The 288,358-nt window shown below is 39.4% G+C and overlaps 3 protein-coding genes across 7 annotated transcripts in view; all 3 read left to right on the top strand.

The window, feature by feature from the left end:
* Positions 1 to 4,332, top strand: part of TSPAN8 (tetraspanin 8) — a 16,963-nt gene extending 12,631 nt beyond the window's left edge. For both annotated transcript variants that reach the window (XM_009086727.4, XM_050987263.1), the window contains exons 8-9: positions 1,089 to 1,172; positions 4,038 to 4,332. In XM_009086727.4, the coding sequence (XP_009084975.2) occupies positions 1,089 to 1,172; positions 4,038 to 4,091 (138 nt within the window). In that variant the 3' untranslated portion in view covers positions 4,092 to 4,332. The remainder of the gene's footprint in view (positions 1 to 1,088; positions 1,173 to 4,037) is intronic.
* A 72,096-nt stretch (positions 4,333 to 76,428) lies between these two features.
* On the top strand, positions 76,429 to 214,717 carry PTPRR (protein tyrosine phosphatase receptor type R). The gene is made up of 16 exons (XM_050969899.1): positions 76,429 to 76,473; positions 76,999 to 77,928; positions 77,995 to 78,175; positions 91,597 to 91,901; positions 147,880 to 147,993; positions 150,663 to 150,818; positions 158,358 to 158,468; positions 162,510 to 162,772; positions 184,795 to 184,981; positions 190,372 to 190,456; positions 196,268 to 196,347; positions 198,350 to 198,487; positions 204,554 to 204,664; positions 205,842 to 205,999; positions 208,011 to 208,124; positions 214,396 to 214,717. Exons 1-16 carry the CDS (start codon positions 76,429 to 76,431, stop codon positions 214,487 to 214,489), a joined length of 3,072 nt encoding a protein of 1,023 aa, XP_050825856.1. The 3' UTR covers positions 214,490 to 214,717.
* A 1,576-nt stretch (positions 214,718 to 216,293) lies between these two features.
* PTPRB (protein tyrosine phosphatase receptor type B) lies at positions 216,294 to 278,793 on the top strand. Of its 4 annotated transcripts, XM_018910164.3 has the most exons (33): positions 216,294 to 216,408; positions 217,704 to 218,093; positions 226,368 to 226,606; positions 231,784 to 232,060; positions 239,023 to 239,301; positions 239,648 to 239,905; positions 240,647 to 240,910; positions 243,399 to 243,668; positions 245,462 to 245,722; positions 247,480 to 247,746; positions 249,045 to 249,308; positions 250,280 to 250,543; positions 251,529 to 251,792; positions 252,427 to 252,690; positions 253,539 to 253,808; positions 254,421 to 254,684; positions 255,516 to 255,779; positions 256,148 to 256,429; positions 257,595 to 257,873; positions 259,782 to 259,931; positions 261,172 to 261,415; positions 262,558 to 262,664; positions 263,164 to 263,263; positions 264,802 to 264,885; positions 264,989 to 265,006; positions 265,111 to 265,192; positions 265,652 to 265,742; positions 266,887 to 266,963; positions 267,774 to 267,908; positions 268,971 to 269,093; positions 269,297 to 269,460; positions 270,554 to 270,689; positions 273,052 to 278,793. In XM_018910164.3, exons 1-33 carry the CDS (start codon positions 216,354 to 216,356, stop codon positions 273,196 to 273,198), a joined length of 6,633 nt encoding a protein of 2,210 aa, XP_018765709.2. In that variant the 5' UTR covers positions 216,294 to 216,353; the 3' UTR covers positions 273,199 to 278,793. The 4 variants fall into 4 exon arrangements, with proteins under 4 accessions (XP_018765709.2, XP_050841826.1, XP_030093740.2 ...); XM_050985869.1 differs by lacking the exons at positions 216,294 to 216,408; positions 217,704 to 218,093; positions 226,368 to 226,606 and adding an exon at positions 231,508 to 231,614 and having other exon boundaries at positions 273,052 to 273,172; positions 274,101 to 278,793; XM_030237880.2 differs by lacking the exons at positions 216,294 to 216,408; positions 217,704 to 218,093; positions 226,368 to 226,606 and adding an exon at positions 231,508 to 231,614.
* The last annotated feature ends 9,565 nt before the right edge of the window (positions 278,794 to 288,358 follow it).

The raw sequence follows: 288,358 nt of genomic DNA, 5'->3' as shown, positions 1-288,358 counted from the left end.
ATGTAATTTGGATGTATTTAAGCTGTACTTGGCTTTCCCTCCTGTTTGCAGAAGGAGGATTGTCAGTGCCTAGAGAAGATGTAGTCACTGTAAGAACAGACTATCCAAATATTCAAAAGGAGTGTAGCTCAGCACAGAACTTCAGCTGTAGAATCATAGAATAGGCTGAGTTGGAAGGGACCCGTCAGGATCACTGAGTGCAGTTCCTGGCCCTGCACATGACAGTCCCAAGAATCACATCATGCCCATGAGAGCATTGTTCAAATGCTTCTTGAACTCTGTCCGGTTTGGTGCTGTGATTACTGTGAGAGACAGCACCAAAATCTTTGCTGAAGTTCAAAAATTTACATCTACTGTCATTCCAAGACCAGTTAGGTGGGTTACCTGTCATAGAAGGAATCAAGTTCAACAGGCAGGACTCATGAAGCCATGCTGGTTACTCTCTTCCTTCCAGCCCTAGCCTAAGACCACCAAACTTTGGACAAAATTAATTTTGAAGCTAGGTTTTATAACCAAATATTTTTAGTTAATCCCAAGTCTAATAATAAACCTTGAAGTTTTAAATCCAAACATTCAAATCCAAATTCTGAAAGGAAACAAGCTTCCTTTCAGACCTGGTCATGGCTGGTTGCATTGACTCTTTCCTAGTAGCAAATGATTATCAAATGAAAGTAAGAACAAACACTTCTTTCCTTGTTAACTGAAAACAATGCAAACATTAGGCATTACAGCTCTATGTCTTCCTTTAAATTAGTAGCTTTTTACGGTCAGCTACTAAATCTTCATACTTGGGAGGGCAAAGACTTTCGCAGAGCATAAAGTACACATAGCTGTGTGTTTTGTGTTCAGTAGCAACAAGCCAGAGTAAATTCAATTAGTTTTTATAGCGCAGAGCTAAAGTGAGAGAGAGTTTGAGAGTATTTTAGAAGATGCATTCCTATATATTCCTATATTTTCCTATATATTCCAATTATTCCTATATCCTATAGGATAATATTCTTTCCTATAATTAATAATTTTTTAATTATTAAAAAAATTAATAATTTTTTTGGTTGGTTTTTTTTTTTTGTTTTTGTTTTCTTTTTCAGTCCTGTGGAGAAGTGATTATGAAACAAATTAAAGACAATCTGGTCATAGTTATGGGGATCGCCTTTGGACTGGCTGTTGTTGAGGTACCAGTGTACACTGTTAAAATACTTAGTAGCTGACAAGCAATATTTTCTACTTGGAAACACATTGGGAATGGGATTAAAACACGTGGCTTGCTCAATTAATAGACTAGGGAAAATCACCTCTCACCTTCGCTATAACCTTACTGTTATTCATATAAACATACTTCATTAAAGTATATGGCTGCTGAGCTGCAGACTTCAGGTGAGATCAGACCACCCTGCTGCCTATATAAGTGTATCAAGTGGGAGATTTTCTTCCAAAGAATTGCCAGTCCTGAAGCTGGGCTGTGTCTTGACACTGAGCTCTGTGTACAGAGATGTGCGCGAATAAACAGCGCCAGAAGACATGAGGAAGAATAGACAGATTTTTCCTCCTCTTTCTCATCCTTTCTTGAGGAAAAAGTAATCTCCCAAGAAAACTTAGGCCCTAGAGTACATATTTTTTATAATCAAGAAGTTTTGGTACAAAATTATAATTCTGAGGCATTAAAACTTTAAGCATCAAGATGACACATGAATGTGCCTGAGTGCACACCTCTGATGCTTCATATATTCCTGTGTAAAAAAACCACAGAGTATGTGAACTGTTTCTTTTCATTTCCTCACCATACACTGAAGAATAACATGCAAGGTTTTCTCTGAAGAGAGGAAGAAAAGAAGTAAGGCTATCCAGTCAGCTACTTGATTTTGATTTGAATAGGAGAAAATGATAAAGAAATTAGGGATTTCATCATGATGCTTTCTTCAGTCTTTTTTTTTTTTCTTTTCACTCTTCCTCCTTGATTTTCCTCCCCCCTCACTCTCCACCAGTGGATGTTTAAAGGAAAAACAGAAATGGCAAAGATTGTTGTGGAAAGTTCAGTCTGTTATTCAAAGCAAATACTTCTTAACATCATTGGCAGAGGATTGCTCCTCATGGCAGAAGAGTGGGCAAGAGCCCCAATTCCAAACTCTGTTTCCAGGAAAATAGTAATAAGTGGGGAGGAATTACGCAGCTGCAGCACTGGAAATGTACAGGCCACCAACTTCTTACTCAGCACAGGCTTTCTGGTATTTAAGGAGCTATATGTGGGCAGTCAGGTCTCCCACCCATATGATTACTTTGAGGGAAAAATAGGTGAAATACACTGATATTAAATAGTCTTAAAATATAATTGAAGTATAAAATTGCATCTGTATCCCTAAAGCAAATTATAAGTCACTTTGCTCTAGTTATTGCAGTTATGTGGGTTGTAGCCTTTAGTTCATTGGCCATCATTCTTTCCTGTTCTCCAGCTGGCATTTTCTGTGCTGGCTGCCTTCCCCAGTTGTAAAAGGATCAGAAAACAACATGAATAAACAATATGAGACTCAGCACAAATTGTTGGATAGCAATTTGCACTTGATAAACATTTAGCCTTTCCATATTAACTCGAGCAATTGCAAATCAAAGGCCACTTGTTTAACCACCTCTCTGCTCCAGAAAATCCCAGACAAAAAGAGGTGCTCTTCTCCCCTCTGCCTGCTTCATTTTGCCACTTGTGAGCAGTTACTGCTTTCAGCTCACCCTGCTAGTGAAAATTATATATATATAAGAAGGGCCCAGTTTCCTTTGGGTGCAAGTGTAAATGTGGGCATAGTATGTCAGGGAAGCCTTGTCAGTTTCTTCCAGGTGTGAGTCTATCCCTTTGTCTCAGCTGTACCTCTGTGCTACATATGCTCTTCTCTGTCTCTTCCTTAAGTAAATAAAGTATGTCAGTGTTCATGGCTTCAAAGGGGTCAGTTGGGCACTTTCCATTTTTGTGGAACACCTTCACAGACTGGTTAACTTTAAATTCAGAAGGAAGCTTTCTGATCTAGCTCACCAGCTGTCTGCCACACGTCATGGAATTGTACCCAGTAATTCCCAATACAGAAGGTGACTTTATTGAGTTTTCTATTTCACATAACAGCTTTTTCAGTGAACTCACAATTGCTTCTATCCCAAGTGCGTTACTGAGAAATATAAAATATTTGTTGCATGATCATTTACAACTCAAAACAGTGAGGCAGGTTTATAGATGTAAACCTGTATACAGTATACACATGTATATATATACTTGCATACATACACTTCACACATATGGTTGTACAGAAGAGAGTGACATTAGAAAAGAAGAGAGATTTTAAAGGGAGACTGTTGTCTTAGATAGCGTGAGTTCTAATATCATTATAGTGCAAGGATTTCATATCACCAGAGCTTCATCCTCCTCAATGTTTCTCGCAGGCAGCTCCTCTAAGCACTGCCTCTGCCTGGTCCTTACAACAGTCATCCAACTCCAGATCCCACCAATCCACTCTTTTATACCACTTGTTCTTACTGGCTACAAGCCTGGCCTGTTAAGATCAGGCCTGCTTCTAATCTTTAGTAATTGGCCCAGCTGCAACTCACTGGGGGATAAGATTACTTTCTATACCACCTTCATTTACCCCTACTGTATCTACAGGGGACAATCCTTAGAATACACAGTGAACATCCCTCTAACTTTATCGGAAAATAAAATGCTCAATTTTTGTCCAAACTTCTTGAACTTCTCTGTAATTGCTCCTCCATGACAGCTAACAACTGCATTTTTAACACACAGAGATACAGGGGTCCTCATGCACAGAGGCAATCCATCTTTTCAACAAATGAAACTTCTCCACAATATCTGCAGTCTTACCTGTGGTTATATACTGGCTTCATTAAATGTCTCTATTCTGTAAGAGGCACACTGGAAAAAAATCTTCTGCATAGCAGATTTAGCCTTGCATAAATCCAAGATATTTGCAAACAAAATATTCCCCTTGTGTAACAGTTGATTTCCAGAATTGCCAAGTAATACCAGAAATATCTTTGTTTTCCAGATCCTTGGTTTGGTGTTTTCTATGACCCTCTACTGCCAGATTGGGAACAAATGAAACTGTGAAAATGTCAGAATGATGTCACCAGTCAAATCAAGATCTTTCTAGAAAGAAGGCTAGAAATTTGGCTGACCACATTCAGATAAATATATGCATGTCCCAGGCAGCTCTTCTGATGAAAATGGCAGCCCTTGTTGCTCATGGATGCTTAGCAACTTGCAAAATGACCTCTTTATATTTCATAAGACTTAATGATGTGAATATGATTTTTTATTTACTATAAACATATTTGCTTGTGTTTCTGAGGTGTTTATTTTGTCCGAAGACAGCAATTATGTGATCTTGAGAGTGAGTTCACCATGTGGCGTGCCCTGATGAGTGTTAAACCACCCACAGCAAAGTCACCATAAACAGCTGCAAACCATCATGCAGTGGCTGGCTGCTCCAGAGAACTCAGGTCCCTGGGAACCTGTGCTTGTGGAGTAGGGTGTTTTCATTAAGAGAGCTGGGGGTTAGGGTTTTGTTACCTGTGGGAAGGGCAGCTAACTTGGAACCAAATAGGAAAGCCTTTCAGGGATGTTTAAATCAGTATCTTGGCAGCTGAGATGGGTGCTCTCAGGCCTAAATGATGCTTAGGCTGCATGAATGAGCTGGATTTAGTGGCATGTGTTTTGCAAATAAACATCAGCAGTGAAATCCAAGCCCACGTGGAGGGAAGGCGCAGAAGTCATGCAGGTAAGGCTTTGCCCAGAGCAGCTAAGGCAAGTGGGTGGACAAACACAGGGCACAGCTGGCAGCACAGCAGCAGCCATGAAAATCCTTCCTGCCTTTGGACTGACCAGTGCATGTGGGTGTTTGGGCCCTGAGGTTCTGACAGCCCTGACTGTCCCTGCCCAGCCACCCCAGTTTCCCTGAGCATTCCCATGGCAAGGACACCACATCAGCCTCCTGGGCCAGTTGGTCCCTGACCCACCCATGTCTCAGCAGGGCTGGTCTCCAGCTCCCTGCCTGGTCATGGAGTCCCACCAAGCTGGGTCTACCCCTGTGTCCCAGTGTGGCCTCAGCCCATGCCCAGGAAGTGCCAGGGGCTGGGGCTGCCCTGGTGCCCTGCACTGCCCCACTCCTGACCCTGATGGAGGGATGGACCAGGCTCTGCCTTGCCACCCCAGTGGAACCCCATGTGGTCCCAAGCCCTGGGGACCTGCTGGCCTAGGTCACTCTCTAACAGAAATGGCATCAGGGACAAGATTTTTAAGGTGTGAGAGTGTCTAATGATGCCCACAGGGACCTGCTGAAGTTTTATACGGCAGGCTGATGGCCTCCCTCCTCTGTGTTGGGATTAGCTGATTTATCCAGCTCTGCTGGACCCCCATCTTCATAATAGCAACTTTAAGCACCTCACATAGCTCCTCTTAAGAGAAAACCATGAATCACGCTCCTCTTGTTAAAGACCCCTCGGGTGCCCTTGACTGTCTCAAAGCACACCCTGACTGCTCCCATCTTGACAAAGCAGTGTAACTTGCTTACAAATGCATTAAAATCTTCACTTGAGCAGAGACCTTCCAGCAGAACTGGGTTCAGGTAAAATTCATCTGCAGCTAAGAGGTATTTTTCAAACTTAACCAAAGGAAGTTTCTGTCCCATCCCCCAGCCTTCCCCAGCACTCAGACCATTAGGCCAAGCAGTGTTCCTGCTTTCAGTAATACATGTGTCTCCCAGGAAAGTCATCTAGCTACCAGACAGTTCTGGCACTTGTCCTTCCCTCTGCTGAACCTCAGAAGCTGTGCCAGAAGAATTCAAACTTTGTTGGACCAGAGAAGAACCATGACTCCATAACCCAGCTGTACTAACTGGAAAAAGAAATGCTGGCTTCTAGTTCCTCCTCCTCCCCAGAGTGTTTTTTTCTGTGCATATCTTATCCATGATCTGAAGTCCTGGGAGCTGAGCCTGAATCACCCAGATCATGGCATGGCAGCTGGAGTCCTGGATTATCACTACAGAAAAAGAAAATAAGGGCAACATGAAGAAAGAATTGCACCTTCCTCTTTTTCCTCCTCCTTTCCATTGGAAGGACTGTTCTTCTATTTGAACAAAGGACCAGAGGGACTCCCATGGAAAGGGGTCTTGAGGCTAATGGATGGACATGATGGAGAAATTACAGCTCATCCTTGCTGCCAGGAGGAGTCAACTTCAGGCAGCTGTAAACTTGAGTAATACTGGCATGAATTTGTAAAGAGGATTGAGATGAGACTGACAATGTATGCTGACTCAGATACCAGTCTGGTCCTGTATGCTGCTCTGGGGATCCAGATGTGTAAAACCAAGCTGTAATACATCTAAATTTTGGTTGTCTACTGCCTGGTTTTGGATATAATCCTCAAAATAATATTTGCTTGCATCAAAATAATGATGATACATTAGACTTTTTGTTAAAACAGTTAAAACTGTTGATATTAAAATCAGCATCAAAAACTTGTCTTCAGGGGGGAACTTTGACACAGGAATTTTATCTGGAGCTCTGTTTATTTATGCAATCTGTCTCTATTATGTAAAGCTCTAAGGAATAAAAGTAAAGCACTATGATTATTTGCTACAATGTCTGTTTAAATGGGATTGAGCCAATGAAGTAATTCAGAATATCATCAGCTTGCTGTTGAGGTGGGTTTGCCACTGAAACATGCCCATTGCCTTTGATGTTGCAAAACTTACTTTCTTCTGATCCGTAGCCTCCTGAAGTTTTCTACCTCATTTTTTCAATGGAAGCAGCAAAATGCTAAGCGTGAAACAAAAAGAAATCTGCCTGAATAAGATTAATCTGGCCATTTGCCAAATAACAGAATAGAAATTTGTATCATAGAATTCTGAAATGGTTTGGATTGGAAGGTACCTTTAAAGACCATTTAGTCCACCGCCATATCTGAGCTATGAATTTAAACTCTCCCTGTAATCACTGAAGAGAAAAAACACATCTAGGATTTGAGCCATCTCATTCTAAAATAGATGTCCAAAGAGGTAAGGAGAGTTATTTTCATTGCAAATAGGTGGAATTGAAGTGAATGAATCCCACCCCACAACACTGAACTTGTTGAAAACTTTAGAAGCACTGATCAGTCAGGAAAGAGCATTAGTACAATATTCCATGAAGATGCATTGATTATTCATTGATTCATTGACATTTTTGCTCAGTCATAATCCAGCCTGTCAGGAAATGAGCCCTGCCTACTCTCTAGGCTGGTAGGATAAGATTCATCTGGTGTGCACAATGTTGTAACAGAGATCCCAGCACCACTCCTTCATGGTGTCCCCTCTGTATTCTTATCAAAGAACATGTATAGTTAGCTAGTGACTCAAAATAGCAATGGGAGACTTTTCTGAGCCCACAAACACTTTTTAATCCTAATGTCTGGAATTGCTGAAATGGAATTTGACAATAAATCCTTGATAGAACAATAAAACCATAAGGGTTTTCTTTTGTGGGGTGTTGGGGTAGGCTGTTTTTGGTTTTTCACAACCATCTCATGCAAGGTTATGTTCATCTCAGTGTTACCCAATAAAATAGAACATACAGAGGAAAGACAGATGTCCAAGATCTTAGTTCTTTAAAATATTAAAGGGAGAAAAAACATTTATTATTATAGTTTTAAATGGTATTAAGAAAGAGTGGTAGGAAGAAAGACAATGTGTCCCTGCCTTTGCCAATGGAGCTAAATTCCACCTTAAAACCAAGTCTATTTAAAACACACTGGTGGTTTATCATGTCAAAACCAAACATCTATTTAATGGCAACAGATAAGGCATCATACCTGGGCCAAAATTTCTCCAAAGAAGAATTTGTGACATCATTTGAGGGATTTGGAGGGGGGGAACATGTATTTCTGAGAAAGGATTAGATTTTTGGGATAATGCAGCCCAAATAGAAAAAGAAAAAAGTTATAGTTTATGGCAAAATATGAGTCGGTAAAGCAATGTCAGAAACAATGAAGTGAACATTATTAAGCCTGTTATTGGAAACAAAAAATAAGGAAGAGAAAAACAGAGGCAGATAGACAAAAAGAAATATTATTTTTTAAAAATGGAAGAAGAATGAAGCAAAACAGGACAGATCAACTTGAAAGAAAGAAAAAATTAAATGTTATCAAGATCCAAGAATCTGCTGCACTCTATTCAGCATGAGGAGAATTTGGCCCCAGTCCACCTTTGTGTCCTGGATGCCATGTTGAAAGCCAATTCAACCTGTTTTTAAATCAGTTCCAAATCTTCCCCAAATCTGTCTATTTGATATCATTTATATTTTGATATATAAATCTATCCAGGCCTCTGAGAAGCTGGGGCTCATCAGAGCATAGCTGGTAGCCAAAGAGTACACCAAGAGACAGCTGTGGTAGCTGCATGGCCTCTGGGCATGCCTGGAGAATGAAACCAAGGAGGTGGAACAGCTGACTTTCCCTCCGAATAGGACCCCAGGAAACTGTGGATCTGGCCAAAGTATTTTTGGAGACATAATTAAGTGAGGCAGCAAGGCTCATTTTTAAATTAAGATGGAGGGTTATCAGTTTAAGTTTTGAAATAGAATTGAAACCACAAAATCAAAAGCCAGTTCTTTGGCTCTGCTGTAAGACCCATGTTAACTGCTTAGACCAAGTTTTTCTGGCACGGGAGAAACTCAGCTGATTTAGACTGGATTCAGCCCTCCTCATCTGAGGGGATGTTTGACTTTGGGTTGTTTGGGGAGGTCAGTTGGAGAGCAAACACCTAATAATGCTCCAGGACAGAATCAAAACCTACCCCTTCAAAGATTTAGGCTGGAGAATCTGTCTGGACATTTTTCCTCCAGGAGGACACTGGGATGTGCTGATATGGGGGAATGTTACATTAGGATTCCATTCAGGGACCAAAGGGAGGGTTGGATCTCTTTTGGCTTTATCCATGGCAATTTGATTATTCTTAATATCAAGTAAACTGGTATATTTTCTCCCCACCCCTGTCAATAGCAATATTCTCATCCTTTCACTGAAAGACTTTTTTTTTTTTTTTTTTTTTGTGCAGTGGTTTGGATTAAATTTCTTTTTGTTCTTTTCAAGTATTTCTTTTTTTAACTGAAAGCTGACCCCTTGGTGTGTTTTGCAAAATGCTCAACCTGCTTGGGTTTCTTGGGAAGATAAAAGGGTGATGTCATTCACCACTTGATAAGGCTGAATCCTTTATCTATTTGAACTTGGACACTGGGGAGGAATGGGAAAATCATTCCTCTTCCTTTCTGTCTCAAATCCACTTACAATTTTTTTCTCTTTGTAGAGAAATACAAGTCTCCACTTACCCCTAGACTTTATAACATTTGCTTGAGCAGTCCAGAATTCTTTAAAAGACAGGAAACAGAGACATAGAAAAGGCATAGAGGAATAAGAGGCAAACGAGGTCCTTGTGCATTAAGAGGGATAAGAGACATATAATACTCTTCTTTCCTAATCTGTGAGGAGCTCAAATTCAGCTAATATAAGTCATTAGAGAGACTCCAGTTTCTTCATCTGCATTAACCTGTGAAAGACTGGAAAAGACTGCCTTATTTTTTCATGAAAATTAGAGTAAACTGTGCTAATGGACTTGCACACTCAAGGCTATGGAAGAAATTGGTATAAACAACGATACAAAAACCATGGACAAACACAAGGGCGCTCTCAGACAACTTTATAAAATAATTTCAAGGCATTTCAGCACACCAGCCCTTTACACTGAAAGTCTGTGACCATGCTAACATAAGGTTAATTAGTGGTTTACAGGGGTTGCAGTAAAAGATCCAAAGTGTCAGTATACTGTTTCACATCTGCTATTAAGTGAACATAACGTGTTTCTAAACTATTTCAAACAGTGTTTTTATGTTTGTTGTCTGTTATCTAAAAGATTTGTCAGATCAGCTAAACCCAGGCTGATATATGAATATTGACTATTTCACTGCTGCATTGCATTTTCTTGCTAAAGTTTCAGCTGAATATATTACTTTGCTTTCATACAAATGTTTCCTAAACCCTATTTCATTCTGCTAATGAGTTAAAGTAGCAGCAACTCTCTGAAATATTGAGTCTATCATTATTTAACCTGACATTAAGTTCTTTACTAGTACAGTTAATTCAGACCATGGAGGATCTTTTGTAGAGTTGATTTGTTGGGGAAGAGAAAGAATTTGAATGTACTTTCTACTGCCTCTGTTAAAAAACTATCTTTTCGAATGTACTTAATTTTGTAAAAAAAAATTGGTTTCATTAATGGTTTTCTGTCAAAACCACTGATAACATAGCTTTGTCTAAGGTTATTATCTCTAGTATTGATTAGAAGTGTGTTAAGAGTAACAAATATTAGGAAGTGGAGCCTAATGAATGAAAATGAATGAAATTAAAATGAATGTGTCATGTTCATTGGAACCTCCAGTATTTACTTCTGTTTCCTGCTTGGGTGAGTGTCTGCTATAAAGACTGTTGAGATCCTTTGGAACTGGATAAAAATGGATGCTTTCAAGAAAAGCCAGTGACTGAAGAAGTTGTTTACTAGAAGGTATATAGTAATGGTGTGAAAAGGAATAGAAATGCATATACCAAAGCAATGTACCAGCTCTGCATTGATGTGTAGCAAGGGAATTACAATCACTTCTCCCATTGTTGTAGGAATAGAGTTGGGAGCACACTGCCTTGGTATGCTGGCTATACACTTCTGTGCATTTTTATAGACAATCAAATTGATGGGATGAAGAGTAAGGATCGTGTAGAAGCAAGGCTCAGAACATCAGAAGAGAAAGGAAATGAAAACAGCAGCACCTGAAAGGAGCAGATGAGACACAGAGCTGAGATAGTTTGGAACAAGAGGGCCTCAGCTTGTGCCAGGGGCCATTTAGATTGGATATTAGGAAACATTCACGGAAAGGGCTGTCAAGCAAAAATTCTTTCCAGGGAAGTGGCTGAGTCATCATCCCTGGAGATATTTAAAAGATGAGTAGGCTCAAGGACAATGCTTAGTGGTGGACTTGGCAGTATGGGTTTATCCCTGGACTCAATGAACTTAAAGATATTTTCCAACCTAAATGATTTTATGATTTTTTTTATTCCATGATTTTCTAACATACTTAGTTGCAACTGAGAGAGGAATTCAGGGAGCCAGAATGTGTATTGCATGATCTGGAGTGCTGTAGGAGTGACAGGTTTACAACCCAACCTGATTGAAGTGTGATGGATCCCTGCAGCATCACGCCAACTGATCATGGACTGGGATGTTTGTCAGCACAAATGAGAAATTACAGACTACTGAACACAACACAACAGAGTGTGCTGAAAGAGGAAGGAGTCAAAGACTTGTTTTGTAGTGGTTGGATTACAAAGTAGTCCTCTGCTCTAACAGACATTCCAGATTGTATAGGGGTTCATCACATTGGATACAGGAAATTGATATGGGTTTGGGTACTCCGGTCAAGGTATAAAATATCCAGATGTGCTATCACTGATATGCTTAATACCCTGTAGCACAATTATGATGAATTACCTTCTGCCTGTGATTTAGGATTCTACTCTCATTCTACACATGGACTGTTACAGTGACATAGGGAACTTCCTGCTCCTTTCTCATATTCCTCATATTCTCATTCCTCAGTCTTTCAGCCAGGGAAAAAGGATTTGCATCAATAGAATAAAGAGGCCATTCTAGAGTACATTGTGATGAACTTGTTTAAACATAATTTTTAAAATATATACACAAGGAAATATACAAACCATCTGAGAAAAAGAATTGCCTCTGGCTTTAACATAAGAGATGTGCTACAGATGAGAAAAGCTGTGGACAAAAGACTTCAAGAGCAGTTTTTTCAAGCTGAAATTGGCTCTGCTTCAAATATTCTTGAAAGACTAATTTTCTTTGGATGGTAGTGACCATAAGTTGATGTTAATATTGCAAGTCAATTCTAATAATGTGTGGCTTCAACTGCAATAACCACAATGACATTATGTAAAAGGAACAACTGCCATGAACTTCTTACTTGTGTGGAGAATTTTGTTTGCAGGTGTAGTGGATTTTATATCTTCCAAGAGGGACACTTGAGGTATTTCTGGTCATATGGCAGACATTCCTGAAGCTTGAAATGATAGGTGAGAAAGTTAGTAGAAACCTTCTGTTCCTGTAGATTCAAGATATGAATTTATGGAATTTATGCCTGTTGTCTGATGGCTATCACTTTGAGTTATATTGGAATATAAATGTATTAGAAAGAATTATGTAGGCAGAACTTAAAAATGTGCACAAAGAGATGAAAACAGAAATGAATATTGGCATTTTTCTCAAGAAATGCAAGCCACCAGAATGAATACTTAGAGAGTATTTCACAGGCTAGCAAATTTCATATAGTGCATATTTCAGACCCTGACCATCACAGCACAAACATGTTAAAGTCTCCGCAAAGAGTAAATATTGATTTTATCTCTTCTGAATTTCAGTGGATCTGTTTATTGAATTAAGATTGGAAAATTAGGGTGTAATCACTCACCTAACAACGCATTTTGTGTCTTCTAGACTTCTGCTTGGGCTTCCACTGCCACTTGATGAGACCCTGTATATTCTCCATCCTATGTTACATCTGGCAGCCCTCCATGGGTTTCTTCCCCACCTTGGCAGAACAAAAGTGAGACAATTTACTTTAACATTCTTGATTTTATCTCTTTCTCCCTAGAAAATATTTTCTATCACTTGACTACCAGTTATGAGGGTTGTTGCAACAGGCTGCCTACAAGGAAAAAGCAGAACTCTAGAAAAGTTTAGTTTATGCTGGAAAGAGAATGATTATGTCAGAATGCTGCTGTGGTCAGATACCCAGCTGTCCTACTGTTACAAATGCTAATGGGGCTACAGTGTCTTCACAGTGTGCTGGAAATAAGGCATAGGATAAAGCCTGCATTCTGAAGTAGCTGATCTAACTGCGAGAGGGAAAAGTCACAAGAAAGCTCTTGTAAACCTTGTGGACTCAGTGTTATGTTCACATGAAGGAGCGATATGGCATCAGTAAAGCCACAGGCATTATGATTAAATTAATTTCATAGGCAGCAGAAAGGAAAAGAAAGCTGCAAGGAAGGGAATAACTAAAATGTTTTAAGGCTGCAAAATGCAGTTCAGTTTCAATTCCTCTTCCGAGACTTCATCACGCACCTGGGAGTAAAGTTATAGTGGTATGGAAAATGTTGGGCAGTCTGAAGCAGGGCTGATAGTAGAAAGCAAGGCAGCAACCACTACCTTAATTATGGCTCATGGGTTGTCCTGAGGCTTGTCCACATGCTAGGGACAGTTTCCTCAGGCATTAGAACTGCACAACACACAAAGATGGTGGCCCCAGGATACTACTTTCAGTTGCCTCTCCAGGGAGAATGTTTAGCACATATTTTGTATGTCACATGTGTCTTACTGCTCTGGCCAACGTGTGGCTACACATTTTGCAGAGCTTGGGGGTCACACACAGCCTATCACGTGACAAATTCTAACAAGAATTTGTACAGTTATGAAGGCCCAGATGCCTGGAAAGCATGCAGGGCATGACTGGGGATCTGGGTTACAGCAGCCTCCCTGTCAGCACCTGCTGTCAAGCACAAGACACAGCTCAGCACCTGAGCCACACTTTGAAGTTTAGCATTTGCCTGCAGCCAAGAAATATCCACCCAACTGGAGTATGGATTAGCACAGTGCATGGAAAATAAGCCTTCACAATCAGTTTTTAATTTATCATTTTTACTTTTCTGTATGATTTTGTAAAAGCTAGAGAGCAGAACTACAAGAGCAGAGCTATGAGTTAGAACTATGAGTTACTCTGGGGGTTCAGGTGAGGTGATAGCAGATGATGTAGATTTGCAGAACAACAGTGAACTAATAAGATAACAGCATGCTTTCACAGATTTTTGAACCATGTTGTTATTTTAAACCACCTGGTTATTCTATGCTGAAACTGTAGAATTCTGCAGAGGATGGTACCTGTTAGCTATAAACACTAAAATTGCTAAACCACCAAGCTTCTGGAAAATATATTTATTTTTTCTAACAAAAATTGAAGAGTATCAGGCAAGTGACCAGACAACATTTGCAAACAGGAGTCAGTGTTCAAGGAGATAGAGTGAATTTGTGCAAGCTCAGAGTAGAAACAAAGAGCACCACATCAAAACCTTAGGAAACAGAAAACTGTTTTGTTCTATTTACCCTGATTTAGACTAAGGAATCTTTGGGAATCAACAGATTACAAAAGCAAGTTAGTGTTTAGGGCAACAGTGCTGTGTCATTTGTGGAGTAATAATGTTCTCTTTAACACCAAAAATCTCATTTACCCAGGAGACAAAACAAGGCCAAATCCTCATCTGATGTCAATCAGCATGATTCCTTTGCTATTAGCATGGATTCAATGTGTTTGGTGGAGCAATAGCAATTTGCTTGTGCTGAGGGCTTTGCCCTTGTGTCTCATAGCTCAAAGAAATTAAGCTGCCTTCCAAGTTTTCTGACTGAAGTTGTGTATAGTTTAAATCTTGTTGCAAAAAGCCTGCACAGATATGTTTTATTCCTTTCTGTTTCAAATGATTTTGCATATTCACCACATGAATTTAATGTAATATGTCTAATTTTCATCAAACCATGGCCGACTGAGAAATGTTCACAGGTTATGCCAAAGATCCATTTTGCTGAAAAAATAAAAATGCACTTAGGCTAAATTTATGTTTTTGAAATGGTTTCTTTTTTCCCCTTGTTATTAAATTTGCAATGAAATGTGAAGAAAGTTAGCATAGAAGACATTTTACATCTCATTAATAACATTTTGACTGTTCTGCTTTGAAAGCCTACTCAAAATAATGCAAAAATCCAAGAAAATTATGTCAATATTATTTTAAGTTAGAAAAGCACCCTTTTTCATTTTTGTTTTTTCTTTGGTCATGTTTAAAGTGGCCTTAAGCTTGCAAAACACTATAAATTCACAGTTAGAGACATACTTTTGTCCTTACTGAAATTGACAGGAAAATCATTACAATTTTCCATGTTTCATAGTGAGAACATCCTACACGGACTTTAATGGTAGCTGAGATCAGGAGTGCTGCAAACTTTCTCTTGCTATGATAAGTTTTGCAGTTATTTTTCATGCCTCTGACATCACTAGAGTCAACTTTTTTATTAAGTAAAGTATTGGGTAGGTTTATGCATTCATTTAATTCTGTTTGTGTCATGGTAGCCCTAAAAATCTCACAGTCTTTCTCGTGTGTGCTTCACCTACAACAGGCTGCTTCCTCCGTGGTGAATTCACTCAGGAGGTCAGTGTTGCTGAAGACCAACAAGCAAGATTTGTGTGGAGCTTGTAAGAGAAGGAAAGGACCTGAGAGTGGTTGGTCAGCCCCTGTGGTGAAGAGGACCTGCCCATGAAGGGCTTAAGTTCCAGTGGAAGGAGGCTTTGAGGGACTCAGTATCACCAACGGGGAGTCAGGTCCCTGATGGTGATACTGAACCGGGGGTCTGAATGCCAAAGGTCTTCCCTAGGAGAAAGGAAGCAAAAAAAAAAATGCCAGCAGTTTGGAGATACTCACATACCAGTGCATGAAGTGCTGTGCTGGCTTATTTGAGAGAGAGGGACGTGAGAGAGGATCAAACTTCTTAGAGATGATCTACCTAAAGAGGAAGGTCCTGGTTTCAAATTTCCCCGCACCTTTGTCATATTTTCTTATCCACCCTGTGGCCATGGCAGGAAACCTCTTTATAGCCTGAATTCAGTGTGACCCTGCAATCAGAAGACATGACTCCATGCATCCAACCATGTCACTTGGGATTGCCACCATGAATGTGAAGGGGAGGAAGGTCAGAGTGGGTGAGGACGTGGTGAGCCCTGGTGCTGCCTGAGCCTGGAAGGATCTGATGGCACATCTAAAGAAAGTCGAAAAGCAGCGAGTGTTCCTCAAAAGAGCTACACAAGACAACAAAACAAGCTGTTTCCATGCAGATCCTTGGAAACAGCTAGGGCTCTGCTGGCATGACTTTGTCAGCAAGTCTGGAAACTCCTAACTGAAGCACAGGTCCGGCAGCCAGGCTTTAGAGCAGATCAGGACTCCAAAAGAGCCAGGATGCTCTGATGCATAATTTCCAGTGCAGGTCCCGCTAGATTAGGATGTGTTTTTCATTTGAAGTGGAGCTACTCTAACCCAGTTCCCTCCAAACAAACAAACAACGGAACGAGCAAGCAAACAACCCCGTGGGAGGGATGGCTTATTCGAGCACAGCGGGGAGCAAAGTGGGGTGGGAACCAACTGGCTCCGAGTGCCGGCGCTGGCCTTGTCTTCCCCTATGACTTTCATCCTGTTTGTCACTGTTACCAGGGGTTTACAAACTCAGAGCAAACATTTGGTCTGGTTTAATACCAGCAAGAAAGAAAACTGGTTATTAATTTTGATATGATAGTAAAGCAGTTTGGTAGTGCTCACGCTGACAGAACCACCACACCATTTACAATCTCTAAAACTAAATTGGTTTTCATAAAACCCTTGCGAGATCATATTAAGATTGACAATTAAAATTATAATGCAGCCAAGCCTGTTGAGGAGCAGTAAATTTTCTGGGAATTTGGTCAGTTGGTTACATTGATTTTATATTAAGTTAGAGAAAATTTTGTTCATGTAAAGGCAAAAGCAGTTTAAATCTGTTTCATACATTGCAGCAGGGTCTCACTGATTAAAAATACCTGGGCCTGTTCCAAACTTGTCGTCATATTGGCTACATGACTGTTATAAGCAAACCCCCGCAAACAGAAAGATCTGAGAGTTCAAAGCTTATTTAACTCGAGAGTGCTTGTAAAAGGGAAAAAATGCCATTTCTCTATGGAATAATGGCTCGTAACTTTTCCAACATTATTTTTTTCATTAATATCACCTGAATCTGATATGCATGTTTCACAGCAGACTCTAAATAAGAAATCTGGTACCTTTTGGCATGTTATTCCTGTACCATCTGGCTAACAGGTACTGTACTGTTCCTGCGGTGTGACGCACCAAATAAAAAAGTCAGATCTTTTAAAGTCACAATAAATTTCCCAAATGAGTTTGTGTGAAATGTTAAAAAGCAGAAGATAGAGGTTTTGGGTTACACTGCCTCTAATTTGAAAGGGGGATAAGTGGAGCCAGGTGGGCTACTTAGCCAATACCTGCCTGTTCCAGCTTTTTGAATCTGCGAACATTACACCCGGATACAGATGGAAATTGGAAACAATAAATGATTATTACAGAGACTTTATCATCCTGTAGCTCGTGAAAAAAAGATGAGCCACTCTTAAGGACACTTGGGTGCTGCTTAGGCATGTATCCGGACAGATGGGGAGGAGTAGGAATGTACCATATATCAAGTGAGAGGAATAAGATTTCTTAATTCCACTGTGACAAGCACAAGCATCGTCTAAAAAATAAACCTCCCCTTCTCAGTATTAATCCACTTTCTTTCTGATGTCTCTTTTTTGGTTAGGATGAGTATCTCCCACTTCCAGAAATCTGTTAGTCCATAGATGGAAATGGGAGATGGTAGAAGCAGACAAATAGAAAAGAGGGAATCCCAATACTTTACCGGAGTTACAGCTACAAGTCATAAAGGCAATCTCAGGCAGTTAAGTTCTTCACTCCCACTGGCCACATCAGACTTATAGGTCTGTATTCCCATTAATTTTCCAAAAAAAGCTGCATTTCAGGGCAACAGCTGTAAATAAAACCAGATCAGAAGAACATACTCAATGACATATTTCTTCATTGACTGTTCACAGACAAAACTTTCCACATGGATAGCTTGAATTTTTTGGGGAATGGCTGGGAAGCAGAAAAATTTCCATCCCAAAATCTCTCATTTTCTTCCAACTCGTTTGGCAGGGGCCAATTACCCTGTGGCTTGTGGTCACTCCTGCCTGCTCCCTGCCAGTCGTTGGGAGCAAAGGCCAAAGGAAAACCATGGCTCTAGGAGCTTTGGCAGCAGCTCAGCTCAGATCCATCCCAACCTCAGGTAAGCCAAATCTCTCTGCAGAAGTGTCTGTCTTTTCCCATTAATGATGAAGGCAGGAGCTCAGAGCTTTCCTTTGGAAGTCTTGAGTTGGTGACAAAATGAATGCTTAGAGATGAAAAACCTCAGCAGGGGAGGATGAACCTCTCTGCACGTCTCTATAACCAGCTGGCAGGCTCTTCCTTTGGGATGGGAGGTCACCACAGACAGCACAAGTCCTGATAAAGCTCATAAGTACTGGGCAGGTCTTCCTACACCTGCCTCTGAATCTCACCCCTGAGAAAAGGTTTTCTAATTCTTTTTGGGACAAGTATCCCAAGGGGCTGAGCATCACGATGCTGTGCCAGGGTCTGGGGTGAAGAGCACTGCAGAAACCCAAGGCAGGGGTCCCAGTCAGCTGTACCCTGAGTGCAGCATGAGGGCTCCAAGGGCACGGATGGCCGCAGCCCGTGTGGTATCCTAGTGGGATAGCAGGGGATACTGTGGCCCTGCAGAGGGATCCTGCTTGCACAGATGGGATTCAGAGTCCAAGAGCTCTACTCAGGAGCCTAAGGTCTGCCTCTGTTTTAAGGGACAGGTTTTGTTCTTTCACAGCATTGCAAGGCTTTCTTAAAGGTCATGAGCAAAGTGCATGCACTTTGAGTTAGAAAGGAGAGGGCAGAGGGCCCACTGTGCTGGACTTTGGTGATTAAGTTTGCTCATGGCTTTTTTCTGCTTCTCACCCTCAGGTATTACCATTTTTCACATTGTCTGCTGTTGTCAGTTTTTTTTCCTTCATGATAGTCAGCTCACTTCAGCTCCTTGTCAAGCATCACCAGGCTCTGCAACACAGTAATTAGTTAAAGGGCAGATAGGGAAAATAAAACATGAGCTGGAACAGCAGGACTGCATTTAAAAGAAAAACAAAAACCTCTTTCAAAATACCTCCATGCATAAGAATGGCGAATTATTCCTTGGAATTGCATCAAATCAGGATATTCCACAAAATATAAGGCTTCACTTAGAAGGAACCACTGGGATGAAGCACAGTGGTGAGCCTAATACCATCTCTATTTAAAAGAAAAAAAAAATCTCTATTGTATGAGAAATAAAAAAGTATTTTTAACATTTATATTCATTTTGAATTATTGGAAATGCCACAAAGATGGTAATTCTTTGGCCTAGCATGGAAAATGCCAGTTTCATAACAGCAGTATATGTTAACATACTTGTTCACTTCGGGGTATTTGTATGTCTTACCAGCTTAAATAGCACCACTACTTACAAACTAGTACACAAACGCCTAACAGATGTACAAGTTCACATGAGAAGAAATAAAAATGCACAAAACCCCTCACTCTTTCACAACTAATCTGCTTTAATGTAGCAAACACAGCCCACTTGCTCTTCCTTCACTGTGAATGCTTTCTTACTCTGTGAGATCCCTGAATCCCAGCCTACCCTTTGTTCTTTCATATTTGAAATAGCTGTTGGACTTTTAGAAGCACTCTGTAAGACTTTTTTAATTGTCTCATGAGACTCAATGCTCTGAACAAGCATAAATAAATGTCTTTCAAAACCCTGAGAAGGATTTTCTGGGAGGGTTGAGGTGGGTACATTGCCCCATACATAAGAGCAGATGAGCTGTAACCCTCAGGGTTTCTTTTCTCCCCTTATCCATGATTGTGAGGCATTCATCTCTGAACAGTTTGATTGTCATTTAATTGGCCCATTAGCCTTCATCTAAACTGTTTTGAACTCCTAGTTATCCTTCTTTCTAGTTCCTCTCCTGTTGTGACTTTGGGCCAGAGCTGTCTGGCACTGATGCTTCTTCCTCCAAACTTCTTTCTTCTAACCTCCTGTTTGCTGTGTCCTTTCTCCAGGAGAGCATGAGCATTTAGGATATTTCTATGATGTCCCACAGTGTGTTCCCACAAAGAGATGGCTTGAGAAAGCTTTGTCTTACCAAGAACAGGCAACACAGCAGAGAGGTCTTTGTAAAATAAATCAGCCTGCAGTGTTTCCCCGAAGATAAATTTATCTTTCCAAGTACAATAAAATAGTCTCCCTGTACTGCAATATTAATAGGGCTTAACTGCTTCTACTGTCCCAGCTAGCTTGCTTATGTTTGAGGCAGATTGTTCGTATGGCAGTGATTTGTGTGACACCAGCTACATGACTCAAATTCGGCTCAGCAGCGGAGGATGTTTGGACTGATCAGTCACTCGAGTGAGTTTCTCCAAATGCTGCACAGAGCATATGGTCTTGTGTGCTGCATGACACCAAAATACTTCTTATGCTATTAAGCAACCAGGTAATTTCTGAAAGAAATGAGAGAAGAATGCTTCTAGACCAATTATTAGTCCATGCTTGCAGGAGCATAAACAAGGAATACATTCCCATCTCTGCTGAGCATCCATTACCTTTATGGTCATTAAACTTAACTAGATGACAGTTAAAAGACTGCAAATGCTCTATCCTGAACAGTGCTGTGCATCTTGCTGGTCAGTGAGACCGAGATCATCTGGCATTTGCCCCACCTTCTCTGCTGTAGATCCTGCCTATGGCTTTTGGGTTAGCTTTTCTCCTTTGTCAAGAGAAGCAGTAAATAAGCTGGTAAATCTGTCCTCTGCATTGTCAAGCTGTAAAGTTACACTGCATCTGTACTTTCTTCTTCATTTTGTTTTTTAATAATCTATTGGGTTTGTTTGTTCAAGTTAATGAAAATAGTATGTTATTGTTATGTAGTTATGCCAAAACACTTCACCAGAAATTTCATAAATGTTTTCTGGTGCGTTGCCCGGTTTCATGTGGTTTCATTTTTTCCCTTCATATAGAAGAAAAGCACATGGAAGATAAAGATCTTAGGGTTACTACAGCTAGAAAAAGCCCTGGGAAGATTCCCTTAAACAGCAAAAAAGGAGTTAATGAAAAATCAAGTACAAATGAATTATTTTCTGGCTGGCTAACAGTAAAGCTTTAAGGCCTCAATCACAGCTTTTATTTGCAACGGTACACATTTATTCTTAGCAGGAGTCCAGCCAACTTTTGGGGGGACCATTTGTGTGAGAAACACACATCACCACAGGGAGAGGTTTTGCCACCTAACATTTGCAGCTTCACAAAGTTTCAAAATTGTCCTTTGCTCATAGTAGCATTTCTTTTGGGCTAACGAGTTTCCATATAGTTAAAAGGAGAGGGTCTTTGCCTCCAGGGATTTCACAGCTGAAGGTCAAAAAATCCAAAGGGAATCAGTCAAGGTTTGGGGTTTTATTTTTTGTGCAAATCAGCAGAATGCTACAAACTAGCATTTCACTAGCATGTCTCTTAGGACATTTCTGACTTGTTCTTTTAGTAGAGAGAGGCAATTTTCCCAGAAAACATCCCTTATCTGTGCAAAAATGCTTGGTTTGGAGATGGCACCTGAGAAATTCTAGAACTGTAAGAAAGGGAATTATAAAAAGACAAAACCTATAAAACTGTAGTTTGTACTGATACGCAGTGCAAAATTTGAGTGCAATAGACTTGCAAGAAGGAATGTGTTAAGTATAGAATTTGTCCCACTGATGGTAACATATCTACTAATTTAGTTTGAAAGCCTGGATTCCGATAAATCAGCTTTGTATCCCATCTTTGCATCTACTAAAGTCTTGAGCTGTGGAACTTCCTGGATATTCTTAAAAAGCAAAATACTCCTCATGTCTGATTTCTCTGTTGTTCATGTTAAATTTAATGGAAAGCACTCTATGATTTTATTCAAGTGGGATTAAACTCTCAAACATAATTTAAGACCTCAGCCAGTTCCAATTGCAGCAACCAGGTCCAAAAACTAACAACTAGACTTGCATATGCATATTGCCAAATGGAAGGAAAACAGGCTGAAAGAAGCATAAATACAAAGGGCACTGAAAATAAATTTATTGGAAATGAACACCGAGTCTGAATTAAAACCTGAATTGCTTTCAAATCTGTTTCAAAGTACTGATACAGAATGGAAAGGCCTTCTTAGCCAGTATTATGTCCCTTACCTTAGATAAACCAACCTACTAATGATGTATGGTGGAGTCACGTATTTTTCTCTGATGCATCTGCCAAATTGCAAGGGAATTCACAGATCCTGGATTGCTTTCAGAGGCAGGAATGTAGATGTATAAGTTCCCAATTCAAAGCAATGTAACCCTCTTTGTAGCTAGGTACCATTTTTCCCTCAAGTTTCACGTACACTAGTACAAATTTCCCCAAGACCAGTCACATCTGCCTGGAGTTATGTGAGGAGGCACATAAACTTTGATGAACCACATGATAAGGGCACAGATTCTAAATATGGGGTTCAGGTTACAGTGTTGGGCTACAGCCTTTCCCCTCCTGTAGGACACCTCAGGCCTGAGTAGCAAACTTGGCCGATTTAAGATCAAGCTGACCAGCTGGATTTGACATTTAATTACCAGAAAATTAAACAGAAAAGGAATGAAGCAAAGAAAAAAGAACAGAGTCTTAGATGGTGAGATGGTGGGTGGTGGTAAACTGCCTCATGTTGTTTCTCAGTCCTGCCCACCACAAGTTCTCACCTCTTCTCACCCAGTGCTCTTCTGCTCACCTTTTCAACCCCACCCCTCCAACACTTTTCAATCTGCAGGTCTCTAGCCCCTTTCACTCTGCCCCCTCTGCAAACCATCCTGGAGTCTGGTATTTCCAGACCTACTTGTGCCTGGTCTCCTACTGCCCATGCATGCGCCCTCTGTAAACCAGCTTGTTTTTGGGATGACATCCCATCCCTCCCCTTAGACTTGTTCCATCTCCACCTCTGTCCGCATCCACTACTTCTCTTCCATCCTGGATGGGCAAATCCATACCCTGGTTGTCCCAGGAGAAACAGTGGAACTTTAGGAACCTGGTCACAGTCAGCAGCCATGAAGAGCCCTCCAGAGCAGCACCATGAGGGTGCAAGGTGTCACAGAGAGATGTGCTTTGCCTTGGATCAAAAACTGGGACGATGTCATGGCTCTCCCAACATGTCAGGTACGGTTTCATGGGGGAGGAACATGAAGCAGGAACCAGTTACAAGGGTGCATTATCTGAGACCTGAGTCCACCATCAAAGAACTAGTAGTTGCTCATCAAACTTACCATAACTTTTTAATAGTAAGTTGTTACCAAATTAACAATAAATATAACAATGTCTAGGACAGCTGGGGTTGGGAGAACCAAATATGGAACTATAAGTCTTTTGTGGAGCCACAGAATAAATTCAGCAAATTTCCTCTCCCACACATAGGCAAATTATTTCCTTGAATATGAGTCTGTCTTGTCCTCTTCCTTCACATTTCCCTCTTCTTCCTCCACCAGTAGAGATGCAACAATAAAACAGATTTTCTTTTTCTGTCCTTGGAAAAACCCACTGCACATTAGTAACTTCCTATTTGAAATCTAAACTGAAAAATTATGTGCACTAGCATATCATATTGTGTTATTATTCTTGAAGCCAAGCTTCCCTTGGGTATCTCTACAGCTTAAAAAAGCAGTGACAGGATATATAGCTGGACAGAGGATTTCCAGTGGAGCCACTGTCCAATGGACAGTGACATTTGGTGGAATGTGTTGATTCTGTCACAATTTGTGCTGGGAGCCAGTCTGGTAAGCAGGTGGGTGGCCAGAACCACAATATATATTCCATTATACATTTCGTTTGTCTTTCTGACTTTTCCTTCCAATTTAAAATGAAAAATAAATCAAATCTGGAAATTGTAATTTTTCTGTGGAGGAGGAATTCCTAAGCCTTAACCAAAGAATAAACTATTTGTTTATTTTTCCATTTGGCTCTTCCTCTCTGTTTCTCTGGCTTGTCTCACTCACTACCCTTCCTGTTCCCCCTTTTTGTTCCTTCTGCTCATTTTTCCCCTTTCACTGTTCCATTTCTCAACTGAGCTGCTCTCTCTCCTGGCTTTGTAATCTATTTCACATCTGATCCTTTGCTGAGCATGAACTCAGTAACATTAGAGGTGAACTTTCACGCTTGTGTCGATTCAGAGGATTAAGGTAGACAGGTTTGCCCCTCTTTATGAAGTAAGTAAGGTTAATGTATAAACTTCCTCTCTCTCTGCTTTATAGTCTCCTCAGTTTTATTATCTTAACTTGCCATTTTGTTTTAAAGCTCTGATCCATATCTAAACACAACCTCATGTGAACTACCTGGCCACCACCACCACCACCACTTCACTGTAGCCTGGCTCCCCTCTTTGAGTATGAGTGCTGCCACTTGAAACAGGACTTTAAATTAGAAATTACTTCAGCGTTCAGCGCAGTCCCTCCAGTAATGGAGTTTGCTAATGGAGTTCCTGCTATAGGCACCTTTTTCTTCCCAGCCTGAGAAAAGTTTTACCTCCCTTATTAGTTTCACCAGCAGTAGCACAGGTTGTTTTAATATTCTATGCTGCCTGTAACATGTTGCAGATGTACCTGTGTAAAATGGCCTCTTGTTATTGGAATGCAATAAAAAGAAAACAAGTTTCTCAAGAGGAAAGAAGGTAAAAGAAAAAAGTTAACCCAGTTTGGGCCTGAAATTCCCCAGATTTTTATACTAACATTAATGTTTATAATACAGCTATTAAATTACACATAGAAGTGCATTTAAAGGGGCTCTGGGCTAAATTCCATATTCCTTCCTTTACTCAGTCCCTATGTCTGTTGCTGAAGCAGTAATAGAGCTTGCCTGATTAAGGCAGAAAAGCAACATTTGCAAAATCATGGTAGCAGTTCTAGGACCTCTTCCCTGAAATTCAGAAGCCTAAGGTTATACTTGTGTCATGCCACACAGAACGATGAGCAGACACCTGACACAGTGGAAAACACATCATTTGAGCAGCAGCAGGAGTATCAGGAGCATCTCACCTCTGCTGTACCCCAGCTCAGGGCAGAGCATTTCAGCTCAGAGGCACCTTGTTGACCTGGCTGCCATGTGCTGGAGACTGGGGCTGGTGTTTACACATGTTTCTGCACTGTAGCTTGAGTACTGGTTTTGTTATTTGTGTACTGTGTGTTCCTGCATGGTGTAGATCTGCTGTGGGTCAGTTTTTAAATGAGACATAGTCTCCTAAGTTAATGGGAAATTTGCAAAATGTCCATGGAAAACACGAGGGCCAAATGTCTTTCCTTGAAGGAAAGGCCTCATCTGGTATGGCTCTGACACACTGTGCTTTCTCTCCTTAGGTATGCAATGTGTTAGGATACTTCAAATGAGGCAAGCTATATCATAAAACTGTATCAAGCATATATTTGTTGTTCCCAAGGGGAAAGGGGCAAGAAACCTTCTTCCAAAAGAAGAGCATCCATGGTGATCTGAAGTGTGTTTAATGCAGCACCAAAGTGGTAACAGGATCAAATTATGTGCCTGTGCACTTGTTCTGTGCACCCATGGCACTCTAAAGGGTTTCTGGATCATCTGAGCTGGCAGATGAACTCATTCTCTGATTCTAAATGCACCTTCAAATTGCTTGCATGAGTGCGTAGGTATCTCCAACAAGTAACTTGAAGCCAGTACAAGCATTTTCATTTGTTTTAATTCACTGCCTCTGTGAAATGAGACCAAGGCAGAATGTCCCTCTCTTCCTCAGAAGAGAAGAGGATTGTGTCAGTGCATTTCTCAAGGCAAGCTGCATTTTTTCACACCAATTTACTCCAAGTTCAGAAAGAGATCCTTGCAAACACTGGTTTTCACCCAGGGTTTGTTATTCAAGTGTAGTGTTTATAATGGATCCCTAATAGTTGGAGTGCTTTATTACCCATTGATGGCTGAGCCAGAAATAGGAATGTTTTTTTGACATGAGAACATCATCTATGATTTTAATGGACTCTGTGTACTAAAACACAAGGTTGATTGCAAATACATGGTTGTTGGTCCCATGCCAAAACAGATCTCACTAAAAAATGAGCCCAAGTCAATATAGCTGGGGATTCTGACTTAGGTTTGGGTAAATCTATGAGTTTGGTGAGCTAAAACTAGGGGATAAAACTGTAATTGGCTCTCTGTATGTTGAGAGAAGAAACAGTATTATTGTAGTGGAAAGGAAAGAAAACATTGTGCAGCAGTTGTTTGCAATGGGCTAGCTCCTCAGGATGATTAGTTTGACAAAGCTCTGCTGCCTTCAGTGAAGTTGCCCCATTTTGTACCACTGGAAGACCTGTCTTGGTGTAATTTATCATTACTGTCAGGAGTCCCTGTAATTTTAATTTTATAGCGCATATGAAGACCAATGGGTTATGCACACCAAAGGGAATCATAAGGGAATCATAAGCCTTTTAGTAATCGTGGATAATCCCTGAAGCTATGAGTCACTAGAAGCAGAGGCCCTTCATGCATTGTTTGAACCCCTAATTACCCAACACGTGTGGGTGAAAAGTGAGAGGCAACAGCAGGGCCAGAAGCAGCCAGAAAACACTGGATGAGCAATTTTGAAGGGGACTTCCTTCCCATTAATATAAACAACCTTCTTTCCTTCCTAATGGTGCACCTGTTAGCAAATATATTCCTGTAGAGCTGCTCTCATGCATCTGCTTACAACTTTGCAGAGGAAGTAGCTAATTGACATTAGGGGACTTTGAGGTGTTTCCTGACTATAAATGTGCAGTATTTAACACTGCTTTATAGAGCACAATGCTCAAAACACTGCCAAAAACTCCAGAGCTCTGCTGAAAACATGGAAGAAGCAAAAGGTTTCCATATCCAGAACAGTGACCTAGGATTTAATCTGTTTCCAGGTAGAATTAATAGCAGTCTGGCATGCAGCCCAGTCTCTTTCTCTGCACAGAATGAGTCCTGATGAGAGTTTTTTCCTCTCTGAGTGACTAATCGCATCTCCTTTCAAAGGAACACGATTCCCTTGATCATTCTCTGTTCCTTGAGGTGGAAAAAATCAGATCTATTGAAGGGAAATCTGAGAAACTGCAAGAACATTTTAGAAGCAGGGCGCAGGCAGTGGCGGCAGCAGGTCTCACGTTGTGCCAGGCTCAGCACATGCTGCACAGCAGGAAGGGGGGTTTCAGCCCATTGGATGCCTACAGCTTGAAATCACTTGTGGTTGCCTGTGGGGTACACTGCCCAGGTGGGGAAATGCTCTAACCTGCAGCCTATGGATGTGCAAATGAACAAAGTGTTGCAATGAGAATAAAGTCTTCTTTGAATGTATTTTTTGATTCATTCAAAGGGAAATGAAATTTTTAGCCAGTTTTGGGAAGGAACAAGGTTAATAATCTTGCTTATTGGGCATTGTTTGCTCCTTATCTTTTGAATATTCTGGTTGATTTCAGTGCTATTGAAGACGTACATATCTTTGGGAATTCACAAGGAGCGAGAGAGATTTATGACTGCCCCGAGTGCATAAAAAGCTGCAGCAGAGCCCACATCTTCATAAACACAGGAGCCAACCAATCGTGTGGTGCAAGCAGAAGGAGACTCCATTAGCTCAGATGCTCCTTTAATTTAAATACTCCTTCTGCTGCATTTGGAGTCACCCGCATGACAGAACTGGAGGAATTTCTCATGAGGTGTGTGGAGCCTTAGACAGTAGTCATGGATAGGACCATCAGTCAGTGGTGTTACTTCTGGTCATTGCTGAAGGCAAAAGTGGGCATTTGTGCTTCAAGTGTGAAACTTCAGAGAGGAATGGGCTACTGAAAGTTCAGCCAGGAGGAAGGTAGAGAGAACTGAGACTCTGTATTTGGTGCAAAGCTGTTGTTGCCTTTAAGACATCTATAAATCAGGTGTCTGTCTATTTGGTGTCTCAGATTAGCTAGAATTATTTGGGCCATTGCCAAAGAACTGCCTCTTTAAATCTTTGTCTGCCCAGTACTGGTTAACGGGGTGGAATGTCAGAGGTACTACTCTGTCCCTCAAAGGTATGTTCAAATTTGCCCCAAGGGCTGCAAAGAACAGCTGGATGGTGAAAATGCTATGGATTTGGCTATGGGCTTGTTACAGAAATTATTGCAAGAGAACAATCTGAAGTTACAATCTATTACATTTCTGGGAATAGTTTTTTCATCTCTCTATAGCTGGAGGTTTTGCTCTTTTTTTTACTTTAAGTTTAGCTTGCCTAATCTGTCCCTCTCTGTCTTTTTTTCTCCTTTGAGGAAATTCATTTGTAAGTAACTTCAAAAATGGAAAATATTTTAAAAACTATAAACAATTTCTTTTGTTTTCTTGTGGGGGTCTGTTAGCTGGCACTGGTCTAAAGGAGAAATCCCACAGTTCTCACAGCCAATTTGCTTTGGTTTTCTCCCTTGGTTTATTTTATAGTTACAGAGGCCGGATGGGTGGAGATCAAATCAGTATCATTGCAATCCCTGTTATATCTGTCATCCCACAAGTCTGTCTGCTTTCCAGAAATGATTGGTGTTGATTTCAGCAGTTCTATCAGCTAGTATACTGTGCTATTCAGTGCTTCTCTGGCCAAAACACACCTATGGCATCCAAAGGCAGGAAGAAGAAGGTAACTTTTCCATAGCCTGTGTGTAGATCAAGAAAGTTCTAGCACATCTCTGAAAGTTGTGAAACAGCCTCCCTTTTTCTGTGTATAGTTTTTCCATTTACTAAACAGTTCTGACTTCCTCTTCACCTGCTGGTATGACTGTCTCTGTGCAGAAGAGGCAGCCAAAATTCCATTTCTATTATTTAAAAGAAATATCTCCCAAGCCCCAAATCCTTTGTTCTATTGAAGACACTGGAAGCAGCTCTGGGCTGACGGAAATCAGCAACAATGTTGACATGTACTTCACAGGGTCTAAGCTTTTCTTCAGTAATATTATGCCAGAATGTAGATCTTCAAAGAATTTTCTCACTAGAGAGTTTCTCAACTTCTACTTTCTTACACAGAGTCAAGCTGGGAATAGATGCTTCCTTGTTAATTTAAATAGTACTTGTCTAGATGCCTTAAATCAAGACAGTGTTGCTTTTGTCACTGTACCACTGTGCATATGGGAATCCCCAGAAGATACAGACACTGGCACCACAGAAAATAGGTAACAGAGAAGATTAAGATACTTTATGTGTCTTGCAGACAAGAAGTCAGACCAGCTGCCTTGATCTCTGTCAAATGGGAAAGGGCATTAATCAGAATGAAAAGAAACCCAAAACCCAGTTGTCTTCATTTGCTCATTCTAGTACTCGGCTCTTAAGAAGAGGTATAAAACACTTCTGGGCATATTTAAACTGTTCTGTTTTTCAACAGAATTTAATTGATTTAATTTATACCCACTTTTCATGAGAGAGAGACATCAGCAATATGCAATTGCTCAGGACAGGGAGCAAGAGACACATGCAGTGGGAATCTACATTAGGACAGTGATGGTGCTTAAGACTAAGAGAGCCACAGGCCAACCACAGAAGAGTCAGAGCCAAAGTTAATGTTAATTTAAATAGTATATCAGTTCCAAGTAGTTATGAATCTGAAACTCTGCAGGAATGGGTGTTATGGAAAACTCATATGGTTTTGATCTTCAGGAACTGTGAATAAAAAATAAAAGTCAAGAGAATGGAAGAAATGGGTCTATAACAACCAACAGAGATGATAAAAAGTAATATGAGCAAAAAAAGATCACCTAATACAACACTGGCATTGCAGATTCATTCTACCAGGTACTTCAGCACACCTGAGAGTGACATTTGAAAGCAAGACATGATTTTTACAGAGAAATAAGACTGATGTTTAGGCTATTTGCATATACTTATGTCATTCAAGACTGTTGATTGAATCAAAGCTGTAGGTATAAAATATAAGCTGCTTTCAACTTAAGTTGGTTGGTTTAGTATTTGACCAGAGGAAATAAAGTTGTTGATCTGTTACTCTTCAATTGCACAGCATTAAAGTAAGCTCAGAAGGCTTGATAAAGTATTTTTCATAGAACCTTTATTGTGTGGCTGATTTATGTAGCTACTTTGATGGTAAGGAAGTATAATTAGTAATAGTTGCAGGTCTTGAAGAGAATTTTAACAAGGTGGCTGACATATGAAAAGTACAAAAGTCTCTTTGTTCTGAACAACATCTAGCAGGGTGTGTAAGGAGACTTTTCCTCACTCCACTCATTCTAATAAATTAGTAGGCTGCTTTGAGCAAGTAAGCAGAACAAGATCACAATACCATCAAGTCTTGGCCCACTGAGTGAACAGTTGTGCCATCGCTGAACTGCTACAGAAGATTTATACAAACATCAATGCTGGGATTTCCTTCCTTACTTCAACAAAAAGGAGCTTCAAACTCCAGAGATCCTTTTCTACCTGGATCAAGCTTGGTGTCAAAAACTAAGCTATTTCCCCTCTGCATGCAGAGAAGTTGGTACCTGTTGCAAGTGGGTCACCTCATCTAAACTCAGGAGCTTAGGATAAGTCAATTCAATTGCTGTAGTCAAATCTGCTGAAAAATATCTCCCATGCCTCCTGTTATAAAAAAAAAGGTGAGGCTGGTATTGCAGTGTCCCACTTATTCAGGCTGTGTGCTCATCTGAAGAACATAATGTATTCTCGTGAAACTTTTAATAAATATTTTGGTGTTGTCTGAAAGGCAGTACCTATGCCACCAACCAAAGGCAGCCAGAGGTCACTCTCTGTACTAAAGGCACGGCATTGGTGCCATCCACAGACCTGAATGCCATGCTCTCTCAAAACAGAAATGTCAGGCAGCTTTGCAGGACAGGTCCCTGGCAGGCACCAGGCTGGAGCATGGCCTGGGGCAGCGCTAATAGGCACTGGCCAGAAACAGACAGGAGTGTGCTGCTTGTCTCATCACCAGGGTATGAGGTGTCCCCTGCCTGTTTCTTGTTTATTAGAACAGACCCCATCAAGAGGCTTTATCCTGAAAAATACAGTTAATACTGAAAGCAGCAAAAGACCAGAGGCTCAAAAGTGACAGGTAGGACAAGGTATTTTCATGTTGGAGGACTTAGAGACAATCTCCTATGTTTATGGATATAATTTCATCAGTTCTTGAAGAGCTTTTCCCCAAAGGAAAAGCTGCATTGCCTGTATGGTCTCTAAGTGAAGCCTGATCAAATGACTTTTATTTTAGCTATATCAGATAGACTATCTGACAGCATCTCGAATTCTTCTCTGTGTGCAGAGGTGGTGCCTCATGTATTTCATAGACGCTCTGAAAACTTCCAACAGTCTGGCAAGAGAGCAGTGGAATAGAACAATCACTTTTTTCTGGTACTTAAATGTATGACTCATGAAGGAAAAAAATAGGCTAAGCATTTATCAAACATCAGGATTTATGATAAGACTAAGAGAGGTCAAGAATACAATCTTCAATTCCTTGTTTTTGATGAAGTGTTTTAAAATTCTGAGGTCTAAGACAGGTCAGAGGACATCAGTTTCAAGGGGATAAGGAACTACAGTGAACAAAACCTCTCTCTGCAGCATTGTGAACAAACTCTTTCTAGCTCTGAGGAAGCCAAGAATTGTGCTAAGGAGTTATCTTACTCCCATAAGAATTGAAAAGAAGATGAATGAACACAAGAGAGGGACCATAACCAGAAACTATACAACACTTCCCCAGTGTCTAGAGTTAAACTGAAATTCTGAATGACTGTGAGATGTTTTAGAATTTAGCTTTTGTGAACGAGTCTCTTATTTGCCATAGGGATCCACTGTGAAACTTATGTACATAGAATTGAAGTTATTTTGTGACACTGTCTTCACCAAGTGAAATCCTGTGATTCTTTACAACTCTCACATTTGAGTCAAAGCAGTAAGTTATTAATAATGATAATGATCATCTACAGTGGGGACAAATGGGTGAGTTCCTAGGTTTACTTGGATTATATTGTCATATAAAACCAAATCTCTGACAATTGCCAACAGGTTAAGAAATATTGGTTACAGAAATATAGACCACCCGTTCCTAAGCATGCAGTCCCAATGATGGTACAAGCACGGGCTTTAAAGCAAAGAGGCAGTTCTCACTGTGGCAATCTGTGCCGCTTGGAAAAAATTATTGCATAGACTCAAGGAGGATTTTTTTTTGTCTTGGATATATTTGACTGCAAAGACAATAGGATTCAAGTGCGCTATTTACAAAAGTAAAACAAAACACATATATTTCTTTAGTGGCCTGAGATAAAGAGCTGAATATGGCTTCTCCTATTTGAAGCATCTCAAAACCAGACAGAGGGCTTTTTAGTACTGCAGTGCTGCTAATATCCAGCAGCTCTGCAAAGTAAGGAAGCAGACAATGTCTCTTGTTCTTCAGCCATGCTGCTGCAATATCAAGGCAGATACTGGCTGAGATAAAAGTTTCTCATAATGCAAACAGTTATTGTCCTTTCCACTGAGAAGCCCTCAGTCAGAATCTCTGGCACACTGCAGGGCTGACAAAGAAGGAAGGATTAGAAAAACAAGCAGAGCACGTAGGACAATTCATTGTGGTGGACAGCACTGCAGCCCGGGTCTGCAATGAGCGATACGGACCTCTTGGGGTGGTCAGACCTCAGCATGCTTCTGCTGCTTAACTAGTGTGTGTTTCACAAAAATTAGCTGGCATTTTGTACATTTAACATACCTACATTGCATACATTTTAACATACGTTATAACAGTTGTCTTTGGTTTCAGAAATTAAAAAAAATTTCTTTGTGGCTTTCAATTCTTTCTCAAATATCTCTGTGTTTCTAAAAACAGTCTCTTGCATGAATTTTTACTTGTGTGTTTTACAAATCCTGAAATTAGTGGCAATTTTTCCTTCAAAATATAACAAATTGTTCAGAGACCTGAAATTCTATTAACACAGGTCTTTTTAGTGCATTTCCTGTCATGTGCACTTCAAAGTGTTCCAGGGAAATCAACTAACTGGAAGAAGTCAGTAGCAGTCAGAACAGTTACAAGACAAAAAGGGAAAACCATCAGCAATTATGCAACAGAATATATTAGAGTCAGTTGAATTCTTTTCTCTTGCGGAAAATGTAGACATAATTAAGAGTAGGGATCAATTAGTGCTACAACAAGAAATGTTTAGGTAAAGGGTAGATGGAAGAATTAAAATATGCAGGCAATTCATTTGCAAAAGCTTGGAACAAAGCACATTATTAACTGAAAGCCATGATCTAACTCACCAGATGACTGCATGAGAACTAAACTGCAGCATGAACACCATTACAAGTGAAAATATCTGGTGGTGTTACTTGAAGTCCACAAAAACAGTGAACTTTCACACTCACCTATAAATATAGATCCATATTGCACCCTCTGTTGTGCAAAGGATCTCACAGACTTGGCCTTATTTCAAAGAAAAGTGGGTTTGGGCCACTCAGCATGTTATGAAGTAGTATTCTCTTAGTTCACTTTCAAAGACTCCCCCAGTGAGGATCTTCCACGGCAATTTGCACTTCAAGTATTGGTGATTCATTCAGAGTCTCTCTTGTATGTATTACATGCATCACAGAAGAGTCACAGTGTTTTGAAATGCCCTTTTGACTACTTTCCTCACCTGTTTGAAAAATGGTGCCTATACCACTCCTGCTCACAGTGCCCAGCAGCTTGACATTAGCTGTGAGTAGCCTTTCTCATGCACCTCCTTGGTCTGCCTGGACCTGGACCTTTCAGCTCCCATGGTATCCCTACAGCAGAGCAGAAGTAGCTCTCTACTCTTCTTTGCAGGTAGCTTTTCTTTGATGAGGTCCTGCTATGAGACCCTCTTGTGAGAGGTAGGTGCTCCTGATAGCAGTGCTTTTGGTCTCATAAGCACAGTGGTTCCATGCTTCACATGAATTATCAAGTCTTTGAAAAAAAAATCTCACCAAATTTCTTGAGTTTTGGGGTGAACACCTTATTCAAGTCGTCCTTGGGGAGAGCTGCTAATGGAGGAGTCACATGGACAGTGTAAGCGAGCTCACCCTTACCCTTTAGGGTACCTGAGCATCTGAACCAGAGCTTTTCTTCTCAGCAATCCCATTTTGATATGAATTCCACAAGGTATTGTCCAAGACTAAGGCTCTCATAGGCCTTGGAGTCACAAGAGCTTGTGGAAACCACTGACACCTTTAGAGAGCATAGCTGGTTTTTCCTCATTTTTTTCTCTGAAGCACACACCGGGAGAGAACATACAACCTCCCAAAATATGCTGTTGCTGGGCACTTCTGCACTTTGGAGCAGTTACACCAGGACCAGATGTTCAACAATTCACTGGAGCCTGAACTAGCACATACAAGTGGAAGAAAACTCTACTCAGAAGAAAATCTCTTCACAGAGAAATAGGAGACTTTGTGTAATATTATTCTATTTTTTTTTTCCTAGCAAAGAGAACACACTAAGATGAAGAGTTATATTTTATAAGAAGACAGTCTTGACAGATTAAGGCAAGTAGACTGCTCTGTTAAAGCTGAACTCAGGATGCAAACCAGAGAGTAGCACTTGCTTATCTGCAGGCCTGTAATTATTCTAACTCTCCACTGGATGTCAATACTGGGTAATACAAATGCTGGCTCTAAATTCACTGCTTAGAGCAGAGCAAGCCCTCTTTTTAGGTGTGATTATTGTTAAAGAACATAATTAGGTAAGGAATGTAATTATAGCAAGTGAACCTCACCCATTCAATGGCAGGGAGAGGACAACATTTTATTAAAGGCACTGCTTTCTCCTTTCCCTGAAAAGTTTGCAATTATGCTTCCATTATATAGATGATGCTTTCTGCCCAGAAGTCTTTGTCAGAATTGGGAACTTAGGAACAAAATTTCTACTAAATATGGATAAAGTATTCTAAATAAAATCACTTCAACACTACTTTCCAATTTTTAGAGAGAGACCTACAGAATGCAGGCACTTGAAATCTGGTGCCCAACAATTTTAAATGGAAAAATTTCTAAGATCGCACAGCTAAAATTACTGATTGGCTTGAACAAGCCTTGGTTAAGCTCTGAAATTCCAAGGCTTTATATACTTTTTGTGTCTACCTAAAACCAATCCCCTGGTGCAGATTTTTGCTCTGCAGAGAAGAGGCAGGGTGGAAGCGCTAAAGGAAGAGCCAACTGCAAAAGCAGGACAGGCCATGGCATGAAGCTAAGGAGAAAGAAGGAATAAAAATTCCCTGTCCTGCAGATATAGAGGTTTAGAGGATAACCCATATTTCTTTTGAAATCCCAGTGAACATTCCCTGGTAAAAATTCCATTAAATGAGTGGTGCAAGCACAGGGGAGTTTAATGATCTCTATGATCCTCCTGCTGCTGCCAGCACACATGAGAACATGATGCCCCTTTTTTACGGTCTGGTTCTTAAAATTATGAGAAATGCCTCTGCCTGAATTAAGGTGCAAACGAGACCATAAGTCAAAGTCAATAGTATGGATTTTATTACACACTAAATGTATGTGTGTGTGAGAGAGTGAGAGAGAGAGAAAGAAAAAGAGGTGGGGGGGACAGAAAGCGAGTGACAAAATTAAAAGAAAATATCACCACTCCATGGATCCTACCAGCATCCTGATGATCCTCTCCATCTGCTCTTCTTAGTGGTGAGGGTCCCCTTGAAAAACATAGAATCCAATGGATTAATGTAGGTCCAGGCCAGGTGGGAATGCCCAGGTACATCCCTCAGGTGGATCTTTGATGGATTCTGACCCCCCTCAGCTGCCTCTCACATGAATGTCCCATGGATGTGGCCTTTCACAGCTGGGTGGGTTTGTGTAAGGGAGGACTGGTATTTACTGCCTCTGACCAGAGGTTACGCCGCACACCCAGAACTCTCCTCCTCCCTGCTTTGCTGGGGCTTGGGAGGAAGTGTGTGCAAACCTGGCCTCTGTGAGCAATGGCTTCCCCACCCCAAACCCAGCCAGGGATGATTTCCTCCTGGGTTTGGCTTTCCTGTGGATGCATTCTTCTCCCTCAGCCTTGTTTAGTTCTCTCTAGACCTGAGATGATTGAACGATAGTGTCTCCTTTATCTTCTCTAGGCAGCTTAACTCAGTCCAGAGGCATCTTCAGGGAGGAGTGGGCTTTGGTGGTTGTAGCTTTATACAGTTTTTGCTGTATAAAGCAAACTCCTTCACAACAATGTTTAAGGAATGAACCATTTCAGACTCTGACACCCTTGAAGTGGAGAGGGAAACCTGCTGATCACAAAATCTGAGTTAGCAGAGTGTAGCTTTTACATGAAAAACTTTTTATTTTAGGTAACTGAAAGACAGCACCTTAATATGGTACTTTAGGCAAAGCTGGGGTGTTCAGGTGGTTTCCTTTTCCTTCCTTTTTTTCCCCCCACTTCAATATGTAGCAAATTAGTGCAAATTGAATGTGGAGAACAAGATGAACAGAAATGGGGTTTCTATGACTGAGCTCCCAAAGCTGAGCTGATGCCAGTGGTACCCCATGCTTCTGTGGTTATGTCTAATGATGCCTGTGGTATTTAACTTTCATAAGGATTTAATATTTGACACTGTGACAAGATTTTTTCCAAGCATGCATGGAGTGTTTTTATGCTCTTTATTTGGCATACTTATTCAAAATGTACTATATTTAAGATTGCTGTAATCACATTCATACATTGGCTACTGGCCACAATGTTCAAGCTATTAATCATACCTCAGAATCTATGGCAGATGTAAAAATTAGGTTTTATTTATCAAAGTTACTCATTGGAAATGTCAGACCAAGAAATTTACTCCTTAGGATTTTGACTTTTCTTGCATACATCTGGCAGTGGGTTAAAGGTTTTAGAAAGGTGTAAATCATATTTTTGTTCCATCCAGACTGTGTTGGCACAAAACTAAAATTATATTTCCACAAATGCAAACCCTTTTGTTTGGATGGCCTTTATTTTTCTGCCAAATTATACCACCAGTGCTATTTCTTTAGTCTTACACTATTTTCCACTATAATCCCATCTTTTAAGAAACAAACCAAAGCTTCTACCCTCGCAGAAGTTTCAGTCTCACAGATATAACTACCTTTCAACTGAATTGGGAAAGTGGTCTCCAGTGACAGGCTTGGAGGATTCTGGTTACTTTTTCCATAAATAGCTAGATGAAAAGCCAATAACTTGACAGAGAAAAACAGGTTCAGGGGAAAGATTTTTTTTGTGTTATGATCCACAAATGCTCAGACTCTGAAAACCATAGCAGTGTATGAGTTTATTTTCAAAAGACAGTATATTTTAAACCAACCAGCATTAATTTAAGCTGACAGGCCCAAAATTATTGTGTTTCTCTTTCTGTTGTTTGTTACAACGGGAAAATGGTGATACAAATTCAAAATTCTTATTATTTATTTGTTTTTAAACACTCCTCGCAGTGGTTGTTTTTTTTTTTTTTTTTGGTAAGTTTTCCTACATTCCTCCTACTTCAATGTCTTCTTGTTTGCCAGCATCGTACTTGTACTCAAAATATATCGGATTTGTTTTCCAGAATATCAGCGTTTCCAGGTGTCAATTTTTGTTCTGTTTCAGATGCAGAAGTGCCAGCAGGGGGTTGGCTCTCTTTTTCTGGCTCACTGTATGTTAAGTTCAACATTTCCTGAAAAAGGTTTGTGTTTCAGAACAACTAATTAAAAAAAAAAAAAAAAAACCAAAAAAAAAAAAACCCAAACCAAAAAAACCAAACAAACCCCAACAATAAAAACTCCAACCAAAAAACCCCAACAAACTCACTCAAGGTCCAAAACAAGACAGTTAAAGGAAGGAAAAGCTCTTGACTGCAGTTTGAAAGTTCTTCAAGAAGAGGAAGGCAAAGGGCTGAAAGAACATACAGTTCTCATCCATGCCCCTTCTTCATGCCAACATGAAGTTGGCATGAAGAAGGGCATAAGTTCTTCCTTCCAACTTATGATCACAAATTAGTAGTTTAGAAACTCACCATGCAGTTTTTGACTATTATTCTAAGTCTGCTTTCACCTAAATGACAACCATCTGGCAGCGTCTCAAATCAGATTCATGTGATGAACTGTATATAATAACCAGTTCAAGGATTGTCAGGGAAAGAGTTAACACTCCTGCCCTGAGCAGAAGGACTGCAGCTGCATGCTGTAAACTCTGCACAAAGACTGTCAGAAAGAAGGGCTGGGTCAGCTGTAAAGAATTAAGCAAATCCCCCTACTACAAGAAAGGGGAACAAGAGTGGAATTAAGAAATCCTTTTCTGCTCTTGTCTTTTGTTCATAGTAAAATAGATAACTGGGAACATTTGAAGCATACCTTGACCCTTAGCCTCTGTACAATTTTTCCTTATGGAGGGCCTTGCTCCTTGCTCTCACAGAACCTGAGTAATTAATTTTCCATTCCAGTGATGTCCGAGGTTTGCGCAAGGTGTGTGAAAAACAGATCACATGAACCTGCAAACTCACTTGTTATTTGTCTGGAAATCCATATCCCTGCTCTCAATCCGATGTTACAGCCCTAAAAGGAAAGGTGGAGCGTTTGCTCTATGCTGAAATGCTCCCTCCTCAAATTCTTCTTTAAGGGTGTAAATGAAAGTGTCTTGTTTCCCCCAAAGTGTTAAAAGCCTATTTCAGTACAAACAGAATGTCCAAAATGCAGTTCCCTGAAAAGTTTATCACAGGGATATTAAGAAGTGGCAGATCTTCCTGCTACAGTAAGTCATGGGGCAGCAGGGAACAAAATACATGCCACAGGATGTTAGAGATGGAAAGGAAAATTACAATTGCTGGTTGATTTTGTGTCTCGAAAGGCTCTTTTGTGGAAAGGGGGAACTTGAAATGCTGGAGCCTTTTGCAGAAAGGAGTCTTTCACAAAAAGCTGTGTTTGTGGAGGCTGCTATAGCCCAGGACCATGGTAATGGTATAGTCCAGACTTCTGATGATGGGTGGGGGAGGCCACATTCTACTCCATTGTTTCTGCTTTCTTAGGCTGAGTTTGTTGGAGTGACAAGGGTTATCAGGCTTTGGGCTTTTTGTTTGTTCCTTTGTAGTTGTGGTTTGAGAAATAATTTTCCTCTATGTATCCATATGACTGTAGCTTATGTATGTATACACAGAACCAGAATATGTGTATGGATCTAAATATACAAGCACACAGACATCTGAAAACTTCTTTAGGAATAAAGCTGTTTGTATAGGGAGTTGTGCAAAAGCACAGCCACATGCTTGTGCCTGAAATCAATGAGCTTTTCTACAGCAATAGCAGATGTGTGGGGTACGTTTTGACAGCTGAGAGTACAAATTAACTTTTTTCCTAAGCTCAAATCCAGGTACTTGCTGTTTGTCAGAAGGCTGCTGCACCTCTGGTGTCTTTGGGGGAACTGCCTAAAGGAGCAGGAACCTACCTGAACTTTTGTTCCTGCCTTCTGACCAATACTTTGTGAACTTTTTTTCTCAGTAACCATTGCTGCGCTGCATGTGACTGAAGCTGCTGTCCACCTGCAAGATTTACAGCAAAACTTGACTGCAGGTACTATGGACAATGGGAAAAGCAGATTTTTTTGGGGTTTTTTTTTTGGGGGGGGGGGGTGGGAGGGGAGAGGGTGAGACAATATTTCATAAAATGAAAACATTTTTCAAAATAATTAGATCTCTTCCTCTGTGATTTGATTTGTTGGGTGGAAGGAGGGGGATGTGGAAGGAAAAAACCTATTGTAGAATGTTTTTCAATATAACAGTGAAAAGCAAGACTCCAGAGCAACAAACACTTACACATGTGCTTAGATTTAAATCTGGGTTAGACCTATGGGACCTATATTTGTATTTGATTAATGACGATTATTTGAAGAAAGATGGACTGGGTGGGAACAACTGGAAAAATATGTAGTTATAAAAATGTATGCTTACTGTAAACTATTTTTATACTGTGTCTGTTCTATTATATTCTTTTATCTTGCATATTTGGCACACATTTTTAGGTTTCTAGCATAAGGAAAAGTTTGCAGTGTCAAATTCTGTTTCGTTCTAACAGAAGTGTATAACTAAATCCCCATTTGCCAACAGAAGCACAAGCAGAAACCCTACTAGCACTCGGGAGCTTGGTTGCTTCAGATTTGGGACCTGAACTTGAATGAGCTCCAGGGATTAATCTCCCATTCTTTCTTCATCTGGTGAGTTCAGCAGTCTAGTCCTACTTGTTTAGTTATGAGACTTAGTTTATAGTAGGATAGCAGGAATACTTTGTTAGCAATTCCCCTAATCCTCAGATATGTTTTATCTTGTCTGTACACAAACCTGGCAGTCTGCAACCAGATATTTGAGAGCCAAGTTAGAAGGGCTTTTTACTGTGTAAAGTCTGCTCTGAGGAAGCTAGCTGTCTCAAGTGATCTGTAAGAACCACCTCACTGCATTTCAGAGACTGGACACAGAAAGGTCAGGACAGATGATAAAGGTGCTGCCACTTGTGAAGGTGGTGCATGGCTATACTTCTGCAACCCAGCTTTCTGGAGGGTTAATATATCTTGAGTCTAAACTATTACTCCAACCTCAGCCTGAAAACCTCTTCCTACCTGAACTGTTTGATACTGCTGTGCACTTTTAAACTACTGCAGATCTCCACTCCTGAGGGACCTGCAGCCTTGTAATGGGTGAAGTCTTACAAACACAAACACAGCTTTGTGTACATAATTGGAATCTCCCTGGATAAAAGGTGGCCTATAGACAGAAGATCATTATTGCTGTGCAGTGACAGTTTTACATCTAAACCTCATTAGCTCTATGGTTGAGACAGATTTTATCTTCTCTTTGGTACTAGTGCCTAAATGGAAACCACCAAGACTGAGGTAAATCATCTACACAAGACTTAGCCATTCAGATTGCCCCATTCTCATCAAAGGTTCATATTCTGCAAATATGTCTATTTTCTTCCAAACTGACTAAGAGAGATGGTCCAAACTACATCAGGTTGAGTGAGGCTCATGGACAAACACAAGGTAGCAGAAATGATGTTTTTTCTATCTTTAGTGCATGAAGTTGTTAGACAGAGAAGAAAGTTTATCCACAACTCAATACAATGAATTCTGTGTATACAACAATAGATGCAAACCCCAGACTTGCAGCAAAAAGCTTTTGGAGGCTGCCCCTTGGGACTTCAGGTCAAGAGTTCCCAGTCTCTCTTCCTTTTGCTGCCACTGAGGTACAATTTCTGTGAGAGCACAGGGCTGGGACTAATACAGGAGTGACATACCAAGAGAGAAGTTTCCCTTCCTAGAGCCTGTAATTCTGGGCTGTAATCACACACAAATATCCTCCAGAGACTTTTTGACAAACTGGGAAGGCACAGGAGCCATGGAGCCATTTAGCAGAAACTGCTGTGTTTGATATGTCTGAGGGGTTGTTGCAGTACAGCGGGATTTCGGATTTTATTTTCTGTCAAAGTGTGTTCTACATCCCTTTAAAGACTCTAAAGCAAACAAACAGAGCAGGGCTTGAGTAGCCTACTGTAGCTGCTGTTCTGCCAGTTATTTAGAAATATTCTCACATTTAACATTGCATTCCAGTGTCAAACAAGGAAGCACATTCTTGCACTGCAGCATAGATACATAGTTTCAATATATAAACTATTAATTCAAGTGAACCAAGTGCATGTGTAGTTATGGAAAATTAAATTTTACATAAATGATCAAGTGGAAGTAATTATTTTGCCCTATTTAGTGAAAAATTTCTACAATGGGCTATGATGACAAGCTATAGAAAAGTAGATATTTGACTATCAGACATCATATCATTTTCTGGCTTTTGGACCTGCAAATCTTCATGCTTGGTGACTAGAACCTGGGCTGGAGAAAGGGTTTTATCCCCAGATCTCCCACATTTTAGGGGACCACTGTGAGAGCTAGATTTTTGGCTATTTGGGGGAAGACCTCTGTCTGTAGTTTTGGGAAGAAGTTTCATTCTTGGGCAGAAAACACTTTCACAATCACTGTTTCATTGAATTTGACACACACTGTACAAAGCTGTATTTTGGGTAAGTCAGCACTTTACAAGTAAAATCCACTCTGTCAGAAAACGGTCTACTAGCTTTCACCCTGTGCTAGCTGCACAAATCCCCTGAAAGGAAAAAAACCTAGCTGAATAGAATGTTCCAGCTGTGGGAGCTAAAGTCTGGCAGGTGACATAACTGGTCTTTTCCATTCTTTCCCACAGATCCGTCTGACCAAGTGCTGTGTCTTTCCTGTGTGTTCCCAGCCAGCAGCCTGGTTCATTTAGGAGGATTGAGAAAAAAGACCTATGACAACACCAATGCTTGTTTAAAGGCAGGACATATGAGGGTGTCCTGAGAGTGGTAAAATGGGGGATAATCCTGCAAAACAAATTAGGCAAGAACTTAATATGGGATCGTGCTGCTGTTAAAGCAAAGATTTAAGTAGAGTACTAAGTATTACAAGGGAGATCAGGGTCTTACCAATCTGTAGCATAAAACCTCTGTTGTTTTCCAATACAATGTTCCATTTTTGTTTCATTTTGTTGGGGTTTTTTAATAACTAAAATAAAATAAAATACAAAAGGTGTGTATTTTTATGTAGAACTCAAAGCAAATGTAACAAAAGTCAATGCAAAAAAATCATTAGAAGGACAATTGCATGTGACCAGCTGAATCTTTTAAATAGAGTTTAAAGTTAGGAAATGTCTTTAGGAAAGGCATTTATGGAAGGAACAGGGGGGTAATATTTAAACTTACAAATAGCTAAGCAGTGCTATCAGAGGGAGTAACTGCTTATGCACACCAAGAAATATCAGAAACATGACAGAGCTGAGCAACCTGCTTCATATGTGTGAAAATCAGGCAAATTAAGAATATATAAAACCTGGGAGCAATAGGTCTTGTTAGTTCTGGTTGGTTGGTTGGGATTCTTGTTTGTTTGTTTTTCTCTGAAAATGATGACAAAGAAAGATGATGAAAGTACTTTCAGTAGGAGATGGTTTGTTCTGTCCCAAAGGGTTAAGTACAGTTCAGCTCTGGGGGTGGAAAGTATCTCGCAGCAGTGGGGCTGAAGAAGACAGGGAAAAGGCCTGAGTTGCAGGAAATTGGTGTTGTGCAATCTTCCCTCTTTCTTCTCTCCCCTCCCTTCAAAAGGAGGACTAAACACCCACCACAGGAAAAAAATTCCTGTAATCTGAACAATCTTTTTTTTAATTTAAAGACTATTCATATACAACCTAAAGGTTGGGTTGAATTAGGCTACAGTCTACAAGCTATACTACCTCATTCTGAGTGGTATGAAAGATGAAGATCAGTAGTTAATATTACCTTACAATAAATAATTCTGATCAAGAACAGCCTGATGGCAATGTGTATATATTCATTTTTTCTATAATTGGTCTTGAAGACCACTTGCCTAATCAGTTTAGAAATGCAATGTCTTTATCTTATTCTACTGCCTTCATTCATAAATATATTTCCTTAATCAGGGTGGAAAGTTCAACTGACAACACATTTCCAACAGCAACCACATATTCTCTTCATGTCACAAGGCCTCTTTGCTTTCCTCAGAGAAGAACACTAAATACTGTATTTGTAGCTGTGAGTGAAACATTTATGTTGTAGATAAATGTGAATTTTCATGGAATGTCATGGCAAGAATATTCCAGCAGAATGACCCTGCTGTGCACATTCAGGGAACATATAACGGGATACCACATAAATGAGTGGAAAAAAAATAATCACAGCATTTTGAAAGGGAAATAATAGCATTTTATTACCCATTTGGGCAGCATGAAGCAACACAATTTCTAGTCTAACTCTTTAGTGTTGCTAACAAATTTCACTTAGTTTAATAAAAATATAATTATCTTTTACTTACACTCAACTCTAAGTTGTTATTAGAACTGGGCAGAAAAAGGAAATTCCATTTCATGTAGTACTTTGCCATTTCAAATTTGACTACTCTGATTTGGCAATGGTAACAAAATAAATGTGAGCTTTCTCCAAGAGAGGAATGGAGTGTTGGCCAAAAATTCTGAAGCTCTTGCTGGACCCACCTGGTTGAATGTTGAGGAGCCAAAGCAGAAGGCAGTAAAAAAGATTAAGTTCTTCTCCTGTAACCATCTTTGCTTTTCTGACACGCACTTAGCTTTCTGTGCATGTATAAGCACCACTGACTTTACTGGGATTAAGCCCACGTTTAAATAGAATCCAAGAGAGTTCATCAACCCTCTCCTGTGCATTAGGCAGCTGATGGCTGGCAGCCAACACAGCTGTACTGGTGGTGTTCCCCAAGAATGCACAAGGACCTGCTAGGCCTGCCAACCAAGAAAAACATGGGTTCCTCCTGCTTGAAAAGGTTCAGCTGGAGTTTGGAAACTCCACCTCACCATTGCACACTCCTACAGAGCAGGACTGGTGCACTGAGACTGTGCACTAAAAAGGGAGCTACTTCTCAATGTGGAAGCTTGCACATAACCTGGTCATAGATGATGAAGGTTGCTTAGGAGGGAGCTGAGAGTTTGTGATGTCCTGTCACTGTATTTCTCAGCATTTGAAGACCTTTTACTTGCATGTTTATGCTAGAAAGAGGAAAGAAGAGATTAGTATAACCTTTTTCCATCTCTCATCAACACTGAGCAATGTACCCCTTGAATCTGCTTAGTCTGACTTGACTGGAGGCCTGGGAACTAAAGCCTTCACTGGAAGCTCAACAGCCACTACCTCACTGCCATCTTGGCTGAGTGAAACCCATTTTTATTAGCAACTAATCTATTGCATAATCTAACATAGACAGCAGGAAGGCATTTCAAAGACAAAGAAAGAAATTCAAAAAGGTAACAAAATATGCTTTTTAGATAAACTATGAACACAAAGAGATTCGAATCATCTTTAGGCTGAGGTATAATACACCGAGTTTTTCATAGTGGCCACTTATTTATCTAAGTTTATTAAGGTGACTAAAAAACAAATATGGTTTTGCTTCCATACTAAAATCAAAGCCACAATATGCATCAGGTCATGAAAATTCTGTGTTTACAACTATAATGGTCAGGAATTTATTTTGATTTCATGTTAGAATGTGATATAATTTAAATACCATCAAAAGCATGTGAGAATGTAATTCCCATAAGAGAATGGGGGAAAAAGGCTAAATATTAAAAAAAAAATTAAATGTGCATAAATTCTTGTCAGTCTTTGTGAATTACAAAGCATTATGAGCCCCTTAAATGTTGGAAAAATATTTCCTGCCTTTAACTTCCTTAATTATAAAAGCACAAGGTATTTAGCAGACCAATTAAAAGTACAGTATGGATTAACTACATCTATTCACAGATTTCTGCTGACAAATATTGTTGTTCAAAACTATAGAAAAACAAAACAGAGGATTTTAAGAAGACACTATACTGTATTTTCTATTTTTTGTACCCCATTTCTGTATTATTATTATTTGCATTTGAAAAATTGTCACTCAAAATCCTGATTTTTTTTTTTTTAATTTTTTTCAGAGTCCAAACTAAGGAATCTGATTTACATGGCAAATTTTATGTTTGCTGCTGGAATTATTTTAGATGAAAATCGGGAATTGGTGTTGAATTATATTATTGATGAAAAGTACAAGAGAAAAATGTGAACTTTTGCTTGATAAAACATGTCCAAATTTAATGGTATGGGGAGTGTTGATCAAAACCAGAGGACATCTGTTAAAATATAGATTAGGAGAAAAGTAGTGTGACTTACCATTTCTCCTGACCATGGCTCATTCCCCCAGCTGAGCTGTCTTCTGGCCTTTCACTGCAGCCTGGAGGACTGGTGAGGTGGTGGACTATCCTGCATTCCAGATGTAGTCTCAGATATAGAGAAGGTGAAATCACACAGCCACCCTGGCACAAATACATACATAAATAATATTACATAGCTTATTGTGTTTTGTTTTATTTTCCTTTTAGAAATGTTGGGTGATTAGCTCAATACAGAGCTCTGAGCAGTTCAGTGCTGTCACTGTTTTCTTGAGCATATGCTTCATGCAAACTTTGAGCGTTTCAAGTTTTACTGCTAAAGACTTTATGTTTAATCAAAGATTCCTATGCAGGCAGTCTGTAAACTGTCAGTATAGCAGCACCTTACATGCCTGGCTTCTTGATCTTATCTGTTTCCCAAAAAATCTACAGTTTTTTAATTGCCAGAGTTGTGAAAACCCAATTTCCAATCACTGTATTCTTACAGCTGACTAACTGTTTCAATAAGTAACATAAAAAAGAAGCTCATACTTAATTACCCACTGGGGAATTCATATTGACTACCATCAGTCACAATACAATGATCTCTTTTTCTTCATCTGGCAACATATTCTGGTATCTTTTGAAATCTTTATCTTAATATCAGAGTAGGTTATAACTGGTTTGAACACTCTAGGAAAGGAAATGAGGAAGACTGAATGAACCTGGGAACAATGCTTCCCTTAGGAAATCAGCTAAGGATAGGCAAATTTTATATTTCTATTAGCATGATAGAGTTTTGTGGTGGATTAATTTGAATCTCATATTCTCATTTTATTCCTCACCTTGTAAAACATTCAGTTGCCATGCCATTTTACCAGAGCTTTTTGAAAGGAAAAGCCAGAGACACACAACTTGAAAATACTAAGCCTGCCTTTGTCAAAAGGGCCAATGATTTGTAGTGCTGGGAACTCCTGTGTAGCTGAGGTCAAAAGTGAATTAAAGCCTGGAAGTGTAGCTGTATTTAGTACTGAGACACCAGGTGTGAATACTGGCCTGGCTGAAAGAAGCCACATTTGTGGCTAGGTTTGCTAACTATAAATCTGAAGTAAGGAAAGGCAGAGGGCTGAGCTTATGCTTGTAAAAGCCCCAAATATTCTGTGTGCCCTGAAATGTTGACACCCATCTGACTGAAACCAGTCACCTTCTATGACTGTTTTTGACATGGACAACTGCATGCAGAATAGGAGGCCAAAGCTCTTAGGGGCAGTTTATTCTGCTGTCTGCAGCTGTATTTGCTTCAAAGCTTCAATCAGCGCTTTTCTTCTGTGATGGTGATTTCATTAAAACCAAAATGTTTTGTAAAACTTATTGGTATTCCCCGAAAATTTGATGATTGAGCTTCTCAGGTTCAGGGGAGAGAGAGAAAAGCATTTACCTAAAAGAAGGGAAGCTTAAAGTTAACTTCTTCACTGCCTGGTTCTTTGCTGAGCATCTAGTTTGGCTCTTTTTTGGCCTAAGGCAGGTAACCAGTCTGTGGGTTATAGATAATATTCCATCTTGTCTCCTGGGTTAGATTTCTTTTCTTTCTCCTAATTTAAAAGAAGGTAGTCGTTTTGTTCCTGTTAGAACAAGCTTTGAAACCTCAGTGTGTTTCATGAGGTGGAATTGCTGTTTTTAAGGTAGCCCTTTGGCTTTTACTATGCTCAGGAGTAGTTACTGTGGTGTTGTTTGACAGGTTTCTGGAAAACCCCCAGGAAGGTTTAGCAGGGAGGAGATAAATGTAGCAGCAGAGACAGTAATGCTCTCCTTGTTTTAATATCTTGTTCAGAGCTAAAAGATTAAGATTGCAGTTATGATGCTTGTTCTGGTCATAGAAAATAGAGAAAAATATATACTTAAGCAGACCAGGAAAACTGAAGATGTATATTCATTTAATAATGTAAATAAAGGGATATAATAATATAATATTTTGAGGTTTCTCTATGCCAGTACATGGTCAGCAGGGCTGGCTTAAAAAACTTTATTCTAGGCCTCTGCAGTTTATTTGGCCTGTAATTTAGTACTAAAGGTGAAGGGTTCACCAAAGACCTGTCTGAACCAAGAGCGCAACTTGCCAAACCCCAGTGACCTGAATACTATCACACTGTGTTTAAGGAGGGGCCCAAGGGAGTTGACGTCTGTCTACAAAGTAGTTTTTCAAATACCACAGATCTGTCCTGTGGACAGTGACTGAGCTTGTCACACCATATACAGGCAACAGTTCACCACAAATCAGGATCCAAAAGTCTACATCCCTTTAGAATGACTGCATGGAATAACGCTTTACTCTGTTGCTCATTCCACTGAGTAGCAGATCTTTATGCTTTGTGATAGGGATGCTGCTGCATGTCCTGTTTCCATCAACAGTCATTAATCCAAGGGTGCATACTGCCAGCCAAGACCAGGGTTACACACAGTCTATTTGTCTATATTAGCTGGGAAAAAAAAATAGTCCTCCTCGGCAGAATAATTATTTAGGAAGAATTTAAAATCTTTTAAATGATGTTTGATCCAGTTGTCTTCATTTTATGTGAACAAACATTGGGCATAAAGGGAAAGGAACACTGACAGGACTACAGTCATAAAATATATGCTGTTGGGAGCTCCCTCCTTAAAACAGCATTATCAGTTAGACACTTATTTCCAACCTACAACAGATGTGTCACAGCCATGCTGCTGTTGCTTGTTTTACCAGCATCTTTTTTGAAACTATTGAAATACTCTCTCTCCCCCGCTCCAACCCTTGAAGTCATGAACTGGTCCTGTTTTACTTATAATATTTTGCATTACCTTCACTAAATGAGACAGAGGCTGCAAAGAGCAGTAGCACCATTCAATCATGGGCAGTTGGGATGAATGGGATGGTAACATTTTCATTAAAAAAGTAATAAATTTTCTTTTGCTTGGTGACCCTTTAAAAAAATCTTTACTAGCTATATTAAATACACTTTCTTTAACTAGATTATTCCCAGTTGAGTGACACAGGCTGCTAGAAAAGCATTTGCTTTCTCTGATTGAATTTTTAAATGTTAAAAAGTTCAGTTATATATTTATATAAAGACAAAACTGTGAATCTCAGCATGCATTGTTTATGATTCATTGCACACTGGATTCTTTTAGCTACACAGTCTATACACACTGAAATATAATTCCTTCAAAAAATTGTGCATCATCCTAAATAATTATAGAGAAAAGCTGTTTATGCTTTTGGTATTTTTCCACAAATGTGAAAAGCAAAAAATATAAATTAAACCTCATAGAATTTAATTTCTATTATTGCCTCTTTAGAGAGATATTTTTGGAAAATTGAGGTCTGAGCAGTGTTTAAGGACAAGATTTCTTTCTGTAGATGAAAAGCGTTGTTAAAGTGCAATAATTTTTAATGACATGATAACCAGGATTTGTAATGTTTGTTGGAGATTTTTATGTGTCTATATATATCTTTAGGTGGAAGAGAATTTTTTGTTCCTAAATTTTGGGCTATCTGATTTAAAAATACCTAAATATCTGCAATCTAGAGTGTATATCTATTGTCTAAATCGTTCACCTATTCTCCCACCTTAGCCGAAAAAAGGGCAAATCTCCTGAAGGCATCTGCTTAGGAGGGGATGAATTACTCCTTGGAAACATTTCTCCACTGATCAAGGAAGGAGTCTGTGTGATGGTCTTAAACTCAACACTCTAATTTTTCAATATCTAAAATGAGGAGAGCTGTCTTATTCACAGACAGTGTGCTACAATATGCCTGCGATAGGCTTTGTACTGCCAAACATCAAATGTTGGCCACCCACATCTGACAAAATCCCTGGAAGGCTCCCAGGCTGAGGTGTCATTCCTTCATTCTGCAGTGATCACTCAGAACAGGTTGGAGGAGCTACCTAATTCCATAAACCCACACAGGCGACATTTTCTGGAAACAATCTTCCTAGAAAGTTGTGAAAACTCCATAGGATGATAGAATTGCAGAAGAGTTTGTATTTGAAGAGGCCTTAAAGATCATCAAGTTCCAATCCTCTGATAAGGGCAGGAACACCTGCCACTAGCCTGGGTTTCTCAAAGTCCCATCCAACCTAGCCTTGCATTCCTGGGAATTTTCAAGACAAAGGCAACACTAGTGCTGCTGCCAGTTCTGAAATAGATAGTCATTCCCTGCAGAGAACTTCCAATCTATATTTTTGCATTGAGCTGGGTTGTTATGTTTCCCACTGGTGGCAAAACAAGTCCAGATACTGAGCTTTAACACAGGCAGTGATGATTAGGTGAGACGAATCCCAACTCTGGTCCGGGGCTGCTTTTCTAAAAAAAAGGGGAGATTGGAATTTTCATTTTTATTTTTCATTATAATTTAAGCCTCTCACCACATACTGCTTTCTTTAAATTAATTTGTGTCCCAATAAATTAAAGTAAGTTCTCATTGGGAACGGGAACATTTCAGACCAATAATTTTTTCCCACCAACACTTTTTTTAGTAAGTAAAACACTGAATGTGATCTTACTGGGTAGGAATTAGGGTTTGGGATTTGTTCTTGGGTAATGAAAGCAGCCAGAAGAGGAGATGGGGACCAATAACTTCTAAGTAATAGTATGGCTGTAGAACCCTAGTCTGTAGTAGAGTAGAGAATCAATTACAGTGAAGTCACTGGCGCAGATCACAGCAGTAATGTTGTTTCTATTTTTGGAGCATTGCACACTAGCTACATAAAAGACCCATCAGTGTCTGTTCTTTGAAGATCTCATCAATCTAACATTTCAAGAGCATGCAATTATTTGTGGAAGATGACTGTTGTGCTGTTTTTTGATTTCTGAGTTTAGCACTTCTGTTGTCTGTACCCCTATCTCCTTTCCTCCACTGAAGTACAACACAAATTTTATTTTAGAAACGTTGCTGTCAGCCACGGTATAACCTGAACTCTTTCCATGTAACTTAGAGGGCAACTGTGAAATCTATGACAGACCACAGGGATGTTTTCTCTCTTCTACTTTTTCTGTTCCATTAAACTCTCTCTGCTATGAAATGTTCCTTAGGAAAAAAATGAGAGATGTTCTGGTTATGATAAAATGTCCTCTATCAAATAAATGGGGCTGGCAAAATTTCTAAAGTGTGGTTAGACTCTAGATTCATTTAATCTCCTCTGAAACTTTATTCCATATTTCCATTCTGCAATCACACATGAAGAACTAGATTTTCATCTGTTTTAAGTCAATATAACATCACTGACATCAGCTCTCTGTTTCCCAGGATAATCTGGGTGTTACAGCACCCTGGCACAAAGAAACCAAGGCAGTGCGATAGTTTCCAGCTCTGAACTGGTTCACACTGGAGTTCAAGTTCCAGCTTGAACCTCCCTGCGCTGGACTCGCCTACAGATCAGCATTCCTTCATGTGCTGAACCATATGAACAAGAGAGACTTGTGAGAGTTGAATCAGCCCAAGTTGTTGCTGTGCCCAAGTTACCAAAGCTTTCCAGGCATGGATGTGCTAAAAACAGTGGAGGCATTGAGGAAGCAGCCCAGAAGAGTCCAGCAAGGCTGGACATAAGTTGGAAGTGTGAGCAGAGCAAGCCTGTTTTCCAGAAGTGGGAAGACAAGTGTTGGATCAGTGACAGAGGCTCAACATCTAGCTGTGGTCCTTGGCTGCCAAAACCCTTCCAAGTAGTAGATTGCTTCAGTGAAACAAGTTCAAAAGTGTCTTTTCATAAGGGCACTGTGTATTTCAAAGCCTATCTACCCCTTAGACTGTCCATGCAATCTATTCATATATAGTGAAGAGCTGTCTGTTGGTCTGTAAGAGTTAGAGATCCAGTCCAAAGTCTTTGGCTGAAGTTATGTTCACCTTCTTCTCTAATATTTGAGTTGAAGTCATCTTTTCTTCGTAAGTAGAAGCTACATGTTTAACATCCTTGAGAAAATACTTTTCAGTTTCTTACTGCGAGATTTTCAGAAGAGAACACCTATTTAAAGAATCAGTTGCCAAAATATAGGCATCTTGTGCTCATTTGGATCCTTAAGCACGTCCTGTTTAGCCTGTAGGTAAATAAGGATCTTCTACAGGTACTTTAAGGATCTTCTACAGACACCCCCAAGTGACTGTTTTACAGCAACCTAGACAGCACTATGCCTTTTTTTAGTCAAGCAAGGCTGCTCACTGAATCTGTGTTTGGCTTGCTGGGTTATAGCCTCTGCAAGCAGTGGTCAAAGAAGGCAATCCACCAGAGAGTCCAGAAACTCTTGCATAGCACTGGCAGCCATGCCATATTAGCTATGTTTGGAAAGGCCAAAGTATTTAGGAAGAACCACAAATAGACCATGAATGGTGAACAACATAGGCAAACTCAAAAATGTGACTGTGAATACTGAATGCTGCCTCTTAAATTTGTATGTAGGGGAAAAAAATCCACATTATTTATGAAAATGACAAGTAGTGTCAAAAGTAAATGTCTCTGACCTTTGTTTTCCATTCTTCTTGACTTTTTCTGGAAAGCACACTAATCAATCCTACTATACAGTCCTTCAACTTCCTGGAGGTATTCCTCTCATACTGCTTCGTAAACATAACCACTGTCCATCAAAATCCTGCAGCTCACTGCTTCTGCAGTGGGACCCAGAATCTTTGAAAAGAAAATACTAAGAGGCTAAAATGGATCCTGTGGATCCAAAAGAAGGATCCACAGCTAATGCTCAGCAAACACAAAAATTGCATGTTTTTAATTTGAGAAAAAAATAATATTTTCTTCCAATTTTATACTACTTTTGACATGCTAGCAAGTACTTGAATAAATGTAGCATTTTACATTTAAAAATTACAACCCAGAGGGAGGCAGCAATAATTCAGCACACAAAAACCATAGGGCTATTTCTCATTGAGTTGCCAGAGAAGCCTTTCCATATCCTCAAAAAAAATGAAAACAGATGAAGTCCTGCATAGTCCATTCTCTAGTAGGAAGCAGATCAAGTTTCTCACATCTGTTACCAGCATTGCTGATCTGTTCTGCTCCTATCAGAGGGATGGTCAGGATCAAAGGTTTGAGGTTTTGCCTTTTTAGGAGTTATACTTCTCACCTTGTTATATTCTTTGTTAATTTTACAGCACTTTGATGCTATGTAGGAGCTCCTACTATTCTGTCAATAGTACAAGGTCACTCCACCAGTGTAAGATAATGCATCCCCAGCTTGTATGCTTCAGGCATTTGTGTAGATTAATTTTGTTCTAGTAAAATGTAGTGATGCATCTTTCCTTCCTTCTTTTCTGTGGACAGTCAGTCCAATGCTAATGTCAAAAGTAACTTCATGTTGTGATAATATATTACATTTAAAAACCTCAGATAATGTAAAGATCTGAATGTAAAATGTCATAATACTTCTGAGAAAGTATTTTTTCCTCCTTTTATGAACTATACAAATGTTGGATGGAAACCACTTAAACTTTTATCTACTTGCCAGCTTGCCAATATGCAGCAAGGAGAGAGTGCACAAACAGGTACACTCATGCTTGGAAGCCATGGAGAAAAAAACTCAGGACTAAAATTGAAGGACCATAGATCTCCTGTAGTTTTCCAAATTATTTTAAACTCTAGAAAATGCAACCTGAAACACTTCTGAAATGTAAAACTCTTTCTCAAATTCAAAGAGCTAGCCATTTATGGTGAAAGCTTTGGATACATTAAGTATATTTAGTCTCATATTTTAGAGATGGAAATTGACAGAATAATTCTTATGTTCTTGTGAATCTCATACACTAATAAAATTTCATTTTTTGCTCCTACTTTTTTGAAAGGTTTATAAGGCAGAATAATATTTAACCATAGTACAGTAGCAATTAGAGGAAACCTTGATAGGCTTGTATAATGAAGCAGCCAATAGTGAAATCTATTAATTTATAGAAATAAAGAAAAGAATGAGCTTACATAAAATACATGCAGGAAAACTGGGAGGTAACTAAAGACTGGATACAACCATACTTTTTGTTTGTATTTTGCATGGATGAAGACTGAGGGAACTACCATCAGGGCAAGCTCAGAATGTTGAACATCAGCCATCATTTAAATAACTGCTGAAATATTTATGATGCACATCTAAGAGAAAAATATACAGGGGTAAAAATTCACAGGTGGCATTGCCCTGATGATTTTACAGTCACCTGAGAAATTGCAAATGATAAGATGGATCAAAGACACAAGAGTTTAAAGGGTGAAAATCTGCACTTTCTACTCTGTATAAAAGCTTGCTAAGTATTTTAGGGTGAACTGTCAGAAAGTGGTTAAATTTGCCATGGAGTATCTCAGGGACCAAAGATTGGAAAGCATGTTTCTGGTGGATCACTTGAAAAAAATCAATCTCTGAGAATGGCAGAAGCATCTATTGCTTCTCAAATATGTGTCACAAAAATACATGCCATTAAATGATACACATAGACAGCAATTTGGACAGTTGGTAAGAAGATTACACTTTGTATGTGAAAGCTACACAGACAAAAATCAAAGTGGGAGCAACTGCCACTGCACAATGAGTTTCATTTAATTTATTAGGTTAATACACTCAACTAATTTCTGCTTTTATTGGGAAAAAAAAAAAGTGTGTGTCTATGTCAAGGTAAAGAATTATATGGGCTTTTGGTTTTGAATCAGGACATCATGTAAAGGCTAAAATGCTTTTTTCTTCCAAGTGATTAAAAAAACCCTCAGAATCTGAATTTGTGTTTTAGCTTTTGGATGTCAAATGTATTTTTAACTAGGATGTTCTTTCTACTATGATTAGTATTCTTAGCAGATGCTTTTGCTCAAGAATCAAGACCATTGGAAACCAACATGTTTCTTAAACTAGCTATGTTTTTTCTCAGTTCTCTCAGAGAATTTTGATCTAATTGGCATGTGTAATAAAGGGATTTCCTGTTCTAAATATACTGATTTCCTCAACTGGTGTGACAATGTGCAACATATGTCTCCAAAACAGAGAATCCTCAATTACCAGTGCTCCAGAGTTTAACACGCAATAGCTCAAAGATCTCATATAGTTTCAAAATTTAATTCTAAAGTTCTGAGTTCAGTAGGATTTCGGGGCATTTATGACCTTTCATGACATGCTCAATATGTTGCAGGATCAGGCCCTTAAGTAATGCCACAAGGAAGTATTCAGAATATGAATTTCTGGATTTTGTCATTTGGGATGTCATAGAATTGGCTCAACAATCACAAAAACATTCAGAACATCTGGAAGACATCACATTTCACACTGATGGTACCTACTAGATTTAGGCTGAGAAGCCCCAGCATAATGTTGATTTTTTTTTTTTTTTAATGCTAGTCCATTTTGAAAGAAGTTGATACACACATAGCTAAGTTCTTAAAAATGTAGAAAATCTCACCAGATCTGAATAAAGGTTTAACAGGAGGATTTAGAACAGACTATTATGACAGCTTTGGGCATGTCATAAATTGGCCAGATTTGATATAGCAGAACAGATAGAAGGCGAAAGAACCAAGATTTGCAGAAGAACTGGAGTTTTAAAAAGAAGTATGAAGTGGAATATGAAATATTACATCCATATGTTAGAAAAACCACATGTCGAACAGAAGGAATGGTAGGCTATCAAAGCAGTGACTTAAAATTTGTTGGGTTTGGCAAAGCAAGTCATAATCAGTACAATAAACAGAACACTCAAATACTTAAATAACCTTGAAGAAATGTTGTAACTGCAAACAATATTTCCCTCTTGATTAAAAAAAAAAAAGCAGCACCAATTCTGTTAGGCAGTATTATGTTTTAGGGTTTTCAAAATTTGAGAGTATGCAGCATTACTACATTTTGTTTTTATAGTAAGTGCAACTCTCTTGTGAAAACACTACCACTTGTTAGATATTGCATGAAAAATATCTACACCTTCGTGGGCAGTAAGGAGAAACAAGTACAGCATATACAGCAGCAAACTGCAGGTGACTGGAAGGATCACAGGTTCTACCTTACAGTATTATTTAATGAAAAATCTCACACGTTATTTATGGATTTTCCTCACCCAGTACAACACTGGAAGCTTTATCCATTCTTTTAGAACTCCTGAGGACATCACATCATCTCCAAAACTCTGTTTTCTTTCAGCTATTACAGTATGTCACACTAACCAAGATGCTACCTGCAGTGGGCCGTTTAAATTGATCCTCTTCTTTTTGCTGTATTGTAAACTAAACCTAACATAGCATAGATTTCAGCAGATGTTACAAAACGATAGAGCTTACTTTAAAGTCTCTGCAATTTGTGATCATTTCCACTAACTGCATATGACTCTAAGATTTACTACTAGTACTTACAATCAGGTACTACCTGAGCCATAGGATGGTAGTCCTGCAAGTTGCAGCATACAGGATGTATCTTTCATCTCTGAAGTTAACAACTTATTAAGAATTTTTCTTTTTTTCCTTTTGAGGAGTCTAATGCTCAGGTTTACAGCAATTCATGTTTGCTGAATTATATGTTTGTTTCAGCTACCTTTCTATGTTCTAAAATAAAAAATCACACAAATCAGTCACGCACATGTAAACACAAAATGTCCAAAAACAGGTTTTCAGTAATTATTCCAAGAAAACTACAGTGATAGTCTGGAAAAAAAAAAAAAAAAAGGAAATGTTGATGGGATTGTAAGATTTCTTCCACTTTTGCATAGAAAAAACCACTGGGTCTTAATTCCAAAGATCCAAAATACCTCTGTTCTACCTTGTCAGACAACAGGGTGTACCAAACAAGAAAGTGCTGATTGTGATCCAGCCATTGTTTTCAGATAGAATATACACAAACACAATTATGAATTATTTTATTTGGAATAGCCAGAATACATGGATTTCCTCATTCACATTGAAGAGGTATGTCCCTCAGGGAAAGGGCACATGATGTTTTCTGTAGGATACTCACACGAATCCTGATTTGTGTCCGAACATTAGGTATCATGGTAAAGTAAAGGTGAAGTGCCTGAAATACATTTGATGTGATTTATAAGAAACTTGAACATTAAAAAATATAATTTCTCTTTTTATATATATAAATATATATAAGTATATAAATATTTAAATTTATATATTATATAAATTATATATTTATATAATTTCTGCCAGACACTTTCAAGGCATTTTATTATGAAGTAGTCCCATCTCACAACCTTCTGCAGCATGGGAGAACTCCTACGCACTTGTGTGCTTGTTCTTATGGGCAGGTTATCAGTGAGTGAAGCAGCAGAGTTATCCCTGAGTTTGCACTATATTTGAAAGGAGAAGGAGCAGGATTCTCAAGATAAGAGAATTTAATTGCAAGAACAGGGCTCCATAGCAGTGTTAGCCACTCAGTTGTGATCTGCAGGACCAGCTGTACTTACAGGGAGAGTGGGTATGCTGGAGCTTGCTTGCACCTCCCTCTGCTTGAACTGAACAGTCCATAACTCTAGCGCCTTTTGTGATGGCTGCCCCGGTCACAGAATTTAAGGGTGCAATAAAAGGGTGACATTATTCAGCAATTTTCTACTACAGTAGTTGTGCAATCCTTTTAGCAAATCTAGATATTTTACTATTCTATTTTCCCATGGAATTACAGAAGGAAACTGCAGTGGCATCCTGTGCTAGGGTTTCATCTCTGTTTCCAACTCCCATGGGTGCATCAGCAGAAGCCCTGCCCTGGCCATTACTCAGAGGGCATCCCTCCTGAGCAAAAGGCAGAGAAGCAGGACATGGCTCCATTTAAATAAAGAAATTAGGAAGGAAGTCAAGAGGTAGAAGAAAGAGTCTCGTCTCTAGGGCTAGAGCATTTCAAATGAGATTAAAGTTTCAGTTGAGTAACTGGAGCACAGATTTTTCTTTTTAAATTAAAATTGATAAGTGTGTAATTAATGCATTGTAAATATCAAAAATATTAAGCTTTGCTTACATCTTAAATTCAAGACTTTTTTGATCCCAGTCAGTGGATATTTACAAGTGATGTCTGTTTTAGAGGGGTGATTTTCAATGGATGCAAAACAACCATCAATGTCTGTAAAGCAATTTTTTCAGCTTCCTTGGGTAATTTTTTTTCCTTTTTACAGCAGTAAATTAATCTTGGCTTACTTCAGCTATCATTAACGATAGTACCATTGCTAGCAGAGGGCAATTAAAAATTCCTTAAAGGAAAAACCAACTTCTTCAATCCTTTTGCTTACTATAATTAACATTACCAGAGAGTTTAAGCCTGTACATCAAGTTTAAAATAAATCAAATTGGTTTAGCGGGGGTTGTACATCCCAAAAGCTAGATCATTTTTTTTATCCATTCTGCCCTGAAAATCTCTTGTGTTTCTTGATCCCTTGACCACAGGCCAAATCACGGCACAACTTGGAGCAGGCAGTGAAGGCAGAGGCTCATTTCTGCCTCCTGCTTCATAGTGGAATGGCCCATTTTTGGTACCCAAAGGAGCTAATGGCACTGATGGCATAACAAATAAATTTTACGGTGCCCAGTATCATTTCCACTGATGTGCTGGCAAATTTTCAGCTCTCCATCACCTTATCACTTTTTATCAGTTCAAGGAACACTGACTCAAAAGCCACAAATCATTCAATCAAAATTGAAATGTCTGGTTAATTTTTGCTGGGTTGTAAAGACCCACAAAATATGTCTGGTTATTCATCTGCAAGTTTGAGCCAGGCAACGAAGCCAAAGACTAAAGGAACATTAAGCATGGTGAACTGCAAAGGAAAGCTCTTCCTCAGTTTATCCATTCTGGGGTCACTTATGCTTTCTGTAGGGCTTTAGATGCTAAGTCTGTTGCTGGCTGTCAGCCAGGGCCTTTGCTGGCGCCAGAGAGACTCATCATTTTATCAATCTTGCCTCTGTTTCACGAACATTTAATTGTTAGTGGGATATTCTTAGAACACAGAAATAGTAGATCTTTCTGGCATTCAAATCAATTCATTAATTTGATTTATTTGTTTTCCCTAATAGCACAAGAGGTTTCAGCTGAATATTTATTTGGAAGGACTTGGTACATAGAGAAATGTGAGGAAAAACAAATGTTTTTGTTCCATTCAGATTAGCTGGCTGCAGTGCACATAGAGAATACACAGCCCATGTAGATGAAAAATAAAAGCCAGTATAAATGTTTGCTTTACAGTATTCAATAAGAACTGCTAGAGGCATAACTTGTTCCTGGGGAAAACTGCTTGAGCTCTGTCTTCAGTGTTAGCCACACATCTTTCTATGTTTCAGGCTGGGTGTCTTCCTTTGACAATAATCTCTAAGAACAGGATACCTACCACTCTAGTACATGAAGAATATAGACTGAGCCAATGTACTCAAGCGTGTTCACTCTTAAGAAAGGATAGGAGTATCATTTTCACTTTTTTTGAGAGAATGAAGGTTTAGCAGGATGTATGCAGATGGCCCCCAGGCCTGACTTACCACATACCTTACCTTACAGTAACATGGATTTTGCATTAAAGAGAACAAGAGTAACTCAAACTTTCCATTCTCCAGGGCATCACATTTGGATGCCTATGCAAGTGGGGAGTGGGAGATGAGAGGCAACACAGCAAGGCAAGACAATCTAGGCCCTTATAACTCCTGCAGTTCAATCCTTCTAATTAGATGTAATGTTTCTCTCCATTGGCTCCACAGGCAAGCACTGACTCACAGTGTTGATGAGAAGACAGTTTCACACACTTGCTGCTGTTCTGCAGAAGTCATCCCAGGAGCTTTGCAAACTAAAGGATGACTCATTAAGGTGGCTGACTGTTGCAGAGGCAGTGCAGAAAATTGCCCAGTATCATGTAGTTGAGCCAGTGACCTGAGAGAAAAACTGTGCTGTGATCTCCTACATCTGGCTGCTTTGTTGTCCCAACAAGAACCAGCACGGACCCGAATGACAGGTGCTGCACAGCCTGTGGGCATATCCTATGATGTGGTAGTCAGTGCCTATCACTAGTGTAAATGAGGGCAGTGGGAAAGGAAAGTGGACAATGTATTGCTCCTCTCCATTGCATACCTACACCTGACCCCACAGCAATTATTCTCTCAGAGCAATATTAAAGTGCAGTAATGGAGGGTTATATGAAGGTTCAGATATGCTATGGATCTCACTGATATGGAAAATTCTGATTTACACAGACTGTTATCATGAAAGTGAAAAATGTTAGTTTTACTTTTAAAAATCAACCTCAAATCTCAGGCACATAGATAGGAAAATATCTACCCACATGGCTTGCTCCTGGAAAATACATCATCATCATCATCACCATCATCATCACCATCATCATCATCGTCATCGTCATCATCATTATTATCATGGATTAATGATTATGGCTTAGAGAAAATAATTTCCACTTTTCTATTTAATAAAGTTGAAAAGTTCATCTGGACTTCAAATTATTTAAGTATTTCAATGTTATCAGAATGAAATATGCCTGTGTTTTCATACCTACTTTTATTTTCTTAAGATATTATTTTCCAAAAAACTTTTAATAATTTAATGGTTTTGTGTTTAATGGGTTTTTTTGGTGTGTTGAGGATAGAAATTCCATTTATGAATAGCTCTAGTTGTTGAGGAAAGATGGAAAAAAAAGATCATGTCGGGCTCAAAAACCAGAAGACCAATAAAAAGAAATAAAAAATGTAGTATTTCTTAATATTTGGATTTTATACCAATGCCATGAATGTTGGTGGTCTGACACTGTGGTTTGGCAGTCTTACATTCATTCAAATGCTAAATATTTTTCAGCTCAGTTGTGCTCTCAGACATTTGTGCATATGAGCAATTTGCTTACGAACAAGGCATCTGTGCAGAGATGAGCCCATTTGTTCTTAGCCATAGTTATTCACATTTGATTATTTATTATTCAGTCACACATGAATAGCAACACATTCTGAAAATGGTATTGTTTTAGAAATGCTATATAAACAGGACTTTACCAGTCCCCAAACTAACCCTCAGATATCTGGTGTGATAAAAACTATAATTCATGTCTTGAAGACTATCACAGTGAAAAGGCATGATAGTTACAGAAATGGGGAACTGAGGCACAGAGCAGTGAAGTGATTTCTGAAGCACTGAAATAGGTCAGTGATAGAGTCCTTTATGCATGCAGTCAGACACCTCAACCTTGGCTTCTCAGGATACTCTGTTCTTGTGGTAGTGTTAAAGCACTGAAATGATTGAATGGACATTTTCTTGGACAAATTGTTCTGTGTGTACTTGTCCAAAGTGGGTAACTATTGACTTATACTGCTGGACTCATATGGGATAGATTAATTTTTAAGCTGCAATTTTTTACAACCAAAATGTTCTTTGAGTAGTAGAAAAGTAGATATAACTGTTAATACAGTGCGTATCATTAGAGGAATATTTTAATTTATCTAAGACTTTCTTGCAATACATCCAGAACCCTTTTTATTCTGCCCTATATACTGCAATTTATTATAATTTTCCCATTTTGATTTCTATCTTTTTCTATTTCTTTTATGTTGTCCTGGCTGACACCAGAAGATTTGTGCTATACCAAGATTTCATTGAATTCAAAATTGGAGATTATCTCTCAATGGACCAATGACAACCAAAATAGCTACTATTTATAATCTAGAACTATGCATATGTGGGATTCAGGGTAAAAAGGATATGTCCCATCACTGATTTTGAATGTTTTATATATATATATATATATATATATATATATATATATATATATATATACACAGTTTCTAAGACAGCACAGTCAAGACATTTGCAATGTAAAATTAAGACTAATTTTTGCTGATCTTTAACTAAATAGAAAGTGAAATTGTCTCTTCACATCAGGTCGGCTACACCAATCCACTTATGATGAGACAACAGCTGAAAGAGGTTTCAGAAGGGCTCTGCATGCTGTCACACATTAGGGATAATCTTTTCAGACTATTGGCAAAATGATTTGGCCACAATCAGGTTGAGGTTTAAAATTTACATAATTCATTATGCAGTTGTCTTCTGGTTTGGATTTGGTTTTGAAGAGCAAGTAGGCACCATTTTAAAAAATATTAATATATTTTGGGCTGCCAGGGGACCCTTATGATCAAAATTTGGCTTTCCAAGTGATACTATTCATATGAAATCTGGTGAGGGTGTACAATTTTCACATTAGTAACAGTCAGTTTGTTTCCATCAGAGAGGTTAGAAACTGTCATTTTAGGTTTTTTTCTGCCTGCTGGTATGTTACAGCATTCACACCTGCCAGAAAATGTCAGAATGTTTATTCCAAGAATAAAAATGTGGGCACACATCCGCCTCCCAAAATAAATAGCGCAGCAGATATATTCCGTAGCGCTTCCAATACTCACAGGTCGGAGTTAGTCATTCTTCCTGTGAGAGGGTGGCCATCAATCACTGTCAAAGGAAGCCTTCAGTCTGGAGTCAAAAGCAGGGCTACTTAGATCAATGGATGAGGAGCACAGGCAGCCTGTAGGGAGAGAATATGCCTTTTCATATTTGTGAGACAGCACTGCAAAGTCTTAAAAGCATCTGGGCTTGAAGAAGGAAAATTTGCAGTATGGAGAGTCTGCTCATTTGCCAAGCAAATCATCTTTCAGTCACAACCTTCTCCTCCCAAAAGACCAAAGTATGAATACTTTTATAATAAAATGGAAATGCCAACAGAACATATTCAGCAATCATCTGCATTGATTTACTGGGAAGAAAGGAAATCTTTGTTCTATTGTGAAGTAGTACCACACTTTTAAGATGGTAAATGCATAAGAACACCAAAACTGATATTCAGAAACTAATTTAGTCTGTCAAACTTACTCTTTTTCAGATGAGTTCTAATAAATGAGTCTACTCTCAAAATCTTCCATTTAAGTGATATAAAAATAAAACAGAACAGATCAAGAAATCTTTATAGGGAAAGGTAAGATTGGTTTATATTAAAAGTGCTGAAATAGGCTTTGCATTGCCTAAATATCTGTCTCCGTCACAGACTCCTTGGGTGACCCTAGATGAGTTTTTAAATCTTACTTTGCTTCAATACTCACAGAGAAGAACTGAACTGGTTGTCTTACAAGTATTGAGGGGCAGCTAATGTGATGTAGATTCTCATCTGACAGAGAATCCAGGTGAGGAAAGTGGTTGTTTCAAGCTCTCACTATAGTCAGAGCAGGAGAATAAGAGGCTCCTTCGACATTCAGTGCAGTCCAGCTAGGGCCAGAAGGGTTGTTTACCAGTACTTGTTCTCATGCATTCAGAGCAGAGGAAACTTAGGGTGACAAAACTCTGTATATGCCATTTGACTTGCCTGGTTGGTCAAATATTATCTCTCTTCCCCCTCGCCTCCCATGCTGATATGATCTCCTCCAGAAGAGTTGGTAACTTCTTTCTTTGTATTTCACGTGTCAAGCTCCATAGCTAGACTGTTTCCCAAGATTTAGTGTAGGAAAACCACCTCTTCTGGATGACATCATACAAGAAGACCACAAAGCCTTTAAAGCCTGTACCTACAGTTCTCACAAATTCAGTGCTCTCCATATTTTTTCTAAAATGTTTTTTATGAGATGTCTGAAGCAATATTTTTGTCAAGGTTCTGCCAAGGTTCTCTCGACTTTCTGAACCGCACCTTACATGACAAGTTGAAAACAAGCAGGAACTCTTTGGATGCTAAACAGCTACTTATTCACACAGCAACTCAGTCCTCAGCTTTTCTTAAAAAAAAAAGCAAGGTGTACAAAGGTCTGACTAAAGGCAGTCTAAGAACAGATAGGAAACTCTGGTAAGGAACATAACTGAAATATTCACACCATTTATATATTTTATTATGTTGAACTGAAAAGAATTTAAAAAAAACCCATCAAATATCCTGTTGGTAAATGAGGGCCTGGAGAGATGCACTCATGAAAAGTGCAGTATTTTTACAGAAAGAACCTATTCCAGCAAAAGAGAGGAAAAATATCCTTGGTCAGGGCATTGTCTGGAGAAATGGAAGAATTTGGATCAAATCCCTGATGGGAATGAAAACCAAAGGGATTTAGATCATGACCTTCACATCCCAACTGGCATTTCCAGACCACCCTGCTTTCTGTCTTACTTCCTTTTTTCCAGATTCTCTGCTCCAGTCTTATGAACTCTGGCAAATCTTCACCCAAATTTACATTTCTATAAATTTCCTGCAGTCTCCAGCCCCCTGAATATGAGAAAGTTTCCAGCACTCTAAGAATAAATAAGAGTAGGATAATAAAAAAGACCATCCATTTCCTTTGAATGTGAACCACAGTCAGAAACTATATTGTCTTCCACCCCTCCTTATGCCTATTTATTGAGTGTCTTCCATTTCATTAGATATAGTTTTAAATGAATACAATGATATCAGAGCAGGGAAACCAGAAATGGCTTCCTTGGAAAAAAGCCCCCAGCATTTATTTGATTTTTAGCCTTCTTAAATGCAGGCAAGGATAAATACCTCCATCACAGACCACAGAGTTTTATAAGTCTCTGGCAAATGCTTGCGGGCCTTCAAAACCTCTGAATTTAGCATTTATTTCTCAGCAATGAAGGGTAACCAAGGAGACATACAGTCCTAGACGGAATATCTTTAAGTTGCATAGGCTCCCAGACATGGATAAGAAGAGTAGAGAATTGTTTGTTTGTAGCCTATCAATTAATGCTACTGTGAATATGTGCTCTTAGAAACAAGCATCCTGCAGACAAAACCTAGAGGTGATTGGTGAAGGCACCCAACAATCCAAATCTGACAACCACCAGTTTATATAAGGATGGCTGTATTAGCTTCATCCTCAGGAATTTCAATGAAATCTCTGAATTTCTTTGAGAAATTCCACATGACAGGAATTTCAATTCATGTAAGACTCTTGATGCTATGGGCTAGTTGAAAGGCTTTGATTTCTGTCCTCTTCCTAGTTGCTTCTAGGGAAATAATCAATCTCCCATAGTACTTGGAACTTTGTACTGCAAAAGATTATCCATGAAATGTTCTGATTTGGTGTCAAGAGTGACACGAATTTTGTGGATAAAATGAGAGCAGATGACAAGCTGAGGTAAGTAGTAATGACTCCAGAGTTTAGTTGATATATACACTTCACAGTCACATACTAGTTTGAAGAATTTTTTTTGGTTGTTTGGTTTTTTGTTTGGGTTTCTGTTTTCACTTTGGTCATCTAACAAGGAAACAGTTTGATCTTTTCAAATTAAATTAGACAAGTTAATGAAGATTAATTGCTTTCCCTTGATCTGTGCAAGCTGTACTTGGTTAGAACTGGGACTTAAAAAAAGAAGATAACTCCAAGCCATTTGCAATCTCCCCAGCTTGTAACCAAAGTGGGAGCCAAGATGCCCCTGAGAAAGCTGTAGCGACTCAGAAAAATGCACCACTGCTCTTTTAGTCTTCCCTGCCATACGGCTTAGCTGCGCTTTAATGTTTTGCTCACAAGGGAACACGATTGTCCCCTCCACACTCGCCTCCCCCCCAACTCTCTCTCCATTGACAGAAACCCTTTCCACTTGTGCTGAAGAAAGACTTGTTACCTCATTAGAGCCAGGAGCCAGAATCTGCCCTGGAAGCTTTACTTTTCAGGAGGTGTGTTTGGGACAAGGACTGCAAGGAGAGGAGCCTTCAAGGCCAAGTTGGATGGGGCTTTAAGCAACCTGGTCAAATGTCCCTGACCACAGCAGGGGGGCTGAAACTAGATCATCTTTTAAGGTCCCTGTCAATGTGAACCATTCCAGGATTCTGTGAGTGAAGGTGGAGCTCTCATTGCTTGGCACAAACTGATTTAGGCATCTCCTTAAGGGGGAGGGACCCCAGTAATGTGAACAAACCCCAGCAGCGTGAACAACCCAAGCCACAATGACTTGGGTCTTCTTCTGTCATTCTGGTGGCACACCATCAGGTTACCCCTTCACTAACAATGTGTCAAACACCACATCTCTTCGGGGAGCTTATTCAAGGTAGAAAACTACTCTGATTTTTTTAGAGATCCAATTCACCACCTACCAGACATGAGAGAGAAAGAGCAGGAATGTACAGCTGGAGGTGGAGGTGGGATTTGCCACACCACTGATTTAGATCAGCTTAAAATGCTGCTGAACTGCACCCTTGAGGACGTTTCACAGTCTAGTTTCTCTATATAAAAAATAAAGGAGTCACTAGAGAGCAGTAGGCTCTGCATGAGGCGAGTTGGAGCACCTAAGCTAACTGCTTCAAGTCAGCAGCCTGACCCCCCACGTTGAAACACGCTGTTATGCAGTAATGATCTTCTGGACACGCTTGGGTGACTGGTGGGTTGGGCTTTTTTTTTTGAAATGTTTATTGATTTAGCAAATGTGAAGAAAGGAGTGCCAAATCTGGCAATTATTAGTGACTCCATGCTGTAGCCTGCTTGCAAACATACAGCGTTCTGAAATATTTCCCAAAGAGCCTAGCTTAACACAGAGTGATTCACCACATTATCCTCTTCACAGATGATTACCTCCCTAGTAACTCATCTGTCTCTTCTTCCTACCTGTTTTCTTGCTCATAGCAGGAAAATTAAATTTTTAATTTAAAATACATGAATACAACACATTCCAGTATGCTTGGGGGCACTCACACTGGGAAATTTTAATCATGTAACTTTATGTCCTCAGGTAAAGAAAAGCAGCTTTCTCTGAGCTGCAGATGTACTCACAAGAAAAAGAAGAGGTCCTTTCAGAAGCATGTGAAATGTGCTTCCTTTATAAACCACGGCAGGTGACACAGCTAGTCTCTAATCATCATATAAGAAGCCTAAGAAAACTAACTTATAATTTAGACACAGGAAATTTGAGTGCCCAGAATTAAGTAGTTGGAGAAAAGTGTCATCAAAAATATTTTCCTTATCTTCAGAGTGAAAAAATGTTAAGATAACAAGCAGCCATGCAGTGTAAAAGGCTGCAATGTTCATTTTGACATCACTCAATTTCTAAAGTCATAAAATATGGTTAGGTATTATAAAAACTGAGAAATGTCAGGATCCCTCTATACAAATGTCAGGATCCCTCTATACAACTTCTCTTATATAAATTTAAGAGAAGTTGTTCTTTGTCTACTCTGAGATTAGTGAGTGGAAAATCAGATAATGCAAGTGAAGTAAGGAGTTTGGAGAACCTTTTGCTGAACTATGGAAGTTTTTTAGATGAGCTCAGTTTCTGAAAATATGAGCACATGGCTAAAGACCCAGCATATTAGCAGGCAGAAAAAAGTGCTCACACATTTATTTCTGGAGAACAGTGACATCTAGTGAGCATCCTGACCGAAACTGAGCATTCCCTGGAGTCTTTAAGACTGAGCCTTCTACTTGAATTTATCTTCTTGTTCTACTATTTGAACTTCACAGTTTCTGGAATCAATTGCATGTGCTGCTCATCTCTGGCAAGGTCTAATGAACACGAACAGCAAAGTACCTGTGACAAAGTATGGTAAGGGAGTGGGGTGACTTTGAAGAGGGGACTTAAGCATGGTAAGGAACGTGTAGGTATGTGGCCTGGGACAGATTTGTTGCAGCAGAGGAGTTATGGTGGTAGCAGAGTTGCCTAGGCAACAAGCATCAAGCTGTCAGTCAGTGGTCAGGAGCTGTATCAGCCAGAAACCACAAAGTGTGAGTGGTTCATTAGTTCAGCACTTTCCTGGTAGATTCTCTGTTTCTGCTCTCCTGGGAAGCTCCCAGCAGAGTTCATAGTTGCCTTCTCATCCTGGAGATCCCAGGGCAAGTAGCCATACTCACTTCCACTTGTAGTCAGATGGACTTCCCCAGACACTAGTCTGAATTCATCCATGAGATAAAGCCTGCACTCCTATCCTGGGGTTGAGCCCAGGATTATGATGGTGTGTGGACACATCCAACAAGGACCAAAGATGTTAGAGCTTTGAAATGAAATGCTTTTGGAACATAAAGTTCCATTCATTTTACAATGTAGCACTGTGAATAAGTGATGAGAGGGATGATACTCCAAGGACCTGTGGACAGAGGAAAGGGAGTCAAAAGGAACTGGAAATGTCACTATGAAGGAAAAAAAATCTCAAAGATTGCAGTAAATCTCACAATGATCTTGGTGTTTACAAATTGTTTTGAGGTATGCATACACTAAACTGGAAGTTTTCAGTTCTTCAGCAGCATCAAGACAGGTGATCTTTCTCCTGTGTGATAAATAACCATTATACCAAATCCCACCTGTCCAGTCTGTAAACATCCATTTCATTACATAAACTACATATGTTTTGTTAGTATTATGAAGGATACTGAGTCAGATTCATCAGTTTTTCTTAAAGCAATCTAAGAAACTGGTTTTCTGTAATTATGCTACTTTGAAAAGGCACAATTCTTTTACACCTAGATTATTATATCCCATATATTCACCTGCCAACATTTGAAGAAACTCAGAAATGATAAGGCCTAGACTGGTGGAAAACTAAAGGTAATTAAGTCTTTACCCTATGTGCTATGTAGTTTCTAAAGCTGGAGGATGAGAAGTTTATTTTACGTAAATGTCTTTTTATGTTCTACTTGAATAGATTAAATTCCCACTTCAACGTGATTTTTTGACCATTTTCTGTATCATGGCATTTACAGTGCTGGTTTTTTTTTTGGTTTTCTTTTTTTTCCCCCACACTACAAATGCTGGAAGCGTATAGACATTTGAGGAAAACTTGTGCAAATATCTCAAATGTCAAGAATGGAATCTGAACTCAACCCCATTGTGCTACAGCTCTTCTTGTTTTATCTCAAGGAAAAGCACAGTATGTGGACATCTCAAGGAATCTGCATCTTATTGGATAGGCACAACTGGACTTAGAAGAGGACTGAGGATTGTCATAACCACACTGTCACCAACACAGACACTGGCTCTCAAGTCTTGCCTGCCTCCTCTTGGAACAAGGGTTTTCTGCAGAGATCTGATGAGGAGTTTGCTATAAGGAGGGAATGAACTGTTACACGTCACTGGAAACATGACACAGGAGTCAGACTGTGAGGCAGCCAGGATATGGGGGCCAGCCATAGGCAGTGTTTGGAGGACAAAGCGAGCAAAATTAATTTTTTAACAAAAGATCCATTTGCTACAACCCTGCTGCCATGGGCAGGAACACCTTTGACTAGACCAGGTTATTCAGAGCCTCATCCAAACTGGCCTGGAACATCTCCAGGGGTGGAGCCACCACAACTTCTATAGGCAAACTTTTCCAGTGCCTCACCATATAGACAGGAAACAATTTCTTCATATCTAACCTAAACCTATCTTTTTTTTCTTCAGTCTGAAGCCATTCCCCCTTGCTCTATCACTGCTTGTGCTAGTAAAATGTCCCTCTTTGGCTCTCTTGTAGCCTCTGTTAGGTACTTAAAGTCTACTCTAAAGTTTCCCTGGACCCTTCTGTTTTTAAGGCTGAACACCCTCAGGTCTCTCAACATATGCTCATAGAAGAGGTGCTCCAGCTCACAATCATATTTGTAGCCTTCCTCTGGACTTGCTCCTACTGATCCATATTCTCCTGAGCAGGATACAGTACTCCAGCTGGGGATTTCACAATGTGGAGTCTCACCAGAGCACAGTAGAGGGGAAGAACCACCTCCCATGACCTGATGACCACACTTCTTTGATGCAGCCCAGGATATGGGCTGGCTTCCAGCCCTGGCTTCCTGGGCTGCACTGGGCTGCACTTGTCAAAGCACCTTCAGGTCATTCACCTCAGGGTCACTGTCAATCCGTTTTCTACCCAGCCCGTATTTATGCTTGGAATTGTCCTGACCCAGCTGCAGTATTTTGCACTTGGCCTTGTTGAACTTCACAAGGTTTGCACAGTCCCACAGGCTCTCAAGCCTGTCAAGGTCCTTCTGGATAGCATCCCATCCCTTCAGCATTGTGACTGCACCATGCAGCTCATCGTTGCCAGCAACCTTGATGAAGGTGCACTCAATCCCACTGTCCATGTCACCACTGATGATGTTAAACAGCACTAATTCTGATACCAAACCACCAGGAATGGCACTTGTCACTGATCTCCATTTGGACATTGAACCATTGACACAGCTCCTCGAGTTGACAATCCAGACAATTTCATATTCACTGATATATCTATTTTAAATTAACTACCAGGATATTGATTTACTATTTAAATTTCAATATTAAGGGGAACTGAGAACATTAGACTCATTTTTTTATTTTCATAGGACTACTGAGATATATCTATGTGATTATTATTTTTTACAAGGTCATGTTTTAGGAATGGCACTCTCCAATTTCATACTCCCACTAAAAAGAAAACCACAAGCCACCCCCCCCTCCCCTCCCTCCAGTGGGAGACAAAAGGCAGAGATTATGTGTTGAGATAAGAACAATTTAATGGAAAAAGCCATGCAATAGGAAAGCAACAATAACAGCAACAATAGTAACAAGAAAAGTGTACAAAGAAAGGGTGATTTCCATGCACACATGCTCACCAGGCCCAGAACAACACAATGAAACACAATGGCAGACAGAGCCTCTGCACACCACACTTTTCCCTGATTGCAAGCCACACTCACTTCTCAGAAGCTAGAGTCCCTAATTTCTGCTCCCCAGCAATGACACGAGGTGGTATACAATAACTACCTAGACATGCCCACACAGCTCAGGTTTGCTTCTTCAGAGAAACTGGAGACAAATTAACTCTGGCTGAAACCAAGACAGACAACTACCCAAGTGACTTGTTTTTATAGCACCACTTTTCAGATTTTATAAGACTCAAAGTTTCTAACCATTGATCATCTATAACCCTACAGGTTAGGTTGTCTATGATACATTAGACAGATCTGATGAATCCTTAGCTGGAATTGCTGATCCAGAAGCTATAAACTATCTTTGTTACTTATGTTAAGAAAAGACTTGTTCCCACTCAGAAGAAGTAGATATTCTCCATATGGTTAGACCCCACACAGTGATGTAGTCTTCACTAAATCCTTTCCAAAAAATCATAAATAAAAATGAAATAGTCATTCATTTTGTTTGTGCTCTGTTTTTAATTTGTCTTTTCCTCTTTTTATCAATTAAAAAATCATGGTTAATAAGCACAATTATTTTCCTTGCCTTTAATCATTGTGTCCCCTAGGTGCTGGTGAGGGGGAGTAGGACTGGAGTCCCTGAAGTAGCATTAAGAGAAACAATTACTAAATGTTGGCCTCTCATTTTTATTTCTTCAGATTATAAATTGCAGAGAGGAGTTTAATTTACTTCTTGGTTTGAATTAAATTATTTGCTGCTCAGCAAATTGGAACATGTTTTTTTTCAACCCACAAAGTATTTGGCATTCTTTTCCAAATGAGAATGTTTACTTTACTGTCCACAGACCCTCATTCTTCTATTGCCATCTCCTCCTGTTTCCCTGACCACTTTTTGTCTAGTCTCATGTTTTCCCCCTTTGACCGCTGTACTTCAGTTTTTCTTTTTGCAGTCAGACTGAATCAGGGTATTAATGCCTGTTCTGTCTCATGTTACTAGTGTTTTCCTTTTCACTCCTACCTGTTTCAATATTTCCTTTTGAGCTTCCCTTTTAAACAGGAATAGGTAGAAGAGTAAGTTCCCTGTATTCCATCCTGACACATAATGACTCCCTCCTGCTAAGAACAGAAGTTCCAAGGAAGCCCTCCTACTTTTGCAATAAATCATACACTTTTGATCTGATGGAATGGCCCATGAGCATTCCAGCCAGCAACTAGAATGGAATAGCATTCAGGGCAGATTAAATTTTGAGAGAATTTTGCTCCCAACTCAAAACAAACAGCAGTCACTGCCTCCAGAAACCCTCAAGAAGACACAGCCAAAATTTTAGTTCTTACAACTTTGTCAAATTTGGATCAACATTTTACAGTAACAATAGATACATGGTGACATCAGAATGGTTCTTACATTCTATTGAAAACTTGGATATATTAGAGACAGTATAATTTCAATGGGTGCTACTTGGCAATACTAGGTAGAATCAAGTTTGTCACAATAAAATTAGACAAACTCTTTAAAAGAAACATGGAAAATTTGATATAAAATTTAAAAATATAAAATAAAAGCCTTAGGGGAAGCTGGAGAAGAAAAGAAAAGCATTCTCTAGTGCAGGATGCCAGGAAATCTGAGACACTTAGAAATTGCTTAAAAAAAAGAAATTGTGTTTTATTTCTTAATCATAATACTTCCAACTCTCAACAAAACTATGGCACTTGGGTATCTAGGCTTGCTACGAAATTGTCATACAGTCCTCATAATTCGTAAAAATACTCCCAAAACTGTAGATTGAAATCATGTTTTTGAATCATGTTTTGCTATAAATAATTAATTTTTTAAAATGTGTGCAGCAGGTTTTTATCTCTTTGATGATTTGTTTATTGCTCTCTTTAAAAGCACATTTAACTGTAAACATTAAATATTATATTATACATATTTTATATGTATTATTGAAGTGAGATATTAATTTATTACAGCCTGCTGCTTTCCAGTTTATACTTCTAGAAAAAGCAGGCAAACCCCTCCCCCACCCTCCCAAATCCCCCAAAATCCCAAACCAACAAGCCAGTAGCCAAGAAACAGTATTTTTAATAAGAAAATATGTGACTTCATTAAAGATTAAGGAGTATGCTGCAGGTTCTTAAACTCATACTGTTCAGCTTATACCAATTCACTGATGAGAGACTGGTCTTTCTTCCAGAATCATATTAAGCAACCTAGCCAGCATCTTCCTGATATTATTCATTTATCCATCTTCTGTCCCAGAGGGAAATTGTTTGAAAGAGATTTTAGAACAAATATTATGTGCATTATTCTGCAGACTCATCCTAGACAAAGGAAGGTTGAAAAAATATGCCTTAGACTTGGAATGAAAGTAAATTAGGTTTTGCTTTAAAATGGCTCTTAATCCCTGTGGAATTTCATTCCACAATTTTGACTGGCCACTGAAAAACACTGTTTTCAGGGCACCCATGAACTTCAGGGGGTTGTCTGTGTATAAGGAACTGTGTGAGTAGAAAGATGAAGATCTGATGCTTCAAAACAACTATGAACCTTAAAGAAAAAAAATATCCAGAGATGGATCGAATTTATCCAGAGATTTAATCAGGCCCAACCTGAGATAACTTGGGGTTATGGTATACCTTCTCCCTTAGCAGAGGCATGTATAACTTCACTGGACATGAACAGATAACAGAGTCCTACCAACTATCTAAACTTTCCAGCTAGAGCAATTACTTTGATCTTACAATTATGGTATGTCATGTGCCTAATAAAAAATTAATCAAATGATACCTTAAAGAAAAATAATTAATGAAAAAATTCTTCTACCCACTGAATCTCTGAACAGTGTTAGGCTGAATATTAATTTTACAAGATGTTTACTTGTTATTTGCTGAGGCCATGCTATGACTCCTGTCCCTTAATGTTACGTGAATGTCAATTAGATAATGACAGATGACAGTCTCCTGTTCATTCTTTTGTCTTCCAGTTGAAGGTGCTGCAGTTTCTGATGCACTAAAACCTCTTCTCCTGTTGCAAATATTCTATAAACATTTGTGTGAAAAGCCAATGGACAACCAAGTCAGGCAAAGAAAAAACCAGTAAAAAAATTTTGATTTAACTGAATGTTAAATCAGTCCGACAGAGATGACTAGCAGTTTGGTCTTGAGCTAGGATGAGAAAGACAACTTTGCACAAAATTGCATATTCAATTAATAAGATTTTGACAGATTTCTTTTATTTCCTATTTCAAGGAAAGCTACTCTTCTTGAAATAGAACATCAAAGTAAGCCATCTGAGGCTAATATTGAAAGTAGTCAAATGCCCAGATTCCCTCATCTTATCTGAACTTGACTTTAACCTAAAGCTGACATCCACGGGTTTGATCAGAGTTGCCCAAGTTTTGATTAATTTATCTTTACACAAATTTAGTTACTTTTGCGTTGAGAAGTTTACATTTAGCATATAAATAGTATGTTCAATCTACTTTAGTTACTGCATCCTTTAGAGACGTACTGCATAGTTATTAGTAACCAAGGGTAACTTGCCTTCCATATTTAAATGTGTATTAGTGCACACATAGGCACATATGAGGGTATTTTTCCAGTATTTAATGAGAAACCCATATCATATCAAATTACTCTGACATTAAATAACTGACTATACAAATAAGCATATTTCAAGAGAGATATTTCTAGCCTTGACTAAAGGTCTTTTAAGGATATTTCTGAAACTTCTTTTTATCTTTTTATGGCTCTGTTGTAATTTAAAGCACCTGACTTTATAAATCCTGATGCCCCTTGTAGAATATTGGAGGATGATAAGTTTACTATCCTATGGTAGAAAAAGCATAAAAGAGAGAAAAACTTGAAATCTGAGCAAATGATGACATGGTACCTGGCCTGTTCCACATACTTGCTTTGAATGGACCTCAACAGAGAGCCTGGCTAAATCAATTTGCAAGTACTCATGTATTTGTTAGATACTCAGTACTGGTTAGGACTATACCAGCCCCTAATGGTCTCATTTAGTACTTAGCTGCTCATGTTGCAGATTAAGAGTTGTCTGCCTTGTGTCTTTAACAGGCAGATTTTAGTCAGGTATGCCTGAATCCATTTGATTCTTTCCCAACAGCCCTATCAAACAGGACTGACTTGTTTCTATCTGAGCTATAGTCAATGTCTTAAGTAAAATTTTTTAAAAAGTAATGTGGTCTTGCAAAATTCTGAATAATGGTCTTGAAGGTTCAGTTCGACACACATAGTCACAAATTAGTAGCTCAGAGACTAAAATATCCTTGCATTCTCTCTTCCCCCCTTCTCCTTGCAAAATCCAAGTTTTTGTACTCACAGCTGAGTCAGTGTCAGTTTTGCATGTCTATATTAGAGATTATGCAAAAAATACACTGGAGGGTCTCAGACCACTTTAGAAGGCTGTAATCCTATATTGACAGTACTCATTAGGGAATATGATACATTTGCATTGGTGCAATTATGACTTTGCCCACTGGCAATCTCCCAGGACACATGCTATTCCCTGACACATTTCCTGCAGCAGTTACCTTTCTGCACTGTGTAAAAAGAAGCCCTCTTCCCATCCTGGCAACATCATTTAGTGTGAGACCTAATTGAACATGCCATGAGCTTTCCTTTGCCAAGATTGCTGTATATTCACACTTGCACTCACAAAAAAGCAGTTATTTTTCTGATTTGCATTAATATCTCAAAAGAGTCCTTTGATCTACACATATAACCTCCTCTTCACCCCTCCTCCTCCTTCTACAACCTGTTTTCATTTATTAAAAAACACTTCTGTGTTTTTGCTGGAGCTTGTCAAGGGACAAGAGATATGAGGATCCTTATTATTCACATCAGGCAAATTATTCTCTCTTCTTCAGATATATTCCCTGCTTGATAATCTGCATATTGCTGCTTCTTAAACTAAAGATCAGTTTTGAATTTGGCTTTCATTGTTTTAGCTTCCTCCTAAAACAATTTGTCAATGAAAGCCTAGTGCAAAATGACTCCCAGACAAGGAAGATGGTCTAGTCGATGTGACAGGAGGAAAACAGCAAGAACTCTAACATTTAGACCAGTCTCTTTAATTGTGACCAACACCAAGTGTGATTCTTCAGCAGCACATTCAACATGTCATGTCAGAGTTGGTACTATGGAAAAAATATTGGAAAGAATTGGCCATATCCCACACCATTTTCCTCATTTAGAATTATTGGTATTATTCAGCTGAACATTTAATTCAGCTCTACACTTCATACACTTTAACTAAGTCATTCACTAATGATCTCCACTCTGTTAATATAGTGTTCTAGATGTGGATATAAATTTAAAAATCAGTGAAGCTAGTGAATTAAAAATGATGCAACATATTTTAGCTTACTTTCTCTGTAACAACTTCCCACTCCATAGTAATGCTTCCATTTTACACTGACAAAACTGTCTTTCAAAAAGGATGCACTGATAGAAAATTCAGCAAATTATTAAGTCTAATCTCAGCTTCTCATTGAATTCAGTTTATGCATGAGGTGGATGTTTTATGTTTATGGAGTTTAAATGTTTTCTTGGATGTGGGCTCAAAACAGTATCTTAAGACATTTCCCCAGTGGAAAATAATTTCCTTAACAGGGTAGTGATGAATCATCTGGTCTTTGTGCCTTAGGGCTCTGCAAGTGAGGTGCGTAGATATTGCTACAGCACTCAATCATATGAAACCACAGCTGCCTCATCTGTAACCACACGGGGACAAATCAATACCATTAGCTTTTGTGATGTTATTCTCTTGACATATTTTGACCCTAAATCCTTACCTAGAACACAAAAAGGTGAGGACTTGTGGACAAAAAAATACAAAACACCAGAGGACTGAAAGTAAATTTTTCTTTAATCTCTTCCTGGGAGTTGGCTAAATTGTAATTGGTATTGTTCAAAGTGTACCTCTGAGGCCGGGACATGTAGGAACTGAAGCTGTAGGGGCACAAGTGTGGTGCACCATACAGACAAGACTTTTCTTTCACTTCTTTTAGCTTTCACTTCAACTAGTCAAGACTAAAAGGATTAAAGTGGAACAGGATGTACTGCAATTTGTATATACCCACAGCAAATTATCATCACAGCAGAGGAAGCAGCAGAAATCTCATGGCTTAGCAGGACATCTGAGGCTCAATACTTACAAAAGATATGACTGAAATGACAGGGCTAAAATACCATTCCTTGTTCAAAAATCCCCTTGATCGTATTAATTCCCTGTTTCCGGCAGAGCTCATGACTGAGTGCTGTCTTCCAACCCAAGGCTTTTCTCACTTACATTGCTGTCAAGCCAACGACCTGACTGCCTATACGTGCATGAACAGCCGTGTGGGGGCTGGCAAAGGAAGCTCGTTTGCATATGTACAGTCACACTTGCAACTGCATCTAGATATCAGGGCCTGCGCAGTCCTTCCCATCTCTGTGTGAAGAAAATTTCTGCATAAAGGTTGAACTTTCATTCAAAGCCAGTTAGAGCCAAGCAAGCTCTGTCGATTTCCTTTGCTATGTTTCATTTTGGGCACATCAGTTGCAGACCTGACCATGCCTGTGCATTGCTTGCCATACCCAGTACCAGACTCCTGTAGATGGATCACTTGCTGGGTGACACATCTGCCACTAGCTCTCATGGTTGCTCTCCAGAAAACCTTTAGATCAATTAAACTCAACTTTAGAAAATTACCATGTTACAGGACTGCTTCAGGTTTGGCCTCTTTGCATTGCTCTCTGATACCCGTGCAATCAAACTCCCTAAGTGTCTCTTGAGGAGGTGTTGCATCAGCCTGGTCTGAACCACTGCCTGGAGTTCGCTGGTTCTTTGTTTACGTATCAGCCGTGATTTTTCACAAAGCAGTTTTTGCAAAATGTTTATTTTACAACGTACTTCAGTATGTTGCACAACACGCTGAAGACGAGGATTACCTGTACCTCAAGCATAAACCTACACATCGTCCAAGTCCTCCCAGACATGCTCAAACTCCTGAGATCGCCTCATCGGCACTGCAAGATTGGGGAGATGCGATCTCCACTGTACCGCTGCAGCAGGAGCCCCGAATGCTGCTCCAGCTGGAAACCGAGGAGGAAATCACCCCCCGCCACCCATTCTCGCCTCCTCCCCGAACGTGTCACTGGAACAGAGATCTCTCTTTATGCCTCTCCTATTGGACCTTGCGGCCCCCCCGCGGCTATTGCACGCCCCGATCTCCCGCTGTCAGACGTCGCCACCTCCCACCCGTGCCGCCGCCCGTGCTGGCCCCTGGCCTCACCCCGCGCCAGGAGGGAAGGCAGGTGAGGGCGGCCGCCCGCCCGCGCGCCCGCGCGGCGTTGCGCATGCGCAGAGCGCTCCCAGGCATGCTCACTGCCGGGGGCGGGGGGAGCGGGACGCGGTGTGGCGGCGCTGCCCGGCTGCCCCCGGCTGCCCTCGGCTCCCCTCGGCTCCCCGCGCCTCCCCGCGCTCGACTGCCCTCGGCTCGCACCATGCGGCGGCGGGCGGCCGCCTGCCTCCGGGCGCTCTGCCTCCTGCTCCACCTCCGCGCCGCAGGTGAGCGGGGGCGGCCGCGGCCGGACGGCGGGGCGGGCGGGACGGCGGTAGAGACCGGCGGCAGGTGCCCGGCGCCGCACCTGTTGTGGCGGGAGGCGGTGGCTGCCCGGGTCCGGCTGCGGGCGCCCGGGTCCGGAGCCCGCCAGCCCCGGAGGCGGCGGGAGCGTCCGTCAGCACCGCGGACAGCGGCGGCCCCGGGCGGGCGAGCCCCGCGCTGCGCACCCCGCGGAGCGGCCGCGCTTCCGCCCCGGATCGCGAGGACCTGGCCGGGGGCTACGGCAGCGAGGGAAAATCGGGACTCCCTATATTCCTTCTTCTTATTTTATTTATTTATTTATTTTTAGATACTGGTGAGGAGGCGTCGCTACTTGTATGTGCTCGTGGCAGCAGTGGTTTTAGAAAGGGAAATTTCAGCTGCGACAGCAGCAGGCATTTCGGCTGTTAGCGGTGCTAATAAATCCTCTCTCTGCTTTGCTGGCAAAACGTGTGCCTCATTCAGAAATGCAGTGAGCGATGAGCGCCCTAGTATGTATGTGAAGTTCCACTGCCAGTTTCGTTCCAGTAGTCAGAGCCTATATTTCTGGCATGAATCTCAGGCTTCCTTTAAGCTGTGAAAAACTGCTCATCGTTCAGAGCCTCCGTTTATCCTGTGCAGACTTCAGCATATATTATCTAAGGAAGGAAATAAAATCTGGGGTAACTGTATAATTGAATTAAGTTCTCAATTAGTAAAGTTGAAGAGTTTCTTTGTTTTGTCATTTATGACAAGCTTAACCACTTCTGAAGTAGTAAATGCGTGCAAGTTCCATTAAGTTTAATTAGGAACTACAATTAAATGCACAGGTACTGATTCTTTTGGTCCTGGGATTGTTGTTTTTAGGAGGGATTTTTAAGATCCAACAACTTTGTGTTGCCTTACTGTAGAATCGTTAAAAGGAACAATTGAACTTCATGTCTCTTAATATAGAAGAACTGTATGAACATCCCAAATAAGATCTATTATGAAAATAACTGCGATTTTTTTTTTTTTTTACAGTTGTCAGGAGAAATAACTTTGTCTCAGTTATTGGTATTTTATTACCCTGTAATATTAGGCAACACTTCATAAAATTTATGGAGCCTCTTTCCTGTAAATCTACAATTAGGATGCTCATGCTGTTTTGCCTTATATTCATATGTGCAAGAGATTATTGACTGAAAGATGGGAGCATTTCATGATCTGTTTTAATAAAAGCCTTAAGCTGCTTTTAAATTATTCTTTTACAACATGTATTAAATTTACCATCTGTACAAAATTAGACTACAGCCTCTATTTGACATAACATTTCATCTAATCTCAGTATATCCTCTATTAACAGCGGAATTTACATTAGTTTTGTTGTTCTTCATTTTTCTATCCTGCTAATGGAAACTGGGTGTATATTCTGCCAGAAAGCTGTTCACTTTCCTTACTAAGTTCTGCTTGTTCCGTTAAGTTACTGGGAATTCTTGCAAGGAGATCTTGTCTTCATTATGCAAATGTCTGTAATCATAGGAAAAAGAGAGGAAGATAGATGTTTATATGGTGCTACTGTTTTGCCTGAGTAATCATAGAAAATAATTATTTCAGAGAAGACAAGGAGGAGGATGTACAGGAGCTGAATTCAACCTTTGCACGGTTGGGCATGGTTTGCACTGAGCACAAGAGCTGTACTTCCTCTGAGGCAGGGTTGCATACAACTTGCTCTTGTTGGAAGTCAATGAAGATGTCACAACAGTGAAATAACAAAGGAAGCTTAACATCCTAAGATATCTCTGTTTCATCTGATACAAGTAGAAAATTTGGTCTTACACAGGCTACCACTATGGATATCTTTTATGTATAGCCTAGACTTTTGAATTATTAACGGTGATTTTGAAGCTTCCGTTCATGTGAAATCACAAGAGGCATTCTGCTTGCTATGTCACAAATTATATTTCACGTGTCATTTTTTTTGTGTAATTTGTTGGAAACTGCTTGGCTTTTTGTTCTGAATTTCTCTGAGACATGTTTCTAGAGAATGCTGAAGACACCATCAGTGGGTATTAGGAAAATCTCTGTTGATATCAGTTGGTGGTAATAGATTTTCGAGAAAACATAAGTCTACATTTTCTTCAGCTAATGCTACAGCAAAAAGAATTAATGTGTTTAAGTAGTGCTCTTATAGCAAATCCATTTTCCTTTGGAACTACAATTCTACTACCATTGTAGTAAAATTTTTTACAATAAAAAGGAAATGTTCTTGTCAAAAATGTTATCAGAGATTTTCATGTGCTCAGTAAGGTACCATTTTACTGAGTTGACTTAAGTACCAATTCCAATATAGCATGACAGTCGCGTTATCAGAAAATGAAATATGATTGTGCTGTTGGTATATGCATACATTGCTACCTAAAATAAGACACTTGTGTGTGCATCTCTGAAAACAGAATTAGGCCCTTCTGCTGAGTGCAGCAGGTGAAGTAATCAACCTATATAGAGCTTGCTGTTGCAGGAAGACCTAAATTTGTAGCGAGTGATTACAGGTCAGCGTGAACCTTCCACTTCTATTATGCATTGCATGAGAGAGTGCACGACAGCGTAGGTTATTCTCTCTTTTAGTATGTATGATCTAATACACATGTTCTTGCAATAAAAACCTAGTGTATCCCAAGGTGACTAAGAGGCACTGTCTCCTTGTAAAAGAATGGCAGATAGTAGGAAAAACATAAAGTGATGCATTAGACTAACTTGTAATTAGAGAGCCATTTGAGTAACATGCATTACTCAATTAATTACATCTTTCACCTAATTTTCTTTTTTAGCAAATTTTAAAAATAAAATTAAAATATATGTATCCAGTTACTGGAGATTTGTGATCCTGTGAAATTGAGTAGGAAAACCAACCTGACTGTTTGATACTCCAAAATTTACACAGTTAACAATCATGGTCTCAACGCATCACCTGCCTTGCATTAAAAACCTCTCTTGAAGAAAGCATTTTTGCAGAATTTTCTTTTAGGATAAACAAATCCTGGTCCTGCAAAAGCAAAAAATTAACAATGGATTATTTGATCAGGTCATCTACATCATGATTTCTTGAGAAAGGCCTTACACTATCTTGCTAAGAGCTTTTATTACCTCATTTTATTGTTGTCTCCATCAGTGAAGACATTCATTGCCAGCCTTTAATCAATATGAACCAGTATTTTCCTGCTGGCCTTGTCAGAGAGGAAGTGTGTAGATCCTTGTCTCAACCTCTTGATGGATCCATTCTTCCAGCCCCTCAGAGGAATCACATTTTATCTTTTTTTGGGCAATGCTGTAGTAACAGGAGGATTGCTTATATCAAAACTTTTCTTTGACCACAAAGTAACACTCCTTTGGGTAGAATTTGCTAGGTAGAAATGTATGTTATAAATATGCTAGACTGGTTCTCACACAGCTTACAGGGTGTCCTTACTAAGTTCTGCTGAGTTCAGCTTTCCTGGTCAAACATGCACTGTGTGATATTGTCATGGTTGGAAATTGATTGAGTGCACTGCAGTTTCTACTTAGATGTTGGGCAGGCCTATTTTCTATAAAATGCACAAGCTCTGTCACAAAAATAAAAGAATCTGGATTTTAGGCTCGAGGTGAGATCTGCACAAAATGCATTTGCCATCAGATCCATTTCAGTAATCTCATACTAATGAATGAATAATTCTAGGTTCCAAATACATTTAGAGTGAAAGTGAAGGAGCTATTGATTTAAAAAATGAATAAGGGTGCTGCTTCATTACACTAACATAATCTAAATGAAGCTGGTTCTTATAATTGCCTTTTTTAAAAACACATTGCTGGCCATGAGTGGGTGTTTTTACTAGAAGAGTCTTTTCTGTCTTTTATTAGTAGGACTCATGGATAATCAGAGGGTAGTCATCTGTCTCTTCAAAAATTCTGTTGGGGGAAAAACAGTTTTATAATTCAGTATGTGACTTCATATTTTTGAGGAAGTATTTAGTTGGAAAAGAGGCTAATCATATTTTTACATGTGGAAATTCTTGCTATTCATAATTTTAAAAGACATCGTCTTCCATGAGAGATTTATGTGCAGTTCATCCATTAGGAAATTATCGAGGTTTGTGGTCTTGGAATCCACTAATTCAACTAATTCCATTTGTTGTATTATAAAGAAGACTAAAACATCTTAGATAGCGAAGGCCTGTTTCAGCTTCTCTGGAGAGCAGAGTAGGACAGGTGCTGAAAGTCCATGAATTGGGCTCTTGGGGGACAATGTCTCTCTAGAAGGAGGCCAGTGATGTAACTTTGTGGCTCTATTTGGTGGTGCCCCCCCCTCCACAGGGGTGTTACAATGATTGCAGTGGGGAATTATATGAAAGTGTAGGTCTCTTACTCCATAAAGGACAGTCATTGTGCTGTAGGATTTTCAGAATGGCTTCAGAATAAATACTTGGAGAAGTTAATAAGATCAGCTCAGAAATCTTTAGTGGGATTTTTAGAACAATGCTGCTATAAAAGAAATCCAAAACTTTAGGACTGGAGTTGACTTTTCTTCCCAACAGCTATAGATTTCCATGAAAATACAATTTATTTCCTTGAAATACTATGTATTTACATCCATCTTATGCAGAGCAGAATTTATCTGCAACCTTCGTTGGAAAAATGACAGTAATCACAAAATTAGAAAATTATTGCATCAGTTTCTTGCACCTTCTTGAAAAAAAAATCTGACAGGAGTCTATGTGGTACATTAGTGTCAAGGCATAAGTATAGCAGAATACTTAAGTGCCTTTGGGACCACTAGCTCATCTCTTAATTCACATGAGTAGACCTGGTGAAATCAATGGTCTATGGTATCTAGTTTCAGTATTGATGTATCAGGCAACAGGCCCATGAAATGAGATGCAAAGTGTATTTTTGAAAAAGATACCACTCATATGCTTAATCCTAATTCACTGTAGCTGTGGATATTTTTGGCCAGGACATTTTTTTTCCTACAGAAAAGAACAAATTTAGCAAAAATAAATTTCCAGTTGTTTCTATTTTCAGAAGATTGCTTATTAGAAAGGGAAAAAAATCCTTGCAATCATCTCCCTTCCTCCCTCCCTCCCTCTCTTGTGTGTAGTCCCACCCTCCCTCGGTGGTGCTGCTGCACCCTCACCACACATGCATGTGTGTGTGCCCTTCCTTGCTTTCACAGATACAAACACATGCATAAAGAATCATTTATATACCTGCTCACATAGATACATACATATTATACTCCTTGATTTTGTCTGAAATTTTTGGTCAAAAGTTCTGAACATTATTTTTAGGGGCAAACTAAAATGTTTTTCTGAATGTTTACGAGTGTTCTATCCTGATCTTGCTTAGCACTGGTGTACTTTATTTGCTCTGATTTTTGACTTATCATGGGTACTGTTCCTCTGCTGGAAAGGCCTGGCCTTTGGTTACTGGACCTAGCTAGAAAAGCACAGAACCCTTCCTATGAAAGAATGTGACCTAGTAGTTCTGCAATGGGATGTAGCCATTGCTAGTAGCAAAGCTGTAAGTTTTGTCCTGATTTTTCAAGGCCTCATGATTAGGATTTGACATATTTAATATTAAATCTGACTTTTGCTCAAACCTTTGCTGGTGATTTTTGATCAATCTCAGGCATGCTTGTTTGGGACGCCTGCTCTGTCAAAACTTTCCTTGACCTGCCTGTTTTGCTTGGGTTAGCTCTGACAGCAGGTTTTTTACTTAAGCAAGCATTTATATCTATTTTTTTTTTTTTTTGTGTGTGTGTGGTATAACTATAGTATACACAGAAGGAGTAACAAAGGCTTGGTTGAACAGCAGAGGCTTGAAGAGTGGAGGCACAGGATCTTTCACTACAGGTGTGGGTATGGGATGATAAGAGGTAGGGCACAATCTTGCACTGAAGACTTCATGCTGGAAAAAGCTCAGTAAAAGGTAAAAATGCAGACCTGGAGCTTGAGAAACTGGTTTTAGGCATTAATGAAGAGAACAAAGAGGTTGTATCTAACATACATATGCGGTACCATTTGTAGTAAGTTCAAATATAACTGGAGCTGCAGACCAACTGAAGAAAGAGGAAGTATAAATGCATATTAGAAAACACAGGTATATGTAGCTTCCTAAGAGGAAGGAAGAAGAGAGAAGGAAAAAAATCCATCAGCATTAACATCATATCACTCCTGATGAAGGACTCCAGGTGCTGACAACTCCTTATAACAAACCCCATCACTAGCACCAGTGGGAAGCAATTGACCTGAGGACCCAGAGAAGCATGGAGTTAGAGTAATACCAGGGAAAGGATGGACAATTTAATTGTACTATTCCTGTAATTGTGACTTTTTCTCTATTCCTTGTTTTTCTATAAAAGTCAAATCTAGACTAATAACGCTTCTTGAATTAGTTTGAGATTTTCACTATGCTAACAATAAACTCTTGGCTTCACTTACATGTATAAGGTGTGCTTCACCTTTTTTTATAAACAAGATTTTGAAAATAACTTAGGAATTAATCAACCTGAAGGAGGCTGTGAGAAGCTATACACCAGCATGCCTCATCATAAAGTAGGTCTAGCAGCCTACTTTAACTAAAGAATAGCTTCAGTTATATTGCACTAACAGGTTTTGGCTAAAGACAAAGCAATGGTGTGAAGGTTTGTGTTTTGACATAAGTCTCTGAATGATGGGAACGGTCACAGCCTGCAAGTCCTTCTATTATTTATGCAAAGTAGTTTCCTAAGTGAATACTTTTGTCAATTCAAAACTTCATGTATTACCAAAGCAGCAAGTGGATTTGTATTTTTTCCTTTTCAGGTTTCCCTCGTGTAACTCTCAAAAGCATTTATGAAAGTATGTTCTGTTGCCCAGCTAATGTTCAAGTAGTATTTTAGCCACTGTTTTTAACTGCATTTTATTGGCAATAATTTTTGGTACACCATGATAAAGCTCAACAGCAGTTTATGTTTGACTGAAAGTTCATAAATTTATCCAGATGAGATTTATATTTAATTGATGTACTATTTTACTGACAGTAGTATCGTTAGCTAGACAGTACAGGTGCAAAGCATATTGCCTCCAGACAGCTTTTGTGTTCATTTTTGCTTTCAACATAATTTAAAACCTTTATATTTTCCACCAGATATGTTGAATCCTTTTAATATGTTTGTTGGTTTGTTTGGCTTTTTTTCTTTTCCCTTGGTAATGTAGATGAAATCGGGATAAAGCAATAGATTTTGTGTCTTTTGAAGGCAAAGCCAAAGGAAGGTCCTGTTGCATGCACCAGAAGAGACAACTTTCACAGTCCAGAACAGACAGAAGTCTTACAAATCTGCAGCAGTGTTTGTGCCATGTCTAGAATTACCAACAGTTAGCATTTCCCTTGGTTTCATTCCTGTTGTAACTCCTGAGAGTTAGAGCCATGCTCATAAATGGCCAGCATGATGATAAGCATTTTGGCATTTAAGCATTTTTTTTCTCCTTTCTGTGGGCCAGCACCTCCTTGGCCCTTGTATAGACAAGAGAGAGCTGCAAACTCTCCTCTGAATGGAAGTCCATTTCTATCTCGATGTTCTAAAAAGAGGCAGGGAATGAATCTCCCAGCTGTGAGAACTTTGGGGTTATTGGAGAGGACTGATCACTGGTCTGCATAAGTACATTGACCTGCATCTCACAGTGGCTTGAATAGCTGCTCAAGAGGTAATAAACCATGGCGCAAGAGAGGATAAAGCCAAGCCTGTCCAATCTGGGGCTAATTTATGGGTTTGAAGGAAGTTTGTATGGGACAAAGAGCTTCTTCCAGAGTGGTGAGCCAAACAGAAAGGAAAAAAGCATGGGGAGCTCAGGGTACAAAATTTAATTACCAAAATTTGGTAAGTATTTTTGTTACTGAAAATGAGAAATTACTTGGCAACAGCATTAAGTACTGTAACTCAAATTGCATTTAAATTAAATTTATCTTTGAAAGCAATCCGTCAAGTTTCAGTGTGTTGTTCCCTTATGAAATGAGTCTGCATTTTATGCTTTTTTCCCCTTCAGTTTCCAGCTTTTAGCATAAAAACCTCAAGCTGTGTAAAATACCTTTTTTTTAACTATAAAAAGACTACAGTGTTATCATAGTGCTAGTGTATTAGCTGTGAGTATTAAGTACTATTGTGTGTTTAAAATATATGCACAAGGTATCTATATTAATTTGTGCTTTGTATTTACTAGTCAGATACAGCACAGCACTTTTGTCAGTGGGTTTGGGGTAGCTGCACTGCTTACAAGTAGAAAATATACAGAATGTATCTCATTATAGAAAAATGTGACTGTTCAGGAGCATAACTTAACCAAATTTGTTCAGATTAAGATAAATAACAAGATTTTAAAAATTACCTCAAGTTGTTTTCCCAGACACACATCATTACTTTATTCACCATTATCGTGGCCCTATCAGGTTTATGTTATGTCCCACTGGGAGTTTTCCTTTTCCAGTCAAATAAATTTCTAGTTTCTGGCTGTAGAGGATATTAAGGGGGAGGCATCCAGCTTGAGTGGCTTTTGTGTTGTTGTATCATGGTAAAATTATTTAAAGGAACCAGAGGTCTGAGACTCTGCTATGGGAAACCTAGGGCTGAGCTGGCAAGGAAAATTTGTCTGACTGGGAGTAGGAGGAGTAGGGAGTCAAGTCATTTCCTTAACAAGGATGCAGGATAAAATATCTGTAAATCTCTGATATTTTTATGTTTTAAGAAGATAAAAACCATGCTGCTGTGTTACTGGCTGATTAATGGATCTTGACTATCTTGAAGTTTTTTATCTGTCTGTTCTAGCAAAACTGAAGGTATTTGGGAATTAGGAGCCTAATAATTTTCTGACAGGTTGCTTTGAGATAAAATGTCAATTGTCTGAAACCATTTAGAGAGTCAAGACATTCTAAAGAAATCTTAGATTTTCCTCTATCGAGCAGAGGCCAACTGGAACAGTCAAAAGCGCCTACAACATCCAGCACATCAGATTTACTATTTATTATAGGCTTTCCTTTCTGCATGTATAATATAACTTTGTAGTGTGAGACAGGCTCAGAAGCATGTGCTGTCTTGCATTCTTGTGATTTGCCCATCTGTTTTCATGAGGAAATTATGTGCTTCCCATATACTGGAACAAATTGTATATTTGTTATGAAATTCTACTGTCCCATTCTCCATCAGTCTTCTGTAGATTAGATTTTTTTTTTCTCTTTAGTTTATGACAAGTTTTCCTTGTATGTTTATGCAGACAACTAAGAAGATCAAGTGAACACATATTTTGAACTATTAAGCAGAACAGCTGGATGCTGCAGAACAGGGAATTTCATAGGGATCAGTCCAATTTTCCTTTCAGGAGGATGACAAATGGTGGCAATGATAGAAATACTGGAACTAGTACAAGTAGGGAAGATGCTCACATTTATAAGGTATGTGTTCTATATCACCCTGGAGCTTCTTGTTGCACTTTAATAGATGTAGTGTTATACTTGTTAGAGGTTCTAGAAGCACAGCTCCAGGGATTGGAAATGCAACTAAATCTGAGAATATCTGGGAAGAGAATACTGTTGTACAGGAGCAGCTAATTAAAGAAGGGGCTTACAGAGAATAAACATGGAAGCAAGATCAAGACAGGCTTTCTTGTTAAAAAAAAATTTAAGGATAAGCAGTGGCATTGAGGAGCTGCAAGGAAGTAAAAGTTAACCTATAGGTAAAGAGCAGAGGAAGAAACAGCAATATTCATCAGGATCTGAAATGTAGTAAAGAGTGGTGACTAGTCACTACATTGTACAGAGAGAAGAACTGGAGGGTGGAATGAACAGTTGAGATCAGTAGAGAATCACAGTGCAGCTTCTGCTACTAAAGGAAGCTGGAATGGTTATTACATGAGGTGATCTGCATGAAGAAAGGACTGGTTGTTTTCTAAGAGCAAAACAGACCTGCTGCTCAGAGAAGTTCTGAAGTGGGTTTGAAATTAACCATTGATTATTGTTCACTTTGGAACAATTAAAATTTCCCTTGACATGAAGATAGCTACATTTAGCTCAGAGAGAGGAGAAGACTCAGCATTTTTTTGGATAGAAGAAGTAGCATGAAATCTCAGTTTAGCATCTAGTCCATTCTCTGTGCTGAGGCAGAATAAACTATAATTCTTTGTAAATGCACTTGAGGGGAGACAATTTTAGGAGAAGGAATAAAATTAATATAGTTAATGGATAATGGCAGCACTATATTTCAAGTGAGTGAATATTTCAAATGAGTCATAAATAACTCTACATCCTGAAGTAGAGTTCAAACAGGGTAGTGTGAAGAGAAGATCAGAACATAATTTTGAATAAAGTTTGCTAAGCTTATTGAAGAGAAACCTCTAGGAATTATATTTTTGAGCCTTTTTCTAAACCATATTTTTACTGAATTTTTTTGTCTATGTTGGAATATCTGAAGCTTAAAAGGCACCAAAATCAGTTCTTCAGAGCTTCTGACAGTTTCCCTGGTGGCTGCAGAGAAGCATTTTCTTTTTTTGTAGAAGTACAGAGTTTGAAATAGGGATCCCAGTCTTCTCTCCCTTGAGGGTTGGAGAGTGGAATTATTTGAAGGGGTTATGTAGCAGAAGTACTGGTATTTCTAACTACTTAATTCTCCAAGTGTCTGGCTGGTGCCTAATTGTTTGTGTTTTGAGCTGAAGTCTGGAGGGTCGAGAAGGAATATATTGCCACTTTATCAAATTGAGAGGAAGTTTAGGTGTTTAGGTTCCCCTGTAGTATCAAAGGTGGCCATTTCTGAGGGTCAGCTGAGGCATCCATGGCAGTCTGGGAGCCAAAGTCTGGTAGCAGTTAGGGCCACAGTCATCTAAGTTTAGTGAAGTTTCTCACATGGGGCACTGTCGGTGCTTGTAATCTACTTAAGATACTGGGGCTATGTGGACTTCTCAGATAAATTGAGTGTAGTAATTTTCTTGGAACATATTTGAACATCTGAGTGCTTGGCTGATGAAAAAGAAATTGCATGATTATAGGTGTAATGTGTTATTAGACTTTTAATTTCTCATTACTACAGGTTAAATGATATATTTTGTTGTCCATCTTGAAAATCTACTACAATGGACCTTGTTTGGCTGCAGGGACTGCTGCTACTAATGTGATATTTAGCATTCTAATAAAAGCAAGTCTGAGATTTAGAAGCAAATGGTTATTCTGCTGTTAAAAAGTATTGAGATTCAAGGACAAATGAGCTTTTTCCTTGTAAGCAGTTCCTTTAACTATTTTTAAATCAAAAATATTCAGGGAAGAATTTAAGCTGCTAGTTAATTGTATTTTTTCCTGCTTCATTCAGTGAAAATAATGAAATAAGAGGGAAAGTTGGAATACTGAAGTGGGTAGAAAATGCGATACAAAGAATTCAAGGAGAAACACAGTTGGTTTGATATCCTCAGAAACAAAGGAGCAGGAATGAAGGAAGCAAAGAAGACTCACCAAATGTGTTGGTGGTTACATTCCTTTGTCTTATCTATGATCAGTTTTGAAATACTGGTTTTCTGTGAAGGAGACATGAAAATAAATACTGCAAAGAGATGCCTGTGAGAAGTAAGTGATGATGAGAAGTGCTGATGCTTCCTTTTTTTTATTTTGTCACTGACACAACTCTCTAAATTGCTAGTTAAGACCAGCCCTCAGGATTTTATCAATGAAGCCAACACCCACAAAGCTTAATGAGAACCCAGCAAGTTTAACAAGTTTCGAAGTTCAGCTGTCTTTAAGACTATAGTCTGCAGTTTCTCTTTTTTTTTTTCCTCTTGCTTTCAGATGTCTTCCCAATCAAAACCTGACAAGACTTGAAAACATGTGACCTCAGTGGTTATCTAGGAGATTGTGTTTGTTTCAGCCATTTGAAAGAGTAGTCTTAGGTTTAGCATTTTACTTTATAATAGAGGATCTGTGTTCTGTCTTTTTAGTATAGATTTTCTGTTCATGTATGCTATAAATTGCTTCACTGCCTACTGACAGGGACCCACTTGTTCCAGAGAATGCATTTCTCAATGATGCAAAGCAATACTATAGCACAGATAAGGTATTGTCCTTGATTTCCCTGACTGAAATTTCATGAGAAAATTAGGTCAACAGAATGTAATTACCTACACTGAAACCTCCTAAGGGCACTGGGTAGAGCTGTGCAAATGACTGATTATTTTGATTTGCTTACAGGAGCAAAAAAATCAGAGGAAAAATTCAGTTTCAATAGAACAAATTGATTTTTTATTCACCCTGAATTGAAATATTGTTGGTGCTAAGCTGGTCTTCATAATTCATTATGATAATTAAAATAGGATTGATTTTATATTTTTTTAAATAAAATCAGCTCTCAAATTTAACATTGTCATTAACTCCAGAAGCATCTGAAGAGGAAATTCCGGGCTGATCAGAGAGAGCTCTCTGGGTTCACTTCTCTCAGAACATAAAGTCTCTTTTCTACCACACTGGGTTTCTTAGAGTTTTTTCTGGAGGTGACTAATGCAGCTTCAGTTACTTTTTATCTGTCTGTGAGGATGCTGATCCTTGCCTATTTTTTCTGGTCAGATAGACTGCCTTCCAGACTGGGAGCTGAACTGTAGGTATTCTGTTCAGTATAAAGGAACTGAAGATGCACTATTTTTCATCCATGAAAAAAAAAAAGGAAAACAAAATAGAAAACCAAATAAAATTTAGTCTTAGTTCCTCTTATAAAGGCATCATCAGGAAGTATTTTGTCTTTCAAAAGATAGCTTTTTTTTTAACTAACACATAATTAGTTAAACCCGTATAGTTACAGAATCACAGAATGGGTATGGGTGGAAGGGACCAGTAGGATCATATGGTCCAACCTCCCTGCTCAAGCAGGATCATCTGAGAGCACTTTGTACAAGATTTCATCCAGACTGTTCTTGAGTATCTCCAGTGAGGGACACTCCACAACCTCTCTGGGCAATCTGTTCCAGTGCTCAGTCACTCACACAGTAAAGATGTTCTTCCTCATATTCAGGTGAAACTTCCTGTGCTTCAGTTTCTGCCCATTGCCTCTTGTCCTATTGCTGGGCACCACTGATAGGAGCCTGGAAACCTCCTCTTGACACCCTGCCTTCAGCTACTGATGGACACTGATGAGGCCCCCTCTCAGCCATCTCTTCTCAAGGGTGAACAGGCCCAGCTCTCTCTAACTCCACGTTAGCAATGTTTGAGTCCCCTGTTTCCAGTTCCCTAATCTAAGAGAGTTCTTTGTGCCCAGCACCAAGGTATGCAAGGTGTGGCCACACACCAGTATCTCCTCTGCAGAGAGCCAGATGCTCCATTGGCTGGCCAGGCAATCCTTGAGTGAAGTTTTGGTCATAGCAAGAGTTGGCATAAGGGGCTAAAAGGTCGTCTGAAAATAAACAGCTGAACAAGGACTGCAGAATTGGGATTATGGACTCATCCAAATTTTCTCACATGTTTAAATTGGGTTCTTAGATCAGGTTCCTGACCTTTTCTCCTCAAATGCCCATTTATAACAGATGATCACTACCACCCACTGATATTACTGGGTGATAAAATGTGTCACTAAGTTGACTGCATAAGCTTTCCAATTGAAGTTGGTTTCAATACAGAAGCTGATGCTTGGCTCAGCACGTGTTCCACTTTTGTATGTATTTTTTTAAAATCTAGCCATGGCTGAAAATATAAATAACATTTTTAAAGCCCTGTGAAAATGAGCTTAGGCATGTGGTACACTTAGTAGACTCTGTAGTCTTGTTAATCCATTGCTATAGAAATTGCACGGTAAGATTTTAAGTGAATTCTTGTATTCCAAAAATACTTTTCCAAATTTCTCAGAATACAAAGATCTTGTTGAATTTCCAGTGTCATCTACAGAATAGCCAAGAGACATTCTAAACTTACTCTTCTCTTTCTACAGGCTGCTTTTCCGGAGACAGTGATCACTTTTTGGCAATTCATCAGCGAAAGAGTGGAAAACCTGTGTTTATTTATCACCATGTGGAGAGTGTGGAGAAAAGTTTGGATACAGACAGCTATAAGGATTCCAAACAAAATTTCCGTTCTTCTTCCCACACCAAAATAAGCAAGTTGCACCCTGCAATAATTGTTAAATCAGCCTTCCCCAGGTCTGTTTATGATCCATCCCTCAACCTCTTAGCAATGACTGGTCAAGATTTGGAAGTGGAGAATCTCCCCATTCCTACAACGAATGTGATTATTGTGGTAAGTGACTTTTTCTGGGTTTTGGAGGGTTTTTTTAGAATAAATTTTTTAGAATAAATTTTTCTTTTTTAGATTAAATATGCCTGTATTTAAATAAAGATGGATTGCAATTTTGGATAGCCTGACTGATCATTTAAATCTAAATAATGACTATTTGTCTTGAATTTCTTCACTTTGGTGGAATTTGCATTCATATAATCACACCGTTTAACAAACAATCTGATGAACCAGTGCAGAATATAGCCTCTCTGTAGGTAAAGACCTTACCTTTGCCTCAAATGCAGTTGATCCTCTTGTATTGACTGATGTTTGCACAGTTTTTACTGGATAGGCTTTAAAATTATTCTGTATAGGTCACAAGAAAATGTACTTCAGGGAGCTATTCTACAGAGGCAGTGTGATTTTAAGAGGGTGATATAAAGGTTTCATTCACTTCTGTTCCTCTGGTAAATCCACCATTATGCTTACTTAGCTGTTTGGAAAAAAAAATCCTGTTTCTTGCAAAGGGTAAGAACTTTGGTTTTGTTGGTCTATGCACTTTTTCTGGGACATATGGACTGGGGACCCTCCACTGTCAGTTAACTCTGTGTGTGACCTTTCCCAGTCTGAAGAGGGTGATGGCAGTGCTTCCTCCTGCAGTGAAGGACATGTCAGTTTAACCATATACTGGTTCTGCTCTGCTGCATCCTCTCCCTTCGTGCCAGTGGAGCAGGCTGCTGGCAGGAGAGCTGTTCTTGGTGGGGTGCACAGTGCAGTCTGTTTGTGTTCTGCACAGACACTGCTTTCCTCACCCCCGTGTGTGGGCAGCTCTCCTTGATTCCTGGAGGGAAGAAGAGCCACTTATAATGGCTGGTGCACTCATTAGAGTGAACTAAAAAAGATTAAAGTCAAATCTGTAAATTGCTTGTTTCAGAGGGAGATGGGGGATTTAAAGAGAATGGACTTCACAAACAAGGAAAAAAGAGCACAGAACACAAGAGCATGTTAACACAGCAAGTGTTTCAGAATCCCATATGAGTTCCCTGTATGGTACTCTAGAGATCTGCCCTCATGAATGCACCAAATGCAATAGAGTAGTGACAGTGAAAAGAATAATCAAGGTAAAAAAAAAAGGGGTGTAATAGTTTTATTTGCCCATTATTAGTTTTAGCATATAAAAAGTAGTCAGGGAGCTAGGCTCAAAAAGCTGTGCTCTGCACTTGTTGCATCCCGTATGAACATGGGTTTCCTCATCTGAGTTTGGATGGCTAGCATTGTTAGTGGACTAGCTATGTGAAAGTCTCCATATTACACCAAATAAGGGACTGGCAGTCTTGCTTTACTGGGGACAGGAAAGCTGCAAACAGAGTCCCAATACTGAATGGTATTGATTAAGGGAAGGAGATGCCAAGCAACTGAATATATCTATCCTCAAAGCTAGCCTAAGCCAGCAGGGCCAACTCTGCAGAGAAGGTACCTGCTCCCTTCTCTCCAGTGCAAGCATTATTTCACTTCTGCTCAAGGTGAAACCTTTCTGTTAGTACAAGGAACTCAGAATAGGTATGGCCCTGCTTTTTTTTTTTTCATTAGATGACTCTTGCGGTGCGGTGTCACTGTTACCTATGAATTGTTATTTTAGTAGGGTTTTGCACAGTTTTGGAGACCCATGGTCCTCAACTAGTAATGGAAGAATCCTGTAAAATATTCTAGGGCTACCCTGATTTTAGCTGACTGGCTCTGTGCCTGCATTAAAAGCTAAATGAGGCAGATTTTCAATTGGCAGATAAATTCACATTAAAAAAAGGTCCATTAAATCTGTATTAAGTTCTCATTAAGTGACTTTGGTCTGAGGCTTTGCTACTGCATTTCTAGGATGGAACTGCTGCTCTGGAGCCTTCTGTTCTGGCTGAGAACCATATGTGCTTTAAGGGGAGTATAACAGCATGAGCTAATCATTACATGAAAGCTGTTTATTGCTTAAGATCTTCAGCTGTCTCTGGATGTGCTGAAGGACAGTGGTTTTGGTTTGTTTCTAATGTCATCCTTTCAGAAAAAGCCTTTGGGGAAGTGTATGTTTGAAGCCAAAGTGCTGTGAGTCACACAGTGCATTGGACTAATCCCACCATCAGAATTTTGACCATGCCTTCTTTAAAAGGGCAGCTGTCCCACAACGGGGTGGTTGCCATCATCCAAGCACATCCTGCTCTTTCCAGGTTTCTGTATTTCAACATTCTGTTTCTCTCTCTTGAATGTCACCTGAAGTAGATTGCAGTGTTAATATAATTACCAAAGGAAGCTGGTTTGTTTTGAGTTGCATATGTATTGCTACCCCTTTGTTTAGAATAGCATTTACTGCCTGTTGCTGCTTTCTGGTTTTTAATATATAGGGCAAGTGTCAGTGTTTGTTGTTTTGCCCTGGCTGACCCTTTTTGTTCCAGCCTTTAGCAATGTTGCTGGTTGCTCAACTTGAAAGGGCAGTTGCTACTGTTAGTGCTTCCTGTAATCCAGTTACATCACTGGTGCACATTGTGATTTACTATGAAAGCCAGCAACTTTTTTTTCTTTTTTAAATAAATCTATGCTCTGTTGGCTTTGCAGAGAAGAGCAAACTGAATTCAAGCTAATTTCAGTGACTTAAGGTCTATTTTCTTAATGATTAAGGTGGGAAGGTAGGGTGAATGGATGCCTGATGCAGAACTTTTACAAGGTTGCATTTTCCATCTGACAAGGAAAATGTTGCCAATGCACAGCTGAGTGCTATGAAGCCAAGAATTCTTCAGGTATTTTGTCAAAAAGGGATGTTTTGTGACTCTAACGGTAAAGAACACGTTAAGAAGTAATTTTACTGAAACTGGGGATAGTATAGTGCTTGTTTGCCTAAGTGAGTAAGAGGAGGTGTTTATTTTCTGAGAGGGAGTTTTATATAATTAAAGGCAATCACATTATCTGATATTAAATTCCTTTGTTTGTGTGTGTGTGTGTGTTGGTGTTCAGTTCACCTTGTTTACTGAAGGAAGTGGGGACAATTCAGAGCTCTTAGAGGCATTTTGACTGTTCTATAAATGCCTTAGTGCTTACCCATATGTTCTGTTTAGCTGTCTCTCTAGATGATGTGAGGCTAAGTCATCTGAAAATTGCTTGGGTAACATACAGAGTTACATAATTTTTTGTAATACTTGAGTTTTCTATTTGCAAGCTTTTATTTTGCATTTCAGAAACCATGTACTCATTGGAAGTACAGCAGTGAACAAGTTCTCATAATGCTTATTTGTGTTTATTCCAAGTCTTTCCAATACTGAATATGAGAACCACGAAGGTCAAGACAGTACATGGAAAGTGGGAACAGCAATTATGATAGAAAATATTGTCTAACGTACTTATTAAAAGAAAACCAAAACACATACAAACATATATAGAATTGGGGCTGAACTTGAGAGCAAAGCAGAAGGACTTGTAGTAAAGGTTACAACTCAGACTAGGTCTAAATTACCACCTCATGGATATGCTAAAGCATCATCTCTTGTAACCTGAAGTAGTTTGGTCAGTCCAAAGCCTTTCTCAGGCACACAAGTGTATTGTACCAAGATTGGACCAAGCTATCAGATGCTTTTTTCACTTGCATCCTGTGAAGTGTTTCAGAAATGTAAAGGTAATTCACTTGCTCAATATATCAAAATTTTCCCTTTCACACCTCACTCTTACTATACACCTTCTTATATAAACATGAAATCTGTTTCTTTTTCTGTTGCTTAGAAATTCCGCGGCACTGTACTGTAGCTAAAATTCAGCTCATCTCTTAATTTTTGTTTGATTTACGTGAGTGTTACTGAACTGAATTGATGTAATTAGTTCCTGTCAGTTAATGTCAATGGGACATATGATTCACAGGGCTTTTCTTTGACTTTTCTATGGCATTTTGTGTAGGACTGTATACCTCAGAGCTATAGCTTTCCCATATCATCACATTTATTTTATCTCCAATAGTTGAACTATTTACTTTCAAGTATGCTGAAGAGCACAGGTGAAAACTTCAGGTGCTACTACTTTGAGAGAGGGTTCAGTGGAAGAATAAAGCACAGCAGCATATGTACCTGTAAAAGATATTCATGTGAAAACCAGGTATTTGGGCTAGTATCTATTAAGATATCTAGCATGTTTCCAAACACTTTCTGAATTACTAGGCAGTTAATATAGGTTAGAGACCATATCAAAAAGGCAGACTAGATGTGATCATCCTGGTCTGGAGATTAGTACAGACATGTACCATTTCCACATCAGTTTTCTCTCAGCCTGAGAAAAGTACCAGATGCATTTAATCTCTTAGTATAATACAGCCTTGATATCTGCTTCAGGGTCAGTTTCCTAATTCCAAATGGCTGTAGTGACAAGATTCATATTGATGATAATGGGTGCTTAGGCACCAACTGCACACTGACTATCTATTTATATATACTCAGAAACACGCGCAGATATGTACATTTAGTGACATCTTAATCTGGAGTTGATCCCAGCTTAAACAACACATTTTATGTTGAAATAATGTGGAAATCCTTTCCAAATCTGGGCACAGTTCAAGTAGGTGGGCTTGTTCTGGGTCGGTTTGGGTAGCTGAAAGCCATGTGGCTGTGAAACCACAGCAGAACTGCTTTTACACTTATGTCAGATTCATCCCACAAGTACTGCTGTATTCTCTTATATAAGTTTTTTATACTACATACTCAGAAAAGATGCATCTTTTCCTCACTTGATGACATGGCCTTAGATGTATAAGTTTATTTCACCTTTAATTCCCCATAACCTTATGTGTCAGGTTAAATTTTCAGTGTCAAAGCCCAGAATTTGTCTATATTATTTGTTACTAAATTTTATTTTATCCTCCCACACCTCTTTTCTAGTTTTCTATTTTTCTATTTTTCTGTTTTTCTATTTTTCTAATTCTTTGTACTCTTTATGAAGTCATGGCTTCCACGTGAAATGTCGTCTAGGAGCAGACAAGACATCCACTTGCTTCTTCCTTGAAAAGACCAGCGAAACAATGGGAGCCACACTACCATATACCCTTTCTGCTGAGCATTGCAATTCTCTACACTGACTGGTTTTGTTGGGGGGGCCATAAGAAGAACTCTATGAAAAGATTCTGATAAAAAGGTGGAGGCATCAAATGCTTACAATTATTTTCAGTCCAAAAAATGTTTTTCCTATGGCTGCCTCTTTTATGAAGACATTTAATGTAGATTTCCTTTCATGAACAAAGAGCACTATGGAATTTCCACAATTTTGTGGAATTTATTTTTTACTTTTCTTTAAATTAAAAATAGACGCTTTTTCTCACTGGCAATTTGGTAATATGAGATGCCTTCTTTTTCAAGGCTAAGTCACTGAGTCTTACTCAGTGAGAGGAGTAGGATAGCGAGAGCCCTCTGAGTCACAGCACTAAGTTGTGTGTGATCTTTCTGCGTGCGTGCCAGAAGGTAAATGACCTCCTGAGAATCCCTTGCAAGACAAGAAAATGCTCTGATAATGCTTTTTTACTTATAGCCTTTTTCACTTTTTCCCCAACTGTCCACTTTACTGACTGTTTTTCCAGAATCTCTTGTTATTCTTTTTCCTGATGCTGAAAAGGAAGTCTCTTCCTTTCTTCAGTTCTCTTTGTTAGGACCTCTTCCATCTCTCCAATCCTTGTGTCAGCCTCTGCCGGCTCGGCATCCACCCAGTTAAGTGGCCCAGTAAGGCCATGCTGAACAATCAGGAAAGGTATCTCGAAATGTTACAGTCTCAGTGTGATAAATATGCATAGAAGTCTGTGAAAAGTGTCGATAGCTAAGCATGATCCATTAGGCAGAAATTTAAGATTACTTTTAGGTGACCACAGAATAAAAGTAATATTCTTTGGGACTTTGAGAAGGGAAGAAGATTGGAGTTGTTTTTACAAAAGAAGAGGTACACTTTCTGAGGCAAGTGATTTGATGCTTTGCATCATTTGTTGCATGATATGTTATACTATGGTCAACTTGAAAGTTATTCAAAATGGTAGGTTTATCATCCCATCACACGCATGATAGTAATGCCCTGATTTTCTCTGGGATAGATGTAGACATATGTGTATGTAATTCTATATATTTCTAGATGTAATTGTGCTATATTGCAATAATAAAAGTGACTAAGGAGCTGCTTTTTTGAATACTGTGCCTGACCCTGGGCAGTATTCTTAGCCTCAAGTCTGTCAAATTCTGACTCAAAAAAACCCCACATTTACCTGTATGTGTGAGAAGATCACACACACTGTGGTGCTGGGACTCTGAGGGCTCTCTGCATCCTACTCCTCCTGGCTGGTAAGAGTACCCTAAGCTCACTCCCTCTGTAGACCTTGTGAAAAGATGGTCGAAATACTTTAGAAAGTATAGAAAGTATTTACTATACTTTCTATAGTATTTAGAAAGTATATTAAGCTAAAACAATGGATTGAAAATAAGGCAAAAAATATGAGTGAGGAGAACAAGTAGTCCATAAATGACAGGTCAATCAAACAGTGCTGGGGCAAACAGCCAAGCTAACTATCTATGAAATACAACGAAAAGTCAAATGTCTTGTTTTGTCACTGAACATCTGTTAGTGCCGGCCTAAGAAAGGGGTTGGCACTAGCCCAGGCCAAGGAGGCATAAATAGAAAATCATGTCTCTGCAGTGGCTTCTCAAAGGAGCTTTCTGAGGTATAAGGTCTTAGAACATGGTGAAGTATCAACTGTATCCATCTCCATTTCCAGGTCATGTATTTGTGCAATGCTTGGAATAGCAGAGGACAAGTGCCATGCTGTTAGTGAAATTTTAAGATAATATAATTACAGTGCTGAATTGTTAACAAGCTCTAAATGTTAGTCACACATTTCAAGAGTGGGCAGTATCAGTCAATACACTTAGTGTGATTGTTCTAATCACTGTTGTGTATTTTTACATTTTACACTGTGACCCCAAATACCAGGTCTTCACAGTATTTGGCTTCTAGACTCAAGTCCACCTTCTAGTAAGAGATTGATGCTCGCCATTACTCCTTAAGTTATTATACTCGACATAACATATCTGCACCAAGCCCTGCAAATAGACCTAATAGCCTGCAGCTCTGTCATTCTGGATTTTGTTTGCACAAAGAAATCTAGAGAGTCTGCATTAGTTGGCCTCATTTGATTTTTGCTTCCCTCTGTGCACTTCAGCAGGGATAATTGCATACTGAACCATTAGCATGGTATTGTGTTTGCTGTCAGTCTTTTTGGAAAACAAGAATGATTGCATTAGGTTGGTTGTAACATGCACTAAAACCTCCTTAAGGCACTTTTTTCATCTGATTTGCAAAATGTTAAAGGAATGTTCATAGGATATTCAGCAACCTAGTGCTTTGATTGATTATCTTACTGATGATAACTTTGGAGGTGCTTTTGTAACGTTCAGTGGGATGTTACACTTGCAGAAAAGCTGGTCAAATCTTTCACAAATTTCCCCTATCCTCTTCAGTCACAGCATTCCTTTTCCTGCATTTTTAGTGAAGAGGAGTTGTTTCTTGAAGTAATTTATTTTTTTTTTTTCATAAGCTGCACTGTTTAAATGAAAACAGGATTTCAGGAGCAGGCATGTTATATGTTTTTAAGCTAAAGCCTAAAGTTTCATTGACAGTTAGCCTTGGGCAGTTTCTCTAAAGGAAGTGTCAGCTGTTCCATATTTCTTTCAACTGTATATTCATGTTACTGGCCAGTCCCAGCTATAAATTAAATATCTGTGTGTAGCAGAACAGAATCTGCTTATGTTACCCCATGCTTCAAATATGTGAATTTTGTCTTCTAGGAAAAATCTTTATTAATTGATAATTTAAATTTTTTTAAGCATTTCTATAAAATTAAATTCAGATACAATTGCAGCCAAAGCAAAGACCTTCAGTGTTACTTAAGCTGTATACCCAAGTGCAGGAAACCTGGCTCAAAGCCTTGCTCTAAAGGAGGTGGGGAAAGAAAACTGAATTTGAGTGTTTTCTCATTTCACATGAGCTGAGCTAAGGGATAGAGAGCACCACTTTTCTCATACTCTCAGATGAAATTATTTGTTTGACCCAAATCACATTGTTTAAGTAACTGAAAATTCAGATAAATGTTGTTCTTGGGCTGATCTAGTACAAATGTCTTGTATGTGTTTTGATTTGTTCTCCAAGAGAGGCAACCCCCCCTCCCCCAAACAAACAACAAAGCCCCCCAAGATTTCCCCCCCCCCACCTTGTTTCTTACATGGCCCCGTTTATTCCTCTGAGTGAAAAAGGCTTCTATACCATTTCTGTGCTGTGCTGTATTGGATTCCAGAAGACGCAGAGATCTGGACAATAGTGGAAAGTCTTTGGCTTTTTTATGACAGTGTCCAAACTGCTCTTTGGTTGTTTTGGCATTTGAGTTCAGAGGACTCCTCAGTGGTTGGAATTGCACTGACTTCATTACCTAGAACAGTACAGACAGGCTTGTACTTCAGAAGTTCAGGAGGTTGCTCTGCCTCTATCAATGTTCTCTTTTCCTCTTACAAGTGAGTGGAAACCTATTACTGCCTAAATTGGACTAAGGAAAAGGAAAGTTTCCTGGCATGCAGAGTCACAGGTGCCATCACTAGAATCACACATGTTTTATGTTCAAAATCATAAATAAGCTAGATGGCCCTATTGGGATCATGAGACCCACCAACAGAAAATTGATGACTACTGCCCACAATAAATCTATGCATTGTGTTGATAGTGTTCAGGAATAAAGAATCCAGAAGCACTTAAAAATTCTTTTAGTACCCTCAGAGAACTATTTTTGTGAAAACCCAAGTCCCCTACAGAAACATTTAAAAGGCAGATAAAGGGCACTCAGATAAAAGACAGCAAGACAGCATGTGTTTCCTTATCAGTCAATGTTTTGTTGGATCTGGCAGTTCAGCCTCTGGAATAATCCTTCTGGTTCTTCACTTCTGACTTTGTTGTTAGGAAAAGTGACAGCTTCTAAAAAGTTCCTTAATAGATGGTTCATAATGTGTTCCTATGTGTAACCCATTAAATATTAAGCCTTCTAAAAACTGTTTTTGAAAAATAATTAAAAAACCATATTCTTTTTCTATCATCATGGCATTAATATGTGTTACTTTAAAACACAGTTCTAAATTTTTGAATAAGCCAAACAATATTTGAATCAGCCAAACAATATTTTGGAGCAGAAGATGATCATCTGAATTTACTTTTTAAAATGCTTCCTAGGAATAGCATTTCTGCACTTTGGCATCTCTTTTGTAAAGAATAAATATTTGATTCTGAAATTAAATGCACTGGCTCAGATGATATTGGGGTTTAAATGTGATAGCATAGCTCTCAGATGAATGAGGTTTTTTCAGTCACCTCAATATCAGACTGTTTCATGGAAGGGGGAATAGTCCAGGGAATTAAGCAGAGAGGTACAAATTCTTCTTCTGTCTTTTGTCTTGTTGCTGAAAGCATTAAAGTGGTGTTCACCATCCTTCCTGTGAAGGTCAGCCATGACTGAGGATTTGTAATGGAGCTAATTCTTTCTTGTCTCTGCACCACAATAAACTGGTGGAAAATACTCTTAGTGGTTACAGTGCTTTAAATTGAGACTAGGATAGATGCATCATGAAGGGTGTCGGGGGTATATATCAAGACTGCTGTATATCAAGACTGCTAAAATAGTAGTGTTTTGTAGTGTGGAAAGGTGGTAGACTGCATATGTTATGTCAGTGTTTATTTAAACAGGAACTGTAACAGATTTACATTTGAACCTTTTTTAGCTGTTGGAGAATAATAGTGGAACGTCTGCTTTGTACAAATTTGTCTGAGATCACATGTTCTCCTTGGGAATAGTCATTGTTAATAAACTGTAACACAGAAATCAATGTAAATGAATTTTTTTTCACTTAAAATATGCTAAACTAAATTTACTCAATGTCACTGATTGAATTGAATTTCATTTTTTTGCCTGGTGCTTTCAAAAGCACCTTGAGTGCATCCAGGGGAGGGCAGCAAGGCTGGTGAGGGGCTTGGAACACAAGCCCTGTGAGGAACAACTGAGGGAGCTGGAGAAAAGGAGACTCAAAGGTGACCTTATCACTCTCCACAACTTCCTGAAAGGAGGCTGTAGTCAGGGAGGTTGGTCTCTTTCTCCAGGCAACAACTGACAGAACCAGAGGACACAGTCTTAAGCTGCACCAAGAAAAATATAGGTTGGGTATTAGGAAAAAGTTTTTTACAGAAAGGATGATAAAGTACTGGAACTGTCTGCCTGGGGAGGTGGTGGAGTCAACATCCCTGGGTGTGTTTAAAAAAAGACTGGATGTGACACTCAGTGCCATGTTCTAGTTGAGGTGTTAGGGCTGGGTTGGACTCAATGATCTTGATGTTCTCTTCTAGCCTAGTCACTCTGTGTGTGATTCTGTGTGTGAATAAAGGTTATCATTTTTCTGGTACTAATTGTACCAGTAATCTTGTTTTCTTTTTGAAAACACACTCAGGGAACCAAGGATCACTTCTGGTGTGGTCCTGTGGTGTTCTGGCAATGATTAGAGCTTTCTGCTTTGTTTAGCCAAATTGTTGCTGATCTGCTTTCTTCGTGCAACACATGGCATGTTGTCTAATTAAGAACACAGCTCTGGAGGCTACTCTTTACAAATGTATGTGATTTTTCAATTTCGTGTTTTAACAGTTTATTTTCAGGTACTGTAACACATAGTCTTATAGTGGTGCAGTTTTCTGAGCTGTCAGTCCTTTAAAACACAAATGTTTTGGGTGAGTGGAAGAATGACCTTAAATACTGTACTCTTAGAGCCTTTCTATTCTCTAGGCAAAGTAAAGCTGCAACAGTGTAGAAATTATATTCCTTGTTTTAGGCTGAGGATGAAAAATAAGCAGACATTGTCCCCAAAACCTTTCTCACAGACTTTCTCTGAAATGGGGTTACAGGATGCTGTGGCTCTGCTCTACCTAATTAGCTACAATAAAAGTGTGCACGTGCAATAGAAATTAACTTGAAAATTAAAAATACTCCCCTTCCCCCCCCTTATGTTTAAACTGTAGCTACATTAATTAAAGACCTCTCCCCTTTCTCCCTTGGCTACTCTGACATATGCTTAATTTTAAGGGTGTCTAGACTGACCCTGGTAGAATCCCTGTTAAAGGAGGGCTGTGGTGGGAGAAGGGATGGTGGCTAATAGCTGTAGGAGCACCCCTCTGGCACGCTGTATACATTTGTGGTTGAGCGCAAATGACTGGAGTTGGGCAAAGAGGGAAAGATAAACTGCATCTGTAAAAGACCACACAAATAATGAAATGCAAGAAATCTCTAGAATGCTGATCAATATATTAATTAAAAAAAAAAAAAAAACCTCAAAACAACAGCAACTGACTCCTCTAGAACCAGGTAATAGGGCAATAATTGAATAGATAGATATATGATTTGAAATCCATAGACTAAATAAAAAATCTGATTGTGGCTTTAATTTTTAAATATACTTTGTAAGAATCTGCCTGGAAATGGATATAAACTTTAATGAAATAACTGTAATGTGAGGCTTTTGGTAATGAATGAATTAGAAAACCATATGGATGCATTAAGTAGAATAATTAATGTACGATACACAAAAGTAGGACATCCATAAATCATTTATGATGTCCTCTTCATCAGTTCTTGTCTCTTTAAGTCTTAATTGAAATCCAGGGTAGCTGGATGTTAGAAAAACTAGATTTGCTAGTCAGATAACAGACAATTTTCATTAAAGCATTAATTAATTTTAGAAGGCTGAGGGCCTGATCCATTAAAAATACTTGCAGAACAGTGCTACTTTAGTAATGTTTTGAAAGAAACATTTTCTTTTTTTTTTCTATTTTAATTACTCTCTTCCTCTGGTCAATTCAAGTTGTGTTCTACTTTAACTTGCTTAGCAAGCATGATGGAATACTACTGTGTTTGTAGAATTAACTATTAAATTTCCCAGAAAATTCCAAATGTTTCTACTGACTGTGGTACAGGTACAAAAGTAAGGTAGTCTGATATTTACAGTGACTGTCAGAGAGCCTCTTTCCTCTTTCAAAGGCAGAGATTCTGAGGACCTTTTTTAGGCAGTTCATTCTATGCTCAGTCCTTCATGTCAGTAGGAACAAGGGAACACTGAAGGAAATACCTATTTGTGGGTTTTTTTTTCACTTGTCTTAAATTTAAACACCATAATTTAAACTCCCATGTTATAATCTTTAATAGTGATCTAATTTCATTACTAAAATGGCCAAAACAAATGTTTTGCATTACAAAAGGAGAGCTTTTTATAAATGCTGAAATTAATGTGAGACTTGAGCTAGAATCTTATTCTGCCAAAGAGGTACGCCTATGATCATGGCAAAATGATCATGGTTGTTTTAATAAAATGCTTAAAAATTTTAACCAGGAAATGGATTTACACTTTTGGTTCAAAAAATATACAAGATTCAGTCTGATAATAATATTATATAGTTAGAATAGTACATGTTTGTTGTGGTGATAAATATGCTAAGAAAACGTAGAGATAGACTGTTTATTTTCAAGTGCCTGATTTATTTCTGTTCACATGTTATGAGTAGGATGTTTTTGTATTCAGTTTTTTGTTACTCAAAATAAGGGACTAAAGAATGTTTTAAAGAATTAAAAAACTCTTATAATGAAATGTAAAACTATGATAAACATATTAAGATTATTACAGAGTCACAGAATTAACTAGGTTGGAAAAGAGCTGATATCATCGAGTCCAACCTATGACATTGCACCACTTTGTCAACCAGACCATGGCACTGAGTGCCACATCCAGTCTTTTCTTAAACACCTCTAGGGACAGTGAGTCCACCACCTCACTGGACAGCACATTCCAGTTCCCAGTCACTCTTTCTGTGAAGAACTTTTTCTTATGCCCAGCCTAACCTTGCCCTGGTGCGGCTTAAGACTCTGTCCTCTTGTCCTGCTGCCGGTTGCCTGGGAGAAGAGACCAACTCCCGCCTGGCTACACCCTCCTTTCAGGGCCATCTCTAACAAAAAAATCCCAAAGAGTTCCAGTGCTGGGGAATGTATTGCAGAGCGTGAGGAGCATCAATATCAATACTGAGTTATGGTATCTCTCTGACTCTGAGCTACTAATGCCTAAGGGCAGCTTTGGTTTCTCCATATTCATGTACCATTAAACTGATGACCAAGGACAGCTTGAACACTGACTGTATTTCCAAGACAGACTTGAATGTTCCCAGCAGTCAATGCCGCAGTCAAGCCCTTTCTCTTGTTCTCATGTAGTTGATCTTTCTTCTTCTGCAATGCCACCAGTTTTTTTGGCTAACCAGCGAAGTTTGTTCATTTCTCAAGGCTTTCTCTTGGCCCACATAAAATTCACTTTTGCTTTCTGCCATTATCTTTTATGGGTTGTGAAATAGGCTTAGCATAAAGCTGCAGGATGTTCTAGGGGCTAGTCAGAATCTCCTTGCATGCCCTGTTTGACTCATGGGCTGCCACTTGTCCAGTCCTCTGTTATGAGCACAGCCCTATAAATTCATTTCATTAAATGTAAGAGACTTTAAAAAATAAATCCAGTGCTTTTGGTATGCTGCATATTCATGTTTCTGATCAATCACTGAAGAAATTAAATGCTTCAGAAAGACATATCTGATGGTTAAAAGGATGGTACAATCAATGTGGCCTCATTAATGTCTCATGTGTTGCCAGTCCCAGTGATCCTAGCCCTTGTCAAGCAAAGTTTGGCAAATGCTGCTAGTTTTTCTTTGTCATAATATTGTTATAACCCTTGCCATCCAATTGTCTTCTGCTATTGATCTTTGCTCTTTTGGCCGTGTTACTACAATTGTAGTTTCTTCAATTGTAATAGAAAGGAATTTGCTAAAATCTTTGGCTCCAATATGTAGCAATTTATTTTCCTGGCTTGTCTCCTTTAACATAGATACTGCATCTTTGCTTTCCTAAATCTTATTCTGCCTGGAAGCTGGCTGACTCTTTTTCTTGCCCTTTTCTTTATTTGTGGATTTCTTTCAAAATTACTTTGATGGTGATGCAATGCAAAAATACCTTCACTTTCATATCACATCAACTGTGAAACAGCTCTCTAACAGCTCATTAGTAATAGAGAGGGTCACACATTTCTTGTAGCAATTGAACTGTATGAGCTGCTGATCAATAACCACTGAAATGAATGAAGTCTTCTGAGTCAAAAAACTCAAGGCAGAGGTTGAAAATTTATTCCCTTTTTAGAGAATTTTGAGGTAAAAAAAAAAAACCTCACTGGCAGAAAATGAAACTATTTAAACCCTTTAACTGGGAGGTAAGGAGGAAATGAAAGTCATGTATCACAAAAATCCCAAAGCTCAAGGCTACGATGGGTGCTCAGGTTCCAGCTCCTCTTTTGTCACATCCTGGTAGGAGCTGAGAGTCACAGCTGGAAATTGGTTAAATCATCCAAATCAGGTTATTTGGTGTCTTTTATTCACATTGTAGGATGGAGGTGAGATAGGCTGATGGATGGGGTATTTTCAGTGCATTTGAGATTAGTCTTGCCTCCAATATATGGGAGTTGCAAGGCCAATTCTCTTTTAGACACTGAAATGCTTTGCTTTGCTTTTCAAATTGGATTTTATTTAATTAGTTCAGCTGAGTGGAATCTGTAGTGTTGCTGGAAAAAGGTTTGTCTGGAAGTCTAGTCATTCAATTTATCATGTGGCACATGAGGACAAAGCAATAACTCTTCATCCTGAAGCATATACAGATCAGGGACCTGAGCTGGGGTCTCCCACATGCAATATAAAGCTCTACCACATATCTGTTGCTTATTCTGAAATAAGTCGATCTTCTTAAGGTCTTCAGTATGTTGTCCCTTAGTGAGATTATCAGCAATATATTATTTCTCAGCAGTATAAAACTAAAAACCTGACAAGAAATTCTAGGGACAGGAACAGGAGAAAGAAGCTATTATTAGCTGTTCTTTTGCTAACAGTCTGCACAATATCAGGAGGCAGTGTATTAGCACAAGTCTCAACACAGATTATCCTGATAAGTTTATACTGAGTTGCTCATGCAAGGTATCAATAGTAAGGGGTTTCTGCACTCTTGCTAGAGAAAAAATAAAATTAAGGAAACACTATAAAGTAAAAATTCAGATATGTTTTTGTACAGGGAGGCAAGACCACATGCAGTCCATGTGCTTTCTCTGGTGAAGTGGAAAAGCAGAAGTTATTTTTCAGAGGCAATACCAGACAAATTACATAAAAGAAAGGAATGAATAAAACTTTACTGTTTTGAATTTTGTACACTCTGTTATTCTCTGTCTTTTAAGAATTGAATGTATATTCAGGAGTAATTTAGTTAAAATCATTGTCAACTAGACAATCATTTCAGCCAAACTTGCATTACATTGCTTCTGCATTGTTCATTCTTTCCTGAATGATATTTTCTACTGGGATTTACAGCTTAATACTGCTGATGTGAATTGATGTGAAGCTTACGAGAATAAGAGTCCTAACTGCTTGAAACTGCTTTGTGTTGCCCAGCATAACACTTGTATTTTTCTCCAGTTAATCAAGCATGTAATATATTCAAAAGCAATGCTTCAGAACATTGCTGCATTTGTCATACATCCTTTTTTATTTCATTCTTTTCTGTTTTAGCCAACCATTTGGTTCTTCCCATGCAGTATTCTCTCCCCCTTTTTACCCTTCTCTTTCATTCCTGTAATAAGTTTGCTGGAGTTCTTGTCCCCAGACTATCTAGTCTGTAGTGCCTACTGAAAACATTTGTCTCACCATCCATTCAACTATTCCCCAACGAGTCTGTTCTTTCACCTACTCTCTCTCACTGCTGTGTGCAAGTCATATCATTTCCTCAGCCAATATTTCTATTGTTTTATTGTCTTTTTTTTTTTTAACATGTGTTTGGGTTTCAGGCCATGATAGGGCAAATATCTAATCTTATCTGAAGTCTTCATAACAGATTTAAACTTGGAAAAATGCTTTAAATAGCGCATTTCCTTGCTCATGCAAGGAAAGCCATTGGAAGTTTAGCTCTTCTTTCTTTCTTGGAATGCCTTATTGGTCTTCTGCACACTTCTGCCTGTGAATTCATCCCTTTTTCTCATACTTCTCATTCTCCTCATGCTCTGTTCTTTTACCTACCATAAGTGTGGCCCCTTTCCTCAGGCTATTACCAGGGTCTTGGCTTGCCTTTGCTTCTTAATCACCCTCTACTTCTGTCTTTCTTTTCACTTTGTCTTTTGGTCCTTACCTTAGTCTTGTGGTCTCATATCACTTTACTGTTTTCCTGTCCATTTTCACATATTTTCTAGCCCACACTTCTCGCTCTTCTCCCAATAATACATGTAAAAAAGCTATATAAAATAACCTTTTAAAATTAATTCTATTGAAACCTACTCTTTGTTTAAAAAAACATTTTTTCAACACATTTCCTCCCAAATTTATCCTAAACCAATACAGCTCCCTTGGTAGTCTTCCCCTTTACCATGAATGCTCCTTTTTGCCTGGAGCTGTTCTGTTACTGGATCTCTGACAATGCTGTGGATATTGGAAATTTTCTTGAACTGTAATGTCCATTTTCTCACCATATACTAAGACAATATGGCAGGTGTTCTCAACTCTGATTTTAATTAGGTTTTTTTTCTGGTCTGGTGGTGTTTTTGTTTTCTTGTTGGTTTGTTTGTGGTTTTGTAGTTGAGTTTTTTGGGGTTTTTTATTTATCTTTTTTATGGCAAATAACTGCTTTGGTTCACTCTGTGTGTTCCTATTTTCTTATTTGCTTGTGTTAAGCTGGAAGAAAACAACTATAGAGTATTCCTGTTTTTAGGATAGGGTTGCTTTGCTTTTGCAGTGTTGCATGGACTTTTGGATTCCAGTTGCTGTAGGGATTGTTGCGAAGCACTTACACCCAAGTACTTACAGACCTGGAATTAAATTATGGTATAACTGATTTCTGAAAAAGCCTATTTAAACTCATGACCAAGATATACTTTGAAGTCCAAGATAAAATTTTTCTGTTCTTGACAAAATGTTACAGAAAAAATATATTTTCATTTTGAAAAGGGTAATGTTTGCTACATGAATTGTGACTATCCAATGTGAACTTGATGTTTACTCAAAGACAATAAAAAAGTTATCTCAGCTAGACTAAATATTAGTTTAAGATTAATTTGTTGTAAGATGTACATGTCAAAGGTCACTAGCAACATAAAAGTATGCAGTATTTCCTAAGTGTAGGCATTGAATAGGTTGAATATGTACTCTGTAGAGTTTTGGAGGAAAGATGTCTAGTGAAAATAAATCAAGTAACAATATTGTCCACCAGATGTCTCTGTACTCATAGGTGGTAATGGACAATATTCATTCAACTGTCTAATTGCTTTTATTAAAGGCAAGTTATGCATAGTGTATGCATTTCCCAAGTCTCTGTTAACCTTTTATAATAAGATCGTGAATAACTGGCAATTTTATTAGCAGTAATTGATAACTGTAGTTATGAAAATAAATTACAGGAATTCACTGTGAAGTTTCTACTTGCCACTCAGTTTTGTGTGCTTTTTCTTCTCTTGGCAAACAGTCTACCTTTATCATGCATTGCATGGTAGAAATAATAACTATTCAACTCTTAAATTTGTCATATTCATACATTTAAATACATTTGTCATATAAATATTACCAAGCAATATGTTTTCATCTATCTACCTATCAATAAAAGAGTTTAAGTAACTAGAACTGAAGAATTAGTGAGTTGAAGGGTTGTGGCTTTTGTGGAGATTTCTTTTAATTTTGGTAGCTATTGGAGACTTTGGTCGTGGCACCTGTATTCATGCAGTGTGTTTCATTTGTGTCAGCTGCTCCCTTGGCTTGCTGTGCAGCATGTTCCAGCCAAATGCTTTGCTACCAGCTGTCCATGCATGTTTAGTGGCTACAGCAGGACTGTAAGGTATCCATCCCTTCACTAGTGGGGAATTAGGCTGCTGCCCTCAAATTTGTAAATACTCACCAAATTTGTAAATAATACCTGACCATACCCATGGTGGGACCTGGGCGGTCTGCCACTGCCTGTGCGCTTTAAACATCATGGTCGATTTGAAGACACAACTTGAATTTTTAGTGAAGCCACAGCACAGAAAGGACACCTTGTCCTCTTTCTCCCTGGCATAACTAAGATGGCAGAACGGCATCTGAATCCATGCTGGGAGCAAGTACTTGGCATGACTGAGAGATCACACCCCAGACATTCACTCTGTCAGGTCTACCTGGGGAGAAATCCTCGGATAGAGAGGCGTCAAACACTGGTGGCAGAACCTATGTCCAAGTCTTCCTTCTGTTTTCTCTGTTTTAAGTTAACTCAAATTATAGAAGTTAAATTTTACAAAATTGTTATTTTATAGTTGTAATTGTGATCCACCAGATGTTTCTGTGCTTGGCAGCGTATTACTCGATTAGAATGTTTAATTGTAATGATGGTCCTATAACCAATCTTCTGCTTTTCAGTTGTAGTTAGAAAGTTTTGCAAGATGCAGAGCCTTGAAGATTTCTGTTGAGTGTGCATAAATGTTTTTATGGGTATTTCTGTTGTTATCTTAAGCACCTTAAAAAAAAAAAAAAGATACATAAAAATTCCTTTTCAAAACCTGGTAAATTTTTATTGCCTCTAATTAATGCCTTATGATAATGATTATAGAGCAAATTATACAGTTTCTTTGTTTTTCAATGTGTTTGTGATTCCTTCTTTTATTATATGCATGTAACTTTCCTGATCATTGAGCAGTTATGTGAATTGTCATTCAAGATACATAGCTTGATGTTATGGTTCAGTTCTTAAAATTATGAGAGGTGGCTCTGGTCAAATTAAGGTGTATATAGACCATATGTCAAATAAGGGTTTTATTTAACAGTAAATGTAAGAGAGACAGAGAGAGAGAGAAAGAAAGAGAAAAGAGGTAGGGGGGTACAGAAAGAGAGTGACAAAGATAAAAGAAAATATCACCACTCCATGGATCCTACCAGCATCCTGATGATCATCTCCATCTGCTCTTCTTAGTGGTGAGGGTCCCCTTGAAAAACGTAGAATCCAATGGATTAAGGTATGTCCAGGCCAGGTGGGAATGCCCAGGTACATCCCTCAGGTGGATCTTTGATGGATTCTGACCCCCCTCAGCTGCCTCTCACATGAATGTCCCATGGATGTGGCCTTACACAGCTGGATGGGTTTGTGTAAGGGAGGACTGGTATTTACTGCCTCTGACCAGAGGTTACGCTGCACACCCAGAACTCTCCTCCTCCCTGCTTTGCTGGGGCTTGGGAGGAAGTGTGTGCAAACCTGGCCTCTGTGAGCAATGGCTTCCCCACCCCAAACCCAGCCAGGGATGATTTTCTCCTGGGTTTGACTTTCTTGTGGGTGCATTCTTCTCCCTCAGCCTTGTTTAGTTCTCTCTAGACCTGAGATGATTGAACGATAGTGTCTCCTTTATCTTCTCTAGGCAGCTTAACTCAGTCCAGAGGCATCTTCAGGGAGGGGTGGGCTTTGGTAGTCACAGACCCTTTACACAGTTTTTGCTATAATGGGCAAAACTCCTTCTTAACAATCTTTAAAGCATCAACTGTGTCAGTCTTTCACAATTGATTAATCAGTTGGAATTCTGTCTTAAGAAGAGGTCTGCTGTCTGGTGCCTAAGCACTGTGAGCTTTATGAAGTAAAGCAAAATCAGTAGGAGCCAACGAGACAGGAAGGGAGTGGCACAGAACAAAATTCTAACTCATCTGCAGAAAACAAGGCAGTTCTGAAAGAAGCATGCATCCTTGGTGGATGTGCCAAGACTTTGCCTTTCCTATGTTAAGACATCAACTTCATATTTATTACTTGAAAATGTATCTTATATCTATGTATATTTGTCTATATGTATGTCAAGATGGTGTATTGCATGGAAATTAAAGTATTTTCTTTTGACTTCCTGGTTGCAAAATTTTCTGTTTCTGTGAGGCATTATTGTCTCTGATGAACTGCTATCAAAATAAAGAACAATAAAAAGTGTTTACTGCAACAGCCCAGTAAACAAGGCATGAAAGATTATTCCAAGTCTGAGTATTAGAAAATGCTACTCTGATTCCCAAATTCATAGACCAGTTGGAAATATCATTTACTTTTAAAATCCAGATTTTCCATCCTAGATTTATTTATTTCTATTAACGTAGTTTCAGTTTGTGATATACTATGATATTAATGTAAAGAAGCTTTCAGGAATAAGGCTTAGTGAAAGTAAAAGCTTTTACATGCATTTCAGCCCAACATAGTGAGCTAATTTCTCTTCTACTGGGCTAACTATAACTTAATCTTGGTTTGGTTTTTTTTGGGTTTCTTCCAGTTTTCTGGATTATCTCTAGCTCTTTAATCTCATGAAATTTTGTACTTACTAAACTGCTTGCATGTGTTCAGGAAAGCATTGGCTGAAAAAGAAATAGTGATGATTTCTTGCACAACTTTATTAATTTGAATGGAGGAATGTATACCCCCTACTGTAAAGGCAGTAATGAAGTCTGATTATATAAGTACTTGTAATTGTTAAATAGATTTTGTGCTCAAAACCAGAATGAATGGTATGAAATAGGCAAAGGTATAATAACCAAGTTGTGACTTAGCTATATTTTAGAAATATGTTATTACTGCTGCATTAGAATGACTCTTGACTGCTTATTGCATCTTGTTTTTTTAATGACCTAAATTGCAGTTTACAGACAATGTAGTGCTGATTATTTCTACAGTGATAGTCAAGAAATACTACAGTACTTGTGCTGAACTTCTATAAAGTATATTTCATACAAATATGGATAGGTTTTGTTCAGCAATGTCCTTTTTAAATAAAATTTCTTCCTTAACACTCTTTTTAGAGAAATCAAAATCCTCCTACTGTGACATCTCTGAATTGTGTTTACTGACAGTAACACCTGTCTATATATATGTATGTATATATATATGTCTGTGTTGTGTATATATGTATGTACATATATATGCACTTGCTCAACAGTATTTTATGTACTATTTTAAAGTCAAAACATGGCTAGAAGAAATGTGAAGCAATTCAGCAGCTCTGAAGTATTATCTGTAAGAGACTTGCAAAATGGAAAAAATTCTTAGACAGTATTTACACTATTCTTTTTTTTTCATGCTTAGTGTATTTCCATGACTGTATTTCCATGTATGATTTTCTGTTTCCTTGGTGTGGGGTTATGTTTCCTTGGTAGGTGTGTGAAAAATACCTGTGTGTTCCCTGGGCTTGTAGTGTTTCTGTTCTAGGTTGTACCCAGACCTGCTCTGTGTCTGTGGGGATCTTTTGAAATGTTTGGCATCTGTTTGCCTGTCTCACTGACAGAAGGGAGCCAAAGGTCCCTATGGGCAAAGGAACCTGTGATCACTTGCTCAAACTGAACATGCCTTAGATAAATTGCTTCACAGGGTATGGCACTGTGTTCATTTCTACTTTGATGGGAAATGGGTCGAGTTCAGTGTAAATTTCTGCCTGGAAAGGACTGAGATCTCAGGATGTAGGAAAATGACAGCTCCCATCCAGCAGGGTACTATTGAAGCACAGCAAATGCATGAGGAATGTAGAAGGGACTGAACGAGTCCTGTCTGCTTATACCTTGTCATCTTGAGTCTTATTAACATGACCATGAGTATGTCATCTTGAAGCTTTCAGATTTCAGTGAGCATAGACAGCTACATTTTTGTTTTGAATAGCTGTCAGGTTTACATCTGTGGTTCCAGAATACTTTTCTGATAGTTACAGTACTTGCTGTTAGTCAGTGTGACACTGAGCTCTGCCTGAGACCTCCCTGACTGAGATTTCAGACTACTAGAGCTGCCCAGAATGCAGCTATACTTTGTTTCATGTCTTATCCTTTGTTTCTTCCCATGAGGGCTTATAGCACTCATGATACCCTTTTTTTTTGTGGGCAAACCTAACTCCTGAGAGATTTTCAGAGAACTAGGCTGTTTACATTTGGCTTGGCTCCATCAATGACAAACAATATTAAGTCCATTAAATTATACTCTGGTATTTTAGAGCATTTGTGCAAAAGTTCTACAAAACAGTGCTTTAAGGTTTACACAATGAAAAAGGCAATTCTCCTAACTTAGCATATTAGTTTTTTTTCTAAGCATTTGAATTGCAGTCCAGGATAAATGTAATTATTCAAAAAGGCAAAGATCCAGGAAAAAACTTTCTTTCAGCAGAGTAGCATAAATGAACAAAATGTTCCTGATTCCTTAATTGCTTTTCTTTCTATGACTTGCCACATCACACAATAATGTTAAATACAGCAAAAGTGCATCTGTATGATCTTGTAACACTCATTCGAGTTTAACTCCCACATACTTCAATTTTAACCTTTTCTTTTTGATTGTCTTCTCTTGCTAGAATAGTAGAGGTGGAATACCTGTGACAGAGGTAGTACCAGAGAGGGTGGCATGTAAGAGAGGAAGAACAGTAGTTTACCTGGTTAAACATGCCCATGTCAAACTGCTTGTCTGATTCAGCCTGGGGAGTAGGGTGGGAGAAGAATGCTCTTTGGAGAGGGTCTAAACTCTGTGCTGGAATCTTCTGCCTTTGGAGCAAGGCAGCTTCCCAACACACTTTTTTTTTTTCTGACCACAACCACAAATATGCCAAGGTGCCTCATCTTTGAAAAACTACCACAGTCTTAGACATTTCTGTATTTTCAGCTTCTATAAAGAGCATTCTCATGAGCATCTGATTTCTGTCTTGATCACATAGCCCTCTTGGAAACCAGAGATGAGATGCAAATAAGGTATGGTATATCTATGGTATGTATCATGAAGAACTGGCTGTAAAATGAGCCACATCAGGTATTGGAAACAGTATGCCATCATCACATAGTAGCCATAACCATGGTCAACTTGTAAGCCTCAGGAAGCTATTTAGTTTTCTCTACACTGCACCTCAAAATGCCATGACTTAGGAGGTGGCATCTGTAGACATTTGATGAACAGGAAGGGACCATGTGGCCATGAAACTCTTTTCTTCTGGTTCCATAGCCGTAGTGTGAATAGTGCCCACCAAATGACCTCTGAAATGGAAGATCATAAAACAGTTGACAAAATAGGGCCTCTGTCATAAACAGTATGTCATATTTGGTGCATTATATAATGCACCAAATATAATGCATTATTAATTAATATTATTATTAATAAACATGCATCATGCTAAGTGATACATGTTTATTAATAATCATGAAGAAGAGTAAAATCAATTCTTAATTCTCTGAAATTAAAAGATGGAATGAAATTTTTTAGGAACTTCAGCATAAAATGAAATTAGGTACTCAGTGGGAGTTTTTTGGGTTTTTTTTTTGGTTTTTTTTGTTTTTTTTTTTTTCTTTTAAATGAAAATTAGTAGTTTTTTAATGTGTTTGGTTATAATTTTCTAAAAGAATTACTAATTGTTGGTAGCTAAGTAAAAAATACCAAATACTGGTATGATGTGATAGATTAAAATCAGGGAACAGAAGACAGGACTTGCCTCCTCCTGTGCCTAAAGCAGTCACTAAATTGCATAGTCACAGTCACTTTTGTTCTTTATCTCTTTCCTCAAAAGTCTGAGCTTCTCTACACTTTACTGGCTTCAATAGGCTGGAAGTCCTAGAATAACCTCAGGCTTGTTCGACAACACTCATTCCTGGGAAATTTGGTTTGAATCTCCTTTTAAAATGGAGAATATTTGACCCATATCTTTTTTACTTTGAATTACCTCTCTAATCTCCAAATTACTAGAAGGGGGGAGTAAGGGTTTGATAAGTCTTGTATTGTCCTGGGTATGAAAGTGGGCTAAGTGTAATTAAACAGAGTTCTGCCCCAGACCTCTGGACTAGGAGTTAGACCAGTCACTGCCCACAGTGATCTTGGTTTAGTCATCAGCTCCAATACAGGTTTTGTGCATGTCTATGCCTTGGTTTCCCCTCCTTTTAGGTAGGGTATTATTTGATTGTGACACATACTGAGATAGCTGCAAATATACATTCATTATACACAGGATATGTCCTTAAAGCTGTAACACAGAAAACACAAAAAATCAAAATACAGGCTTGTTGGCATTATGTCATAGGCAACACATTTACTAGTTTCAGTCTGGCTTTATCTACTAAACATGGATAATTTCTTACTAATTTCTTACTAATCCATCTCTTACAAAAACTCCTGTGGCATTTATATAATCATAAAGAATCTGACACAATGTGATAGGGAGATATGCATCTAGTAGAAACAAATCTACATTTACTTCTATGACAATGCAAATAAATAGTTTTAGTGAAACTATCAGTAAAACTGTGAATCAGTCTATAAATATGTTCAGGGTTTTTTTGAGTGAAAGGCTTAATTTGCAGATGAGTTGCTGCATGCAGATGTGGCAGGTAAGGCAAAAGCAGTGCAAGAAATTACAGGTTTCTATCTATTTTAACAAATTTTTTTAGTTCTGAAAATCAAAACTTAAAAGTCGGGGTTAATGTGTGGTGCTCAGTGTGAACTGTTGAAGGACAAACTGTTCAGCACTGAATTCTACTTCAGCAAACAAGGCAGATCAGGTAGGTCCAAGTTTATTTTTTGTAGCCCTACATAAGCAGGGAAATCCTCCTCATTCTTAGTACCTTGTTTTCAGAAAGCTTGCATAAGCTCCAAAATGTTTTCTTTGGAAAGAGGAGGCTCTGAGAAAGGGATGATTGGTAAGGCTCTATTTGAGTTATTACATGTCTTTCATTATTTTGCATAGGTTGGTGGTTAACACTGCAGGTAATCATCCTAAACTGTAGAAACTCTGTAAGCCATAGTGGTAGTAAATTGTGACAATTCTCTTGCAAAGGATATTAGTTCTAAAGGTAATGGGGCATGCTTTTAAACTCCTATACATATTTCCACTTTTCTTTTTCAATTTTTTCCTATTTAAAGAAAATAAAATGGAAATTTCTTCCCTGTAGTATTCTCCAACACTGCATATTCTATAGAAACTTATATAAATTAATTAGATCAAAATTCATTTTTCTTAGTTTTCAACACCCCTTCCAGTTTTACTTATCTTCTTATTTTTCTTTTTTGCTGTTTTGTTTTTCATTAAGTTAGTTGTACCTTTGCTTTTTTTCATGGTTGTTCTTTATTCATCTTTTTTTCATTTTGCATTCTGTAATTCTTAAAAACTTGATGAGATTTGGATAAGTTAAATAAGCAGTGACAAAAAAATAGCACACACACAAAAAATAGGAAAACTGGAAAGGAAATGAAAATAAATAGCAAAGCTGGAAATAATTTATTCTATTCCAGTAGATGGCAAAAAACTTGGATCAGGGATGAAGACTTAGAGGGGAAAAAAGGTGTATCATACTTTTTGTTTTCCAAAATGGAATTGGGTGTAGGAATTCCAACAGGAATAATGTCAAATTTGCCAATGTGTTTGTTGGGTGGGTGTCACTTATAAATTTAAGAACATTCAAATGTTTTTTTCTTTGATAAAACATAAGACAATGTTATTTTCCAGTGGGCAAACTTTCAGACAGAATATGTCATTCAGTCCTTCTGGGGCTGATAGCCCTTTTGTTCCTGTGGATTACAACCATGATTTGGAAAAGTTTAGGAGCTGTTCTCTTCACAGTGCTCTCAGAAGCATCCCCAAACTGCCAAGGATCAAGTTGCAGTTCTGAGCGGTTACAAACGCCAATGCCAACAGTCTATTATTAATCATCAGCTGAATCAGCTGGGCAAAAGGAATTTCCAGCTTTCATTTCACGAGAGGACACAGTCTTAAGCTGGGCCAAGGGAAATGTAGGCTGGATATTAGGAAAAAGTTTTTTTATGGAGAGAGTGATATAGTACTGGAATGGTCTGCTCAGGGAGGTGGTGGAGTCACCATCCCTGGATGTGTTTAAAAAAAGCCTGGATGTGGCACTCAGTGCCATGGTTTATTTAAGGTATTAGGGCATGGGTTAGACTTGATGATCTTGAAGGTCTCTTCCAACTTAGCCATTCTGTGAATTCTGTGTGTGATTTACATTGTTGTGCATTGCCCCCTAATTGACATACTGATATTGTATGTAGATGATGCATTGTTCAGGACTAAAAATTAAATGTCTGTTAGTTAGAAAATACTCTCATCTCTATCAAACTTTAAAATATTAGACTTTGTATTCTTTCTTATATGAAAGAAACATCCTACAAGAAAACACACTTTAAAATGTAGCTTATCTTACTGAGTCTGTTGTGGAGAAACCAGTGAAGCTTTAAGTCTCCCAGCAACTCTGGAGGTTTCTACTTTTCCCAAGAACTATTAATTGTATTTACCATTGTCAACTCTACATCCTTGCAGTAACAATATGATGGTGAAGAGGGGCAGTGCAAGGGTGAGGTTTTACAAGTGAAAAGGCAGCACTGTGAAGTTACAGACTGGCGTGTGGCCGCTGAGGAATGTGCACTGTCAGGTTGTGTACTTAGGGTAATGCTCTGCAGGTTGTGTTTACATGAATGATTCAGGTCAATATCCTTGAGCAAAAAGTTTGTAGTGAAAAGGCAGGTTTGATTTTTTTTAAAAAAATGCACATATTTATATTTTAGAGTAGAAGATGTTCTCATTAATATTTTTGATTTTATTGTTGTTGTTAATAGCCTTGTTATCCTCTTTCTAATACTCTAATAAAATGGTAAGAAATTAAAAGTGGATTAAATTAAAAGTATGTCTTTCAGAGAATAGAATTCTCTCAGAAACAGAGGAAGTTGCATTATCTTGGTTAACCCCTGACCTTGCCTTGGTAACTGGATGAAAGAATTTGAATCAAAGCTAGTCTCCCCACAGTGCAGTCTCTACTTTAGAGTTTCTCTGTCTTATAAATTATACCAAATGAATTTAATATTTTCAAAGCATGCAGTTGCTCTCTAGTTTTACCTGTGCATGTGCGTGTTTCTGATTTACAGCCTAGTCACTTCAAGCTGGAAGAGAATAATTAGAAAAGGTCAGTATGCCTGAAAAATAGGCATGCTGGAATAATAAAAGTACAGTTTCCAGTGTTTTAGAGGAAAGAGTTCATAATTCAAAGCAATTCAGACAATATTTAAAATGTTCTGTCTCTAGTATGCATACATACATGCACGTGGTATCATTCAGGGGAATCACCCATTTTGAAACCATTTTCCAAAGAATTTTCCCATATGTCTGGTTTGACAGCTTGTTTTCTTCAAAGTAGCACAGTTTCCATGCAGAAAATAGCACTTAATTGTCCTGCCCCATGTAGCTTCCCAGATACACATGTATGTATATATAGCTATGCACATTATATATATATGTGTATATGTGTGTATATATATATATATATATATATATATATATATATGCGTGTGTGTGTGTGAAATCTATCTCATATGTATATTTTTTTATACAGTCAGTAATATATATCATAGCTAGGTATGATACAAATCTCTAAAATAATAAATAATAAATGATTAATAAACTTAATTTTCATGAAACAAGTCTGTCAAATCAGATTTAACACTACCTAATTATTTAGAGGTAGAGAATTTTACAGCCACAATTCTCAATGAGTAGTGATCATTTTAAAAACCTATTTCTATGTATGTGCTTCAAATATACACTGCAGAATTGCACTGAAGTAAAACCAGTTATTTCTAGGTTAGTCCTTGTTTATCATATTAAAAGCCATGGTGTATTCTTCCCTGGGTGCACACATGTAGCTCCCATTACCATTACAGCAAGTATCACACAAGCACCAAGGAGATAGGAGAGTTCCCCAAGGCCTTTATGTTATCCTTCATGCATTAAATCATGTGGAGCAAAACAGAATACTCTGAAAATATGAATGCTTTTGATCTAGGGCTATTGAATTGTGTTATCCATGCTGCAGTAATTTCAGAGGATGGCAGAGCTCATCTAGACAAAACCCCCCTCTCTAAAGCATGCAGATGTTTTTCTAGCCTTCTTGAGGGCAGTGAGGGACAATAGAATGCTCTGCTCTTGTAGATATAATTGATAAGTTGCAGAAAAACTGGAAACAAGGCCTTTTATCTATGCAGAGATAAAAGGTATTGATGACTGAGGTCTCCAAATAGGTCATTAAAAACAAAATTATTAGTCTTCTTCAACCTTAAAGCTGGTGGAAGCATGAAATTGTCAGTCTGAATAAAGAATTATGTCTCTATAATATTAAGAGTAATATAATATTACTCTTAATATTATAGAGACATAATAATTAGTGATTGTGGTAGGGAAAAAGGGGGGAATCTACTAAAGCAATGTATTTTACAGCCTTTTATAATAGTGACTTATTTTGTCAGAGAGTTTTGACAAAAATTTTTGGTTGCTTTTTGACCTAAACTAGGAAAAAAAATGTAGCAAAATCTTTTGGCCAGTAGCTAAACTAGCTCTAAATCTTCTACTGTTGGCATGCAGTTTCTATCCTCCAAGATGAGTCAAACTATTCTTCCACAAGTTCTTTACAGAAAATGTACAGAAAACTAAAAATTCTAGTGAAAATCTTTATTAGGAGACAAATAATTTCTTTGAATTTTTTAAAAAAACATTTTTATATGTGTTTGCAAATACCTTTATGGAAGACATGCTTAGAACTTATTTAGCATATTCTGAATGAAATTAACAGCCTCATGGGTAATTTAGTTCTATTAATATATAATCTCCATTGCCATGCCTTTATGTGTTTAAAGTTCATGTGTCTTCATGGTTGTGATCCTGAACTCTTATCTAGTAACCATAAAAGTCTCAGCAAATATATATTCACTTATTGCTGGTTGTTGTCCTTTTTCACCTGTAATAAAGCTAAATAAACAGCTGCAGGCAGTATATGCTTATCTCATTGGTAGGCTGGTGAATCAGAGTGAATAATTATTTGGAAAACAGACTGCTTCAGAACAAAGAAAACCACCCAGCTTGTGTCATCATAGAAACTTTAAATATATTACAAAAATATTGGCTAGGAAGGCCAGACTGATCCAAATTAGTAGGATGTTAGCATTTATTTGTAATGTAAAGAAACATAGTAAAAGGTCATGGAAAAATTTCATTACTGTAAGTCTGCCAAAGATTTAGCTTCTCCCTGATATGGGACAAACTGTTCTGTAAAAAGTGCATTTACAAATCTCATTTTTATAGGATTTGTTTCATTACTCTCTGAATTCAGTGGGAATTGTTCTGATGGCATTAGTGGCATACAATTACTGTCCTGCAAGGTGTGCTGATCTTTTGCACCTTTGGGATTTTATTTAGCAATTCATCACTCCACTGGTGTTTGAGAAGGTCATACCCTCACTGGGTTGTCTCAGAGCTGGGTTCCAAGGCTGGCAGGAGAAGTTACATGTGAGTGTGAACTGGTGTTGTGGCAGGTATTGCAGGAAAGAAGCTGTGTGGCAGTGCTGGGTAGGAAGTAACAGGAGGAAAAAACAGCAACAAACAGCGTCCAAAAACTGCCATTTCAGGAATGTGAGATTTCTTGTTTGGCTTCTTCACTGAAGATCTGCTGGTAGGAGTTCAGTTGGTTTTGTGTTACTCATTGTTGATTAAAGATCACTCCTTTCTAGTCCCTTTCTATCATCTCCCTCCCATGTTACATTTCATCTTATGGGGTTTTTTGCTGCCTCATTTAATTCATTCCTCTTTCCTACTCGTTTCATAAGGTATGGGGGAGGAGAAAGGGAATAGTGGCTATTTCTAGTAGTATTTCTCCTTGACTTTAGATTTATTCATGTGACTCATTTATTCTGCTTCCCTAATGGTTAATACTAAATTTCTAAGGTCTTCCACTTTACCACAGAGATTAACAGCTGAGAGTAAATGAGTGGAGGTAGTCAGTCATCCTCCTTTTCCAAAAGTCATTCATTGTGTCCCTTCTTCTCTCCAGAAGAACTTTTCTGAGGAAGTTTACTTCTTCCTTTGCTGACATCACAGGAGGACATATTTGGGAAATCCTTCTCATTTATCCCTGTGAAAAAAGCTTCCATTATCATTCCAAATTGTGTCATGATTGGTCTGCCTCAAGTATTGTGTGTCATGCTATTGAAAAGTGTAGTCCTGCACTCACCACTGTGTTCTCTTCTTTATATACTTTTTTTCATAAAAATTTCTTAAGAACCTGTCAGATTAATTACTTTAGTGCTTCCATGTGTGTATATATCCTAAAGCTATGTAAAGGCACACAGTCAAGGAGATCACATGAAGAATCATCTTCAAACAGGGTTTTTCTCTACTCTTCTTCCCACTCAGGTCTCCACTGAGCTGGGGAAAATATTTCTCCAAAATGGTTTAATTTTTGATGAAGTTTTAGAAAGGTGCAATAGTTATATTAACTGCTAGGAGAAGAAAGCCCAACTGGACATGTAACACTATTATTTGAAGCTGTCTATTTTAACAGAAAAAAATTGCTTTTAAAATTTGTCTTAAAAATTGTCTTTAAAAGTTGTCTTAGCCTCCCAGCAAAAGCTGAGGTATTGTCACTTGTTACTGAATTTAGCATGACTGCACAGAAGTGGAAATGAAAAGAGTAAATAAACATTGAATCTTCACTTCCATTAATAGCTAATTGTTAACTGAATAATGTCTTACTTAGAAGACATTACATATAGAGGACAGATATTCTTATTGCATGTGCTGGATTTTATTGGAGAAAAAGGAAAAAGTCCTGGGAAAAAAATGTGCCAATGAATGTGGTCCTCTGAGAAATAAAACCTTCTAAATTTTTTCTTCTTACTGTAAAACACTAAAGATGGCCATAAAACTCTGACAAAGGGTACATCTAGGAAATGAAATCAATTATAATGTTTCATTAAAAGAAAAAAGGGGCTCAGATGCTTTTAAAGAGTTTTTGGTTGTGTATTGGTTGTGTTAATGAAGTTCATTCTCTATAGATTATATAATGCCAGATGGAAATGCTTCCTGCATTAGTGAATGAATTCTCTTTTCTCTTGTGGCAGAGCAAGTCTCTGGTGAGAATCCAAATTCACTATGAGATATAGGTCAGTATCTCCCATCTGACTGGTGCAGTCCTCCCACCAGCCTTCAGACAATGTGGGTGGTAATAAGAAGGGCATGGGTATTATCAGAGAATAAAGTAAATGAAATGTGCTCTACTTGTTAGCAAATTATCAGTTATTCAGTCTTGCAGACCTGATGCTTCAATAAATAATGGGAACATCTCTGATGATACTGTATAAAATGGAAAGTGAAGAAATCATCAGGTTTTCTGCTTTGGCACATAGTTCATGCTGTGCCCGAGAGTGTTGTTCGACAGAAAGAAAGAAAGAAAAAATCCTTTAAGGGCAGATGCCCAACTCCTGACTTGCTTGTGGCCTTCTGGCTCTTCCAGAGCTGACAGCTTCAACAATCAGAGGATTATACAAATGAACTAGTCTGAACTTGTCTGGAAGTTGCTGGTTAGGCTGCTGTCAGTAGTGGGAAAAGTGATCCCATGCAGAAGAAAACATCAGGCACTCAGCTGTAATTATATCATGTTTGAGATGATGATGATGAGCAAAGAACGACATGTTGATGAGAAACAGAGATTCTGACTGCCCTTCACAACATCTTCCAGCTCTGAGGCAGTAGCACTGAACTGCCTCTCCTTCAACAGCTTATTTGGTTTATATTATAACTGTTTCTAAACCTGGTTTCTTCTGAGATTATAAGGAATTTAGGCCTTTCCAAAAACTTTTAAAATTTGCAGAAGTCAAGAGTTGTAAGTAAACATTTTTAAGACAAGGAACTTTTATTAGTGATCCTTTCTTAGCAGTGGAAAGATTATTTCTATGCAAATACTTTAATTTCTAGGGTTCTTTATTAAAATAAATAATATGGACAAACATTCTAACACACATTTCCATTTCTAGCAACGAATAGTTACTTCACCAAGCTATGAAGAACTGAAATGAGATGATGCATAGGGATATTATTAAATTATTAGAGTGCCTCTCTGCCTATTCAGTAAGGACTGATCTGTTACCTCATACCCTTCTTAGTGCTGATATTACTGGCTGCAACCCAACTGTCAGAGTGTATTTCAATTAGCCTTGATTCCCTTACCAAAAAAGGCCTGCAAAACTAATTGGCACAGAGGTGCTTTCGTCTCCCTGTTTCAAGGAAAAAATACAATTAAGCAGCAGATGGGAGAGGGAATGCACAGGGCAAAGATGTCATTAAAATATTAGATAAATCTGGAAGAGTAAGGATCATCATAGCTGAAGATAAGGAGAGGAAATAGTTAAATTTTTCTCTGACAGGAATGGGTGTTTTATGGTTCATAAAACAACCTCAAAAATTTAAAACACCCTGACTTAGGCAGAAAATCAGTGCTATGATACACTCTGGTTTACTGGGAACTTTTCTTGCCAGTTAGTAGCTGGCAATAGTATGCTTATTTAATTGTCATGTTAAAATAATTTTTATATTTTTCTTCTTAAATACAAAAATATTAAAAGATACGTGAAGGATTCATGGAAAGCTTTTTTTTCTCACACATTTCAGTAGTTAATTATTTGGGATAGTTTACTGCTTTATGCTAGAAAGGACTTAAAAAATCTACTGTTCTATTATTTGCCAGTGGTAAGTAAGAGCTAGATGACTGTCCCTGCTCATTTGCCAGTCTTGTGTTTTCCTATGAAGGACAATAGATAGAACCATTTTTTATGAGCTGCCACTACCATCTAGTGTCATGACAAATGCTAAACAGGATTTTTATTGTGTGTACTGAATTAGTATTCCTAGCTACTTTAACATAATTGCTACAGCAGTAGACACAGCCTTTCAGTGAAGTATTTGTTGTTACATATTTCTGATTTTGTGACAGGAAATACGGAAATAACCAAAAATAGTTTGAGGGCAGATCTTCTGGTTTGCAACTATACCATATGCCCCCCACGCACAATGTGTCTGATCATTCCAAAAAATGAAGTGTAGATGGTAAAATGTGATGAATGAATTACGTGTCTGTATAGCACCATTGACTGCAGAGAAATTGCACTAGCAACAAAACAAGCCCAGTGGTCTAACAGGTACATCTATTTTCAGACACCTATTTGTACTTGTTTATCATTTCAATATGGTCCACTGTTATATCAGTGCAGTTCAGGGGCTCTTTTCTGCTCCTAAAGATTTTTCAATTAGTTTCAGAATCCAAACTGATTCTGAAACTAATTGAAAAATCATTCCTCTGTTTTTTCCTCTCAGTTTATGAAGAAATTGAGCTCGTCTGGTATATAAGTCTTTAATAATAGCATCCTCTGTGGGGTTTTAATTGAATCTAGCAAGATGTTCTGAGTTTCTGCTTGCTGTCTTATAAGTAAAACTGTCCTTTTATTCTCAGGGACACTGCTTTTATTAAGTCGCTGTTAAGGGCATTAGAGAAAAGCCTTTCCCCATTCCTCTAAAATCTATATTTAGATACTATTTTTACATTATATGTGTCACCCTTGCACAGATTCTGCCCCATTAGGCTACATGAGGACATGGAGCATAAGATCATTCACCAACAGCCTTATTCCATCTTATTCCTAGGCTCACGAACCAATAGATTTCAGGAGGCCTACGCAAAAGTGATTTAAATTCTAAATTAGAGCTGTCACTAAACAACCCCACACATTGCCCACGAAGTAGCCCACAGAAGTGGCAGCTTGAGACAGGCATTTCCAGCTGAAAAAAAAGAAATATCTAAAGTTATGGGGTAAGACCAGAGAGGAAATGCACAGTGAAGAACTTTGATTGAAGTAAATAAACCAGTTACTCAGGGACCCATGTTTGAGCTAACCATACTTGACAAATCTTTGCATTTTCCTTTAGAATACTCTCTGATCTTCATTTTATTGCCTTTTATTAAATCAACACTGATAGATTTAATTACAAAGATGTCTAGAATGAAGGAAGAAAGTTCTTTGCCCACTGACCTAGAACTTTGGAGTCAGGATGAGGCAGAGAAGCTGTGTGGGGCACTGAGATGGTCTGTGCTTTAGCACTACTGAAGAAAAAGAATTTCCCAGCATAAATCAGCAAGCTCTGATCAATGTTTCCATGTCCATTTTCATTACCCAAAGATCAGGCCAAATGATCTGAGCAGATTTAATAAGTCATGGAGGAAAGGATGGTTTGGTTTTTTGTTTTTAATCTCATCTTTCAAGCTCAGTGTAGCCAAAGTGGCAGATAATGTGTGGAAAGCCAGTGGCAAGGCCAGATTCTGCATCGCATTATGAAAGCAAGCAGACAACTCTGGAACTGTACCCTCAGATTTTATAAGATTAATTTTTCTTCAGTAAGGGTAAAATGATCATCACAACATCACCTCTGTTGTTTTCATTTGACATTTCTTTCTGTTTCAGTCATTCTCATTTTTTATATGGAGAAGTTTAAGAATGTTGTGTAGACTTGTCTCAGAGTTTATGGAACAGCTAGAGAGAAGAATGGGTTTTGGCATCTAAAATACATGCAGGAACATGGGCATGTTGATTTCAATGCATTAGCAAGAAAGTAAAATTTTAGCAGCACTTAATGATATTGATAATGACAATTCAGTTCTAGAAAAGATAAATGTAGCCATTAATGTTTCCCAAAGAAATAGTAGTGTTTGCAAGACTCAGGAAGACAACTCTAAGACCTGAAGTTCATTCATGTTTGAGGGGATCGTTTTTAACCTTGGAAATCCAAAAAATATATTTTTATAAACAAAGTCAAAAGGGATGAAATAATTGCAGGAAGTGATTTTAATGAACTGACAGCTAAGGAAACCTTGGGTTTTTTAGCCCAGGTACTGTTTTAAGAGACTCTTCTTCAATATCACCAGAATTTCCCAGGCTAATAATTTAAATGAGCCAGGCAATTAAAGATAATAGATAAAAGAAGCATGCAAATGTAAAGGGACATTTCTTGTTGAGACAACAATGTAGGAGTTAAGTAACAACAGGGAAGTCAATATATTCTAGATTGAGGTTTTATTCAGAGACCTTTTATAATTCACCTGAAGGGAGTATTCAAGTTAGCAGCACTTTCTTGAAATGAAGCAAAAATTTTGTAGCAAAAGCTAGTTTTTTAATGCAGATCTTTCCTTTTTTTTTTTCTTTCGTGCAAGTTCAATCCTTCTAATATGAAACAGATTTGTGTTCTAGAATTGAATATAGAAGTTAGTACCTGTTTTTCTGGGTTTCTACATTGGATGTTTTCATTGCCTTACCTTGACAATTTTTTACCCAATCTGAGCTAATTGGCAATTTGCTAGGATAGCATCTGTAGCATTCAAGCATGGGTAGTGTCCTAACCACTAGGCTAGACTGTGTTTCTCTACCATTTACTGACTGAATATGATTTATATAAAATGGAAGTGTTTCTGAAAGAGAAATCAGGATTTCCTTTGCTAAGGGTGCCAGTTGACCCTGTGGGGGTCCCTTCCTCCTGCAAGCCTGGAGATGGCAATTAGTTCCCCCAGCCACGAGGGTGGCAGAGTGGCAGACCTTACATCCTGTAATTCCCAAGGAGACTTCTGACTTCCACACTCTTTCTGCAGAGGTGGAAACATTGAAAAAAATCTACTTTTTCATTGTCTTTTTTTTTCTGTATGTGCCCAAATGTGAAATGCCAAGCAGAAAATGTCGGTTAGTAGCAATATTTTATTTTTTTCTTTTTTTGGATCTTCATTTCTAGCTTTGCTTCATGGATGCAGTTTGTCAGAGAGATGAAAGCACTGAGTATTTCTGCAGCCCTACAGTCAGTAAGGGCTGGAAAAGAAATACTGACCTCCAAAATGTACATCTCTTCCACCTGAGCAGGAAGGATAACTGCTGTCATGGTATCAATAACAGCAGGCATCCATTATTTGGTGGCAGAAAGCAAACTAGGGGGATGTGGCAAACAGTTTGTCATTTGTTACTTGTAATGTATCAGAAAAGAGGGCAGCTGGTACTCCTGCTGAGCTCTGTTTTGCAGAACTTAAACATCCTGCCTTTATTGCTGGGCATTATTCACCATGACCATTAGAAAAAGAGAGAGATTCACTGGAAAACCTAGAGGGTGGATTTGTGACAACAGAGGTTAGAGAACATGTGCTTTGAATTTCTGCCTTCATCACTTTTTCTGTTTCTCCCCCTGATAACTGAATTTCTGTGTAAAATGGCAGAATTTTTTTATAATTAATTCTGTGTATAGTTTGTGAATCAGTTTGTAATGTTCTTAAACATCCTTTTAGATGAAAGGTACTCACCATTATCTCTGTGAATCACAGGCTGCTGTCACTGTGAGGCAGAAACTTTTTGCCATAAAACACTTTCATCCCACGCCTTGCAGTTTTAGAAAAACAAGGCATCTCAGGAGTTCTATTTAATTTTTATACCATTAAATCAAAACTTTGTATCATTAAACCTCTCACTATTTTAATAATTTTCCTTGTCTTTCTTTTCCTCACCCTGCATCTGTCATGTTAATTTAAATGGTGGAAGGTCTGTACCACTGCTAAAAAAAGAATGTCTCAGCTCTCTCCCTGTTCATATTTTATGATTCGATCAACTAATTTCTGAAGATTGTCTCTCTCAAACCTTGTGTTTTTCCCACCAAGATACTGACAGAAGGAAAAAAAAACCCCTATTGTCATGGAGATTATTTTGTTAGTATATGTTCCATGTACCTCATACAGAGAGACAGCTGAGCAGTAGGAGTTAAATGATAATAAGTCCATAACAAAGATACATACTAATGATGGAGTGCTGTTATCAAACACCATCAAACCAAAAAAATTTTTGTCATTACTTCAGCTTTACATATAGATTAATATAATACACATCTTATCCAGTCCATGTTATGATTATTGCAAAGATGTTGCTATAGTTGTGAATAATTTTCTATGTATTGAAAGCACAAGTGATTTCCCACAGTAATCAGCATTACCCTAATAAATTCCTGTTGCAAAGTCTCTATGTACCATGCCAAGCAAAGTACTCTGCAGCCCTCAGCCTGAGTGAATGAAGTCATTTAATGGTGTTATATTTTATTTTATGCCATTTAAAGTTTATTTATTCAGTACTGAATGACTGACAAAACTTTTATCAGGCCCTGATGCTGCAAAGACACTGTGGTGTAGTGGACATAATGTAGTTGTTACTTTTATCTCTCTGAAATAGGTTCCAGCTGTGTGAAAATATGGATGACTAAATTGTACATAAAATTATTGTATCCCTTTCTAAAGACTTTGAACTTGCAAAGTTGGTGCATGGGTAAGTTTTAAATTATTCTAAAGACACAGAAATGTTATTTTCAAAGATGCCTCTTATGTCATTAGAGGCTGTGAAGGATGTGGAGGGCGAGGATAGACAACATCAGACACTACAGCTCTGTTATCATCTCCCAGCCAATATTTTCCACTCCATTGTGCCATTTGTCAATCTCTGCAATGGCTGCTAATTAAATTCTAACAATGTGGTATTTGACTTATCAGTTGAATGACTAAAGTGACTGGTTTTTTGGATATCATGTTGTCATATGTTTGAATTACTCTATTCTTAACATGATTTGGGGTTGGAGGTATTTTTGGTTTTCTATGTGTGAAATGGTTTGGATGCATTTCACATACAGAAAAATAACAGCTGGTGAGGGGGCAAGGAAGAGTAAGATGAAGCTACCAAAATAAAGGGATAGCTTGTATCATATGTGGAGAATTCTTGTCTTCAAACCACATCCTGTGTGATTCTTCATCCTTTGTCTAAAAGTTCTGTGTGCCTAAATGTGTCCTTTCCAGAAGGAAAAAATACATTTGTGTTCTGCCTTGCAATGATAGTAACTCTGCAGCAACAAAGCAAACTTGATGAAATGATTGAATTAGAACAAGCATCAGCATAGGCAATTGTCTTTAGCATCCTGGGTCTAGGTTCAATTTCATATTCCATGAACTGTAAAGGGAAAGGACTTGGTCAGAAAGAATCAAGCAGGAAAACTCTGAAACCATGTGCTTGCATGGCACCTTTATGGCCCTGCCATAAAGAAACACTGGGCAGGTGAGAAGGCACCCAGAAACACTGGGTAAAGTTTAAATAATATTTGAACTGAGAAATTTATCCAGATCTGACAGATTGGATAACTTCTGCCAGAGTACTTTGATCTCTAGGAAGTTCTGTAGGGTGAAAAGAGGGGTTTTTTTTTTAATAACTATACCTTAGGAGGTAGCCTTCCTGCATCTTCCATATGTCTCCTGTTAATCCTAATGAATGAAGCAAGGTTTAGGGTTGAAGCCTGTACCACAGAAGCTGCTGGGGGCACTGCTACTGAGGTCAGCATCTGCAAATTCACTCAGTCAAAATAATTGGCATATTGCCTCCCTGTCCCGTCACTGGGCAGTGCTGAGAGGAGCCTGGAGTTGTCTTTCTTCTCTGCTCCCTCCCATCAGATATTTATGCACCTCTACCTTCTCCAGTCTAAGCAATCCCACATCAAGTTCCAGCAACTGCTTTGGAGCCATTGTGTTCACAGTGGTGATGTTTTGGTGCTTGTGTGAGCAGCAGTGGGTCCCCAGTCACAGGTCTCCATCTGTTTGAAGTTCATTGGGAATACCAATCCCTTTCACTCACAATCATAGTCTGCTCAGTTCAGCAGAAGCCTCAAGCTTTTGCCCAAATCAAACCTCTGCCACTGCCGAAGGGAACTGCACTTCTTTCCCCGGTCTGACTTATTTCAGGCTCAACAGAAACCTGGAGCAATTGCTGATTTACAGTGTCTAGCCTCTATAGGGTGTAAGGGCAAGAGCTAGCCTGAGAAACCTAGTTTTCTTCATCTTGATGACATAGAAGGCAGTATAATCCTGTAGGCATAGACCTGGTTCCCAGGCTTTCCATGTTATATAACCATAGGATTGAAAGTAGAGCTTTTCCTGGCATGGATACTCACTTCAGTTTTCAGGGTTATGCACGTTAGCTGCAGGTGGGTGAAACAGGATCCAAAGTAAAGCAGAGACATTGAAAGCATGAGTAGCCACTGAATATTTTACCCTCTTCAGTGTACATCTATGTCGAGTAGCAACAGATACATGGTACTCCCCAGGCTGAACTCACTTCTGCATCTTTATATTGTTCTCTAGGAAATCTTTATATCTCACACTCTGCATCTTTATATTGTTCTCTAGGAAAACACGTTCTGAGACAGAGCAGAACAATTTTTATTATATCATTGTATCCTGGGTCCACTGATACTAGACAGAAGCAGGAATAATCATGTAATGTGAGGAACTATTAAGCTTATCTAGCAGAGACATGGCATAAAAAATGTTTTGGTTACATTATTTTTATATTTTGAAGTCATTTATCCTTGACATGTAATTTAGAAAATAGGGTTTAATGGCTGTTGGTAATTGCCTGTATGTTCTGATATCAGTATGTGTAGTGTTCAAAATTGATGTTACTAATTAAATAACAGAAACAGGAACCAAGAGTTAATTGCAGTCTGTGCAGGTTGCCCCTCAGGTGTTTTGTGTCACTGGGCAAGTCTCAGCTCATTAGTAGAAACAAAGTCAATGAGTGTTTACAGCACTGGAAGCAGCTGGAGAATTACAAAATCATTACATCTCATAGAAGCTGTGTGCTGTGAATGTGGGCAGTCATGGTCATGGTCCTCCTCCTGACCACCACCATAAGCAAGACTTTAATGAATTGAAAAGTGGTAGAAAATTACAGCATGCATGTAATTCTTTCTGTTGATTACCAAGATAAAAGATACAATAACCGAATTTTGCCACCTCCCTGATGTGGCTGTACATCATTCAGTCAGTTCAGAGATTAAATAGGGATTTTATTCACATAACCCCTCCATGTTTTCCTGTAAGTATCTGTTCGTTGTTTATGGATATGAACCCTGACTCACTTTATGAATCACTCCTTTTAAAAATACATTTCTTTGAAGGTTAACTACATATGTTGTCCCAAAATTTTTATTATCATGAGTTTAGTCATATTAAGTACATGATGTTCAGATGAACTTCACCTGAATTACCCCATGTGTCTGACCTACCTAATTACCCCCGATCCCTGATTCTGAGTTGTCTCCAAGCTTCTGCATTATCACCACATTTCTCTATGACTTTGTGTGACTCAATAGACCTCTGATAAGCATGTTGACTGGCACAAAATTGCTACGAACAGTTTTCTGAAAGAGATCATCTGTTCCAGCATATTTGCAGGTTTGCCCTTCTATTTGGTCTTCCCACATCCAGTATGATTACCTCTGGAATAGAATACATACATCAAATTACTATCAGTCATAATTTCTTATCCCTCAAATGGTACCTAGAATCTCCTTCTTTCTTTTCTTTTTAATATGAAAATTTTGCCACCTCAATGTGTATCCCTGTTTTATATTTATACAAAAATACCTTACATATACTTAAGTATGCTGGCCCTAGACACTCATTGATAGTTTTTCTTCCTTTAGGCATTGCCAACCATTCATGTAGCCTTCTTTTTTTTTATGTAGACTTTAGAGCACATCATGTAGACTTTGCAGTATTTATACAGTTATCTAAATCAATAAGAATTATCCTTCGCAGCAGCAGCATAATTTCTATTATTCTGTTTTCTAGTCTTTCCACAAACTTCACAGTTTTCTGCACGAGAAAGCACTTTGGGTTTTCATGAATGGGCAATGTCCAGATGTCAGTACTCTCTGGATTTGAAAGAAGGGCAACAGGCTTCCTGGAGGGCCTGACTGTATTTGTAGCTCACAAAGTATTTCTCTGTTTCTCATAAAGGTTTTTATTTCTTTCATTTGTGGCTATACTCAGCAGAACCTCTTACAAGGTGGAGCTGTCATGGGCAGACTGACTTTTCCAGATCTGCAGAATATGTAAGACAAGAGCCTTAGGCTGGGGTAGCACTGCCACTGCCATGGTCACTGTTGTCAGAATTCCGAGCAGCCTGGAAATGGGTTTGCACTGCAGATAGATGTGCAGCCCCAGCTTAAAGTCATATTCATCATAAGGCTCTTTAGGAAACACTGATTTACAACCTTTTTATGCAAGCAAACTCATGTCCAGAAAACCCCAAATTAAAGGCGCTACAGAAGTACAATATCACTATGAAATTATGCCTTTCATCAAGTTTGCCTAATGGAATTTCAATGTTTGAATGAAAAATTCCCCTGGGGGATGCAAACTGATTGATCAGATTAAGTCTGTATTCCCAATTCTCTTTCTGCTTTTCCAAGTTTCTAAGGCAGTCTGTTATTGCCTGTTAGTAACAGCTCTCATCACATATCTTTATTTCATCTTTGGACCAAGAATGGCACTGGAGCTTCTCTTTCCTACCAGATGTAATACTTCTTCAGTCTAAAGTAAACAACTACATCCCCTACTAACAATTAAAGCTCTACATGTGTTTAATTGTACTTGAAGTTCGAATACACAGGTGTGCATAAATATCTTAAGGATATGACCGTAAAGTTTCATATATACAAAGATTCATCTTCCTTAAGGACATAAACTGTCAACTAGCAGCTTCTTTCTTGCATGAAAGATTTGTGAAAAGCATCTTTAAATAAGAAAAATTGTCAGGTTTTACATGTAGCTGTCAATTCTACTTTCTTTTACTAAACCATCTTAAAAATAATAAAATTAAAAGGCTTGAGTCGCTGAATGAAGATTTGGAATTTTTACCTACATAAATGGCAGAATAGCAGTTCAAGTTAAAGGTTAAATGTATTTGGACTCTGACAAAATGGGAAGATATTATTATTTGTTCATTGAGTTTTGAAAAATATTTTTGAAAATGTATTTTTTCTCATTTGTGAGCTGCTCTATGATCTATATAATGTCTATATGAATTGCTAGTGCAGAAGACAGAGAAAAAACAGAATACAGAATTTAAATTGAATTTAAAAACTTCACAGTTAGATGCAAAGTTAGAGCTTAGAATCTCTAATTGCAGTCTAATTTTAAAAGACTCATGAATCATAAATATATTTTCATATTATATTTGGTAAAAAAAGACACCATTCAACTTACATGATGAAGTTCCCAATCTCATTCAGGTTATGCACATAATTTAAATGCTTCTCTTGTGCTTTGTATATTAGCTATATATTATGTCAATTAACTGTAAAAGTAGTTCTTAATAAAACAGAAGAATCTTTATACAATACATGCTGCAGACAGAAAATAACACACATGGCTAAGTACAAAATACCAGCTTTGGAGTCCCCAGCACAGGAAGGACAACAACCTGTTGGAGTGAGTCTAACATAGAGAGCCACCAAACTGATGAGAGGGATGGAGCACCTCTCCTGTGAGGGAAGGCTGGGAGAATTGGGATTGTTCAGCCTGAAAAAGAGAAGTTTTTGGGGTGACCTTCCAGTACCTGAAGGGAGCCCACAAAAATGATGGAGAGAAACTTTTTTTACAAGGAAGGCCATGTAGTGAAAGGATAGGGGGAATGGCTTCAAGCTGAAAGAGAGGAGCTTTAAATTAGATATCAAAATAAAAACTCTTTTCTGTGTGGCGGAGGAACAGAACTGTGGATACCCCCTCCTTGGAACTGTTTAAGGAGAGGTTGGATGAGACTCTGAGCAACCTAGGGGGAAATGTCCCTGCCTATGGCAGGGGGTTGATTCTGTATTAAATGATTCTGTGATCCCTTCCAACTCAAGCTATTCTATGACTTGATGAACTCAGGATGTATTACATAAAAAGAACTTAGATAACCCAAACTTTGTTAGGGTTAGAACACTAAGATTTACTGACATAAAATATAAAGAATATCTCAAAAAACCCAGAAAAAGAGATAGTGAGGCATGTTGGCCAGAATTCTGTGTTGGGTGTCCAAATCTTTTTATTCACAGCATTGACATTACATACTTTTTCATGTTTCTGAGATAAGCAGCACTTGGGCTCGGTGTACTTTTGGTTATTCAGTCCTAGTGAATATTTGTAGTCCCCTGTTAGTAGAACCATGAAAATAACAACATGTCCCTGTGAAAAGAACTACAAATGTAAACAGAGACATATTGGTTTTTGCTGAAGCTTTCCTTGTTCATGCATTCTTGCTCTCTCTCTCACACAGCATGACATAAACCTTCATGGTGTTGTTGAAATTGTTTAGAAAAAATAGAAGCAGCTCTGCCTTTAACAGATGAGACAGCAGCACCCTGGACCGTGTTGTACCTGCCTGACATAAAAGACCCAACCCAAGAAATAAGATCACCATATGGATGACCGAGAGATGATTCTACAAATAATAACAATTCTGTCTTTTAGAAATCCATGTTGCTGGTTATGTCAGTGTAGCAGCTGTCCAAAATGCCTCTGAAGAAATACCTTCCAAGGAATTCAGCAAGAGTTTCATCAGTCCTCGTGGGGCTAAGTGAGCTCTTGCTGAACACAGAATCTTTCCCCTTCACACATTTAATCAGGCAATTTCTGGAAGTTTTTCTGGGAATTTTATATTTAATGGGGAAATGATTGTAGAAATGAGAAGCTGAATAGCCATTTAGTTAATCTTTTATTTCTTTGCTCATACCAATGAATGAACAAAGTGGAGTTATGGAGTTATGGAGTTAATTCCTTTGATGGTCGATTATTTTAGTTCAACATTGTTTTGAGTAGTTAAATGAACATTCCTCCACTACTTCAGACACAATATAATGATGAGGCTGGTAAGGCAGGTTTGTTGGTTTTAGTTCTAACTCACAGAAAAGGCAAAAGAGGGATTAGTTGGCAGGCTGAGGATGAGCCCTGCCAACCCTTATGATGTTGGCAATCATTTGCAGTAACCTACCCCATTTTTCATTGAGGTAACATGATACCCTGCTGCTTTGTAGTGTAACGATGGTTTCTGGATATAGGGCAATTTGCTGTATGCAAAGCCATGATAGTAAAATTATGGTAGAATGGGGCTGAGCCCATTGCTGTATGTACACCTCTGGCACTCTGTCTTGCCATCCTGTTGGGTGGTGAAGTGGGACTGCACCTTCATATTGAGCTGTATGATAAGGGCTCTGCTGTGCAGGGCTGACAAGAGAGGGGATGAATGGATATAATATATACATTTAGACTCTGCACAATGCTGTGATATCTCTGTCTTTTGGAGGAGTAAAAGATGGGACGCGTAAACTGTCCAAAATACATGATTTGCCAGCGTGGTGTGAAGAGAAGATAAAACACAGCAGGGAAGTGGGAAGTGAGGATAGTGCAGGAAATAAAGCTCTTTAAAGCTCTCCAGTAAATTCACATCTTTGAAAATACAGTGCATGTTTAATGCAACATGGATTGGATCCATTGAGTTTGCTCCTGTGCACTGACCAGAGGCTGTGCAGACCTGGCACGTCTTTGTTCTGCTGTGTGCAGCCATTGTCTCTCTGGAAGTCTTGAGTTCCAGTGGGATAATGTCAGTGGATTTTCTTCCCAGAAGCCTTTGCTGATTAGGACCATTTGCAAAATAGATTTCTGCCTTATTGTAGCAATTCGGAACAAGATCTTTAAAGAATAAATAATTGAGATATTTTTTCAAAACAAGCTAAAGATCAGTTAGACATTATGTATAAAACATAGTCAACAATAACCATAGTCTCCAATGAAATTTTTGTCTTTGTCTGCATGATACTGTGAAAAAAAAGGTGACATGAATATACAAATTTAAGTAATGCTCTTCCACTTTTCCTGAAGCTTTGTAGCTTTTTGTTTCATCTTATTTTTCCAGGTAACTTCTGCACTTGTTGAAGTAACACAACTCCACTGGTAGGTTAGGCCATAAATTTTATCTGTATAGCAACTGAGAGAGAAGCCATGCAGCCTTTTATTAGCAAGCATAGATGCTATTGTTGTCTCTTTCCTTGGATACAAGGTAGATGTCCTGTTTGTTGGGTTTTTTAATGAAGTATGGAAGTCCTCTTGCCATCATTTGCAGATGACAGGAAGAAAACAGATATTGCTCTGGATCAGAGCCATACACTCAGTATCTGAGAGGTTGAGTGTTTCTTCACAGGCATCTCCTCCTGCCCACATGGAACAGCAGCCACAGAACCACTGGGACTCTTCTGGGTTTCCAGAGTGCAGGAAAGAGGCAGAAGTGTACATAAAGGTACACTTGTGGCATTCATGCAGGGGAGCAGAGTCTCTCAAAAACAAATGGCATTGGTTATGGTCACTTGGGGGAATCTGGGAGATTGCTTCTAGTATGTTTAAAGAGTGTTAGAAAGAAAGAATATAGAAAAGAGATGAACTCCAAATCTTTTACTGCTGTTTCTCTCTGAAAGAATTATGAATTGTTTTGCTTTTATCTATGTGTGAGAATGAGAGGACCATATAAAAATTCTTTTCAATTTTCTCTTTTAAGGGTGATCAGTTCTAGGAATAAAAAGGAAAAAAATGCATTTTTCTCATTCTAAACATCTGAGCTTGGCTTTGACAGATGTGTTGCCTGTTCAAAAGAAACTAAGCACAGAATGGTCTTCTGATCTGAAAATAAAGGAGAGAGATTAAAGATCCATGAATTAGGCCCTGTCTCCCTGTCATTTTAGAAGTAACATCCAATAGTACAGAGCAGCTCAGCTTCTTCATATTGGACCTTATTTCTTCATTTTGACCTCACAAATGGAGTCCCCTCTAAAGAAAAGTCGCCCAAATTAGCCTGAAAGGCATTTTAGAAAACCTTCTCTCTAATAGTTGAGTCAGAAATCTTGAAATTTGGGAAATCTTAGGAAATTTGGGTCACAGTGTAGGCATAGTATTATCAGTGTATCATAGTATTATCTGCTAGTCAGAAATACAATATTGCTATTAACATTAATAGGCCTTGTTGAGGTAAAACTCTCCTTAAATCTTTGAAAATTTGATGTTAATGTTTTCACTTCACCTGTGCCTCCTCTCTTTAGTACTAGACAGAATAGGAAAATCCCATCTGCATAGCTGATCACGGGAAAGCAAATTTTTTTGCCTAAAAGCTTCTGAAATACGCTCAGTATTATCATCTTCAGAAGGTCAGAGTTCCTGAGATAGTTGCCAAAATCATGAGACTGTCTTTTCATCTGCTTTCTTGTTTCTGAACTTAAAGTGATAGTTTTGCTAAGACTTGTGACAAGGTCACATGTTCAGTCCTCTGATTCCATCAGTCATATGATTCCATGACAGAATAAAACCCAAAGTAATTCAGGTTTTATCTAAGAAAAAATAACAGGCCCCCAAGGGTTTTGCTTCATTTTGCTGAACTTTCTTTAAAGTGCAAAATGGTAAAAGGAACATAAGTCCAAAATTACAGGGTTGTCTTGTATTGTCTGTCTGTGGTTCATGTTGGTTTGGAGTGCTCAAGTAGGAAGGGTAAAATCAGTATTACAAGCTTTATTTCAGTAATTTATGACTATGGTGAAGATAATGTCTATAAACAGACTTCTTTGGGCTAAAAGGCTGAAAGCTGATAAAGATCCAAAACATATGGATGAATTGCATCACACTAAACAGCCCTTATTATTGGACATTTGTGTCCTGAAAATGGGATTCTGATCTCTCAAGAGTTGAAGGCTAAGGAATCACTTCTTACTTTCAAAGTCTTGGCTGTGCTGGACCATTAATCCAGACTGCCCTGGGACATGAGCCTTATTCAGGAATCTCACAAGAACAGCCATTATGTAAATACCTCAATTCCAGTTGAGTCAAATGAATTTCGAGACACTTTTGGTTTTTTTCTTCCAGATGTATTTCAAATTTTCCTCTTCCTGTGCCCAGGAGCTGCAGAGAACTATGATTATCAGAAAAAAGGGAAAGCATTTGCCTCTTTTTATAATATTCCCATTGTGTCTGAGTTCAGGGAGATTTTATTCATCTGAAACTAGCAATATAAATTGTCTCTGAAAATAAATGCATGAGAAAGCAAGGATGTCAGCAGTACTGAAATCTTACTTTGATTTTCGAAGCAGAGAGAAAGATTATGAATAAGAGTAATTCAGTGGGAGTCTTTTGGCCACCTCAGTTCCTGAAAGATGTGAAAGTTGCTGTTTATGTATCTACTTTTGTTCTTCGTTAGTTTGTAAGCTTATATATATGTTTATATCCATGTCTGCTACAAATGAAATTTAAAATCTGAAGACAAAAAAGAAAAAGATGGTTTTGGGGTGGAGTTTTATGTCTGCCTTTTTTTTTTTAGAAGGTATTTTAATTGTCTTTTGTGTTAAGGGTCATTATACAAAGTTGTAATGGGAATTCAAACTAAAGTAACTAAAAATCATATTTAAAAATAGCTGAAATGATGGTTTTATAAAAAGAGCAAGAAGAAACAATACTGGGTTTATGGCATTTAGAACTTTACACTGGCTCTACCTAGAGATATAATAATTGGACAGAATTAATAGCTGAAATGAGGTTTTACAAAAAGGGAAGTAGAAACAATAGTGGGTTTCTGGCATTTAGAACTTTACACTGGCTTTACCTAGAAGTTTAATAATTGGCAGAAAAAACCAAACATATTCTAAAGTGCTGTGCTGAACAGGCTCAAAAGGATCTGTTTGCTCTGAGGATTACAGCTGGCTTTGGGATGATGAAATAGGATGTGACTGGTACAATCATGCTGTGCATAAAAGTTGTACTGGACATAATAGCACCATGAATTTCTTTTGCAATGCAGGGAATAAATTTTTTGCCAATATTGAATAAGGACAGATAGGACAATTTTATGGAGCTCGTTATGCATGCCTCTCAAAGAACAAAAAGGTTAAAATAGTGTTCAGCTGAGCTCTCCCAGCTCTCTTTGTGTTTCCAAATCTCTGCATTGTCTTGTGCTTTTTCCATCATCTTGTCCTTTGAAACTGTCTGCCATAAGGGAGGAGGGCAGGGAGAGATGGATGGATGCAGGAAAAAGCCCAGAAAACTATCAGAGCATTGAAATAAACTTCAACTGTTATTTTAAGAAAACTAAAATACGTTGTGCTAAAGAAAATCCCAGTCCTTGAAGGCACGCAGATCCTAATTAAAAAAAGACAGGAAGTAAGTTTTGGGGGCAGCATTAAAATTGTCTATGAAAGAAGCTGAAAAGTTATATTCTACATATCTGACCTCTATCTTACTAAAATATAAATAAACCTGAGAAGCATCAAGTTCTCCTATTCCCATATATAGGCATAGAACTGGAGCAGTACAACTGAGGCAGACTTGCTAAGGCCAGAGGTGTAGCAACATTTCAGCCTCTCACCCATACTAGTAATCAATTGGCAGTAACTGCAAGCTCTCCCAGTTTAATTTTTTTTTTTTAATAGACATGAGGAACAAGAGAAGTACTGCAGCCTCCTGCTCCTCTCCCTTCCCCTTCTAAAGGGCTCCCACAGTACAGAGACCTGCTGGAATTGGTGTTATTTGATGGTGAGGCTGCAACAAACTGGTGTCCCATGGACAGTAGATAACTTTTCCTTCTCCTCTCCTACAGCCCCTCAACAATGACAACCATGCATCCCATGGGCATTTAGGATATGGGATTCTGCCACACTCTTACTCAGGACAGGTCCTATTAACTTTACTGGGCTTTGAATAAGGTTACTCCCCTACTGAGTTGTAGGGGCTATGGAACAGTAGTTTCTCAAAATCTGCAGTGCATTCAGTTTTTGGAACTTATATATACCTTCTGACTTCCAAATATATGGTTAATGATTCATGCATTAATGACACCACAGGAAAGAGGTAAAGGGAACTGAGTGCAATGAGCATTGTGAGGACAGTGTAAGACAGGGTTTCAGACTCACCCCCCTAACTACCTCACATTGTGGTACAGGAATGACCCACACAACTCAGAAGCCAGAAGAATGAAATAATATACCTTTTGAGATTTCCTTTGGAATAAAGAAAACTATTCTGTGTCTTTTCATTAGATGTGATCAGTCAATTCACATTGCCTTGTGGCACCACACTGGAAGAGCTGCCTCTTATGTTTTCTTAAAGACTGCAAGCCCAGAGGTTAATGCAAAACATAGGACTGATAGAAATCAAAGTGCACCTCTTGAAGACAGGTATTAACAAACCTTATCCTTATTGGGCTGAATTTCATTCTTGTACACCTCAATCATCAATGAAGGTCATAAAGTCTTCCTATAGTTGATTGACTCACTGCCCAAGTGCAAGTAAGCTCAGTGAGGGAATTGAGGGAATTGTGGCCAAGAGCCAGACCTCACAGATGGAACATTTCTCACTCTTATGTTGATGCTTCCTACAGAACTGATCAAATCAGCCCCAAATCAGCTGATTTAATTTAAGAAATTAGTTCTTCTCCCTGGAAAAAGAAATGTAAATCTGTCACACAGCTGAGGCAAACAAGTTTAGTCACATCATGCACCCACCTCCAGGAAAGTTTTGCCAGTCTGAGGAGTGGATGCCAGTGGAGTGCCCTGGCATCACCTCAACAGCTGGTATGGTGTCTTCAACCTCTGTGATGCAGCAGTCTCTAGGATTGTCTTCAGCTGGTTCCCACCCGTGCAAACAGGACTAGAATGACACCCAGTTTCTAGCCCAGGATGATGGGCGCCACTCAAACCTCTCAACAGCAGACTGAGAACTTCCTCTGTTGTAGCACTAGAGTTCATCTTAGTTTCTGACAGTTAGAGGATGATAGCCAACTGCCTGACAAGGCTTGTAGTATGTCTTCTATACAGTTTCCAAGGACATATGTGTCCTTCAATGTCCATATAAGCATTCAGCCCTATTCCAACCTCATAGTCAGTCTTTGGCCTCTGCAACTTCCTGTGGTGGAGTCTGTGGATTAATTGCAGTGTGGAAAAGATTTCTTTGATCCATACATTTTCACTTTCTCATATTTTAATTAACATTCACTTGAAAATCACTTTGAGGGGAGACCATACAGCTATCTGGACTAATTGGATTAACCCTCTATTTCTCATCAGTGTTACTCCTGTCTTTGATTTATTCCATAGAGCTCATAACATTCATAAATATTTAAATGTATATGCTTTCATGAAAAATTGATCAAGAGCCATAATTGCTATTTAATACTATATGAGAAATGCGTAGTTTCAGGAAATAGTATGCTTACTTTAAACAAAAATTTTTCATAACAGATGTGGGTTGGTTTTTTTTTCTAGCAAAAATATGAGTGAAATTTTACATTGTCACATCTTGAAAAGCAACATACAAATATACTAAACTTCCCTGAACTAATCAGGATTTGAAGCAATCAAAGTAACTTATTCCTATCACGTTTTTCCTAATACTTATACAGAACCAACTTAGAGCTCTATTTTTTTTGTCACCCAAATACTATTTGGACAAGCACTTATATTTTTGCAGTCTACATATGATATTTGGGATTGTTTGGCAGATTTGCATATTCTGCAGCCTCAGTGTCTCCTCAATAGAACATGGATGACTGGAACAGAAGCATGTTCCAGGTCAAGTGTTTCTCATTGCTCTTCAATGATTCTTATAAACTCAAGTGTATGCCTGTAATTTTTCTACTATTTCTGGTGATTTTCACTATGCTTTATTCAAGCCATTGGAAGTATTTAAATGTCCCAAGATTGATATTTCTAGTCATATTGTGTTTTAGCACAAATATATTATGTGTGAAAGTTTGAGTAGGTCACTGTAGACAACTGCTGATACACAGAAATATGAAGCTACTTTAATTAATCACTAAGAATAATTGATTTTATACTCATGAGAACTTTATCTTCATTTACAGACATAATTCACAGTTTAATGTAGACCTCATAAAAGGGCAGGTCTTTCCTCTTGGAGAAGATCATATGATAGTGGGAGAGGTAAATGGGAGAGGAGTGAATGCACCTAAGATACCAGTTCAGCTTAAGGCAAAGTTCCTTTGGAGTGGGACTTGGCAAAATGCATTGTTGTAGGTGTGTAATTCTGGCTAGGGATATACTGCCTCCCATGTGATTCGTGGATTACCTGAGACACTAAAGTTGCTGTGACACATTACTCACATTATTTTAGAAAGCCAAAATCTTCTGTGGATTTGTATCAGGCACCTGAGCCAGCTAAAGGGGCTCACCTGATGCCCCATGCAGCTACAATCTCAAATACTGAACAGTGACAGGAAGGAAAATCTAATATGTTAAGGGGGAGAAAAAGAAAGAAATTCAGGTATTTTCACAATTTTTTGATATATTTGTTGTAGTCCTGCACCAAAGCTGTACAAATAAATCTGCAACACTTTCAGCTTCCCTCCTGATAAATATAACCTTATTTTGGTTGTACGGCTGAGGCTGTCTGATGAGGGTGACAGGATGAAACACTGTGGCACTGATGAACTGTGCAGACAGCAGAGTAGGGTGCTCAGACAGAGGGACCCACAGCTTGACCATAGTGCAATATTTGCTTTAGTGCAGAAAACCCTCCCATTTTATAGCATTTTTGTTGAATTTTTAAAACCATATATAAATAACTGGAGCACAGGCGGGTAAGAAAACCCTTCTCTGAGCTCTCTCACTTGTTTGGCTTAACTAAATAAGTGTGTTTATTTTTATTTTTATTTTTGTTTTAGCACAAAATAGAACTCACCACCCAGTGGCCCTTAAGTATGTAAAATTCCTAGCATGTATAATTTGTTGATTTAGTTTTCATATTTTTTCATGAAAGTGTTAAGATGTTTACTTTCACCTTTAATCTTCTTTGTCTTTGATTATTTTTGTTCTGTATTATCAGTTTAGCAGGAGGTTTGGGAAAACATCTGAGGTGGTAGGATCAGAAGGAATTTTGGGGGGGAGCAACAATGCAGAGAAATGGAATCATATATTTGAAGCTCATTGCAGAAAGGATATTATGGATGATAAGGAAAATGTAAGAAGGTGGTGCTTCTCTGAATTTTTCTTAAGAAGCAGAACATGACCTGGCAAATTAAGGTTTATTGTAATATCCTAAAAGTATTATTTCAGACTCTGTGTCGCATATTCCCTTTCACGTTAGAGATTTTTTCTGTCCCTTTAACATGAAGATCTTTATTAAAAAGCCCCTGTAGGATGTCAGTTGTGAATGATCTTTGGTGGACTTCTGTGCTGAGTGTCCCTTTCTGGAAATCTGTCTTCCAAGTTTTCCACTACAAGCAGAAAACTCTTTCAGTTCAAACTACCTTTTTTACTTGGATCAGAGGAACCTAGAAACCGTCGCCACAGTTGCAATATCCAGGTGGGTAATTGCTCAGGAAAATGAGCCATCCAGGGGCTTTGCCTCTGGGCTCAACAAGTCGCTATTGCCAACAGAGGCAGCTGATTCAAAATCATAACCTCCTTAGGGAGGTGGTTGCAATCCATGATAAACACTGCAGATGAGCAAAGGTAAAGGATTAGTGCTGTCTTACTGGGATGTTTCAGCCCTTTCTTTTCCAAAGCAAAAGGACCAGCTAGAGGAACACAGTAAGACATAACTTGTGTATCTATTTATTTAGATGGATTACTTTACAGAGGTTAATTTCACTTTTTTTTTGCAAGTGGTATTAGTAGTCGTGGATTTAATTTTTGTAATTGTAACCTGTAAATGGCTTGTCAGTTTTCCATTGTATGAGTGATTCTCTTAATGATGGCACGTCATAGTGTTTGTCTAAGTACAGGTATTATTGCTTTTGTACTTCATCCATTAGCAGTTTCCTCTCCTAATCTCTTACCTTTGTGGACTATAGTCAAAACTGTATCTAGGCATGCCATCAGGATGGCATAAGAATAATATTAAAATATTTAAATATTAATGACATTTTGAAAATTTTCTGATAGTAGCATTTAAGTTTTTTTTCCCTTTCTCTTTTCTGTAGTCTTTCTTTTCTTTTTCTTTTTTTTTTTCTCTTACTAACTTTTCTCAACAAAAAAATTTGATACTTAGGAATTTGCAGAAATGCAGTTTTACACCAGACCCTCAGGTCAGACTTCAATTTCAGTCACCTTCAGGAGGCACATACTAGAGCCAAGAATATAATGCCCCCAAGTGTTGCCTTCATCCCAGACCAGTCTGATAACGTTGTTGTTATTGAGGAGACCTGATGCCTATGCTGAATAGACATAAATTAGCTGTGATCTTGTCAGAAGGAACTTGGGAAAAGACTTTAATCTTGCCCTGTTCCTGTCATTTACTGTAAGCACCCAGAGTTCACCACAGTGTAATGAATTGATACATCTCCAATCTAGTCCGCTGCTGCTTTATGCTTTTGTGAATACAATACCAAAAAAGGGATAATAGAGAGCACAGAACACATCTGTGATGTTCTCCTCACTCTGAAGTAGGTGCTCTTGGGATTCCATCAAGCATTTATGTAAATTACCTTTCACTGATTGAGTTAGAAATTCCATTCCTAAAGTGACAGATTCTGGATTGCTTACTTGCCTTTTGACAGGAAGAGTCAAATGCACTCCCTTGTGCTGTCTGAAGTAGAAAAAGTCGACCTGTAATTCTCTTACTTAATTTTTTCCTATAATAGCCGAGGAGCTAAGATTCACACTGACAGCAGAAAAGGAGAAGCAGATCCCTTCAGTGAACAGCAAAGCAAGGTTCTTATAATCAATGTGAGATGCTTCTTCCTTAGATATTTTTGGGCTTTTTTGGGGATGAAAAGTCAAAAAAAAAAAAAAAAAAAAAAAGAAAAGAAGAAAATTTTAATAGCAAATCTTTATAGCTGCAGAAGATGCATCCTGAGATAAGGCATAAGGGCAAATTTCTAAGGAAGTTTTCTAAAAGGGTGCTGTAATCTCTGTGTGCAAGGCCAGGTGAGATTTTTAAGAAGGCTGATGCCAGACTGACAGAGAGCTGGGGTCTTCAGGCTTCCCCCAGGACCACAAAGGACAATGTAGCTCTTACAGACACACACACACTGCAGCGTGGATGGATATTTGTTAAAAGACACAGTGGACTGAATTCAGACCTGGTAGGCAGAAATGTGACTCTTCTGAAGATAATGACTTTCACCACATTTTACTGTGCCTGGATATGATGAACTACAATCCTATAATACTAAATCTAGGAGAATCTATTACCTTTTTACAGGCTCTTTAGGATCTTCTATTTCTTCTGAAACTTGATATTTTTCTGGCTGTTTCATTTCTGTGTCTTTATCAGTTAGATTTTAACACACTATTCTGTGTCTTTATCAGTGAGATTTTGACACACTATTTAATATCTCAATAATGTGTTATGATACCTGGATCAAGTATGTTTAAATGAATGTATTTTGATTTTATGCCTGCTAATTTTGCTCAGTAACAACAGTTATTATTAACCCCATAACTCAGGGTCACCAGCTTGGACACTCTTTATGCCATCCTAATGTGTCTCCAGGGACCCTCCTGACAGTCTTTCTATTTCAGGAGCAACTCCCTTTCTCATTCACTCAAGACATTCAGACCAGGCTGTCTCAGTGTAGTCACAGCTTCAAAGCTCCAAACCAATTCTTGTCAGGTGTTCCATGAGTCAGTCTGAGGTACAGAAGAAAAAGTGCTCACATCTGTGAGACCTCCACATGTCCCCTCTCAAGACATCTCTCTATTTCAGTGATAAAGTTGGAGCAGTTTTGTAACCATTGAGGATGTCTGTCAAATTTGAGAAGCAAAGAGAAGAAGATTTTGTATTTTAAAAATGCCAGGGTGGAAAGGGTATTTGAAGTGGAAGAATCTTGTGATACTTCCAACGGAATTAAAGCTCAGTTTTGTGGTAAGAGCAGATCTCATGCATCAAGACCTGACAATCCCAGTAGTGTAAAAAAAATGGGAAAAAGGGAGGAAAAGAAAGAAAACTGCTCAGTGCTGACATAAAAATGAAATCAATGGTGGAAAAAGAAAGCACATATTTTGTGGTTTTATGTTGCGGTTTATAAATACTGATAAAGAAAAACAGTCCAAATGTGTGATGTTGCTTTTCTTTAAGATAAATGTTTCCTTTCTTTCTGAACCATAACCATATTCCCAGTGTGATGTCTCACCCACGGATGTTTAATTCTCTTTATGCAGCTCTGGTTAGGAAGGAAAAATACCTGCTTGGTTCCTCAGAGCAGGAAGCTGGCCCATGGCTCTAAATAGGAAATTTAAAATAAAAATCTTTTTTATCTTGAGTCAACTGGCTCAGGCAGAACTTAGTAACTTCCTAAGTCAGAAGTTGCCAGAAGCATTGGAATCCTGTGGCCATCTGACATAGTCATCCTTCCTCCCTTCTCCACTACCTATTGTCTGCAAAAGGGATATGAAAACAAAGAATCAGATTCTAAAGTAACACAGGGAAGTACTGTCTATCAGGCATCATGTGAAGACCCAATATCAGGGTCTTCTTGGACACAGAAGATTTCAGCCTAAATTATTTCTTGGGTAAAATTCCACTGACTTCACAAAAAGAATCTGAACTTGAGGAAACTTCTAAATTTCACTATAATTCTAACACAGGGAAAGAAAGTGCTTCAGTGCAATAGTTTGTCTCATCCTGTGACATGGATGAGGAAGCTTTAGGAAATTCAAATGGGGAATGTATCCAGAATGTTTCATTTCTGATCTCAGAAACTGCTAATCAAAATTAAAATTGTATGATTTCACTATGTGTGACTCATTCTTCACCTTCAGGGAGATATGCTAAGACAATATTCCAAAGGAATCTTCATTGTGCAAGCTCAACATCTCTTTCTTTAAGGATGCATTGATGTTTAATGCTTAACTTTAATTTCTAAGGTAGTAATTATGTTATCTTTAACACTGACTTGTCCAAGGAATTAAGTCAAAACCATCTGGAACCCATTCTGAGTGTACGTGGGCAAAGGTGGTACTATGCTAATGAATAGCATTTAAGGCACTGAAATGCACCATTGGATCTATTATATATTGTGATGCACATAGATTACACAGATTATTGTTACAGGAAAAAAACTCCACAACAATTAGTGAAAAGCCCCAGAGATCAGTCATCTTGAGAATTAAATGTCTTGTACAAGGAGTTCATTTGAACTGATTTTGTTTTTCAGACACTGCAAATGGATGTAAACAAGCTGAATATCACATTGCTTCGGATATTTCGCCAAGGAGTGGCAGCAGCACTGGGACTGTTACCTCAGCAAGTTCATATCAACAGACTCATTGTAAGTTCCAAAAGACTGTGTGTATTAAAGTGTACCTGCTTATTTAAATTCTCCCATATTAATTTTCCTGTCACTATGGAGGAGTGCAATTAAATGGGACAGAAAAATACTTATTACTCCATTTCTTCAACTGCACTACAGAAAAATAGATCCCCATTTCAAAATTATTTAAATTTTCCTTTGAAAATACACCATTCTCAGCTAAGCCAGATAAATCTCATTTTTTTCCTGTTCATAAGCAGATTGCTTATCCCTTAGTTTTCATTCCATACAGCTCTTTTTCATGTTCACACCTTATCCATGTTTTGTTTCTCAAAGGTTGAACATTGCTCAAAAAATACACGTGATTGATCCTTTCAAAGCATCTTCACAATTTATCCTCAGACTTTCCATTAGTAAATTAAATGTCATCTACAATATTAATATTCATGCTTTGTTATTCTGCTATAATAATCTGTCCTCAGAAATGATCTTGTAGACTACGGTATCCTATTGGCAAAAGATGCTGATAAATTTGCTTCCAGCAAAAAAGACTTTTTAAAATCAACTTCCATTGTATGGTTTTTTGTGTATGCATACTTATTAACACTGTGGTCTTTTTATGACAATTTTACCATGAAGCAAGAAAACCTAACATCATGTGTGTTTTGCTAGCCTTCAATTCACTTTGCAGAGGGAAGAAGAGGTTTTTTATTCTATGTGCAGTTTGAATATTAGGTAAGAAAACTGTCAGGTTCAGCATAAAAGTATTTTCTGCCTTGAAAGCTTGATAGGATTGTATATATCAAACAGGATTATAAAACCCCTTCAAGAAAAGTCTCTGTGAGAAAGATCTCACAAGAAGTACAGCGAGAAAGATCAATAGGAATGCACTGCAGCCCTTTCCATGTTCTTCAGGAATCTCACTCATTCGTGACAAGCGATGCTAAATTCCATTTGTCCCCTGCATTGACCAGATTGAAAGGTTTAAAGACATATTCAGAGAAAAGCACAATTAAATGAAAAATGTTTTGCAGTCTGAGTTGTGTATTTCAACATACTGAATCACCTAGTAGCTTTCTTACTGTGCTCCTTAGAAATTATGTAAATAAACAGAAGAAATATGCTGTTTATTTTCCTACTGGCTCCACTGCTTTTTGCTTTCTCCTCTCTTTTATGATTTAAGGGAAGAGATAAAGTCATTTTGCACCTGCATGTAGCCCAGAAAACAGTAAGCACTATTATTTAATTAGTCTTTTCAACACCTGTAAAAGTTCTGTTATGAATCAATATTTCAGCTATGTAAGAAAGCAAGCAAAATTTTCCTCTATTTGCTCTAAAAATCACACACAGTCAAAATTCACAGGAAAGACTAATACACCTTAGGAGACATTATTCCCACTTTTCATTCTTCTAACATGAAACAGTTCCTCTCACACAGAGTGCTGGCAAGTAAGCAGAGCACATCAAAATTCATCCTGCCTTGTTTCAGTGTGTTGTTTCTCAACTATTCATCTAGGCTCCCTGTAAAAGCTCTCACTGGTAGCCAGTGTCCTTACCATTCTTATTCAGCAAATGGACCAGCAGCACTTGTGAGAGCACAGAGGACAGATTTAGGGCAAACACGTTTGAAAGAGTCTCTTCCTGTGCAGCTCTATTTTGAATGCAAGGAGTATTTTATGCAAAGAATATTTCATGCAAAGGTATTTTAAGAATAGCAAAAGATGTCTTTTTCTTCACTTCAATAGAGATAATGATGCACATTCAAGGTGATGGGAGGGAGGCAGGGGAAATCAGGATTATCCCCATTTGAACTGATCTCTCCCATCCCATAATGATGAATAGCAAATAACCAGATTGGTGAGGTTCTTGCCAGGCAGCAATGCAGGGAGCAGCTCCATACCAACCTCATGTGTGTGGAATTCCCCAGATCTGGAATCTGCTCCACAGTGTCAGCTACACTGGCCATAGCCCTGGAGAGACAGGGTTCCCACATCCTGTTTGGACATCAGAGTTGTCTCACGTGCTGTTCAAGTCTATCACAACAGAGAGACTCTCTTTCCTTTTGCTACCTTGAAACAGGGTGGGCATCACTGACATTTCTAATACAGAACCTCTTAGGCTGCCAGGACTGCATCAAAGACCCCAGGGCAAGAATTAATAGATAAGGGAGTGGACATTCTCAGGTCGCCCGTTAAGTGCTCACAAAACTTCCCTGGTCCTGTAATTTTGTTGGACCATATTAAGTTGCACTGCAGTCAGCTAAGAGGACTTTATTGTGGTACATGTCTGCCATATGTTGAGGAGGGACTAGAAAGTAATGTCCAAACATCACAGCATTATGCTAAGCATTCCTATTTCAGCTCAGCTCAGATGAACTATCTGCTAAAATCCCTGCTGGCACATTGCCATTGACCCCATCCCATGGCTCCTCCTATCACTATGTTACATTGATTGTTAAATGATACTAGACTCAGGAAAAGTCTACCTTGTCAATATTGATTGAGACAAAGCACTCATGCCCACATACAGAATTTGCATTTTCTTCCAGTCTTCTGGGATTTACAGAGACAGGCAAAAGGTATGCTGTGCTCACAGAGCAGGTTGCAATCTTTATACTCCATGCTTTTGCCTTAATGCCAGACCCCTCCTATAATTTTGGTTTTTTTTTTTTTTTCTTTTTTCCCTAGGGGAAGAAGAACTGTGTGGAACTGTTTGTGTCCCCACTGAACACAAAGCCAGGAATTTCTGAGGCGCTCCCATCTGAAGAAGTGCTGCGTTCCCTTAATATCAACATTTTGCATCAGAGTTTATCCCAGTTTGGAATAACAGAAGTCTCCCCTGAGGTTGGTTATAAATCTTCTAACCTGTATTGTTTTGATACAAATTAGGCACTTACATCCTTGGTACTATTCCGGCTGAGGTTCTCAAGCATGAGGCAGAATGTGTATGGGCTTAGACAGCCTCACTAGTGCAAGGCAATTATCAGAGAATCCTCAAACAGCCTGCCTTGGAAAGGATTTTAAAGATCACCTAGTTCCAACCCCTCTGCCATGGACTGTTGCACCTTTCACAAGACCAGGTTGCTCAGAGCCCCATTCACCTAGCTCTGTTCAATGACTTTAGTAGTGCTTTATCAGGCTATTGACTCTTTAACATCTGCATCCTCCTCGCACAGATGAGCTACCATTGAAATCAGAGTCTAGATCCTCAGCATGCACTAATTGCCTTAAAGGAACTGGACATAAGGAATTCCAGTCCATTAATGGGGGTAGGAAGATATAACAATTTCAATAGAGAGATAAATGGAATGCAGATTCTGGGTGTCACTATTACTAGCCATGTAACTTTTGTCTGATATGATTTTGAAAAACTGAATCTGTACATTACACCTCTGCTTCTTTCTATTTTTAGCATTGGCAAGAGATTTATTTTCTTTATGTGCTCCAAAAAGAGTGTAAAAATAAAGCTTGTAGCTATTATTTGTATGACTTATTCCATTTTTTGGAAGAAAAAAATCCATTGCAAAGCAGAGATAATATTGTCATCTCCACAGCCTGTCTGAGACATTATCAGTGAGATGGACAGACATCTAATTCTGGGTCAACCATTTAAACTGTGCCCAGAAAATGAAAGAAAGTAAAAGCCTTAAGGGTAAAAAGCCAGTGAGCTCATGGGCATGGCTGTATCACACTGCATTTTAGTTAGTGTCTTACCTGAAGCCCTTACATACATATAAAAACCCTCATAATACAGTTTGGGGCCAAACCCCTTCAATCATGTTGTCAAGAATCAAGATTTTCAGTGGAAACTCCCAGTTTGGCAGAGGAAGTGTCTGTGTCCAAAAAAATGGGAAAAAAATTTAAATACTCTGATGAGCTGTGTTTCCCTCTATGGGTAAAAAGGTCCTGGGGTTTTTTATATCCAAAGCTGTGTTTGAGACACTGCTGCTTGAGCCATTGGACTGTTATGCCTACCTGTATTTCTACTCATTGGAAATTGGTTTTCTCACTTTAAGTATTCTAAGAATCTAGATGTCTTTGTTACAAAAACAAAAACAAACAAAAAAAAGACATATAAAACAAGGCCAGTTCATGTTCTACTACAGCAACCTGACACTATCAAAATTCAGACTCACAAGTTTTAGCTGTTCTAATAATAAACATAACAAAGCAGTGGTTTCCAAATAAATCAAGTCTTCATATCACCCATCAGCAAACTGAGTGAAGCTTCCTTTAGGTCAGAATTTCCTTTGTATCTGAAGCACATGAGTCTGACAGTTGGGATGGAGGCGATTTTCTGTTCCTAGACTACAAATAACACTTCAGGTAGACATGGGACAAGAACTTCTATGAATAATATATGAACGGAGAAATGTCATCAAGCTGTGAAGAGATGCTGGAAAAAAAACAAGCCTTGAACTCAAGAGCTCATCTTGAGGTAGATACATTTCAATAATCTGGAGTGTTCAGATATTTGTATTTTCTTTCTGGAAAAAAAATGTAGCTAATAATTTAGTACAGGATTATTAGAATGGAAGCTGTGCAGTCTCCTAATACTGTTGGAGACACAAGAGATTATTTTACTATTTCACTTGATAGCAGATTATACAGCTGAGACATTGATCCTAAAAAATAATGCAGCTTTACACTAATATGTAATACACTAATTATATTGTCCCTATGGATCTCAATAGTTTACATGTGTAAGACTACACAGAAAAGAACATCTAAAAAACAGCAACATACAGTCTTTACTTGGTCAGCTGCCAACCACTTATGTTCCCTCAACTTGCTCTAAGAACAAATTGCTCCAAAAAGAGTAACAGTGAACTGAAACAAAACAGGCAAACCTTTAAAGGAAGGTATAGTTATAAAAAGCCTTACATAAATGTGATGCATGATTTTACCCCTTGTAAAATGCTGTGTGTGTGTGCTGCTGAGCTAGCAATCTTGATTAAATCATGAGCTAAAATTGTATACTCTTCTACCAAAAGTATGAATGCTTCACAAGCAGTATTGTACGTGCATTATCAGTGTGTCTGTGCACAAAGGAAGCGTTACTCTCATCTTTCTAGGTGGGTGGTGGACACAGAGGTGTTAGGGCTGCAATTTGTCTCCTTTTTCAGCTGTATTTCAGTAAGAGCTGCCTAAGGCTTGAAAGTCTTCTGGCTCTCTCTCTATGGTAAACAAAAAGAGATATGTTTGACAAGCAGTTCATCCCATCTGTGAGACACCTCTCTTGAGATGGCTTGGTTGACCCTTTTTAACAAGGTTTAATGTAAACTAGACTCCCAGAGGGTTAATGCTGTGGGAGATTAGCCTGTCCAAAGAAATTTTACCAAGATTATGTAGGAAAACCCCCATGGAAAACTGCTCTGCTCAAAGTTTCAGTCCATACTATACCATAAACAGCAAAAGTCCCATTGGATGTCAGTACCTGAAACTACATTTCCATTCATTACAGAAATAATTTACTTGTTCACATCTCCTGATGCACGGATCACTGCTTGATCTATTTTCAAGTAAATTGCCTGTCTCAAAATTATATCCCAGTTTCTTATTCTGCAGTTGCTGAAAGAGCAGTTTCCCTATATGTCTTTGCTGTAGGAACCACGAGAGTACTTTACTGTCTGGTGTAAAATGAGATGTCTGCCAGTGGAAATGTGTAAATTTTAAAGTGTCCTTGCCATATCAGGGGTCCAGGACAATGTCTATACCTTTCATATCTCCCTGGTTTTCCAATGGCTTATCATAGTTGTAGCATTTTTTCTTTTATTGTGGTCTAAAGTTTGTGTCTGAAGTGGGATTTCAGACTGAGTTCTGCTCCATGGGATGTACCACAGTCATAAGCAGACTTCTCCAGAACAAAGTACCAAATTGTGCTTGATGGTAAGACTATATTCATTGACTCAGGCAGTCTGTGTTATTATGGTGTGGGAATCCTGGCTTCCTAAAGTCTTTAAATTGCTTGGATTTCAGAATTTACTAGATTTCAGAATTTACTAGAAGAGAACTTGAAGTGGTTTTGAATGACAAAAATAACTGAAGTTACAGTACATAAGATAAGGGTTACTATGTTTTGAGAGCTAAGCTAACTGCCAGCTGGAAATGTGTCACTGAAGGAGAAATTTCCAAAGTTCATACCAATATTGTGCAATCCCAAAATGAAGCATTACAGCCTCCTTGCACAAAGAGGTTGCCTTTGAAGTATGTGATATTAACATATTAGAGAAGAAATCAAAGGAAGCAATCATGCAATTAAAGTATACAGAAACTGTAAGTCGCTGTAAGGACAAGTGATCAAAACCAATATCTCAGAAATTAAACAGCCTGGACTGATAGAGGCACCTGGGAACAAACAGAGCACAAGGACACGCTCCTGTGATCAGGCAATGCAGCTGTAGTGTAAAACCTGCATGGTGCACCCAGAGCACCCAAGAGAAACAGGAGTCCTGCAGGCTGCCAGTGTGGATGTGGAATCACAGCACTTCATCACCGATGTATCTAAGGCAGAGCTTTTGAGGTGACTTTGTCATGGGAGACATGATTAAGTGACCACTATTCAGTGTCCTGTGAGCCTGAGAAGTCACACACATTCCTACATGTTATCAATGGGGGTGGAAATGATTTCTTGGCAGCCTTTCCTAATGTCCCTTAGCTAACATTGTTAAAATAGCAGAAAAAACAAAGCTATTCAGTGTGAACTTCCATGAACCCTTTTTGATCTTGAGTTCTACCCCCAGCTCCCTGTAAGCTTTCCTCTGAGCTCAGAACTACAGCTTGCTATGCTCTCATTAGTGTTCCAGCCCAAGGGAGTAAATTGGGGTTAATTGACCCAATTTGCAAATCCACCTGTTTTTCACTGAAAATTTACCTTTTCTGGCAGGTCCTGATACTGCAGCAGAATCTTTCAGTCACAGATTTTACAGTGACTACTTCAGGTCAATGTCTTTCTTGTTATTATCAAAAGCTGTCTGCTCATTTTACTTGCTTGTAGAAATACTCCACTATTTTTCCAATAATAAGACCACAAAAGCCAGAGTGGGTTTTTAGTGTCTTTAAAAAAAAAAAAGTTTAGAAAAATTGTTTAGAAAAAACACATTTGTTCCAGTTCAACAGATACCCTTATGTGCAGGCACTCTTCAGTAAGGTTAGTGATTGAATGGCATTATAAGAATACATGTGATTCTTCCACACATTGAATTATGCTGAATTCAAACAGTTTAAATTAACCTGGATCATCCTGCCTGAAAAACTCACCTTATTGGAGACTCATTAGGGAATGGAAAGAGTAGGAAATTATGCTTTCCTCCTTGTTTGCTCCAGGATCTGGTACTCCCTGAGCTACTGAAATTCCCTTGCCACTCCATCTGCTCTGATATTCCCCCACTTTTATTAGCTGCGGATCTTTGCAAATTAGTCTGAGTATATCCTCAAGTCTATTCCTCAAAAACTGTCTGAAGGACAAGAATCCTCTTATTTCTGCCTTGTATTTGGCCATGCTATTAGCTTTTTTCCTGGGCGTCAGCAATTTGCAGTGGGCGTGGCAGTTGCTGTCCCTCTTATCAGTTTTCCCAGACAAAGGAACAAAGTTCTGAATGATCTGCATTGACGTTTCAAAAAGCAATTCCTTATCATGGGTGTGACATGACTCAGTTACTGGAGGTCACAGCTTCTTCTGTCATTAGGAAACAGCTTCAGCAATGATTTTGCTCTCCACCAGTTAGATCTGGGAGAGAGATTTCCTTGAGTAGGTGAAGGTACTACTTTCAAAATGGTGTGTCAAGTAAATTCAAGTTGTCGTATACTTTTACCCTTTCTACAGCATTTATTAATATTCTTTGAACATTATTGCTAGAAAGACAAGTCAGGCAAAGACATGTCCTGAACACACATAGTACTAGGCAGACGTCATAGAGATTAATTCTCTTAAAGTCTTCTCCTCTTTTATTCTCTTCAGTCTGTTATGTGTATGAATTCTATTATAAAATATTTTAAAAGTTTTGAAACATCATTATATTAAAGTTTATATAAGTCTCTCATCCACTGAGACTAAAATTCCCATTAGCTTCTCCTTTACTTTTTAGTGTATTTGTCCTTTCAGTACAGAGGTATTAAACCATCCCATTTATTCACTTACAAAAGGTCAGCATGGCCAATTCTCCTTTAGCTCCTGCTTTTTATCTAAGTTTCCCCCTGAGAGAAATGAAACACCGGAAAGCCATCAGGTAACCCACCCAGAGTCAGACATTGAGCTCATAGCTATTAGGCCACAGCTGCAGCTGCTGCTGTCACCATGGGATTCCCATGGAGCTCAACAGGAGCAGTCTTGGATGTGGAGCAGCTGCAGGTTTGGGCTCTGAGCCAGTATTGGGACCCAAGTCCTGTGCCATGAGCACAGCAGAATGACCTTGCTGTGCTGAGGTAGCAGATTGGACAGAGAGCTGTACCCCACTACAGCTGCAGAAGTGTTTATGTCTAGGAATTTTTGCAGAAATATTTGGTGAGATTTCCAGCTTCTCTTTGGAAGCCCTGGGTTTTAAGTTGCTCATTAAACATCAAACTGACACTTTATCAATACCTGCAACATTTTAAAGCTGAGACCATGATGCATGATTTCACACACACACAAATAGACTAATTTTACAAGATTGGTTTCTGTAGTTGTGCTGAAGGATTTCCATTCTGGTTCCCAGGACTGTTAGTTCCAAAAAACCCTCTTTATTACGCTTCCATGTCTAAAGCTGTCAACTCCCAGTTAAACACAAGCATTTCTTCAAGAAAGCAAGTCTCTGTAAATTAGCCATGCTACCAGGTTCCTCTCAAAATGTTTGCATTTTGTAGTAATTATATCTGTGAATTGTCTTGCTTTGTCTTCTTTTCAAAACAAGCAGTGCCTAATCCTGTGCTGAAAGGAGGACCATGAAAACTATATTGGGATCCAGCACCCAGCATTTTTTGTCAGCTTGTCCTCTTCCTCAGGCCAGGATCTCCCACTCCTCAGGAAGCTTTCCCACATGAACTCATCATCATCCAGACTTCCTGTGTTTGGGAGGCTGAAGAGGATTGGTTTTGGGAGGCTTTGCCTTTTTGGAAGTTAAAGTTGTCTTGATACATTAGCTGTGCAAAAGAGCAGGCTAATAGGTGGCTAAGCAAAAGTGTTAGAGCATCTCTGCAGTTATACAGGCCCATTGAGCAGCCACTCATCTTTGTATGGAGGAACTCTTTCCTCTGTGATAACCTCTGTGATAAACGCATCTCCAGAGAGAAAAAAAGGCCACATTGGGATGGGAAGACATCTCAGTATTTAAACTAGAGGTTTATTTAAAGCCATTAGAGAATTTCAGCAAGAGGGAAACACAAAGACCTTGACCATTTAAAGTGGAAACCAGAATTTTAGAAAGTTGGTGGTACTCAGTCTGAGAACTCTACGGAAAAGACACAATTAAGAAAATAAAAGCAAGTACTGAAAATTGGAAGGGCAATGTCTACTGAACTGTGGTCCCAGAAACATCAGACAACATCCTTTATTCTAAATAATATATTGCAATTAGACCAAGGGTACATGTACTTTGTTTCTGCTACAAAATCTATATTTGAAAACATAGTGAAATTCTGGTAATTTAATAGTCTGACCAAGTCCCACTGCTGCAATAAAGACAAAAATAAATGCTTTTACAATCATTATTATTTCATAATCCCCAGGAGTTCCCTAGGAGTTCTGGATATTTTAGTGTGCACAGCTGTTACAGAAACATTCTATCAGCAGGAAGCCAACGATAATGAGATTAGGCATAATCAGAATTATAGATAAACAGATAATGAGATTATTTTCAGCAAAATCAATATGTTTTACATATTTGTGTGTGTAATCTAGAGGTGACTCTGTGAGGGCTTCCTGGCTCATGAAGGTAATCGGGCAAGGCACCTGCTCTTTGCTCCGTGTCAGGTGTAAACACTGGGAAGGCTGGTGTGTGCGTGCTGGGGCTAGAGATAAGCCCTGGGAAGAAAGAGACAGGGTGAACACTTCCCAAAGGCTGTGTGGGAGCACAGCCCTTCGACCTGACCAGCCAGGTGGCTTCCAAGAACAGCTCTGGGTCTTGTTTGCTTTACCTTCAGGCAGGCTGTGCTGGCTGGTGAGAGTTCTCTGGGCAGGCACGCAGGGCTGTAGATCCCAGCGCGGCGCCGGGAGCACGGGGTGGCCCTGCTCCATGGACTGGGCGTGGGCAGGGGTGCCAATAGCAGTGCTCAAAGTCATGCCATGTGCTGTGGCATTTCAGTGCTGAGGAGAGTGATTAATGCCCAATGAGAGCTATTTAATCTGCACATGCCACCCTTTAACCTTTTTTTCTCTTTCTGTTTCTGTTTCCTTGCTCAAAAAAGAAAAATGTTTTGCAAGGTCAGCACGAAGCAGACAAAATCTGGAGCAAAGAAGGATTTTATGCAGTTGTCATATTTCTCAGCATCTTTGTCATTCTAGTGACTTGTTTAATGGTAAGTTTCCCTTTTACCTTTATGCTGTTTTTTTATTTCATGCTTTTCTTAGTCTGAAAGATTGGGTCACACATTCTTTACATGATGGGTGTTTTCTCAAGGCTAATAGAAACTCAACTCCAAGGTAAGAGTTGGTCACTCTCATAATGCTGGGAAACCAAAGTTTGAAGAATCACATTTCTTGATGTATTTTGAGTTGAATGAAGAATGTAACTAGAAGGAAGCTGGAGGAATAAATAACAGGTTCTTAAATCTACAGGGTAACTGTGTAGGGACATGAGTGATGACTTCTCAACCTTCTTAGGTCCCAGGATCCCTAAAGTTCTCTTACCTGCCTTTATTTCAGTTTTATTCAATAGTAAAAGCAACACCACATTGATAGAATGTTGTCATTTTAAAGTGTGTGTTGATATCTGTGTATCAAATACACAAATATTAAACTGAAATAACTAGTAAGAACATGAAGGAATAATTATATTTTTGAGCAACTCTGCCATTAACATTGTCTGAGCTCAGTGGCCAGGTTTCTGAGCATTAGGCACAATTCTAATATATTGAATATGAGAAGTGCAATGGTCACACAGAAGATGAAGATCACTATACCACTACTGACTTTTGGAGGGTAATTTTTGCATTTTTGTCCAATGTTATATGTTTTCCTTCTTTAAATTGTGTGATACTTCTGCAGTGCACACATACAAGTGTTAACTGAATTCTCTGACAATCGTCAGCATTTATGAACACAAAGTATCTTGGGGTCTTTTTGAGATATTTTGCTCTCAAACACATTTAATTTTCTTTAACTACTTACAGCCTTAAGATGGAAAGCATGTTTAGTCTGAAGTTATTAAAAAATGTTCACAGTTATACAAATGTTCACAAAAAATTATAGCAAAATGTTATTTAATCTTTTAAGGTCTCCCTAAGATTTAAAAAGCACTTGCTTTATCACAGGAAATTGTTGCTTTATTTAATTTCTACTTTCTTGTTGTCTTCATCTCTCCATGCCATTTCACTCAAAAAGAGGAGGATAACTCTAGAAATCTCTTCTTCCCTACTGTCTGTTTTGGAGAAGAGATATTTTGGTCATTACTGGCTATTTAACTGTAAGAGTATAGAAAATGCTGGCTGTCCCTGTCCTGGTACTGCCCAATATTTTCATTAATAATCTGGAATGCATTGACGATATTGGAAATTGTAAGCATTCTGTATGACAGTATCAGAGCTTCAAATATTCTTAGGGTGCCAGAGAAAAGATGGCTGCTTGGCAGGGACAAGAGCTCTAATCCTGTGCATCACTACAATGTAGGAAATATGTGGCAAAACAACAGTTCTGTAGGAAAGGTTCCAGCAGTATCACAGAACAGAATTACAGAAGTAGATAAGGAGATAAGCAACATCAATGTTGCAAAAATACACTTCTTACCCTGGGATATATAAATGAAGATATGATCTCTAAGATCTGAATTCAGCTCTGCTATGGTAATTTGGTTGTCATGTCTTACTTATTTTTTATTGTCTCTCTCCACCACATTTGTGAAAAGTTTCAGGCAATTATAGGAGGAAGGAGATGCAAGAGTGATCAGAGACACAGAGGACATGAAATAATTTGGTTTATTTATGACAGGGAAAAGGAGCAAGCAGAAACATGATAGTTCTCGAACATGGAAATATTTCAAAGGCTGTTGTAAGGAAGAAGATAATGCTTTCTCCAGTGGGGACTGGAAAAGAAGAAAAATTTTCACAGGGTGATTTGGCTGACTCATTAGAAAGACCTTTGCCATCACAAGTGTCACTAGACCCTGGATTGCATTGCTTGGGGAAGCTTGGGAGTTTTCACCCATTAAGATTTTACGCAAACATCTGTCAGAAATAGTTTGGGTGTAGCTGATCTGAAGTTAGGGCAGAGGTCAATACTAGTAGACTCCTTGAATTCCTTCCAGGTGGAATTGCTGTTATGCTATGTTCTTTTCTGCAAGCATTCCCCTTTCTGATCCTCCCAGATCCAACCTGTATCTTTACATGTGCTACTGTTTAGACTGTTCAAATTGACACTGTCTCAGATTTTGCCAGGATCTGATAATATATGGGTATGTGCAATCTGTAAAGCTAACAAACAGCTCATGTTGTTTTTTTATCCCATTTAATGTGTGTCAGAGGGGCAGATGGGGTTGGTCACTATATTTTTGGCCATTTCTGGTTTTTTTACTTTACCTCCATTAAAACTGTTATAGCCCTGTAACACTTTTTGAGGAAAAGCTTTAGTGTTTAGATCAAAAGTTGTTGGTTAGATTTTTTTTCAGTTTCTGCTAGGGTCAAACTATATTTTTCCCTAGGGTCTTCATAATAGATTATTAAATAGTATATTAAATAATACTTGTCCACATTTTAGAAGTCAAAACCATAATTCCTTGGATCCCCAAGGAGTGAAACTATGTCAAAACATATTAGTGACAAGAAGGTATGGTGAGCATTCTCATGGCCATGAGTCTCTGAGCTGTTTATCTGCTGGTTATCAGAAACAAATTAGCTGAAAGCACTCATTGGAAAAAAAGACAGTAAAAATATTTCAAGTCCCTCTTTTATCTTTACTGGTACCAGTGCCCTTGCTTCACAGGTTCCCCCTAAGAGGAGTTCTTTTTCTGAAAAATTATGGTAAAGAGATCTTATCCTAGTAATTCTAAACCCTTCAGAATGAACAGATGTTTTACCTAGCTAAGTCTTGTTAAACGTGTATTGCTAATGATGTTAGGTCAGTTCCCAGCTAAACCTTTAATGCTAATCCTTGATCAAACAAACCCATCAGATATGTCTAGTCATCAAGGCAAAGCTAGGGAGTGATAGATCTTTATGTGGTGCTAGCAGGGGCAACAGCTGTCAAAGACTTGGAGAGAAAAAAATGTTCTGGTCTAGGTTTTCTCTTACTCAAGGATCCAAATCAAATGCTTTACAGGAACAGATAAAGCAAAGTGGAAAGCACAAGAGTATCTGCAGACACCTTCAAAAACCTGTGCCTTCCACCTCCACACACGATATTTACAATTCTCATAAATTTCATAGCAGGTAAGGCATGCTTTGAAAATGGAACAGCTGTGGCTCAGAAATAGTTTTTTGCATTGCCCTCCAAAGAAATAAGATGTGTTAAACAGGTGTAACATGGGTACCTCTGGAGTGACATTACTGAGCACAAGCTACCTGCCTGCCCTCACCAAGCCAGGGTTCAGCAGCATCAGTGTAGAGTTTAATGGAAGAAAATCAGTACAACTTCTGCTTTTGTTGCACATACCAGATGTTCACATTCATAAGCAATATGTGAACAGATAATCCTGGTATTACAGTGTGTTCAGAAATCATTTTCTTGGTGATTGTAAAGCACACTTTTCTAAACAGATGGTTAAATAACTTCATAGGCCACTCATCACTTCAGCTTTATTTCAGAATAGTTAATGTTTCTCTCAGGACATTGGAGCGTGTCCCTACCTGGAGGAGTATTTCAGAGTAATAGCAGCCTGCTGTTACCAAAGTGACCTAGTAAAGTTACTCTGTTCAACCATCAGCTCCATGCCAGATGAGTAAGAACTTTTAAGAACATCTGCTCTAAAACAAATTGAGGCTGCTGTAATTAGAGACTTGTATCTGGCTAAGTCATAAACATCTATTTTATTTTGTGTCATTGTCTCTCTTGTGTTAAAATGCTTAAAATGTCTTCTACAGTTACTCTGTTTATCAGTATTTCCTTCTTCACAATGTCTTCTGTAACTAATTTCCATTCTGTGTTATTTGCTCTTTTAATAATACTACTGCAGGTATTACAAATAAGTACTAACTCACAGTGAGAACTGTTAAAATCCCTACTGCCCACGTGTGCAGTTTATGTAATGGAAATATTTATCTTGTTGTGGGAAATGCTGTGTAACACAACTTGTGACTTACCCTCTAGGAATTAAATCCACCTATGGCAATCTTCTCCAGCATTTGTGATACCTTCCTGGCCTTCTTTACCAGGCAATTGAGATTGAGCTGCCCTCTTTATTTCTGTAGGTTCTGTACAGATTAAAGGAGAAGATCCAGTTGTCACTAAGGCAGGAGAAGGAAAAGAAGCAGGAGATCCACCTCTCACCCCTTCCCCTGCAGACATCTCAGACTGAGTATAAGACCACCAACAGCATGGTCCAGCCTCAACAGGCTCCAAAGGTTATCAATGTTGTAGTGGACCCTCAAGGCCAGTGTGTTCCTGAGCTCAAACCTCCCGTGTGTGCCAGCCCATCTCCTTTCAGAATGAAACCTGTGGGACTCCAGGAAAGGTAGGATGGTGCCTGGTGTGCTCAGGATTTATTCTGCTTTTTAATATTTATGCTCCATGATTTCATGTTTCTCTTCTGTCAATGAATGGGAGACTTTGCCATATGGACTCCTGAGAAGTGGGATTTTGGTGTGTTAACATCTATCTCACAGGTATTCTCTCCTTTCCTTTCCTTTACATATGACCAAAGATTCAGGTCATATGAAAATGTTCAGGTTTAGGCTGAGATTAACTGCATCAGTGGCATTCTTTTTGCTGATTATAATTTTCCCATACTCCAAAGAAATAATTTTTTCGTTTTACATTGCCTGTTCTGATCCTGGAGATTGTGGAAGAGAGTTCAAGGGCTTGTTATGTATTGTCAGCAAAGGACATTCTTATTCTCAGGGAGTCCCTAGCACCTGGAAAACTTAGAAGGAATACTTACACCAACTGAGTGCATTTAGCAATCTCATACAGTGTTTCCATTATCACCTTTAGATACATTTTTTTCTTAAATGCAGCTTTCCATGATGGCCAGGATACAGTGCAAAGTCTACAGGCTTTACAAAAAGAAAGAAGTGATGAGTAATGAAACCAACTCTTGTGCGCAGTTCCTCAGAAATACTTGGGCACCAAACCCCGCCACTCATTGTGCCTTTCAAAAACTGGGCCAGTGCTCTTTTTATAAAACTAGTTATTCTTCCCACAGGAGAATGCACACTGACATCTGTCTCTCCTCTGTTAGAAACCTGTATAATTTCTTGTCTGATGGCTGCAGGCTGCTTTCATAAAGCATCAGTGCTCTGAATAGCTCACATAGCATGCAGCTGTGCAGCTGAACTCTCCTGCCCCGGCACAGACGAGAAATGAAAGAACAGACTCCGTGCAGAGGCCAAGCAGAGCCTCATCTGTGAGGGCTCTCAGCTCTGCTGTAACCCTGATTCAGCTTCAGCCATGGGGATTTCAATGGCAGAGATTTTATCAATGGATTTATGACAGACAGAGCTCAGGGAGGGGGATTGATTCTTCTGTGAGTAAAAGAGGCTTAAAGGCAGAGCTGTTATAAAATATGTAGTGATATCACTGCAGACAAAAAAAAAAGGAATGGAGGAAGCAAGTAAATACATTTTGAGAGTTTCTTTCATTCCACAAGACCCTAAAAATAAACCCACAGGCATGAGAATCACATAGCTGATTTATAATACTTAGTATCTAACAAAGCATATGCAATAGTTGAGAGGGATTGAGGGAAAGGAATTTGTAGAGGGATTTTGTACCTAAGGACAAGAAACTTTTTGTACATAAGGAGAAGAAACTTTTCCATTTCTCAAACAAAGAAAGTAAAAGCAATTTATTTAGGATGTTAATTTCCATTACAGATAGGAACTTTGCATTTAATTCTCCTAAACCTAAGTGCATCCTTTGGAAGGACAAAGTTCTGAGTCAGATATGACAAAATGGACAGCTGAGATACAAAGAGAAAACTAAACCTGACATTTGACCAAATAAACCAGACATTTAGGTTATTACTAAGGAAAAAGGAAGTTGAAGGAATTGAGCACTTCAGTTTCTACTCTAAAAGAACACTAACAGACTGTTGTGAAAAATTGTGATAACATTCCATAGTGCAGCTCTTTTTTGCCATGTTTAACACACGCTCTATCAGCCCAAGTCCACTCCTAAGAAATGGTGGTTTAAGTTAATTTCAAGCTCAGTATACAAAGGTCTGGGGATATGAGGGAGAGAACTTTAGGGAATAATTTATCTTCAGTTCCTCTGACATAAGCAGCTATTGTTATGTCTATTTCTTATTTATTTACTATAACCTTTACTATGAACAAATTTCTATTTGTTCTAACACTCAGCAGTGTTGGAAGCAAAAAGTAATAATGCACTGACACATTCTGCCTCAGATTTTATCTAGTGACTAGGTAAGTGATCAGTTGAAAATTCTTCTCCACCTTTCTGCCCCAAAAAAACCTTGCACTAGGCAGCCTCGGGCCATCCTCATTATCTGTGGGAGGAGTGGACCTCGCAGCATGGATCTGCCCACTGCAAGGAGCAGCAAACCATGCTCAAAACAATCTACTGGCAGCCCTTCTTCTGTTAGTACGGAGTGAAGCAAGCCCAGAGGTCCTGTCCTGCTCATGGCACAGCTTTAGTGAACCCTTTAATTTTTGCTATGTTGATTTTGGTTTCTGCCAGGGAAAGAAAGCTCTTGGCAGGCTAGAGTGGATTTGGAGGCTCCTTGACAAACTTAGTGTGGAGATTCCTTTGGTGACATGGTTTGACAGTGGTTCCTGAGCAGTATTTTCTAACCATCCAGACTATTCCCTGGTTTGATTCCTTAAGGGTGATCCGTAGTCATGAAATGTCTCATGTGATCCAGACCAAACTGTCCCTGGTTTGAGCCATGGTTTACTGATTTCTCTTTGAGCAGCTAGTGAGCTGTGCATAGCCATCTAGGTGGGAAGTTTGTGACAATCTCTCTGCAGGATGGGACAGAAAAGTCAGATAATGCAACCTGATCTGGTTGAAGATGTCTCTACTCATTGCAGGGGGGTTTGATTAGATGACCTTAAAAGATCCCTTCTAGACCAAACTATTCCATGATTCTGTGCCTGCCTCTCAAGTTCTCTTTGTTTGTACACTAGGTACTGCTTTGAGGAACATACTCTTGACAGGACAAGGGGTGATGATTTTAAACTAAAGGAGGGTAGATTTATATTAGATATAAGGAAGATTTTTTTTTTTTTGCAATGAGAATGAAACACTAACACAGTGTGCCCAGGGAGGTAGCTGATGCCCCATCCCTGGAAACATTCATGGTCAGATTGGACAGGGCTCTGAGCAACGTGATCTAATTGAAGCTGTCTCTGCCCATGGCAGGGGAATGGGACTATGTGACCTTTAAAGGTCCCTTCCGTCCCAAACTATTCCATGATTCTATGATCTAAATGCAAAAATGTAGCAGAACTGATTTTTCACAAAGCCCAACATCAGCCTCTGGCTCTCTGAACTTTTCCATTTTTATTTGGAATAGCATTGGCCAGTACAGAGGCAAGAAAATTGTTAATGGACTACTGTGCACGGATAAAAATATTTCTGGGAGTTTGTCCAGCTTCTTAAAACATGTTGTGCTTCTGAATACTAGAGCTAAGTCCATGAACATATTTTTCTATGTATCTGGAAATGCTCTTACTCAGCAATTTCTATAAGACACAGCTCCCCTGCAGCTTATTTGCACTCTCAGATGGGTGGGATGCCGCAGAGTTTTTATGCCACCTACGCTCAGGCGGCGGTGCGCGGCGCCTTGCTGGATGCGGCTGTGGCAGAGCGCGGGGACAGTGACACCTAGAGCCGGCCGGCAGCACGGTTATCCCGCAGCTCTGGCTCCTGCGGCACGGGAGGGCTCGCACAGCCTGGATTAACTGGCCCAGTGGCCGCAGGAGGCGATTCTGCTCCCGTGCTCCGCTCTCATGAGGCTCCACCTGGGGGAGGGCATCCAGCCCCAGTGCCCACAACATGAGAAGGATGTTGACCTGCTGGAGCCATGAAATGATCAGATGGCTGCAGCGCCTCTCCTATGAGGACAGGCTGAGGGAGTTGGGGTTGTTCAGGCTGGAGAAGAGAAGGCTCTGGGGAGACCTTATTGCAGCCTCTTGAGACTTGAAGAGGGGCTATAAAAAAGATGGGGGCAAACTTTCTGTTAGGGAGTGTTGCAATAGGATAAGGGGTAATGGCTTCAAAGTGAAGGAGGTTAGGTTTAGATTAGATACAAGGAAGTAGTTTTTGAACATTTGAGGTCAGGTTGAACAGGGCTCTGAACAACCTATTCTAATTGAATCTTTCCATATCCATGGAAAGTGAGTGGGACTAGATGACTTTTAAGGGTCTTTTCCAAATCAGCCTATTCTGATTCTATGATTTTCATACATGCTGCTCATGGATGGATGTGTGCTCACATGCAGCATGCAGTTTGGAAAGGGGTGGAACAGTGGTGGCCAAGAGTAGAGGGTGGACTCAAGGTGTGGAGGTGACAGGGCTGTCAGAGCAAAGGCACTGATCCCTTTCTATTACAGTTACTGAGGCAGGCCAGTGAAGAGCTATTTCTTCACAGCCTCTGTGCATCCTCTGGATCATTCAGTGCAGAATGCTTTGAAGTTGTTCTCTTTTCGTGTGCTCACAACTGCTGCCACAGGAGAAGGTCTTTGCAGCAAAGACCTTCTCCCGTGGCAGCCCACATTGTTCTGTGGCTGACCAAAGGAGCAAGAAAGCTGCTGCTCTGTGGGTGGCTTTGGTGATGAGCTGTCACAAAATCTCAGTGCCAACACCTGACTTTCTGATGCAAATAATTGTTTTCTCTTCCATGAGCACATCTGTGAATACTACATCAGTGTTTACTTTTCTACTTAGGCTTTTATAGGTTTATATGAATAATATATACTCTTCCTTGAATAGAAAAGTATGTATTTTCCCTTTTCCCAAATGTTTCCCTTTATTATGTTTCTTGGCCCAAAATTCATGTTGATATGAATGGTCCCAGCCAAAAGCAGAATCTGGTGAAGTGGAATGTGGTATTTTAGATTTCATTCGGACATATCAAGCATTGAAAATTCTTAGTACAAGCAGTGAGTTGTTAAATCACAATCATGGTAAATATAAATATAAATGTTACCACACCAGCACAGTATTACAACAGGGTTTGCATTTTCTGTGGCCACTGCAGCTGTGAGTTTTAGTTCCAGTGTTATTTGTGACTAAGACAACTGCATTTCAACTAACTAGTGGACAATATGATGTTTTGTTCAATTTAATTACTGTGCAAAGATACATGGAAGAAAAGAAAATGTGGAAAATGTCTCATCTACTGTGTGTTGAAAACAAACAGTGCTTTGGAAAAATTTCTCAAGCATTTGTATTCCATTCTAGCCCCAAAATTCTAAAACTGGCTATTATATTTTAGTAATCAGAGGGAAAATCACAGCTCTGTGTTTTCTTAGTCTTTTACATAATCATCAGAAACTTATTCTGTCTAAAAGGAAGAGCTCCTCATGATCACTATCAGGATGCCAGGGGTTTGCAGGACTCTTAAACAGAACAGATAGTATTTTACAAGTGCCTTGTGCTGATTCTTTTTTTTCTCTGCAAATATACACAAGAGAGTGAAGATGATGATAGAAAACATTTCAGCAAATAAAGCAAAAAGCCAGCAGATGAGTGAAATAATAAACAATTTTTAAATGTGAAATAAAATAATTATGCAGTGGCATGGAGGAACAGCTGTGACACAGGAAAAGAGAAGATACTCTGTGAAAGGGAAGAGCCAGCAAGTGCAAGACTTGTAGGGGAGAGGGCTGCTCACAGGCATCATTCAGCAGAAGAATGTGCCACCAATTCTGCAACCTCTACAGAAAATCAGTAGGCATCAGCATAGAGAACAGTACGGAGACAATCACCTGAATCAATCAATTATTGCTCTCTACAGACATAACAGATGAGTGAAATTTGGCTTGAACTCTGACTGTGAGAACCCTGTGTGATGTTACTTTTCCCCACAAAGCAGAGCAATGCTATCAAAATCTTCTGCCACAGTTGATAGACTCTCCCCAGTGAGATTTCTCTTACCATCCTGAAGATCCCTGTAAACTGAATTCTTTCACCAGTTCTAAGAATTGTTCAGTAGACATGCAGTGAGTACAGCTCCCTGTAAGTATAATGAAGCAAAAGTTAATATAATGTGCATTACAATGCTAAGTGCTCATCTCTGTCCACTTCCTTGTAACATGAGAAAGAGATATTCTAGTGGGAAAGAGAGGCAATATATTTCTTTATAATATGAAAAAAAAAAAGATTCAGATTACCCATAGGAATCTGTGGAACTCAGTGCCAAAAGGTAAATTTATAAACAGGAATGTATTAGCAAAAGGTACATGCACAAATAATGAAGGCAATTATTATTCTCTTTCTGTCTTCAACATCCTTCCTCAGAAACATTTTGCATTTTACACCTTTGCAAAGAAAATTTTGTATAATTTAGGCTTCAGGTTTGGAGGTGGAAAAGAATTGATCTTAATATTGAAAAGTATTCTCTTTTAGTAGTCATTCTGCATAGACACACAAATTATTGAACTATAGCTTCAGCCTCTTAGGCAGTTTCTGTACACTGTAAATTGCCATCTGGATGACAAATACCACAAAAACTAACTCTTAATACCTGTTTTCCTTATTTTAGAAAGGCAGCATTCATTAAAATGAATCATTATCTTAACAATACAGTATACTGAATAAAACCTCGTAAGAAACGCTGGAGCCAGGGTAAAGAACCTGATGTGCTCTTTTCTTCATTAATATAATCTCAGCTGCATCTCAGGATATCACTCTTCAACCACATATAATAGATGAGAAAAATTTCCAACAATTCTCTGTCTCTGTTCTGATGTTTAGATCACAAAGTGCAGTTGCTGCAAATAAAATTATGGTGTTGCTGATCCATTATGATTTTACAAAACCATCCATTGTGAGTAATAATTTCAAGTAATGCTCAGAGGGTAGCACCTTGCACTTGGGCTACTGTAAACATGCCAGATTTTGTAGTTTATTGCACAAACATGGGAACTTAATATATTTACAGGAAGGGGCCTTGGATTTCCTGGCTAAAATAAAGCAACTTTGCATAGATTTGGAGGATAAATTTTCCCTATTGTGTGGCACTGAATATGCTTTCTGCATTCTTAATTTGAACCGTTGGGATTGTTTTAGGAAAATGTCAGTGTAATTGTTTGAAGCAAAGCTATGTCCCAACACAAAAGTACAAGCTGTGGAATAGTTTTATGGTGATATCCTATCAGAAGGAATTTGCAAAGCACCAGGCACCAGTAAACTGAGTTTGAGGCGGGAGGCAGGAATTTCTGTGCTCTGATTTGTCTCTTCTATCAACTCCTTAGAGCACTTTGGGCATGGCACATAAACCTCCAGATATATTCCTAACTACTGGATTGAGGATGGCTGGATGTTGTGTTCATCTGAAGAGATGTAGCAAAGACAAGAACCTTAACCTGAGGTGCAGTAAAAGTCCTACAAGCTACTATTTGTTCACATCATTTAAGAAGAGTGAGGGAATACAATTACAACCCCCTCACACACACTTTCTGAAAGACCTAAAAATACATTTCTCTCATTTGGCACCTATATTCCATTCTGGTCTGAAATATCATAGAATCATAAAATGGCTTGGGTTGGAAGGGACTTTGAAAGAGATCTAGTTCCAGCTCCACTGCCAAGAGCAGGGTCACATTCCACTTGGTCAGGTTGCTCAAAACCCCATCCAACCTGACCATGAACACCTCCAGGGGTGGGGCATCCACTTATAAACTCGATATACCCAGATACACTGACAGCACTAAGGCTGTGTAGAAGAGATTGGTTTGTGCCCATAGTGCTAAGCTCTCTTTGCCTCCAGAGAAGCAGGGCCTGGATGCAACTTCCTCCTGGGAATGGTTTGTGCATGTGCTCATTCCCAAACCATAAATTGCTTTGGAGTGCTCTTGTTGTCAAAGGCTAAAAACAAACCAGGGCTGCAATGATTGATATGCAGCCCTGTCATTCAGTGCCCAGGATTGTTTTCCTGGTACCGTGATTTTATTTTTTTTTCCAAGATGTAGCTTGCACATGTAGTGTGCAGTGGGTGTGCAAGGGGACCAATCCTGATTGCTTATTATAAATTATTATAAAGAATTGCTTATTGCCTTTTAGGTAATTGTCTTTTCAGTGCAGGGTCTCCCTGAAGCCCTGAATTGCGGCTTCTGTCCTTCTCAGGCCATCTCAACTAGCTGGAAGCCACACTGATTTCTGGTACCTGCAGTCTGGGTGAAGAGTTAAGGCAAGGACCTTGGGCTACCTGGGCTACTGAGGTGAGAGGCACTACTCTAAGTAATGGGGAGCGTGAGACGGGATCCAGCTTCCAGGGTCTCCTGCTCAATGCCCAAGAGTTCTGTGTTGGCACGTGGATTCATCACTAGAGAGAGAATAATGCTGTGCCTCCAGCCTGCATTTGTGGAACATTTCTGTGAGTGCACAGTAATTCTAAAACCTTTCTGCAAGTGCCAGATCTTTGAGCTGCATGAACTTCTGTTCTGTCCAACCCATTACAGACATCTTTGCTTATCTGCAGTGTAGGAAGAGGGCAGGAATGTGAATTGTCCCCTTTCTCTGGAGAGGAAGTGAACTCAGTCACCAGCCTAACAAAGACCCTCTAAACCCGAATTTTAACTATTTGACTCCTGGCTGGTTGAGAAGCTGTTTTGGTTGTGCTTAGAGCTCTTTGAAGCAAAACTCTGTGGGAGTAGTTATCTAAATAAATAAATGCAAATAACTCTGTACCGTTGTCCAAATTTACACCCACAGTCCATTTCCCTGTGTCTGTGGCACATCTTAAAATTACTTCAGATTAGTGTGGGTGGATAGTAGGTTTCCACTCCTATTTCCATCTCTGTTTTCAGCTGTCCTGCATCCCTTTTTTTTTCCCTTTTGAAGAAATAAGCTTTCCAAGGCACATGACTCTCACTTTTGAGAGTGGGTAATTCAGGCAAATTAGCCGAGCCTTGTTTAGAGAAATTCTTCTGATGCAGCTTCATGGTCCTCTGCTCTCATGTACAGGGGAGTGCTCCATTTAGCATATGCAGTCTATGCTTACCCTTGGTTTTGCCTTTTCTGTCCTCTGGGGTTTAGTCAGGAATTTTACAATAATTTTATTGTATTCCCAGGTCTCTCATCTGGCATTTATTCTTGTTACTCCAGTTGCTACTGGTTTTAGCTTGTACACAGGAAACCACAGTGCCAATCAGTGTCGTTCCCAAGGTGACAGGAAACCCTACTTGGTCGGATGTTGATTGTGCTTGTCTTTACGGCTCCACCCATCACATTTTCTTCCTTTTTGGCTCAAGTTAAGACAAATTAATCAGTGGCTGCCATCTGGTAGACAGTTTTGGTGGGTTTGCAGGGATTTGTCCAGCAGATCTTTTGAAAAGTCACACAAGGGAAAATACCCATGTTAATATTTAAGTGCTTCTTGAGCCTGGAGTTTACAGGGACTGCTGTTGCCCTGAGCGCATGAGTAATTTGAGTTGTGTGAGTGATCCCCTTGTCTTTTTCAGCAGCAGTTCTGGGTCTTTAAGTGCTGTTTGGAAATCAGAGGGTTAAACTCTGATGCAGCTTTACAGTGACTGATTTCCTCAGCTCCTCTCTGCCTCTAATTTGTTTGTGTGCTTGACTATGCATGGTTTCTGTGACTGCTTCACCAGCTGTCCTAATGTGCAAGCAGAGTGGGACATCTGGGAAAGTGAGGAGTTGCACATTAGCTGGACTTGAATGCTCTGAGCACCTTGTCTCAGCCCTTAGCAGGATGTGTCCATCTGTGACATTTGCAACCTAATAGATCACCTTCTCCCAATGGCAGCTTGGAAGTGCTGTGCTAAGGGACAAAGGCACCAGCTTCTTCATGAGATTGGTTTGTAAACAGGAATTATCTCCTGAGCCCTTGACTAGTACCCACAAGTACTGGTTTCAGCCAGACAACATAGAAGGAAGCATCCATATCAGATGTACAGAGTTCTGATATTTAGAAGGAAGGTTGATTTTTCACATTTGGGTTTGTATAGAAAAGTTTCCTTGAGTGTCCCCATTAATGTCTGAAAAAGACTAATGTTTTAAGTTAAAACGAAAATATTCCTCTTTCCTCTTGTTTTGGAGTGCCTTTATCTCTGTTCATGGTATTTCTTTTACAGGGCAGCCTAAAGCTGAACAAGGTTCAATTTCCCTTAATTTAAAATGTTAGGAACAGACAGAGAAAACAGTTAAAGAAAGAAAAGAAAAAATCAAAGTGCCTCTAAAACTGCAGTGTAAGATATCCAAGTATTCATTTGAATTGCAAGAATCCATGTGCTGGGCAGTGCTTACATCCAGCTTATCTTGTAGCCATTAGTTAACAGTCCAGGCCACAAATCTCTTCTTTGAGTGCAATCATAATTAATTTTACTTCTCTGCTGTGCTAGGAGAACTCTTCATAATTATGAGAGTTGGCTAATTATACTACTTCTTTTTTGAAAAATCCAGTTCTGGATATTCAGCAGAGATATCTTGCATAGTCAGAGCTAGTATGTACAGAAAGCTTAACATTGTTAACTAGAAGAAATGTCTCCTGTGTGCACATACACCTTTGCTCAAGGAATGCTGCATGTAAATCTCTGGGCTGGGGTATTTCTCAGCTCTTGCTGGAAATTCTCTTTAGCATTCTGTCAGTACCTGAGAGCCTTGGTCACAGATCAGGATCCCTCTGTGCAAGACTCCATATGTACACAAAATTGCACTATTCCTCTATCCAAGAGACTTACATTCTAGACATCAGGCAAAGTAGTAAATGCATACAGGCAATCAGACAGGCCTCAGCAAACAGAGAAGCAATAGCATCATGGCAGAGATGAGGATGCCCAGAATATACCATGAGAATGGCTCAGCCAAAGAAATACTGCCCGGAGGCAGAGCTGATTCCATGCAACACTGGCATTTCAGCCAGGCTCTTGCTACAGTTGTCTGCTTTGATACCATCACATCCAAGCTGATGCACCCATTTGGTTAGGCTTTGAACCTTAGCTGAGTTTCCAAGACATTTCAGGAACTCTTTCTGTGATTTTCCTACTAAGACAAGTGGGACATTAATTGGTTAAGTGATGCAATATGGTATTGCAAATCAGTGCCTATCTTCATGAAATACCTTGCGTTTGAACTCTCCATTCATTTCTCTAACCAGGGGAGTCTGTAAGAAGCTACAAAAGTGATATTTCTTTCTGGGACAGGGACTTTTCCTTATGTTCTCTGTCAAAGAATATACTTTGATGCTTAACAAACAGAGAGTATTGTTATTAATTTATGGTATTTATAATTATCCTTGTTATGGTAATATTGTGATTTGATAACAGGAGCAAAACAGAACACAGCAACTTCAAATGACCGCTCAAATATGCGATAGGCATCAGAAAGGGAAGTAGTGTATATAATTCCCACACAGAAAAATGTCGTTAAGTACAATGTTTCTCCAGGGAATTCATTCCCAGTGCTTCAGGATGACCAATGGCAGCTCCCTGGAAAACTGCTGCCAGCAAGAGATGGGGCTGGTGCTGGGCAGGAGGCAGCTGAGTTTTCCCCTCTACTGGGGCTGACTCTTCTGCTTCCCACCATCCCCTGACAGTGGCATCTCCTGTTTTTGAGATGTCTCAAATCCTTCCTGAGTCATAAAAAATTCCCCTGGGAGACTGCTGCATAGTCCAGAGGCTTGGAGTTCCTTTAACTGGATTTGATAGTGGATCTAAAAGCACAGTATTACGAGAAGGAAAACTACCAGAATGGCAGAAAAGTACACAACAGTTAAAAAATGCAATTTGCATGGTCTTATTTCACTCCAGACTCTGTTTAGCTTGTTTGGTCTCAGTGGATTTATAGACATATCTGGGAAGAGAGTTTGGCCCACAGAACACAATACTGAATGGGTTTGCAAAAGAAGGCAGCATTGTGAAAAGCAGAAAGCTGGTATTGTAATTAATCCTCAAGTTAATCCTGTAGCTACAGAGAGTGCATTTGCAATTTACTGATAAGATTATAATGAAATATTTCTTTTGTTCTTCATCACAAGAATATTCACAAAGATAGATGGTTTAAATAACCCTCTAGTCCCTATGTATAGTGCTCACTATTGCCTGGCTCCCAGCTAAAAGCTCATCATCCAGGGTCAGTGCAGAGGTCATAAGGTGGGCTAAAGAATACTGTCTGAAGGAAAAGCTACAGAAGGGAAACACCAGGCACAAAAATAGAAAAGGACCCTTTGGTTCAGAACATTCTGAAGAATAGATTGGCAGAAGATGGAGAACATACTGAAAATAAGTATCAGTACTAATGAAGTAATCAATAATTCCTGCTTGCTTTGTTCTTGCATTCTTTCCCTAAAACTCCTCTTTCTGTTGACAACAGGATACTGGTCAACCTTTAGCCTTCCAGAATACACCAAATTTATGTTCATATTTCTACATTACTTCAATGTATGTTAGCCTGACCTGTATTACATCATTAGCCATGTGAAGCAGCTCTGTGCGTTGGAAGCGTTTGTGCTGAGACAGATGGAGTGGAGGTCAGGTTGGGAGTGACTTTGGTTTGTCTTTCAGATATGACTTCTCTCCTTTCTCTTTATTTCATAGTGCAATGTGCATTTAGAAGAACACTACTTTTGTCAGGATCGTCACTTTTCCCTCCTTTATTCAAATTCATAGAGGTAAATTTAAATCAAGCTGTTTAAGTTTCCAAATACCATGAATCCTTTGCTAATAGAGGACTGTGAATCTGAAGCAATTGTTATTATGTCACTCCAAAATTTTTAGTCTGCTCAGACTCATTGATGGTGCATATGAGAAAGAGTAGCTCAGAAAGCCTTTGCTCTGGCCTTCATCTCTGGGCACAGGTACAGATGCATTTCCCTTTTCTAGAGCCCTGCCTGTGCAGCCCCCTATAGGAATGTCTCTGATGAAGGCAGGCGGTCCAAGGCCATGGACTTCAAGGGATCTGCTGAGCTCTGTAGAAAAGAGATCCAGATCACTTACCTGTCAGCTCCTCATCAGCTTTTCAGCCCTAAATGGGACTGCACAGCTTGGCCAATATCTCCTTTAAAAGTCTACCTAACCTCTGAAGCGCCAGATAAAGTACACCTTGGCATGCAGACGTTTGCAGCTCTTTTAAAAGCATTTAAACGTTGCTCTGTTTCAAATTGCAAGCATAAGTGGATTTCCTAAACTTTATTTTCAAAGGGAATGCAGGCACTTTTCACATTAATTTGCCTGTTTGAGCAGATCTTCCCATAGAAAGCAAGGTTGGAAAGCCAGACTATGACAGTGGATCAAGAGGAAAAAAGCTGGAAAGAGAAAGGTTTATATATAAAGCTTAGGTATCAGGTCTGTAGACTTTAGAAACAGCTAAAGAAAGGGCAAATCTAAGAGCACATATATGGGTCCTGTCCCTAAGAGCTTAAATCCCATCAGTTCATTGTGCAGCTTGGGCTCATGGGTCACCCTGGAAATGGAGCTGTGTTCCATAGCGTGTGTGCCCCAAGGATTTGGGCTCTGCACGGGCAGCCTCGGGTGCTTTGTCCGCTGTGGGACCGAGCGGAGCTGTTCTGCCGGGCTCCCTTCGCAAACGTCCGTAGGTGGCGCCGCTCTGTTGAGCAACGTTGTGGATCGGAAGGTTTTGCATTCCTCAGAAACTGCTGCTGTGCAGTAATTTCTTCAAAGTACACTAACAATTCATTTGTCTGCTTAGAAATCTTCCATGTGACACTTGTAGTAGTTTAAAGATAATGAGGACCAAGTCAAATAAACAAGGAATGTGCTTTTTTATTATCTTAAGGTTGACAGGGTGTAGTAAACGCCTCTTTTCCCAGATGTTCCTTCCTGTCTTTCCCAAATGGCGAACTCACCAGGAAAGAACTCATTGTACTGATTAGCCTTCAAGTCACAATAAAAAATAATTTTCTCCTACTGATACTGTCTGAAGATACTGCCCATTTACATTAAGAATATTCCCGCCCCTGTCTTTTTCCAGGTCAGCTGGTTTTGGTTAAAAACTCAAAAGAGTATTGAAGGACATCAGTGTGCAAATAGATTATATATTTGCTTGTTTGGATGTAAGGGTTGTAGATTATATTCCTTAAATGAGCAGCAGTTGCAGGATGGAAGTAGAATTTGTGATTAAGAGATTAATTATTATGGAATGAAGCTAAATTGACTTACCTAAGGCTCCTCCTATGAAAACAAACAAAAAAAAAACCAAAAAAAACCAACTTTTTTTTTAATCTAAAATATGAAAAGCCTAAGATCCATTTTTAATTTATTTAATTATAGACCAACTGAATAGCAGAAAATGTCAGTTAAGTAGTCTTAAAAAAACACTCCCTTGAAACTATTGCTGTAGTGTTGCACCTCTCCATTCTCACTGATTAGATCAGTTTTCCTAGATAGGCTGTTCTCTGTATAATGAAGACAAGCACCTTCTGGGCATGATGTAGTGCTCAGGAAGAAGTGAGCCTTGCATGTTCTGAGAAAAGTAATCTGGCTTTGCACCTGGATAAGAGATCTAAATTGGCAATGGTGGAGCATAGCTACAGCTTCTCCAATGTCTCAGAGAGGTACAAATGAACTGGAAGCATAGAGGGGAAACTTAGACAAGTATGACAAAAATATTTTGCAAATTGCTTTTTTTCTTCATTTTTAAGCAAAATATACAGCAGACAAAATATGTGGGTTTTTTTTTTAAACAGTCCTTGCTGGCTTACCCTAAATAAACACATTTTCCGAGCTCCTTAAGTAGTGCATTTATTTTATATCTACAGCCCCAGCAGTCAATTATTATTACTCCCCATTCTCTTTTCCTTTTTCTTATTCTTTTAACTCCTTTTGCTTATATTCATTGTAGCTTGGTTTAAATTAGCATGTGCATTAATCAGAGAGGGAACAGGTGATCCAGTAAGTTTGTGCAGCGAGGTTTCCTCCATGAATAAAGCAAAACTGCCATGCAAGCAGATAAGAATAGTAATAAATAAGACTGCATTCAATTAAAGCTCTGCCATGTAAAGAAAATTACCCACTAATTGGTAAACATTTGTTCAGCTCTTGGAATAAACAGCTCAAATAAGAACAACAAATTAGCATCTTCATTTATTTTTGCTTCTGAACATTTAACTCAATTTTCATGCATGCTGCAGACACATATATGTGATTATGAAGCAGAAACAGAGCTCTATGTTGCTATACAAATTTTATTGAAGATGTAAGTTTGCGTGACAAAATGCAATTTGACTGTAGAAATAATCTACAGGAAAAGATGGGAGGCTGTTTAAGTTTTGCACTTTTGAACAGTCAGTTCCCGTGGCTGAGCAGCATTGCCTTATCGAGGGCAGAACAGGAGTGAATTGGCAGAACATTAGAAAGCCTGATTAAAAGAGGGAAAGTTGAAACTACACTCATGTCAGCTGTTTTCCTCTACAGGATATTGAGCCATTCCTGTCCTAACCAGATACTGATTGCCTAAAACTTAATCCAGAAGTACTTGTCAAAACTGTTTCCTCAGCTCATTTTGACCTGCTGAGCTGTGAGTAGATCCTGAGAATTGTTTGCAGTTTAGTGCTAGATGTATTGGTCTCCTCTCTCTCATGGCTGTGGGAATAAGATCAGACCCTCTGGAGAGAACATGAACTGCCTCCAGGTCTCAAAAAACTATTTAAACTTCATAGCTGAGGCTCCAGATCTGTTTCTGTGGACTCAGAGATGGAATTTGCTGCCAGGAGATTTCTTACAGCTGGGAGGCCACAGAGGATTGGAAGTCTTGCCTCACAGCAGCCGTATATTCCTCTTCTTCTTCCAGTAGGTACACAGCTTACTGCCATCATTTCCAGACCCCTTCCTCAGAATCAGAAAACATCAGGGTTAAGAGTGACAAGTAGAGAAAAATAAAAATACAACACTGGAATACTGTGAGGAGAGCTGTGTGACAGAGCAAACATGAACAGAAATAGCAGACATTCTTCTCAAGAAGTTGCATACTTCATATTATTGCCTTTCTTAGAGTCCTGAGCTTAAATATATTCCATCTCTGGCTTTCAGGTGATAGGTATTAACTTCAGTGTTATATCCAATTAGCCTCTGTAAATTAGGTCCTTGGTTTGGTGAGATGGGGCTGCTTCATCAATGGCTACAGGATTTGTCTCAGGTACAGATATCTGCAAGGCAGAGGAGAAATAATATAAATATCAGTGATATTAACCATTTAATTGTTAAGCATGTTTGTGGAAAATTGGGCTAATACCTATCTGTCCAGGATCTCCTCTCTGGAGAGGAAAAATCAGAGCCAGAGGAATGTTTATCTGTGAGAGGAATAAGGTTTTGGAAATGAGGCCAGGAACCCATAGAAAAAGAGAGGTTTACTATTCCCAGGCATGGTGAGAAGTCAGGAAGTAATTTCTGGTGGTTTAAGTAGCACTGGTATGTCAGGGGATAGCAGGAGAGTGAGGAAGGTCCAGTTTTGACCTACTGCACACCCAAGTGCTGAAGGTGGAACTAAGGTCCTGAACTTTTTTATTTTTATGCATAATAAAGTAGCTGTAAAATAACCAGACACGAGCTGAGCAGAATAGATCCTTCAAGGTATCAGATCCTATCAATTTAGACTAATTGGTCATAATACAAAGTAAATTCTCATTTGGCCTTGTTAGTTGATTGATCTCAACTTCTGATTTTTGAGTACTTCAGTCTGGGGGGTGATACAGGTTTGGTTTGTTGAAAATGTCGATAACCTCAGGTCAGAGTGGTTCCTAAAAGCCACAGCTCTTGTTTAAGTAAAACCCAGAACTGTTAGCAGGTAAAGCAGAGAGCATTTGGGAAGATGAGTTTTCATCGTGCCAAGCATCTGTATATCAGTGCTTCACAGGGCACCTGGGAGTGTAAAAATTAAAAGTACAATATGGGCAATAATGCTGTGTGCAAATATTCATGTGTTAGGATGACATTCACATACTTACATAAATATTTTAATTCATTATTTTCTCAGACTAATACTGGTGATATTCATTAACCTTTGTGGAAAGGAAGAGTAAATAGGAGGATAATTACATTAGTGGGTATTGTATATTATTAGAACTCACGGGGTTTTGTATGATAGAATATTCTTTAATATGTGCTGCAGCACAACAGAAAATTGAAACTTATGAACTCTACATTTTAAGGAAAGAATGTAGATATAAAAAAAATGAATCTTCCTATTTCAAATTAAGATGGTCAATAATGGAATTTTATTGTATTCTTAGAAGACTTGTTTGAGGCAGTATGCTGATGCTCAGAAGAAAATCAAGAGATTATCACACCCATTGATGTAACCATACTCTCATTCACCCCTACTTTCCTAAGATATCCAGTAATATCAGCAGCACACGGTGGATATATATTTCAGGCTAGCAAGTACAGAGCAAGAATCAGATATGGATTTTGGAAAAATATAGGAATTGTCCTTCTGTGTTTGAAGCAACTATGTAACAGTACTGTGAATATTACTTTAAAACTTATCAAATTATTGCTTCAAATGAGAGTCATCTCTTAACCTTCTCAGGACTGGCTATAATGGATATTATAAATTTTCATTTGTGAAGAAATGTCTCAGTTGTTTATTAGATGATCCATATTACTATTTGCCCGAGGCAGGAAGAAAACAGCAATATCTTCAGTCATTTGAAAAAAATGTTTTAACCTCGTTGCACTTCTGCTTTTCTACTTTTCTTTTTTTCAACGCTGATTTTTTTGATGAAATCAGAGTTTCTTATTTTTATTTATTTTCTATTGGTATAGAGGATTAATAACAATCCTTTTCTAATTTACTGTACTTTTCACACTTCACTGGCATTTTACATATCACATTAGTTCATCTACATGACCATGTTTTCTCTCAGCTACTTTCCTAAAAGCAGAAAGAAAGCCAAGAACTTTATTTTTTTTGCTGTTCTTTTTTCCAAATATACTCTTTTTTTCCCCTTTGAATTGCTCTATTGAAACATAAATCTAGGTATGCAGGTGGAGTCTGGCAGCAGTAAGTGCTGGAAAGGCTGTACCTGGTTGTGCTCTCCCAGCAATTCCAGCAGAGCAAGCCCCACCTGCAGGCAGTGCATTTGCTGGTGAGATGGACCCGCAAGGTGGCAGACCCAGGATCCGTGTCTAGGCCTAATCCATGAGCACCAGAGAAACAGAAGGCATGGAGGAATTGTGGTGTATTTCCCTTCAGTAAAACCCGGGGAGAGAGGCCCTGTGGAACCTTCCCTGGTACAGTGGGATCCGAGGACCCAGTGCAGACTCTCCCCAGCAGCTGCATCCAGCTGTGCTGATGAACTCGCACTAAGCCATGGCTTTCTTCACCCACCCGGCTGACCCAGCTCCTCCTGGGCTGCACGGCCAGGGGGTGGCACAGGAAGCAGCAGCTCCCGTGTCCCTAGGGCTGGGTCAGAGGGCAAGCACTCCTAGAGGGCAGCAGCCATCGCCGCTGCTTCCAAAACCGCTAGAGACACAATGAGATGCCGAGGCTCAGGAATCTGGGTGTTGCATTTCTCACGTGTGCTGGATAGACACGTGTATGTAAAGAAATTATTCAGCTCAAATCAGCAACTGGGAAAATGTGTGGGGCAATTGGATTTCTGTAATCAAATCTATGGCTTAATTTTAGGGTCAGGGAAGACCTGGAAATGACCTCACTAATGTTTAATAGGGCTGTAGTAACCTGGTGGCCCTCCAAAGTGGACAGGTGGAGCTTCCTTTCAAGAATTTTCAAACAAACATCGCTTTTTAAAATTTTTATTTTATCATGCCTTGTCATAAAATCTACTTCTGTAAATGTATTATTTAAAATACTCTGGTGAATTCTCATCAGTGAACTTGTTCCTATTATCCAACTGAAAAGAGATCTGTGGGTATGTAGTAAGACTCCCCTCTGGGATTCCAGACAATACACAGACACAAGTGGTTTCCTGATTGCACTTATTCACGTACCCAGTGATGAGGTGGCTGTCCCAGCTGGTGGAACTTCAGAAGAATTAGTCTCCTGACAATTTTAATATAATGTTGTCACAAATGTTTACAATTCCTCAGATTCCTCACATGGTACTCTTCCCCATTAAGACACAACCTCAAGAGGATGCTGGGGTAGGTGTATCATAACAAAATCTCTTATTAGGCCCAGACTATTCACTAAACACTATTTTTCTAAAAGGGAAAAAAAAGCTTGGCCTGGAGAAATAAGGGCAAACCAATGTGTATGGGTCCCTTATTCTAATTTGAAATGGAAAATACCAGTCAGGAGACACACACACACACACACACACACACACATATATATATATATATATATATATATATATAAAATGTATGTATGTGTGTATCTCCAGGTAAAATGAGCTATCTGACTTGAAGTGTCACTGGTCTGATTGTGATTTCCTTATTCAAAACCTAATGTAGGCAAGCGCTAATTACCAAAAATGGGCTTTGTTTTAGGTGGTACCTCCGTGTTGCCAGCCTTGTGCAGTCCCTCCTAGTAAGGTGGAAAAAGGTGAGCTCAATTTGTAACCTCTTTCCATCCAGGTAGTAAAAGAGAAGAGAATTCTTGCTTTCTATTCTTTGACAGGAAGTGAGGAATTTAACTATTAGAGGAACACTGAGAATCCAAAGAGTCTAGAGGAGGACCTGAGACTATAAGCATCTTCTGTTAAAACATAGAAACACATGGTGGTTCAGGCCCTCCCTCATCTTTCAAGACAATCAAAATGTTCTGTTTTCAGCCCTGTTCCTCAGCACAAAGAATGCAATAATGAAGTCTGTGTGATCAGTCTAATATTTGTTATAGCATTTCTAATGTATGTAAACATTATTTAAAGAATTTTATTAATTGAAGAATAATTCTTCAAAAAGGTTCTTTGAGATATCTGTATTTATAGAATTGTGATCTATTGTTTGTCCTTTTATGAACTTCTAAGAAGATTGCTTTATATTCAGTTTTTAGTCAATGTGTACCTTTTTATGCATTAAATATGCACCTAAGAACTTGTTCTTCTCTCCAGAGTAAGTAAGATCCTCAAGATCCAGTGTTCATCAGTAATCCCCATAAATGGTAAAAGCTGTAAACTCACAGTTATAATTAGATCAGGTATATTTTTTGTTGTTGTTTAAAAGGAAATTGCCCTGTTGCCAAGACTGTCAGTTATAACAATGTAAAAGCCAAAGAAAATATTAACATTTTCACTGTACTTTGTTACTGGACAATGGGAATACTTTTCCTCTATATTAGGAAATCCCAGTAGGCTCTCCCAGAAGTATGTCTAAATCTAAATTGCTACCCATTTCTCAAGCAAAGGTAGCCTAAACAGATTTGCAGGGATTCATTGCACAGCTCTTCTATTGATTTCTAGATGGTTTTCAAAAGATTGGATTTGCAACACATGCACTCAGAGACACCTGTTTTAGGGACTGCCTTTTTCCAAGGAATAAATTGCTAGTTGTGGTCAGATGAGGTGCTTGTGTGGAGGGGTTTCATAGCAGAGAGGTCTAACAGGATGTTTTCCTTGAGAAGTGGTGTGGAGCTGGGAACCAATTTTCTCCCACAGTCTGGCACAGGCCCCAGGGAAATGGGATAGGCAGATGAGCCAGAACCCTCCTGCAGGGTCCAGCTGAGAGCAGCCACCATGGTGTGTCCACTTCCCAGACTATCACAGCTCTGGATTTGGGTGTGAGTGCTGGTACTGCTGACTGGGACCCCAGTACCCTACAGGCTGTGCCACGAGGCACAGAGCACTACTAGTAGTCCATCATTTTTTGCTCAGGATGCTACTTCACTTCTACCTACCTTCTAGCACGACGAGCAGAATCGTGCCCCGCCCACTTCCCTGTGCCAGCAGAAATTGTCCCCATCTACCCCTGGAGGCAGCCAGATTCCCACTGCTGACTCACTGTTACTATCTGCAGGCCTGGGCAGCAAAGCTCTTGCTGCCACCCACCCATCACCTAAGCTGAAATAGGCTTGTGAACAAAATGACACAATGTGAGATTCACCTATTCCACCAGGTGGTCTTGTCTCTTGGACATTATTGCTTTATGCTTTGCTAATTGACAGGGGTAATTTGCTAAGTGGCTGGAGTAATTAGCACATGGGATTTTACAAATGGGCAGGGTGTAGAGTTGTATACTGATCTGGCAGGATGGCTATTAGGAGAGACTCGAGACAGTCTTATGTTATGTTTGTGTATATCCAAGCATGATAAAGTAACCAAGAGTTCAAAGAACTTCCTTGTAAGCACACCTTAATGGAGAGCCAGTAATGTGCAGAGGTGAGAATCAAACTGGTATTCTCACATCTCTGTCTGTGCATAGCTGCTTGGTAAAGGCTAACTGAGCTGGGCATTTGTAGTCCAGCTCAGCCAGCTGAATTTGTCAGTCTTTTAGGACTGATTGCTGCTTAGTAAACACAAAAGTTTTGATAAATGCCTATAAATTTGTGTTTAGTCATCACTCTTTTCAGACCATGGATTTTTTGCAATCAATATGCCTAAAGTTAAGGGTTGACTAGATAAAATTTGATTGATGGGTTAAAAACACAAAAAAAAAAGCCAGTTGTCTTAAGTATTGTTTTAAGAAAGCCCCAAAAAGAATAGGACTCATACCAAGCCCCATACAAGTGTGGTCTATTTGTATTTTCATGTCTCAAACTTGTTATTGAATCCAACTTTATTTTCCTGTAGAAATGGAAATGTTATGAATTTTATAGTCTTGCAAGAGATGTTTGGTATTTCCAAACAGTCCCTTTTAAGTCTGTGACCATTCCTTCTCCTCAGACACAGATAATTTATTGTGGTTTATTGCCTCTCCCTTCCCTTCCCTTCTACCTAGCATGAGACATTGTCTACTGTCTTGGTAGTACCAATGTTTATACTGCCTTTCACTTTTTTCTGCTGGTTTTATAAAATTTTCCTGCTCCATTATGCATATTTAATTTCAGTAAATTCTTAAACATGAACCTGGCATTACTCTGAATTAATTTCACACTGTTATGTGTATCAGTTAGAAATATATCCCCTGTACTTTTTTCTGTGAAATATTTCTTCCTTACCAAGATACCACTTTCACATTTGACATTTGTAACAATAAAGTAGCATATAGGGAGCTGTTTCTTCTTCAAAGAATAATTCAAATAGTTGCCCCCACATTTTTGCAGCATTGGTTGTTGGATTGAAGAAGTAGGATGTCCTTGGTTTTCCATCTGCTCAGTGGTACCAGTGAAACTAGTCTTGCAGTCTTTGCATGCCCAAATCCATCAGTGACCATAGAGAAAGTCAGTGTGCATAAATAACTCAGGATCAGCTTCATGAGTATGGGATTTACAGTAACACAGATCTCGTGTAACCATATGAATTATTTTCTAATGCAGACGAGGATCCAACGTCTCACTGACTTTGGATATGAGCAGCTTGGGAAGTGTTGAACCTTTCGTCACTGTGCCAACCCCACGAGAAAAAGTGGCCATGGAATACCTGCAGTCAGCTGGCCGCGTCCTGACACGGCAGCAGCTCCGAGACGCAGTGGCATGTTCTCATTTACTTCAGACAGAATTCATGGTGAGTTTGAGAGCACGCTTGAAATGAGGATTTCTGACACAAGTGGCACAGCAGGAACTGTGAGGAAAAAATAATCGGGCAACACTTTAATGCCAAGGTACAAATCATTTTTAAAAGGCAGATTAGTTTCAGGATGGGGTTTTACTAAAGACAGAAGTCAGTCAGTTATATCCATGGATAATACAGATTCCTCTTGGTCTGAAGTCCCATCATAGATGGCCTATTTATTATAATAGAACTACAGTGCAAATAATCAGAACTGTAACACTGTGACAGTTTCAAAGAGATCATAACGACTATGATGAAAACACAATCATAGTTTTTTTTTGTTTATTCCCATGTTTATTCCCATATATGTTTGCAATTTGAGCACTAAATTTTTAGTCACTGTAAATTATTTTTTTGGAGAAGATAGGCACACCCACAGTCCCCATCCAAAAGGGACTTTCTTCCCAAGGTCCAAAATACCTTTAACAGGCATGTCATACAGCAGCCTAATATACTCAAGACAAAAAACCCTGAAGTGTTTCACAAGTGTATTTATTAGTAAAAAGGGTAAGAATCTAAAATGAAGAAAGTGACCAGGTGGAAAAAAGTCAGAGCAGAAAAACTCAGTCAGAGACAACACATTACTTTAAGAAGACCTGAAAAAGTCTGGTATTGCCAAACATTCAGATGAAAGAAGCTGCCAAAAAAAAGGAGACACTTTTTACAAGGGAAGTAGAAAAGAGCTTTAACTGAAGCCACTTGAATGTGAAAGCTGAGTAAGGCAGGGCAAAAAAAGTTTTGAATTAAAAAAAAATCATATCTTCATGTTTAAACAGATCAAAAGCAAGAAGCTTACTAAAGAACACAAAGATCAATTGATGATCAAAATGGTATAAAAATGATCTGGGGAAGTTGAACCAGTAGGTGAGGAATGACTCCATTATTTGCATCTGCACTGACCCGAGAAGAACTTAGGAAATTTCCTACATCTGTGTCAGGGATAGGTTCAATCAGATCACTAGAAGTTCTGTCTGATATTGAAGCATTAGTGGAAGGGATTCTATAACAAGTCAATGAAATTAATAAAAGTAAGCTAATAGTCACTCAGGAATCCTAAAGGAGTCCGTATATGCACTTACTGAGGTATTAACTGAAGACGTGCTATGTAGCAGTTGTGCTTCAGCAGCTGAGGAATCAAAGGTAGCAGTTTTTCAGAAGGGTTCCAGAATTGATCCAGAGAACTGTATGTCTGGAAATCTGATGTCTAAATCAGAGAAACTGGACGGAATTACAATTAAATATGCCAGAGCATGAGACCACTTAGGTTTCATTTTATTTCCAATTTGTGCATGTGAATCAATAGATAATGAGTGCCATCTTACTCTAAAAATAGCTTTTCATTATGAATAATTGCATCCTATGCAGCAGCTCTTTCAACTGCCTTTAAAATCCAAGGTTTTTATTAAAAGTCTTTTGCTTAAGAAAAGTAAATCCCTCAGTTCTTCTACGAAAACATGGACAGACAGTCTACACAGAAAAATTACAATCATCCAACATACTTTTATCACCAAGTATGCCATAGATTCTCTGCCATTCTGCTGCTTAGGCAGGAAAGACAGAAGAAATAACTTCATCATGCCTAAGCCCCCATGTTAGGAGACAGTTTGTACGGACAAATTGACACCTCATAGAATCTTGTTTACCCAAATTGTCCCACACAGCAGTTGTGCACAGCTTTGGGGAGACAGAGTCACATTTTATTTGTCCCTCAGGGGGCCACAACGTAGCTATGGCCCTTCAGTGTTTCCACAGAATTTTATTGAAGAGGTCATGACTCATCCGTTCTGGTTTTAAACCATTTTTTAAAATGTGTTTTAAGATGAAGCTGTTGAACAGTATCTGTTTACTATGTTCCTTGCTACAGATAATAGCTCAAGTAGGAACTTGAGGCATGCAAAGAACGCAGTATATGACCCTCAGCCATTCTGCTCACACAGCTCATTTTAACTAGCTAAAGAAATACAGTAAGGCACTCTTCTGGAGACTAGAATTATTTGCTCTCATGAAGAACTTCCAAATGTGAAAGAAGTGAAGACATGTTTGAAGTTTTCAGTGGAAAATTAAAACATGAGCAGTTTCAGGTTATTTTTAGTTCTTCAATTTTTTTTCATTAACAATTAAAAGGGCATTACTTAATTAAAGGGTATATTTGGTTGGGAGAATATGCCTGTTTTTCAAGGAGGAAGAAACATAATTTGCCCAGCATATATGTTTTCTTTAGTAGCCTGAATTGCTATTCTTCAAAGGATAGAATATCTGAAGTTGGTAACAGAAGATAAAATTTATTTCCAAAACACCCAAATGTCAAAAAACACAGTCCTGCATAGGAAAGTGCCTGATCATTAAATCTAAAAAATTACATCCTCAATAACAGGCGGGATGAGTATAATGACTACCTGCCTGAATTTTCCTAAATTTTGCCGTATTTTCTTGAATGCTTTCAGAGATGCAAATCATACATCTTCAAGTGTATGAACAGCATTTAAAACTTAATGTGAGCCAGAATAGCTGCTATTAGAAGGTATCACTCAGAGAGGGAAACAATATGCATATGCATCTATAATTGCATGCAAGTGACTGAGCACGGTAATATATGCAGTTTATGCATTATTTGCAATTTTTAAATTAAATATATATGTTTGAAAAATAGTTTTATATATATATATATATATATATATATAGCCTTTACAGCTACAGAGTTTGTATTCTAGTTTGCACATGTTCCTGCTATTTGCAGTCTGCTGGGCTTATTTGCTCCCCTGTTAGCAGGAATGTTATCACCATATTATCCTGATCTTTTTTTTTCTGGAATAATCTCTCTTTTCTCACAGCCAGTTTCAGAATAAGTGACATGCCTGTGGCTGTGATCCACGGTGTATTGTCAGATTTCTGTCTGTGCCCTTGGACTCACAAGTACTTACTACTGGGAGGAGACCACTGATTAGAAAGTGTTTACAGGATGTAAGTGATTAATGTTATTAATGGTCCCGGTTGGGCCAAAGAAATGTGTTTCTGTTTTCAACTTGGTGGCATTTTTGCATCTGTCAGTATCTCACCAATGGTGAGCTATTAAAAAGTTTCAGCAGGCATAGTAAGGGAGAAAGCCACGCATCTGGAAGACCCTCACCAACCACCATCACTTGTGCAGGCAGAGGACTCTTCCTAACGCATTTTTTCCAGTCTCTGTCGATGGCAGACAGAGATCCCATTAGGCACAAGCTCAGTGTCTTGCTCTCTCTCACTTGGCGCAGAGTTTAGCACGGAAACCTTTCAGAGGCCGTGTACTGATGGTGTAACTTCCCTAGCTCAGTACTGCCAGAACTGAGCTGGGGAAGCTCCAGGTCAGCCAGTTGGAACAATTCAGAGCCCAAGGGCCAAGGGTAAATCTCAGACAGAGGTCACCACTGGAAGCAGTAGAAGTCAGAGGTGAATATGAGGAGGGTATGGGAGCTCATTTTGTAGTTTTGTGGATGAGGAAGCAGTATTAGATGCAGGACAGAGGTGAGATGGTTTGACCTGAGGCAGTGGGGATGAGGTTTATGCAAGAATGAAGTCTTAAAAGTGAGAAGATCCTGAACCTAGGATAGCCATCATATGGATGGCAGTACAGCAATCTGAAAAAGGATTGGGTGAAGTACCTGCAAAGAAGGTGTGTCTTGTCTTAGCAGTAACACTTTGGCTGGCCTGACACAACAAGTCATTCTTTTGAGGAGCCAGCTGAAGACCAAGAAGAGATCAAGGAAGAAACTGAGTGAGGGAGAAGGGAAAGAGTAAAGAAGATCCATGAGCATAAGGCAGAGAAGGTAGAAGAAGAAATATCAACACAGGTGCAACCTCACATAGTAAGATGTTCGGAAGCCAAGTTGGGAAGTGGAGACGAATCACAGCATTTCAATATGAGCCATCTAAATTTTACTTAGCTTTGCTATCTCTTCAAGCAGTAAAGTGAGTGTAGCTTCCCCTGCTTGGTGAACCCATGTAAAAGTCTGCTGCTGGGTGCCTGCTTGACAAGCTGTTAGAAACCTCATCCCTGTTCCTTTAAAAAAAATCCCTGCAGAGGTTGGTCATGCTGGTGAGGACCAGAGCTTGTGTTGAAGGACAGGGACTGGGAATCTCTGATGTACCAAAGTACTGGGTAGGCCTGCACCTCTAGAGTAGAAACCAACTCATTTTGGAGAAAATCCTTAAGTAAATTTTCCAGTGATGCAAGCCAATAGATCCTCCTCAGGTTCCTATGTGTCTCTAAGAGGCAATTATGTAATATGCCACTGTCTCTTAGGCTAAATGTCCCAGGCTACCATGAAGTTTCCAGGTCTCTAGTTATGACTGTTCTTTTAAATAGAAGTATTAATTTACTGGAGATAGAATTCCAGCTTACTCTAAGACAATTTAAATAATGGTGGCCCAAAAAAAAAATCAGTATAAAAATGAAGATTTTAGTAAACCGAAGCATTTTTAATGTGATTTTGCCAGATTATTTTTGTTGGTAAAACATCCCTCACAATCATGAAACAAAAAAACAACACCTGCATGTTTCATCCTGCCATTTTAAAAGAGTTGGTTTTATTCAACTGTAGAAACATTGTTTCAGGACCTCAAAATCAAAATTGTTCTTATTCTCCCTTAAACCAAGTTAAGCATTTTGTTCAATGCAAATTTTGTGGATTTTTACTTTTCATGCTGACAAACAGTTTGAAAAACAGGGATTTAAGTTTATGAGGAGTTTATAATTTGTGTATTTTTGAAACTTAAAGGAAACTGTCACATTAGTTACCTACACAGCTGCAATGTAAATCAGTCACTAAAAGATGAAAATGAGAAGGAAAAGAAATATCTTCAGATTTTTATTACTTTTGAGTCTGAATGCAAAAGGCTAAGGCACCTCATTCTAGCAGTTTAAATAAAAGGCAAGTGAGGTCTTTGAATTTCATTGATAAGGGCTTAGCACAAATGTTTTTAAAAGTTTGCCATATGTTAATATTTAATTATTTATGAAGTTCCTGCCCCCATTATGTAATGTATTGCTTTTAATTGCTACAGTACTATACTTTTCAACTCAAATTTTCTGGAACTATAGTGCATTTTAACCTTGGTCTTAATCCCAAAAAAATTTTTTTTAAAAAATAATTCATCAGAAGTGTTCCTTGGAAGTCACCCCTTCAATATGCAACTCCCTGTGTTTATTAAAGGAAGGGTGTTGACAGGCTTGAGGTGGGAACCACTTTTTTTCTTAATAACTTTGATGTTAAGAGACAGTTGTGTAACAGCAGATGGCCTTCTGGTGATAATTTCCTGCATGGCTCCTTTGGAAACATCAGTCTGATTTAATTTATTTTTTATAGGAAATACCAATGAATTTTGTGGATCCCAAAGAAATTGACATTCCGAGTCATGGAACCAAAAACCGCTATAAAACAATTTTGCCAAGTAAGTGAGCTAGCCCATGGTTTCCTACTATGACATTTAGTCCTGCTTAGAGAACATATTGCTGTGAAAATCTAACTGTGTTTATATTTGCTTGATGTGTACCCATTCATACTTGTATTTATAATCCATGTAGAAAGATAACAGAAGCCCAGTGCTGTAGGACTGGCAAATGCAGAACTCTCACTGGATGCCTTAGCAGGTGCACAGGTCAGCAGCATCCCAGCCACGTGCTGAAGGGCAAGCCTGCCTTATGCTGATTTTCTCTCAAAGGCAGCTCAGGCAGATAGGACAGTGAGGTCTGCTATGCTTTGCAGTAGCTCCTCATCATAGCCCAAACCATCTTGCAGTCACTGAATTCCCTCTGGCTGGGTCAAGATGCTTGGGACTGAAAAAACCCAGACTACAAAAAGCAAGTGCAACCTATCTTGTCTTTTAGTGGGCTTCCATCTTTAAAGGTCCTCTGATGATTGCTTTTTTCTTCTCCATGCACTAAACTGTCTTTGTGGAAATTTGTTTACATTCCTGACACAGTGCTGCCTCTTCATTGCTCTTAACTTGTTACTGCCTTGCTATACTGGTTCGGTATTTTCATTGTATATATTTTCATATACAACTGCTTTGTTATAATTGGAAGTGATTGAAAACTTTTCAGTTGAATAGTTTTCCTTCAAACTACATGTTTCTCTGAAATACAGCTATTTTCATAACATTTGTTGGTGGATAATAAGATATTCCATTTCACTTTTATTAAACATTTTATTTTGTGCTCTGTTTCAGAATAGGTTGCAAAAGTTTTAACATTACACTAAATATAGACATGAATAGTTGAGTTTTTATAATTTTTGGCATCTCCAAAGTGAAAAAGTTCTGTGATTCAAAATATTGCAGAACATTCCCACAGAAAAATGTAAATCCCTTGCTTAGGTTTGGAATGAAGAATACTTTAAAAATGACAGCACATCCTATCAACTAGAAATTTGCTTTCTAAACCTCTCTAGAATATCCTTTGCAGGCCTATGTTATATGTTAGTCATTCAAATTCACATATCTTCAATTATGAGGTTTCTCTCATCAAACCTGAAAACATTATAATTTGTTCATATCACACCAAGGCCTTACAGTCAAGGCCTTTACACTCTAAATTAATCTCAGAAATGGGATATGTAGCTGGGAAAGCAGCTTGTGTGGAGTCCTTGCATCTCTTCAGTCTGCAATAGTTTTCACTGTGTTCAAGGTTAGTTTATCTATTGCAACCAATAGCTGTGTGCATCTGAGTTCAGTCAAGAAATATTGAAGGCAATTAAAGACAGAAGGTAACTGAATGCAAGTTAGATACCAACAATCAGATAATTCAGCATCCCTTAAGAGTCTGGCCCGGTGTCAACAGGATGTACACAGACGGTGAAATCCTGACCCCTTTGATGACAGCAGGACTTTTGCCATCAGCTGCAGCGGAGACAAGATATCACCAGCCCCCCTCTGCCTGACTGGCAGATTTTTGGAAGGAGTTCTCCCTTCCCATAGCATCTCCAGGCTATGGGAAGGGAGAATGGCTGGGGCATGTCCAGGCTGCCCCAGCCACCATCAGGTTCCCCTCCAGCAACGCCTTGCAAGTGCAATGAGTCCAGTTGCACTGCAGCTTCTGTTTTGAATTGGGACACAACAGAATGTCCCAATTCAAAACAGATGATGATGAGCTATGAGAACCAGCGTGCCTGTGTGTCCTCACCTCCAGTTAGCCAGGATTGCTGCTAGCTCCATGGCACATTTTCAATCCAAGCACACTGCTGGTGTGCACCACAGCTGCCCACTGGCAGGCACTTTGTAGCCCTCTTTGACAGAAATCAGAAGGTTTGGTGTGTGTTAGCACCAGGTTTTTCAAAGAAGATATTTTGAGGATTGAGGCACATGCTCATAATAAATATGTGTGCACCCCACACCCAGTCTGAGAGGGTTTGGAAATGATTTGAGTGATTAAATAGAACAGCTTTCCTGGTTTCCTGCTCAGATGATATCAACCCGCTGCTTTGTACACCCGCATCAGCTTTTCCATTCCCAGCACTGGGTGCGTCTCCTGAATGGAGGCACCTGTGATGACAACTGACATCCTAAAAATGCCCAGTCCTGCCAGCTCCACCCTCTATGCTGTAGTGGACATTCTCATTTTCTAAGAGATAACTCCGTGACAGGGTGCATGAGGGCAGGTTTATGTTAGCAGATACCACCCAACCAGACACACTCATGTGAAATACAACTAATGCCTATTGAAAATTATTCTATATGGAAAACTACAAAGTACGGGAGATGTTGCATTCTATGACAGATGTTTCAGTTGTAGTATAACATAGCCAAGACTCTTATGCAAACACCAGGCTGCCACTTTAAGTTCTCTAATGTTAATTGCATTACAATAATGTCTACTACTGAGGGGCCAATGTGGGATCAGAGTCAAGAGGCTAAGCAGTTCCCTAAGATCAGTGTTTCTCCATCCTTCCTCCTGACTGTGACCCCACCTATAGCTCCTGTTAAACCCTGCTCTGTATCTTCAGCTGCATCCCCTCTGCCACCAGTCTACAGTATTTCTCACACCCTCTGAGCAGGTTTCCAGTCCTGCACACAGCCCAGTCTCTCACCACAGCCACATTCCTGTGGCAGAATAGCAGCCCTGTTGCTCATTCCTCATCCTCTTACTCCACATCTTCACTTCTGCCTGCTTGTCTCCTGCAGCCCCCACTGCACGTCCCTGCAGCAGGACCTCAGCTTCCTACTGTCTTCTGTATCTCCTGCTACTTCTTCAGCCCTATATCTTTCCTACTTCCTGTCTCACTTGTCCATCTCAAACCAGAAGCAGAATTCCTGTGGTATTTCAGAGTACACATGGACTTTTGCTTATAAAGGATCAAGTAGTTTAACACTATTCTGTGGGTATCTTTGTATGTGCAACACATCCATTAGTTTACCATACCCTATCCCGCTCTGAAGATTAACCTTAAGTCAAAAGTCTGTATGAAAATACCCTGGGCAGAACAGCAGATTCACACTAACATGAAGATAGAAACCACTTAGGGGGTCAGACCCAGAAGTCCACAATCTATGGCTTGTGCTAACACTCACTCTGACATTCCACTAAAGACAAGGAGAAGGTTAAATCATATGATCAAAGCACTTTATTATTAAAGCATATAAACAGATGCTGGAAAACTGTTTTCTTGATACTGAAAATTTTGAGCTCCCTTTAACTCCCACATCCTGACTTCAAACAGTCATATTTGCTCCAGTTCTGCTCCCTAATGAAAGCACCGATGGAGTGCACGGAGTGAATGATCCTCCAGTATCCATGGCATGGTGAGAGGATGTCCAGCACTGCTACCATATAACCCTGCTTGTTCCCTGCACCAGGCACTCTCATGGAGCCAAGTTACATTCCCTTTAACACCCTCCTATTCCTCCAAAATTATAAAGTCAGGACAAAATTAACTTGTTAAAGGTGGAGTTAGAAGCAGCACCTTCTAGTCTACTGATTGAACTATTCCAGACTTCCTAGATAGATGGGAAAAAATAGCAGTTATTTTGCCTCATTTACAACTATAGAAGACATATTTTATTAGTAATTATAAGTGTTTAACAGCACCAGTGCATTTTCAGGTACTTTATAGACATTGATGAATTCAACCTTGCAGTCAACATCTGTCTTTCTGCTGTAGCTTCAGACTCCAAGACTTTGCCATCCTTAAGGATAAGATCATTATGTCCAAGGTATTTGTCATTCAGGAGGAAGCTAATGACTTCCATTTGTGTCTGGTTATTGCCTAGTGGTCTGGATCTTTAGCATCGCTCAGGCTTTCCTCTTCTCAGAGCTCAATTTACAACACTTGCCTATTTCATAACTGATCATGACTGGTAATTTATAAAAGATTCCTGTTCGGAAGCAGTGTTTGTTTCATTGATTGGAGTTGGAAGGAGGTCTCAGAAATTGTGAAGCTGATTTAGCTGCTCCCTAGTAACAGAGGGATTTATCTCAAGACATGGTAATTAAAGTGGATGTTGGGTCTGCTTGGAAGAGGTTTTTTAAGGTAGGGGTCAAGCAACACCAGAATCAGAGGCATTGTGTGAGCTAGAGGAAGCGGGTGTTTTTTCAAGGCCACGTAGCCTGAGGCATTTGTGGAAATGGCTAATAACCACTCTGTGCTGAAAAGAAATGAGAGGTTTCCTGTCCTCATATTGTTAAAGGAAAAAAAAAGCTCTAAAAGAGCTCTAAGTGAAAATAGTTAGGAAAATTAGTACAAAGATATTTTAAAACAAGTTAATTAGGGTTCACGTAGTGCTATTAACCACAGAAAATAAGACTTTCATGTGCAGACTTTGAAGTCATGCAGTCATTTGCATATTTTAAGAAACATACTTTCAAAACATCATCCTGGATTCTATAAAGGCTCCACTCCTGTCCGAAGTGCTCCTGTGACCTCCAGCGGGAAAAGAACATAAAGTATGTTTGGGATCATCCCTCCTCTTCCTTTGATTTGCAAAGGTTTTATCGTGTTCTTAGGAAGAGGATGAAAAGTCACAAAAGAAATTCAGAAGCAACTCTGAAAATACTAGGTTTTGCTGCAGCATATGGATATATATCAGTTCTATATTTTTTGTGTAAACAGCAGGGCCACACACTAAACAGTGTTTTTTAATATCTTTCCAGCTCAGTACCCACCTATGTATCTTTAAATGCATTGTCTAGATTGCACTCAGCAAAGGAGCTATCCAGAGACTATTTCCAAACTAATGTGTCTGTATACTGTCAAAAAACCTGCTGATTATAACTAAGTATTTAAGCAAATTGCCAGAGGAAAAGATTTTTTTCAGCATAGAAATATTTGTATATCATTTTTTAGTGATAGAATATTTTTTCGGAAAAAGTGTGAAGAAAGTCAATTGCGTCCCTAGAAAGCCACAACATTGGCATCTTGTTCCCTGCCTGTTACATTGTATACTTGAGAATGTGCAGCTTTAATTCCAAAATGGTATTGCATGGGGGAGGGCGGGGGGGGAATCACATCATTACAAATGAAGACACAAAACCTTCCTTTCCAGGAGGGATTTAATAACCCCCAGCTCTTTACTCAATAGAACTGGCCCCCCACTCCATTCTAGAGCGTCCAAGACTGAAGGAAAGAAGAGTGTGACGGAAAATGTTCCTGTATTTTGGCATTGTGTCTCTAGTCCAATACACATGAATGGTCACAGATTGTGTCAGATGAAGACACAGGACTGAAGGGAAGAGTATGGATTACCTAGTCTAGCCCCTTACAGTAAACTTAAAGTGGTGTAAAAGACATATATTTTATTTTATCCGAGGCAGAGGAGTCTTAATACAAATCCAACTGTCCAGTGTAGTCACTGAACACTGCAGCTTCTGACCAAAGTACCAAAGTCAAGTTCAAAGGGCTTGCTGTAATTAGGAGCCGCTGTCCAATGATAGGACCCAGGCTTCAGAGACAGTCTAGGCAGGTCAGCCCAAAGGCAGCACGGGCAGACCTGACCCCACTGAGCATTGCCTGGGCCTGTCAGTGTTACTTCAGTGCTTCAGTGCCCACAGCTCACTGAGATGGTTCTGCACCTGCCAGCACTGTGCGCTACAGGGGTGCCTTAGTTACATGTGATGATCCTTTGCAGAGGGAAGAATTTGGTGCATAACTCTTTACTGCTTGACATCCCCAAATAACAGTAGGTTTTTTCCTTCAGAAAGTCTTTGATTCTCTTTAGAAATCTTCAAACTATGGGTTTTCTTATTAATTTCCATCTTCCTTGTGCTCTTAGATCCTCTAAGCAGAGTGTATTTGAAACCAAAAAATCCATCTGACTCCTTGAGTACCTACATAAATGCTAACTACATTAGGGTAAGTAAATGTACACTCTTCATGTACTTTTGAGAAAATATTTTATTTGCCGTGTGAATAACTGGCTTTGCCAGGTTGCCACTTATTTTATTGTTACCCATCCTCATTGATAATTCCAAATCTTTTTGTCTACATATGTGATAGAAATAATTTCATGAGCCATTTCTAACAAGGACCACATAGTCATGAAGGTACAGAAATGGTTGTAATAAAAAAATTACCAAATAGTTTATGAAAAACATTAAGAAACACATGCATTACTATCTGTTTACTTTGGTATTCACTGTTTCATATTGACCTACTGCCTTGTAGTAAAGAGGGCTACCTTTTAACAGTGACAGATACCAGTACTTTCAAGATACCAATTGAGAGTCCTGAAATTAACTGTTAAGTAATTAAATAAATACTATAACAAGTTTGTGAAAAGGAACATAAACAGACATGTTAAATATTCACATGTGCCACAACACAGCCATTCACATTTTACTCCCTGTACTGGTCCCATGACACAGTGACATAACCAAGCATGAACCCTGATGGAAAGCAGTATTTCAAAGTGTCAGGTATGCTATAGTCCTTGATCACACACGCAGCCACACACACCTGCACACAGAGCTTTCTTGAACTCATGACAGAATATGTGCTACATAGACTACAAAGAAACTAATTCAATCATATTTTAGGAGTGTAGTCCTCTAGCTATAAAATTAAATGTTTTCTATAGAGTTATTATCCAGACCCTCAGCTGGAATAAAGGTAATAGTGCAATGAAAATTTGGCCACAGAGCTCTACAGTGATGTTGCTTCCTTAATTAACAGTAGGTACACAGCACCATGCCCCTTACCCTGCCTCACTTTCAGCATTTCAGACATCCTCATGTAAGTAAGCAGAGTGGTTCTATTTGGACAGCAGTTGCATCATGTCCAAGAGCCAGGCCATATGTTGAGTCCTCTGAGTTCTCCCTTTTCCCTGTGCCAGCACCCTTCACTCTCACATATGGTGATTCTTCTTGCTACTAACACTAGTTGAACTGTCAGCAACTGTGGAAAAAACTGCAACCCAGCAATGAAATGAAATTTCAGATCCATGCATACAAAATCATTGGGCTTGCTGGGATCCTGACAGACCTGGCTTGCACAAAGTATGTTCAGGCAGATTGGTGAATGCCTGAAGGACAGTGTGTGCCAGCTCAGGATTATCCCACTGGTTTGTGCAATGAGTAGCAGCTGTCATGAAGAAAGGCTCCCAAAAGGAAGACCCAAGGCTAGAGGCTCCCACACCTCCTCATGCTGTTTTCCATTCACTCATTCCTTTCAGACATTGCCAGGCTCTCTCCTACATTAGCTGGGCACCCTCTCACTGCACAAAATCATAACTTCTCCTTTTCCCACAAAAAATAAGAAGATATGTCTTGTTTTTCCCATTTCTTCTTGTCTTTCACTCTCTTCTGCTTCCTCACTGTTTGCCTGACCTTTCTTTGACTTTCTGAACATTCATGTGTGTCTTGGAACTTTCTTTACTCCCTTTATATGTTGTCCTTCCTATAAAGTCTCATAAAGGCACTTCTTCCTTAGAAAACATGGATAGCAGAGTCTTTGTAGATATAAGTTTTATAGTTCTTCCTTTCTCTCCTGTAGCTTACTGACTATAAACTACCTTGAAAACACTGCTGAAATTTAAATTATAGATTAAAGTACCACTGGATGAGGAAAGTCCCAGTAAATTGAAAAATGGAGTTAGCTAAAAGAAGCCAAGTAAGCAGGGAAATTTGTGAGGAATTGTTGTATTTTCAGGACCATGTAAGTTCATAAAATTGGTTTCCAGTGAAAAACCTGTTCTACTGAAAAAATTCTCATCTGCTCTACTTTTAGTTGTAACTTCTTTCAGTTCAATTTTCTTTTTCAGATTAACTTTTCTTCCCCTTCTGATCTTTTATTCACCTGCAGTATAGATTATCACATGAATTTAAAGTAAATGCTTTTGTGTCTGTTTCTAAACTAGGGCTATGGAGGTAAAGAGAAGGCTTTCATTGCAACTCAGGGACCCATGATTAATACCGTGAATGATTTCTGGCAGATGGTTTGGCAAGAAGACAGCCCTGTCATTGTTATGATCACAAAGCTGAAAGAAAAAAATGAGGTATGACAACTGGCAAAACTGAGAAATTATTCCTATGGCTGCATACTGTAGAAGAGACTTTAGACAATATGGAAGGAAGCTAGCAGATAACTGGTTCTTAACTAATCTGTTAATAAGATATGTGAAAAATGGTGAGAGGGTAGCCAAATACATCAAGTGTAATAGCATAGCCATTGTAAGACACCATGTATTACAAAAAAGAGTCCATTTCCTAGATCTATGCTGTTGGGTTCCTAACTTTTTAAGAAACACCTCATTTATCTGTTGTTCACCTCTGTACTTTGTTTTTACTTTCTGATATTTAAAGATTAGATGGTTAATATTATGATTAGCCTTTTTTTTTTTTTTTTACATGGCTGAAGTTTGCACTTTGCTATAATGTCAGAGATTTAATCCATTTCCAATGTTACAAATCTTCTGGACCATCCCAGAAATACATTATGGGCTCCCAGATGCCAACACCAAAGAGGAACTTAGAATGGAAATAATACTCTTTACCATGGTATCAATTAGACTTGACAATTGTATTTTAGTGGCTAATGGCCAACTAACTGCCTGTTATGCATTCCATGACTTTTGCATCAATTCCAAACCATGTCTTCAATATCTTTATTTAGTAATCATGTAAATTTTTGTCAGGCTTTCTTTGATAGTGCCAGTGCCCATACTTCTGACTACCAAAAATTAAGAACAAAAATCACTCTCCCATGCAGAAGACCAATAAAAAACCTGTTCTGGAAGACTGAATGCTAAAGAAGTGGTTTACAGGGCTTGTGGACAAGAGAGAGTCAGAAATAAAGGAGATAGACTTTTTTCCCGAGTCCAGACTTAGTAATGATTCCCAGCTCCAGGTAGGTGCCTCAATCACATCTCAGCACACAGCCGTGTGCACCAGGGCTGTATTTCCCTTGCTACACTCACACCCCTGCTATTCAAACTCAGATGCATGATGGTAGAGCAACAGAGTTTATTCAGGCAAAGTTTCTAGTCTGAGTGATCAAGGACCAAGAGTCTGAGTGCATTCCCAGGGCTCAAACTCACTGCTCCATTTAAATATGCACTCAGTAGACATAGTCTTCTTTTTCCTGCCCTTTATTGTTGCTTCTCTCTTTCTCAGCATGAGTTAGGACTTCCAACATGAACTTAAAATCCAGGGGATTTTAAGAAATTGTATATGAAAAGTAGGTTGGTCCTGTAAAATGTCCTAAGACCTATTCCCAAATTAGGTGCCATTTTGCACCATGCTGTTCAAAGAGGTGTTCAGAATCCCACATTTAGGATTAATCATGAAAGCATAGCAATCGACCAAGCTAATAGACCAAAAGAGTAAGTATTTCACTGAGGAAATGCTGACTGTTTAAACACTCACATCTGACACAGTGTAAGAAGAATGACTTGAAAGAAGTGCCCAGTGGTTTTCATCATGTCAGGAAGCTCTGTGTTTACCTGAGTTACGCAGGCTCTAGGCACTGGTGTTTATAGGCATTGTTGTGCCTGGCAATGGTAATTTCCTCCACATAGAAAGGGTGAGGAATCTCAAGTCGTTCCCAGGCTATATAGAGAGGCTGTGTTTGTGCAAGCTGTCCTGTCTAGAAACCTTAGGAGCTCTCCCACTGTCAGCAGGTTCCTCCTGATACCTTGCTTGCCATTGAAAAGAAAGCAAACTCTTATTGGCAATGCTCAGCATATTTTCTTCACTGCTAAAATATTTGCTCCACATTCACCCCTGAACAAATAAACTTCCACACCTGACTCTTGTGTATAGGCTGTATTCCTAATCTGGTGTAACACCAGTCAGCCTTCACTTGAGCTATGATGTACTGTAATGTATGAAGTAACGTATAATGAAGGAGCTTTCAAATGAGAGACACATGAAAAACCTTAATCTCAGCAATAAATTAATTTATTTTGCATTAAAAGAGTATTTAGGACATTAGTGTTGTAGTTCAAGATATTGGCATAACAAATTTGCATTAGCAATGGGAATTGTGTGAAATTAGGATGTATAAAGGTTATTATAGTGTTACTTCCATGTATCAGATGAAAAAATGGTTTAGACTTGCTGTGGTAAGTATGGGTTTTTCCAAGATGGATGAAGATAGGAGTGTAGAGTTCTGAGAAAAATATTTATTTCAGCTCTATGAAGGAAATATGTAGAATTTGTAAAACCTGTCCTCAAAACTGCAGAATGTTTGAACAAATTGAAAATCAACCTGTGCAAGGAGAGTCCACAGCAAAGGAGCTTCTGCCTGAATAACTGGTGAGAAACTTGGAAACTAGGCCATGGTTTTGGGCTTAGTATGAGGAAAACCACATCTCCTCTAGTGATCGAGGTACCCTTTGTGGTCACTGAAGAGCAGTAGTCACCTCCAGAGGATGGTCCATCCCACTTTGAGAGAGTGAGATAAATCACTAACTGAGGGTGACCATCTCTGATTCTGTACTAATACTCCAGGACACAATCCTCCAAACCTTTACACACAAGGCACATACAATTTTCTTATATTACTGAGTTTAGTCAGAACAGTAAATCAGTGGAATTTAGATAAATATGTGGGATGTAAGAATGTCACAGACATATATCTATATCTTATTTCACAGAGAAATTTATAGACTTCTATTTATCAGCTGATTTTTGTCATTGAGCTATGTACTACATTAATAATAAGCATTTATTCTACCTTCAAAACTTAACAGCAACATTACCTGTTAAACAGGAAACATGTTTTGGGAAGCGTAAGTAAAGAATCTTGTACAGCATTCTGCAAGAACAGAGAACTAATACTGCCTGGTGCATCAGATTACTCAGTTAATGCAAATCTTGTTGTCAGTAATGATCTAGGACAATCTTGTTAAGTCACTGTTTAAAGCTCCTGCCATATTTCATGCGACATTTTTCCCAGTTGGTCTATATATGGTCCACCCTTATATATGTACAGCCAAGTAGATTTTGGAATTCAGAAATCCTACCTTTTACAGACTTCACATAAACCTCTTTAAAGATTACTTATTAGTTGAGTTTTGGTACCATATATAGGTTTTAGAAGAACTTAGGAAGATTTGGTGCTAACTGTGAGGATTTCAGTATATGAAGGCAAATCCTGCAAGCCCTCTTAAAGTATCCCTCTCATGTTTGAGTTAGTAGTGACAGTAAATAGAGGGCAGGAGTAAAAAGGGATTCTGAAATAGAAGCTTTGCTGTTATTATTCTTTACTGTTGTTTTATTGGTACCTTTAATGTATAAATTTATAGGCATAGCTATATGGAGAAATACCCCAGAAGCAGAGTCGAAGTTAAGCAACTGCACAAATACTTGAGAATTTTTTAAATAATTTTGTTCAGGGTCCCAATCCAGAGAATGTAAAGGCAGTAAACAACATGTCACCTGGGGCAGCCTTCCTCCATTCAGCAGAGCTGGGGACCAGGCTGCAGTCGGCACAGCTCTGGCAAGTTGAAAACATTGACTGTGATAAATCACGGGTGCCAGCCCCAGACCATGGCAGGGCCAGATCCCACTCAGTGATGGAGATCCACCTCAGGAGCAGTCCCATGAAGCTTGGCACCCAGTGGGCACAGGATAGGGCATGCCAGGAGACCAGAGAGGGAATGGAAGGAAGCCCAAGCCCGCAGGCCTGGTGCAGGGGGAAGGACAAAGGCTGAAATCAAGTAAAAGTCATGTGAGAGAGTGTTTCTTGTAAAAACTTCCTGTTTGTCAGGGAATGTTTAGTTGGGGGTGGGGAGTGGCCATGTTTGGTTGTTTCTGATAAATACTGTGTGCAGTGGTTTTTACTGCTTGCTCACATGAGGCTGGAAACCAGACTCTTCATCCACTACATCTGATGTTTGAAAGGATTTAAAATGTACCTACCAGAGAAGAATTTTCTTTTATGTACAAGTAACAGCTTGAGGCAGTTTACTTGTTTTTATTATGGTCCTGAGATTTTGTATATTCTTTTCTGTATATCTGATAATTTATCACTCCTACCACCATTTTTTCCCCTTTTTTCAGTTAGCTTTCAAAAAATGTTAATTCCACACTCCTTAGAAATGCTTGCATCAGCTTATCCCACCTGTATTTTCAAGGCTATTTTTAAAGCAGCAACACACAGTATTTTTAAAGGATGCACAGCAACAGTGTTAAAAATAATCCATTGTATCTCACTAAATGTGGACAGACTGTTAAATGTAAGTTATTTTAATGAACAGCCACATTTCATTGTCCACCCAGCACAAGTTGCCAATTCCAGTTCTGGGAAAGAGTCAAGAAAAACACTCTGGAGTGCCTGAAGGTTTTGTAGTGAGCATTGCATGCTCACATTTATCAAGAAGTCTCAGGAGTTTACTCAACTATTGTTGATTGTCAGGGCACAATTGTGTATTTAGACTTTTCTTTTTCCCATATTAGCACTGAAAACTACACTCCCAGGGAGGGGCATGAACTGCAGATCTGGCAGATGATAGTAACTATATGTGTCACATGGGTAGACTGTGGAACTTGTGAACACTCTTTTTCATACAAATTTCTGAGTATTTTATTGCCATTCTCGATCTCTTCGGGGAGACAGCAAATTTAGGATGTTCGAGTAGTTCTGCACAAGACAGGATTTGAACGAAACCAGTCAGAATGGCCAGCATTATTTCAGGAAATGTGGCTTTCACACACCTTACACTATTAAGGTAATGAGCATCTATTTTTAGAAGAGCATTTATACAACTGAGGTGATTTAGTTCAATCCACTATTGGGTTATCAAGTAGCAACTTAAATATCACACCTCGTGGTAAAGACTTGCATTCCACTTGTTTATCTGGATTATTTTTAGCAGTATTTACTGGAAGTTATGCTTTATGGCAATTAATTATATTAAAGGCATTGTTTCATTTTGCTGCATAATGTAGGCTACTGTCTACATGTATACCAGTTGCTTCAGCAAGAGTTTATGAGGAAATACAAACAAGGTCTTTCTGGGATTCCTGTTATTGTAGAACTGTTCTCTTGGGATTTGGGGTTTTTTTGTTTGTTTATTTGTTTGTTTGGTTGGGTTTTTATACCTGTCTATTGGATATTAAAATAGAAGGTTTCCTTTAAATGTTGGGAAGTCTTTTTATTTAATGAATGAGTTGGACTGAGCAGGATTATTTCAGAAAATGTGGCTATCAAACACCTTACATTCTTAAGGGAATAAGCATCTATTTCCAGAGAAGTATTTATACAACAGAGATATTTGTTTTCATATAGCATCCATTTCCAGAGAAGTATTTATACAACAGAGATATTTGTTTTCATATAGCCTGTAGAGATACTCTAATTGAAATGAATACTGAAGAATATAAGCAAACTATTACAAGGAGAAAATAAAATTATTTGCCTTGTAAATACTATTTCTTCATCTCCTTTTTAGTAGAAGTTTGTCGGATAAGTTGCTGAAATAGTGTGAAACTATTGATTCATTGAGAATTCTGCCTAAAATTTTGTGTAGCTCTAGCAAGATTGAAGAATTTTTTTAACACTAATTTCCAGAAAGTTATATAGTAAAACAACTCAGGCTCTTCAAAATACTTTAACATGCACATTAAGTCAAATTGAGTTTAGTAAGCTCTAAAGACACATTTACATGCTGTGTTGTATCAGGGCCCAGGAGAGTAAACAGGATAAAAAGTCTTGTGAGCAGAGGACAAATTCTGAATCTCTTGCTCAGAAGGAAGTCCCCATTGGAAAGACAAAACTTCAAAAGTTGATTTTTAGAGTTTTCTAGGGAAAAAAAAAACTTTAATTTTGAATGTGGAAAATAATTCCTATAACTGAACTTCACTGAGCTTTTAAGAATAAAAACAGCTGTGCAAATTGTTCTGTGGAAGAGATCTATACTGTAAAACTCAGATCCTGAAAACCAGGCCTAAGTCATTCAGTAAAAACTGCAAAATCTTATCTAGGAATACTTCTGACATAATAAGCACTTCAGTTGAATTCATCTGAATTTTGCAGAAAAATACATTCTGTGTAAAAGTTAGATATGAATATGGCTCCAGGATTCAGTTTGTTGATGACACTGATGCTTGCTTTCCAGAAATGTGTGCTTTATTGGCCAGAGAAAAGAGGAATCTATGGGAAGGTTGAAGTCCTTGTTAACAGTGTGCAAGAATGCAAAAACTACACTGTCCGTCAGCTTACAATAAAGGTAACAATCTGCATCTGAGAAGCATCATTCACAATGCTCTCTTTTCCTTATTGTTAAATGAAGTTTAAGTGTTGGCTTTTTTAAAGGGTATAAATTTCTGCAGGAGGAGCTATGAAGCTGCAAGGTAGGGTTGAGACCAAAGTACTGGAATACTTATTGTATTGCCACTTTGTATGACTCTGGCAATAGAAAAGGCTTCAAAAAAGAGTGCAAGTTTCATTCTCTTAAACTGCATTTGTTTTGAGGCCCTTTTAGCATTGCCAAGGCAAAGTAAAAGGATTTTAGTTAATGACAGAACTAGCATAGCATCCTTCTAAAAAAATATACGCTGCTCATGTTGTGTGCTGAGTGCAACTACAACCTATCTGAGGGGCTAAAAAGAAGGATATAAAGAAATCTTCATGCTTTCCTGGTTCTCACCAAACATTAATTGTGCAAAATAAGACAGATGCCCCTCTTCTGAGCTGACTCCCTTATTACACTCTCATGCTATCAGATTGACCTTCTACTCCTGACAGGGCATTACAATAAATAATGTATTAGGAAAATTTGTGTCGTGTTTCAGCTCCAGCATTGAGAAGTGAGCAGAAATTATATCATCCAGTACAAATTACCCTAGCCCATATTCAGCCCCTTGTTGAAGTAAGTGGTAGCAGACTCTTTTGGAGAGAATAACTGAACAAACTGGGATATCTTGCTAATCTAGAAGGGCAGTTCTTCTGCATCTTTAACTTCAATTCCCTTGTAATTTTAGTGTCAGAGCTTTATAATGACCTTAAAAGGGAGAAATACATGATTATTTAGAAATTCAGAAGCTTACATCAAGCTATTCTCTCTAGATGTTGTTGCTGATATAACACAGGCATCTGACAATTCCCAGTTGGCAATACAGTCATTAAGTTAGTAGTCAGAGGAACAGAACTTACACAGCTGGAAAAGTCAGTGGTCAGAAAACAGAACTTACACAGCTGGAAAACCAGCCAAGTTTTCAGGTGCACAAAACCTTCTTATAATTGCGTGTCTGGCAGCACATCAGTTCCACCCACAGTTACATCCTCCAAGTCTAATACAAAAAATTGTTTAATCTCTCTTAACATTTTTGCTGTCTTTTTACCATAAGAGTGTAAGAACTAAAAGGAATACAGTTGTTCATGTGAAATGTGGGTGTTCTTTCCAGCAAGGGAGTCAGTCCCGCAGTGTGAAGCACTACTGGTACACGTCCTGGCCGGACCACAAAACCCCCGACAGCGCCCAGCCCCTGCTGCAGCTCATGCTGGACGTGGAAGAGGACAGGCTGGAATCACTGGGCAGAGGGCCTGTCGTTGTGCACTGCAGGTAATTAGCCAGGCCTTCTCTTAAGTGACTGCCTAAAGCAAGGCTACAGCAAATTGCATCAAATAGCCCTCCTAAAGAATCTGTTTGGGGAAAAGCAAAATTCCCCAGTTCCTCTTCATGTTAATGGAGTTTTTTAGTTCATAGCTAAGGATATGAGTTTGGGAGAGAACTCCCTTGTTGTTAGTAGATTGCTTCTGAACTGTTCTCTATTTCTGCTAATGAATTCTGCTTTTGAAAGACTAGCTGGAAAAATTATTTTCCTTTTGTTTTTTATTTATGATTTTCTTACTTTTTTGTCTTGCCGCATGATTACATACCTAATTCAGGTGCAGTGCCTGGTGACCAGTATGCAAAGTGCATTGTAAAGCAAGTCAGTTTTGAGGAGCAAGAATTGGGTACAAATTTGGAGACCAAAACACATCAGTATTGCAATTTGTGAACATTTTCACAAGCAGTTGGTTGGATATTCAAGAGCAAAGAGTTATTCAGTACTCAAGAATAGAGCTTTACTCACACAGATTATAATGCACAAGAAGATGACCTTCTAATAATTCTAGTTTAATTCTATTTTATTGCTTTATATTGATTCATTACCCCATGTTGCAATTTAAATAATTGAAGGAAGTAGCACTGGCTTTATTATTGGTGGAAAGAAGTAGATGAAGCAAAACAGAAAGTAAAAATGAAATCAGTGTTTTCATACTTGGTTTGTCTCATAACAGTGATGATACATCTCTTACAGTTGAGATAATACTTCTTTTTTTTTTTTCCTAGAAGTATATTAAATCAGAACTTTTCCTCTTGAACAACTTCTTTCCAGTTCCATATTTAGGAGATTTAGAGAAATGGAAGACAAATTTAAACCACCCATAATTTTTGAAAACTAGAATGTGATGAATAAGCAACTTCCCCAAATTTTATGCAGCTGTATTTATCAGGGATTGTAGTTTCCCTAACAATGCAGAAATCTGTGGATAGCTATTGAGATTGCCCTTTTTTTAGTACAGATCTTCAGTAATGGAGGTCTTCAGAAGAATGGGATGTCTTTCTGAGATGAGTGATACAGTAAGGTCTGTAAGCATGAGCGGGAATTTATTAATGATTAAAGAGAGATATCATCTCAATTGTGATTAAGATATCATCCCAGTTGTGATTAAAATTCATAGTTCTTCAGTCACAACTCAGCTATCTATACGTTCAGTACATTATGGTCTGCAAATCTCACACTCCATTTTCCAGTCAGACAGTTTCTTCCTTTTTGTCTGAGTGAGAAGACTGGGAAGACTTCCACCCCAAATTAATTTTTTAACATATTTTTGCCAATTTTCCTGCCATTCAGCATGAAAGCCATGAGGTGCACTGCATTCTGTATTACTTAAGCAAGAAACAGAGTGGGGCAGAGATTCTCAAAATAGTTGAGGCCTCAGGGATAAAAAAAAGCCAAAATGGCTGTTTCCCAGCAGGCATCAAGAAAACCTGGGGAGCTATGGCACCAAGTCCTTCACCATCCTTCGGAATCACAGGAGAGAGAGTTAACTTCCTCAGCATGGGTCTAGGTCCTTTTTGCCTTCATGGTTAGAGATATGATTAGCAGAACCCCTGTATAATTTGAGGACTTTAAACATAAAGCCCTACTGAATTTTGATTTTAGTTTGGCTTCTTCTCCTTTTCAATACATATCTCCATCGTTTGCTTGGACTGGGCCAGAGAATAGTCAGATTTTGTAGTGCTAATGAAACTTGGTTTTCTTACCATACACTTGTGTGCAATGTGAAAAAATGTAAGCCTCACAATTACCCACAACTGGACTGCTGGAACAGTGCACACTTTCATTTCTCTCTGTGAAAGTGAGCTGAGAAGTCAGCCTTGCTGGACATGCACCCAGGAAGTGTGGGTTCTTGCAATTCCAAGTTTCTTTTGTTTTTCTATTTTCATAGCTATTTAGTGTTTTCCATGTAATTTCTGGATCTGTGAACTTCATTCCCCTATTAAATTTTGCCTTTTCTTTCAGTGCTGGTATAGGAAGGACTGGATGTTTTATTGCCACAGCCATTGGTTGCCAGCAGTTAAAGGAAGAGGGAGTTGTAGATGCATTGAGCATTGTCTGCCAGCTACGAGTGGACCGGTGAGTTCCAGAAGAACCACAAATCAGTCAATGATTCTGAAAAAATTACCAAAATGATTTGGTAATGATCAGTAATGATTCTGAAAATATTTTCACAGTTGGCTGTTTCTTTACATGAAATGTTGCTTTTGCTGACTTGTATGACCACATTAACTGAATAATCAAGGCAGCATATGTATTTAGGTCCTGAATAAGGAATCATACTGTTTTCTGAGTGAAACTTCCATTGAATGAAATTCCCCTGAAATTACAACCCTGTAGTTGCTGGGCACTTGCCACTTCTCTTTTCCCCCACTAAAATTTTCTGCTTGCTGTCTGTATCATCCCATTGGGACACAAGAGAGGTGAGGCATACTGGAGACAAAGGATTTTTTTTGAGCCTGGGTAGATGAAGAAATCCAGCTCACTGAGTGTGTAGCTTCTTTGAGCACTGGAGAAAGACAAATCTAGTGCTGTTGCTATTTCCTCAGCTGTGCTGGGGGTCCTTTTGAATGGAGTTGGCAAGTTTACCCAGCCTAAGAAAATACCAAGGCATTTGTTCCAGACTTTTCTGGAGTCAGATCAATTCCCTGACTGAATTCACAGCTTGGGAGCAGGAACAGTGTAAGCCAGCATTGTTGCAGAGTGCTTTGTTTTATGAAACCATGGCTGAAGAGGGATTTGTGTTTTAAAGGAGGATGTGGGTATTGTGCACAATGGAAGCTGTTGGTTGGGTTGTACTTTTCTTTCTTATTCTGTTTAGAAAAACAGGATTTTGTATAAAGTAAATAAACAGGATTGCACCAAGAATAGAGGAGTCTCCTCCTCTGCTGTAGGTACAGGTCCTATAATGGCCTTGCAAGTATCTTAACTGCTTCTGATATGCGTGCCTTCTTTAAATGAAAACAATCCATAGGGTGCAAATGCTGAAAAGGAGCTTAGGTCAAAGGGTTAATACCGAATTTTTCATGTTGAGAAGAGCTCTGAAAGGTACTGGAACCATGAAGTGCGGAAGGACCAGAATCCATATAGTTGACTGTATTTATGGATTATCTCCTCTGCCTTCCCCTCCCGTATGGCTTCATCATACTAGACATTGTAATATGATCTTTACAAGGCAACATGAGCCACTTGGAGTGTAAAATTCTCCAAAGGGAGTTATTGACCTAAAAATCTCAGCAACAAAATAAGAAGGAATAGCTGAGAGAAAAATGCTTACTCTGTTTTAAATTACCAACTGCAAATTTCCAAACCTCTTTTCTGAATATCTATATGTCTTATTGAGAAAGGTTTGAAGAGTTCTTCCCCATTTTAGTATTTCTATTATGAAAAAATCTTTTTCTCCTTGCTTTTACAATCCATTATAGAGAAGTGAAAGCAAACTCTGGTCTCAGCTGCCTCTTTTAATATCCCTATTTCAGACATAAAAAAACAACCCAGATTTTCAGCATTATTAACTGACAAAACAATTTTATTGAGTGGATTTGCCTAATGAACTTTCTTTTACATCTTAGTATCCTAGATAAACTTCAAAAGAGAATGGAAATCTGACCCAAATATAACATTCATAACAGCAATTTCCATGACACAAAACTTGTTATAAGAATTGTTAAATATTGTGATTTGTACATTTCTGTATTTTTTCAAGTTTCAGATTGTATAGACTATAGAGATCTTGTTTCATATTCACAGGCATTGCCTGAGACAACGAGTATGTCTCTGTTTTAATTTTTAAAGACATTTTTCTGGATAAAACTCAGTAACCAAAACCTGTCTTTTCTTTTCTGGTTTGTTTTTTTTTTCCCCAACTGCCATATTGCAGAATGAACCTCACTGACCAGGCAGTCAGTTTATAGTCATGATTATTAAGGCAAAGTTTAGCAGCCCCTAAGACTACAGTAGCCAGTGCCAGCCCTATCAGATCATGGGTCCATAAAGTGGCCAAGAGTCACTCTTACATGGACAAAGCTCAATGAGACTGGCCTCCCCTGCTGTCACAGTCCTGACATGGTGGTCACTGGCAGGTGGTGTGTGAGATAGGGTCATTACACATGCCATGAAGATGGCAAAATGAACTTTAAGCCCACTAGACCTGGCTGCAAGAGCTGGCTGTGGCCGTCGTGTTGTTGCAGTGCAGTTACCAGCCCAGCCAACATTAGCAGTGGGGTACAGTCATGTGCAGAGCAGGATCAGTGCTGAGGCTTTCTTCCTCATTATGCTGGCCAGCAGTTTTTTCTTCATGCATCACGTTGCACTAAAAAAAAAAACCCAACAAAATAAAAGGAGAGTAGGATGGTTTTATCTGACCACCTGGATCCAGGAACCTGGCTAGGAGGTACACTGAGTATTTTATCCCTGATTTCCTGTCTCCAGTAGGCTCCTGGCCACTCAGAGCTGCATCTTCCAAACACAAGTTACTACTGGAATGAACACACTCAGGGATGTCCACTCTTATGTGGAGTTTTTATCATATGGGTCCATGACCACATTTCTACCAAAGTGAATCAAGCAATAGGAAAAAAGAAAAGAGCTGACTTGAGGGACTCATAAGTAGTGTTGTAGTGACTTACCAAAGCATTCCTATTGCCTAGCATGTTCACTGAAAACCAAACAAGCATCCAGAAAAATTGCATATGATGGCAAAAAGTTATGCTGGAAAATAGTTTAATTAATGGCCCATGTAACTCTCCCTGGAAAGAGAGTTTTAAATAAGCACTCCAACAGGGATTGAGACATCTAGGTAGGGCATGTCCAGGTACCACTTCCTTCTTAGCTGCTTAGTGTAAGTTATGGGGTGAATGGATCTGACAGTAATCATCAGTGCTGAGCCAATATGAGAAAATGGACAATCCACTCAAAATATTGGCCCAGGATGTAAATACAGCCATGGTCTGTGTGAATTTGTGAAAAGACAGACCCAGAGGTCTGCTCAGCTTGCTTTTTTTCCCCGGTTCATTTTTTATATTTTGTAACAGAAACAGGAAATATTTGATGTGAGGCATCTTCAAGACTTACTGTGACATCGAGAAACTTTGCACATTCTTAACCTTAAAGGCACATTCTTGGAATGACATCCGATAACTTTGCTCTTGGCTCCTCAGACAGGATGAAAAGAGTTTCCAGTGTGCGTCAATTCATTGTTTAAGTGTTTTGACTAATGGCCTCAGGTTAAAAAAAAATCCCAAACCCTGCATCACATTAATTCTGGAGCAGACTGCATGCAGCTGCACTAGCAGCAAGCCAGAGGGCAGGGTAAAGGACCTTTTATGCACTCATTGCTGCCCGAGCAAAGATGGTCACAGTCCCTGAGCCCTCAGGATACCGGGATCTGTTTCTTCCAAGCAACAGCCCAAAGAGTCTCAAAGAAGCAGAGAGCCAGAAGCTCACAGAATAGCTGGCAGTGCAGGCTAGCAAATAGACAAAGGATGCACACCCAGAGGTGCTGTAGCTGTGGCTACATCCCTCCTGGGCACTTGGGACACAGGAGAGGAAACCTCCCTCCTGGAACAAATTTCCTCCTTCCACACAGACATTTCCACAAACCAATGTCTTGGGATCACAGATAATTCCCTGCTAATTAATATGAACCTTGCATAAGAACGAAGGTAAGAAGGAAGGTGAAAAATTGGACACGAGCTGGCAGTGTGCCCTTAGAGCCCAGAAAGGCAAGTGTATCTTGGGCTGCATCTAAAGCAGTGTGGCCAGCAGGTCCAGGGAGGGGATTCTGCCCCTCTGCTCTGCTCTGGTGAGACCCCACCTGGAGTGCTGCATCCAGCTCTGGGCTCCCCAGGGCAAAAAAGGCATGGGCCTACTACAGTGGATCCAGAGAAGGGACATGAAAATGGTCAGAGGGATAGAACACCTGTCCTTTGAAGAAAATCTGAGGGAGTTGGGGCTGTTCATCCTGAATAAGGATCTGGGGGCATGTTTTTACTGTATTTCAATATGAAAGGAGGCTTATAAGAAAGAGAAAGCCTTTCTAGCAGGGTTTGTAATGACAGGACAAGACATAATGACTTTAAACTTAGAGAGAGTCAATTCAGATTCGATATTAGGAAGAAATTCTTTACCTTCAAATCTCTAGAAGTGTTTAAAGACAGGTTGAATGGGGCTCTGAGCAACCTCATCTTAGGGGATGGTATCCCTGCCCATGGCTGGGGGTTTAAGGTCCTCACCAATCTAAACCATTTTGCAGTACTATGGCTCAATAAATCCCGTGTGTAATGGCACTGACAAGGCTAAGTTGTCTAAATCTCTGAGTAAGACTCATATGCCCTTAAGCTGACAGAGATATGGACTGTTTGCCCACACAAGGTTCAGAAGCATCATAACCTCTGAACTGTGCTTGCTAACATGGGGCAGACCCCATGGTGCTGGGCTCAGCCCCCACAGTCTTACACACACTTTCCTGGGGTTTTTTTCTGCACTGAAGAGGAAGGAGCGAGGATCACCACCACAAACAGCCTAGTGCAGCCAAAATTGTTTTAACCTGCCCTTTCTGCTAAATCCTTCTCCCTGGATATGTTCCCTTCCCCCACCCCTTCTACACAGCAGATCTAACCTGGGAAGTGCACTCCCTTAGAGAACATCTTGGGGGAACATTGATGAGGAAGGCAGGGAGGGAAGCTGTTTGGGAAGGGGTTGCGTGGGCAGAGCAGGATGCAGCAGCAAGGAGGAAGGAAGGAGACTAGGCAGCACAGAGGACCAGAGCAAAGCCTTCCCTTTAGTACCTCGCTGCATCTTCAGGCAGGGGACAAGCACAGAGGAAAGCAGCTGAAGGCAAAAGGCAGCCAAGAGTTATGAATTTGTGGATGTCTTTTTGGCAAAACTATGAGTGCTTCATTTTGGGCTGGATGGGACCATTTAAGGGCCTGTGATTTTCTTCCTAGGAATAGCATATCGTAATAGCCATGTGTGTCACTAAAAGGTGTTCTATATTTGCCTGAGCTCATTGGAGGAACACAGACCACTGGTCACTTACTTACAGAAGGACATACTATTTTAATTATTATTTTCCTGCCATAGCCATTTAGCCATCCAGAAGCACTGAAGAAAATAAAAGGACCTTGTGGTTGTAGATAATCTTCTCTACCAAAGGACAATACTTGTTGAGGAAGTTTTACCATTTTTCAAATAGATTGGTATATCAGTACTATATTTGTTGTTAGAGATCTCATGAGATTTTCAGACCTGCTTCTGCAAGATATCTGGTTCCAACAGTGCTCTGGATCCAAATACCTCACAAATTTAAATGTTTCAATGAAGATCTAACTGAAGCCGGATGTGACACATATCTTAATGTCTTCATTCTCACTAAGGTCATTTGGTCTTTCATCATCCCAAAGGTAACTAGCTGCTCCAGGGTACACTGAGGATGAACCAAGGGCTTGTTTCTTGGTTAGAAGCAGAGTAGATAGCTTTGAATACCCTGGCAGAGGAGATAACAGAAGTGGTATAAAGTAACTTGAGGCCTTGCTCCATGAGAAGGGAGACCTTGAGTACCTCAGTATTGACAGAAAGAGGCTCAGTTTAATTTCAGAGCTAAATGGTAACACTCCTATCACACCTACCTCCTGTAGGACTTCCCCTTCCTATCACACTGTAACCAGTACTGGAGATGTGGGACTTGATCCTCATACTTAGACCTGAAAAACTGATTGTTACCGGGTGAATGTATAAAAAGTAGGTGTTTAATCCAAGCTGTCTGCAGCTAGTTCTTTTTATGGTTAGGTTAAACTCTCTTGCATTGGTGGTGGTGAAATGATTCACCACTGTAAAATTTTGTAGGTGGTGGCTGTTCGGACAGGATGCATTGTAGGCGTTTGAAAGAGGACAGGAAGAGCTGTTCTCTGCACAGGCCATCTGCAGGTCACAGAAGGTTACATTTTTAGTAAAGGAGAAAAATGAAAGGCCAGATTCTGTATACTTCCTCGCTTCATCAGTGGTAATGCTGCATCCATGTATCTGGCCTTCCTTGCCCAAGTGATTGAGCAAAATTCTCTTTGAATATACTGAATTTGAAATGTAGGTTTTAACACTGTAGATGCCAGATGTTTTCTTCTCTAATTCTTACTCTCATGGAACTGGGAATTCTTCATGGGCATGTGCTGGATGGCATAAGCTGTGAAAAAAGTAATTCTGCTCTGACAAATATATCCCACTTACTCAAGCAAAATGTAAGTCAAACTGTGAGAAAGAGCTTGTGTCATCTGGTGCTCATGGGGCTGCCAGGAGCTGGAGTGTGTTGCAGTCTTAAGAAATAAGTTTTCAGTGCAGTTTGTTTCCTTTCCAGGGGTGGAATGGTTCAGACCAGCGAGCAGTATGAATTTGTACACCATGCACTGAGTCTGTATGAAAGCAGACTTTCTGCAGAAGCTGTCCAGTGAAGCCGAGGAGGGTAAAACCAAATGTCAGTCTCTTGAGGTAATTCGTTTCATTACCTACCAGCAGCTTCTTCAAGGAGTTTACTGCAGTGGGAAAGGCAGCTTTGAGGCCAACTTCTGAAAGGATTATGGACGGTTTGGCAAAAGCACAGAGATTGCTGGACCCTCACTATGTATGAATGTATTGCGAGCTTCCCAAAAATGATTTATAAAGAAGGTACTGTACTGAAACTACACATGGATTTTGTGTATGTATCTAAAGGTGGGTTTAATTCTGTAATGCTGATATCTGCCATATGGAATGTATGTATGTGCTACTGCTGCAGTCAGATGGACATTGGGACTTCTACAGAAGAAATGTTTAACAAGTGTATAAAAGCTTTGACGTTTGCAAACTGTCTTGTGAATGGACTGTCAACTGTACTGTAAAGTGCTATTACTGATTATGTGGTGAGCTTGTTTCTTGGCCACATAATATTCTTGCTGCTAAAATTGCAAGTGTTCAACCATGGATTAAAAAAAGGAGATAATAAAAAAATTTTAAAATCTTGTTTTTGAAAATATTCAAAAGCAGTTAATATTTTATATGGAAATATATGTTCTTCATACTATTAACTATTAAATGTGTACTTACTGTAGGTCTTACAGAGCAGTTGCAGAGCACAATGTCTGTTGTTCAGTGTGTATGTATTTACCCTAAACTGTTTGAATGTCTTAGAACATGCTTCTGCTACAGACCTGAATCCAGTGTATTTGTAAATTGTGTAAGTCATTCTACTTTTAAAAGAAACTTTGTAGCATATATTAAATGGTAAGGATTTTAAATATTTGTCTGTCTTTTATTATCACAGAAATTTTTGCATATGTTGTTTATCTGCTCTATTTCTTTCAGTAAGAGATAGATGCCTTTAGTGATACAGACTCTTCCATGACAGGTTATACAAGAAAGAAGATGCTGCTATGACTGTTTCCTTTATTGCTCAGTAAAAGTTTGTTTTTAAGAGATATGTGAAGTTGGCCTTATGGCTTACAGCATTGGGAGGTCTGTTTACAGGGTGTAATGACTTTTTAATGCAGTGATGTTGACTTTGCTTCATACTGCTAATAAATTACCCTTAATATAAAATATTAACTGATGTCTCTGTTCTTGCTTGTTTATGCACACACACTCTTGTGCCCCTATAAACAGGCTTGGTCCAGCCCAATTTGGTCAGCCTCCAGCATGGCTTCAGACCACTTGAGAACCAATCCAGAGGGCACAGCAATCCCCAGCTGACATGGAGCAAAGTGCACCACCTGATGGGAAGGCAAACCCAGGATCACTTGATTCCTCAGGGGGAGTTTCTGTAAGACCTGGTACAGATGCCAGAGCTTTGCCTCCTCCTCTTCCCCTTCCTCCCCACCCTCCACTTGGCTTTTAGGATGTGTGAAGTTAGAAATATATTGAGATCTTGCTTGATTGTGTATAGTTACAAAAAATACATGTTTTTCCCGGAATAATATAGAGCATACTTAGTCAGCACCATCCACATGACCTGTAGATTAGTAATAGTTCACATGCACCAAATTAGACAAAAGTATGATCCACTTTCTTTTAGTCTAAAGAGATTCAATAAAATCTCTTTTAATTTCCCAGGTGCTTGAAAACTTCTCTTTTGCTTGTATTTTTCCAAAATAAACCAACTAGTAAACTGAAGAATCATATTAAAAGGAAAAAGTACTGTAAAACCCCCCAAAACAATTGAATAGAAGGAAGTGCTCGTCACTGACTTTTTCCCCCGTGAAGGCACATTTCCTTCCTAGCCTTCGCTTCACTTATCTGAGGTGGGTTTTTTTAAGAGAAGCATGGGGAGTTGCTAGAGGGAAAATGGATTCCTTATTTCACGTCCTGGTTTCTACCTGTCTTGCCTTGACATTCTCAGGTAAGTGTCTCTCCCCACTTCCCCTCTGCTGAATTGCTCTTTCTGCCACTGAGCAGAGCCCTCCGGCACAGCCGGTGACTTACAAAGACCAAGTCACCTCTTCTCTGGGCTTCGTACCAGAGGAATGAGGGCAGGGCCAACACAGCCCATTCTGTTTAGATTCCTTTCCAAAGGAAAATAAACTGCCTTCTTCTATGCTGGAGATACATCTTTTTTTAAGAAGATCTCCTGATAGACAATCCAGGAGCTGAGTTTTTAGGACAAATGCTTCAGATGGGAGATTCCTGACTTTTATTCATACTCAATGAAACTTCAGAGACAAGAACTTTCTATAATGCTTAGTTAGAAAATTCCCAGGTCTGTAAAAACAGGGGAATGGCAACATCAATTGAGGGAAATAAATACACATTTGGTTTAGCACTTTGTAACTAATGGGGCTGGAAATGTTTGAGTAACTGAGATTAAAAACAAAGAACAACCTAAACACGATATGGCAGGGTGGCTGCATTTGAAAGAACCAGCTCTGCGTTCTGTAACAAGTATGCATTGTGCATTGGGAGCTTTGTTGGGTTTTGATTAATGCAATGTAATTTTCTTCTTGAGTAGCTGGTGTTGATCTTTAAGTGTGGTGACACAGAGAGCTAATCTTACATGAATTGGAATGGTCACAAAGCTAACAGCTAGAGACTTTGGAATATATCCAGTAAAACAGATGTGCTTCCTATCAGTAAAGAACCTCCATTCCTGTAACACAGGAATTGAGAGACACATCAATTTGTGAATATCCTCCTACATGTTTCCCTCAGAAACATTATGAATTTTACTAAAACAACTTCTAGGCTGTAAATTATATTTTTAGAAGTCTGTATTGTGAAACTGAAACAGAGACCGAGAACTCATGTAGATCTGTTTGCTTTCCAGCAGGGGAAATAAGGGGCTGGTGTTTGAATTTATTAGTTCTTGGATTTCTTTTATATCCAGTTTAATTTTTTCTTATTTTCATACATAATGAAGGTCTAGATAACCTTGCCACGATAGCTTGGGGTTTTGCATTTTCATTTTTTGTGTTACCAGCACATGCATCACGTGGGTGTTGTGTTTGGAGGGGTTTTTTAAAATAGGTTCAACTTATGGGAAGTTTCATGAAAAGTTCCCATAAGTTGAATCTATGGGAAAGGTGGGAAGAAAGTGGGAAGAGAGATTTATTTGCTAATGTATTTTAAATCATTGAGAATTTGCTTTTTGTCAAGTAAATGTGTAATCAATCGTATTTTTCTGGAATTTTCCTTTTCCAGAAGGGTTTCTGATTATCCATGTCCAGAAACAGCAGTGTCTTTCAGAGAAGGGAGGAGTCATTATGGAAAAGTGCAATATGACCAACCTGAACCAGAAATGGCAGTGGATGGCAGATGACAGGCTCCTCCATGTGAAGTCTGCCCAGTGCCTGAGCATCTCTACACGCTCTGCTCTGTCGTCTCGCAGCATCACTGTAGATTGTCCCCAGGCAGTCAGGTGGAATTGCCACGAGGATGGGCTCCTGAAGGTGGCCAACAGCTCCCTTTTCCTCACAAAACAAGGTCAGAAGGTAATGGCCAAGCGGAGTAAAAAATACCTTCACACATGGATGCAGCTAAAAGCCAGCGAGACGGGAAAACCTGTTTATGTAAATCTGTGCTCAAAACAAGGTGAGTTATTCCTTCAAGAAAATATCCTGGGAGTTTTGGTAACAAAAATGTCTCTCTTATGCTAACTCAAATGTGAAAAATTATGATATTTTATTCATACAGAAGAATGTTTTTCACAGTTGAAAAGCATTTTGAGAACTATTAAAGAACAGCTGAGATGAATGCTGTCTTTCTCACAACTGGTGGAATTTTTAATCCACTTTATATTTCAGGATGTCTCTCCTTTTGTCTACTCCCAATCTTTGGATCAATGTTCTTATATGTAACCTCAGCTCACTGTTACTGTGTCATTTCCTTTTTCCATTTCTAAACTATGGGTACTGATTCCCAGTACTTTTCAAAAATGTGGATGCAAAGAAGTTCTCCTCCCCATTCATTTTATCATACAAATACAGATTCAATCTGTCAAGAGCAAGAAAACATCTGAAAATCAAACACATGCACAATTATTTCTCTGATTAACCTAAATGCATGATTAGAACAGGTATGGCTTACATATTTGTGTGTTTACTTAGTGTAATTTTGCTCTTAGATGCCATATACATGACAGCACTCAAAATCCTGAGAATAATGAACTGAATCAAAAGTCTCAGAAATTCTTGGAATAGTACCTTGAAATGCAAAGGTCTGTGCACATACCTACAGACATGTAGCAGTATATCTGTGTAGTTGTGAGTTTCCAAATCCATGACAAAATGGAAGGTACAGTGGTTGGAATACTGCTTGGTAATGCTTTCTTCAATGTCCCGTTGTCAATCCTTCCTGGCAAATATGTTGATATTGTTCTTGTGCAGTATTAAGAAATTCTTAACAGTAAATAAGAACAACCTACAGACATCTTTTTACTGTTCATTCTTGTCTTTACAGGGTTAAAAAAAAAGTTTTATGACTCAAAACTGTTGCACATGTCCAAGTTATCAGACTGTTTAAACCAAATCCTCATTCTTTCTAAACTCCTAGTTATTGTAAGGCAGGGTACCATTTTTTTCAGCATATTTGCACTTGCAGAACTCTGCTCATAGGACCAGGACTACTCACCTGAGTGGAGGCATGAAAGGATAGCTTGCAGAATCAGGGAATGGAAAAGTGGCCATGATTCCATCCCAGCCCTCCATATATGTTAGAGATTAAAAAGGCAAAATCATTTGAAGTCCTGTGGGGTGCATATGGCTTGCATATTCAAAGACACTATGAACAGTTCAGATGAGGTGCCCAGGTCGTGTTATTTCCTTTCAATAGCTGGATGGAGTGTGGCCTAACAAAGTTGAACTAACCTTACACACTTTTCTTAATCATCCTCAGAGGAGAAACAACTTAAAACCAATAAGCACCAAGACAATTGTAATGGGATATTAAAGTACCTTCTCATCTCTTTACTGTGCAAAGTTCCTAAATGAATTTATTTTCCTGACATTCTCTCCATAGACAGGCCTGTAAATCCTTTCTAAGAGTGTTACTTACCTTATTTTTGACAGCTCTGGGAAGCTCTGTTGAAAAACCAACAAAACACTATAATCCTCAATACCTGTTTCAGAATTTTAAGAATGTAAGAAGCTCATAAAGTGGAAGCGCAATGGAATTTTTCAAATAGTAGTAAATACTATGAGAACAATGCCCCAAATTTGGTCATGGCATCCATATGCATGTCAAAATCTTCAATGCTAAATGTGTAAAATTAGTCTTCCAAGAACATCTATCTGCTTTCAGTATAAGCAGAAGTGGATCAGCCTAAAATAACATATTTGGTCTATATTTAGCTAAGAAAGTAAAAATTGAGCAAAATCTTTGGAGCTGAAATGGCTGTAAGTTTTTTTACTCCTGACTAAGACCACATTTTGCTATAATTTGCCCTCTGTTTTCACAGTACTCATAAAAAGAGTTATATTTTGGCATAGGACTAGCTCACTGAATTGTATCCCAAACATCACCCCAGAGAGAGTACAAGCTCCAAACCCAATAACTACAACTACCTTTCATTCTGGACCTTATTCAAATATCAAACATTATTTTTCTGAGCCTGGGAAAGCATAAGCTTGGATTTGGATTTCAAATCAGCCATCTGAAATGTGTTTGGATTTACATGTTTTGTAACAGTCCTGACTGAAATGACTGTTTGTGGAAAACAGGATCAATTTGGGAATGTAACCCATCTCTGCTCACTCAGAGGTAATTCCACATCTAGCAGCAAACAGTCCTTCTCACACAAACCTATGTTTTAATCTAGCCTCCAACTGAAACAGCTAACATGAAGAATGGTCATAAGGTATCAGTATCCCTTGAGAAAGTAAGACTTCATTTCCCACCAAATTCATGAGGACATTTTGAGCAGAGAGAAAAAAATATTTCTGTAATGCTAAGCAAATTAATCCTGACAGACAAACACTGATGTCACTCCTGAGCTGCAGAAGCAATTCTTCCAAGCTTCTTTTGTTCTGGGTAGGGTCATTTCAATAAGAAATCCAATTAAGAACAGATGCAATGCTATGTGGCACCTTGAATATTACCAGCAAACCTCAAAACCACTGCTAACCAAAGATTATTCACTAAGTAGGGAATTATTTCAAATGAGTAGACACAAGGCCAAACTGTATGCTGCAGTTATGCACTGAGCTCTAGAGATTGTCACACAGGCTGTAGAGCAGTCTGGATACAGAAGGTGACATGAACTGTTTTGTAATATGATGCTCTTTGTTGCCCTTCTCTTCTATCATATCATATCATATCATATCATATCATATCATATCATATCATATCATATCATATCATATCATATCATATCATATATGGTAGGGACAACCCTAGAGCTGTGGATATCAAGACATTCAAAAAGAGTAGCTGATTTTGTGGAGGGTTTACTTACAATTGTGTGCCAAGCTCTGAAGAGCCACAGTAGGATCTACAAAGATATAAAACATGTTGTACAAGGAATTCAAATAACAACAAGAGCATCTTTCTATCTCTTGTTTGTTTCCAGCCTGAAATAGACAAAATACCAGATACCAGGTATGAGATGAAGTCTGATGTGCCATCTGACATTCATGCTGTTTCTTCCTCCTTTTCCAGCCTTTGTTCTTGTCTGGGGTAATTTCTTTCATATCAGCTTCTCTCTTCCCCTAATCCCCCTTTCAGTTTAGCTGCTTCATAATCAGAACTTCAGCTAATTAAGTTCATATCCCACTGCTGATGCCTCAGTGGCTGAGATGGAGTGCAGAAGAGGCCAGAGCAGAGCACACTCCAAGTGTGCTCTGAACCACTGGAGAAGCAGTAGCAACTGCAGAACATGCGAAAGGAAGGCACATGCATCTTCTTGGGACCCTTGGGAAGGTGGAAAAGCACCAAAGAAAGGCGTCAGAAGCACAGAAAAGGCAGAAACTCTTGCCTATTTTTGAAATAATGTAAATTAAATATCTTTAGGCTTTAAGCTTTCCACACCTAGTGTCTGTAGATACTGCAATAATCCACATTTAAGTTCACAACCAGTAGTAATTTTTTGTGTGTGTAATTTTTACTAATTACTTCAGGATAAATTAGAATAGTGATAAACAATATTTTCGTTCCACCTTTAAGCTGACCCAAAACATTTTTCCTAAAATACATCCACTGAAATTAATTTTAATCTCTCCAAGTTATTTAATAGGGTGTTGTAAATATAAGACTTTGCTAACATCTATGCAAACCCGTGAAATATCAAAAATTACTTGAATCTTCTTTCTTGGGTCAAAGAAATACATGGCTGACCGCTTCTGCTGAGCTTCACCTGGATAAGGAGAGGCATCATTATCAGATCCTTGGACATAATTACAAGACTCTGTACAAAATCCAACAGCATATTGATAGAAGCTCAGAGATAAATGTGGGGTTAGATTTTCTAAAAAGAAAGGGAGAAATCTGCAGTGTAGCCTAGGTCCTTGGGTTTTGTAAATTTTCAAAGCCTCAATGAGCCGCAGCACAGAGAATATAGAACAAAACTAGCTCAGCTACTTTCATAGAGAAAAAAAAAAATGGAACAATAGGCACAGCTTCCCAGAGCAATCAGGCACGTCCTGCTTCATGATTTCATCTTCTGCTAGTGCTAACAACTTTACTGGTATTTTTCATTATTACATTCTCTTCCTTTATTTTGTGCAGACCTTCATCTAGAAGCTGGAGTAGGTTTGAACTTCCAGGTGTCTAAATGTAGGTGTCTGAAGGAAGGGATTATTTCACTTACCTCAACAAGGTGGTTTTTGTCACTTGAGATGCTCCACAATATTCCACCTGATCTCTGGCTGCCAGCCCAGAAAGACACAGGTCTCCCAGAAGTGTTATGAGAGCCTGGGCAGATGTCTCAGATGCCCTAGGGCAGTTCAGGTTCCACTAGGTTTAGGCAACTGAACCAAATCTAGGTCTTTCTGTAATTCCTGAGTATCTGAGCTCTCTTCAGTAGAGCTGTGATACATGGAGTTAGTGGACTCTAGATGCCCCTTCCAGTGACCAAAAATTCACTTCAGGGTGAGCTGGAACAACCCACAGTATCAGAAATAGGGCTGGTTCAGCAGTGGTGTTATCATCATAGTTATACGGATGTTCTGCTACCACTGATGCTAAATGAACCTTTCAGTGGCTACTTCAGCATTTCAAAAAGAAGCAAGTAAAAGAGCAGCTCAGGATTAGACTGGACTTTGGAGACATTCAACCTCTCTGACATAAGATACAAACAATACTAACTTCTACAACATTCAAATAAAGGAAGAAAAAAATTTCAAGCAGCACAGATTTTTCAGGTTTTAAAAGATTGAATAGGAAAGAAAGGACATTCAGAGGATTTTATTTTTCTTTCATACTCTGACATACAACAGAAATCTGAATTATGCTTCTTTTATTTACAAGTAGTTAGACAGGTAAAAAGATAATTCATTTTGTCTTGCACATAAAGAGATCTTAAAACAGCCCCTTCTTGTTTCAAGTCTTTCAGAAAGTTAGATGCAGTTTTATGGAGTATTTTGTATCTTATATACTAAATATCTGATTCAATTATGTTTCACTAGTAGTTCAGCCTTAGTTTACTGAAACTGTGCTCTAATAGAGTAGGCAGATCAGTACAATGTGAGCTATTTCAGAAAGCTGCACTGAGCCAGCTCAGCTAAGGCTGAGAGCACCACTGTAGGGTTCTCAGCTCTTGACAATTAACCAGCACTTTTGCTGTTCATACATGCAAATGTATGAAAGTCCCTTCCTTGTCAGCAGGCTGCTGCTGTGTGGATGGATGTGGTGTGCAGTACACTCTGGATGAAATATGCACTTAGTCAGAACATCATCATTTCTCCTGGGTGTGCTACTGATTATTACAATATTATGTTCACACACTGTATATCATGCAGCCACTAGTGATCAACTTCAGTGTTTGTGCTGCTGTCCTATTCCCAAGAACAGTTTTATGACCAATTTCCAAAGAGGCTGCTGGAACAATGCTAAACACATCTGAAAAATACCACTGTTGAGATTTCTGTGTACTTCACAAATGTCCAGAGAGAAAGTGAGTTTTTTCTGGTTAAAAAATTTAGAACTCAAGTCGTGTAGAAATCTGCTACATGGGCCTTATAATATGCAGTTTTCTTTTTTAAGTGCCTGCTGCTGAAGAAGGGCTATGAGGGTTCTTATGCAGGATCACAATAGTGGCTTTACTTAGAATATAAAAGTGGATTCTGACTTTTTTAAAGTGAGTAACAGATATGAACCCCATTAGTCAGTCTACTGTGGGATATATGGAAAACACTGGTGCATATATCTGAAGTTCCAGTATGGCATAGTTCTGTACACAAGTCATTTTTATCCACAGGTTACAGGTATCAGACTGTAACCAGTATTTTCTGGGAAAGATCCTTTAGCTGGAAACCCAGAATAGCCTGAAGCTTATTAACATGAAAGGCTGGGTCAATCAGTGACCAAATGCTTGTTCATGGGATCTCTGTGGGATGGTGGAACTTTTCTGAGGACCAAATGTTTTGCTTCCAGGACTGTTGAGCTCTCCTCTCAGCTCCTGCACCAAGAATGCCAGTTATTCCCTGGCTGCTGAGACCCATAAATGTCACTGGCAGCATCAGCTTCCTTTTTATGGAGGAGCAGCTTTCCTAAAACACAATTGCAATGGAATGCAAACGCCTTCCTGCTGGAATCACTACTATTTTTCTGTAAATTAAGCTAAGATTTTTTTCTTTTTTTAGTGTGTTTTCACATTGGGTATGTAAATATATACTTAGAAACCCAACTGTGTGGCCTTTTTTCCTAAGAGTTTGCTGACTGCAGATATATACCCTTTTTTTGCTGTCTTTCTATCAGTAAGTTCTACTTCCTGCTGAAGTAGGAGAGAGATATCTCAGAGACACCTGAAAGGCAGAGAGCTCTTTTCAAGTCCTCGGGGCTAGGATTTCTAGTTGCCTACTGTAGACTTTCAGAGACCCACAACAAATAGGATATCTCCAGGAATAATGACTGTCATGGAATCTACACTGAGTTTGGATTTTTGTCAGCTATCTTGTTGCAGCACCTGATGACAGCTTGAGCACAAGGTTCCTGTCCTTCTGGTGGGAACTGTGTGGGTATGTGACATGAGACCACAGCAGATTTTGCACCTCAGGCTCTCTACAGGGGGTTATGCAAAGGCAGCAGCATGAAGATGATCATGCAGAGTTGGACAAGACCTGAGGTTTTGATGAAACCCTTTGCACAAGTATGAGAGAAGAATTAGATCTGTATTGTTTTCACTGCCTTGATTTGGAAAAATATTTAATCAACATTTTTTGTAATTTAATGGAGACTTGGATTTATTTATTTTTTTATTTATTTCCAGAGAAGCACGATTAGATAAAAGGAAAGGAAATATCTACTCTGGATATGAACTCATTCCAGCAAACTGCTACTTTTCAAAAAGTTCCAGAACCATGAACCAGATGAACACATTGTGCTGTCAAGCACAGCAAACACTTGCATGGAAATGTCTTCTACTAGGGTTTACAATTTCACTTTTCTGTGCAAAGCAGAGTGCTGAAAATTTCTTTACATAAACATGTTAACATATATATTTACACATATACAAAAAAAAAATTGATAATGTTGATTTTGTGGAAGCTCACCTACTGCTTCTTTGGGTAAGAGGTAATCACACATTTCCCAGCTAAGACATCATAATTGCACACCAAGTAATTGCATTTGAAAGCTTCTGCTGCAATTTAACCCAGTCACTACTTTTGTTTTTAAAGGATTTGTGAGCTAAAATTGTTATAAATGGCAACCAGCCCAGTGGCTCAGCAGCAAAACAAGGTTCTGTCATGCTGGTAGACCCCAGTTCAAGGACAGACAAAGTGTCTTGGGCATTGAGCCAATACACACTAGCTGTGTTACAGCAATGGCCGGGCAGCTTTTTGTGAGAAGGGGCCAGTGAGTAATTCCAATAGTTTAGCTGAAATGTGATGCTACCAGATGTAGAGGCCACCACAGCTTGAACCCTGCCCTCGCTGCCACAAAGAAAGGATATTAAATACATACCAATGGGGAGGAAGAGCCACGAAAATGTGGAGGAAAAATGTGTAGTAAAATCTTTCCTGAGCTCTAATTGCAACTTTGGCTTTCTCTGAAGGATACGTGACTAAAAAAGCGAACCCACTGCCATATTTACAGGTACTTCAGTTAAGTGATAGATCATTAGCTGAGCCTTGGGAAGGCAGCAGTCAGGGACAAGCATGGGGTCGGACTGATTTTAGAAAGCAAGAGAAATGTTCATGTGGGCACAAGGAACTTGAACACATATGTTGAGAATAAAAAATTACCTTGAAAAAATCATCTTGAAAAATTATACTGAACAAAGCCATGTTTTAAACTTACACCAACAAAAGGCAGATGTGAATCTGGCCCATTCACTTAGAAAGGAGGGGAGAGGGTTGACAATATAAAGCTGGTACTGTGTGCCATTTGATTGATACAAGCAATTGGAAAAGTTGCAAATGAAAAAGATTGTGCCATTAATGACAAAGTACAACCTTTCTCTTCCCTTCAGAATCACTGACAGACTATATTTAAAATGAATGGTATGAGTGTTCAGGGACATTATTTTCTGGCTGTGTTTTGCAGGCTTTGGTATTGATGCAAAAACACATTTGCACAGAAAACAAAAAAGCTATAGAACTGACAGATGTACTTAAACTCCTTGGAAGTTGTATCAGCCACATTTATTGAATCTAATCAATTGTTTATAAAAATGTTGAGGTGATTTTAATTTTTTTTGTTTGTTTCTTTTAGATCTCCAAGATGCAGACACTTCTGTGTGGAGTACTAGAACTACATCTTCCTCTTCAAATGCTGTTACTTCTAGGCCTGAAAATGTGTTGAAGAGCAGCACAGAGATGTTCATCAGAAATGTGACCGAACACTTCACTAAAAATCCCATTGAAAACTTCAACTTTGACTTGAAATCTGCAGTAACAGAGAAAGCCTGGATTCCAACAACTACTCTTCAATACTCTAGCACTACAGAAGAGGTAAGACAGAAGAATTACTGATTTTTATAAAGCCTGCTCCACTCTGTGGAGCCTGATAGCTATTACAAGGGGACTTAAAAAAACAACAAACCAAAACCTGAAAAAAAGTAGTTTAAGGACTAAGCTTTGTTCTTTTTTTTGGTGGGATTTTTTGTTTTGATGTTTATGCTGACAGTGTCCTTTGCTAGAAACATAGCTGCAGAAAATTCCTGCCTCTTCTGTACAGCCCAATCCTGGTGCACGTTGCACTGGGAGAAGTACAAGGGAAATTATCAGGATATTTGAGAAGTAATGGAAAGCTCCTGGATGTGACAGGACCCACAGGAGCCCTGGTATCTGCTCTCAGTGACTCAGGCCCTGGTATTGTTTGTGGCATGATGTGAGTGTCTAGCTATAATTACATGCTAAGAATTACAGTATGCAATGCCCTTATTTACAGATAATTACATACATTGTTTACAGATCAAAGCAAGAGAAATCCAAATGCTTTAACTGGCCTTGAAAGGAACCCTGGCCTTTACCTACTGGCTGATGGGCAGAGTGGAAACACACAGGCACTTTTTGGTCTCTTCTCTGTCCAGCCACAAACCACCTTGGCAGAGAAGGTGAATGGGCTGCCAGCCCAGCTATAGAAGGAGCACATGGCAGGCCATTTCCTCCAAAATCAATTTCCAGTCTTCCTTTTCTGCAAGACTCGGTTCAGTAATGTGAGAACAAATCTGGAATTACCACTGTCAAAATGTGTACAGGCAGTTAGAACTAAAGCATGCAGGATATTATTGGTCCCTGTATCACTATTAGTGATTTAGAACTGAAAATCCCTAAATTCCCTGTAGCTTATCTTCCAGGGGACCACACTACACTAAACGTATTGGGGCAGGCAAAAATGCTTCAGTTACTAGTGTGTGTTGAAGCGGATAAGACCAAGAAATGTGTTTCATGTTTGGGAAGGCTGTGGACAGAGTGTCAGGGTCAGCAAACTTGATTCACAGACCCCAACACTGCTGTTCTGATGCTGATGAGGGGAAGGGACTGAGCCAAGGATGGGTGCACTGCACCCCATTCCACAGCTGATGCAGTTCTTTCTAAATCTCATCTTTCTAGCTCAGTGCATGCAGGCTGAGCTTGTTTCCTCATGTCCTCTGTTCATTTGCATACCTCCTGCACAGAATACTTGTTCCTTCCAAATGGAATTGTCCTATAAAAACAGGTATTACCCAAACTGCCTCCATCACTACTACTACATAATCCTGCCTAAGCAATAGAAATGGCACAATTTCAACAGAAACTACTGCCTCTTGTGTTTCTACTCCACTTCACCTCCCGAATCACATCATTTGCACTGAACAAGCTGCTTAGGTCAAAACTTTCATACCAGAATTCTGATGATAAGTCTAAGCATATCTAAGTCTAAGCATATCTATGAAAAAAAAAAAATCAGTAGTAGCTTTCTCCTGCAGCCTCCAACTGGCTCTGGACATCTGAATCTAGATATACCAATTTAGACACACAAACTTAAAATCTTTGGCCTCTCTCTCTGTTTCCCAGTCTTTAGAGTGGAGTTAAAAACATTTTTTTGTCAAACTTCAGGGACGTTTAAAGGATTAACTGGATTTAACACAATATTTGAAAACACATAGACTAAGTGCTGAGCATTGTTGTGAGGAAGACAATACCTTCTATGAAATGCATTTGCCCAGACTGGGGCCTCTTGTTTGCAGAAGTAAAGCCATGTTGTTATTTGGCTGTGCACATACCATTTTGGGGGGGACAATAGTGACATTTCAATTGAACAAAATGTTTGGTTTAGAGCTGCCTTGGATTTCAAGTAAAACTGCAGCTTGCAGTTTGAATCCATGACAAAAGCTATGCAAAGCCCATTTCCTCTTGATTAGAGAGACAGAGAGGTTGGTGTTAAAAAAAAAAAGAGTCAGGAAACCTTGGGAAAGTGTCTGAAAGGGACTTTGGAGCCTGCTATTAGAGACACGTCCGGCAACTCCCAAAACTCACTTCCAGTTCTTTTTTCAGTTTAATTAATTTCTTGGCTTGCCACACAGGTCAGCAAGTGTTAAGGCTGTGTGACTGCTGATTTACTAAAAGCCCATTTATTCAATACCAGTCTGGAAATAATTACTTGCATTATGTTGGCTATTCTATATATATTGCCATCAGTGAATGATGGACCCCTCATGTTTTATTCCAGTGCTGGCATAGACATCTGTGTCAGACCTTACCTGAGTAGCAACTTTTGCTGGATAACATACAGAAGAAATAAAAACCTGTAATTAACCAGTACTTTCCTACTAATACAGAAAAGTAAATATTTTATCATAGAAAGAATAAGAGTAATAAAGTAGGAACTTTTGAATTATGAGCACTTCTGAGAAGCAGTAATATAATTTTCCTCCACAATTTTTCTTATGCTAGCTAGAAGAGACAAACAGGTATTTATTACCAAAAGTCTTTAAGTTTTACTTGGAGTAAGTTCCACTTTTTTTTCCTGAATTTTATGTTTGCAGTGTTGATTATGCTCCTTTTTCCTTTTACTTATTACATCTACTTAAACAACTTACATCTAAATATCAAATTATATCTTCCCTGAAGTTCAGGTGATAGATGTTTTCAAAAATCCCTAGAATAATGTGAGCTCCTTTTCAAGAAAAGGCAAGTTACCCTGAATGTTTTAATTTTTCAGAGAGGGTTTTGAAGTAAAACAAACATCCCAATAAGCCTTCAGATGTGCACTTCTCCAATGCTGGAAAAGTATTTGTGTGGTTTATGCTGTTAAGCCCGAAAATCACAATCACCTAAAGAAGAAATCACACTGTAAAACTCTCACCTTTAATGATTATAAGACATCTATGTCATTTTAGTCCTAGTTTAGGTCTAAGAAACACACCTTGTGTTTCCTATCAATGGTATGATTATCCCTGTGCTAGCTCTTTGGGGTTTGGTTCCTCCTTCTGTCTGAAGTATGTAAAACATCTCTTCCAAAGGCGACCTTCTTCTGTGGCATGAAAACCAACACAGATTTAAGTTGTCACTTAAGGCAATGACCATAAAGTTATTAACTACCCTCAGCTTTGCAAAGTACAGCACAACATGTTAGGTACCATGTTCCTAAGAACAGGCACAAAGCTCCACTGGGACAGATGAAGTTTTCTGTTGGTGCAGGTAACACCCTGAGTTAGAGTGCTCAGACTTTTGATTTCAGAAAAGAGGGACAGCTAAAGTTTTTCAGATATTTGTGTCTTGTTTGACAGGCTAGTGCCCATAAAAATCCTAAAGCAGCAGCTCCCCTAAAAGGCAGACTAATGTTTGTAGAACCTTTTTCTCCCTCAAAGAGGGCAAAAGTGATACAGAGATGGTGCTGAATTTGCTTGAGCTACTGCTTTTAAAAGTTAAAATCCCTCACACATTATGCAGTACAGAAAGATACTGAAAAACAGAAAAATACTATCCCCATTGAAGAAAGTAAATGTCCATTTCCTTCTCTTTTGTGCACCCCCAAATTCACTCTATGGCTGCTACGGTGTATTTGAATATCTGAAGGTGCAAAAATGCTTCTGTCTTCACTTCTTCTCTGTCTGTTCATGTACACACTGACATGCGAGTTCTCAGAGGCTGAAATGTAAGCAAGAAGGAAACAGGCATGCTTGACAGAAATGGAAAGTTTTCATTTTGGCAGTAGCCAGCTCGGAGTTGCACACAGCTTTATTGGTGCAGTCTGAAAACAGGGAGACTTTTTTGCTTTCCATGGCGTGTGTAATTTTAGCTTGGGAGTTATTCGGGGGATGTGGGAAGGAATTGTTTCGAGGACACAAGTTGAAACAGAAAACGGAGATGACTTGGCCGCTCCCACAGACTCTGCTGCTGCAGACAGGAGCTCAGTTGGGCTCTGCTGGACTCTCCTGGATGCAAGGCCTCTGGCCAGCGAGAGAATGGAGGCCTTGGTCTATGGTTAACCCTTAAAAACATCAGAGTTTGGGGCACGGGAGCTGGAGTGGTGGGTTACTCTCAGCTGAGGCCAAGAGGAGGGTGGGCCAGGAGGAGGGACGATGTGAAGGGTGGCAGGTGTGAGGTGAGCAGGCATGCGAGGTGGCCATGGAATGAAGCAAGTGTGAGGCGAGGTGGCCAAGAGGAATGGCAGGCAGGAGGAGAAGGAGCCACAGGAGGCAAGGCAGCGGTGAGGTAAGGCAGGCAAGAAGCAAGGTGGGAATGAGGCAAGACCAGCATGAGACAAGGCCGCAGCGAGGTGGGGCAGAGGCAAGAAGGCATTGTGAGGCGATGCAGCCATGAGACAAGGCAAGGCAAGGCAGCGCCGGGTGAGGTGCAGCCAGCATGCGACAAGAATGCCGCCCCGCAACAGCGGCACCGCTGAAGGGCCCAGGGGGGAACGCCTGGGAAGACAAGACACAGGGGAAAACCGACATGAGGAGGAAGCCGCGAGGAAGGAAGAGAGGTGGGGTGGGAGAGGAGCCGGGAGGAAGGTGGGATCCTTAAGGAGAGAGGGGCGGCGCCCCGGGGCCGGTCGCCTGCCCGGTGGGCGGCAAGTCCCGACTCGCCGAGCTTCGCCCCCCGCAGCGAGACGTGAGGAAATCGCCTCTTGATTGCGGAAGTCGGCGGGAAGGGCTCCGGGAGAGTCAGCCCGGGTCAGAATGGCAGCGTGGGAAGCGGCGGCCGCCTCCCCCGCCTCCTCCGCTCCTCCTCAGCCGCGGGCGGGCAGCCCCCCCACCCCACGCCGGTGTCAGGGAGGCGGCTCGGCGGCCGGGGCAGCCCCGAGCGCATGCAGCAGGCGGGCGGCCCGGCACAGGGCTCGGAGCCCGGCGGGGAGCGGGGGCCCCCGGGGCCCGCCGCCGCTACTTCGCTTCTTCGGATACCCCCACCCCAACCCCGCCGTCCCTTCCCCTTTTCCCCTCCCCGCGAGGGTTTTTTGCGTTAAAAACTGTCGGCGATGCTGAGCTATGGAGCAGGATTCGCCCTGTGGACGGCGCTGGCCCTGACCAAGGTGAGCGGCCGGGAGGAGGGGGGCGGTGTAGGGTCGTCCCTCGCAGGTCGCAAGCGAGCCTGACGGACACGGGCAGGTTCGCCCCGCACCGGCACAGCGCGGGGACGGGGCTGGGGGCTGAGCCCTGGGGTACTGGCGGGTCTCTCAGAGCTCTCCCCGCTCTCCGCAGGCCGCACCGGAGCAGGCGGCGGGATGCAGCGCCAACCTGACGGAGCGGAGCGTCGCCGGGCAGAGCGTTCGGCTGCGCTGGAGTGCCGCGGGCCGCGCCTGCAACTTCAGCCTGAGCGGGCGCTCCGAGGACGGGGAGGCGGCCGGCTGCCAGCCCGCCCCCGAGGGCAATGGCACCTACGGCTGCACCCTGCGGAGCCTGGAGGCCGGGACCTGGTACCACCTGCGCATCGAGCCGCTCGCCGGCGGCGAGGCTCTCAACATCTCCCTCCAGACAGGTACGGGCGCGGGCACGGCAGGTGCGCGGGGAGGGACGCCGGGCTTTTCCTTTTCCTCCCCTTGCTTCGTCCGGTTCCTAGAGGGGGAGGAGAGCGATGCATTTACAGCTACTGCAAGTGGACAGTGTTTGCTGAAGATAACTCATACGCAGGGATGCTATCTTTGCCCACTGCCAGAAGTAACTCCTGCTGACAGTTAACCCAGCAGGCTTGAAAAGTACTGTGAGAATATTAAATAAAAATGTTTTTTGTAGTAGTAGCCCATCCTTTGTGCTCATGCGAATATATTGTTGTCATAGTTCCTCAGCTGACAGTTTGTTTACTGTGTTTAAAATACAATCTATTTCATGTCAGGTAAATGTTCTTTAAGTATAACTTACTGTTTCAGTCCACTTCCATACTTCTGTCTAACCAGAGTCTGAAAGTCAGAAAGTAAGGCTGAACCTTCCTTCTTATATGTTTTCCTTGGATATCACCAGTGTGGTGTTATGATATACAGTTGTGTACAGAGCACTTCTAGTGACACATCCATGAGTGGCTCTAAAAATGGTCCAGCAGCCTGACAGAGGGCTGCCGAGGAAAGCTCCCTTTCTGCATTCGTGTTTGTGTGGGCACGAGAACAATTCACCTGTGAAGCAATGGACAACATTGAACAGCAACAGCTGCAGTGGCATAACTGGCCTCTTTCTACCTGTATTTGTGCTTTTGTGAAGATGACAAAATATAATACTGTTTGACCTCTTAAACGTAGTAGTTCAAGACCCAAAACAAAGATGTCTTAAATAAAGTCCATCATTAAATGCCTCTCTGATTTGCTCCTAAGGTTAGTTTTAGAGAGGTGCTTAATATTAGTATTGAAGATTACAGCAGCCAAGTACTTCACAGTTACCTGTTCAGAGGTGTTGCTTTCTGCCAGAACCTTTTTCCTGCATTAACCATACAAATGCACTAAATATTCTCCATTAATTTGCTGTGGTAACTAAAGTTTTAAAAAATCCATTGACAAGTCTGCTGGTGTCATGGCTAAGCACATGACACTGTGTACACTAAGCACAAGTCATGTCAGTTGGTAAAAATGAGTAATAGTTTCTAAGCAGACAGCGATCTAAATTTGTTGTGCATCATGCTGCTTGTTTTTAATATTTATATTGATGACTTGTCATGTGAAAATTGAAATAATAGATCAACCATTATCAGAGAGTCGGGTATAAATCACCATCATTTCTGTAAAGTTCTATTATTGAACACTTGCATAGAAAGTGAGAAGATATCACTTTAGAGCACATTTTGATTAATGCATAACCATTAACACAGAAGCTTGTACATGCCATTTGTGACTTTTTTATCACTAAATAGATTTTTCAAGGCTGTACGATGAAAGTGATTGGAAACAGCTGATCATTAGTCATATTATGTGGCTGGCATCAAAGTGACAAGTCTGATTGAAGTTGAAATACTAATAATTGGTATACCATAGTTGAAGTGAGGTTTACATTTGGATTTTGGATAGCAGAGATCAGTCAAAAGCATGAAATAAGAATCGAGGATACATGAATGTTTCCTGTAGAGAGCCGCAGAGATTGCTCTGTGGTTTCTTGCTTTCCTTGAGTTGAATTGCTTGATGGTGTTCAAAATACACAATTAGCCCCAAAATGCTTTTTTTTCCTCAAAAACTTTTCTAAATTAATTATGAACATAAAATATGTTCAACATGGGTAAACAACTCATGTTGTATTGTCCATACTAAGCTTTTCAATGCAAAATGAGGGAGGATTATTCCTCTTATGTTTCCACTAGGGGCAACATTTTAAACCAATTTCATGGAAGCTCTCTTTCACCTGTTCTTTGTAACTTGATGACAGTAGTTTTAGTTTACTATCTACTGAGCCTGAATGTCCATAGGCATGCGTTCCTGGAAATTGTCCTGTGATATGGAAGTATAAACAGTCTTTCCTGCCATATTGTAAACAAAATTTCCACCAGTTTCAGTGGTAGTGGAACTGAGTTATCATGGGCCATCTAAAACCACAAAGTCTGACCTTGGTCAATGAGGTTCCCTTCCTGAGCTCTTTTTCTAAGGAAGATTGGCTAAGCTGTCCATTGAAAGTGCTTTCTCCACTGGCTATCAAAGGAGGCTAGGTTAAACCAGAAAGCTGAAGTGTAGTTGGTTGAAATGAAAGGAATCCCATCTCATGTGTTTTAATTTTGCAAAATGATGTTTAACATCTGTATCATCTTGATACAATAAATACACATGCAAAAATGTGAGAAAGTTACAGGTTTGTTTGTATACCTAGTTCAGAAACTACCTTTTTGCTCATATTCAATCCTGTAAAAATCTTTGTGTGCCGATTCTGAGTTGAGTTTTCATCAAGTTTCTTATATAAAGTACTTGAGTAGCTAAGTACATAAAATCCGAAACATTTGGTTAAATTTTGAGTGTGATCTTTTCTGACTGGGAACCTATGGTGAAAGCAATGAATAATGCATGCCACAGTTGCAGTGGTCATGTAAAAGGTTGAAAGGACCAAATTGGCCTTTTGAGTGTATAATGTCACATTAAAATCACGGTCATGTTGTTTGCAAGTTTGATATTCTGATAGAATAATTTTGCAGCTCAAGAAGATTCCATAAACTCTCAAGTAACACCAGATTCGCCTTGTGAATGTTTTCATGGAGAAGCAGCTTCTATTTCACTTGTGGATACACAGATCTAAAGCCTAATGATGTATGAAATAGTGGTACAAGAATCCACTCTAATCCTCTAAAGTGACTCTCTTTACTCAAGAAATTTTGGTCTGTGGATTGTAAATTTAAAACAGCAAGTATTTAATCCTGTAGAGCAGAACTAAAATAGGTCATCCAAGATGATGGAAAATACAGTCATATATGCACTTCATAAGTCATGTATACACAAGCATGGAAACGCACACAGTGGGGATATTTGTGCTATTTTGGTAGAATGGAAAGAAAGAAAAAGCTGATAACACAATTATCAGCTCTGAACTACAGATAAATTTTCCAGTGCAAAACTGCGATTACAGATGTTAGTAGGCACAAGTATGCATATTTGCTTCATATTAATATTTACAATTTGTTGGGGTTTTTCCAAGATTTAATATGTGTATATATATATATATATATATGTATATATACATACATTAAACAGCACGTAAAACCATACAACTAGTCAGCATGCTGCTGACATTGTAAAGCTGGGATATGCACCTGTCAGTCCTTTCATGTTATATTCTTTGTTTTCTCAATAAAACTATTTCTTTGATTAAGAATTGATGTATGGCAAAAGATGGTAGGATTTTGTCTTTCCCAATTACAAGTAAGATACATTTTAAGTTCTCAAATCTCCAAATGTCTGTGCACCTGTATAACTATATTTCAATGAATGACTAGGTCTAGTTAAAAACAGTAGTATATTAATAGATCCCAAATTGCAGTTAAATTTATAAATTTCAATTCAGAATTGAAATACAGATTTGAGATACTGGTCTAGAGAGCCATGGAAAACAATTTTGCAATTACCCCTCTTTCAACTATGTCTTCTAAAACAGACATAAATTCCATTTTCAGAATCTTTGTCTACAAAAATATTGCAGTGCTATATTATGTTACTATCCAATCCAAGCCTCCTGTACTGAGAGAACTATAGGTAAATAATTTTTTGTTAGAAAATCCATTAGATGTTTGAATGAAAAGAAGATAGAATTTTATCTTCCGAGACACAGACTGTTAGAGTGGTTTTTCATTGTAATATGTAACTCTCTAAATGCCAGAAGCATACCCAGGCCGTGTGTTCACTCCTGTAAATTTCAAGTTATTTGGGACAAATTTGATTTATTTGCCATCTGTAGGAATAATGCATGACATACCTCTAACTATAGGCTGTATAATCCTATCAACTGTAATCATGTAGTGGTTATGATCATCATTTCAAAGACAGAGTACAAGAAAAAAATAAATAGCCGTATTTTAAAGATGCACTAAGTTGCGTGTCATGCCAAAGAAACTGATATTTGTGCTTAGTAAAGACAGTGAAATCAACCCTCTTTACTTAATCTTCAGAAGAGTCCTTATGAAGTAGGTTACTGTTTTGTGAAGAGGGAAAGCTAGGAAAAAATATGATAGGAAGATAAGTGAGACTAGCAGGAATTCCCCATTACTAAGTCCTGGGCTCATTTTCCCAGCTGTGTTTGTTTTCTCCTGCATAAGGCAGGTGTGTTTCTGTGCTTACAGGCTGTATCTGGGAGTCATGTCATTGGAGTTTGACATAGCCATATCTATAAATTGGATTTGCAGCAGTTGTGCAAAGAAAGCATATCCTCTTCCCCAAAAGTGAAAATGGAGTTGCAATATAATTCAAAGACCATTAAGTCTCTGGAAGATGCCTTTGTAGACCAGGGAACGTTAATTTGTATAGTGTCAAATGGTATAAAAATATCTAGATGAAAATATTTTATTTCTGTGATATATGGGTGTTGTATCGTTGCCAACAGAGACTTGTATAACAATGTAAATGGTTTTTTAAGTATTTGTTTCCATCCAGGGCTCTTTCAGCCCAGGCACTTCCCAGTCTCATTGTTCCTTTGTTCTAGCGGATGTACAAAGCACTGAGTGTTTTGTTTTCTGGGCCAGATAGATTAGATAAAGTCTGAATTTCTGAACTTCACCTTCTAGGCACGCAACTTTCTTCTTTGCTCATGCACCTTAGAAGACAGATTATCCAGGACAGTAAAAGCGCTTCTGAAAATGCAGATATCTTGTTTTGTCAAATTTGGCAAATTATACAGATGACAATGGTGATTACTTTTGCAGGACTAAAAAACAGTCGACCTTGACCTAAGTTAGTCAGAAAGAGGGTTAAACTTCTTGATAGTTATCATGACTGTTCTCTCAATGTCAGTCAAATTAAAACTTTTTCAGCTGGCTGTGCATCTGACCATATATAGTGCTGGAATTTATTTCTGACTTCCAAAGTCTGACCTTTTGGATTAGAACAATTGCCTTCAAGGAATAAGATTATACCCCCACTATTCACTTTTGCCAACATAATAGTCTTTAGTGGCTTAGTATATATTATAGGTGGAGCTGGTAGTCAAGCCTATTGTTAAGATTTCCTGACACTTCTCATTAAAACCTCATGTTTCAGTTGCTGTAACTGGGGGAAGTTTTAACTATTTGGCCTGAAGTTTGATGTGCTTGGTCTTTGAATTGATTTGTAACATTACTTTCTTCTTTTTCAGATTTAAGCAGACTTAGTTTGGCCTTTAAGAAAGCAGTCAAGAAAAGATAGTTAATTTTATTGACTGATATTGTAAATCAATTTGTTTAATTTTCATCTGTTTTTCTGAAGAGCACTAACATCTCTGTGGTCCAAAGGAAGAATTTGAATCTAAGCAGAGACATAGGTTCAAAGGGACACAGTGCTTTCAGAGCCACAGAAAGATTGAGGTTGGAGGGGACCTCTGGAGGTCATCTGGTCCAAGCACCCAGCTCAAGCAGGGCCACCTGAATTTGGTTGCCCAGGACCATATCCAGTCAGTCTTTGGATGTTTCCGAGGAAGGAGATACTTCCTTGACATTCCTAATGTATTTGATTGACAAAGTGTACCACCAAAAGTTGGCACTACTCTGTTCTCAGCAGAGCTTTGTAGGAAGTGATTAAACCTACCACATCATCCAGAATTTGAAGAAAAAGCAGCTTAAAGGCTGCTAAGGCCCTCCTATTTATGTATTTGTAGGTGGGAGGTAGGTTCAACTTCATCCTTGAAGGCTTTACATTGCATTTTTAAATTATGTGATTGACATTTTTTGTCTTCTTTGTTCAGAGAACCCAGCAGCAATGACTATTGGAAAAATAGTCTTGTTCTTCTGTGTTTGAGGTGCTGTTCATACAAAGACCACAGTTCTCAGCCTGGATGCACCTTACACTTCTGGTCTGATGCTAGGAAAGAGTAGCACAGAGTGTACTCTTGTGGTAGGCAAATTTATTCCTAAATTGTTGGGAAAGTTTAACATCCCAACTTACGAAGGCTTGATTTCACTGCTTTGGGTTGTTTCATGATATCTTCTTAATAAGCATCTTAATAACCTTATTGGGGGACATAAACGTCAATATCTTAGTAAATCAACATGGAATAGATTTTGTGTGGTTTGCATGAAGTCTTGTGAGTGATGAAATGCACCTGAATAAAATCAACCAGATTCTTCAGGTTCGGTCAGTTTATCTTTCCTTTAGAGTGTATCTTATTTCACAGGTGATTTTACTGGAGAGCTTCTTAATAAACAACATAATGAATGTTGAGCATTTCAGAGAAGTGATCCCAATATTAGTTCCTTAAGGTATATCCTATGTACTGTTTTTGGGGTTTTTTTAAATTGTTATGAACAGAACTACAACAGAGCAGAAGCATGTTCTATCAGAATCTGTTTGAAGTTGTTGAAGCTAATACTAAAAACAAAAGATCATTGCCCTTAAAATTGTGCAAATGCTCATGTCCTTGACTGATAAAGTGTTTCGGGTGAGTGCTGGGAAATGAAAGCTGTTGCTGCCATCTATAAAGCTACATTACACTGAGGCACTGAGTATAATTTGCTGGGTTTACGTGTTTGCTGTTTCTTACTAAAGTTGTTCCAGTTTTGCTATCAGCAGATTTCCAAGCTTGCAATATACATCCCCAGTGGAAGTGTTTTGCTACGTGTATGTCTGTGTGAGTGAGTGTGTACAAATACATAAAAGTAATATTTCTGAATTCTTCAAGACTCTCTTGTAGACTGGCTTCAATGTACAGTGTTTATAAATAGAAGGAAAAAGCTTTTTGAAAAGTTTTGGCAGCATGATGATGATAGAGAGTTTTGGAAGATATCTTGTGCTGCTGTGTAAAATTTCAGACAATCCCAAAGCAAGAAATGGTTTATGTTTTCTGGTTTTTTTTTCCTAACTGCAGATCCCTTGCCACCATCTCATTTGGAAATTAATAAGGAAAAAACTACGCTCACAAGCTTGCAGGTTCAATGGAATCCTTCCTCGGGAAAGGTTGACATGTATAACCTAGTATTACTTGATCGTGATAATAAAAAGATACAGGAAGTCTCCATACCAGGAAGAATTTCAAAAACAGAAAATACATTTTCCAATCTCATTCCTGGGAATAAATACAACATAATCCTCAGTGCTGTTGCTGGAAATAAGACTACCCGAGAACTTCACATTAGTGGATCCACTGGTAGGACTTCTTTTCCTGTAATTCATCTAAGCAAAACCACTTACAGTATTCTGTACTTCTGCAATTTGAAATTAACAAATCGGTATAATTTTTCTACATGGCTATATACATATATATTTATTTATGAAGTATCTATTGATTATAAGTAGAAATAAGATATGAATCTCTGACTGACATAAAGAATTGTTTGCTAAGAATAGAGTCTCATTTTTGTTGTGTATTTGGGGTTGGGTTTTCAGTAACCCTAAAGAAACCCAACATATTCCAACAGTTAATCTATTCAAAATTGCTGAAATGATGGAGATAACCATTAGGCCTTAAGCATGTGTCCTTTTTATACCAACAGTTCCATCTCCTGTGAAAAATATTCAGGTCAGTGTCAAGACAGACACTATCCATGTTTCATGGTCTTCTGGCTCTGGACATGTGGATCATTACAGGCTGCTGTTGCTGGATAATCATGTACCAGTTCAAGAGATTCGCCAGGAAGGTTCCCTGACCTCCTACACCTTTTTAGGACTTGAAGCAGGCCACCTGTATAACCTCTCTATCATAAGCCAGGCTGCAGGATTGGAGAGCAGCAATTTTCAAACAATCAGGACAGGTATGATTTCAGAATTCATCACAACAAAACAAGAAGCTAAGGCCATAACCTAATAGCATTATAGGACATATTTCAGAATAATATGTAATTCATGTTCCAAGTTAGAGACACCATAAGCTTGTTTAATTCCCTAAGTTACCACTGCAACAAACTTAGAGGCTGAAATGAAAGTAGAAAAAGTGTAAAAGGGAAGTGGAAAAAAATATAAAGTAGGTGAAGAATTGTAAAATTAAATGGTGGTTTGAGTTGTCTGGGGTTTTTGTTTGCCTAGTTGGTTGGTTTCATACGGGTTTTTCAGGATTGTCGGGATTTTTTTCTTTTCACAAAGAAATACTGATTCAAAGAATTAGAGTTATAGAATTTTTTTTTTCAGGAACATTTTTCAGGCTGGAGTTCTGTGGTCATAGAGATAAAGATAAGATGACATTCTACTAGAGTCCAATGGTTAAAACACTTATGTTGGGAAAAAAGGTGTCATGCCTTCATTCTCCTTAATCTCTGGGAAGAATAAGATGCAATTTCTTCTACAGAAATCTTATCAAATGTGGTGGTTTTGCATGGGAGGCATTTAGGGAAATGATTTATGGAAGGGAAGTGATTTAGGGAAGTGTTCAGGCAAAATCATTCATACTCTGGCTCATAAAACTATTCAAAACCAAAACTTAACTCTGGGAGTTTGGGAGGCAGCAGGTGTTATATGTTTTGTGGTGGATATATTTTATTCTTATTTTCTTTTTTTAGCCCCAGCTGAAGTCTTAGATTTGATGGTGACTACCGATGGCAGCTTAGATGCTTTAAAAGTTAAGTGGAGAAGACCTTCAGGAAACCTCAATTTCTATAATATCACTCTATCTCATCTTGGATCAGTTAAAGAAGTCAAAACTGTGCAGCCACCAGTCACAGAGACACAGTTTGACAAGCTAACTCCAGGACGTCTTTATCAGGTTACTGCCCGCACAATCAGTGGCGAACTGTTCACCGATCGGATGGCAACAGGCAGGACATGTAAGTCTTCTGCTTCAGGAAGAACATTGTAACTAATTTTTGCCCACACTGGCCTTGTAGCAAATCATTGTAAGAGACAAAATTATTTGGATTCCAGGCAAAATGAGATTAAGAGCACAATACTGTTTCAGGAATACCCCCTACTGACTTTGTGGCAACAGTTAATCTGACGGCCAAAAGTAGCTCCAGCATATCTTGGGAGCAGGCGACAGTCGTGAATTTTTGTTGGACCTTATAGTTGAGTGAGTTACAAAACTGTTGCATACTACTGCACTTCTGACCAACTTTGTTGTCTTGAATTCAACTCAGCATACTACATAAACTGAGTTACATTATGGGGAAGTGTGCATGTAGTCAAATTATTAACAGTCTTTAAAGTAATTTTGCTAGGTCTAGTCTTATTCCTACTTCCAGACACAAATCTACAAACCGGAAGAGATTACGTCTCAGATTTCTCTACTATAAACAGCATGGATTAACAAAGGCATGTGGCAGCTGAGATAGAGCTGAGTTATGAGTTCTTTATCTTCTTTCAGAAGTAATAATTTTCTTTCAGGTATCTTTTGTATGAGTTCTGAACCTGAAAAATCCTTCATCGTTCTCCCACAGCATTACTGGCCCTAGAGGTGTGGCATCTCTTCCACACCAGCCTAGCCTGAGCAAAAAAAGATGGTTAAAAAAAAAAAAGTCAAACTCAGTAAAGAATGCATACATGAATTTCTAGTAGACTCAGAGCCAAAAGGGAGAAAATGAGTGTGTATGAAAGCAGACTATTTGTTTTAGTAAATATCTATTGTCTACAATTAAACATCTCATGCGAAATTCACATCCTTGACATACCTGGCTCATACCCCATTCTCAGTGCAGGCTGGAAGAGAAGTCTTTCGTGTCCAGCAAGTACAAAGCTGGACTGGTTTATATGCATGTCTGTTTTGTTTGTTTGGCCTACCATTAAAGTCCTTTAAGATTACCATTTCAATCTAAAGGGAGAACTTCAGGCCCTCACTCAGCAGCACTGATCCCCAGCTTCGTGATCTAGACCCAGTGCTTTCAAAGTTGGGGATTACAAGTCCTATTTCCAAGGATGCTGATCATAAACAATTCCTTCCTTTACCACAGACATCAAGAGCTTTGAAAACAGTCATTTCAGCAGAAGCTGAAGTAGTAAAGAAGATGAAGGAGTAAAGAAGCTGAAGGAGTAAAGATAAATTTGTAAATCCAGACTGTCAGGTCTACAGATGCTGAAGGGATTGGACTCTTAGGGTCCCTCTGCAATTCACAGAGAGAGCCAGATGCCCAAGAACATAATACACATTGCTGTGTTTTGAGAGGGTGCAGCAGAACCAGCCAAAAAATGTTGTAGTAAGAAATATGGACATCTCAGAGACTGAAACTTTGTGCCATTAGGGTATAATAATGTCCAGTCAGCCTGACAAGGCTGAACTTTATCTGTTATGATGTAAGTTCATCTGTGCTTCCTAACAATACACTGTGTGCTTTTATCCACTCACTCAGAAATTGAAACACATTTCCCATATTCACTGGCATGTGGGAGTTCTAGGGCTGATAGTCAGCAAAGCCCATGGGAAGTGAAACTGGTGAGTATTTTGTGATGCTGCTAAAGAGGTTTCAGTCCTCTGCTACGAGTTGATCCTACTGATCAATTAAATATTAACTAAGCTAGATGAAGCATAAGAACATAATACTAGCCTTGTAGTTATCAGCTAATACTTGTGGATGGTCTCAGGGCTCCAACACTGATCTCTGAGTATCTTAATATGAAGCTTAAAGGTATCCTGCCCTAAGGGTCTGCATCTGTCCTCTAGTCTCTGATTGGTCTGGCTAATATTTAATTATTCCTTGAAAATCAGAATAGCTTCAGTGGTCCAGTGTGCCCTGCAGGAGTACACAGTTAGGCAGGAGAAGGTTAGGCTTGTAAATTCAGGATCCTTGACGTACAGGACAGGATAGAGTGGATGCTTTAATAGACCACTGTCTTGATCTCAGTGCCTTTTACAGCTGGGAGGAATTAGGGCATACAAGGTGGAAGAAGCTGTTTCTGTGAAAGAAGCCATTAGGCTTTGCATTTCCGCTGCTGGTACCAGAATTGGGCTGATATAGAGATTGAAGTTTGAACCCTAGCGGTGAAAAATAGATAAGGCAGTTTCTAAGTGAGCTTAAGTGCAGGAAACAACAGGGAACCTGACTGAAAACTGCAAGGAGCATCCAAGAACTGTACAGGGGTGCCCTAAGATGGGTTGCCCATTTCTGATGTCAGAAACCAGCAGGAAAATAAGTGAGTAGTTTTTGTGGGGAAGAGTAAAAATTGTCTTTAAAATGAAAGCCAACCTTTGCAGCAAGATAACTCATATTGCTCTAGCTAGTCCAAGCACTGGTACAATAGCTGTGCTGTGAGACAGGTTGTGCCAGTACATTTACATCTCACCAGAAATAACCCACTTCAGAATTGCTTTTTCTCTTTCTCCAGTTCCCCAGAAAGTTTCGGAGCTGCAGGTGGGAGCTGGGGGCTGGCCGCGGTCTCTGCGAGTGACCTGGGTGCCCCCTGCGGGAGACTGGGAGAGGTACCACCTGCTCCTGTGGAACCGCTCAGCCCTGGTGCTCAACACCACCCTCGAGAAGGACAGCACCGAGTACCTCATCCGTGATGCTGGCCTCATCCCAGGGAGGGAGTACGGCGTGGAAGTCATTGTGGAGAGTGGCGATTTGCAGAGCAAGACAAGTTGCACGGGAAGAACAGGTCAGCATGCTTGTCCAGGAGCTGTGAAAGTGCAAAGCGTTCAGCTCTGTGAACAATGGAAGAGTACTTGGGAATCCACAAGTTAATGTCACAATTAATACAGTAAAAAGGAGCTCCCTTTGTAAACTACAGAGATAATTTTAGCAGTTCTGCGGAAATTTTTGGGATTACTTTTGTAGTAAGTGTTTTGTTAGTGAAAGCTGTGGGAACTATATCACAATTCTGTCATGACTCAGGTGTTAGATTACATGTTCATTTCACTGCTATATTTTGTAGCTGATTGTAGGGCACCCTATAAAGATCTTAAAGAAAGCACTATAGGCCTTCTTGTATTGTTCATCAGTATGTTTCTTTGCCAGTCTGTGTAAAGAATATTAACCATATGGCAAAGGTGTATCTTAGTGTGGTTGTCCTTTAACATCCCAGTTCTTGGTTTGGTGCTTCATAAAGAAAATGGGTTAGTCTGTTCCAGTCTTTGTTTCCAAAGGAAATCCATATACACTGCAGGGACATGAGTGGAATTCTTTTGCAGTGTGTTAGTCAGAGCCACATCTGATTTGCTTCAAACTTAAAAAATAATTTTTATATAATTGTTAGAATTTCTGCTCAGGGAATGCAGAATAAGTGCAATTCAGAGGAAAGGAAAAGGAAGACTTGGAGTAGGAATAAAAGGCAAGGCTTAACTGAAAAATGTGAGATAGGACAGTGCCAGTCTACTTTATCCTCACCCTTCCTGGGGCCTGCCTTTTCTACTATACTCTCACCTGTCATTCCCTGAGGACTTAATTTTGTTAATTTGCACAACAGCAAGACCACTAGAAGCTACAGAACTGATACTTTCTCTGACTTTTAGCAAACTTGATCAGAGCAAGATATATTCTCATCTTCCTTACTTTGACATACGTTGCAAGTAATTTAACTTTATGCTGTTACTTTTATTTGACTCAGCTAAATGATGAATAGTTGGACCCAATGATTTTAGAGGTCTTTTCCAACCTAAGTGATTCTATGATTCTGTGATTAGAACAAGGTCCATTTAATAATAACCAGCAGTGGGTGTATCATGACTGTGTTTGACCCACAGTGAGGTGCATAATGTGTTTGTTATGAAGTGTAGATACTAGGCCTTGTTGTGACTCAGTTTTCTCTTACATTAACCCACAGACTTGGAAAGTGAGTTGTATTTCAATGTGACAGGGACAAAATCAGATCAGGGACTATATTAGGCAAGACATGCTTGCTGGGTATGCAGGCACACACACACATGAACACACAGAGAAATTCACTGATTGGATTCTTTCTTTTATGCCCCAGTAAGTTTGAAGTGTCTCTCAGCCTGACTTAGATATAAATCAATGCAAAATCAATGTCACTCTGACCCTATAATTTGCATCCTTGTTTGTTAGAAGTACATTGTTGTAGATCTGATTTATGGTTCAAATATCTTATATCCCTGTTCAGCACCCAGAGTTCGAGAGGAAGTTTGCTGACTTCCCTGCATTTCCATTTGTACTAAAATATATATCCTGCTGTAAGTTTAAACCTAAGCATTACCACCATAGTGTGTTGCTGAAGTCTGCTGCTAATAGTCCTTTACTGGAGGAGAGGCACAAATACTAGATTTGTAAGAATGGCTTCCTAGAAAAAGGTAAAGAATCTCCTCTTGATTGCAGATACTCTTTTGCTGTCACATTTTTGTCTTAAAGAACACATTTCTCACAACAGCTTGAGATAGGGCATGTGTGCTTACTACATAGTTCTGTTCTTGTTGTGATATCTGTGTGCTTTTCCAGCTCCAGAGCCTGTTCTCCAGCTCCGTGTAAAGCATGCCAATGAATCTTCACTTAGTGTCATGTGGATGACCCCTGCTGCAGAATGGGACAGCTATGTGGTTTCCCTTGAAGTCAGTGAGCTCCCTATTGTAAAGAAAGGACTTGCAAAAGAAGCTAAGGAATTCACTTTCACTGACTTGATACCTGGAAGGAAATATACAGCAACCATCACTACCATTAGTGGGACTTTAAGCAACTGGACTTCGGTAGAAGGAAGAACAGGTATCATCTTGTCAAACTGTTTTAATCTTTACTTCTGTCAACCATTAACAATTTTTTTTTTTTTGCTTTGTAGTGAACTTAATTAACTCGGTGTCTAAATCTCCAGAGTCTTGATCTTATGTTTGTTTCCTCAGTACAAATGTTACATGTCTGAGTCTCTCATTTCTGACTGTCAGGTTATCTTGCTGTATTTATTTAAGATTATTGGGAAATAGGTGTGTAATTCCTGGCAAAACAGTTTTCTGACATATTATGTCATATCTAATCAATCTGCATTAGCACAAGATTCCATATAAGAAGAACCATTTTCATTGTGTATTTTCAGGAAGGTCACTTCCTTGATGCAAAACATTCATCATCTGGGAAAAAGAGAAACATCACCACACAGGACAATGTTACTTTAGGGGGAACATTCCAAGATTGACAGACACAAGGTCACATATGCGACCTTGAAGATGTGTTTTGAATCTTTTTGCTCTTCTGATTCCAGAATATGTGTTTGTTATTGAGGATGATGACTGTGTCACAGGGAAGGTCCCATTCTCACCCCCTGCAGCGTGCTGATTTTGTGCACATGTGCAAGTTTTAAACCATACAGGTTGCTTTACTTTGCTGTTAAGCACTGACTTAAACATTCTCCAGTGCAAGCAAAGTTTTAAAATGTAGCTCTGGCTTGCACAGCACAGGGAAAAACAAGCTGCTTGTGTTTGAATCGAAACATGCCTAGAGTTGATGGTGGTCCTTACTTAAATTTTTTTAACTCCTTCCAAGGCCTGAGAAGTTTAGCTTATACTTGATTTCCCTGTTATGTTATTAGATAGCTGGAATTTCACTTCCATCTGACTTATACCCCTTCAGCTTTGTACCTAACTTTCTAGCTTGTGCTAATGATTACTAAACCAGTACTATGTGTGCAAAAAGGTTGATGAAAAACAAGAGCAGAAGAGTGCATTCACATTTTATAGAGTCTTCTTTATTTCAGTTGTGCTTGATCATGTAGAAAGAAATCTTTAGAAGTAATTGTATTTCTTTGCTTTGACCAAATATTGTCAAACCAAATTAAAAAAAAGAGGATTTTGGATAAAATTTGAGCTACATATTACATTCCTTTGTTATTTCTTTGTCCTTTTGGGTCTTGCTAAGTTCATGAGCTTATGCTTAGATAAATGTTATGTTTGTTTAGCAGTTCATCTTTTGATGTTATAAAAGTTGGTATCCTGTAGATCTTCTTACATAAAAAGTTAAACCATAACCATGAATTTTAGTTATCCCCAAAATTAAAGGGTCTGACACAGCATAGCTGACTGTGCCTGAGGTATTCTTCAAACGAGTTTGCCATTTATTAGAAATGAACGATTGGGAATGGGAGAGGAAAAGGAAAATTAAAGTCACAGACTATTTTTGAAGTAGTCATCAAAAACCCTGAATGATTTCCTAAATTGATGGCTTTTATTTAATGGTATTTATAAAATGTCATCTCTTTCAGTTCCCTGATCTTGAATCATTTTCATTTGACTGAGAAAAGTTGTGCTAAAGGCTGAAAGACCTTTCTGTTCTTCAGTTAATTTCCCATAGACCACATCCCAGACAGGAAGCAGTCCCCAGTTAAAGTATTTTTAGTCCTGTTGAGTCTGGCTGCAAATTGGAATGTTCTTTTGATGCACTTCCTCAGTGTGACTAAACTTGTGTTCTTTGGGGGATTCTGTTTTGTTTTATTTTGTTTCTCTTCAGTAACAGTATGACAATTTCCTTTTCAGTGCCAGCCCAAGTGACAGGTCTGACTGTGTCAAATCAAGGATCAACCAACAGCTTGTTCACCAACTGGACAAGAGCACTGGGAGATGTAGACTCATATCAAGTGCTACTGATTCATGAAAATGTTGTCATTAAAAATGAAACTGTTCCCAGTGAAACAAATAGATATCACTTCTATCCCCTGAAACCTGGAGGACTTTATTCAGTTGTTGTCACCACTGTCAGTGGAGGGATATCTTCAAGGCAAACAATTGCAGAGGAAAGAACAGGTGAAAAGGAAAACACTCCAGCCTGCTTTTTGATAGTTGAATTTATCTAAGAGAATGGTCTTGTGTTTAAGCCACTGCACTGAGAATTCAGAAAAATGTGCGTTTCATCTGTGTAGCTCCATATGTGCACACTGTCTGTCCAAATTTGTGTAAATATAGCTTTAGAGAGCTAACTGCTGTAACTACAGTGGGAACTCTACAGCAGGATCACTCTGTAATGAAGACAAAAATATGCCCTGAGAGTAATGAACAACTATCTGGGCAAATCACTCCTTGGAAGGGACTTTCTTGTTCCACTGGCTATGTGGTGGTGGTGGTGTAGTATGATTGCTCCCTACTTATGTGTGCCAAGAACCTGCCTGAAGGTAGTAGAGTGAATTTGTGTCTCAGTTTCTCACAACCCGTTCTTTTAATCCAGCATCAAAGAATGTCCACCAGGGCTAATTAGTTATTATGAGGTCCTTCTGTACTTCATAGAATGAGTTTTACTGTTGCATCAAAATCTTTAGGTTTAAAGAGTCATGAAATGTAATACTAGTTCTGTGGATGTTTAGAGGAAAAATTTGGTGACATGGTGCAATGTTACCATTATGTGAATTTGGCAAAGGCCAGGCATTCTGCAGTTTTCTCCAATGTTCTCCTTGAAAACCACTATTTTCAGGTGAAAAGGCAAAACAAGCCTGAAAAAAAATGAAGAATAATACTAAAAGGCTTAGAGTAGTGTATGTTGTAAAATCATCGGGGGGGGAGGGGGTTGACTCTAACAGCTGTTGGCCAGCCCCTCTGCTGAGATAAGTAAGTTCAGTGCAGCAGAGTCCAGTAAAAATTTGGAAGTTTGCTATGAGTAGGTTCTGCCCCTGAAAAAATTGAGTTTTGTACCTGAGAGATGATAGTTCTGGCAATGCAGAGCCTTTGAGCTCACCTTGCTGGCTTGAAAAACAAGTGGCATTCATGTTTTGTCCACTAGGCGGCAGAGAACCCCCTGGAAATGAAACATTCAGCTGTGAGCCTCAGCCCCTTACCAGCCTCGCCAGTTATTGTCGTTACTGAGGAATGGCAATTTGAGAGGATAACTCAGCTTCTAGGATTTTAGAATCCTGCTGCTATCAGGCCACCAAGAACAATCTCCTTCACTGTATTTAAAAAAGGAGATGAATGTTGCTTAGAGACAGTGAGTGCAGAATTTCTCAGGAGTCCCAGACTGCTTATTTTGCAGAGGATGGCATTACAGGGGTACTCACAGCAATAAGAATTGGCTAGTAAATGCTTTTTTTAAATTTTTTCTCTTTATTGCGCAGTTCCTTCCAGTGTGACTGGAGTAACAGTAAATAACTCAGGTCGGAGTGACTACCTCAGTGTTTCTTGGCTGCCAGCTTCTGGAGATGTAGACAGTTATTTGGTAACACTCTCTCATGATGAAAAGGTTGTTCAGACTCTCACCATTTCCAAATCATTCAGTGAATGCTCCTTCAGCAGCCTTACTCCTGGGACGCTTTACGATGTGATGATAACCACAAAGAGTGGAAAGTATGAAAACTATTCCCTCAGCCAGGAACGAACAGGTAAAGAGGCTCTGGGCAAGTACAGTCACTGTAACCATTGTTATGTTGGTAATGGCTAATGGCAATGATTTATCAATATCTGACCAAACTGGGATGGATGGCTTGGGGTTGGAGGATCAAGCCATAAAATTACAGCTTTATAGACCTAGTTTTATTCTTATACCCCCGTTGCTCCTTTATTTCATGCAAAAATACTTTAGCATGAATGAAAGTAATGTCAGTCCTTATGAGTCAACAGAAATATGTGTCAGTTTTGGCTCAAATGTGTTGTCTTGCCCTTAAAGCCTCTACATGGCCCTTCAAGTATATCCTACAGAGCATCTCCTCAGAAAGTTACTCAGGCTCTGAAAGAACAGAAAAAGACAGGCTAATTAGTAATATATGAGTGAAGTGTCACAATAATGAGAAAACCCATGTCAATTGATTTTGGTAATGTAACATATGTCTGTGGTTTTGGTAATGCAATTTTCAAGGATATTATAACAGGAATAGAGAAATCTCAGAAAATGATGGCAGTAATGATGGAGAACCTTTTAAAACTTTCTCAAAAATGGAAAAAACAGAGACTTTACACTTGGTAGACCACTAGAACAAAAGAAAGATTGTAAGGGGTGTTAAAATAAAGAGTATCAAGTTAGTGTAATTTTAGTCTACTCATTATCTAAGTGAAAATCCAAGGAACAGCTACAAAAGGACGAGAACCAAATTTTGGATCAGTGTTTGTCTGTGGAATTCACTACTCTTACAAAAACAGAGCAAGTTCCATAAGACCAAAAATTAGAAAGGCAAACCATTGTATTGTCATAAGATGTAAAGCAGCCTGTAAAGTGCAGATGCTACTTTATTGCTTAAATCTACATTGTTGTCTTTTTGCAACTTCTTCACAAAACTCTGGTAACTACCACAAATATAACTCTCTGCCACAACTCTGGTTACTTCAGGAAGTTTCTGCTTTTTTTTTTTTATTTCAGTCCCTTCAAGTGTCCAGGGACTTACTGTCAGCAATTCAGCCAGAAGTGACTACTTGAAGGTGTCCTGGTTACATGCATCTGGATATTTTGATAATTATGAAGTGATCATCAGGAACAACAATGATTTCATCCAAACAAAAAGTGTTCCAAAGGATGAAAATGAATGTGTGTTCACCAGTCTGGTCCCAGGGAGGCAGTACAGTGTCACGGTCAGCACAAGGAGTGGGAAATATGAAACTAGTGAAAGAGTCTATGGCAGAACAAGTAAGTAAGCACTCTGGAAACATTCTGAGACAACCCAGGGTATTATTTTTTATTTACCATACTCAGGAACAAAAATCTCGTATGATTTTTAACATAGAATGTTGACTCTGACTGTTTGAATGTGTATTATTTCAAATATAGAAAGCAGTATTTAGTTTATTACCGATGTTTAAGTTACAAACAAGCAAAAAGTGAGAGACCACTTTTTGCTTGTTTGTAACTTAAACATCGGTAGTTACAAACTGCATCACTGTGCAGTTGAATTGGAAAGCAAATCTTGAAAAATTGAAAGCCAAAAAAACAGTTGTACTGTTTTCCACATGAGTTAAGTATTTATCATTAAATTGTGCTAGAATGTGCTAAACAGTTTTTTCTGGTCATGGAAATATATAGGACAGAAGATAGACTAGACCTCAGTCTATTCGAACTATCCCAAGCACTGGAATTGGAGAGCATGGGGCAAGAGTTATAAGATGGCTAGTTGGGAGCCAGGAGGGATTTGGGTGCAATTTTCACCTGGCACTGTATGTTAGTTAAGGAGCCATGCTGAGAAACTCAGTTTATTAACAAAGATGTAGCAAGGGGCAAAAATAACTCACCTGTGTCTGGCACAGGTTGGAAACTGCATTGTGGTGCTGCATCACACAGATGAATTGCCTCTACTTGGCACTAGCTCAGCCCTCTTTTTTCTGTCTTTGTTGTATATGCAAATCTTACTCAGTTTTTGTTGGCTAGATGAACTCCCTGCAGGCTCCATTATTATTTATTTATTATTTTTATGCTGATAAATTTTGGGCATCTGTTCTGAAATGGGACATTCCAGTGCTAGATGAGGAGTAAAGTACCCAAATAAGTGCAATCTACTGCTTTCTCAAGGGAACTGCATGACTGTAGCTCAGAAGCATGACTTCAGAGCTGCTAGCTTTTTGCTGTGATCTGTTAGTAAGTACTGAGAAGTTTCCCATCTTTCTTCTCACTTCTTCAGTGCCAGAGTCAGTGAAGGAACTGACCCTTAGTAACAGAAGCACAGAAGATCTGCAGGTAACTTGGTCAAAGGCTGAGGGGGATGTTGATAAGTATGAGATTCAGCTCCTCTTCAATGATATGAAGATCTTCCCACCCATTTTCCTTGGGAACACCATTGAGGAGTATTGGTTCACAGCTCTGACTCCAGGCCGTCTATACAAAATTCTTGTTTTGACCATCAGTGGAGATGCACAGAGGGCTACTTTCATAGAAGGCCTGACAAGTAAGAAATAATGTGGTATTTAAAATGTGTTTAGGCTTTTCTAGAATGAACCGCTCAAAATCAAGGGTGAGCCATAATTGTATTCAAGCTTATGTAACACTGGCTCAGAGACAGCAGATCTTGTTGAAAATCACACTAGTACTTAGCCATCACCCGTGCTTAATAAAAAAGTGTCACATTTACTAATACTTGATTGTTGGCAAACAATCTGATTTGTATTGAGATGCCAGCATTCAGGTTTCTGTTATTCCCATGCATGCCAGTTGTTTGCTTAGTGTCTCTAGTTAAATCACTTACTTATTTTGCACCTCTGTTTACCTACCTGTAGTGAATGACTGAGATAATGATGGAAAAATGGCTAACTGACTGAGGGTACCTAAAGAGATTTAATTTTTTGAGGTGTTTTTAAGGCATCCTATGGACAAGAGGGAGATTACACATAGAATTGTGTAATCCCACACAAATGTTTACAATATTACTTGTGTTTACCCATGAATGACATTACTTGTACCTGTAAATGATCTTTCTGTTTTGAATCATTTTTTGTGGCCATAAAATAGGTAGAAATTAGGAAGCCTGAGTCAAACAGGAAATTTGTGAGCAGGTGCCTTTTTGTTCCCTGTTTTTTTTCCAGTTCCAAGCAAGGTCCGAAACATTCATGTGTCACCTAATGGCATGACAAACAGTCTGAAAGTGAGCTGGACCCCTGGAGGTGGAGATGTTGATTCCTACACAGTGACTATATTTCAACAAAACCATCAACTTGATTCTCAGAGTGTCTCCAAACACATCTCTGAGCACATGTTTCACAAGTTGGAAGCTGGGGAGCAGTACCGGGTGGTGGTGCAATCTAACAGTGGCACTTTGCACAACAGCTTAGCAGCTTTTGGGAGAACAAGTATGTTTTTCTTGAGACAATGAGAAAGTTGCATTATATCTTCCCAGAGACTGATCTTTGTTTGATAATGTTCAATAATGTTTATGAATGTACCATAGGGCATGGGAACATTCACACTCATGGGAACTTTTTATCTCAAAGCATGAGTCATGGTGTTGGCATGGGTCTGTTTAATACCAGTGAGATGTGTCATTTCAGTAGCTTTACCTGGGTGAATGTGCATGGAATTCTAGTCCAGCCCAGTGTCTTCCTTCATAGGATGAATGCAGTTCCATCCCTCTCATTTCCTATGCCTGTACCCATCTGACACATACATCCACTCCATGTAGGCAAGTATTGTGTTCTAGCATAGCCTATTGCATGGTCAAGGCTTGTTAGACAACATATTGCCCCAGTGTCCAGGGTATCAGAACATACAAAACAATGCAATACCTTGTTTTTAATGTATCTTCACTCTTTAGCACCTACATTTGTTATCTATGGCCTTGACTTCTGTGCAGCAGCTGCTAGCTAACATTTTGTATTCTAGGCTACTATTTTGCACCAATTTACCACTCCTTTATTTTTCATTTTCCTTTTTTAACTATTTCATTCAGTTCATTTCACTCTCATCTCTTCATGATAGTCTATATATATCTGTTGCTTCTCCATGCCCAGTACAGATATTCATGATGCTCTGTAACTTCATCTGTTTGTATTTATGTCTAGGAATTAGTTGTTTGCATAAACATATGCACAGACATTTCCCACATACAGAGTTCTGTTCTGTTAATTACTTTATTCAGAGTTGTGTATTGAATGGTCTGTATTTCACCTGGTAATATTCTGCCTTTAATTGTTGCTTCCAGTTCCAGCCTCTGTCCAGGAATTATTAGCCCATCATGCTTACAGCAGTCATTCCTTGTTAGTCACCTGGCAGAAAGCTCCTGGTGTAGCCGAAAGATACGACATTCTGCTCTTGAACGAGCAAGGAATCCTCCTGAGTAACAAATCAGAGCCAGCTACTGCCAAACAACACAAATTCGAAGATTTACTAGCTGGCAAGAAGTATAAAATACAAGTTTTGACAGTCAGTGGTGGACTCTTCAGTAAGCGTGCAGAAACTGTTGGCCGAACAGGTAATTGGAACATCTTGGTTTACTTATGTTTCCCTCAGTCAGATATCATTAAATACATGAACCATCTGTATATTTTGATTCTACAAAGATTCTAGTAAGGTACAGACTCTGGATGTTTATGCATCATTTTCCCTTTGTATGTGAATCTGAACTTTATTGTTGTAATAATGTGACCATGGTTCATAGTAAGGATATTAAACCAAAATGCTGAATGCTTCCCTCTGTCTTTTGTGGAAATACCTGAATGCTTTATGGTCATCAAGTTTTTAATTCACAGTCTCAAGGTTCTTAGTGTAGGATTTGATGTGAATACACACTTCTAAACTCAAGGCCAAGTCTTGCTTGCAGTCTTTACTGATTTATAACTTCTTGTAGAAGCTAATGGACAGTTATCTGTGAGCACAGGCTAGAGAATCAGGCTTTCAGGGAAATAAAAATACTGTATTGGAGAGACTCAATGACATTTCATAAATGCTTTCCTCTTCTTTCTGACAGTTGCTGTTGATATTACTTAACTACTTGTGGCTTAATTGAAATGTGTTACAGCCATGAGTTTATTAAAGGTTCAGCTTAGTGGCTAGACTCTGATATTTACTCTTACATTCTTTTCAGTTCCAGCAGCTGTTACAAATTTGAAAGTCACAGAGAACACCACTGACCGACTGTCCTTCAGCTGGACCACCTCTCAAGGGGAACTTGATTCCTATGACATCTTCCTATACAATCCAGACAAGTCCCTTCATGACAGGATTTCAGGAGAGCAGCATCTCCAACAGTGTTCGTTCCAGAACCTGCGTCAAGGCAGGATGTATCGAATGGTGATTGTTACACACAGTGGAGACCTCACTAACGAGTCATCTGTCTATGGAAGAACAGGCAAGAACATCTAAGAAAACTATCTGTCTCCAGTGTGGGGCTCATGTGGGACGCCAGTGAGCTGGTCTGAGTCTGATGCTCATACTAGATTAGAGCAACTATCAGAAGTATCATAATCGGCTCTAATATGTAAAAAGCATTAGATATATAAAAATATAAATTCTGAATGATGTAGGTACAGCAGGAAAAATGAAGTGAAGAACCCTACAACAGTTCCCAGGAGCTCATGTCAGAGGAAAGGCATCCCAGTGTACGCTCCCTAAGCAGGAAAATGGCAAAAAAGCAATATTGGCCTGAGTGGAAAAAGTAGAAAGGCAAAGCAAGTAGGGTTAATGGGATAGCCAGTCTACCAGTGAAATAAAACTTGTTTCCCATGGGAAGCTCTGGCCGCAGCTCTGTGTTTGTTCAGCCATATGTGGGAAGCAGAGTTTTCTAAGCAGCTCTAGCAGCTGTGGCATTCTGTGAAACCTTTCTTTATTCCCCTGCGGCACCATATAGGAACCCATCTGTGGGACTACGTCTGCACAGTGGTGCAATTTTTCAGCTACCTCAGAAATGGGTGTTTCCAAACACTGGGTAGGAAAAAGCTGCTAAACATTTGCAAAACTATCCTTTGTAAACATTGCAACCTCTTTTGGTAACAGTGGCAGTTCAAAATAATAAAGGAAGCTACTGAGATATGCTTTATGCTTTTCAGCTGGCTGTGGTGGCTGTCTAGTTTATAAAATGACTGTCATTACAGGACAAATATGAGGTCTGCTTGACCCTTTTGCTTCTTCTCACCCAATGGATGTTCTACAAAAAGTAATATTCCTTCCTCCTTTTTTTCAGTACCAGCCCCAGTTGTTGGTCTCAAGGCGTCCAACAGAAACATGACGGACAGTCTGTGGTTCACTTGGGGTCCAGCAGCAGGAGATGTTGACTTCTATGAGCTGAATCTTTACAACCCAAATGGGACACAGAAAGAAACTGAGCAAAGGAAAGACCTGGAAGAGTGGCATTTCCAGGGGCTCATTCCTGGCAGAAAGTATACTTTGGTTGTGGTGACTCACAGTGGTGAGCTGACCAACACAGCAAATGCTGAAGGAAGAACAGGTATGGGATTTATTTTTAGGCCCATCTGTTTGAATTCATTAGTTCACAACTATGCAACAGGCTTGTGAGATTGTTATAAGATTCACTGAAGGTATAAAGATGAAGGATAACCTTAAGAGCATTAAAACAATGGAATGTGAAAGAAAAGCAGTCAGCACTGTTTTTCTTTCAAAGGCTCAGGAATATGTTATGACTGTGAAAGTCACCATCATCAGCACAGGTGCAGTAACTGGCTGTGTGTACAAGATAATAAAAACTACTTTGTGATGCATGAAGAAAATAATCCATGTTTCATTTTATTTGTCTTGTGTAAAAATTTGTTAAGAATCTCTTTTTCTTCTCTCCTTTTTTCCCCCCTTTCTGCATAGCACCCAGCCCTCCTAGCACTGTGTCATTTACTGATGTTGCAAACACTTCTTTATCAATCACTTGGCTGGGTCCTCCAGACTGGACAGACTATGATGATTTTGAGGTGCAGTGGCTTCCAAAGGATCCCCTCACAGTATTCAATCCCTACAGCAGCAGCAAATCTAAAGTACGCATCATCTATGGCCTGCGACCAGGGAGACTCTATGAGTTCAGTGTCAGAACTGTCAGTGGTGACAGCTGGAAGACATACAGTCAGTCACAGTCTGCAAGTGTGAGAACAAGTAAGTAAAAATTTCCCTTGCATCCTAACACTCAGCTGAAGAAAATGCAAAACTGTAAATTATTACCAATTCCTTATGCAATCAGTAATTTCCATTAATAAACTCGCGAATGACAGTGATGAATTCAGCTAGATTCTAAGTTCTTGCTGTGTGCAAGGTCAGCTGTTTAAAGAATGATAGTGGACATACATTTATAATCTTCACATCCAGAGTCAAGCTGTTTGGTTCCAGAGCCTGAATCAATCAGTTACAGGAGTAAAATAAGGCTGAATATTTAAACTTCTCTGATGGTAGTATATTGAAATAATCATGTTTCTGAATGATAAGGAAGGATGAAAGAAGCTGTGCTTTACTAGATTTGAAACTAGAATCAGTGTTTCACTGCTCTGCATTTCTGCCAATGTCTGTGAATCTGTTTCATCTCTAGCTGTCTCTAGCTACTTCAGTAAAAGGCTGATTTGAAATTGTAAAAATAACTGATTCACGGCAAATCCTCATGTTATTTGGGGTGGGATTCAGCTCTAAATTGACATCTATGTTTAGTAAGCTATATACTCTTTAATACAGCAAGATAATTTAAATTTCACCTGTACTTAATCACTTAAATGTAGATGCCTGCCATTTGAGACTGAAATCCTGTCTTTGTTACATGTTACATGATATAAATGGTGCTCCCATATTACATGGATGAAGCATATTTCTATGTTATGTTTTAGTAATATGGACACATCACATGCTACCCAGGAAACCAGATCAGTGATGAGATGACAGTATCAATATTGACTGATATAAGTGACCACATGAAGCCTCCAAATAAGTTGTAACAACTTTCTAGAAATTAATTTATTTGTGGTGTTGCTGTTCATGTTAAGACTTCATCAAGTAGGATTGAAGTATTTTCCTTGTTTTCACAATAATTACTGGAGCTTCACAATGCTAATGGGGCGGATGTCACTACATCTGATTTCAGATGGCTAAAATGAGTTAGACAGCCTTACACAATAATCATGCAGCACACATTTGCAGGATAACTGGGACTTCTGACTCCCAGCGTCCTGTTCTGATCTGATGGTTGACACAGAATCTAGGAGGTGTAGTGTGAGCAGAGAGTGTATGACACCTGTTCCTTTTCCCACTGAGTTTCAACTTCTCAACATTTCTCTAGAGCCAGACAAGATACAAAGCCTTCACTGTCGGCCCCAAACCTCTACTGCCATCGCGTGTTCCTGGACTCCTCCTGATTCTGACTTTGATGGGTATAGCGTTGAGTGCAAGAAGATGGACACCCGTGAAGTGGAATTTTCTAAAAGGATAGAAAAAGACAAATCTCTACTTAATATTATGACCCTTGTTCCCCACAAGCGATACCTGGTGTCCATCAAGGTGCATTCTGCAGACATGACGAGTGAAGTGGTTGAAGACAGCACCATCACAATGATTGATCGTAAGTGCAATTCAGAGTTGCCCTGAAGACAGGCATTGAGCAGCAATAAGCAATTGCTCGTGTTACTTAGACAGTAAAAGGAGTTCTGAACTCCACAATTGCCAATATGTGGAGTGGTGGCCAAAGTAGACTGAACCCATTCTTTTGTCTCTGTTGTGATAGACAATGCAGGATTTTGACTATATTGCCTCTCATCACATTTCCAGACCAAATTATTTGGCTCATTTATGAAATTTAGCCTGAGAAATATAAATACTTTGTCCTCATCATCACATGCCTTGTCTTCTTCAGTTGTCTTCATGCTCACTACTTGGCTTTCTGTATCTGGCTGTTTCCCCTCATTGATGGTAGCTATTCTCAGCACAAATATCCATCAATAAGGACACTGGATTGCAGTACCACATTCTCTTTTGGCGTCTATAGACTGTTCTGAGGTGCTACCTGACCAAATCACCTGTAGGACTTTTACCAGAGGGAGGATCCAGGTATCTATAGCATGTGCTTTGAAACAGTTTATTCAGTTTCTCTACCCATAGGCTGCTGAGTGAAGTATCAGTAGCGTCTGCTGGTACCTCTGCACTGCCAGGCATCACTGCAGTCAACAGCCTGCCATTGCTGACCCTAGAGCTGCCCCAGATTTTGCACTACGTCAGGATTCAGTGGCACAGCACAATGCAGAGGCCTGCACTGTTCCAGGGCTAAACTCAAAAATGAGAGGATGGGCAGGAGGTCTGTATTCAGGGACACCTCTGTAGCTGCTTTTTAAAAGCCACATTTGTCTGAAATGCTAGATCACAAAAATTATGTTTGCTTTGGGAGCTATTGAGCTAAGCTAGAATTCAGTCACCAAACTACTTTTTCCTTTGCCCCTTGAAAAGTTGCCTTTTAAATCTCCTTCCTCTATCACAAAGGATACTACAAATCCAGATGTAAGACCTAGTTATTCATGTCACAAGAGGTGAGACCGAGTCCTGTTTGAAGATTTGCTGAGCATGTTTATTCTTATTTGGTTTATGTTCATGTTTGTTTATTGTCACTTACCTGTTTTGAACACTGCTGCTCTCCCAGGCCCTGGTTAACACTGGAGGCCCTACCTCAAGGGAACACAAAAAATTGCAGCTAGACTTTGTAGATGTAAGAAGTCTAGCTAAAAAGCATATAAATGTACGAATTTTTGGTTCTTTTGGCATTCGAAAAGCTTTTGAAATTTAGCCTCCTGCTTACGGTTTTTATATGTTTCCCATATGTGCAATATAGTTTCAGTACTATAGATTTTTAAAAGAATCAGCAAGGTAGATCCTTAAAATCCCCACTTTTGCTGCACTTTCTTCCCTGTGTACTTCACTTTCCAGTTTACTTCTGCTGTGTCACTGTTCAAGGTGTAGTTTTGTATCATACACAGAACATTTCCTATGCAGATTCTGAAGCCAGTCTAGAAAATGGTAATCTGTATTTGAGTGCTCTGTCTGGCTAGCCTTGGCTATTCCTCTGGAAGAGAAAGCAGAAATATAGAAGCTTAAAATAGGTAACTTCTGTAGCGAGTGTGTTAAGTGGCCTCCAAATACTTGGCTTAACCTGTGTTGTTTTCAGCAGCTACAATTTCTGTTTTCATAGGCTTGACACGACTTTAATGCATTTCCATGTGGGCTTCTGCAGGAATTCATACTGAGGAGGTGTCACTCTTATTATGGTGAACACACTGCTGGCTTGTTCCATCTTCTGTCAGTTTCACTGTGGGAGGTGAAGATGCTTTCTTGATTGCAGAGAGAGTAGAATCAGAGACTTGGGTCCAGGCAACCGAGATTTATTACAAATTGCATTTTTCTTATTAGATCTAGCTCACAGCAAGTACATAGGTAATGCTTTTTTTCTATTTTGTATTTATTTTCCATTTATTTAATTACTCAGGTCCTCCTCAGCCACCTCCAGATGTACGAGTGAATAAAAAAGAGGTGCTGATTACCAAATCCTCCATCAACTTTACTTTTAACTGCAGCTGGTTTAGTGATACTAATGGAGCTGTGAAGTACTTTACTGTGGTTGTGAGGGAGGCTGATGGTAAGTGTCATGATTTAATGCTATTCTCTCCATAGCCAGTAAAATTTACATGGGGAAGTACATCCCTATCACTTTGTTTGTCTTATTCACACAAATCCAAAACAGCAACAGGTTTTCTCCTCATCTAATGGCTGAATGTCATACAGGTTTTGGATCTATACTTCCTTCCTAGCCTGAGGATGTAGAGAGTTCTATTCTCAGAGAGTCTGTGGCAACTACAGAGCTCAGACAGAAGCAGTACTCTAGATTACCGTGTCGTGTATGTTCAGACAACTTTTTTAGTCAAAGGCTTATGTTGGTTGCCAGTGAACACAGATCTGTGCCTTGCTGTGCACAGATTTTGAAAGGTAGTTTAAGTGTTAGGTGCGAACACTAAAAGGCAGCCCCTTTGGAGAGTCTCAGTAAACCATGCTGAGAAGCCACAGGTCTGCCAGGTGATGTTTGCTGACTGGAGAACATGACTTTGCATGCAGCACTATAAAATAGAACAGAAATGGTCCTTGTGACAGGCATGTAAACCTCCTTTTCTACAGCTGACCTATTATTGAGATGTGTGTCTGGCAAGTCAGATACACGTCTCAACAATTTATACCTTGTTTTTAGAAGGAGCTTCATTTACTGGCATACCAGGACATATCTTGTGACCTTTATGAAAGTTTCTTAATCTCTCTGTCCATCAGCCCTTGGGAAAAAAACAAAACAAAACCAGATGATATTTCCACTGTCTGCTTTGTCATGTTTGGGCAAACTAAAAAGCTCTTTGAGAAGGACTACTCATTGTCATAGCTTTGCCTATCTGAGTCTCTTCCAGTATTGTGAATTTACATTCAGGGGGCCCCTGTAATTTCCTACTGTAGTTTTTCTCTGTATACAGTAGAGTTGTCAGTTTATGGTGTTTTTTACTTCTTTTTGAAATAGCTAGGAGTAGGATCCAGGAATCTGGATCACAAAAACTCCCAACAACAGCACAGGAAAAAAAGTCATAGCATTTGACCTGTGCATGCGTATTGCAGCAGAAGTTGCACTGAGGACTTGTGAGGAAATCTGCCTAAAAAAATAATAGAAAGGTTGGTACTAGAAACAAGATACACTAACCATTGTAGCATTGTATTCATGAGATAGCCTCCAAGAAACAGAAAATTGAATAAGAGCATATCTTTTAAGAGCTTGAGCCTATAAACCTCATCACAATAATGGCTGCAGCATCTAAACCTTCTGTCTTTCTCTGCACATGATGTAGGCAGTGAAGGACCAAAGCCCGATGAGCAGCACCCATTACCTTCCTACCTGGAATACAAACACAATGATTCTATACGCATCTACCAGACAAATTATTTTGCCAGTAGCTGTGCTGAAAACCCTGACAGTGACTATAAAAGCTTTGACATTAAGCTTGGAGGAGAAATGGAAAATCTGGGAGGAAAGTGTGATCCAGATCACCAGAAATTCTGTGATGGACCTCTAAAGCCTCGAACTGCTTACAGGTTAGACTTATATTGGTAGTTGTGCTCTGTCACATTATTAGTCTTGGTGTCATCTGGGTGCCTGGTCCATTTGAGCTTCAGTAGGTTAGGAACTGCATTGTACAATGTTCTTTGTGTTTCACTGCAAATTTATGAAAGCTTATGAACTTGGCCCTGTTCCATAGGTAAGAACAGGTCATTCACTAGCATGGGAATGATATGATTAATTATTCACAAAACTCTGTGCAGTTAATAGGTTTATTTATTTACATCAACTTGATGGGAAGCTCTCTTATTGCTGCTCAACATTTCTTTGGAAAGACTGAAGGCAATTGGCTAAGTTAAGACAAGAAGAGGCAAGCATGCTTCACTCAGTCTGGCAGAACTACCCCACTTGTTCATTTGGAACAAGCTAGAAAAACCTGGAAGCCATTCTATGCTGTGTCACCATTCTCAGGTTCCAGAACTAGGTCCAGGTTAGCTGTAGGGTATAGAAGAGGATGACTGCCAAGACCAGCCTCAGCAGTTACACTGGCTGTGAGACCAAACATGAGCTCCAGTGTGGCTCATGACATCCCTCCCACAGGCAAATACTGTCCCAAGAGATCTGCAAGCTGCTCACTGAAATGCCACATGGACAGAAGGCCCATGCCAAGGAGTGCCTCTCAGCTTCTTCATCATCATTAAAACAGTGCTAGCCTACTATAGGCTGCTCTCATTAGGGCACATTTCCCAAAACTTCCGTCTGGGAAATACCCACGTTACCAGGAGAACAAAGAAGACTATAACATTTATCCATTAGCACAGTGAAGGGAGAGTGTGTCCCCCCCGAGAAGCATTTCTGAGTCCTCTCTCCTCTGCAGCTTCTGCTAGTCCTGCCTTTAGACATGGTCAGGCTGTGTGTGCCTGCAGCCAGAGCCCCATCTGTTACCTTGCCAGGGTACTTCAGGGCCTTCCACCTGTACTGGCTCGGCTCCCCCATATTTAACTCAGGGATCAGTATTATTAATTAAGTGTAAGACTGTTTAGCTCAGGTGTCTATATTAAGAATTATCTGTGGTCAGTGGAAAGGTTTTTGTTGTCTCAAAGGGGCAAATGAGTTTTTGCTTTTCTGCTGTTGGTTCTGAACATGTGATATGCCATTTTTTTACTGTATTTTTTAGAATCAGCATACGAGCTTTTACTCAGCTTTTCAGTGAAGACCCAAAGGAACTTCCTAAACCGCTCTTTGCAGACACCTTCTTCTCTTTACCGATCACTACAGAGGCAGGTTAGTTTCAGGCTGTTATCAGTGACTGTGACATGTGATTATATATTGTGCCTAAGAATACTCTGGCATCTAGAGCTATTTGTAAGGAGTGGAACAAAGCTTGTTGTGCATGTCCTCTGAGAGGAAGCTGACTTGGCTTATCTACCTTTACTGGAAAATTCAGAGGACTGCTTGACAGAGCTGCTGAAAGTAGAGAAAAGGAAAAATGCTCAGTGAGGCTATCACCAAGAAAGCTTCTAACTGCAAGAGCACCACTCCTATATAATAGAGATTTTGCTTTATTTTACTGTGGTTGGGAGTGAAAAATTTTGTTTAATGTTTTGAAAAAATGAGGACAGAAAATCAAGGCCAGGTTTTAGCTAAGTGTTGTGATGCCATACATTTCCTTTTATTTAGCCATTTTCTTCGGCTGATAATAACAGATCCCCTGAAAGTTATGGATTCTCTGAATCTTTTTATCATTTCCTCAAGATATATAAATATACTGTTTTGTTTCTAGAGCCTCTCTTTGGAGTTATTGAAGGTGTGAGTGCTGGCTTGTTTCTGATTGTGATGTTGGTGGCTGTTACTGCTTTATTTGTCTGCAGACAAAAAGTTGGGTAAGCTGACTCCCCTTGTCAGTCTCTGTTATTGAAATCATGTCAAATTATATTCATTTAAGTAATACAATTTATTAGGCATAGCTAAAATTGGATGGATGCATTGAACTGTTCAACTGCATCCATCAACTGTTCAGTTGATGGATGCATTCAACTGTTCATAGATAAAATCTATGTCCCCCCAAATTCTGTACGCACTACGTATACAATGAATGACTTACATATTAAGAAATCTATATACACTTAATTCAAATGCTGTCAGAATTATGTCACAGAGGGTCCTTGCAACTTCTAGTTTGAAGTAGGAGTCTGAATAGTTCTGAATAAAAAATGGTTTATCATTCAAACTTTTCTCTTCTGGGAAAAAATGTCTTTTTTCAAAAAATGAAGTGTTTCAGATTAATTACATATGCATTGTAGATGGGAAGCTTTTGAAACTGTTCATTTAGACTTTATAATTTCAGTTTAAAAATACTGAGATGTAGCATTACCTCAGTGTCCAAAAGATTAGCTCAAACTTTGCTTCTCATTTTTTGTCGGTTATAGTTGTTTATTTCACATTACAGATGAATCTTAAATAGTGAACTGACATCTTTTTTAAAAAATTAAATACTGTAAGTCGACTGAAAAAAATCTTTATCCATTTGAACTATTTTGCATGATTGAGACGTGAAATTTTTTGTAGTTTCTGAAATTAGGAAAAAACCTCAACATTTCCAGTGTGTGGGAAACACAGCAAGTCTGAAATTCAGTTCTTTTGCTGATACAAAATTAAGTTGATATGTTTTTTAATTTGCTTTTCATATGCCAGAATTTCAGATTGAAAAAAACCCTATTTTCTGACTAGTCATAGCTTTTGGCCAAAATGGATAAACTTCATTATAGAATGTGGTTTCTTGTTTTAAGTTATATACCCAGCAGGATGGCATGGTATAATATCGGTATGGTTTTCCCACATCAGACATAAAGAGAAAGTGTTCTCTAAGGGAGATGTCTTGAAGGAGGAGATGGCAGCAAAAAGATGAAAGGCAGCACTAGCTGTGTGGAGTAAGTACCGCTTCTGTGGCTTTCCCAGAGCCTGCTGTGGTTATGCCACTTACTCCTGCCATGAATGTGGGCATCTGCTACAGGCCTGGTCTGCAGAGTGGATGTGCTGCAAGCTGTAGACCTTTTACAGCTCTGAAAATCTACCTCCATGTTCTTCTACATGTCAACTAAATCAACTGATTTAGGATCCGTCTTAGCATAAGGCACCCTCCTTAATTATGGACTGGGCTGTAAGTGTGTCAGAACAAGAAAGATGTCTTAATACCTGTGCCATGCATACATTCCACATCACTATTGCCAAACTAAAATAAAAGAATGCTCTTAGCTCAGGCTCAGAGTTATGTCACAGGATCAGAATCAAAAATCAAAACACACTGGAAAATGGTAAACTGGAAAATAAGAAATTTAAGAAAGTATAACTTATGTCAGTGCCAACTCTTACCAGTTTTGAAACTTAGTGATATAACAGAATACTTTCCTTTTTGTTCCAGCAATGGCCATGAGAGACCTACAGCGAGGCTGAACATCCGCAGAGACAGGCCCCTGTCAGTCCATTTGAACTTGGGGCAAAAAGGGTACTGTAAAAAGTTTGGTTTATTAACACAGCAATTTGGTTGAACAGTGCCGTTTGATCACTCACTGATGAAGTGTTTATTTTTCTTTTGAAATAATTTCCAGGTATCGGAAAACTTCCAGGTAAAAAGAAAAAAATTAATACCTAAAAACTTCTTGGTAACCAACTGGATAAATTATGACTGTGATTCATCCTGTGATTTTCTTCCTCCTGTTGAATATTTCAGTCCGATCAAAGTCAGTCACTTTGAAGCACACTTCACCAAACTTCAAGCAGACTCCAACTACCTTCTGTCCAAGGAGTATGAGGTGGGATCCTAACCTAGGCAAAGGACTTGCTTTGTGAAGGGGAGGGCTGATTGAATCAGCTGGTTAATGTGTTAGAAAGGTCTGCATTTGTTTGTCTTATTCACACAAATCCAAAAAAGGTGGAGCATTTAATTTGAACTCCACTTGTCTATGTGCAGAAACCGACTCTTCATTTGGCATATTCTGATTGGCAGCCTCTGCCTGATACTTGTCTGGCTAAGATTAGGAGCATTTGTTTGTATGGCACATCTGTGTGATAAAGTGTGGAAGGTACCTGCCAGCCATGCACTTGCTTTAAAACAGTTATGATTACCTATGTATTTTCAGTTTGTTTTTTTATAAAAAAGCACCTGTTTTCTGTCCATGGCGTTTGAGAGCTGATGAGCACTATTTCCCTTTGTGTTGACTTGTCCTTTAATTGTTTCCTCCTCACATTTTATTCCTATTTCTTTTTTGCAGGACTTGAAAGATGTGGGTCGAAACCAGACATGTGACATAGCGCTTCTGCCGGAGAACAGAGGGAAAAATCGATACAATAATATATTGCCCTGTGAGTTTTAGCTTTGGCTGTGTAATATTGCATCACACTAGCTATTTTTCACTTTTTTTCAGCAAGCCTAGTGGAAAAGAGTGCAGCCAATCCCTTCCCTCCTTTCTGTCCAAGATGAAATATCTCTGCCAGCTCAGGTTCTTGTGCTAGGAGGGAGATGATGCATGGCCCTGAATGGCTTCACACAGACCAGTAATTTAATTTCACACTAGAGGTGTAATGACTAGCATTCAGTCCAAGGAGAAAAAGCTCCAGCTATTAGGGGCATTCAGTCACTGGTGATAACAAGGATAGTAGAAATAACAGTAGGGCTTTTTACATACAGAGTATCATCCATTCAGTGCTCTTAGACAGCCTTGCCAAATCTTTGTTCTTCAGTGTACACATCAAACCTACTATACAATATAGAGCTAGTGTGATTCTGCATGGTAAGACGTGTCAAGTTAACCCTGTTCTTCTCATACAAGACCTGTCTGTCGTTGAGAGTTTCCCCCTTTAATCTCCTACCTGTCATTTTGGAGGTAGAACATTGAGGAGGAACACCACATAACTCACTGCTCCAGATCCCCACTAATGGATGTGGCATGTGCTGGCTGCACAGCCTCTCCTGTGTCCTGTCTGCTCATGCCAGCAATGACACCTTACTGAGATCCAACATGGCATTATCTCATGAATCAGTGTCTTGGCAGCTCAGGCACTATATGTTTCTCTACAGAGGGCCCTTCACCTACTGAAGATGTTTAGCCTGCTCAGCATTAGCTCAGAATATCACTGAAGTGCAACTGTTCTTTCAAGGGCAGAGCTGGGCACCAATTTCCAGTACAGCATACTGCTGTTAGGATCAAAGGAGGATGCTATTCTGGCCCTTTTGTTGTCATAACAAATCCTATGCAGCTCAGCAGAGGAAATTCAGTATATTTACTGCATCTTTCTTACCCATCTATCTCCTAGTCTCTGGAACACTCCACAGCACTCACAGATTAAAGAGGCAGTAAAACCAGCAGTTATTCCTTATAAATTAGCTCTTCATATAAAATCTTGTAATAGTGCTGGCAGTCCTTTCACAAACGCATTTCTGTAAGTGCTGAGAGGGACTGAAAATCAAGACTTAGCCCTAAGCCTCTTGCAATCAATTTCTTGCTAGATGATACATCAAGAGTGAAGCTTTCCAATGTGGATGATGACCCTTGCTCAGACTACATTAATGCAAGCTACATACCAGTAAGTGACTCAAGGGTGGTGTTTTACAGTCCTTCTTCTAGTGGTAATTTTTCCATCATCTAAAACTGAATATAAAGCTGGATGGTTAAGGCTCCCCTCCCCCTTCCTTGATTCACTTGAGCTAAAAAACTAAGAAGTCATTTTGTGGGTGTGCTGAAAGACTGTGTCTGACTACCATTAAGTTAACTGTGGGTGATTTACCCAGCACTTAAGGACACTTTCTTGCATTGCTATAGTTATGTAAGATAGCAAGTCTAATTGGCCAAGGACATATTTTAAAAGGTCGCCAATTTTAAACAGTGTCCACAACAACTGTAGCTATCACTGCAGGTGGCATCCTCACTGTAGAGCTGTAGCTCATCCTGACAGCATTGGCACCTTGCAGGGTGACAAAACTGCCTGAAATTAAAATAATGCCCTTTGCCAAAGAGTTATGATTGATAATAGCAGTGGCTTTAGCAATCCAGATTTCAAGACAGAACTCAGCTAGTTTATTAAAAATGATAAATAAAACAAAAACCCCTAGCAGTTTTAAAATTGCTTGTGAGTGTGCCGAACACAAAAGAACAATGGAAAGGTTTGACTGTCACAAAAGGAACAGTATTTAGATAAACTGCCACCATCTCGTCCTTCTCTCTGTTCCAATCAGTCATTTGCTTTCAGGTCCAAGGCAACAATTTAGCTTTCAAAACTATTGTCCCAGGAAGGATTGCTGCAGAGCCCTTTCTGCAATCCCAAGGCTTGTTCAGTTGTTAAAAGATTTTTTTTTCCTGCCTGTTTGGAAACTGATGGAGTTCTCTTTATTTGCAGGGCAATAATTTCCGCAGGGAATACATCGCAACTCAGGGCCCTTTGCCTGGAACCAAAGATGAGTTCTGGAAGATGGCATGGGAGCAAAATGTTCACAATATTGTCATGGTAACCCAGTGTGTTGAGAAGGGCCGGGTAAGCAGTGACTCTTCTTTGTTAATAATGTCTTTTTTAATACCTATTAAAAGTTTTTGCTTCTTATTTTCATCACACTAAAACCTAAAAGACCCCAGTCAAGGAGATAAACAGCATGAAAGAAAAGGTATCATATAAAGACTGGAGACAGATTAAGGCTGTGAAGTGAGGATACACAGACAGTCTCAAGATCATGCAGCATGTCAAGGCTAGAATTAGGAACAGAGCTCAATGCTTCTGGTCTCTAATCCAGGACTTTGTTCACTAGACAATTCTCTTCAGCATGCAGAAGGACAACCACCAACAAAAAGTGCCTGTTTAACACATCAACTCTGATCAACTTCTACTTTAAAATAAGCTCTGGAGAGCAAATGTTGATCAGTAAATACATCAAATTATCTCTGCTATATAAGCCCTGATGTAGTTAGCAAAGAGACCACTCATGTATTTAACACTCTTCCTGAGTGCAGGTGTAGCATACCTCCCCAGGTATGACCGCGTCCTGTCCCTTTGTAAGACAGCAACTAGATCTGTAAGAAGATTAAACAAACTTGAAGTAGTCATCCTCTAGTAGCACATACAGGGTCAATTCCTCTCAGCTTGCCATTTTTTTCCTGAGGAGAAGGTAAAAGCCAACACAGAATAGGATCTGTATCCTTCTGCATCTCACTGGTTGCAAGTGGGATCCTACTGCCATGTCTCAGCAAGAGGTGAGCAGGGGGCACTGGAGGCACAGCTCTCATCCAAGCAGAGATTTGAGAAGAGTTGGCACAGAAAATATGCCCTATAAGAAGGCATCAGTGAAGTGCTTCCCATTCCCCCCATCACAAATGAATTATGAGAACTTCCATTTCCCACCCCCATGCTAACCCATTCCTATGCCAGACCCTGTTCAATGACATGGCAGAGAGTGGCATCTCTCTCTGAATTCAGCTGCTGCCTTTTTTCCTTCAGCCTCAGGCACAAACAAGAGGTCTGAAGTCCTCTTCTGCCAGTGCAGGATGGTGGCATTGTTTGTAGCTATTTTGACCACTAAATCTGTCTTTCCTTGTGTCCCTGCAGGTAAAGTGTGATCAATACTGGCCCCATGACCAGGATTCCTTGTACTATGGAGACCTGATTGTTGAGATGCTGTCTGAATCAGTGCTCCCAGAGTGGACAATACGAGAGTTTAAAATCTGCAGTGTATGTTTGCATTTTTTTTCTTTCCTGATTAATTGGCTTAAAACACTTGCAACGCTAAATTAGGAAGGTTTATTTTGCTGTACCACTCTTGCATCATGCCTGACTCCCCTCTGGTGGAAGCTATAGTATTTGCTCTGAGGGTACCTGTTCTATGTGTCCCTTCCTCTCTTGTCCTTATGACCCACACTTTTGAATCCCAACAGGAAGAGCAGCTTGACTCAACAAGGCTCATTCGTCACTTCCACTACACTGTATGGCCAGATCATGGTGTGCCAGAGACCACCCAGTCCCTGATTCAGTTTGTCAGAACTGTAAGAGATTATATCAACAGGACCCCAGACACAGGACCAAGTATTGTACACTGCAGGTATGTGCAGCAGCAAAACATTAGTGGCACAGAGCCCTTGTGCCTACCCTTGGGAAGATCCCAAATCTTCATCCCTGTTAGACTATGGGCAGCTGCAGAATCTGAGAGATAGCTGATGGTCTTAAGTTTCCAGATACATCAGAGCAGTATTCCCAAAGCACATGCATTCACCCATAACCTCACCCTGGAGATGGCTCGAAAATTATTCTTAGGGAGCCACTGTGTCTCTGTGGTACCACTGCAGAGCATGAAAGTGTGAGCAGCTGCCACTGCTCATCAGCTTTTGTATTCTTAAATTGCCCACGTGCTGCTGTTGTGGAACAACGTTTGAATGACAAAGGGGTCTTTAAAAGGTAAGGTATACCCGGGGTGAATCTGACTGTGTGTGGATGTTGAGACTAGCTGAGGATCTGTCCTTCCCCTGTTCTGACTGAGACTCCCTTTTCTCACTGCCTTTTCATGTTCTTCTGCTTTTTCCATCCCTGGCAGTCACAGGGGTGCAGTTTTCCCTCAGTTCTGTGGTCCACTTGCATAAAAAATTGCAAAATTGAACTGTCTGATCTGTTATCCCCTGGCCAGTTGCAGCAGAGTATAGGGCTACAGAGGGAGAAAGAGTGCGGTTGGGGCTGTATCTTCTGATAAAGCCATATGTTCACTGGTAGTACCTGATTGTAGTATCTGACCTCTCCACCATTATATGGGCTGAGGCTTGTGTCTTACATGACCCTGCCTGTGTCTGCCTGTGCTGACAGCATGTGCTGCAGCATGTCAGATGTCTGCTGTGTCCCACAGCTGCATCTCTGGAGAGAAGAGGTTTCAAAGTTAGAGTCAGGTGCAGTCTTTCAGTGTATTAATTGACTGGGTTAATCCAAAGCAGGAAGCAGTGCAGGCAGTAGCAGAGATCCCTCTACCATTACTATCCTTTCCTCCTTCCTAAGCAAATTCCATTATAAGGTGGTTTAAAGGCCCAAAGGTGCCATTTCAGCCATTTGCTTCTCACCCTGGAGATCTGAACTTTACAAAAGTATCACATGAAGATCGTGAATGCTTTGATCCATCTGCTTTTTAATCTCTTGGGGTTTTTTTTTTCCAGTGCTGGTGTTGGCAGGACTGGCACATTCATTGCACTGGACCGAATTCTGCAGCAGCTGGATTCGAAGGACACTGTTGACATTTATGCAGCAGTCCATGACCTAAGGCTTCACCGTGTTCACATGGTTCAGACAGAGGTAAGGTTTGGATAGCCTGCTATGCAGCAGCAACAGCTACAGTGTGTAATAATCAGTCTCATCTTAAAGGCTCTCAAAGCACTTTGCACTTACTCCACTGTGAAATACGAGCTAGATGTATTTTGGCTCTGTGAGAATTTCCAGTTCAGGTTTTTTTTCCATTGGCTCTCTTGGAGAGGGTGCAAACCATCACAAGTTGCAGTTATGCTTCTTGTAGATTTCTCCCTTTTTTTGCCCAGGCTCATTATCACCCCAGCAGCATTATGCATCAGGCACTTAACAGCTCACAGTTGCTTCAATGCGGAGTCCAGTAAATGAGCTTTAAGTGGAGATAGGTCCTTCTGGGATGGGTTTGGAAGACAAGCCTAAACCAAACAGATAGGTTGACATAATGGGAAAGAGGAATGCAGGACAGAGAAAATTAGATGTATGCAATTTTAAAACTCTGGCCACTGTGACCTTGTGCCTTTGCAGTTTATGTTTTATTGAGCTGCTCTGTCATTTTCATTACAATTATTTTGGGAAGTTGATTGGCATTCTCCTGGCATGCTATGGAAAAACAAGTACATTTGTTCTCAAAGTTCAGAAAAAGTAAATATTTCTTTCTGTGCTTTTAAAATGCCAAGAAAATCATGTGATACTGATAGGAGCTGAACATTTAGGAGCTGATTTAATAAAGATGTTTTGTGGAGTTACTCTGTACATTTTCCTTGTGAACCATTAAGAGACAAATGAGAACAAGTTTGATGTGTCTGCCTGTTGCTTGATACTAATGGAGCTCTTTGCTGCAATTTGGAAACCAATATGTCAGTGACAGCATTTTCTGATGTAAAAGTTTCATATGGGTATAAAAAGAGGCCCAGCTGGGAGCACAAAACAAAGGGGCTCCTGGAAATGTCTTAATCATAGAAGACCTTCTTTTGGAGGAGAGACAGGTTCCCAGCTAGTCTCTGCATCTTCAGGGACAGATCCTCCTACATTCCCATCATCTGTAACCTGCAAAGGCAGACAGACATCTCAGGAGGATGGCTCTTTTTCCCTAGCTGGAAAAAAGAGGCAACTATCTCAAGAACCTAAATTTGACTTATAAACCACTAAAGTTGTGTGATACAAAACCTGCCTTTGGCATGAGCTTGACATGATGTTTAAGTCAAAAGGCAGCCAGATCCACACAAAAGTCAAAGGCCACAGTACCATCATACTTGGCAATATTCAGTCACAGAAAAACAGCACCAACAAAGCAATGCCTCTGCTTCAGACTTGGCTCCACAATGCTTAAGACAAGGGACTGAAGGTGGAGGCAGGCAAGGGAAAACTCTGTACATCAGCTCAAAAGGCAGCATGCTACAACAGCTATAACCATTCCAGTTGAAAATGGTCCTCGCCAAAGAAAGTCTCCATGCTTGGCCAATTTTCCATCGTGTTGGTGGGTGGGGTGCAAGGTTCTGCTCCGCAGTGAGCGCAGCTGCATGTGCATAAAGGCAGATATCCTCACTTTCCCAGAACCAGAGCGCTGAGAGAAAGACTCAGGACAATGGCCGAAGGTGTGAGGGGAGAAAATACATATATTTATTGGAGAAATTATGTTTTTGAGATAATGTTAAAAAGGTACACCTGGATATATAAACATGCTCGGCCTGACTTTTGGGTACCAGATTACACTAATCAAAATACTATTGTGACCTATGTCATAAACCACAAAGAGTAGCAAAGCATGAAAGTTTATTAATCTATTCTGTCAAGATAGTTTCGTGAGTAATCAACATTCAATAACATGCTGACCCTCCTTACTTTGGTTGTGAATGTCAGCTTCATTCTGTGAAAGGCACTCTTCAGAAAAGACTGTCATTCTTATAAGTTCTAAGAAATAAACTTAGAAATTATGCTGGATCTGAAAAAAAAGTTTTTTCAGAGATTTAGGTTTCTTACAGTTGTCTGAAATATTTATACAATTCTGTGGAAAATGTTTCTTTTCAGAACAAGAAGAAAAATCAGGAAATTGTTTGTCTTTCCTGCATGCTTCCCTGTGCATATTAATTCTTCTACATATACTTTATACCGAAGCATTCAGAAGTAGTAGTTATCCAACAGAGCACCATGTGAAATTGCACTTTACAGTTGCTAAAGCTTTCATTAATGGCATGATCTGTCAAAACAGACTGTGTTCATATGTTTTACTGGTATTATTTCTAAAGAGAGGTGATCCCAAAAGTTTACTATATTATTAGTGTGAAAAGGAGATATATTTTAACTTTTAACACCACCCTTGACTTTTTGAGGGAGTTGGCTCGTAATGATTTTTCACAGTACAGAAAATTAAATTACAAAATTCCTCAGTGTCTTAAAAACAAATCTTTTGCAGTGTCAATATGTGTATCTACATCAATGTGTGAGAGATGTGTTAAGAGCCAGGAAACTTCGAAGTGAACAAGAAAATCCCTTATTTCCAATATACGAAAATGTGAATCCAGAGTATCACAGAGGTAACTGCAAGTTTATCCAATTGTAAAATGTTTCAAATATAGTAGCTCACTGACAATGTAATTGAGGGGGAATTGTGCTATCCTTAACCATTGATATTTCTTTGCTTCCTGGACCTTCATTTGTTCCCTCTGCTTTTTTCATCCTTGCAGTTGTGTCTTTATTTTCTCTATTAGTAGTCATTATAACATCACTTCCTGCTCCCACCTTACCTTTATGCTCTCACTATCCATAAGCAACTGAGAACACTGACGGCACTCACTGGGCTCTTCTGCCATTCATGGAGTTCAGTTCTGTCTGCATCACCCTCATCTGCTGTTGACAATATAGGCAGCCTTGGGAGACTTCCCATCTGCTTCGACTGGAAAATATAGGTGCCCTAAGGCTGCACTCTTTCTTTCTCCCCAGGCTCCCCATCCTTGTAGGCTCCTTTTCCTAGCTTGTATCCACTCCCTTGCTGATAAGAGCGGCAGGAGTAGCAAACCTGGCACAAGCGCTGCCCTTCACCTCCTGGGCCCATGGCCAGAGGACCGGTGTGGAGAAGCTGTAAGCAGTGGTGACCTTGTGCCTTGGTAGGGCTGATTCCTAAAGGATGTAGAAATTTTTAGGGTCAAGACAGAAGGATCTCAGTATTTCCACAAATTTTGACATTAGGAATTAGGATTATATCATAAGAAATCGAAATAATTTTCTTGATCTAGCCTGTAGAAATCTGACTTGTCATAGACTGGTAGAACAGGCTTGGAGGAGACCAAGAACTGAAACATCCAGGTTTCACACATTTCACACATTGACCAAGCAGAGGTGGGATCTGAATTTTACCTGTAACATCCATCACCAGCCAGTGCTGCTGCCACACAGCCACCTCTCAGAGCACTCCTGATTCTGTGTTGGTTTACTTTTTCTAATCTCCTTTTTCCTTGCTTTCAGATGCTGTTTATTCAAGTCACTAAGAATGTTAGAGATATCTGCTTTTGTGAACACATTTGTTAACTAGGGGTTTTGTTTTGGTTTTTTTATGTATGTATTTCATGCACCAGAAAGGTTCCAGACCTTTTGGATGAGACTGTGTATAATTTATTGGTCTGGTGATTTTTTTTAAAGATATATAATTTAAATGTAATAGATATTAATGTATATAATTGTATTTTGGCATTATGTAAATATGTATTTTTTCTATATTGTTTATATTAATATTATGCTTCAGATAATACTATTTTTTCTTATCACAGTTTTTATAAACTGTTCTACACAAACTATTTTAAATTGTATGGCTAACAGGACTGCTGAGTTTGGGGCGCTATTGGCATGACATGGAAAAAGTCCTATACAGAGAACCTCATTTTTAAAAAATATTTCAGTGTTTGTAAGATGAAATAAGCTACTATTAAGCAAGGGAACAGTAGTCCTGTATAGAAATTACAATGCTACTCTATACTTTAAACTTACTGCTTTTCATCTGACAAAAATGGGAGTAACCCATATCACAGTGCATTCCTTTTACAGAACTCATTAACAACCGAGCAGAACAGGGTTCACCTCACTAGAAGCAACTGTTTCAGTCTAGTGTGACATAGTAGAAAAATATCAAACAACATACACTGCAGTGAAGTCTAGCAGACCTTTCTCTGACCACATACTCTGGGGGGAGACAGGTCACATACTGGTTTCTTTACACTGGTTTAAGAGAGCAGAATCAGACCACAACTTGTGTCTGTGCACTTTCACTTGTGTAAAATTTTTATTAAAAAGGTGTTCAAAGACACTCCTCAGACATTTGCATTAACAAACATGTGAGGATGTGAAGTCTGGCAACTTCCGTAGCTCATCAGAAACAATGCTGTACCATGACAGCCGAAAAAGTAGAGAGATGGCAAACATACTGAAACAAAGACATATAAAGGTATATATCCCACAGTTGACTCAACTGGAGTGCAGCTTTACTCCAGTTGAGTGCCCCAAGTGTTGGTATCTTTCAAATGCCACTTGCTTTCACAGGGGGCAGTTTGGCCCCAGCATGTCTTCATAGAAAGAATTCTCCACTGGAATGTTATGTGATGTCCCCACCACAGGGGCAGTTGGAGTGGAAAAAGGCTCATCAGGGAATGTAGGCTGGCAGGGCTGTCCTGATCATAGGATCATCTTATGTTTTGGGTTGGAAGAGACATTAAAGATCATATAGTTCCAACCCCCATGCCCCCAGGCAGGGGCTCATTACTGAAAACACGTTTAAAATTAAAAACATATCAACTTAATTTTGTATCCATAAAAGAACTGGATGATAGCAAGAAGTACAGTCAAAGAGCACTTACCAGGTATCCTGCCCAGCCGAGTGGATTATACACAGCCTTGCTCTCCTCTGCAAAGAGGCATCTCATTCAAGGGTCTGAACACACTGTTCAGCTATTATCTGTCTTCATGAAACACTCCTCAAACAAATAGTGAAGAGACAGTACACAGTTCGTCACCACCATGAAAAGAAGGAAGGGCTTCATAGTTCTTCTTTCATATATCTACCCATACTTTTCATAGAGAAAATTTGGCTTGTTGCTGAAGACAAGTGCCTAAATTCCACTTCTGTTTTGGAGAAAAATAAATATTTCTGAAGGCCTACTGAGAATCAGTAAGTAGCTGAGTGCCTAACTGAGGAACTCCTGTGCCACAGCAGGACTGTGCATATCCATGTTACTGTAGTTTTCCTAGAGGAGGTAACAACCTGATAGTCACTCTTCCTACTCCATCTGGAATGTTATCCTTTCTTGACCAAATACCCTCATATGCCACAGAAGCCACCCTTCAAATCAGCTGTCACAGCTGCTCAGAACATGTAAACTTGGCTATTCTTTTTAGGTGTTTCTGAATGAAAATACTACTCATCCCTCCTGCATGTCCTCTTTGGTACCACACAAACCTCAAAATTCGCCACCCTTAATGGAAACCAAAGAAGAAGGGAACTAGCATTAGAGTGGAAGACATTTTCACAGAGGAAAGTCTAAGCAAAACCACAAAGAAATGAGCAGGTTTTCTGCAGATGCCTTCTTTTCTCTATTGCCTTTGCTAGATGGCTAGGTGAGCAAGCAAGGACAAACAAGCATGGCAGCTTTAGATCAGTTGTTGATCTGGCTAGTAACTTCTACATTTAAAGCATCATGAAAACTGCTGTTGTGTTGCATGCACTGCATTTGGTCCTTTTTTGCAGGGGTAGCCAAGGAGCGAAGATCACCATGTTAGTTATCAGCAGTGCAATTACACTGTTAACACACACCAAGTGTACCCTATAAATTATCTCACACTCTATATCACCGTGTCATTTTTTAATGCTGAGGGAAATGGAGCTCACTCAATACTTTATGATCTGAGGGCAAAAGTCTGATTGTATGTGTGTTGTTCATCATTGTCAGAAAGACACACATCATTCTGCAGTTTATTTCATCATTCTCAGCTCCCTTGTCTGCAGCTACAGAGTTTGTACATGTGTACCCAAAATTATGTCATGGCAGACAGCTAGTTTCATCTTTTCTCTCAGCTAATAAAGGACACTGTTCATAAACCTCTTCCTCCTCATCACTTCATAACATGACAGATGACCTTAAACACTCTGGCACAATGCTCTTGAGCAGCTTTACATTTCTGCCCAAGTAGGTCACACATGAGACGGTATACACGCATTATTGCTCTGGTTCTGCTCTCAAGCCAATTCTGCTCATGTGAAACCAGTGTAAATCCACTGAGAAAAAGTAAAAAAGTATCAATGTAGCATTTTGTTCATATACAACACCTACTTATCAATATAAGTAGTTATATTTATTGTGCCTCTAAGCTGAATAACAGGACTGATGGGAAATTGTTATTGTAACAAGAATAGATTTGAGGGAGCTTGTGTGCTGAACAAAGACAGCTCTTAAGGAAAAAGACATCTTTTAAATTTCCTTGATGATGTTCAGAATTCCCTTCTTGATGTTTCCCAATAATAATGTTAGAAAGCAAGGCTAGTGTTGTTACTGATCCATAAGCTAAGATTTGCACACTTGGAGCCCATCCTTTGAATCTCTGCATGCTCCACAAAGCTACCTGAGTACTTTCATGAAAGTCAACTGGATGCTTGCCTGAAGAAAATACCATTCCACTTCCGAAGCACTTGCAGGGTTGGGCTTTTAGGTTAATTCAAATTTTTGTATTGAAAGTTATTTAATAATGAAAAAATTGTAATAAATATTTTTTTTAATCTGTGCAATAAAATTACAAGATCCACTAGCGATTGTAGGGGAAAAAATAGATTTTACATAGCTGGAGTTGATAAATGATATTTTTTGTTACTAATGGAACACAAAAGTGGGTGAGAGAAATAGGCATACTGTGAAGATGTCAAAAAGTGCAACTTTATACATTTTTCTCTGCTGCTATAGTTATTTAGCAATAAATAATGCCTAAAATGCCAGAAATATTATTTTGTGCCATAATATGCTATGATTTTCCTTCCAGTTGTAGAACAGAGAAAAGAAAATGTGTGAGCTTTAAGTTTATATTATGTATTGTATATGGTTATTTACACTTTGACTTTGAAAGCACAAAGTTAAACACTAGGCAAACAGGAGTATCTGAGCACTTAGCCATGCTCCTCAGCCTGGGATTTAATGTGTGGACTAGAGGGAGGAGAACAATAGCCATCAAATCACTCTATCAGCATCTCTCTCCAAGGCCACAGAACAGAGAAATGCATCTGACACTCAGAGATACAGCCTACCACAGCCACAGCTTCATGTCCAAGGAGTGCCCAAGCAGGTGCTTAACATTTATTCAGATTTCTTTCAATACTTCAGACGTGCAGTTTGTATAAATAAAATGCAATATAGAATGACCACCACTCCCTCATGGCCCTGTCACAAATATCGGGGCTCTGGAGCTGTGAGCTCTGGGACCTGTAATCCCAGGATGCTGAACTTTGAATTGAAATGAGTGCTCATGCCAGTGTTTGGGCAACTGCTGTAGACCCCGTGCCCTCAACTGCCTCTCTCACGCTGACAAAATCTAACTCCTGACCTGTTGGGAGCACCTCTATGGCCAAAGCAAACTGGTTTGTTATCAGTGACCTCACAGATCAACAGCTGGTTCAAACTGGGACTTTTTTTCAAGGCTGGCAGGAAATACTGAAGACTAGGGACTAGCTAATTGAGAAAAAACTGTGGCATTGGGACACATACAGTGTCAGCAATGCTAGTAGTCTAATATCCATGACAGTTTAGTTGTTTCTTGGTTTATTTGAAAGCTAGAGAAATACTGTAAGCAACATTAGGAAGCTAAATATATATTGCTCTAGAGCAGGGCAGTACACTATGGTGAAAACCCCACAGTTTTGAAATTTGGCCAACAATAAATTCTTTGCCAGTGCCTGGAGTAAAGTGTCTGAAAAACATCTTCAGTACTTATTCCATGCTCATATGCAATATAGTTACTTATAATCACTGGGTGAACACACAACTGTGCTACAATTGTCAATTTAATTTATGCGTTTAAGTATATTTTTATATTTTTAGCTACAGTCAACAAATCAAATATATTTGAGTGTATTTTACACATTTTTATAAATACTTCATGAATAAAACATTCATTTTAAAAAAAATCACATTTTTGTTCTTCTGTTTGACTGCCTTTTCATTATGGATTTTATTGTCCTGCTGCTCAGAGAAAAGGTCATAAGTGAGTTTGATTTCAATTGAGACAATCTTCAGAGAACATTAAATTCAGCAGAAGCTCAGCCTGTTGGGGGAAAAGAGGCTCTGCTGTTGCCCGCTGGCCAGATTAGTGCCCATGTGGAAAGATACCGTTGTTCTCTTCTCTCCCTGGTTTTGTGCCCTCCTTTAATAAGCCAGACACTGTCTGGGTTATGCAGTGGATATTTGAAACCACAGTGGGCCTTGAACTTGAGTGCCTGTTATTTTAGAAACATCTTGCCAGGCAGTTGCACCAATTAGCACTGCACTGCAGCTGCATCGCTACCCGCCCCTCTAGGATCTGAGCCATGCTTTTTAACAAATGTATTTCTTCTCCTCCTGCTCTCCACAGGACTTAAAAACCAATAGCATAACCATCCTTGTGGGGTCAGGGTGCTTGGCAGTAGTGTGTTTACTGCTAATGCTCTGTCTCAGTTACTCCTCATTGGTCATCAGAAGTGTTCAAGACAAGTTTACTTTAAAGAAAGGATGATTTATTCACTTGTACTGGGAGCTGTTTGCTGAGGGGATGTGTAGCAAAGGTGGAGGGATTGTGAGATTTTTTCTTTGTGATATAAAAGTTTATCTCTGAGTTCTGCTGTGTTCTGAAACCAATGTAGACACAAAAGAGAAGTGATAAAATAATGTACATTTAATATCTTCACACAAGACAAACAAGGCCAACATTGCAGACAAGGATAGATAAGAGTGTTTTGACGAGGTACAGCAAGGAAACTGAAGAGTCTCTCCTAGTTCAACAAGAACACAGTGGTTGATTCCTGTTAAAATATCCCCAGAATCTAGTTTTTTGATATTTTCATGCACTTGATTTGTACCTGGGCTTCATACCTACGAGCTGGTGATTTTGTCTAATAAAGTCATCTCCTGTACCCTAATCTCAGTTTTCTGTCTGTGCCTGTCTTCACTATCAGTTGCTTTATTATGCCCTAGAAGTAGTTGCTTAGACATCTTATGGCAGGCAGGACGTAGCAATGCTGATATGTCAGCAAATACCACAAGTGAAAATTCCAGATGTTACTAGCCAAGGCTTTGCACATCACTCACTGGTATTGTGATACTCTGGTATCACAATACCAGTCCCAACCTGCAAAAAAAACAAACAACAACAACAGAAACACCACAGGAGAAAAAGAAGGGGAAAAAGCATTTCAGTTAACTTGTGGAGATGTTCCAAAAGCAAGAAGCCCTTCTCCTGTTCCTAGGGTCAGTGCTCTGTGGGAAGGGGGATGCTCTGTGGTGGCTCACAGACCATGGGCAGGTTGGGAGGCAGCCGTGGCATGGCTGGGCTGGATTGGTCACTGAGCCACCCATGGCCTGCCCCTGGAACTGACCTGCTGCTGGTTCTTCTCAGGCCAAAGCTGCACCTCCTTTTGGTCTGGCTCCTGCAGGTGTCTGGCATCCTCTTCATACCCCAGCTGGGTGCTTACTGCATCGGGCAGGACCTTACTACAATGAGCAGCTTTCCTTGGGATGAGAGATGTTCCCAGCTCCCAGACATCTGGAGTGGTAGCAGCACAGAGCAGGCACAAAGGCATCTTTGTCCAAGAGGGCAAAGTGTTTTGTGGACCTCAAAGCCTTTAAGTCTCCAGGGAAAACATCACCTCAGCACCCACAGCTTTGCTGTTGAGAGGCCCTGGAGCCCCCAAAAGAGGCTAAACTTTCCCTGAGGGCTCTTGCTGACCAGGCAGGGTCCCCATTGTCAGCACAGGGAGGGTATGCTCCAAGCTCAATTGGAGGCTGCCTTCCCCACCCCTCCTGACTCAAATTCCCAGTCAGAAAGGGTGGCAGAAGCATGTCCTGGCCAACAGTGCTCCAGGTGGGTGCACACAGCTTCGAGGAGAGAGGAAACTGTGAGGCAGCCCAGCTGGGATTCAGCACTGGTGTCATCCTCCCGCCGTGCTGAGGCCCTCAGTCTCTGAGCTTGGGACTGCAGCACGAGGTGGGGGCTGCAGAGACACGATGGGGTCACACCAGCTCCACCAGTGCCCCATCCCAAGGCTCACAGGGATCTGTACATTCCAGAGGCCCAGGGCATGAGCCAAGATCAGAGAGAGCCAGGGCAAGAGGGCAACAGCCCACGGCCTTGTGCAGCAGCTGAATGCCAGGCTCCAAGCACCGCTGGCAAGTCCTGTGGCTGCTTGGCCAGACATCGTTGTACGCAGCTTTTTGCACACTCATGCCAAAATCCCTGCCAAATCACACAGTGTCCTTGCTTGCCTTTGGTGGTTGTTTGCTGATGTGCCAAACAAAACCAGTAGCAGGTGGAGCAGCTACTTCTTACCAAGGATAAAGGCAGAGATTTGCCATCCTCCCCACATCCGTGAGGCCGCACAACGTTGTTCACAGAGGACACCTGAGACCAGCAATTTTAGTCCTCTCAGGACAAGAAGGGGCCCAAACCTGGGTATTTCTGTCCCTGCAAATCTTGACCCATTTTTCAATAAGGGGAACTGTTCATTCCAAAGGAATAAAGGGGTGAGCTGAGTGAACCCCTCCTGGGGATCCATGTCTTCCAGCAGCCCTTTTTCAATAGTTGGATCTCATGGATGTTTTCTATGTATCTCTCCAGGCTGGGCTGGTTTGCACAAAACATTAAAACTATCCATGTTTTACTGAGCAATGGCCAAGTGCATCCTCATTCATAGGTCCAAAACTTGGGCAGAAGCAAGCTGAATATGAGGCTACTATAACACCATCATAAAAACCCTTTGGTGGGTTATCAGTAGCATAAATTTGGCTTTGATCTAGTACTTCTTTCTTTCTTCTAAATCCTTGTCTCCAATTCTAGCTATTTTGGAAACTTAGTAATATTTTTAAAAATTAACTCTTTCCGCTATAATCACAAAATCTCTCCCAGTCCTGTTGGATACATGTGATAGTTTTTAGGATAAATGTGTCTAGTTTTTGCCCAGATCGAGCTTGAGGCTGTAGTTGGCCAGCACAGGAAGAAAGCCCTCCAATTCTGTTTTCCATACCACAGAGAGTAAAGGATCTTGAAATTAAAGAAGAGACTAGGGGCATTCCGGATAAGAACACCCAAATGTCCTGGAAAATCAAATAGAGACCATATGGCCAGTAGTAAAGCAACCCAAATAGATTTGGTAGGAATGGAGCTACGCTGTAAAAACACAGAGTAAAAATAATTGGATGCAGAAAGCAAAGTGAAGATGCTCAGAATGCTCCATGCATCTTAGCTAGGGAAAAAATGTTGTACAAATAATAGACAGCTACAGAAAGGTCCATGTGTTAATTGGGGGCATTTCTCCTGCCAGTCAATGACTAAAGTTGCAGTAATAAAACCACTAGGAGAAAAAGATGGATAGTTGCAAAGGCAATAAAGAGATATATAATGTCCAAAGTATCAAACATCAGAAAACATATGCTCAAGACACCAGACATGATAAATGCCAGCCTCCTGTTGTCTTATCATTGGATCTAAAAGACACCTGGAGCCAAATTATTTGTGAGAATCCAACTTCGAAAGAATGAACTGTCAGACAACTGGAATTAATTAACACCCAACAGTTCTGTGCTAGAAAGGTTGGAGAGTACTAAAAATACCCAAGGAGCCTGTTTCTTTACACATCAAGCCAATTAGATCTGGTCAGGCTGTGACAAATTTTCTGTAAACATTCTGGTGAACAAGAAACTCCCCCAGCATCCTCCAGCAGTTCCTGGGGTGAAATCTTGCCTCTAAAATGCCAGAGCTTTCAATTACAAAAGTGGAGAAGGGAAAAACAAAAATGAAGTGTTAGTGTCAAGTATGTATTTCATATCCTTGCCCTGGTAATATTTTTCACCATGGATTTGTGTTTGCTTTGCTGGGATTAGGTATAAACATCTTGAGGAAAAACACACATATATCCATGCTGGGATAGGAAGGCAGCTAAGAAGAAGGATAAATCCACCAAAGACCTCCAACAGTATTGTGGTGACATCTTTTATTTATTTCCCCTTCTCTGAAAAAAAAGCCTGTGAAGGACCATATGGTGTGATCACAGGGGACAGTCTCTGCTGTGCTCTGAGCAGGGGGCTGAGCTGATGAGCTCACACAGTGCAGGAGCACTCTCACCTCTCCCATGAGGTCCTTGCACCAAGGGGAGGCCCACCCCTCCTTCCTCACTCAGCCTTGCTGGGGAATGCCACTTTGGAATTCTCTGTGTGGGATGCTGCTGTCCCCAAGGAAGTGGCTCTCTGCCACCTCCTCCTTTCCATCCCTTGTGCTGCCCACTTGTTCCCACATCTCTCTGTGTGTTGCCACTCAGTGCAGCAGACTGGGGAAGTGACCTGTGTTAAAATTACCTTGTTATCAACAAGAACAAATAGCTATTTTTAATCTACCCAGTTTGTTCCAGGGGAGAGAGTCAGAAGTTTTTGTGCAGCCATGGGCTCACAGGACATGAGCTGTCAGACATCACTCTCTTCGTTTCTCAGACTTTTCCCACTCCCTTAGTCCAGCTGCTCTGGCCAAACAAAATCTGCCATTCACAAGTCCCTCCCAGCTGTCCCCAGAAAATGGGACTCCAACCCACCTCAGCCCCCAGACCACCACCTATCCCCATGAGGAACAGAGATGATGGGTTTGAAAAAAGGCTAGTCTAGTCTAGTCTAGCACTGACTTTCCCATAAGTGCAAGTATGACCAATGGCTGCCTACTGCATACCAGCCTCAAAGAGGAAGGGACATGAGAAAGTGAAAGAAAAGCTCTGGACAGCAGGAGGAGGAGGATGGATACTGGTTCATGCCCTGTGTTATGCCAAGCACATGAAAGCCCAGCACGGTGAGACTTTGTTCCCTGCCTCAACCTTCTCCAGGGAGATGGGAAAGCTGATAGCCTTGTTAGTGTGACCACGTCCCCTTTGCTCCTGAAGTGCCACTTTGCATCTTCTAGTACCCACACACTGAAAGAGAGAATTGAATGCAGAGGCTTCACAAACAAATTTCCCATTTTTCTCCATATCCTCCCCCCTGTAGTTCTTATCTTCAGTAATTAAATTATGCAGCTGAGGAAAGTGATTTGGAAAACAGATGGCATGCAAGATGCTAGAGAGAGCAGTGGTGCATTTTAAACCTTACAGCAGAGACACAGACAGATTTAGGTGGTATATGGGCCTTGAAGTAATTGAACTTCAAAGGCTGCTTGTGCAATGATCTTTAAGCAGAAGGAATGAATGGCCCTCCAGCCTTCAACTTGATACTCACAATGAAGTATCCAAATCAAGCTTTTCCATGACCATTGTGGCTGGTCTAATCTACCACAGAATGTGGTGTGACCCAAGCAGGTCTTTGGTAAGTGACAATGGTAGGAAACATGGGATCTGGACAAGATGGAGCCCTGAAGCAAGCATTTCAGCAGGGCACAAGTCTGAAATGTAAGGGGAAAAGACACCAAAAAGAAGAGATCATTAATCTGTGTGAGGCTCTAAGCCCCTTCTCCCACTGTCTTCCTTACATTTAAGACCACAGCAAACAAGGCTGGGTGAGGACCAGCTGCCACAGTTGCTGGCAGCACAAATGCCACGTCCCCAGACATGCTGGATGTCCCCAGACATGCTGGAGGAGCACCCTGGTGGGAGCCCACTGCAGCAGGTCCAGCAGGACTGAACAGGAGCTCTTCTGCCCCAGTAACAGAGGAAAGGTACTCACCAATGGCATTTGCCTCTGGATCTGCATTAAAAGCATCTTCACTCAACACGTAGGTGGCAAAAGAGATTGCTCCAGCTTGTGTTGGATGGGGCTATGGCCTCTGTCCAGGAAAATGGCACAGTCATCAGATCCCACCCTCTGCATGGTGGAGGTCGCCTTGTAATAGAATCCGTCACAGGAGGAGCTGGGGAGCCCTGCAGCTGTTTCCACTGCTGAGCATGTTTCCACACAAAGCTGGAGGTAATTCTCAGAGAGATTAATAAATCGAACATAAAGAGTTTAAAGCATCCAGATAAATAATGGCAGATGTTTAGGGATGGAATAACAGGCAGAAGTATGAGTTATGCAGTGCCTACAGTTCAAAGAAAATGAGTTCATACTGCGAGGGCATTGTTCAGAGGAACAGTAAGGGATAAAGCAATGGGGGAAGGGAGGAAAAGGGAGGAAAAGCTGTCTCCCTTCCCTCAGATGTGTGAGCACCAACCCCTGCCAACATGGATAACCACATCTTCGTTGCCAAGCTAGCATCCAGTGGAAGCAGCAGCAGGCACTGGCACTCGCAGCCTCCCGCCCCGGTTTCCCCAGAGCACTCTCGGCACTTTACTGGGCTGCTGATGTGCAGAAACACTGAACTGCTCCACCAAACCTGCACCTCCCACAGAGGTTTCCAGCAAGGGATGGGAACTGGGCTAGTCTCTGAGGCAGAGGTTGAGGACCAGGGTCCCTACAGTTCATACCTGTCTCTGTTTCTCTGTCCAGACTTGCACATAAAATCTAACTTCTGGATGTAGCGGTTCAGCTTCCTGTAAAAAATTCTGGTTTCCTGGGGTTGTGAAGAGACCCAGCTCCAATTAATAATTCTACTGCCAGCCCTCTTCCTCATCCAAGGACAGAGTGCATTTTAATATGATACATTTGCCAGAAATTTACTCTTGTGAAAGAGGAAGCAAATGCCTCACTGTCAACAAGACTGTAGGTGTTATGTGGTTTGGGTTTTTTTTCTCAAAAGATAGTGTTTAAAAGTAGAGGGACAAATTATCAGAACACTTTTGAACTACATAATGAGTATTGCTAATAGCCATTCTTTGACTTGGCAGCACGGTCTTCAAGGTTATTTAGCAAAGCACAGAATGTACATCAAGCAAAAAAATAAGTTCATTTTAATATGTCTTTGCAAAATAAATTTAAAAGCAATCAATTTGGCTTTTCATTTTTAATTTTGCCTTTTTGTTTTGGCTATCAATAAAAACAACCTTGAAAATGTAACATGAGAAGAGTTAGAGAGGGGTGATGGAGGGACAATAAAACAAGGAGGAATGCTAGTGGGTACAGAATGTTTTTGATCATTACAAAGCTAATTATTGAGAAAGACAGCTCAGTGTGCATGAATGCAGAATAATGATGAGTTGGGTAAACACTTACTGCACAATACATATGTATTTGTGTGCCTGGAGAGAGGGAGCTTAACAAGGAAGCAACAGAGGGAAATCAAAGCATGTGTGCATCACTCCAATAGCAGGATGCAGGGAAGGAAGAACTTCCAATCCATCTTACTTTGAGGCACAGCTAGCTGTGCAATGAGCCTCCACTATGCAGTAGTTGTTCTATTCCTACAAAATGGGCTGTAAATCTGTATAGGTGCTATAAACAAAACAAGTAATTCCCATGAGGTTTCAGTATAAGTCAAGGCATAATTTAAAAACTGACTTGAAACATGGAGTATTGCCTAAACCATTTTCAATTTTCATTTGCTTGGCATAGTAGGAATTCTGTGGTCCCACATGCATGTCCTGCCAGTGAGGAAGACAGGTCACTGTCCAGCAGATTGTGTGCATGAATATCTGGCTTATGCCCAGAATAAGTCTGGAGGCAAACCCCACCTAGCCCCAAACCTGTTGACATTGACACCAGGGAACATTGAGATGTTCACCCCCAGCAAGGTCCTGCTTGCTGCATCCAGCTGTGCAAACTCCCTTCCTTTGGCAAGGGTTTAGGCAGGGGTTCTCTGGTCATGCATGTGCCTGCAGCAGAGCTGTGCTGCTTTTTGGAAGCAAAGATCAGCATGATGGTTCTGATGCTGCATTGGCAGAGCTTGAAGCTGGCAGTAGAAGTTGCTACTCTGCTTTGCCTAGACCCAGACAGGATGGGACTATTTCCATTGGGTTCTGCCTGCTTCACATCCTTCCTTAGGCACCAAAACCCATCCAGATTGCTGTAAACCATCCCATGCAACACTGCTCTCAACTTCCCAGAAATTTCAACATAAAAAAGGATGGGAAATACTTTTCTTTGAGCACAACAGGAGAAAAAAAATAGGTTGAAGCAGGTTAAAAAACATGGTACCACTACATGTCCCCAAAATGTCACCTAGTGACAGCTACTGGAGAAAAGGCTACAGCTTCAGCCCCAAAGCATCAGCTACATGTCATCAAAACCCAGGGTTAGCTAGCACCAGGGTGTTTTTAGCAGTCTATCTGAAGGCTTTACAGTCACAGTTTTGTTTACTGAGATGTTTCCTCCCTCCAAAACATTTGGTCTGTACCTTTTACTTTATTTATTGCCTTAAATTTTCCAAGAATAGACAAGACATTTTATTATTCTGCTAGTATTCTTAGTTCCTAATATTTGTTTTTGAAGCACTTGCCCATCAAACTGAAGCTCATAAATCTCCTGATCTGGCATATTTTTAAAAATGCAATTAATTTGCCCTTTATCTTGCCATTTAATATTATGAAAAAAAGTTACTGAGACACCTCATCCCACACCTGTGCTTGGAAGATCACTCCTCATTATTGCTTCATGTTGGCAATTCTGCAGCCCATTTTCAGTCTCCTCTCTGTTGTTGCCAGCCTGAACTAAATTAACTTTATCAATAAGATTTTGAGATAATATTTTAAATGTTCCTCATGATGTATTGCTTCTGGTACACGTCTCCATGAGCAAAAAAGCAGGGAAGTTCACAGGACATTATTTATGTTTAATACAGCAGAATCATTTACTGCCTGTGATTCACTTATCCAGATACTTGCAGATTCATAATCTATGCTCTGTATTTTTATAACTACTTTAAATTATTTCATCAAAAGCAAGAAACCCTAGCCAACTCCATAATTTCCACGTATTTTTTTCTTTTCTATCAGACCCATTTTTCATGATTTTTTAGAAAAAAACTAATAAGGATTTAGGTTACCTGCTGTTTAGGTGTGCTGTTATATATTTGGTCCTTCCAAACCACCCTCCCCCTGCCTAAGAACAGATTTCCTGAAATGATCACAGTAATTTTTTACTTGTCTCAAACATTATTCTTCAGAGGAATAGTGCAGAGAAATACAGTTCAGCACTTTGGATTCCATGGAAGATTTCATTCTTTGCCAAACCCATGCCCCCTCTGCTGTTTCCCATTTGCCTTAGGTGGGAGCTCTCTCCCTGGTGCCCCTGGGTGATGCTCCCTCCCCACAGCCCCACACCCTGGCAGTGCTCCTGACATCCCGGCCCCTGGCAAGTGCCAGGTGCTGCATCCTGGATGGACTCAGCAGGGCAGGGAGGGTGGCTGCCCTGCTCCCTCTCCTGTGGGTACCACGAGACAAACCAGCCCACTGCAGGAGGGGAAAGGAATTGATTCTGCTGTGTGGGGTCCAAACAGTTGAAGGATTTTGTCCAGAAACCCTCAGTTGCTGAACAAGCAATTATGTGAAAGAGCTTACGGGTTGATTTTTTTCCAACTGCTTTTAGTGAATGGCAATTGGCATGCAAATAAAAACAAGGATAGAACTTATGCTAGCTGAAACATTATGAGAAAGTAATGGTATT

The sequence above is a fragment of the Serinus canaria genome, chromosome 1A (assembly GCF_022539315.1).
Source record: "Serinus canaria isolate serCan28SL12 chromosome 1A, serCan2020, whole genome shotgun sequence".
NCBI lineage: Eukaryota > Metazoa > Chordata > Aves > Passeriformes > Fringillidae > Serinus > Serinus canaria.
This window is presented reverse-complemented; position numbering and strand designations above follow the sequence as displayed.

Excerpts from the sequence above, each read along its gene's own strand:
- PTPRR (XM_050969899.1), top strand. The coding sequence starts at position 76,429 with ATGAACAGCCGTGTGGGGGCTGGCAAAGGAAGCTCGTTTGCATAT. Across the intron at positions 77,929-77,994 it reads GGACCTGGCCGGGGGCTACG|ATACTGGTGAGGAGGCGTCG; the intron begins GCAGCGAGGGAA and ends ATTTATTTTTAG. Across the intron at positions 206,000-208,010 it reads CCTGTCGTTGTGCACTGCAG|TGCTGGTATAGGAAGGACTG; the intron begins GTAATTAGCCAG and ends CTTTTCTTTCAG.
- PTPRB (XM_018910164.3), top strand. The coding sequence starts at position 216,354 with ATGGATTCCTTATTTCACGTCCTGGTTTCTACCTGTCTTGCCTTGACA. Across the intron at positions 252,691-253,538 it reads AGCAGCTTTTGGGAGAACAA|TTCCAGCCTCTGTCCAGGAA; the intron begins GTATGTTTTTCT and ends TGTTGCTTCCAG. Across the intron at positions 262,665-263,163 it reads ACCGATCACTACAGAGGCAG|AGCCTCTCTTTGGAGTTATT; the intron begins GTTAGTTTCAGG and ends TTTTGTTTCTAG.